We start from the raw sequence: 288,358 nt of genomic DNA on the forward strand, positions 1-288,358 counted from the left end.
CTAGCACTACATTTTGAGTTCAGAATATCCACACGTTCTTTCAATAATTTCCTTTAAGGATTTCATAAAAATTCATAAACTATGCACAAACTCATAAGAATTAGGCATCAATATTCTGATACCATTAATACAGAACAGAATTTCAAAGATTCTTGCAAAGTATACTACGTATCTCCAAATCTGCATTTTTCTATCAGGCAATACTACAAATGTGACCACTTTATGAGTTGCACATGTATGCCATTGCTGTGACTACCTTTACGAAATGGAGATATGTATCAACAGGAGATCCCCCAAAAAAGATCCCATATAAAATGTACATTGATAAATACAGTAGCAACGTTTGCCATACTTATTCACAAAAGCAGTTTAAAGACAACTTCAACATTTTTTCTCTAGGGTGCAATGGTTTCTTTGATGCTTTCTGTGATAGATTTGATTGCTGTACAATAAGCTGTAATAGGTTTTTCTTCAAATCCATACCTACTTTTAACATGTCATTGGTATTTTCAACAGCATAACCTCATGCTATTTCCACTCAGTTCCAAGAGGAAATTTAAGTAGCAAAGAACAAGGCAACTTCTACTGAAGCCTCCCTGTTCACAGAGATGACAAACCAGTCCATATTAATTTTGGCATCTATTTGGTATTGCAAAGAAGAATGAAACTGTAATATAACTCTCAGCTCAGAATGTGGATTAATTCTTCAAATGTTACAGCTTCAAGGGGAAAAAGAAATAAAATATCATGAAAGACTAAAAAGTCTGCAAGATTGGATGAATGGCTTGGATATTCTGCAATGCCATCAATGCTTCAAAGCAGCGCTTTCAGACACATAAAAATTCTCTGTCTGTCTTCTACTGCTTTACACAGGAACAAGAGACATACCAAACAAAAATGAGACACGATTTAAAAACTCTTCCTTTAGCATTCCATGGCATGTAGTGTAACTGTCCGAAATTTAAAAGGTAAATTAAAAAAAAATTACAAAAATATAAAATTTTAAAGAGTGCAACAGAAGTCCAGGGTAAGGTCAAAATTGTTATTTTTATATCGTGAATCATAAGAAATCTTGAGCCTTGAATAAATTGTTCCTAATCTTCAATAAGGTATCAAAAGCCAGAAATACTGCAGAGATGCTAGAAAAGCCATCATCACCTATATTGCAAAAGAAGTACCTGGGTATCATTCACTGTAAAATGAAACAGACTGGTTAGGATAAGAAAAGTGGAATTACATTTTGAAGAAGGCTAGAACTTCTGTATGTGCATTAAGAGAATGATAATTTATACTTGGAGCTGCTTTTTGTAAAAATAAAAATTGTCAGAAGGAAAAATAGGTTTTTAATAGGGGCTGGAATACTGGAGGAATCTCTACACAACTACAGCTCAAAAGCGCCCTCTTGTAGACCTCCGCCGTCACCACGAAATTAATGAAGTTGCCACAAAAACCAAGTGCATCATTTCCTCTCCATGGTGATTTACTCTTCTTTACTGAGTATCGTAGCCATGTTTGAGAAATATTTTTAACATTTAGAGGATAAAATAAATATAATTTGGAATATTTGTGTCGTTAACTAGCTCCTTGATCCAAAATACTGAAGTAAAATTGTTTTTTCTTTTCTGTAAATAGCTATATGATTTCGCTACATGACCACGTTTTTTTAATTCTGCTAACTAAAGCTTTCCACTCTGCTTCAACCTTTCTTTAGGTATCATCTCCATCTGAAGGTGTTTACACTGATCGGACAACATACACACAAGATGATAGATAAACTAAGAATTGTTTCTGGTTATGTACTAGAGGGGTCTCGAAGACTTCAAGGATGTGAGTTCTTTGGGACAAGGACTGTCTTACCTTGTCGACATACAGGGATAGGTGTATCACATAATTAGCTATGGTTCTAGCACTAAAAAAAAAAACCACAAAAAAAACCAAAAAACAGAACTACCACCAAAACAAACGAACAAACAAACAAAAAAATCCAAAACAAAACCCCCAACTCCCCCCCAAAAAAAGATTTAAAAAACTGCTACAAAGCAATAAGAATTCTTGCACAACGTATTGGATTAGCATGGCAAAATTTTAGTAGCAGAGGGGGCTACAGGGATGGCTTCTGTGAGAAGCTGCTAGAAGCTGCTCCCATGTCTGACAGAGCCAGTGCCAGCCGGCTCCAAGGCAGACCCACCGCTGGGCAAAGCCAAGCCCATCAGTGACAGTGGTAGCACCTCTGGGATAATGCATGTAAGAAGCGGGGGAAAAGCCCGCTCAACAAACTGCAGCTGAAGTGAGAAAACCTCAGAGCAACTCTACAGACACCCAGGTCAGTACAGAAGGAGGGGGAGAAGGTGCTGCAGGTAGTGGAGCAAAGATTCCCTCCTCGGCCCATGATGAAGCCCATGGTGAGGCAGGCTGTGCCCCTGCAGCCCATGGAGGTCCATGGTGGAACAGATATCCACCTGCAGCCAGTGGTGGATCCCATGCCAGAGCAGGGGGATGCCCCACGGAGGCTGTGACCCTGTGGGAAGCCTGACATGGAGGGGGCTACTGGCAGGACCTGTGGCCCCATGGAGGTAGAAGCCCAAGCTGGTGCAGGCTGCTGGCAGGGCTTGTGACCCCGCGGGGGACCCAGGCTGGAGCCAGCTGTGCCTGGGGGGCTGCACCCCGTGGAAGGAACCCACACTGGGCAGTTTGTGAAGAACTGCAGACCATGTGAAGGACCCATGTTGAAGAAGCTCATGGAGGACTGTCTCCCCTAGGAGGGGCCCCATACTGGAGGAGAGGAAGACTGTGAGGAGGAAGGAGCAGCAGAGATGGCATGTGATGAACTGACCACAGCCCCATTCCCTGTCCCCCTGCACAACTCAGAGCGAGGAGGTAGAGAAATGGCGAGTGAAGTTGAGCCCAGGAAGAAGGGAGAGGTGGGGGGAAGGTGTTTTTAAGTTTTGATTTTAGTTCTCATTATCCCACTCTGAATGGTGAAAAATTAATTTCCCCAAGCTGAGTCTGTTTTGCCTGTGATAGTAATTACTGAGTGATTTCCCTGTAGTCATCTCTGCTCATGAGCTTCTTGTTGTATTTTCTCTCCCTGTCCAGTTGAGGAGGGGAGTGCTCAGCAGCTGTGGTGGGCACCTAGCATCCAGCCAGGGTCAAAACACCACATGACAGAAAACAGGAGCATGGTAAACCTGCGCGTAACTCCTGAATTAACTTCTAAGAAGACAAAATTACAGTCATCACATTTGGTCCAATGTGTATCTTGCCACACTACATTCTCTTCAAAGAAGATTGCAGAAGGCATTTCTTTGAAAATCTCAACTGGACCATATGTTTTTACTTAAAAAAAAAACATCTTCCTGATGTACAGATTTCTTAAAATGGTTGTAATTACATCTAAAATAAAACTGAATGCTTAAATAGTTTCTTAATTCAAATTCATAAGTTCAACAAGACCAAGTGCAAGGTATCAGTAGAGACTGGGAGATGAAGAGACTTGAAAGCCTTGTGGAGGACTTGGGGATACTGGTAAATGAAAAATTGGTATGAGCTGGCAATATGCACTTGTAGTCCAGAAAGCCAACCTGGGCTCCATCAAAAGAAGCATGGCCAGCAGGTCAAGGGAGGGGACTCTCTCCCTTTGCTCTGGTGAACCCCACCTGTAGTACTGCATCCAGCTCTGGAGTCTTCAGTACAGGAAAGGCACGGACCTGCTGGACTTGGTCGATGAGAGGAAAAATTCTGAGAGGGATGGAACACCTCTCCTATGCATAAAGGCTGTGAGAGTTGTGGTTGTGCACTGTGGAGAATAGATGGCTCCAGTGAGACTTTATTGCAGCCTTTCAAATAGATAAATGGCACTTACAAGAAAGAAAGAGATACTTTTTACCAGGGCCTGTAGTGACAGGACAAGGGGCAACAGTTTTTAAACTGAAGAGGATAGCTTTAGATTGGACATAAGGAAGAAATTATTTACAGTATTGGACACAGAAACAGGCTGCCCAGAGAATTTGTTAATGCCCCCTCCCTGAAAGTGTTCAAGGTCAGGTTGGACAGGGCTTTGAGCAACCTAATCTAATGAAAGATGTCCCTGTCCATGGCAGAGGCATTGGACTAGATGATCTCTGAAGGTCCCTTCCAACCTAACCCATTCTATGATTATATGATTCAATTTCTACTATTCACTCTAATGTGTTTAAAGTAGTCTTATTTCCATGAGTATTCATTTGGGAATAAAGAGTGCAAAATGGTAAATGGTAAATTCAAATTTAATCTTACGTCTCATAGCTTTTCTACTGTACAGGCGACTCCTGTAGTTATTCTGGATTCTTTTTTCCAGAAGGCAAATACTGATTTTGCTCTGTTTTCTAGTTACCAGATTTATTAGATGATATTCCTAGAACAGTCCAAAAGCACTAATGAACAGTCAATTATTTACAACACACAAAAATAATGGGGTGGGGTGGGGTGGGTGGTGTGGAACTAACAACCCCGAAACAACCAAAAAACAGGGTAGCTGCTAAAATATAGTAGTCTTTGATTTATAAATTATGGTATTAGGAGACAGCCGGGAATTGAATGCTAAACTTTGAAAGATTTTGTTTAACTATCTGGGCTCAGCTTTGACATTAACCCACCACAGCTCCTGTGCAGGTCTTCATTCCACCAGTGGAACTGTACAGAGAGTCCAAGCCTACTGCTTCAATCTTCTTCAAGTACTTTATACCACTCTTCCAGTATAATTCATAAATTTAACCCATGTATTTCTCTATTCAAGATTTCGGTAATGAAATGCTGGATCTGGTGCTGATTTAGAACACATGCTGTCAGTCCTCCATGCCCCCATCCACCCTCACCACGCTCATTAACTAAATTATATATTTAGGTTTGATTTGTGCCTCTTCAATTCCATCAGTTCTCAGAAACCATTAGAAGATGGTAATCAGTATGAGAAATACAAAACATCAGTCAATCCATACAACTATCTCTAAACAAGCACATGAAGCGTCTGTGGGAAAAGCTCATGTAGTTCAGCATAAATACAAAGAAAGAAATCACAGTTCAATGCAGTTTCAGTATAACAAAGTTTTACCAGGCAGATCATTTGTAGACAGTTGGGAGAAAGGGAGAAAATTAACATGGGATTGCATTTCTTCACTTTCCTCCTTGCCAAACTGGTTCAGTTGTAGATGTTTCATAATTTCAGTTACACTTTTTTATAATTTACAAGAAGCAAATTTGAAGTTCTAGCAGCTGTAGCTCAAGGCAATATATCATTCTAAGAATCTATTACATGTAACTTTAACTTCAGATTTTTCCAACATTATCCATCTCTCAGTCTTCTATTCCAAGTGTTCTACCCCTACATTGTGACTGGGCTGCAAAACTAGAAGGTCCATCTGCCCACTTTATCTACTTAGCAGGTATGCTTATTTCAACTCTTACCTAAATTTGCATCAGAAGTATTTCCAAACAAATCCAATCAATGTGACAAGTCTATGAATTACAACATAAATTAGTGTAATACATTATTTTAGGGGATCATTTTGTATTCTAAGTTGACTCTTTTTTTGCAGTAGTTTGCTTTAACGGGATTAAAATAAAAAAGGATGCAGACGAGTCTTGCAGTTTTGCCATAACATGTTTCAGGACTATAAAAAAAACCACTGCCCCAAACTGAAGAGAAAGGATAACAGAGAAGATAAACAACAACATAAAAAGGAGAATCCAATGGAAATCAATGCTTTTAGGTTTGACTGGAATCATAATTTCTCATTTTCATGGGAAGTTAATGCAAGAAAAAAGATAAAGGGAAGACTAGTTTCCTTTTTAATTGCTGTATTCACACAGCTCTACCACTATTACAAGCAATAATTAAAAACTAATTGTTTCATGTAATGCTTAAACCTCAAAAGAACCAGTTTCTCAGCACTGCCACAATTTCCTCATACAGTTCAACCTTATACCACTTAGGAAGGGATCTCAGATTGCTTGCACAGCCATCTCAAGGATGTGAAGTAGCATAAATAACTTTTGCATTGTTTATTTCAGTTACAGTCTTAGCAAATACACAGCCAATGCCCAATTAAAAACATAGTAAGTGGGCAGTGAGGTATAAAACATAATCTTAAGGACTAATTTATCTGGCACTTCTCTCAGGGCCTTCTTTTTTAAAAATGGATTGAATGTCACAGTTCAGAAACCACAATTTTAAATGCCCGGTATTTAAATGCAATTTCACCAGTTTAATATCTCTGTAAACTGTTTTTGTAAACACACACTATAATGACATATTATGCCACGGACCTATCTTGAAATACAGTTCCACAGTGCTAGTCCTCACCATGACAGGTTAATTATGAAAGCATTCCAAGACATTTAAGAATCAGTCAGTTGCCCTTGGTGGACTGGCAAGAGAAAATACGTTTTCTATACATCAGGATAAACTAATTAAAAAACAGTGCTTCCATTTCATTTTAATGAGTGACAACAGGCATTCCACAGAATAAACTATAATTTCGGTGGGGTTTACATTTCTTTCATTTCACTATATAACTGTCAGTCTTAAGGAGCTTTTAGCAAAAAGGAGACAAAGCAAATGGCTTTAAGCTTGCAGCTTTCTCAATCAGAAGCAAGACATAAAGTGTAGCTTGTTCTGTGATAACATCTTATTTCTGCAGGTACATTAGGAGCCCCTCAATAAAATAGCAAACTGATGTATCATGGCATTCCACTGAATCTTTCCTTGGTAACACTAAGTATGAAGGTGGTCTTACACCCATTTCTGTCCTTGGTTGAGTAGTGTATCTAAAGCAATTTGACAGCTAATCAAAAACTATCCTAATTCTTCAGTTTGTTGTTATAACACTTTTTAAAGAGAAAACACTACAGCTGTTGGACTGTAAGTGTATATAAAGTGTTTTACCAGTACTACTTTCCATTTCACTAGTCACTAGCTACGTAGTCCAAGGCCTTGGGTTAAGTATAAATCCTCAGAATAGTTTTGCACATCCTTTACTTTACTTGCATGATTACCCAAGTCAGTTTAGCCACATGAAGAGTTTAAAATGTATGCTTTGTATCATGGGCCAAGCAAGTAACAGAATTCTTGGAAAGTTTTACTAAATTTACAGTTTTTGTCATGACCTCTATAATGAACACAGCATCGTTCATTTCCACAGGCTTATTATTGCCCATAACTATTTTTCATCTAAAAGAATGCTGAATCACATAGTCTTGAATTTTATATATTCATGAGTTTCTGTGTGGGATGATCTTTGCTGTTCATAGATGAATGATGACTCTCAATTGAAGGTGGGTAGAGCCCACCTGTTTTACTTGGGAGAAAGCAGAATAGCCTCTATGAGAGGAACTGTTATTTCAGCCACACACTGTTCTTGCTTCATTACTACTAACTCCTTTAACTCTTAACTATTAAGCACTATTAGGTGCTGTCACTGGATAAAGGAGGTGTCAAAGAAAAGCAATGCTGATGTATTGGCAGTCATAAAAGGCTTCTGCTGGCAACAGTGCTACCAAATTCAATATGCTGTAGTTTAAAATAAAACAAAAACACCTAAACATGGCTTTAAAAAAGTTTACAAAACAAACAAAAAAAACCCCCACAAACAAAAAAAAAGAAATTCACATGTAAACTTAAAAATTAGTAACTTAATTAAAAATCAATTAGTCAATTCTTTGGAGGCAGAAGCACTGAACTGCCACAAAGCAGTTATGCTGGGTATGTACGTGTAACCAAAACATAATGATACTTGGTAGAACTGATCTTGATAACATCGTCTGAATGAAATGACGCTATAAACATCAGTCTCCTGAGACCACCAGAGTCATGGGCATTAAGCTTCCTCCGACTTCAACATCATCAGGTTTGAGTTGTATACACTGCCTATACTACTTTAACAGGTACCGCAGCAAATCTGTACAGCAAAATAATCCACACTTCCTATATTTCAGGGCAGTACACTTCAGCCTTGGTCATACCTGGCCCCAGAGTCTGACTGTCCAGAAGTGGATGTAACGCACTTCAGTCTCCATCAGGTCATCCGTCATAAGACAGCTGTGTACAGCTGGGATGAAGCAAAGAACAGCAACTGGAGACAGCGATGAGATTTTCTTCCAAAAAAATCACACTCCTAATCCAAACAATCCCATTAGGGTAGACACACCCCGCAATGGCAGAAAGCAAAACTAATTAGTGATCCTAGTCCAAAGACAAATTCTAATATAAATAATAACAATTATTTCAGGATCAAACATTATGCAATAATGAAGATATGTTATCTACAGAAAGCAGCATCTAACACATACATACTTACGAACTGTCAAATGATTTTTAAAAGACTGGCAGTAAACACATTACTGAAAAATACAGTTCTCTGCTCTCCAAGGCAAGCTATTACATAGCCCAAATTTATCCACAGCTTAGGAAAAATGGAAGCATGATATTAACTACCTATCACAGCTCCTCCCAAGTGGGGAACTCATTTATAGATCAGATCCCTGAAGAAGAAGAAAAAGCCTGCCAAAACACCCATATAGTCTCTGTGCATCATCTGCATTACTTAGGGTGCTCCATCTGCACAGAATCAGCAGCAGATAAAAATGCAACACATGAAATGCAGACTCCCTTTCTAGTTCTTCTTGAATGGTTTGTAGAAGAAACATTGTACGCTGTTCTGAGAAAAGACAGGCACTCTGTTTCCATATAAACTACAGACAGGCAGTATGTGTTTATATGGCTTCTGTCATGCAGCATAGAGACAGCATGTATTAGTTTCCCATAAATGCATTGCTGTCAAGGTATAAATGAGATAGATATAACAGACACATCGATTTCCTGTTTAACTAGACCATTCTGAACAGGAATTCTATAATAAATATGTTTTAAAATTATTACTGTGAGGCAGGGTAGATCAAGGTGCACTCAGTTACGAATTTGCATTTTTCAATTTTACCCAATGGTATTTCCGCATTCTCCTATTTTATAAAAACTTAGTTTTTATGATGCTGGAAATTCAGAATAACAAAATGAGATTAACCTTCTTGAAAGTTATGGGGAGTCTGCATTGTGTAAGGCCCCACATGGATCTGACAACAAAAAGAAGAGTATTCTCACTTTAAATTTTATTTTGATGAAATAGGTGCATGTGTGTCTGAGCAGTACCTGGCATATTTGATCTTGATCCTGCTGACAGGCCCAGTGGTCACTGATAATAGAAAGATATATTGCATGGATAGTTTTCAAGGCATTTACATTATCTTAACTTTAAACCAAACTTTATAAAAATTGCTTTCTATATCTGTAGTTTTAATCTAATGGAAAAAGAGAAAAAAACAGAAACTGATAACCAGCAACATAACAGCATGTATATGTTACATATATCTAAGATTATATAACATAATGTAATTCTAAATCAAACAAAGCAAATATTGTATCACCCATGTAAAATGACAAAATCTATTATAATGATGAAGTAATTCAGGGAAGGAAGTATACTAATATTCTTGTTCTCCAGGCTGCCAAGCACTTGCAATCAGAAGCAGCAGATGACTGTGAACTCTGAAAAGTGGCATAGAAGGTCCTTGACTAAGGCTGAAAATGTGCTAGAACAATCAAATCTCACCTGCTGCATTTCATGGTTCCAGGAAAAACCACTATATCAGCCTACTTTGTATGTCGAAAACAAAATTTGCATCTTGTACAACGTATGTAGTAGAATGACTATTTTCCCATTGCAGCAAAAGAAAAACAGTATATATTATCATAGCAAGACTGCCAGAAACTGTTTATTTTACTTTGTTCTGATTTAGGTCTAACTTCTGACTCCTAACAAAATACAATGATGTTGACTATGACCTGAAATACAGCAAATGAGTACATAAGTTGAAAAAGTTCTAAGTTAGTTTTCAATCAAAATTACTAAAATAATCTTTTAACACCTTGTGATACTTGTATCATCCCAAGATAACATCTTTCCTAGGATAAAACTAAAATATAGGTCAGATAAAAATCATACAATGCTCTTCTTGGAAATCACTGTCAGTCACTAAAATGTACTACTACAGCTGGTTAAGTATGTCCTCCTTTTGACATGTAAGATGTTCACTTGATTTATCTGACTATAGTTTAGATTAATACATTTACACTAAAAGTAAATGTTTTGTTACAGAAATCTTTCAACAAGATGTCATTCCAATAACAGTGAAAAGTTAGCACTTTTACGTTCTGTGTCTAAAATTATCAGTAAGAAAAGGAGTATTTCTGTCTACATCAAGGAGAAATTGCTCAGCAGGGTTTGGTATTGCTTCCATAACACTCTGAAGTTCTTCTATTTCATGCAAATCATCCTTAAAACATTTAAAAATACTATTAATTTATACAGAGAACAACATTAGAGCAAGCAGGAAATGTATTAATTTTTCTGTGGAAAAGTACTGAAGAAAAATAATAACTGTATGCAGAATTAAAAAAACTAAAACCCTAGCTCAGTACTTATGCATTTCTCCTGAACAGTGGAACGCCACACACAGGAGACAAACAAACAAAAAACCAAACAAGGACTCACTATGAGTTGAACACCCTACTTTGCCTCATTGTGTTGCTTTATCATGGTAAATTGCAGCTTGTCAAAAAGAAAACAAGCATCCCTTGCCAGTCCAGTGTTCAAAGACTGTATGTGAGGCTGAAGAATTCTCATAATCTTATGAAGTAGACTCTGTAATTTCTGCACCAAAGCGGCATATTCTAGAGAAAGATTAAACCACACGACATTACCAGCACACACAGATGTTCATTGCCTTTTTTCACCATTCAAGTCTGAATGACTCAGATATTTAAAAACACAGCCATGGTTAACCAAACATTTAAACTAGCCTTACAGGTGACTAGCCTACTTACTGGTTTCTGCTGAATTCTCCTCTGAACACTGAAAAGTGGAAAGTGAGAATATGTATGCTGAATCCAGATATTTTCTCACCATAAAAACACTTAGAGAGGATTATCATGTATCTGAATGAAAACTGTGTATAGGTTTATAGACTGTGGACTGTTACGCCACATCACAAACTCCAATGACAGGGTCACAATCTACAATTCTCAAGTTATCTCATTTGGACAGGGATTATCCACTCACCCAGCTTGTTTACAAAGAGCTTACATATTAAGCAGTAAATATTCTGGATTTCTCTCCCTGTTGTGCGTAAGGAAAGGGTAAAGCAGAATTCACATCACCACACACACACAATTTATGTCTTTGTTATGGAGAAGGTTTATCCTTGTACAAAAATATCCACACACAAAATTAAGAACTATGCTTCAATTCAGCCATTGCAATATATTATGTCACACTAACCTATTTTTCATTATACTGAAAACATCAGTGGTCTGAATTTTTTTACCATCAATCCTCATGTACACATTCTAGACTGGTAAATTTCTGCTTAGGTGTATATTCATATTTCCAAATGTGTATTTTGTATTCATTTATATCAAGTCTGCACACTCAGAATCTGACTGGGCCTATGTATGTTTTATGGGAACACATCTCAGCACAGGAGGCGCAGAAATTAATTTACAAAAGCTAAGTGCTGCAGTTTTAGCTTTTTGTATTTCCCAATGGCGTTCATCTTTCTGAACCAAAAAAAGAGGTAATTTCTGATGGAAGAGTTTGTTCTTATTAAGAAACAAAAACTACTTATTGTCCTTAGTTTTGCAGCAGTTTTTGATGATCCCTTTTGCCATTGTTTGCTACAGTTACTGAAGGTGCGAGGTAAGCAATCTGAAAGTCATCTCCCTTTATTTAATTGTCTAAGTATACATACAACATGTTATCCTTAGGTACCCTTACTTGTTGATTCTGGATTTTATTTGTAACATTTTCTCTGAAAGTTCCATTTCCTCATGGGAAAAGAAAAACTGAATGAGAGAGAATACCACTCAAGAATGCAACACAGATTGTTAGTCCTTAGATTGCGAAACTGCTTGCAATAATGTCTCAAAAATGTTTTTGCATTCTGAAAGCCCCTGGTGAGAGTTTAAGAACGTCTATATAATATCTCAGTGTCTCCTAGATCACTATCTATTTTTATGCCTTAATTAAAATCTGAACCCTCTTTCTGTTAGATGTAATTCCAAGCTTCCACATGTATACAGGAAGGCTTTGTTTTCCTGGGAAACAGATGTACATGGCGATGAACTGGTATACCTGAACTCATGTTACAGATACCTACCAGAAAAAGAAATTACTTTTTATAAGTCCCAGGCAATGCTGAGTTGGTTTTTTTTTTCCTTTATATTTAACACTGTGAAGGTACTGCACAGACCATCAATTATTCCCTCTTAAAGTTATAAAAGAGAGGTTAAATTATCCATACTAAGGTAAAGGGGTACCAATAATGTACTTGTCCTTCTGGTTTGCTAGGCTGAAATTAATTAATTCAACACCAAGAATTCTTATCTTCACTAAATTCAGGACACAAAAAAATACTACACATTCATGGACAGTAATTTACAGATATTTAGTGAGGTAATTTTAACTGTGATCTTCTGTGTAGTATTTTATGTCTATTAAACATCATACAATATTTAAATTTTCAAATCAAAACTCTCTGCCAGTTATAGAAGTGAAAAATGGCTTAAATGTTTGCATGATTAGGACTACATAAATTAGTAATAAATACAGAATCCGTCTGAAGGTAATCATGCTCTTCATGGTTTCTGGTTATAATTAGTATTTTGAACAATGTTACTGGCCAGTTGTTTGGTATTCAAATTCAGAGCTGGAACCCACTGTATTTCAGGTTTCACATTACACGCTAAACCTATACATTTCTAAAGCCTGGTTAACAAAACCAATTCCTAAAAACAATTCAGCATTGAAAGAAGGTTTTCACAAGCTGGCATGAATTCTAAGTGATATCATAAGATCATATCTGGTGTGGCATTAGAGGCATAATGTTCTACTATATAAACTTATATTAAGTTAAAAACTATGTTATTTTTAACAGAGAACTGACAGAGACTTTAATCATAACTGAAACACATATCCTGCAAAACCAGGTGGGTTTTTTGTGGGGTTTGGTTTAGGGTGGGGAGTGGGAGTAGTCAGGTGGGGCTGGAGGGGTTTTTTCCTCATAAAAGTAGCAAAAACGTCAGTGGAAATCACTTTGTGAATACAGGAATATGAGAGAGAACCAAAAATCATCAACACGCTCACCAGTGTTCCAATTAAACATTGCCTCCATAAAGATATACTGAGGATGTCACAATCGTACAAGGTAATCATGCACTCTGAGGGGTTTTGCTTTCATTCCTCTGGTGCTTTGAACATTGTGCCCAAAGAACTTAGAAGCTTTCCTGTAGAAATGATGTGATGGTACTGAGAAACAGCAATTTACTTGACAAGGTCTCCATACATAGAACATACCTTCTGATCAGGCAACTGTTGAATCAAAATCACCTGTAGAGCCTAACACTGCAAACAAGATAGCAAGCTGCTAATCTGTGATAAAAGTAAACTGGGATATGCCTATTTTATCTCTCAAGAGAGGGAACATGCCATTTGGTATATACCAGTGAAACAAAACCCACTGCTTACATTGGCTCTGAAATCAGAACTACATAAAAGAACCTTCATAAATTAGAAGTGTCACCTATGAGTTTTCATAATATAAATGCCTTTTCTAAAACAGTGTGTCCTTATTAAACACATTAGCTGTCCAAACTACTTGTACTGCTAACAAAATGAAAGGTTTACTAACTTATTTGGTAAAAAGGCACGCAAAGAAAGTAAGGACAGAATCACAGAGGCTGATCCCTCTTAAGCGGGAATTCATCACATCAAACAGTGTAATTGACAGCACAGGACCTGAAATCTGCTTGCATATCTGGGGCATTTCTCTTGGAAATGAAAAGCTTCAGCAGAGAACAAAGTAAAACCATATTTTACTTCTAACCTGAGTTTGTGCAGACCTTCCAAAAGTCCTAAGTCCAACATTCATATTTTTTTATTTTCCCTTTTTTTTACTAAACTACCTGTGCTTAACATAACCTTTTTTGAAAGTGAGTCCATAACTGATTTAATCTACTGCCAGTCTAGAGTACAGAGAAAATTTCAGAACTTTTTCATTGAATTATCATAGTTCTTTGGTTAGAAGCAGCAGGTTTTCATTATTTTTGTTGGATCTACAGAAGAAATTGGAGAGAACAACCAGACACAAATACTCAAAAATGAAACATCAGTGCACAGTCTGATGCACCAGTAAACTACTGACTTCCATACATGCTGAGATGATTTGAAAGCTGTTCAGTTCTGTTTCCCTCAGGTAAACCATTCATTGATACAAAGAAATTTAACTGTGTCTCCTTAAATATCTGAGGTTATATGCTTTGGATATCCTGGGTTACCCATAATCACACCCCAGTGAATGGCTCTTAACATTTCACTTTGAGCCATAATCTAATTTTTAATTATGGCCTTTATCTTGGTCTCTTCCACAGCTACCTAATACATATGCTTCCATTTATCACTGATTCTTTTTCTTCTCATTATAACAGAAAACACTTTGAAATTAAGAGACCTGCTGTACTGAGTACTTGATAAAAGTCTTGGCATGTACTTAACCAGCAGGCTACTCATTACTGGGCACTCATGGAACAGAACAACCTTAAGTACCTTATTATCACAGGGATAACTGTTCTGCTGTGCAGTGCAGCACAGCACATAAGACTATGCCAAGTATCATTTTAGTTGTGCTAATATGTTGACAAAAGTTGACAACTTTTCTGTTGGTAGCACTGCTTTCAGGAAAGCAGGATGCTCGATGTTTCCATCAGCAAAGGTAGTGAACTAACACCTCTGAGATCTGCCATGCAATGATCCAAATACAGCAACAACTGCTGAAACCTCTGCTCTTTTTATACTGTGCCATTTTTTTACCTTCTTCACTTTTGCTCTGCCTTTCAAAGGCACTGAGACACAGAAATATTAGAAAGAAAACAGTACCAGCAGAAAAAGCAATACTAGATGTTGACACTGATTAGACATCTGACGAGACACACAACAGTGATTTAAGAAAAAACTAACTGGAAACTAACAGGAAAGCACTGCATAGTTCTCATTTGATTATCTAAAATACCACCTTACTAGAATCCAGAATAAATTTTCTCCCTAGCAAACCACTTTAATGCAAAGACATTGAGTATGAAGAAGAGACTGAAGGAGTGTAAAGGAGAATTGCTACTGCAAGGTATTATTTGCACAGAAATCCAGAAAGACCAATAAAGCTTTCAGTCAGGATATGCAGAAACTATTCTAAGAGCTTAATATCCTCAAATGTTGTAAACTTTCAGCCTCCAACATGGAAGTTTTCTACTACCCAACATCTGTTCAACTGATATGAAAAGATAATTTTAAAAAAATCAGCAAGTTTCATTTTTGTCCTACCAAACTTTCAGCTCAATTCTTCCCTTCTTTGTTCATCTTCCTTTGGACTTCTTTCTGGCCATGTCAAAGCAACTTTCAATAGATGTACAACTGCTGTACTTTGTGAGACAGAGTTGCCACTTAGAGCTCTAACAGCATTAACATACATGGCTATTCACAGGTATAAGATTTTTCTAAAAAAAATGTTTCCCTTTTACTAAACTTCCGGTATTTTTCAAGCTGATATAGAAACTGAGTCTGTGAGTCTAAGTAGGCCAAGTATAGATTGCTGTTTTTTTCCAGTGCATGACCCAGAAAATTCTTCTGCAGATGTTGATTCATTCTTTCAGATTACATACAAGATGTTTACAATCTAGTTGTTAATCATCCTGGAAGGTCTCTTTTTGTTCTATTAAATAATACAAATATTCCAATGCTCAGAATAAGTACCATAGAAACAAATTTTAGGAATCAGTATTTTGTTTTGTTGTAAGACCCTGTGAAATAAAACCTTTCTGCCAAAAGCTTAATTTTAGTCACGTAATTTTTCCTTGGAGGGAGGAGCAGAGACTGAAGTGCTCGCTCACCTCATTTATTTTAGATATGCTTCCGTGTCCTTTAGAAAGATTCAGCTGCCGTTTTTTAAGTAGATGAGCTTAGTGAGCCAGAGTTAATGATGACCAAGTGACACAGAAGTCTATTAATCAGTTCATAGAAAATGGCTAAAATTCAGGAACAGCAGAGTCCCAAAGCCCGGAGAAAACCTCTTCATGAAAGAAAGATATTAGAGACTAACCGCCATTCTGAAGAAGAAGGATATACTTAAAAAGCAAAAGGAGATAAACAACAAAACAAGGAATGGCCAGGTATCCTTTACCAAGATACATGTACTGTTTTTGTCTGGGATAGAGTTATTTTTTTTTTCATAGCAGCTCATAGGGTGCTATGTTTTGAATCTGTGACCAACAGAGTGTTGATAACATACCCATGTTTTAGCTGTTCCTGAATACTGTTTGCACAATGTCAACGGTCTTTCTGTTTCTCACACTCTTCTCTGGGCAAGTAGGTTTGGGGTGCAGAAGCTGCGAGATGACACAGCCAGGATATCTGACTCCAACTAACCAAAGGGATATGCCAGACCATAAGATGTTATGCTGAACAACAAAAGCTGAGCAAAGGAGGAGGAAGGGGGAACCTGTGGAGTTACAGCGTTTGTCTTTCCAAGTACCCATTACATGTGACGGAGACCTGCTTCCCTGGGGATGGCTGAACGCTGCCCATGGGAAGTGGGGAACTGATTCCTTATTTTGCTTTGCTTGAGTGCACAGCTTTGCTCACCTACTAAGCTTTATCTCAACACATAAGTTTTCTAATTTATACCCTCCTGATTCTCTCCCCCATTCCCACTGGGGGGGGGGGTGTGAGCGGATTGAGCAAGCAGCTGGGTGGGGCTTAGCTGTTTACTGGCGTTAACCAACAGTAATAGGAAAGAATGTACTTTTCACAGATCAAATTACAGAAATTCATGCTAAAAATATGTAATTACAAAGAAATACCATAACTAAATCAGAGAACAAACTTTTTATTTCCAAAAATAAAAACTTTTCAGCAGCACCAAAAGATTTTGTTCTCTTGTAACAGATCAGAGAGGGCTAATGGTTCAGTTAGTGACCAAAAGGAAAGAAACTTTTTAAAAAATAACAATAATAAGGGCAGTAATCCTGATGGAACACAACTATATACAAAATTGACTGATATTACTGACAGAGAAGATACAAACCCAACTTCCTACTGCATTCTGTAGTCTTCCACACTTACAGAACAGTGGACAGCACTGCAAGGATGCTGGGAAGACTGAAGCGTATGGACTAATTTCAAGTAACTATGACTCTTCTAAGGAAATCCATGAATGAAGACAGGGCAAGCAGAGGATTAGACAGGCACAGGCTCCTTCCAACTTTAGTTTATGATAGAACCAACCTTTCACACCTGCAGCATCAAGTATGTTAAAGGAATGACACCAAGAACTAACTCATGGATGCACTAATCTTGAAAAATAAATGCTTCAGGATTATAGATTTATAGAGGGGAGTCCATGATTGTGTAAAAAGGCTAGCAATCCACAGTAGAGAACCTACGTAAAATCTATGTGAGTAGATTTTAAAATCAAGTACAAAATGAATCAATGGCAATATACAAAACAAAGACATGAAATTGTTTTACAATAGTAACTGTTTAAGAATAGGCAATGCAACAAACCTGCTCTGTGTGAAGGCACTGTGAGTCAGAAAGGGCAATGTAACAAAAGGTGGACAAAATAACTCATGTTTTGTAGCTAGAATCAGATAGGAAAATTCCTGGAACTGTATTCACTAACATCAGCGGCAATAAGCTACAACTTCACTTCGATAACTAATATGTAACATTTCCAAACGTCACCTTTGATATTGCTTTCTCAGAAGCAGCAGAGTCAGGTACAGGAATAAGCTGTTCAGTGTATTTCTTAAAAGGCTCTACCTGGAAATGGGTGGATAATTTTAACAGTGGGTAAGGACAAGAAAGGAGTTGATGGTCTACTCCCAGAGTCCTGATTTTATACTAATGCCAGGAAGGAGGAGGAGGATCAACTTCATAATTTTGTGTTCTTGGTACCTCTAAGACAACTACTCCTAACTGAAAATCCTAAAGATTTTATTGCACTGCTAAAGAAACGAAAGCTGTACAAGTTATAAAAAATACTATAAAGTGAGGCCTCTAAAAAAAGAATCAATAGTTAATTTAAAAATTATATTAAAACTACTTTTAATAACAAAACATTACTGAAGACAGAGTATGTCACAGAAAACCACATACCGAGCAGAAATCAGAGCTGCCTAGTATGCACACACATCTGAAGTTTAACCTCACTTATAATTTAAGGCAGTAATGAAATAGTACAGTGGCTAACACACAACTTTTTTTAATAACAGCTTCATATTTATTCCACTCAATGAAATTCTGGATCAGACTTAAGAAATTCATGAAGAACAGAAAGGAAAACCAAAGTAACTTAATTTGCTGTGCTTTTTCACTCTATTGATTTAACTGGTGTAGTCAGTCAAGTCCTTATTTCTTGTCAAATGTATGCTCACACCAATAGGAATAGATACTTCTTGGCCTTCTGAACTCATTTCAGGACAGTTATTACAGTAATTGAAATAATATACTCAATCCTAATTACATTACTAATATTCATAGGTGTGGATTTAATATGACAGAAAAAGGAATGTCAATTTTAAGATGTCCTTTATCTGCTGGCCAAGTCGTGCATTTTCCCCATGTATAATGGACCATGTTTACCTACAGAAATATCAAGAACAGTAAATTATCTTTTCTTTTATCAGGAGGACCTTCACATCTCCTCTTCCAAATTTATCCCTCAAAATCAGTCTTGGTGTGCAAATCAGTCATACAGCATGTATGATTTATCTACTTCTAAGTGGCTCAGACCTTCCACATGAGATTCAGTGACCTAAGAACAGATAAACCCATAAGACTTTATGGTCATAACGTGCAGCACTGACCTCACTGCTTGTCTTCAAACAGGCATTAAAGGAGACACATGACTATAAATTTAGTGTCATTAAAAAATAACTGTTTCTTCTAAGTTCTTTCTCATCTCTATCAAAAGAGATAGAATGCTGATTTTCACTGTGAATTCTTCTGGACAGTTGCCCAGGTGCTAAGTAAATTCTGCATATGCCATTGCTAAAGCTTCTCCACATGGTTAGTATAGCCTGTCACTCAAAGGAGACAAATGGCATACATTAAACCAAACATCAGCATCAGGTGACAGTTTCTGACCTCTCAGTTCTCCTTGATACAGGAGGAAAAGGCTAGAAGAGGAATTGGTAATGATAGAAACATAAAACAAATTTTCAAGTTGTTGAAATCTTCAAGTCTCCAAAGAAATCATAGAAGCTATTATTTTACTGTCCAAGGATGAAACCTACTCACATAAACCATGCACAACTAGCTAAAGAACTTGTTTGATAATAGTAATTTTATTACCCATATAGCCAAAGGAACATCATGTTATGGCAATTTAAAAATCTTCAACACAAAGACAGAATTAACAGCATTATTTCAAGAAGAACACATACACATAGATACTCCCTGACAAATAATAATAAAATAAAATAAAGACTATAAAAAGAAAACATGCTCAGGAAGCATCTTTCCTGAGTGGTACAATTTTCACTGCACATTGCTAAGGCAGTTCAAGATCTCCCAGTACAAATTACAGTAAATGAACACTGATCTTTCAGATTAACCGATCACTGAAGTCTCATTTATACAGTGGACAACAATGTTGCACATGACCATACATTTTTGTGGCACTGTGAATCTCAAGGATTTTTTCTTCTCCTCATTTACTATTAGATCATTTCTCCACACCCCACCCCCCCAGCATTCTATTTTATCGATCTTGTTTTCAACTGGCCTACGCTCTGGACATTTTTACATATCCTGATACCAAATATGGTAGACTTGAAACAGAAAATAAAGCAAGCTAGAGAGAAATACTGTGCTAGAACTACATTCCATCACAAGATACAGTTGTTAGAATGGAATGCTTCACAAAATCCAGTTGTTTTTAGTTGGGAGGTTCATTTTAGAGACAAAAAGGAAAATATGTTCTGACAATGTCAAAACCAGTCTGCTTTTCAAATTCTGTTGATATTATTTTACATTATAATGGCACACATGAAAACACGGAGATACAGAAATAGAAACCAAACACAACTCAAAATATTTTGGATCAACTACTATTGGTTCATTTTTAGTTTTCCCCTGGAAAATAACAAGTTGAGGAGACTTGGTATTATCTTGAAGGAAATCAAATCTCTAAATTTAAAGTCATAAACCAGAACATGCAGTTTTACAGCATTATCCGATGATACAGCTGAATCCAAAAGCAAAACAATGGGCATTATGTTTCCTGGAGAACACTCCTTCACACAGTACAAAGAAATTCATGTCTGCTAAGAATTAATAATAGACCTCACTTTCTGAATCTCTATGCAAACTAGGATTTAAAAGCTTTGAGTTTGTTTTGATGTCCTTTTCTTGAGGAAAGGAGCCATAAAGCATTTTTTCTAGAAGTCTTAAAAACAAAACCCAATGCATTCCTGTTCCACTGCATGCACCTTACTACAGATCATATTTCAGAATCTGGCCTTCAATTTCATATTACAATGAATTACAAGATTACCTAAATTACTTTAATTGCACAAATGTATGTCTATTTTCCAGTGGAACTGTTCATAGTTACTCTGAAATGAAGATATGTCCATTTATTTCAGGGGACAGCATAGTGTATCTCCTTTATTTCCTCAGTCTCTGTGTATATAGAGAACAATGTAGCATTGGTAAAGGTGGTAATTTATTCTTAAATCTCAAAACAAAACCTCACACATCTAGTTTTGAAATATTTAAAAATAACTTTCTATTTTATTTTCTAAGTTAGGCCCCTCTGCTTTTTGGCTGGTTTAGTTTTTTTCAAGTCTTCTGGAAAAACCATTCATGTTACGTTCATCAGGAATTTGGGGGTTCCATTTAAATAATCCATTTGAAATCTTCAGAAGAAATTTAAAATGAAACCCTAAACACTTACGTGCGTGCTACTATGTAAAATCAATTTAATTTCAGAATTTGTGAAAACTTAAAGAGTTAGAAGCTTTGACAGCTTTCAGAAACAAAAATTTCACCTGTGAAACTATGCTATCCTTGGAAATGGTGTCCTCTTGCGGGCAGTTTCCAGTTTTTTCTCCTCCCAGAATCTGAGATTTTCTCCTCTCTCAGCAGGTGATGTACATTCACCATTAACCCTCCTTCAACCATTTTCACCTTGCACAAAGTAGAATAATTACACAATTTTCATTTGCTTTCCCCTGTAAACAGTCTTGAGGTGTAGTTTTATGATTATGTACCATTTCTTCATCTTCAATTATGCAACTAAATCTTATTACTATCTTGATAACATCCAGTTTCCCATCTGCCACAAGTCCAAGCAATATGTATGGTCAGACCATTCAGCCTGTTCTCTTTGAAGTCTCCTCCTATGCCCCCAGTCTGTCTTCTTTTCAACCTTTCCAACCTTGACACTGTCCATTAAATCTATTAGGCTTTCCAAGGCTGACTGCTCTACCACCAACCACAAAAAAGAACTAAAAATATTCTAAACTATTGCCAATTATCTAGATTTTTACCTGCATTATTGAACTCTCAATGGTGATGAACACTTCAAATATTTTAAAGTTACTGTTTTCACATGATTTTTTTTTTAACTCGGGTGATGGAAAAACACCTGGAAAAGTAATCAGAAAGCAGAAAAATCTGCTCTATGCTCACTTTTTTAAAATTTACTAAGTATATCCACAATACAGTAATTGATTTGACCTATTCTTCATTATATTCCAAGTACACTGACTTCTTAAGACAATGCTCCTCAGAAAGCAACCTTGCAAAGTCCCAGTACTGAATGTATTTAATGCACAAGTATGCACTACACCTGGCATACCCTGCTGTAGCTGAGTGAGCTGGTATCATAACATCAAAGTGGGGAAGAATCACTACCACAGATCAGTTTATCTGAGACCGAGCCAGCTCAGATGTGTTTTCATGCTGAAAATACAGTACTACCTTCATGTCCCCTACCTCCACTCAAGACCTGCTGTTTAACGCTGAGTGCTGCACCACAGAGATATTGTCAATGTCACATACTAACTCAGAGGGCTTGAATTCTGAGCGGTAAAAAAAAAGATAATGCAAAAATAATAATTTGTAAAAAAATTATCACTGAAGCTTTACAAAGAAAAAGCACATAGGTCTAGGCACACAGGCCTCATGAGGAAATTTCCATTCTGAATCGTAAGTCTTTGCCCACTGCGTCCGTGACCATTTGTCCCTGTTTGGTTTAAGTCAACCCAACTTTGTAATGCTACTGGAAGGAGACTGCACCTACAGTAATGGCCACACAGCTACACAGTAAACAAGACCAGGCACTTGGCCTGCCTGCCAATCAAACTGATTTAAACAAAACCATTAATCTCTTTCATTTGAATCAACCCATCAGCTTGGGGTGATCAGAAAACTGTCCTGAGGACTGCTTGCAGGGGAAGTGAATGAGAATGTTTACTTCACACTGGGCCAATTCACCCAAGGTGCACGTGATCACAGTAAGTTTATCTGTCAGTTTTCAACTTTGTCCTCTATTTTTTCCTATTTTGAAGAATAAGCTTCTCTTTTAGCTGCAGGAAGTAGCATGGTATTGCTAAGGACATGGAAGCTGACTACATATCTGAAAATATGTGCCATATTTGACAGCTCCGTGAAGTCTTTGAAAAGTTGTGGGACTGGTATGAAACCTCCCAGGGAGTACATCTTCTAAGAGACGTGTTAAAATCTTAGTTTCCTTTCTGGTCTCTGGAACAAAGATTCTTATTTCTGCAGCTGTGTGCCACACAAATGAAGAAAAAAGGATAGGGAGGCAGGTACTGTGTTGAGTGGTAGGCCATATGTTTCAAGTATCAAAGTCACACAAAGAACAGCACTCAAAAAGCTTCATCTTAAAAGGAAGAAAGCATTTTTGACCCCTTTTTTTCAACAGAAGACAAATCACTGGTCAAATATCCCTCTAGGAGTAAACAACCTCAAGTTCCACTGGGGAGGTTTAGATTGAATATTAGGAAAAATTTCTTCACTGAAAGAGTTATCAAGCGCTGGAAAATGCTGCCCAGGGAGGTGGTGGAATCATCATCCGTGGTGGTATTTAAAAGACGTGTAGATGTGGCACTTAGGAACATGATTTAGTGGTGACTTCACAGTGCTAGGTTTACAGTTCAACTCGATCTTAAAAGCATTTTCCAATCTAAGAGATTCTATGACTCTGTTACAGTAACACTATGTCAAAGTAACATGCTATTCTTAGCTTCAACACCCAACGCTGAAAGTCCTGGTATCAATCTCTACTCTGAGGATGGGGTAAGTTAGTCCCTTCCTCGGTATTTTATGGCAATCTAAGATCTAAACACCTATAAGCCAGGTATTTACCTGCCTCCCATGTAACTCAGCCTCCTGATTTGTGACCTAGAAACCTCTGCACTCAAGTACTGACAGTTTTGTGGCTGGTACCTTTATATAACTATGCAGCAGAAATCACAAGCAATGCGGAACAGAAAGGCTAAGGGGAGAACTCACTATAGTGAGTAGGGGCAAAGATGATGACTGGGAGAAAAAGACTGCTGGGAATAAGCTTTTATATTCGGAACACTGTTCAGGCTATACCATGTGAAAAAACCCAGAAATCTATTTTCAAACATACATCAATGTGACATGAAACTGATGGATCATGCAATTAGTATTATGTCATTCAGAGTAAAATCCTGGGAGCAAAATAATCAACACTGTGTCACTGATAATCTTTGACTGGCAACCTGAAAAGCCTAATTTGTCTAAATATGTCCACGTTTACTTGGCTTTTCACACATTCAACCACATCTATTATTGATTTCAACTGCACTTATCTGGCAGCCACACCTCTTCCTCAGTACCCAGAATCTATTAACAGCACCATTACTTGGCATCTCTTAAAACAATTAAGTAATCCAACAGCATCACAGAGATGCTGCCTTAATGGTAAAGATAAGAGATAAAAGACTTATCCCTTTACCTAAATGCCATGCTGAAACTGCCTTTCTCCCCCCCTTTAATTTCCAGTAGAAACTCCTGATCATATGGACCAAGCCTAACCCTTGAATGACTTCATGACTCATGACTAACCCTAACTGTTGACGACCTCCTTTTCAAAAAACCTCTGAACAAATATGTATTTGTTTCCTCTCTGTGTGTGTGTGTGTGTGTGTGTTTTTTTAATCTACTTTAAAAGGCAAGTGAAACTAATATAATTTCAAAGTATCTTTCTGAAGTGAAAAGACACTGGTTTATTTGAACAACATTCCAGCAAAATGATGTGGCTATTTTGCACACAAAGTCAAAACTATCAGATGACCGCAGCCCAAACTACATTTGGGGCAAATTTTCTTCTGAAAAAAATTGTTTGAACAGAAAATAAAAAGCTGTGGCATATAATGTGACAAGGAAACACATTTCTATATGATTCTTCGAAAGAATGCTTCGATGCAACACCAAAAAACTTTTTAAATTCTAGTGTTAGCCGTAAAATACAGTTTTTATACATACTATTTAATTTTGTCTATTAGTTCTTATACAAGCAAATGAAAATTTAATAAATGTTCACAATACCAAAGATTTTCGCTTGTAAGCCAATTTTTTGCCTCACAGAAATCACAACAGCATTACTGACAACAACGGATGTAAACAAAGACAAACTATTTCCCACCAAATGAGGATCCAGTCCTACTCTTTCTTTCTTTTTTTTTTTTTTTCTTTTTTTTTTTTAGACCTGTAACACATTTTGCTCCCTTGGGCAGAAATAACAGTGAATCACTCACTTTCACCAGATGGCATGCTTCATACTGAAACAAAAACTGTACTGAAGAAAGAATATAATTCTACAGGCGTAACAGTTTTCAAACCAGTCCCTCTTGCAGAGATCTATAGAATGGAGACACATGTTTTTCAAAAACAGCATTTTGTGGTAACAGCGAGATATAATCTTTCTGTTCAGTAACTGTATTGAAAAATAAAAGTGGGGAGTATTTCAAACAACAACTTGGAAAAAATTCGTGTGAAACAAGATGCTCAACAGACATACTTTTACTACACTTACAGGTAATAAGGTCCTTTTTGTTAAAACGTATTTTTTATTAGCATTGCTTCCTGTATAAAGACCTACATTCCTCTTGAAAACAACAGCATAGTGATATCAAAAGACAATGACAAAAAACATGTAAAAAAGGAGTATCCTGAAGTGAACAATGTACCACAGAGAGGGGATTAAATAGAAACAAAAGACAAACCCAAAAGTTCATCAGTGACGTTAAGCTTGGGGAAGAGCTGAAGAGCTTGTGCAACTCCATTTTTTAATGACTATGCATTTTCTGAAGTTAAATGCTTGATGTCTTTTCCAATAAAAATATGAACAAACTATCATGTTAAATCAAAGCAAGACTGCTATGAAAACAACTGAGCAAAACTTGAGCTGGTTTACATGATCCTTTTAATACAACAATTTGTACCACTGGAGTGTTTGCTCCAATCCAACTGAATTACAGCAGCATTCCGATACAGTAATTAAGCCTGTTTCACTGAAGTTAAAGAAAACCATGGCAGCATTACTTAGACAGTTCTTCTTAAATCTTTTTTCCTTTAAATAATTACACAATATTTTTTTTTTTTTTAAAAAGGATTAATTTGAATTCAAGAATTGCTTGGAAACGTCAGTACTGTTTACTTACACCTCTATTTCAGTATGTATCTATCAACTGACACATTGGTCTTCCTCCTTCCAGGAACTTCCTTCAGCAATCATTAGACAACATATGTCTTTCAGCTAGGAGTGGTTTGTGGAATTATTTTTATTGTGCTTATTTAGAAAACATTCAAAAATGTTTTTGAGTCCAATGTCCTTGTGAGGTTAATTGCTAAAAAACAAATAATTGAGAGATATCCACTGTTATAGCTATTGTTCAATAACACTTTTTATTTCCGTTATAAGGAACATCCATTTTTCTTTCTTGGTGAAATACACTGTACAGAGCTTGTTATGACAGCAGTAAGTCAAAAAAATTCTTCTCCATGTTCCTAAAATAAAAATCAAACTTCTCCAAGAAATGTTCAATTTCTTAATAAAAATAAGATAATGTTCTGTATAAACATGCTTAGATGTGCTTGTTAAAAACTTTAACTTCTGTGGTACCATATTCAAGAAAGTAGTTCTTAAAGGAAGGGATAGATTATTCACTTTTAATTAAGACAAAGTGGTCTTATTTTAATTTCAAAAAGAAAAGAAGAAAAAAAAAAAAAAACCACTCATAGCTCCCTTTGTTTTCCTTGTACTACAACCTGTAAGTGTTGAGTTTACACACCCACTATTCCATGGTTGGTCTGCACATGTTAAATCTGAGAAAAAGGCCCACAGACTGATGATTTGGGGAAATCTATGTGTTACTTTGGAAAAGCGTCTCCTTTTCCTAAAGCACCTGTAAAGAGACATCTTGGGTCTGAATTCTACCTGGTTTAGGAGGGCCATGAGAACCCCATGTTAGGGGATGGCAAAGAATTGTACAGTTTTCTCTTACAGTTTCAAAAATACTCTGAAAAAGCAACAAAAGCCACACGTGCATACTATAGCACAGGCCTTTTCACAAATGGGTACTATGAATAACTCCTCCTCTCAAGTTCACTGCCAAGACTTTTACTGAATGTCAAAGATTCAGCCCTGACGAAGAGTCTGTAGAGATGAGTTTACTAAATTAGTATTACAACAAAAAAATATGTAGTACAACAGAAAAACAATGTGCTTATTCAACACAATTTACCCACTCATTTGAGACTATTCAGCTAAGCCCCTGAGACTCACATAAAGTACAGCTTCATTAGATGGACTAATTTATGTGATATAACAAGCATAAATTCATCACATTTGAAATTCTAGGTTACTGTGCAATGTATCAAGTATAGAGTACTGGTGAGCTCATCAGACATCTCCCAAACATCACCAAGTATTTTTGTAGTGTTGTACCAAGCTATATGCCATTTTATATTGTTAACCACAAAAAGTACTTCTTTTAGCTTATTTAACAAACCTGCAGGGTTTTCTACAGTTTGGGAATATATTACATTGCACAAAGTAGTAACAGCTGATGGTAACCTCCAAGATTTGCAAGTGCATTTGTAAAGATATCTAGCCATAACTACTGTACATACTGTACTGTAAAATACATTTTTCAAAAAAAAGAAATTTACACTGTAAAGTATTTCTAGCTGAAGTATAAAGGAGCTGTTCCATAGTTACATATATATATACATATTTATTTCACAAAGGAAACCAGTATTTTATATATAAATATATTCTACTCTTATACAAAGAATAGCCCCAAATCACTGCTGTGACTGTAATGCTACTTGCACTGCAAAGTGTTTCATACCCATGCATGTGTTCAGAAGTGTACTTGGCCACTTTTTTATTTTTAATTTCAAATACTGATGAAAACACAAAGTAGCCAGTTTTCAGTCATTCTGAAATTCAGATTAGGAAATACCCGAAACTCTCACTATCTTCTAAAACCTTGTAAATAAAACACTGAGAGTTTTCAAAGTAATCAGACTTCTACTTCACCGAACGGCAAGCCAAGAGGTCATCTGCCAAAAAAATCTATAGTTTTAGGGGGTTTGGCAGGGTTTTTTTTTTTTTCATTTTTTTACTAAAACATGGGTCCTTATCTTTAATAAAGTTTCACACAAGGAACTGAAGATAGAAACACAGCACTCTCATTCTCCTGTCACAGCAGAGTATGAAATGTGTGCCTGTTCTTTTACAGTTGTAACTGAAAGCAAGGCAATAAGGGAAGTCAGGGAAAGAGTCTTAGTTTGACTCTTCAGTCAAGTAGAGACTGAACAGCCTTAGGCACAACAATGTTTTCCTATGTTACTAAAATCACTTTCCTAGCACTAAAAGAAAAAACTAATTTTAAGAAACTTTTGTTGTTACAGTGCAGTCTAGATGACAGTTGCTTGTATAATTTGGTCACAGTTCACTCAGTCTCTCATAAGATATTCACCAATTCAGTGAGCTATATCCAGAAATGAATACAGGGCAAGGTGCAGATGCCAACCTATGGTGAGACATACTCATAACAAGGCTGTTTACTCAGGAGCTGGTGAACAAATTATTTCCTCACTAGAACATACACAGAATTTACAAAAGTAATTCTTAAAAAAAAAAAAGCCAGCTCAAGTGACACTTAGAAATCAGACACAAGCATATCATTCTCAAAACCAGCAGATGATAAAAGTAAGTATTCCTGTGCTGATGTGACTGTATGAAACACTTGGCTGCCACATGAAGATATCAGCAACTGTCTCAACGTCCAAGACAAATAATTCTCCAACCTAGATTCTTCCAGTTTGAAGCTAGCACCACTACTGCCTCATTCTGCATTTGACTTTAATCTGAAACTGCTAATTAAAAGCATATGTAAACTGATATCCTCTTGAACAGGGTACTACCGTGCCAACACCACATGCAGACCTCTAGAAACTTCACATATAAAAATATGCATAATGAAATAAAATGGAATTTATGGATTTATTTGGCAACACTTCATGAAGTTCCAAAATTATTCATGGATACCTTCTGCAAAGTTTGTGTTCATCTACCTCTAAGGCAAACTATCATAACCAAAATCAAATCTGCAAATTATTTAAAAGTACTTAATCTGATTAATCAGATTAAATAAATGCATAATGAAATGTGTCTTCATTTTTGAAAGTAATTTAAGAACAAACATTGCAATTCATTTTTGTTATTAAAAAAGCCCAAGTTGAAAAGAAATTCATGCAATAATTTCACCTTTTTTTTCAAAGAGTTTATACTTCTGTCTTCCAAAAATATTTCCTGAAAGCCTTGGGCAAAGTACTGTTGCCTTTTTTTGTGACTGCACTTTATTAATAAGAAAGAAAACCAAATTGTTAACAAAAACCTTTAGAGAACTGAAGGAACAGCCACTACATTCTGTATTACAATAAACACTTAAAATTTCCATGCTGGAAAAAAGGCCTCCATTAAAAACCTCCCAATCTTTAAACTACACAGCATGAACACATGGGATTGTAAATTTAATTTTCTCCAGAAACTACATTGGTAAATCCTTCTTCTGGAATAAACCCCAAAATCACATGTACAGCCCAGCCACCATTATAATTCCAAAGGGTAGAATCCTTCGCAAATGACAAACTCAGAAATGAGTGTCTCTTTATTCATTCACAATGTGACAACACCTAATGCCTACTGGCTGCCATTACTGACAGTATTGGCACCTACTCTTGAGAGAATCCCACAGTGAGTTTGATGTTAAGAGAATCTCAGTCAAATTCTGGATAAATATGCCTTACAGTACTTCCAGCCAGAAGAACTGAAGACAATCCTGAGACAGCTTTACTGGAGATCAAAAGGAGTTCCATTTATATGCAGCCATTAGACAAGTGCACTCTTTTATACCGTTCTTCAAATAAATGAGGAACCAAACAGGCCTGAAGCCCTACTGTGCCAGGGTGCCATAATAACAAAACAACAAAATCTGCGAGTAAACTGACAGGTGCATAAAGACTTCTAAGACACTACCGTTTACAGAAGTCATACCGAACTCCGTTACCATAACATATTTAACTATAGCAATAGATTCAGTGACAGTACCTTAAACTTTGAAAAGATGCCATAAGGAAGCAAGAGCTGTTGTTTGCATATTTTGACAAAGTATTGCTGCTGATGGGTTTTGGTCTGCTAGGCTTTTTAACTTTGTGGTTGCTGTTTGATAACAGTGTTGTTGCAGTGATGATGTCCTAAGTACACTTTTGAATTAGGGGTGGAGTTGTTAGAGCAGTCTTTTCACAAAAGTTTGCTGAATAAACAGCATCAGCCATACATCTTGCTAGCACTCCAGTGACAGAAGGGATTAACTCGTTTTACCTCTTCCAGTTCATCATACACCTGGCTAAAGGCTGTGTTGACTGCATTGATAACTGAGCAGTTTAAGATTAGAAAAGCTAGAATTGTCAGCTAGCAAACTTAGGATTGCAGGATCACCTTACCAAGAAGTAAAAGATATACTTACATGCTGATTTACCACAGAAAAAGATACCAGCAACACAGAAATTGAAGAATATTCTTACTGTGGCTTTATTGTCTGACATTTTCTATTTACTAGTCCTGCAATAGAGACTGTCGAACAGCATGTTTCTCCTCTTGCCAAATAATAAAAAAAACCCAAAACACCAATACGTTTAGGGATTTAACCTTCCTCAAAGATTATTTTAGTCAAATTTTCTTGCCTTTTGCCACAAATCCCAGAGAAATCATGCCACAAAACCAGTAACAATTCACTATGTCATGTATCAGAGAAGAGAATTAATATTTAAGAAAAGGAAACTTAAAACAACTTAAAAAAACCATAGAGCAGTGCCATCTAGTGATTGCCACCATAAATATAAAAGTTAGCATTCATACGTGCTGCAAATAGGGTGACTATTATCACCACTAACTGAGCTTCACTCCTGTCTTACTTTCTGAGGCAAAACATTTCTGCAACAAGCTGTAAGGGTAATAATGAGTTATACCAAAGTTCACACACTTACCACTTCAAGAATGTTCAGCATTTAAATATCAAAGTAAAAATGCTACAGGTAGCAGAATCACAGAAAGAACCTACTATTATCCCTAACTACAAAGTGTTAGGAGAGGAGTTAATGCTTTCAATACTCTATGAGTTACACAGAAAAAATACCAGTAAGCAAAAACTCTGTTCTTACTTTTGAAGGATGTATTGCTAATTATTAACTAAAATTAAACTACAGAAGAAAAAGGAAGGTGCATAGCTCACACAGAGGTCTAAATTATTTTCCTGACACCTGCACAAAATGTCCCTGTTGTACTCTGCGTGTAATACCACAAGTGTCTAGTTAGGAACTCCAACTGTAAATATTATTAAATACTGGATTGCTTGTACAAAACAAAAATTCTTATCCAAGCATAGGATAAAATGCAGAAAGTAGAAATATTGCTCACTTTTTAATTCAGCAAATATTTCCATGTATCCAAAAAACCTACAAAATATTACTAGTATTAACAGAAACACCATACAGTTAAGATGAATAAATTAGAGAAAGAATGCAAGCTCCTGATACATTACAGGCACTTATTTAGTGTCCTTCCATATATTGTTAATAACTAGCTAGCATGTAAATAAAATAAACCTGTGATCTTGAGTACACATTTAAGTGTAAAAGCCAGCAGCCATGGGCATGATACAGATATCTCACACTGTTAGAGAACACCTACAATGATGAGGAAGATTAATTCTCCTGTATGGAGTGTCTCATTTCCAGTAAAACTCCATTTTCCAGCTAAACAGGAGCATCTTTCAACTGCAAACTACAGCAATATCTTCATTACTTTATAAAAGGCAACCGTGAAAAAAGGCATTATCTTTAGATGCACAAAATATTCGGTACTGTTACCCTAAACTGAACGAGCAATGAACTGTTGGTGGCTGATGACTGTCAAATCTAACCATAATCTGTTTCCTTCAATTGCAGCTCTCGTCTGACCTATTTCAAATTAAATAGAAATTATCAATTATAAAATTATAAAATACTTATAACAAGCTCTTTTAAAGTAAAATCAGGCAATATGAAGCAGAAGTAAAAATTTTTAATCGCATTATTAATTAATCTAACATTAAGATTGTGTATTGGTATAGCATACTACATGATTACAACTAGGTGCTAATGTAAGTACTTCGAGGCTAATGTCTACCCACACTGCAAAGTAACATTTTAACTCTTTCGAAGCAAGACTAGGAAAAGTAGCATGTGCTGGGTAAAACAGCCAAGTAACTCAAGCTGGTTAGTGGTGCAGTAATCAAAAGAACAACAATTTAAAGTGACGGTCTGTGCTATCTGGTACCCCTCCTCCAGGGCAATGTAAATTGCTTCAGCAGAACAGCTAAAGCCTCAGAGAAACAGCTAAACCCACACCCCTGCCCCTAACACAGGCAAGCAATTGTATAACATGATGTAATGCAAAAAAATTTTTTATGGTATTCAGAGCATGCACTCTTTTTTCTTCTTCCTCTTCTTTTGCTCTTGCTTTGCAGTTAAAAAAAGGTTTGCCTAGATATAATACCTCTATAGTTTTGCAAGAGAGAAACTCTCTAGAAATTCTTACTTCAATACTGTTTGGTTAATGTATTATTAATTTTAAAATATTTTGTAATTCAAATTTCTCTTCCATCATATGACTTTTTGTCTATTGGGAAAAAATAAATCATAAAAACTAGGATACGTATTATTAAATACCCTCATCATATCTCTACCTTTTCTATTTCAAAGCTTTAGCATGTTAATCTCAATGCATATGTAAGATTTTAATTATCTACTCATCACAAGGATTTTTTCTCTTTTACCTTTGTATGTTTTCAAAACTGTAAAAACTGTTCACTCAGGGCAAGTTCAAAATAATTACTGACATAGATCTAAGTAAAATTTTTGTATCCTCCTTAATCACTTTTTTCTTTTCTTTTGAAATGTACAAACCGTTTTAACCTGTCATTAATTGTAATTGTTTGACAGGAGATGTTTGATGACTTATTTTGCAGTTCCCAATGCATAATATCACACAGCATTTGACTACTTCAATGTTGAAGCAGAAACTGTATCTACTTCTTCACAAGAGCTAGTTTTTCCAAAAACCCAAATGACTCCTGTCCTGAAGATGCTATCCCTAAAAGAAGAGAAAAAACCTAATGTCTCAACACAACTTCCATTTGCAGAATATGGTATGAGCTAAACAAAAAACCTTACAGCAGTGTTTGCTGTAAACAACTACGTCAAATTATTTACAATTTATTTCTTTTAAGAACAGGCACGTAACTTTATCCCTTTAATCAAGTTGTTCATGAAAACATATGAACAGTTTGAGGAAACACTATCATAAGAAAAGTGTTTGTTAGTAAGACTGCAATTGTAGTCACTTCAAGTCATGCTGACAGTGAGAAGGAGCTTGGACAGGCCTATTTTTACCAGGAGATCGGCATACTTGTCTCCTTAAAGTGAACAGCAGTCTTATATCCCCCTATCATACTGACTTAGGTGTTTTAGGATGTTGACCTATTTTATTTTTGTCACTTACTTCTTCAGGGTTCAAGTTATTATTAATTCCTGACATCATTTTTCTTCCCAATAGTTGGCTATCCTCCAGGTCAGACAGTATTTAAAAATAAATTACAGATTCAGAAGTCACTGGGATTCTCACCTATGTATTTCCTTCAGAAATCACAGAAGCAAGCCATGGCACCCTTATGATTCACTGCAGTTTAATTTCTGAAATTGTTTCACTGCTTTTTATCATGATACCTCTCTTCACTACCTTTGTAGTAACTCTAAGGTAACTACTTTCTCCTCATCCTCTATCGAAGCAACAGAAACAAGAATGTCTTGGGTTTAAAGCTTTCCTGAAGCTACTTATATACTTTATAACTTACTCTGACACATTCAATCAATTCCCAGCTGATGAATTCTAGTTTGCACTAGGGTCTGTTTATAGTGGGAAGACAGAAACTTTTGTGTCAAATTAAACTGGTCCACTCACTCTTCGATGGCTTCCACTATACAAACTGCAATAAATTAGTATCTTCTGTCTTCATGTGTTTCTGTATAGCCTGAGTGCTTATTTATCATTGTGAGTTATGCCAGTTTACATGGGGAAATAGTCAAAAGCTGGCATGAGAGGTATTTTCTCACCACATCTGGTTGGTCACACTTTTCACTGGGTGGTGGTTGGTCACAGTATTTCACCACATTTGGTTGGTCACAGTATTTCGCCAAAAAAAGTATGACAATTGGAAGGACTATAAAGCCATACACTAATGTAGAATTCTGCTTATTCTTCCAGACAATCTCATATACTGACCTAAACAGAACTCATTTTTCATTGGTTCCTCCCCACATACATTATTTACATTAAATTCTGCAATTAATTTCAAATCAAAAATTTATTTCTGTTACTACTGGTGAATGTAATAATTTCTATTCAATGAAATTATAAATGTCCTTTCTTCTATATAATTGCTCTAGTCTGGATAGCTACATGGAGCACTAGAGCCATTCAGAGGAACCCCTAAAGTGAGTCCTGTAGTCAAACATGGCCCTTCAAGGTGTGTGTTTAGTTTTCTGAACCTCCTGACACTTACTAACACCTTGACAGGAATAGCAACATACTCTTTCAGGGCAATTACAGCTACGTCTACGAAACTGCATCACAATTTTTATGCTTAACTGCAGCTGGTAACTTTCGCCAACCGCCAGCCACACTGATGCACGAAGGCCATAGGCTTGGCTGGCTCTCTCCCAGGCACACTGACAGGCGCACACCACCAGCACTCCTGCTTCAGCCTTCCCTACTCCTTTCCTCTTCAAAAATGTGATTGTGTCATAAGCAGCCACAAAGCCTACCTTCTCTTTACTGGGGCTGTCAGCTGCAGTATGTCCCTGCTATGGGTCTGCAGATGGCCAAGTGGCAGAGTCTTACAACCTTGAAATCTCCCTCTAACTATTTTTATTCTCCAAGGCCTACAAAGAAGCAGAATTTCTTCCTCCCAAAGAGCCTGTTTACCTTCTTGTCTCTCCCTTTATATTAGTTGCAGTCCCTACAACCCTGTCAGTCCACCTGGACTATCAGAATTCCCAACTGCTACCTCCCAGCATGACTAAAAATCCTGACAAACTCCTGCTGCCTGGCACCCAGAATTTACTACACCATAAGGAATGACAGATAGGTGGTTACAGGTCTTATGAATACATTTAAATACTTTCACATTTGTAAGATACAGGTATTCATTCAACCTACATTTGGCTGGGAATTAACTAAAGACTTTGATAATCCTGACAGCTTTTCCAAAATAATTTTAGAAGTCTGAAAGTTCTTACGTCTTTCAAAGACCTGAACTGCACACATGTAACTTCTCTTCACAGCTGTACCATACGACTTCAGGGCAAAAAACTCAGGCTACAAATTAGTTCCCAACATAATCATGGGTTTGCAGACATTCATATTTCCCTGGTCTATCAACAGAATGAAGTACTGTTCTCATAAACTGAAACTGGAGTTACTGGAATTAACTGACCTTTGCTGGTATTTCCCATCAGACAGCCGTAGCAGCAAACATCCACAAAGATCAAGCATCACTCCTGAACAAAGTATTTTAAACACACTGCCCACTACCACCACCCAAAACTTAATGGGATTTATTACCCACTACTGTAACCAATTATTGTAGCCCCATGGAATTTAACAGAATCACTAACTGCAGCTGAAGAACTCCTTTTTGCTATATTCAGGGAGAGACACTAACAGAAGCCACAACTCATGTCTAAATTCAAACTGAAAGCTGAAGTTGCAACAAGATCCAAAACAGAATAAGCTCATGGAGTTCAACTAAGAATGGTACTGTGCAAATGGTATTCTCGATGAATCTGTAGTTTATTTCCTAACCAAAGTGAAGAACCTTTAGCTGGACGTTCCAGGAAAACTCAAACCCTAGGAGAACACTGTGGACCATTTGATCAATATGACACACCCTTAGCAGCATCCTACTGCTAAAAAGAATACACTGTGTTGCAGTCACAGCATGGCGCTAATAAACTGCTGTTATATCCCACATGCATGATGAATAGGAGTCTACTTGATGGCTTGTCACAGAGGGACAGAAACCTTTTTGCTTTAACGCAAACAAAATCCTGAAAAAGCCAAACAGCTTTTCCTCAGAAGACCCTCTCTTTTGAACCTCTTCATGGCCAGTGCCTAGTGCTGTTCCACAAGGACTTTACCAAATCATAAGGTGAAATGCAGTTCATGAAACACATAAATCAAGAGACAAATAAGATTTCCTGAAAAAATTATGTTGTTTTCTCAGAAACAAGACAAAGTGAAGGAAATAACAGGAATATAGACTAACCAGATGTCGGAAAGACAACAGAGGATGACAGTCTAAGTAGCTGTCCAGTGCTAAGGCCAGCCCATTCGATTTCTCTAGTGGCGCAACTCCCCATGCCATGCTCTCAGTTACAGCAAAACTATCAGAGAAAGGACTCCTCCAGTGAAATCCCACCCTTCCTCAGAGATGGGCCTCTGCATTCATGGAGCTCAGGAATGGCTTTTGCCCTGCCTCAGTAAATATCACCGCTGTGGCTCTTACAAGTTTTCAACACTGAAGATAACTGTACTTAAAAGTAATTCGGGGGAGGGTGGGGGCATGTCCTATTACATTCCTACAATCTGAGCTGGGACCACCTGTTGCTTTTAAGCATTCCACAAGAGTATCATAATAAACGCATTTTTAAAGTATAATTTCAAACACAAGATTTATATTATCATTGCATGTAGGAGTTAAGATATCTTACATACAGTTTTACAGGGTACCTCTGATTTTTTTACCATTTAAAAGAAACTGTCTTTATCTGAACAATGGCTTTATGAAGACATATATTTTTTATTTTAAAATGAAAAAATAGAACATATATTTATTAAAAGTATTAAAATATTAATCACAAGCTAATGTTGTATATATCCTAGCCAAACAAAAAGCAACAGGACTGTAGAATAATTATTCTTCTTCATTCTGGCCAAAGGACAGACATTTCAGTTAATCAAACAAACTATGCAACAAAAATCACATTTTATGCAGACAAATCTTTCTGCTGAATTTCACTCCATTCAATTACATTATAGTTTTATTACTGATGATGACAAAAATTTCTTCCTATTTTACATTTTTGTTGTTGTTGTTGCACCACAACTTTAACTTGGAGATTGACAGTAAGTTATGTTGCTTTATCTGCATAACTAAAAACTGATTCCCTCAATTTTCTTTCTTTTGGGGAAATGTAACTGGCTCATCAGAAGAAAACTCATATGCCCATTTTCTTCGACACCATTAGTCTTCTGAAATAAAATATTTTTAAAAAACACTCTACTTGGACAATGTCATTTAAAAAAAACAAATATGATATGATTTGGGTTTTTCTTGCAACCCAAAACCAAGGGGACTTTCTTATCTACTATAAAGGGACTAAGAAAAAGATTAGCTAGAGTACTACTCAACAGTAAGAAGTTTAAAATATTTCCACTTTAAATAAAAGTCATCTCAATGCCCCCTCATCTCTATTTCTACATAATTAGGAGTATTTCTGGGTGATGGGTTAAACCATTCACTAATTCCAGCTCATGTAAAAGATGGTCACTAAGTATCCATACTGACCTATGACTCTCATAATAATCTAACTGAAAACATAAGCAGTATATCAATATATAAGAAGACCTGCCTACAATATGCTGATACAGATATCTACTTCAAGTTTCAAAGGGAATGAGAGATTAGACTTTAATCAAATAACAACTCTGATCAGTATGATTATAAATAATCTTATGAACTACTGCTTCACAGGATAGTTGCGTAAAGGAAGATGGAAAAAAAATGACAAGATTTGCATTTTATCAACAGAAAATGGGTCACTAAAATTATACAACGCTGATGACAGTTTATCGTCTATGTTTTCTCCCTCTACAGATTTTCATCATTAAGAAATGGAATTGTCCCCAGGAATCAAAAGGCTTATGAGATGGCAAGCTACTCAAACATGAGCTCTACTCAGCATATCTCATGGGAATAATATTGGTATCTCAGCACAGAAGTCATCGATTGGTATGCTGCATGAACATAAGTCTTCAGGAGGAGTACCTATAAATTTCAAATACTTCAATTTCATTCTTTACAGAGTTATCTCATATCTTTCAATATTTTCCTAAGATAATAGAGAAGCCATTCTTTCCAGAGAAGAAGAAAAAGCTTGGGGTTATGCTTTCAAATTGGGGGGGGGGGGGAGTTCCTAGCTGAGAATATATAAGCTGAAGAGATTTTGGAAAATAAACAGTTAAACCAGTCACTGTACAAATCAGAAATGAGCAATAATTTGTAAAGATTCGTAGACACAGCTTAGCTAATGACATAGGGATGTCAATCAGTGACTAATTAGAAATAGAATTTTCTTCGATGTCCTGAATATCTGTACCAAAAGTAAAGACAAAGTACAGAGAATTAGAATGTATTTAACATATTGTGTTATAGAGCTAGTAACCAAACAAACTCCTTGGCAAAATGAGAATGCAGCAATATACATATCTAGTATTGTATAAATTTACTGAAACTGATCCACTTACCACTTGTCTCTCATCTGGATTTTTAATTAAGTACAACAGCTAGAAAGAAATCTACCTTCTCAAAAAGGATGAGCCAATGAACCAACAGATGACCATATACACCAAGCCTTCAGAACTCCTTAACCTTTTTTCCCCGTTTTATTCCCTGAGGTTTAGAGAGGCAAAAGGTATACAAACAAGCTAAAAAAACCCCAAAACCCAAACCTAAAAGCAGGCAACAATCATACCAGCATGAATTACAAAAAACACCACTGGAATCCCCCTAGAACCCTCGCCGATAGCCTCTGATAACCACACCCACCCTGTGTTTATATTACTTGATCTTAATACAAGATATGAAAAAGCCACTAACACGCATTTTTAAATGTACAGTCACTAACCTTCCAATCTCCAGACCTCCTTACCTTTCTCTGTTGGAGGAAAATGATACAGCTTCAGAACTATGAATAGCAAGTTACTTTGGTCTTTTTTCTGAACTACAGGATACTCAAATCCACAGTATTACTTCGCAGTGGCGTGCCTGCATAGTACTAATCACAGTACTTGTGGACAGCTGTCTAAACTAACAGGCTTCTCTTAATACTTCGTATTCCTTCACCTCTTGCTACTACACAGGATAACATTACCACCTACAGCCCTTTCACAGAATGCCTGGATTTTACAAAATTAAAAATATCCCTGCTACCTGTTATACTATCAAATAACACTGTTCATACGTAGCCAATCACACCTTTTTATGTTCAGTCTACATAGGTGTTATTCCTACTTCATCATGAGGGATTTCAGAGCAGTCAAAATGGGTTTCAGGGATCTTCTGTTTACCTAAAAGGAGTAATATCACTGTTTTGCTGCACACGGATCAGCTACTGATAAAATCGCTACATTTCAAGTAAGAAAAGTAAGAAGATGGCACAGCAGCTGAGGAGTCAATCATTTTAAGTGCTGATTTGAAGGAGAAATCCCATTCTGACTGGGATATCTACAAATACATAGTCAGAGTAGGAACATACCCATGTCAGCCCACCCTCCTGTGTGGTCTATTATGTAGCAAAGTAGACCACACCGCAGCTTCACCTTTACAGGGAAGCACTTCCCGGAAAGGGTGTAGCCCCTGATGGAACTAGTGGTGCTTTGATCGCATACAGCAGGGAGACTAACCCATCTCTTTTTAATTGTGTGGTTTTCATTGGAAGGTGGAAGCTCAGAAAGTATATCCTTCTGTTCCACCTCCTAGCAGATTTTTTTTTTTTTCATGCAGTCACAGCTGCTGTTGTTCCTGAATGATGAATAAAATGTTATATAGTTATTTTAGGGTATATACAGCAGTTTCAAGTGAAATCTTCTTAAACACACCTTGTACTGTAGACCCCTCAATCCCGGATGCATCACTGTAGGAAGTGGGGTAGGCTTGAGAACTACTGGGGGAATGCTTTACAGGTCATGGCTTACCTCCCTGAACCTTACACAAAGTAATTTTCACTTCCATTCCCTTAGTGCTATAGTTCTGACTGAAATAAAGACCGCATGGCTCATTTTCAATAAATGTAGACAAAGCTACAATAAAGCTGTGTACTCCTTACCTCCCCCCCCCCCAGCACCTGGCAAGCAATGCAAGTTCAGATATGATTTATTTTTTTAAACATTCAGACGTTTTCTTTTGAAATAAGATCTTCTGAAAGAACAGCATTTTGAAATAGCAGCATATAATGAGAAAGCACTGCAGTTTTCTTGACAAGGAAAGCTGTAGGGGAAAAATGTTTAAGAGCATTTGGTATTTACGCCAGCAACTATGGGACAGGACTTGCAAATCCCTGTAATTTAGACTCGAGACAGGAGAAATGATACAACAGCAAGTGATTTTCTTGCCCTTGTTTTTCTTCAAGGTATGTTCAGGAGCACCTGCATGTACTTCGAGCTGCTCCTTTAAACTGCAGGTAACCAGAATTTGCTTTGCAGAAGGTAAAACTGTATCTTCACCGTTCCCCTCCCCAGGGAAAAAAAAAAAAAAAAAAAAGACCCACTTTACCGATGCACATACTCCACCGAGCACATCCACTGTGGCAGCGGACACTGGTGTGGAAGCATCTGTGCGCTGGGGACAAAGGACTATTGTGTTTGTGCCCCGTCGCTTGGAGTCCCAGCGGACTCCTGCCCCCCACCACTGGGCTCCCAGCCCGGCGGGCGGAGCGCTTCCTGGGGTGGGGCGGCTGCCTGATGCCGGGCGCGCTGCCCCCCCTCCCGACTGGGTCACCCCGACCCCCCAGCCCGCCGCCGGGAGGGCAGAGCCATTCGCCGCCCACCCGAGAGCCCTCGGGGGGCCGGGGGACACGTCCCGCCCGGGAGGGTGGAGGGGCGCTGCGCCCCGTCCCGCCGGCTCGCGCCTCACGGAGTCCCCTCCCGGGGGGGCGCACAGGGGGTGGGGCGGGGGACGAGGGGGCGCACCCCCGCGCTGCAGTCTCCTCTGCTCCCGCTCCCCAGACCCCGAAAGTTACCGTGCCCTGACGGGCGGGCTCCCCGCGGCCGCCACCCCCGACGGCACCGGGGGTCTCCCCTGTCCCTTACCTGGCGGCTGCCTGGGCGCTCCCTCAAAGCGAGCGGCGGTGGGGCGCGCCGCAGCCGAAGCTGCCTCTGCCGCCACCTTCACAGCCCCTTCCCGAGGTGAGCGACGCGCCGGGCGGCGGCGGAGAGCAGCTGGGGAGCCGTGACATTTAACCGGGCGTGAGCAGGGTCGCGCGGCGCAGGCGGGGGTGCCTCTCCTCCCCGGCGGGCTGAGCGGCCGGTCACCGCCGTCCTCTCCGTGGGCAGACTGAGGCGGAGGGCGAAGCCCAGTCCATCCCCGGAGACCCAGCCGCAGCGCGGTGCCCGAGCTACCGGCGGCTCCTCTCCTCTCCTCCCGCCTGGCAGTCGCCGCTGTCCCTTCCCTGCGGCGGGGGGCGAGGGGCGCGGCAGCCGCAGCCGAGCGGCGGGGGCGAGGGCTGGCCGCCTGCCCCTCGGCGGGGCCCGGCACCAGGGGGACGGCGGCGGGGCGCGGGGGCGGGCGAGCGAGCGAGGAAGCAGCGGGCGAGGCGGCGGCGCCGGCAGCGTGGGGCGGCAGCGCCAGCTCGAGGTGAGGGAGGAAGGGTGGGCGGGGGGGCGGCTCTGTCAGAGGCGGAGCGGCTCCTTCCGCGCGGCGGCTCACACACCGGCGAGTCCCGCCGAGGCGGTGGCGGCGGCGCCCCGAGGAGGCAGAACGGCAGCGCAGCTGGACGGGCGGGCGTCCGAACTCCCGCCCTAGTCGCCGGCGGGGCCGCGGTGACGCGCCCCCAGCCCCGGCAGCCGCTCGCCGCTGCGCCTTGGGCAGGCAGCCGGCCGGCCGCTAGCCCTCCCGCTCCGTGAGGAGGGGGCGCGCCCCTCCCGCCGGGGCCGCAGCAGCGCCGCCGGGCGCGGCGCCTCCTCCTCCCCGGCGCGGGCAGCGGCGCGGCCGGGCCCCCTGTTCCAGCCCCGCTCCCGCCGTGCTGCTTCCCGGGGAGCCCGGGGCGGTGCGGGGCCGCGGAGGTCGGCGCCCGCCCCCGCCCTGCCTCCGTGGGCTACTGCGGCTCGGCAGGTGCCTCGCTCGGGAGCCGCGGGGGAGCGGGAGGCCCGCGCTGTTGGGCGGCCATTTCCACCGCGCCGCGGCGGGGAGGGGGCGGGTTGGTGACCGGAGGGTACCGGCGGCCCGCGCCGAGATCGCCCCGCTCTGCGCCCGACGGCAGCGCTCGGGGCACCCGCGGGCCGGAGCGGTGAGGGAGAGGAGGGCAGTGCCCTGCGGCCGCGGCGTAGCGAGGGGTGCAGTCGCCTCAGGGAGGCCCCGGCGGGGCTCGGCCGCCGGCAGGGGCTGCGACGCAATGGCTGTCACCCGGGGCCTTGTGTTCCGCAGGTGGCCCCGTGACGGAGGCCTCCCTCGGGCCGTGCTGTGGCGAGGACAGTGTTCGCGTCGGCGGTGCGAGGGCGTCTCCCGCCTCTTCACCACCTGCTTGGCTGCTGCTAGCTACGGGGAGAGCTGTTGCTGCTCTGGTGCCTCCCAGCATTTGCAGAGTCGGTGCTGCGTGGTTTCCAGAGCTAAGCACCCCCCTTTCTGTCCTTTCAGGTTTCAAAAATAGTTGCATTTAACACATGTTTTAATATAAGACATGGAATGTTGAGTTCATGTTGAGTAATTCTGGAGCAGCAATGCCAGCTCCTGAAGATTATTCTAAGAATGATCTCTTTAATTTATTTTACCAGCAGCAAATCACATCCCTGTCTGTGGAAACCTGGCTGGAGGCTGCGATCCTCAGAAACTTGCATATTATAAAACTGAAGAAAAATTGGCACATTTAAAGAATTTCTGTTACCAGTAGGAGCACTGACATGAAAGTCACAAGTAATTGAACAGTAACTGCGAGTGGCTCATTTTTTTAGCTCCCCTCACTTTCACACTTATACAAATATGTGGATATACACAGTTCACATAGCTTTTTGTTAGCAGGGTAGGAGGTAAATGAAAATACACGTAACCACATTCTTCAAAACCCAGTTTTGTTGATAATGGAAGACTTGGAATAAAGGAAGCTAACAGGAATGAGACAGTTCTTTGTTCTTTTACTACCAATGTTTTGTCTAAGATGGTCTTTTTATTTTTTCAAGAAACATTCCAAGTAGTAGTCCTAGTATCCATACTTCAGAGGTGAGAAAGCTGATGTCTTTACAGAAGCTTTTCACTTAAACTTGTGTAGTTAGGTTCTCTGTGCATTTCAGTGCTATCAAGACTTCCTGTTTCCCTTTGTCTCCACCTCTGGCTTAAGCCGGCCGTATAAGAATGTTAATACCAAAGGAGAGCAGCTAGCTACCTTTCGCCTCTAGTAAGTATGAAGCTAAAGATCAGCTAACTTGACCTTGGATCTGTGTCTAGTGGTGCGGTAGTGCGAGTAATATACTTGTCAATAAGAAGAAGCATTGCTAATCTGTCATCCCATGCCATACATCTTACCCACACAGGAGAACTATGGCTTATACAACTACATTATATGGAATGTTTTAGAATTTAAAAGAAACATGAGGAAGGACTAAAGCATAATAAAATGACTGGGAGTTCCTTCAAAGTCTGGAGAAAAACCAGCAATAAACACTGCCTGGTAAAACTATTTTCATAAAATAAATACCCTATCAGAAACATATTGCGTGGATTTAAAAGCAATTGACTCATTGACTTTTTCGAGTGAACCCATTTTCCACATGGTACAGGGTTCCTGCAAGTCATCTCGAATTGGGTACCCAAAGCTTTTAGCTACTACAGGGACCCAGCTGTGAAGCTGTAGTTAGTTTTTTAAAAAAGTAATCGGAAAAACTGCTGTGGTTTCAGTCAAGTGCTAGTAGTACAAAGAGGTTGTTGTTCTGAGGAAATTACACTGATGTTTTCATACCCAGTGGAAATTCCATACTGCATATAGAAGTATCTAAAAATTGCCAGTTAAGTGTAATTTTCTGAAGGTGCAGTATGATACAGTATCTACTGCAGAAGCTTTATGATTCACAGAATGTGTACAGTTCACTAAACTGGTCATCACAACCGAGATTTGGCTGATGAGATGCAGGAGAGTTCTTAAGATTTTCTGTTGCTTGATCATTTGAAGTTGCCTTTGGTGATCTGCTCTTCTTGAGTTTCAGTCTCTAAATTAAAGCAAAGTTTGAGCAACATTTATTTTTCAGATTTCACATGTAACATCTCCTTACTTCAAAAACAACCCTGATGGGTACAGTGATAGCCTTAGTATTTTCCTGTTTCTATTTTTAGTCTGTAGTAATTCAGTCTCTATATAGCTATCCTGCTTTATCTTCCACTTAGAGAACACTCACGAGGTGGCAGTATCCACGAGAGACTCCCATTTGTCATGTTGTCAGTACACTTCTTGGAGTAGATGGAGTACTTTATCTTGCTGTTTATAAACCTTCAGAAAAATTACGCTTAACTTGGCTTTCTGAAGAGTTAGAACAATGATGCACGACAAGAAGCCAAATGTTTCTTTACTGCTGGCCATTCAGTCAGGTCTCCATATAAAAATTGAAGCTATGAGACTTCTTTTTTTTTTAGCTCTGGGGGATTGTGTGCATAATGCAATCTAAAAGCATTTTTAAAAGAGCCCATTAGCTCTTTAATTGGAAAGGGCCTTTGAATGGGTGTTGTACTTCTTTCTTTGCCCTGAGTTCTGGAAAAGGAAAGAAAAAGATCACAAATATACTTTTCTTTGCAATTAACTCTGAAAATGTAGTTCCTGCAGAAACAAGAAAGTTTATGCATTTACCTTCAACTGGATTGTAAGTAAAGGTTACAGTGCCTCTTCAAAACAAATGAAATTAAATAATCTTCAAATCACTGATCATTTAACAAGAAATATTAAATGTATCAAAAATACTTCTGCTGTATTTGTCTTCTAAATATTTCTTCCAGTCACTGTTCTAACACTGAGATTTCTGTATCAAGAATGCAAGAAGTGCTTTTCCTATTGTTTTGGATATCTACAATAAGTATTTTCAGATTTATAAAAATGCCTAGCCTTACGAATCACTGAAGAGCTGGGCTCACCATGGTGTTCTCATGGGTTTTTTGCCTGTTTTTAGCATATTTGGCATCAAGGTAGATTGATAGGCTGAATCATAATCTGGACCTTATCATAAGGCGTGCATCTATCTACAAACAGAAAGAAAAATAAGGGGAAAAAAAATGGTTTAGCACCCACATATGCGTATCAGCATATCATTTAAAGTTTCCAAAAAGTACTTTTAATGATAAAAGAACTCCAAATTTCAAATTTTAGACATGTTGAAAATGGTTTTTATTTTTTTTTTTAAATTATGTTCATCATTTACAGGTTTTTGTGATTTTTTTAAAAAAATTAAGAATAATTTTTCATTAAAAATTTTGCTAACATTGATAGAGAACTCAAAAAAAAAGATTGTTTTTCCATGTCATAATTTTTACACTGCCACCATTTTTAGTCAGCATCTAATACCTTCTTAGATCAGCTGCTTTTACATATGCTTTTACATACACACTTGCTCCATTTGACTGTCTGAGATTAAATTAACAAATGTTCTGATGAGTTAAGAGTTGGTCAGTGGATTTAAATGAGACCCTGCTTCGTTCGTTTAGAGCCTATACTTGTAGTTTTTGTGCATGTGGAGTGAAACCTGGAACAGTGGTTAAGTTCCCTAAACCCAGGGGTGGGCATATTGGTGTTGTGTAGCTTCCCTAATTGGGAACAGGGTGCATTGCCTCTTGCTGAGCTCTTGGAGGTACGACTGTTGCCGTCCATACCAGAGGTGACGTTCTTAGTTTGCCGAACAATAAAAGGACCAGTGCAGGAGGTACAGTTGTTACATGAACGGGACCCTCATTTTTATGACGAGATAGATACAATTTAGAATTTAATGGTGTGAAATGTGCTCTATGAAGATCAACACAGGCACGTATTTGTGAGTTCAAATCACAGTGTTTATCAAAATAACTCTTTTTGTATTTCTGCATAGCTTTGTGCATGCAGCAGTAATTCTTCAGTGGGAATCCCTGAGTTCTTCCTAGCCATACCAGTTTTCAGTGTGGTAGGCAACCCCCTCGCCACAACAGTTTCTCAGTGTTGAAGGAGGTTTTATAAACTATACGTGTATATATCGCTCCATATATCACTACTTTCTGGTAGTAAGTTCAGACCAAATAAATAATGTTATACTTTTGTAATCACAGATCTGGATGTTTCACCACATTATGCATTTAATCACCTATGACACGTCCCCGTTTTATTAAACAATGAATCAAGTCTTTAGAAACTACAAATAAAAAATTTTAACTTTTTACAGGACCCAAAAAAATTCTGTAGGAGAAGCATTTCCTCTTAAACACCAGTAGGAAGGTTCTACTTTCTTTCTTTTTTTTTCTTATTGCTCATTTACTAAATATGCACTTTCCAAAAGCAGGAAGATAAGCTTCCCCGCCCCCCCCCCCCCCCGCCCCGAGTCGGAAAGGCCAGGATTGTATGCATCTCTGTCTGTAGAGAAATGATACATTGTCTTCCGTGCTTAATTATCCACCTTCTCTTTCTTTGTCCAGAAGCAAAGCCATAGAAAATAAAAATTCTCAAATCAAAATTTATGTTCACCTGCTCTAAGTTATAGATGATGAACATAGAAGAGCATTATGTACTTGAATTTTATTTGAGGATTACATGAATGTTGGAAGTAGACAGACTCTGAGAAAAGCACTGAAGTATTCTTAAATCACAATCATATGAATCTAGCTGAAAGAAAGCTAGCTTATATTTTTCTTAAAATAATGTTTTCTGAATCTTACTCACTGTGCTTTACTTAAATTTCTGTGAAGCGTATGATGTCAATAGCATTAAGAGAATTTAATTTACCAGTGTAAAACAGGAGTATCTCACAGATGAGGCCAACCTGCATTTTCAAAATTAGCATTTCCTCTCAGTGATTTCAAAGGCTGGCTACAGAACATTCATACTCTTCTAAGGAACAGGATATCGCTATCGCTGCTGTTCAAAAGCTGCTCTAAATCATAAAATGTTATCTAGAGCTAATTTTACCAAAGTTCTGGTACTTGCCATAAGCCAACCAGGAGAAGCATTAATTTTATTGACAGACAAATTAAAAAAAAATGTGATTTTGTTTATCATTTCTCAGAGAGAGCAATTCAGCTGGGCAGCTTACAACCAGTAGTATGTACCATTACTTCCAATTTTTATTCAACGTCTTCTGTTGGCTTCTTTGTAAACCTTTATATAGTTTTTAGATAACCTATTGGTACTTTTTAATTGCAGTGTATGTATGGAATTTGAAGAATATGAGCTACATGCAAGAAAGTATGTTGTGAACACAAATTAACAGTCACAGTTCCTTGTGACTATGGAAGTCTCAGGTATGGTGGCAGCCGATAAATACCCAAGTCTAAGTTTATCGTATGGTAGAAACAAGGGCATGTAGCAAGAATTTACAAATGTTGTAATGAGTAAGTGCAATTTAGTTCCAGTCTGTCTTGGTTTAACCCTGGCTGGCAACTAAGCCCCACACAGCTGCTCACTCACTTACCCCACAGTGGGATGGTGGAGAGGAGTGGAAGAGTAAAAGTAAGAAAACTCATGGGTTGAGATAAAGACAGTTTAATAGGCAAAGCAAAAGCCGCGCAGGCAAGCAAAGCAGAATGAGGAATTCATTCACCGTTTCCCATGGGCAGGCGGCTGTTCAGCCATCTCCAGGAAAGCAGGGCTTCAGCACGTGTAATAGGTACTTGGGAAGACAAACACCATCACTCCAAACATGTTCCATGTCCTCCTTCCCCCAGCTTTATAGGCCGAGCATGACGCCATGTGGCCTGGCACATCCCCTGGGTCAGCTGGGGTCAGCTGTCCCGGCTGTGTCCCCTCCCAGCACCTTGTGCCCCCCCAGCCTCCTCGCTGGCGGGTTGGGGGGAGAAGCAGGAAAGCCCTTGGCTCTGTGTAAGCGCTGCTCAGCAGCAACAAAGACGTCCCTGAGTTATCGGCACTGTTTCCAGCACAAATCCAAAACATAGCTCCATGCTAGCTGCTGTGAAGTAAATTATCCCAGCCAAAATCAGCACACAGTGATACCTGAAACTAACTTACATTCAACTGAGCATTCATTTTTGGCACTATTTCCCTGAGTATTATTGGAGCTATTAATTGGAGAAAAAAAAGTGTCAGGCATTCAGAACAATTTCTCCAACCCTGAACTGTTCATGGCATCATTAGGATTCTTCACACAGAGATGGAAATGTTCCAGAAACATCAGCAGGTTACATAACAATCCCATGTACAGCAGCTGCAGACAGCAGAAAGGAAAAGGCTTTCATCACTTGGTAATCAGAGTCAAAATCTGGTGTCTTCTTCTCATAGTTTGGATGGGTAGGAGCAATAGCATCGCTTTCCCAAGCAGAAGGCCTCCTATGCTAGTGAATTAAAGAGTCCTGAGGGCCATTCTGTGGCCTACATGGCAACTAAAATTGACATTTCTGACCACATTCCTACTATGAAACTTTCACAGCCTCCAAACAAGGGTAGCCACATCCAAACACTGTGAGGTCCTGGAAATCATCTAGAAGGTTGTTGGTTGAGCCAGGCCAAAACCAGGCCAGTTCCCAGTGTCTCTTCCCTGAAGGTGCATCTGATCAAGTTCCAGTGCCAGTGTCCTTAGATTGTTTATTTCAGTACCTCATATGCAGCCCTTCAGCTTCTGTTTATCTTACACATTGCATGGATGAAATTCTTAAAACCTTAAGTTAAATTTGTTGTGTGACTGTTGCTTGACTGGGAGGTACCAGATGGTGATAAAGAGAAAATAGGCTTTGTTGCAGTTCTGTAATTGAAAGCCAGATGGTGTTACTAAGGCTGATAAAGGGAAAACAATTATATATCCCTGCCCCTACTCTGCCTCACATTTCCAGCTATTGCTATGGAGCTGAAATCCATCTGTTTGGACATTACTCATATCATGCAGCTTTTTTGGAAGCAAATTTCTGAAACTGCAACAGGTGCAAGCACTTGCAAACTTTTGTAAGTTTCAAATTACTCTAAAATAATACTTAAGGTGCTATTTTAAATCAGTTTCTGACAGAAAATGAAAATACTTGAATCTCAGCAGCTAACAGCAATCTTGTATTTTATATGGGGAGACAAAACCTCAGCATTAACTGAATAAAATGGAATTAATCTAACAGGAGACCAGTCACCTAGGAGAAATATGGTTTCACATTTAATGTAATGAAATCTGAAATTTTATCTATAAATAGGTCTAGGAAAATGGCTATTCTGCTATTTCAGATTTGTCAGTTCTTAAGTAGAAAATTTAGCTGAGTTTACTGATTTGGTTTCTTTTGCATGAGAAAGTTTTCATCAGTCATCAGTGGTTGCATCAGAAAAGTAACAGTGGTTGTAGACATTAAACAAAAGCTGAATTTGGCAGGGAATCAGCAAGACAGAAAAAACAAAAACATGTTTCTCTCTTAGCAGAAAATATTTTGCTTAATATTTAGGATTATGTTAATTTCCATAAATAAATCTGTAACTCAAGGACATATAAATAATTAACTAACTACTTTCATGAACTGATTAGTGTTGTTTTTATTCACAAAAAGGGTATCAACATTGCATATATTTATCTGCAGATATAGCTATTAAGAAATATTACAGATGCCCTAAAAACTGCAGCCTGTGATTTTCATTTTTCATTTTATTAGGTGCTGTAAAAGGGGAAGGGCTGGTGTCTGACTTGTTGCAGTCCTGTACATTCCAGGACCTGTGATGAAGTACACCCTCACGTGAATGTTTTAGGCACACTGTGCGTAAGGCAAGGGCCATCTGTTGGACCACATTGTGTCTTTACGGGGGTAGGGTGCTAGGCAGTGTCTTGGTGCGTGGTTTTAACCTTGGCACCACCAGCCTGGAAGCTGCTTGGATTATATCAGCTGGGCACTCAAGTGTGTTTTGCACCTTCAGTAATTTGATTTCTTTATGTAGGTGTGCCCACCTTGCAATGAATTTATAACAAAAAAATCAGAACAATTCCAAAATAAACTACTTGGTGTTGGTAAATAAAGGAATTCTATTGCTCTATTACATCTACTTTCAATTGAACCAGAGTTTGTACAATATTTACATAATTGTAGTATTTGGGTTCATGGCCCAGTTTTGAAAGAGAATGTGGTGTAATTCATGAATGAGGTCAGTAGAATTGCCCATAGCTCAAGAAGTATATCTTGCTCAAAATTTTGAAATGTATCAAAGCATCTTGACTTGGAAACATAGATGATGGTTGGCACAGACAACTGAAGAGGAGTCACACACAGAGACCAAAACAGAATTGAATGGAAGGGCTTAGTGTTCCTCTCCAATCCGTTCCCAAGGGATACCAGAAGTCTTCTGATTTAGCTGGGAATTGCAGAAAAAAGAGATCTGCTTTGTGTGAATCCCCCTTCTCTCTGTCCCCAGCTCACCTCCTAATAACTTTTGACATGAGTAGGCCAGGCTCTGAACTCAAGGTGGTCTAAACTGTCAGCAGATCTGCACCTACAAAGATGGACCTTCGTCAGCGAGTGTTGTGGTTTAACTCCGGCTGGTAATTAAGTGCCATGCAGCTGCTCGCTCACTCCCCCCTCACCCAGAGGAGTGGGGAGGAGAATTAGAAAAGAATGTAAAACTCTTAAGGTTGAGATAAGAACAGTTTAATAGTTAAAATAAAATAAAAATGAAAGAACGATAATAACAATGATGACAATAACAGTTATTGTGAAAAGGGCTGGGAGGGGCATGGGAAGGGGAAGAAAATCCAGAGGGAAAGGAAGAAAGAAACACGTGGTGCACAATGCAACTGCTCACCACTGCCAGCTGATGCCCAGCCAGTCCCTGAGCAGTGATCCACATGCCCTGGCCAGCCGCCTGGGTATATATAGCAGGCATGATGTCCCATGCTATGGAATATCCCTTTGGCTGGTTTGGGTAACCCGCCCCGGCTGTGTCCCCTCCCAGTTTCCCGTGCCCCTCCAGCCCTCTCGCTGGCAGGTCCCGAGAAATGGAAAATCCCTTGATTTAGTATAAACATCACCCAGCAACAACCAAAACCATCAGTGTGCTGTCAGCATTGTTCTCACACCAAATCCCAAAGCCAGCACTGCACCAGAAGAAAATTAACTCCATTCCAGCTGAAACAAGGACAGGTTTGGTGTCTTCCAGATAGAGCTTATCTAGTTGAAATACACATGGTGACAAGTTCATGAAGCTGTGCTCAGATATCTGTCTTCCCTACTAACGTTTGAGTAAGGCAAAACCTCTTCCCCCCTTGCCTCCCACCACCACCCACCACCCCTGAAAAGGCTAAATACAAGCTAGATCATATTGTTTCTGAAACTCCTCAAAGGCAGGAGACAAAATATTCCATATTTTGAGTTTTGCTGCCTGAAGTGAGCTGGAACAGCGATGGCCCGTTTAGCAGTGATTACCATTGAAACGGCACGCCTAAACGGTGGTTCAGTTTTGCATCAGAGAAGTTACTTGTGAACATGTGAGGATAAACTGTATTTGGTGTACTCAACTGTTCTTTAAACTCTCTGTATGCATATAAATACAAAAAGAACTTGGAAGAAGACTTTAAGTTGCCATATTTTAATGGCATCACAGGTATGGTGAGACATAGCAACATATAATTCATCTGAAAGTTTCTTACAATAATTGTGAAAGCAATTTCAGTTGAACCTTGCAGCTTTGTACAGCAATTCCTGAGCCAGCATTAATTTAAAAATTCTTCAGCAGATAATTGTCTTGGACCTATATTCAGGTAACTTCTTTGTTCACAGAGGTGGTGTAGCCATGTGAAAGTCATGAAGGCATGAGTCAAATAATTTAGTTATGCATGTTTAATTCTTTCTCTCTGCCTTACTGTATGTAGTATTTATTAAAAGTCTTGTATTTTCAGGAAAGGTTCCTGACTTGCAGTCCTTCAGTGTTTTCACTAAGTACAAAGGACTAGTCCTTCAAGATATACTTACTAATTAAAAATCAAATCAAGTAGAATATTTAAAGCTTGAAACATTCAATGTTGTCTGTTACTGAAGGGTTAGATGGCATGTGTGCGTGGATGCATACACACTCTGTATCCTATTACATACCATTATAGCCTATAATGCATGCAGGTTTCTTCATTAGAACATCATACTGGTCATGAGTGATAACACTGCCAGCAAGGTGGAGGTAGATATGGATATAGATACCACCACAGTGCCATCTGTTAGAGGAAAATTTATCATGCCAGATTTGACAGCCCAAAGGAGATGAAGCTGCTGTAGCTCCAGGTCCCCAGGACCAACTAGCAGCACATGTATACAGGACCAGCCACACAAACAACAGACAGACATTCCCTATCCCACTCCCTTCTCTGAGTGAGTAGGATGGAAGTTCACTAGGAAGACTATATATGTTTATATTTATACATGCATGCAACATATATATATACACACACACGTATATGTATGCATTACATACATATAAGGAGGATCCCCCCAGCAGCTGGGCTCAGACTCTTAGTCTGCCCAGTAGCTGCCCCTGGATCCCAGTCTCTCCAGTTGCTAGCACCCAGATACATGGACCCCCAAGACCCAATCCAGCAGCTGTTGCAGACTGCTGTGCACACACGCATCCCCAGAGCCAACCAGGACTCCCCTGGTCCCACAGCCAGCCCCACATGCCCTAGGGACATGCAGATGCTTTCACCCCCATAGCTGACCCACTGGGACCCACTCACCCCCTTGCTCCCTGGCCATCTTGCCTACTCACTGACTTGTCCACCTTGATCTTTGCTAGTGATCACGCATTCACACACCTGCACTGCCCCAGTCGCTAGCCCCCTGACCCTGTGCTTGTGCAGCTGGGCCTGTGATGGGCAGGTGGCTCCTATGAGGAGTTTTTCTAGATACTGATATGCCATAATGTAAAGAAGGATAGTACAGGCTCTTCTACAGCTTGCAGAGATTGACATAGTTGCCAGCAAGAAGTTAAGCTTTCCTTTTCCTCAAAGAAGTGAAAATCCAGTTTCTGACCTCCTGGATGCCAGACTTTAAATGAACAGCTATTTGCTAGAGGACCAACCTGCTCACAGGGGTTAATCTGTCTCCTCTTGGATATAGGGGACCAAAAGGCACATCTATTCTAAGAGCATGGTATTCAAAACAGTAACTGTTGGATACTACTGAGGGGTCTGGAAATTGAGAGTAATTTTTGGAGAACTGGCCAAATAGGCAAGAGGTAGGGTTGCATACATGGATAAGTAATTGGGGAAATGTGAAAAAACCAAATGTATCATAAATTTTTCTTCTCTACCTTGCCATATACATTTATTATAATTACATTTTAACTGTTAAGAGCGAAGGCATCTCTCCTGTACATTTTAGAATCTAAAAAAGATTATAAAGTCTTTAATTTAATGCACAACTGCTTAAGCAGAACAGGGGCTTTTTCAGTAAATCTTGTTATTTGTCCATGAAGAAAAGATTCCAGTCTTTTAAAATACTGTAAAAAAGGGATTTAAAGCCAGCAAACACAGTGCAGGTAGCTAAAAATTTGCCGAGACGTGTTATTCTTATGCACCGGCACAAACCCTGAGCTAGTTTTTGTTTTAAACTGGAGCAGAACCAACACAGGCAGCGTCACACAAAGCAAGTGCATTCTGTTCTTGCCATCCATTTAACAAGGTATTTAATTGCAGCCCAGATTTTGAGCAGCAGTTTATCTTCCCAGGCTTCCTATACTCCACATTCTTTAAAAAAAGCCGTTCCCCAGGTACTCCTAGTTTGCCAAGAGCAAGCTCAACAGGAGTGCTGCGTAAATCCTTCAGCTCTCAGTGACACCCTGCACAGGCAGGGACTGCTGTTGCCTATAGCGCATACCCATCCCCAGTCAGTCTCCTTACAAGCAGTGGTGACTCCAGCCCTGGCTATGGTGGGAAAATAAAATTAACATTAAAATAAAATAATAAAATAATAATAATAAAAATAAATAAAATATAAAATAAAATAAAATAAAATAAACCCCCAAAACAAAAAAAGACAGATCTGATTCTTCACTCGGCGAAAGAGTTATTGCTGGTACATTTACAGGGCAAAGTACCATTTAGGGATCCAGGAATATTTTCCACCTGATGCCCAAACAAGGATTTCATGTTTTATGAATGACCATAATCCAGGAATTCCTATGGGAATTGTATGGGAATACCAAGTTTTACAGACCATTGTCTTTACAGCAAGGCTGGGGTCAAGAGAGCCACCTGCACGCTCTAATGCTTGAGGCACCTGAGACAGTATCAATCACTGCTGTCAGGCAGCAGCCCTCTTCTCTAAACTGATATTTCTTTGTACTAATTAGAGCAAAGTGGTGTGGAAAGCGTCAAGAAGCCACTCTTTCTTCCTCAGCCTGCTCTTGCTCTGAGCACCTATCCAGTGATCAGGCACTGTTTTTTCTTTGTTTTTCAAAGGGAGTTAAAACATTTCAAGACTGCCATGTAAGCTCCAAGGCTTTCAGAGGTCTTTTAAAATTAATGATGAGTGCATTTTTGGAAGCAGCACCAGAATGTTCTCAGACCCAACCTATGTGCTGTTTTGCTTAGTCAGTTCATTTTATGAGTGATAGACTCTGCCTTTTATAGGACCACTCTGTGGTCACAGGTTTTTCTTCCCTCCTCTGTTCCCTGAACTCAGTGGTTGCAACAGGCACTTTGGAGAGGGACTCAGCCTCACAGGTGGGTCATGACAGAAACAAGCATAGGAGCAGACCCAGAAAGATGAATGCACCGTACTTTTCCTGTAGTGCCTTTCCATATGTATGAACCTTGCCTCTCAGAAGAGCAAAGGGCCCATCACTGGAGGTAGTTTCTGACTCTCCGGTTGATTATGAGGGTGAATGGCTGTAGCTAAGGGATTGCTTCAGGCAGCACTCCATAGGACAGGGTGACCTTTTCTATTATCTGGATTCAATCTTCAGAATAACCATGAACAATACATCACACGGGAGGAATGAGCTTTAGGGGACCGAGAGCTGTTTGGCCTTCACACAGAGACTTGATAGATACCTATCATTCCTTGGGAACTGTGTGAAAAGGGAGGAAATCAGAGGCTTTAGGCATTTGCTTATATAAAGCGAAGACTTCCATCACTGAAAGCGTTATCAAGAGAGCCTAAAAAAAAAAAGAAAAAAAAAAAAGAAAAAAGAAAAAAAAATCCAAGAGGAGTACATGAAATAAAAATGTGCAAAGAGAAATTTTCCATCTGTCATCTCTGACCAAAGTCAAACAATTCTTTGTGTTGAATACAACATATTTTACAGGTACAGCAGGTCAATGTCAAAAGCAAAACTATGTTTCATATTCAAGGACAACACCTTAGCCAATGAAAGCTTTCTTTTGCATTTGAAATCTTTGGAACAGAGTGTCTAGACATACAGCTGGTATGTTCAGGTATGTAAAGGACTTTGCATTTTTAGCAGTGCATTTTTATTTTTCTACTTTGTTGTTCAGAGGGATAACCTATGAATTTCTCATCCACAGAAATAATGACCCCATGGAATATCCTATGAAGTATTACAGGTTCATTTTACATACAAATGAATTTTTTAAAATCTTGCCTAACCTTTTGCATCAAATCAAAAGACAAAAACCACAACAAAACAAAACAAAAAAAAGAGTTCAAATGCTGGTCTTTTCAACAGTAGCAGTCCAGTTGTGACTTCACGACTATATGTGAAGGGCAGGAATTAGAACAATGTCTCACTGAAAGGAAAGTTGATACTTGCTCGGTTGTGTGCACCAGATGGCAGCCCTTACAGGAAGATGGAGTTGACAAACCTTCAAGATCTACAGCTTGCTTATGGCACTTGAAAAATATTGGTAGTCAAGGGTAGAGGCTAAATGCTAGTGCTAATGCAGAAGATCAGAAAAAAACACCATGATAATTGTGCTTACTGAGACAAAAAGTTAAGATGAACAAAGAATATCTTGTCTACACTGGTGACTACTACAATGCTTGTGCCTGAATCAGACCAGATCAGTATCTAATGCATTAGTTGATAGAGGTTTACTCTGTTTTCAGTGACTTTTAAAATGTACTTTTAGTGGCAATGCTAATTCAACAATGTATGTCCTCTAAATGCACTCTGTAGCATTTCCCTCCCACGCCATATGTGAGCTACATTTTTATAACAAGAACAAAGAGGAAAATAGTGGAGCTTTGCTGCTGTTTCGTGAATGGAAATTTTCAGGGTTGCTGGGTAGCACTGTGTTAGCGCTGAGAAATCAGGTTTTCCCACAGGGGCTGAAATATTCTGACTGACAACTCTGACTTAAGGATCACTCAGAAAGGAAGCACGCTGCATGCTAGAAGACAATCCAGTTACTACTGTGCCACAGATGCTTTTCTGGAGGTATGTAATTCCCATTAGGCTATATAAGCGTTTCACGAACACTACATTAGATTTAGCCACCTTCTGTGTTACTAAAAAAGCAAAAGGTAGAGGAACATCAAAGCAGTAGAACTGCAACATTTTTCTTTAACTATCCCAAACCAAACTGTCAGTAAACAGGGAAGATAAATGAGGCTGTGACAGTGGGAACTGTCTCCCTTTTCTTTTAAATAAGTGACCACTTGCAGACAACGGGGCAAAAAAGGTAAGCTAATACAGAATTGAGGTGTCACAGTTTTGCACCACATGTTTCCTTTAAGAGACATGTAAAACTGTATCCATATTTCCTGGCAGAAACTTGCACTTAAGCAAAAAAGCTGGTGTTGCTTTGAGTCGTGTCATAATTTGGGGAACTGAAGACCAATGATTTGATATTTTACAGCTTCCGTTCAGATTCTTACACAGCCATTAATTTATTCTTACAAAACTAGAATTATTAGAAGAACCTGATCAGAGGCCTATGGTCCATAGTCTTCGGTCTAAATGTTTCTTTAACTTTGTCAGGAGTTTTGCCTGAGGAAAGCTGTAAAAGCTGGACTTACTTTATGAAATGCAGACTGATTGTAATTTTCAAAGACAGAAATTGTCTACCATCCTATGGTCACAGAAATAATGGGAATTCAATGTAGCTGAGGTCAGAGCAGAAGCAGAACTCTCCTACATCTATGGGAGATATCTCCTATATCTATAGGAGAGTTACAGGGTTTAAATACCTTCAGGGTGCACCATCATTCTTCACCAAACCATCAGGTATCTGGGGCTATAGTACATTGTACAAAAAGTGGTAGCATGTGGATTAGTTCACATTAGTTCACAGGGAGACTCCACATGGTCAGATAAGGAAGCTCTAGGCAGTAACTCCTTTTTACATATAATTAAGTCACTGCTGTTGATTAGTTTGTGCTTACTCAGTTAGGTCATGCTGACACGTATTTCTTAACTGGTGAGGCCTGACAAGGATTTAAAGCCACTGTGAAATTACCACTAAATTTGAGAGTAAATATTTCTGTTCTTGAAGGCTGACTTTCGTGAAATTTTGTACTGAAGACTTGTTCTGCTCAGCTGCTGCACAGAAGAAGATCCCTGGGGCATCACTTTACATGTGAAAGGTTTTCCTGGCTATGGTGAGAGGAAAAAATGGAGGTTCACCCTTAAACTGGTGCAAACAGCTTGCTCTGCAGATGTGAAGGGTTCTTTTCCTGGACATCTCTGCAGTAGTATAAAGCACTTGTAAAGAGCTACTTACGTCTTAAAAAAACCCCAGATTATTAATTTTACAGAAAACAGGTGCAGGTGTGGGGTAAATGTGTGCCTAGACAACAGTCACCTGCCAACCCACAGATACCATGCAGTTTGGACCATTTTGTCAATTCCTTGCCTGAGTGACAGATTCTAAGCAAGGGAAGGACTGAAAAACTGCTGTGTAAATCCAGCTCTCAGCATAAACAATCTCAAACCCCTAGACTTCATCCTTCATATAATATTCAAATGTCAAAATATTCAACCGCAAATTTGTATCGTGAATAGGTCACGTGGCAAATAGAATGAGGGACATTTCAGGAAAAGGCATAATTAATCTTCACTTTTTTTAATCAAAGGTTCAATAAAAAGTCCCTGCTATCTCTGCTTAGCTGGTTAGGCACAGACCAAATTAATATTCAGTAAATATCCACACTTGTTTTTTCATGAAAGATTCCTTCCACACAGCAGATTCTGACACAGGTCATCAGCCACTGTCCCCCCTCTATTCCTCAAAATGCTATTTTAAATAGTTGGCTTTTCTCTCCCTCTTAAATAGCTTTTAGCCAGCCATTATGACTTAAACAGTAACTGAGACATGAAAAACAAAGTAACTGTAGTGTGAAGGTTAGATCAAAAGACAAACCATTGGCATCTCACTGCTGAATTTCTTCTTTTATCACAAACTGCAGTTTTCCTGTCACTGCACTTTCCATGCATTATTTTCAGTGGAAAAGGAGGTTACTCATGCGTGACTGGTAGTGTATGGTCTTTGCAGCAATCCTGCATTCAGTGTGTAGTATAACCACAGAAAACATTCAGAGAACCGTGTTACATGTATTTGGTATAAGCTTATTATATAGGTTTGGAATAAAAAATTCCTTTATGTATTTTTTGATGATTCCTTAGAGGATTAAGAAGCTCTGAGGAAAGGGGTGAATGAGTGTTTTCACAGGCAAGATGCTCGGTCATCTTCATGAGCAGGAAATTGTCCCTTTTAACTGCTTCTCCATGTCTTTGCAAGTTTCCCACTCTTAGGTCTAGGTTTTAAATTCTCAGAGGAGGATTGAGGATCTTATTTGATTTGCTTGAACCTTTGCTATATTCTGACTATTTAGGTTAATACTGCTTTTGTTGTCTCAATATCTCACTTGTTTAGGTAATGAACTGCTTGGAGGAGAAAGAACACGCTTTCAGGTACCCAGCATGAGAGGGCTGTTCTTTCCAGCCTCTCATTCCCAGCCATGGCAGCATCAAATCTGCTTTATTTCTGACAAAGGTTACTGATAGCACTGTCAACTGGGAAAGACTGACTAGTTTTCCAATGTCAATTAGGAATCCAGCATCCTACAAATAATCAGGCAGTGTGGCAGCTTTTCTGTCTGTGTGACTAGGAGCCCGTAGTCCCAAAATGCAGGACAAAGCTGAATTAATTTAATCTTTTCTCCAAGAATCCAGGAAACACAAAAGTAATAGTGATAATCACATGTGTTTTTAGACTGAGGCTCGGAGAAACATGTTTTCGGTTATACTCTTGCGGCAGCAATGGTGTATCCCTATGTGATACTAGAAAGCGCTTGGTACGGTCAGTGCTTTTCAGAAAGGTCCTTCAGTCTTCTCAGAAATGAAAAGGGGATTCCTCACTCCCCAACACACACAAAAAGATATTACAGGTGACAGGTACAATTGTATGTGTTGGCATTTTAAGTGGAAAATGCCTGCTTTTTAAGAGGTGGAGCTCACTTAAAGTGCCATGTGAAGCCAGCTAATCTACATACACACTTTGCCTATGAAATATAATACACTGGATAAAGCATATAAATTAGATGTCAAGGTCACAGGCTACAGCACATGTTTAAGCTGACAAATTTATGTCTTTAGCATGCAGTAGTTTCACTGCCAACAGCAGTCTGTATTTCAGTTGGCATATTTCCACACATAAGGAGTGATGTGCTTATGCTGCAACTGACTTGTAAACACATCATGTTAACAGAGTAATTACAGACTTACACAAGCAACACAATGTGCTAAACAATTACTTTACTTTTCAATGCTAGATGATTTTATTGTATTCCAGAAAATAATTCCAAGTTTCAACATATCTTGTTTTCTATTCTGCATCTTTGAAATGAAAAATTTACAGAGAAATGTGTAAGGTTCATTCATCATTGAAGGGCTGTATAAAACTCTTACTGACTTCCTGCAGGGGTAAATTGCATCAAAAGTGTGTTGTGAGTAAATAGTAGACCTGTATAACGAACCATCAATGGGACTCAGAGTTTTCACTAAATATGGGCTGAAAAAAAGCCCATTTAAATAAAAATAAAAACCATAAGCCATTCAGGAACATAAAGAAACTCATCTTTCTAAAGAACTAAAAGAGATTTTTTTTATACAGTAGTCTTTATAAATTTGATTTAAAAGAACAAAAATCAAACATCAATCTAGTAAATTAGTGTACAGAATCTTATGTTTCAGGAAATGAAAGACAATATGATTGCTATTCAGAATATGATAACTGCTTAGAGAACATGTACGGTTTGTGAACAACAATTAGTGGCTGAGGATGAATAAGCACCGTCCGTTACCCAAACCAACAGACCCCACACTCAAACAAACCCCATCTGGCCTAATGTATCCAAACTAGTTACTGTCTTTACATGGAGAATCTGTTTCATTTTGTGTATCATGTTCAATAAGGTTTATCTAGACTTGGCTTAAAATCCTCAAATATCTTGTGTAAATACCACTTGTGGAATAACACAGTAGTGTAAAGTTAACAGATGGACACTGTCAAATAATTAATATAACATCTTAGTTAACATTTGCCTCAGGAGTTCAGCTGTTTTCCAGGAATACAGTTTGGGCACACGCCTGTTCAGAAGGCTAATAATCCAAACTATTTTCCTCCAGTTACCTGTCATAACACAGTCTTCACAAAAGTATCATCAGTCTGCAAATACTGATGCCACTGTATTATAGAGCGTATGAAAAGTCCTCAGTACAATATTTGTACATTTTCATGGATAGACATTTCAGGATTTCTAACAGAAAATGCTGCAGAACTTGTGTACAGTATTACTGATTTGTTACAATGTTCAGGGCAGTGTAGTTTGTGACTGACATGACTGGAAAGCACTTGCAATGGCAACTGAGCACTCATTGTATGGAAGTGGTATCTCCACCACCGTAGGGATGAGTTTAGAACTTCTCAATTTCCCTGTTCCTTCTGCAGGGCCAATGGAATTAAGAATGGAGCTGCCCGCCCTGCTCTCTTTGTTATTAGCCACAGCTGATTGTTTTTTTCAGGACAACAAGCAGGGTCGTGTTGCCCTCATTCTTGGGCTGTCACATAGCAGGGTTTGCATTCCTCATCTTTCTGCAGGCTCAAGCTATTTGCCTGAAGGAGTTTTGGTGGTCACTGAGAATGGGATGACAGCATCATACGGGTCCAAGTGGTGAGCCCTGTCTCAAGCCCTGTGTTTCTGCTGGTGCAGGAACACATCCTCCTTTCAAAGGATCCTAGTCCCTTTCCTTTCTTATTGCCTAGGTTTGCAAGTGTTTGTGAGACCTCATAGCTTCAGGAGGTGGCACCACAGCAACAAATTTCCAGCAGCATGAGCAACTTCTCACCACCATCCCTCCAGGTCCCAGCTCTGATCCTATGCCTATGGTGGCATTCCCCTCTTTTTCCTTCTTCAGGTCAGCTGTAGGTCCTTTTCACTCATTGGTCAGGATTTCCTCTAAGCAACATCTCCAGGCACATGACTGATTTTCAGAATTAAGTCAGTATAGTTGGAAAGCCAATGCTGTCCTCCCTAGGAGAACTTACAGACTGACTGCTTTGTGTCCTTGTGTCAAGACCCACTCAAATACCCTTTTGATTCATGGTTTGGAGTAGGTGACACAAGAGGGTGAACAACTATCTTATTTCACTGCACTGTATAGTATGTATGACTGTTGGTCATACATAGAAATAGATGGTCTTTTTTCCTTTGTAGCAGGCAAGGATCTATCCTATTGAGGATTTTCATTTGCAGAAATTCTTGTAAGTGTAACATAAAGCTGTATTCCAGTAGAAAGCGCAAACTTCCAGACTGATATATAGTAAAAGTGCATGATACATTCCCCCAAGAAATTACAGCTGCAAATACACCACCACGTATTCAACAGGAAAAACGTCTGTATTTCTTTTTGTGCAACAGTAAGACTTCTGATAATTCATACACTTGTGTTGAACTTAAACCTCACTTTTCTTTGACCTATATTCAGCTTATGCATTTTTTTCTCTAATAGCTAAAATGGTTTTACTCTTAAGATATTTATGTCTTACATATAACATAGAAATACAGGTTTTGTGTATTCAAATGTGCAGCACAAATGCTATATAAATCTCATCCTTCCCTGTTGATGCAACTAAACTTCAGTGAAGCAAAGCTGATTTACATTAAATCATATAAAATTCAATGTTCAGTTTCAAAACTAAAAATCTTAAGGCTACTGTATTTGTCTCTTCACACAGCCAATGAACTTGCGTTAGTCTTACATTGGCTTTAAAAGAAATTGAAACAAATGGCTCCAGATACTGGGATGTGGCTGAACTGCAAGTGTCTCCTCAGTCTGGGACAGACTAATGACATGGTCACCTTTGCAGCCCAGTAACACAGGCTCAGAACTACCCCACATCAGTCCATCAAGCAATGACTCAGATGTCTAGATGCAATCTGACACTGGGACCATTGCAGTAGAATATGTGGTCACCTTACACCTGTTCATCAGCTATGCCACTAGTTTTCGAAGTCCAGCATCACATAACACAGAATTCCCATGAAACTGCCTTTGCTGTTGCTTTCTGGTGCTTTCAGGGCACAGAGAGGAGAGGAGGCCTCATTTCTTTATACAGCACTGGATTTCCTCTTCATTTTTTTGAGAACTATGGCACTAGATAAGATTGAACAAATGCCCCTGCCGTGCCACACTTGAAATTCTGAATTACTCAGTATAGAAATACTTCTGTAACTGCACAACAAAGAATCATGGAATTAAATATCATGTGCTGATAATGCAATTGCATAGTCCTCCAATACACTGTTGAAAAGTTGCCCTCAAAATAGCTCTGTCGTGATGTTCTTACATATATTAACTGTGTAGCCAGCTATTGCTCAGAACTTGTCTTTGGGCTGATTAGTGTTGACAAACATCTTGTCAAGTTCAGAAGCTGCATAACAGGGGGAAGCATGAGTTAAAGGGTCTTTCAAATACAGTGTCTTTTAAACCACTGAAGACCAGTAATACCAATTTTTTTACTTCTCTAATGGCGAGGGAAAAGCTATTGTGGATTTTGGGCTCAGGTATCTATAGTCTGTGACATTAAGCATGCCTTTCCTTGTATGTGTTCTCCCTTGGGCCACAGAGCAGTAGATTCACTTAACTCATCCACAGAAAACTCTAAAGCTGTGTGGTACTTGATGATACACCAAGAATAAGCCCAGGCTCTCCTGATTTTTTAACCAGCTATTGACCGTAGCTCACTGCACGCTCCTGTGTACAACCTCCACATAAAAAGTTTAACAATATCAATTAACTCTTGGCTCTTCAGATTTCATATTGAATTATCTGTGGCCTGAATTATGGAGATGCTGGGCATTCACAAGCTGAGGTAAAGTTTAATTTATTAAAAAAAAAAAAAAAGAAAGCTTCAGGAACAAATCTTTAAAAAACAGGATCTTGGTCTCTGTGGGTCATTTAACCAGCATCTGAAGCACCAGAGATATGTAGTCACTTTTGAAAGGTCTTATGTGTGAGATGGTTACAACAGTGTATTGTCTCTTACACCAGCAAAGGAAATAAGAAAAAAAACCACAAACAAACCCAAACAATGCAGTGCACACATATACAAGCACACATTTATCAAAGCTACCACTCTACCACATGTTTTGAAATAAAATTCTGATGAAATAGGCATGCCTTCTGCCAGTTTTCCAGCCAAAGCTGACTTTAAGGAAAAGGATCCCAGTTATTTTGAAAGGAAATCAGTGTTTGCCTGCCCAAGACTGGTGAGTCTATGCATTTCTGGTGTATGGGAGTTTGTGCAAAGGAAGAACAAAAACTAAAGAATGAGCCATTTTGGTGGTGAATTGTTCACTTGTGAAGTGGAACAAAACCTAGAGTAGTTTCCTGTGATAGTTTTGGCTGGGTTAGAGTTAATTTTCTTCACAGCAGCTAGCATGGGACCATGTTTTGGATTTGTGCTGGAACAGTGCCGATAACTCAGGGATGTCTTTGTTGCTGCTGAGCAGCGCTTACACAGAGCCAAGGGCTTTCCTGCTTCTCCCCCCAACCCGCCAGCGAGGAGGCTGGGGGGGCACAAGGAGCTGTGAGGGGACACAGCTGGGACAGCTGACCCCAGCTGACCCAGGGGATGTGCCAGGCCACATGGTGTCATGCTCAGCATATAAAGCTGGGGGAAGAAGAAGGAAAGGGTTAGATTTGGAGTTAGTGTTTGTCTTCCCGAGTAACCATTACACATGATGCAGCCCGGCTTCCCTGGGGATGGCTGAACACCTGCCTGCCCATGGGGAGTGGTGAATGGATTCCTCATTCTGCTTTGCTTGTGTGCGTGGCTTTTGCTTTGCCTACTATATTGTCTTTATCTCAACCCATGAGTTTTCTTACTTTACCCTTCCCACCCTCTCCCCCATCCCACTGTGGGGTGAGTGAGCGAGCAGCTGTGTGGGGCTCAGTTGCCAGCCAGGGTTAAGCCACAACATTTCCCCAGATCTGCTCATTCCTGTACCATCTCTGCTTGGTTGGCAGAAACCTTTGTTCTTCTCCTTAAATTCTGCTATGTGGCCAAGCTTGGCTGTATACGCTGTCTCTTATGACTATTTTCCTGCTTGTAGCTGTATGAAAAATTAAAGAAGTTATTCATCTGTGTACATCCTACCAATATTTTCACATGGCTAGTGCAGTTAATTGATCCAACAAGAGTGTACTGTCATGCCTGAAGCAGTCCAGGCTTTAACGGATGCCTTGCACCTAAGCTTTTCCTCTGTTGGCCTTGGATTTATTTGTGTATTTGTCATAGGAAATATTAAGAGATAGTTTTCTTCTCAGGAATTATGCTAATACACAAAACTGCTTGGAAACTTTTAGCTCACTGGAATTTGAAGAGCTTCCAGATCTACTGGAACATATACAAAAAAAAAAAAAAAAAAAAAAAACCCACACCAAAACCACAAACAAACAAAAAAAACAGTGTAAGAGCCATTCTGTGAATGTTTTCTGTAGGTATATTTTATCTTTTTTAAGCTGGGAGTACTCAGTTTTTTCCCAGAGGGTCAGAAGTGCTAAAGAGCTTAGCAGCCGCAATGGCAGACAGGCTTCCAAAGCCATTCATTTCCCATTTTAGACATCAAAATAATGGCAACTTCATTCATAAAATTGTACAGCATGTTACAGTGTAGGTCTTTTGAAAATGCAGCTATATGTGCTTTATCTAAATGCAAATTGAAGTTGAACTTTTTTTTTTTTTTTAAGGGAAAAATGAAGAAGTAAAAACAACTCAGCAGCTGAAAAAAAGTCTTCAGTCTCTGGAAACTCTTGCCTTTAGTTGAAATCATGAACTTTCCTAACAGTAGTGGATGAGCAAAATCCTCATTCTTAAGTTATTCTAGTGTCCTACAAATTCAAGCATATATTTAATTTTAGATAATTTCTGTGTTGTATCCATTATTAGTGCTTGATTCTGTGATCTGCTGAATAGATGGGTCTCTCAGAACTGCTAAATAAAAGCTGTATAAAATGTAGACAACTGAACCCAGAGTTTGAGGCAAATAATCTTCCAGATAAAAAATAGCTGGATTTTATCCTACTTGTGGAGGCATTAATGACGGAAGAGGAAAAAAATACTGTCCAAGTAACTATTATTTTATTCTTTTTTTGAAGCCAGACACTGTATGTTTGTCAAGAGAGTGTACAGTATCTAAGCACCAGATTCACAGCTCTGTCTAAATACATAAACAGCTCTACTCCTATGCCACAGTAGCCCTGGCACACCTTCACTTTTCTTGCTGCAAAACTGGGTAATTACTTTGCAATGACGGCATCACAGGAAATGCAAAAGCTAAAGCTAGTTCAAACTCATCATGGAGCTTCATATGGAGAAGAGCCAACATTAGCATTATTAGCAGAACCATGTATTCTGGCCCCATTTTCTCAAGTCTTCAGTGCTCTGCAGATTACTGGTCACTGGACTTGTCAACCCAGGGACTTGAAAGTCCTCTGTCCTCTTCTGTCATACATGCTAGTGTTCAACATCTGGTGAAAATGTGTATACTATTCTTAGCTTGGTGAAAGATTTTCTTTAGTTTTCTTTCAGTAACAAATTAATGGTATACCTTCAAAATCTAAATCCACCATCCTAAATCCAAGCCCTCTCCATCTGAACAGAGATTTAACTGGAGTGGGTGGGGGGGGTGGGGAGGTGGAGGGATTTAAAAGAATTACTTCCAGCTGCAAATGTCTGTTTTCTACGTTTTTCCTTCAGTAGGAGCACGCATGTCCAATCTGTTTCACCATCAATGTGACAAGAAGAATGAGCATGGCAAAATCTTGCTATTGGTATCTTCACACAAAAATTCCCTTGTAGGAGAAACAGCAACATTACCCTAGTACTAGGATGGTCCCGTTATTTCAGGGGTATCAGATCAAACTTGTCCTTGAAACATATAATTGTTAGGGCCCCGAGAGCACTTAAAAGCTTTAATGGATCCCACCAGCTTCCCATGGGTTTACCACCAACTTTGCCCACGGCCCAGGAGCCCCATTTCAGCACCCCTTGGGACTCCATGTCGGGGTGGACATGGCTGGCACTGGGATCACCCTGGGTCCTGGCTCTCCATCCCTGAGCAAGCAGAAAGCTCCCACTGCTTCTGGACAATAACCTGCACAGTTCATGCATGCCATTTGAGTTGCTCACTTCAGAATTAATGTGGAATTTAATTCACTGCTTTCTTTAGAAGAAATGTAAAATTATGACATAGAAACTGAGAATAGCATCAAGTTATTTTAATAGAGCACCAGCATGTCAAATTAGGTATTAATTTGATGCACCATGATCTGGAACTTCTGAATATATTATGTGTCTATGTATAAGCACTCACCTGGATATGTGTGTGATTGCTTGTGCATGCAAATAACCTAAACAAGGAACTGAAAGCATGCAGTATTTCGGTTGACTTATAGTATCAACCTAAAGGTGAATGGTATGTGAAGGCTTACACAATATAGTTTAAACCAATCCAGTGGTTTACTAGCAGCAACTGTGAGAGTTTCCACCTATTCACCCCTGCTCGCTGCTCATTAATAAGACCATATTAAGCATGAACACAGGTGCCTTCATCTCACTGGGAAGGAGTATGTAAACAAAATAGATAGCGAGACTTGTATTACATTTGTAAAATTCTGACACAGAAACTAAATATTTTGCTGTTGAAAATGGCACATGTGATTACACCTTTCAATAAAATGTGAATGGATTCCATCTTGATTTACAGCCATTCCTACTGGAGAACGTTAAGAACACATGTATGCAGAGCTTTAGATTAAAACAGCAATTGTATTGGCAAAGTAATGAAATTGATTATGAGAACAATATTCATAATTTGTATTATATTTTTCCATAGTACAATATAGTAATATATATACTAGTTATGGTTATGTGATTTTTATACACAGTACACTATGGTTACATGATTATTATATTCCCTTCTTTTGGTAAGATTGACAATAACAATTTCTTGACTGAAATTTCACAAGTGGTGTTGCCCTAAGGAAATAAAAGGTTAAAGGTATTTGTACTATGTAAGAAAAAGAAGTGTAGGTCAGAATTAGCTTTCGGATTAGAAAAATACAAGAAAGGGAGATAAAGCTTCTTTGTATGTTGAGTAGCTGATAGGCATGGGAATATTCCAAACAAATGTTTGGATAGGGAGTTCTCTAGGCAGCACACTTGGCAGGAGATAGGACCAGGATATTACATTCTGAAGAATGACTATAAGCTCTTGTTATATGGGGAAGCAGAGAAGAAGAAAAACAATGTAAATTTACATTTTTCTATTATTCAGAGAATGTCTGGCATTAAAGATTGAAGTTTGCTGGATTTTGCAAAGAAACAGCATCCTGTTCTTAAGGACAAGACCTTCCACTGAGGAACACTGCTGTAGCTGTACTGGAGTCAATGATAGTACATTAATTTATAATAAGCTGGTTATTCATGAGGCTTTGCAAACAAATGAAAACACAGACATTCCACTCATATGAGGCTGTTGCTGTGTTGTTCCTTATAGACCTACATTCTCATTCAACAGAGCCACTGAGAACATGTTTGAACAAGAGGTCAGACAAATTTATGGGAGGGTATGAAAATCTTGTTATTACTTATGCAGTGCCACATGTATTCTCAGAGCCTTTCTGTCCGCAAAGAATAAATGATGAAAACGGAAAACAACGTCTGTTGGCTCAAAGACCTTCCTGCTTCTGAGCGGTAGATCTGCAGTTGATGCAGATTTGGAAGTGTTCATCTGTACAGATTATGTAAAGACTGGGAAAAAAATATTTTCACGTGATCTCAAATCATCCAAAACCTGGAGGTGAGCTCACTTGGGTTTTTTTCTGTAATTAATGTCTCCAAAGTAGATGGAAAAGCCTTGAAAGTCCAAAAGCCATGTTTGACACAGCCTTCACAGAGACAAGAGACTTGTTTACTCGGTCACATGAGAAAGTGCTACTCACAATTCTTCCCCTACCTGCTTATGCCTCCCATGCAGGTTTATTCTTGCAGGCTTTATTTGAGACGAACCACTTTCCTAAGTGACAGCAAAATTTGTCCAGTCATATCTGGTCATCAGGAAGGTTTTTCTATCCTTTTCAAAAGCCTGGCTGGGTTTTTCAGTCTTTCTCGATGAAAGGCTTTTCCACGCTGGTTCTGGCTTTGTGTGCTGTGCTCCACAAAACTTCTCTGCTGGGGCAGACCCGTGACAAGGGGCACACTCTGGCCAGAGGATATCCTGGCCTCCTCCTCCTCAGAGGGTTTAAGCCAAACAAATAACCTGGTAGATCAAGCATTTGTTGTCTGACTGTCACAAGTGTATGCACTGGAAATCTCCCTTCCTTACTTTAATAGTGTTTGTTAGTGTGGTGCCAGGGCAAATTTTGGTACTTACATGTTAGAATATGACCAGAGTTAAAAAAAAAAAAAAGGTAAGAGAAAGGGAAAATACACTGGTGTGGGGCAGTGGTTGTTTTAGTCATATCCCAGTTCCGGGCCTAATGGTTTTAAATCTTTAAGGAGTGTATGTATTTATGACACACAGAGTTTCCAATCCTGCTGGTTTTTTTTTCCGTGAGGTATATGGCAAGACATGGTGTATACTAGTACATAAATCGATCCGAAAAATTGGAATAAGTGTTTATAAGCAAAAAGATTCTTGTTAGTAATTCTTCACAGTTACAGAACTTGTAACTTGGCCTTGAACTAAGTTTTCACATGCATGTAGCCCAAAACAGCTAAAGGGCTAGATCTTAAAAAGTATAAACCGGGTACATCCCTTTACGACCAATTAATATAAAAGCAGTTACCACTATTTGCTTTGCAAGGTATGATAAAAATTCTTCACCATGAATTGCATGCTATCCTAGCAGAAGTTGGACTCATGGTTTCTGAGAAAGATAGGCAAGATTTTACAAAAAGTTTGAAATTCTAGACAAAAGTTAAACCTATTTTTTCCTTAGTCAGGCAAGTTAAGTATCTGATCTGTACTACAGTGGCTGAGTGACTGAAGCCTCATCGGATTTTGAATGAGGTCTTGGGTTTACTAGTGGCATAGTGCTTAAAAAACAGTGTCCATTATGTTTTTTCAACTAATCATATTGATGTCAATATGATTTACAAGCATTATTTTTCTGTATTTTCACATCTATACATGTGCCAGTATATATTCCCCTGAAGAGAGATAATTCATGACAGTGACTCATATCGGTATTGTAACACCAAAACCCGCTGTTGTATATGATATTAGAGGTTTTAGGCAGCATCATACAGAACACTGATAAAATCCCAGCATTTTAGGATTAACTAATTTCAGTTTCCAGTTAAGTATTACTAATACAAATAGAGGTATAATAACACAAGCGTCTAAACCCAAGACTTCTGTTAGCACCTACTAGACTTCCTTGTTTTTGTAAAAAGCAATACCTGAAGTGCTGGAAGGAATTCAGGGGGTTTTTTCTGGTATGAGTTAGAGGTGGAAAAGTATGAACGGCAGAGTCTTTCTTCCTAGTTTTGTGATCCAAGCTCTCATTTCTAAAAGACTTTGATGACACAGATACAGAAAGCAAAGAAAGATAAAAGTTATTTAGAAACTAGAACCAAAAGCTAAAATCTAGGAAAAAACCTAATGTGGATATTTGTAACTCTGCACATGATTAACCACTGATAAGCCAGGCAGAAGTTAGGGACTTTCCTTCTGGATCTGGTGTGAGCTTCTTTATCTTGGCAGTCTTTAGCCTTTAAAAAATCTAGGTTTTGATTTTGGTGTTTGGGTTTTTTTTCTTTTTATAACATTAAAAGGTATGAGGCCTTCAGAAAATCACTTGATGTCGTAGGCTCTGAAGAGCCATGAAAACAGTGTCTGCTGCATTGTCTGCTAAATTTCTGTTTATTTTTCTACTTTCTTAACTTTAATTTTCTGGAGGGAAAAATCCTAATTATTTTCATCAAGTAAGGACATTCTAAAATAAAAATACGATCCTGTATTTTCTATCAGGTAATGGTGTCATTTCTTACTTGCTTGAATTCTCTGTAGACATTACCTGAATAATGTTTTTTCATTACATATGGTAGAACAGTTGCAAAATGCGATGAGAGACCAGTAGTAGAGCCATTCAGCACTAACTTTGGAAGAAATTCCTGGACAAGTAGTACAAGTGCTTATTACCTCTTACCACAATCCCTAGCAATAAGCAACTCACAAATATTTGACCAATTTGCAAGCAGGCCTGTATTAGAAGACATTAAGAGCTCAATATTGCCTTCCATTCCCTGAGAAACAGGTTATTGCATAAGGAGGCCTCTTGAAAGAGGTGGCAGTAGAAAGCAGTTTTTATGGTATCTCCACTGAACTAAACAGCAAAACCAGGATGACAGTTCCTTGTAGCAAGACTGTACTTTCTAAAGAAATCAAAGAAAGGCTGCAGTTAAACTTCTTTACATCACTTCAGTGCCATCATGCCAAAGGGAAAGCTAATGGGAAAAAACTGTGGGATTTCCCAGTACTTCCCTACTGCATTTTAGTGATTCTGTTCTGTACCAGATGCTCGAAAGTTGCCTATGCTATGTTAGGCTGCACATGCTGAGGCTTCAGAGCAAGCTCCTAATGAGCCAATAAATGTCTGTGGCAGCAAACAGTGTTGTTAGGTCTCAGAAGCAGTAGTCATGTTAGCCCAGGCAGGGTTAAAGCCACCAGCTGTTTGACAGAGCTGATTAACTTGCAGGGAATACCACCTCAGTGCTGCTCTGGTCTTGATCCGTAGATCACTTAGAGCATCTTTTCAAAACAGCATGTACAGACTTGAATTTTAGAACTGGTTGAAAAGGGGGCCAAGACAAAAGTGGAAATGGGCGCTGAGGTACTCGCATTCTCAAAAAAGGCAGAGGAATGTTTAATACGGCTATGTTTAAAATGCTGAACTTGGGGTAGAGTAAAAAAAAATGATCATTTTAACAAGACATCAGCATTTGGAAAGAGAAGAAAGCAGAATGCAAACTGTATAGTCCCAGCTTCAGAAGCCACCATGTCACACAGCAGCTCTGTCTGCTACGTGATGTAACTCACCAGTGAGATTGATTACTACTCAGTGTAGAACACTGAGCTCCAGGAACTCCTACTTCTAGCACTCCAAGAGGGTGTTGACTGCAGCTTCACACTGCACCGTGCTTTCTTCGTAACCACATTATTTATGCAAATTAAAGTTGTCTTTAGTGTGTTAGTGTGGTGCAAAACTGTAAATTCCAAGTGCAAACTACCACAGACTGACTTCTTCTTGTTGGCAAGCTCTAATATTTCTGGAAAAATAACTGGCTATCACACCAGGTATTTTGAAATTCCTTTAAGTAGGTTTTGAAATCTTATAAACAAAATTCAAAATAATACTTATAAAAGAGGAGAGACAAAGTTTATTTTGAACTTTTCTGAGGTGTGCCAACAATTTTGAGTATTTTAGAAGGGCATTTTTATATTAATATTTTATCTGTCATTTTCAGAGGTTGAAAGCATACAAGTATATTGCTGTCTTGTAAACCCATTTGGCCACTACAAAAAAAATTCTCTACTTGAATGGCACTTCTTATTTAGTTCCTGGGTTTTTCCATGACTGAACTAAGTAACAATTGTATATACCCTGTCTTTTTGGATTGAAGGTCTGTACACTGGGACTTGTACTAGCCTCTTTCAATGAGCACAAATAGAACAAAAATCTGCAACAAGGCCATTCCGCTCACTGTAAATCTTTTGGTATAACATTTATGTTAAAAATCCAATTCTATTTCATACAATGCTAATAAGATTGCATAGTGCATGCCCAGTCCTTGGAAAAATAAGGTGTGATCATGTCAAGTGCCATACTTCAGTACTTTACCACTGGTTCTGCTTTGCTGAGTACTTGAGAGAACAAGAGGTTTGTTTCTTCCTAGCTTCATGTAGTTTGATGAAGAATAAGTGTTAGTTCAGGATATCATCTGTTTTGCAACACCACATCTGCAGGAAGTTCGTGAAACAGTAGAGCTGAACAGTCTGCATTGACAAATGCACCCATGGGATGCTTACAGCCCTCCATCTGCAGAGAGATACACTGACAGTGATACCAAAGCCTTTTGCTATGGGAGCAGTGGTTTGATTGTAAGCTTGTGTATTTCTTAAATACAGCAGGAAACACTGCTTTTTGGCATTTTCATCACAACAATAAAGAAATAATAGAGCTTAAAATGTAGAGAATAGACTATCTACTCTCTGGCTAGGAAGGAGTTTCGATTTTGCAGAAAGTGCTTCTTCATAAACATTTGGAGAACACATATGTTGAGTTATGACATTTATGTAGAAGTAGACACTGAGTTTTTGAGGAAAATACTTTACCTACATTGCAATGATATTGTTAACTTGGGGATATTTAAAATGGATGTAAGGAAATGTGGGGCTTGCTGCAGTGACCATGAAAAGATAAAACGAAACTAAGTTGCCAGTACAATACTCCCAAGTCATTGACTTCAAACTTCCAGAAACTGGGTTTTGTAAGATGGTATTGTGTTTTGTTTGGAAGGACACAGTAATTCTGAGAGATGCGAATAGCTGCTTTTTTACCTCTGGAAAAAAATTCTTTGTTCTTCAAGTATACCAATTCTGAAATCTTTTTGATTAACTTGTGTTACTTTTTAATCGAATGACACCTATAATATAAGAAAACTCACAGCCTAGATTTTCAATAATTGAATTTTTTTTACCCCAAATTAAGAAAAAAAAAAAACTTTAAAAAAACATATTTATGTTCACTGATGCTAACTCTGAATGGCAATAGATCTGTTTTCAATCATTTTCTTTGCTTTTTCCATATTTGATCAACACAAAACAGCTTCCAGTTGAGCTTTTTCAATTTTAACTGAAATTATTCTTCTCAGCCAAGAGATAACCAAACAATTTTAACTACTGTACACTCATTTTTTTATATACTTGTCTTCACAGAGTAGCTTTGTCTTCTTTTTCATTTGCTAAGAGACCAGTAATTTATAAACATGAGTTTGAATTAACACACTACCATATTGTTTCCTTTAATTTCCAAACCATCAGGCAGCAGGATGCTTTTAACACTCACACACACATACACACAAACACACATAGAGTTACAGGGTGAACGGGAGCACTGGGCACAACCAGGTCTGGGGTATATGGATTAGCACCAAAAAATCTGTGTCATGCGTCCTGTGCCTGCCTCACAGGAGCTCAGCTGAGTACAGGATTTTTTTAAAAAGATGATAAAAAGGAAATTCTATGAAGTAAACTATGTGGTAAATACCACTGAAATAAAAACTAAGGAAGCAACACTACTACTTGACAAATCAACCTCAAACAAGCTTTTGACAGAAATCTCCATTCTTTATGACTGACCAGCAGACTGAATAAAATGTTATTAGTCTGCACTGGCTGAAAGGAGCCTGCACAAGGTGAGAAGGAGAGGTTGTGGGGCCAAATCCTCCATCTGAAAATGTTCTGAGGATGACACAGTATCTCTGATGTCATCCTTTAAAAAGAAAAACCCCAAGCCACCAACCCCAAACCCAAAAATCACAAGTCCCAGCGTAATAAAACGTTCCTTTGAGGAGCACCAGAGAAACTAATATCTAGCAGGAATGACTTACCACTATCTGAAAAGGGATCTATCACACCAAAAGCACAGAAATCACTCAAACACTTCCTCTATTTCAGTTCTGTGACTTTGAGAAAAGGTTCATAGGAATTCATGTAGAACAATCATTTTGATTATAAGAGACGTAGGGTTGTGCCGATTTTCTCCTCCAGCAGCATAGCATAAGAAAGAACCCTGTACATTTTGCAGATTTGCTTTATGAATTTTTCTCAGTGAGGCCTCAGGTTGATGAAATGTATAAAAAAGCTGTAACATTATAAAAAATTATTTTACAAGAAAGGCTAAGTTAAAAATATTGCTTGAGGATAGAAAGGACAAGAGTTACTTGCATTTTAAAATAATTTTAAAATTTTATATACTCTATCATGATGGCTTTACCCCATATGAAAGGGTACAATCTATAAAAAATAAGAATTAATAGTAATCAAAGCAATAGAAACCATATTAAGTTTTATATCAGAATTGCAGGATAAAGAGAGATGTTAAAAAACACATTATCTACAAAAGGTACAAATCTTGAAACTGTTAAAGTTTTCCATGTGCCCTTCATTTTGAATCTGTTACATGCAGCATTACACACAGGAGGCCCTGGATGGTTAGGAATCAAGGCAGCACAGCAATACTTTGCATTTAGTCATGCTTATTTCCCTGACACAAGCAAATGCAAAATACTTCTGTGCAAGATTTTAAGAGCAGAGGCTTGGGAGACATATTGGACTCCTTTGTGGCTACACATCATTAATGTTGTTACCTTGGTTACAGCCACAAAAATCCTTGCTGTGGATGGTGATGTTTGAACCAGATTTAATCCTCCTGACTTTGCAGTGTTGGTAGCTAAAGAAATCATGATTTGACCACTAGTCTGAAAATTTTCTGTGCCTGCCAGTTGTATTTCAAAGCAAGATGGATGTGAACCAGCATGTCAGTATTCATTAAAACACATTTTAGAGACTACATTTCAACAATCTGAAAAGATCATTTACTTATCCATTGAACAAACCCAAATACAATAAGAAGCTGCCCAAAACACAGAAATCACAGTTTCACTGCTTCTTGTGGTTCTATATGAGTTTTTCAGGATGTAAATGAACACTGGTATCTTTACTCCAGTATAGTCCTGAGTCTGAGGACATCAAGGGAAAGAACAAGGTCATGGCTCCATCCCCATCTGCAAAACTGACCACTATGGAGACAAAGAGCATCATTCATCCTTTTCAGAAGAAGGTGCAAAAGACATGTTCCAATACATGCAAAGAAGAGGAATTCTAGCTGACTCAGCCTGAATTACATTTCAGCTACAACAGACAAGTGTTACATGGCACTACAGTTTTTCAGTCCATCAAAACCAAAATCATCTCTTCTTGCTTATCGTTTTCAGAAATACAGTTGCTTGCTATGTAATACTTAAGGGGTATTTTATTTCTTGATGTTTTGTATTTCTACTTATGCCAGTGTGATACAGCAGTGCTTTCAAATGGGCAGTACCTAAAATCTTAAAACTCTGACTGCAAAAAGATCACTTTTGCACAGTATTGTTCTAAATATTAAGCTTTCACCCAGAGCATATAACACTGAGGGAAAAAAAAGCTAATTAATGGCTGGGACTAAAAATCAAATTGTAGTTCTTGTGGATGGAGTTTTGAATAGAATGATAGAATCTCAAGAATTTTTGCATTATTCTACTTTCAGCTTGATATAAAAAGCCTAAGTTGCAGAGGGCATTTCCTGACCCTTTGCAGAATTGTAAGCAATTATCCAGTTTTCATTTCACTAAAGGACACACTCACAGGTGTTCTAGCTAAATGCTTCATGTAATGAATTCAGTCTAGCATCCCTCTGAAGAGGGGGAGGATTGTTACATGAGTACTGTGACATCAAGGAATTAATGATGATAGTCAAGGCAACACATGAGGTCTGGATTAGTGGGTTTTTTTAAAAAAATTCTCCACTCTTCTGCATCATACAGTAGGACTTGAATTTATAAGGTCATTGCTTCTGTGTTCTGGCTACACAAACATATTAATGAATGAAGGACTGATTTGTAGAACACACAGAGCAATATATCTTAAGTCATGCATAATAGTTTCAAATTCAGGAAACCAGTTGTCTCTGAGCTGCATACTGGTGCACTGAGTTTCAGCGTTCTTGTTTAAATTTTCTCACATTCAGACTTGGGAACCCTGATACTGTCCAATTTTCCAGCTGAGTGCTCCATTTGCATATTCTGGAGACAAATAGCCACAAACTGATTACAACATTAGGTTTTCACAAGATTTCAATATCCAAATAAAACCAGACATATTTAAGTCAATGCAAGATTTTCTGAAACAGGTAACATGTGAACAAGGCCACAGTCTTGACTTCAGTAGATTTTTGAGCCCAGAGCCCATGTACAAGAAGAAGCAGAGATGAAGATCAGAAAGTTGTATGTAGATTAATGCATTCTGGCACTTTTGGACTTCACTTAAAACCTATACAAAGGGCAACTCACCTCTAAGGTTGTACCTGGAAATGTAGGCAGCTCACTGTTTATAAAAGCAATTTTTAAAACTAACATTTCATATTACTTCACTCAGTCTTTTGTCATACGTTTAGGTTAACTTAGCAGTCTTTACCCAAGATTCCTTGCCTTCTTCCCTATCTAAAATAATTGAAGACTGAATTGCTATGAAATACTATTAATTTGGAAGCATCTATAGATGCAGATATATCAGCATTCTCTAGATGTTGAGTTTTTACTGCCAGGTGTAAGAAAAGAAGTGGCCCTTCTGAATAACAGTGTGGTAGAAATTAATTCAGATTCTGAGCATTTTATAACAGTCTCAGGAGAACAGTCTGAGCCAGACTATTTTTTTGCCACTCTCGCATGCTTATATCCCATTAAAACTGTGTTAAAGAATCTTATCACCATAAAAATTTTTGACTTTCTAGAAATAATAGGCTTAACCAAAAAAGGCTACATAAAATGACAGAAACGTGCTAGGAAGAAAATGCAGTAATCATTAACTCCACAACCCTGCTGACATCAAGACCATGGATCTACATCATTCTTACTGGTTCAGTATGTATCCCCTTTAATGCATGAAGACGTATTAGCCTTCCTTTTTTGAGGCATGGCTTTGCAAAAACTAATGTCTGTGTGTAAGGATGCTAAAATCTCCCCTCTTGCTATGGTAATTTTGTTGTTCTGGATCTCTGCCAAGCACAGATAATTAATTCTTACTTCTGCCTCCTGACAAGAATTTCTTAATACAATCACACTTCTTAAAACAAACTGGTTCATTTTGAGATTACAATTTTAACGCTTCAATACACCTTTTAATAGAAAACATGGATTAAGAAGTATAGGCATAGAACATCTTTGGAATATGTTTACTCAAATAGGTTTTTGAGTACAGTAAATGGCACTTTTGCTTTGTCATTAATGATTAATTAATGATTAATGATTAAGAGTAATACAAGAGATTCTCTAAAGACAAAAACATCCTCTAATGTCAGAATATTTGTGGATCACTTTCTAAGATGGTCTTGTGATATCACATGATCACGTGAATATACTTCATTATGTTTAAATTATTTTCTCCCTTCTTTCACTTCAAAGCATAGAAAAGACTCACAACTCTCAAGGCTATGACAACTAGCCCTGAATCTTGCAATATAAGTTTTTGTGCAAGCTGGCAGCTTCAGCTGACTGTTCATTTGAGGACTCACATGAGGTGGTCTTGCTAAATAACTGCTTTTTGTATGAAGGCTTTTTATGATTTTGTTATAGAACCCTCTGAAAAAAAAATACTAAACAACGTACATTGCTGCCAATTAATTATACTATCATAATCCACAACCACTATCCCTAGAGAAGTAGGCATATACAAGTGCTGTCTTTCTTTTGCAGAGGAGAAAGTGGAGATGCTCATTTTTGCTCTTCTCCTCAAGCTGCAAGTTATGGTAGTGCATATATCTGAGTCCCTGGGCTAATTGTACTTTTGATCTATTCTGATTGCCTGAGGGTATATTTTGAGATCAATACCAGTTAGCTCGTGTGACCTTACTTACCTTCATTACCTGCGCTTCTTTTCTTCCAGGAATAAATGCTGCAATAGACAAGCACAAAATCCTCTTAAAGCCACAAAAATGAAATAGGCTATGTAAATATCTAAATTTATCAAATATGTGATCTTTTCCTCTATGACAATTCCAGTAGATACAGCTCTTCTTCCACTATGTACATCACTGTGGAAGTGTTTAATCACTTTGCTTTTCCATTAACAGTTTTCCTGCAATTCAAACACTCAGTGAAATGATAATTATATTCACACACAATCTTATCAGCTGTATCAGACTGTTATTGTTAGATAACGGGTGGCAGCTGCACAAACATTTGCGGGAATACCCACACAAGATTTAGGTTTGCCAGTTTTCTCTTCTAGGGGTTCAGCTGTCTGATGAAGTGTACTGTCTGTGAGCTGGTGATATAAAGCAACAAGGTGTATTTTTAATAAAACCATATGTTCACACTGGATTTATATCCTTTAAGGTTTAAGTAATAGTTTAGATTTAACAAGAATGTGAACATTCAGCGTGTAAAATACGCAATATACATATACTTTCTGTGCTTTATTGATTTCACATCATATGAGGAAAAATATAAAGCTTGAAAAAACACATTTTTGTTTAGAAAACTCCAGCAAACACACAAGTGACAAAACATGGCCTGCTTATCAGATACAGAGGAACCTGAAAACAAAGAAATAGATTTGAAATAAGCAATTTTACATACAGTATCTAATTAGAAAAATAATAGTCCTATTGACATTGCAGAAGAGATTAACATACAAGCATTTCAGGCAGAATTTTATTATGAGAAGTGTAATTAAATTAGAACTTTCATAGATATTGAGCTTTTATAGTTTTCTAAAGGCAAAAGCCCTAAACAAGCACAACACTGAACACGTGCAACCATCCAGGTATCACCACCTGGTATCTTTTAGCTACAGCAAGATTTTAAGCAGATGCTTTCAAGTCTGCATTTAATGTAGAACAGCATTAGAAGTGATAAATCTGAATGCCGTGCAGCAATATGGAAGAATATGTTGCAGCTGTGGTAAAACTGCTCAGGGAATATGACTTGATATGAGACTTAAGGTAGAGGAATTAGTTGTGCCCTGTTTCTCGTGCAGAGTCTCATGCTAGTTACTAGGATCGGCAGACATTTGCCACTGGTTACGAGGTGAGAGAAACATATAGGTCAACACCTACACCTGCCAGGTGCAATGCTGTGGGTCTTAAAAGTGGACATAGTTGTCAGTCCTGTAGCAAACATTGTATGGGAAATATTTTCAGTTTGTACAAGAACAGCAAAGGAAGATATCACTAAGCAACACTGTGATTCAAATATAATCACGTATCAATGGCATTCATTGCACCTGAGACAACTCTTTAGTAGACATCTGTCATGATGCCATTGTATGCACACTGACTTGAAAGTTAGTGTAGATTTATTTAAATGGTGATTTAGAGCATTTGTAGGACATTTATCTAAGAGAATTTTTTTTAGCTTTTATATTACCCGATCTCTACCTAGCTATGCATACTTTCTGGTGTTTTGTAGTTTCCATCTTGCAGGAATGTTTGCAGTTCATAAATGTCTCTTTGTAGAGAAGCAATACTATATACACCATTCTGGATTAGCACAATAGTGTTTTACAGTTCTAGGTACTTCCTTCCATTTTAAACTCACAATAGCTAATCAGACTCAAAACTTATTATTAAAATGCATGTATCTCAGAAATTTAAACCTATATATGTAATTTTGGGTTTTACAAAGCTGCTTCCTACATTATGAAGAGCAAAAGCTTTTTGTTTAAAAGGACAGATTCGCAGATCTAACAGATTATGTAACTGTGCTTCACTCCCTGTTTCAAAAAATAGTTTCCTTTCATGAGGATCAAATGTCTACCTTCAGCTAGTTGAGAAAGGAATAATCTGTAAAATTAAGTATTTTTTCTTTTATGCCACAACTGTTTACCTCATTTACTGTAAGAAGCCTCTTACATGAAGCAACTGAATGATGCTCTGATTTTTAATTTTTTTTTTCCTTCGGATTAAAGTTAGGTATTTCTTCAAAAGGTCAGTGAGCAACTCCTTTGACACTTCTGCAAACGTTAGCAGTCCTATTCCTTTTTAATTACTATTCTTACTACTTCAGATAAAAAGTTCTTCTACATACAAAAAAGGTTAAATCTGTACTTCATAGTCATGAAACTTGTCCAAGGGAACAGAAAACCCTTGACAACAGCACTTCTTCAACCCTTTTACCTATAAAAGTTTGTATTAAAATCTGAGGGAAGTGCACATGAAATTGGCAGTGAAGAAGAAAGTATAAAAATACGGAGTAAGTTAAGGAGTGTCAGACAGACAGAATTATAGATTGAACCCACTGCTGCCATTAGGAGTGGTCCTTCACAGGACAGCTGACAAAATAATTTCTACTCCTATGATGGTTTCATTAAAGTTCGATGGACTTTTGGAGAGCAGACTTTGGCCTGCTTAGGGGACTGGTTGCCAGAATCCCTTGGGAAGCAGTCCTGAAGGAAAAAGGTGTCCAAGAAGGCTGGACATTCTTCTAAAGGAAATCTTAAAAACACAAGAACAGGACATTCCCGTGTGCCAAAGGATGAGCTGGTGGGGGGAAGACCAGCCTGGCTGAACAGAGAGCTTTGGCTGGTACCAGGGGAAAAAACGGGAGAGTTTAGCACCTTTGGAGGAATGGGCAGGTAGCTCTGGAGGACTATCAAGATGTTGTGAGGTTATGCAGGGAGTAAATTAGAAAAGCCAGAGCCCACCTAGAACTTAATTTGACCAGTGCAGTGAAAGATAATAAAAAATGTTTCTGTAAAAACATTAACAACCAAAGACAGGCTAAGGAGAGTCTTCATTCTTTGTTGGATGCAGGGGGAATCATAGTGATGAAGGACGAGGAAAGGGCTGAGATACTTAACGCCTTCTTTGCCCCAGTATTTTAATAGTAAGACCAGTTGTTCTCAGGGTGCCCAGCCCCCCAAACTGGAAGACAGAGATGAGGAGGAGAATGAAGCCCCTGTGCTGTGATTAATGGCTATAAAATATTTAGAAGTGGCAAGCAAGGAAGGAGATGTGGGGGGGCTACCTTTTTTGTCAAAAATGAGATTGTTTGTACAGAGCTATCTTTGAAGAATGGCAATGCACAGGTCAGAAGCTTATAGGTGAAAATTAGAGACCGAGCCAACAAAGGAAACTTTGTGGTTGGTGTCTACTAAAGACCACCTAATCAAGAAGAGGAGGCTGAAGAAGAGTTGTTTCTTCAGATACAGGAAGCATCATGCTTACAGGCCCTGATCCTGAGAGGGAATTTCAGCCACCTGGACATCTGCTGAAAAAGTGGAACAGCAGACTGCAAGCAGTCCAGGAAACTACTGCAGTGCACTGAAGAAAACTTCCTAGTGCAGGTGATGGAGACCCTGACCAGAGGAGAGGTACTGCTGGTACTTGTTGCTCACTGATGCAGAAGCATTTATTGGTGAGGTCAAGACTGGAGGTAGCCTGGGCTGCAGTGATCATACCCTGGTGTAATTCTCAATCTTAAGGGGTACAGGACAGGTAAAAAGCAGTCAGGGCCCCAGACCTCAGAAAGGCAAACTTTCAGCTGTTTAGAGTGCTAGTGTGTGGGTTCCCTTGGGAAACTGCCCTCAGAGGTAAAGGAGTGAATGACAGTTGAGCGATATTTGAAGAGATTTTTCTTAGGGGACAAGAGATCTCCATCCTGACATGCAGGAAGTCGGGAGGGGGAGGCAGGAGTCCAGCTTTGCGAAGTCAAGATCTCTTAGCCAAACTAAAACACAAAACCAAAATGCGCAGGCAGTGGATGCAGGGATATGCGTCCTGGGGAAATTAAAGGGATAAGGCCTGAGAGTACAGGGAGGGGATCAGGAAAGCCAAGGCTGAACTTAGCTAGAGACATGAAAAATAACAAGGAGGGTTTCTTCAGGTACAAGAAAGAAAGGTGAAAGAAACTGTGTCTCCTTTAATGAGTGAAATGGGAGACCTGGCTACAACTGACATGGAGAAGGCTGAGGTACTCCATACATTTTTTGCTTTGGTCTTCTACCAGCAAGGGCTCTAGCCATGCTGCCCAATTAAACAGAATCCAAAGGCAGGGAGAAAATCAGGCTTAAAGCATCTAGGGAACCTGAATAGGCACATGTTCATGGGATCTGATGGGTCCTGAGAGAACTGGCAGATGAAGTTGCCAAGCCTCTATCCATCATATTTGGAAAGTCATGGAAAACTGGTGAATTTCCCAGCGATATGAAAAGGCAAAACGTAATCCCCATTGTTTAAAAGTGAAAAAAGGAAGAGCTGGGGAACAACAGGCCAGTCACTCTCATACCTGTGCCCAGCAACGTTATGGAGCAGATCCTCCTGGAAACTATGCTAAGGCACGTGGAGAGTAGAGAGGTGATTGGTGACAGCCCAAGTGGCTTCACTAAGGGCAAATTGTGCCTGACAAATGTGATGGCTTTCAACAACGGGGCTACAGCATTGGTGGATAAGGAAAGAGCAACTGATGTCATCTACCTGGAATTGTTCAATGCATTTGATACTGTCCCACACAATACCCTTGTCTCTAAAATGGAGAGACATGGATTTGACAGGTGGACCACTCGCTGGATGGTTACACTCAGCGTTCTGGTCAATGGTTCAATGTCCAGGTGGAGGCCAGTGATGAGTGATGTCCCTCAGGGCTCCATATTGGAACCAGTATTATTTAATATAGCTGTTGGGGACACGGACAGTGGGATTGAGTGCACCTTCAACAAGTTTGTGGATGACACTAAGCTGAGTGGTGTAGCTGACACACTAGAGCGACCATGGTTGCCATCCAGAGGGACCTTGACAGACTTTCTGGAGAGGTGGGCCTGTGCAAAACTCATGAAGTTCACAAGGCCAAGTGCAAGGTCCTGCACCTGGGTCGGGGTAATCCCAGACATGGATACTGGCTGGGCAATGAGTGGATTGAGAGCAACACTGAGGAGAAGGACCTGGGGGTGTTGATGGATGAAAAAACAAATATGACCTGGCAATGGGCACTTGCAACCCAGAAAGCCAAACACGTCCTTGGCTGCATCAAAAGAAGTGTGGCCAGAAGGTTGAGGGAAGTGATTGTGCCTCTCTACTCAGCTCTTGTGAGACCCCGCCTGAAGTACTGCATTCAGCTCTGGGGCCACAGCATAAGAAAAACATGGACCTGCTTGAGTGGGTCCAGGGAAGGGCCAAAAAGATGATTAGAGGGCTGTAGTGCCTCCGGTGTAAGGACAAGCTGAGAGAGTCGGGGTTGTTTAGCCTAGAGAAGAGAAGGCTCCAAGGACACCTTATAGCAGCATTTCAGTACTTTAAGGGAGGGACCCTTTTTCAGGGAGTGTAGTGATAGGTTGAGGGGTAATGGTTTTAAATGGAGAGGGTAGATTTAAATTAGCTATTAGGAAGAAAACTTTACTGTGAGGGTGATGAGACAGTGAACAGTCAGAGAAATTTACCCAGAGAAATTGTTACCTAGAAACTCCCTGGAAGTTTTCAGTATCAGATTGGACAAGGCTTTGAGCAACTTAATCTAGTGAAAGATGTCCCGGCCCATGGCAGAGGGCTGGGAACTAGATGATCTTTAAGGTCCCTTCCAACCCAAACCATTCTATGATTCTGTGATTATCCAAGGGGAAATTGTCATCAACCTGCTACATCACTTAGACATATACGTCTATAGGGCCAGATGGGATCCACCCATGGGTACTGACAGAGCTGGTGGAAGTGCTCACCAAGCCACTTTCAATAATTTGTCAGCAGTTCTGGCTAACCTGGGATGTCCCAGCTGACTGGAGGTTACCCAGTGTGACACCCATAAGAAGGGAGGGAAGGAGGATCCAGGGAACCACAGGCCTGTCAGCCTGACCTCGGTGCTGGGGAAGGTTATGGAGCAGATCAGCCTGAGTGCCATCACGTGGCATGTGCAGGACAACCAGTTGGTCAGGACTAGCCACCATGGGTTTATGAAACGCAGGTCCTGCTTGACAAACCTGATCTCCTTCTACGACAAGATGGCCCACTGAGTGGATGAGGGAAAGGCTGTGAATGCTGTTTACCTGGACTTTAGTAAAGCCTTTGACACTGTTTCCCACAGCATTATTCTGCAGAATTAGCCTAATTGGTCGCCTGAGCAAACAGAAAACTCCTGTTCTCTTGGCACATCACAAATCATGGGAAGACCTGATATCTTTCCTGTAATCTAACAGAGTGCCTGTCATTGTCCAGTTGTCCAATTGCATCATAGCCAGTAACAAATGAAAGTAGAACAGCTGTGGTGACATGACGAAACTTAAAGAAATCAGAGAAATTAGCATTGAGAGTCCCAACCCAACAAAACAGTTCAGCACTTACTTGAGAGCATCCTTTATTTATTTATGACAGACATTGTTGTGTTTAAAGCAGTAGCTTCACGTATTTCATGTCAATTTCAGACAGAATTGTGTGATGGAGTACTTCACTCAACTTGTACTATTTCTAAGTTTATGCTTTTCTAGTACTTACATAAGTTATCTGTCTGTGTGTTTCCAGATTTTTCTTGTATGTTCTGAGCAGACATTAGCAAAGTCTTGCGTGAAGGAAAGACAAAGAATAAAATAGATAGCAGAGGGATTCCCTTCAAACACCAAACTAGGACGTAAACTAGACCATCAGAAGAAAACTATTATGCCCACAGCAAAAACCCAATCTTCTTACGGTTGCCCCAAGCAAAAATGCTTGCACGTGCCATGAGTGACACTCCACTCCCTGCAACCACGGCAGCTCTGAAAGCTGTGTAAACCCTGGGCTAAGGAGATGCTTTCTTCTGCTCCAGTCTGAAGCCAGGCACCTAACAACGGCCCGGTGGGCCAAACCTAAGATACTCATTCTTTGAAAGGCAAGCAATGTCAAGAGAAGAGTGTCTGCCCAGGGGTTTTTGACAGATACTCCTTAATTGTTGATACCAATTGTATTTGATCATTATCATCACTGTCTGACACAGGACAAGATGCATTACTACAGTTTGCCACTTTAATCTCTAAAGCCAGACTTTGGTATTTAATTGGGAAAAAGTATTTTATCTGGAGAGAAAGACTCAGAAAGCTAGCACAAGAGATCTGTTGTTATTCCCTTCAACTGTAAAATACATTTTTGTAATGTTTCCAAGAAACCAAGCAGCAGAGAGGAGGTGATTTCTTGCATGCAGCCGCTCCGGTGCAGTGATGCATCTGTGACACCCCTCTGCTCCCTCAAAGTGTCAGGGCTGGGCTGTGGGAGGCTGCGATTATGCTGGGACTCAAACAAGCAGCTCTCTCAATGAAAGGAATCATCTTTTAATGCAGAACCACACTGTGAAAAACCAACAGCAAAGGCACTACCAGTCCAGGTATTGACATTGAATATGAGAGACAGTGACAAAGTTGAAGCTGCCTTTCCACTGAAGATACAAAAGCCAAACTAGACAGAAAGGAGGTCAAATATAGGCAACATGACAGTTTACCAGTAAAAAAGCAGTGAAATAGCTGAAGAATGTAAGAGTCTTCTGTAATCATGGGAGTAAACCTGACCAGTGGTTTTTGGTGTTTTTATTTCCGGGAATCTGCCAAGTCACCCTGTAACTATTTAGACACTGCTGAGTCCCCACAACAAGGCACTGCTTGAAGAGACATGTATGGACTGCATATGGTCACACACCATTGTGCATTGCAAGCTATGCAATGCACAGAAATTAAAATCTTTGTTTAACTTTCCTCCCCTCTACATGCACCTGTGTGTCTGCTCATTCTGGCAGTAGGTTCTGTTCCTTTTTAGGAAAAACAGTGGCTGCAGAGGTAACAGGCTCCTGGCTCTAGAAAAGCGAAGTAGCTGCCACCTGCAGCTGAGGGGCAAGATCAAGCACATCTGCATGTGATGTAGGACATCTAAGCACTCTGAAGAGCTGTGGCTGGCCAGGCACTGATGTCACGCACTGGCTTCTCCATTTATTACCTCCAGATTTATTCTTATTAGTCAGTAGCCATGTAGGGTTGGGTCAGGTAGGAAAGATGACCAGGAAACAGGTGCTCATCCAAGCTCAAGACTAAACTGATGAGACAGTCCCAGAATGAGTTACGGACATGCATAATCATCCCGTGCAGAAGATCCCTCTGCAGCACTGGAGAACTCCCATTTGGTAAGCACCCTTGTGCCACAGCGGCAGTCCAGTTAAGTCACCAGGTCTTTGAGGTCTGGGAAGGGTGCCTGAGCTGAAGGGTACGTGGCAGAAGTGTTACTCACAGGAGACTGTGTGTGACAGCAACTGTGTGTTGGAAAAATACCACTGCCACATGTGAGGAGCCCATTGCTACTCGTCCACAGGTACTGGAGGGTCCTGAAAGCACCAGCTCAAGCTGAAGTATCTCCCCATTCCCCAGTCTCTTGCTGAGCACTTCACAGTGTCTCAAGGAGTCAAAGTGAAGGCAGTGTGGGTGGTCACGAAAGTGGGCTTCACGACCAACCCACAGCAACATGACAATTTACGTATCATCTCACAAGCACCAGTGAAAATGAGCTGCGTGCAACCAAAGCATCTCTTAGTTCTGTAATGCAAAGAAATGTGGGAAGAGAAGGGCACACTTCCACAAGGCTACATTCCCTAAACCGCCCCACCATATCAAGTGGCCCCAGTGTATTCACCAGGTTTATCCAGATACTTTCAAACCTGGATGCAGACATCAGCCACCACCTCTTTGTTTCACAAGACTAGAACCAAATGGTCCTACAGTGATTCGAGGTGTGACCACACGCACAGCTGACAAGCTGCCAGCAGGCCAGGAAAGCTGAATGTTAGGGTCATTCCAGACTATGCAAGCAAGCTGCCCCACTTACAAATATCCAGTGTTATCTATAAAAAGGTAGTAAAAGCCTCTTATAGGTCTAGAGCAAAAGTATCTCTCTGGCTGCCCTCCTATCAGGCAGCTATTGAAATATAAATATTTTTAAAAGTGAGAAAGAAAACAGCTAGTCTATTAGGAGAAGAAAACAAAAGTGCTGCTTTCCCTAGTACATTAAATCTAGTAAAAGCTCTTTGAAAGAAGAGATAAAGTAATGAAAAAAAAATCCCACAGGCATTTTCCCTAAATACTTCTATATGTTGTTGCTTTGAAATTGCAGTTTATAGAAAATACAGATATACAGAGATCATATGTCTTATGGTGGACTTCTGTTTACTGAAAAGGTTGAAATTTAGTGGGAGAAAAAAGGGGAGCAGAAACTGTGAAAAAAGTTACATTAGGTTATCATGAGGGACTTAGTTTTGTAGTATTATTCATAAAGTTTTCTAGGATATTTAATTCCTGGGTATCACAGGAAGCACAGGAGGGCAGGGATTGTGGAACAGTCTGCATTGTCCCTTTGTGTTGTCTGGGCTTGACTTCTTTTTATTTTGTGCTTTTTCACAGCTTACCAGCGGAACTTGGACTGTTCAGCAGTCTCTATCATGCTGGTGAAATAATGATTTCTAATAGTCCTCAGATTGGTTCTGTGTTTATAGTTATACATTTTATGCATTGATTTACCAACTTTTCCCACCCCTACTGGGATTTTGCCTCATGTTAATTACATCCAGGTTTTGTGACTGATCCTCAGCAACAATGAGTATTGACAGAAGAGGTATTCCTCATGTAAAGCATTATACCTTGATTGATGGTGGCAGGTTCTGGCAATAATTATGTAATTACCTGTAGTATTTTGGCAGGCAGGCTGCAGAATGACCAGCTGTTCTGAAACAATGGGAAACAGACCTGTATACTTTTAGCAACACATCTATTCTATCATCCCTTTCTTGGGAGGCATTAGTTTTGCAGGAAAATCTCCCAGAAAAACTGGTTTCTAGTTTTGCAAATCTTTCTTCACAACTCATGAAGTAGACTAAACCAACATAACTAGGCTTCCAGAGTATGTACGCAGCCTGAAGGCTTGAGAAATTCAGCTATTTTATCCATTCAAATGATTTGTTAACACTGAAACCTAACAATAGTGATTTCTAATGTTTATGTTAATTTATTCTCCCCCCTCCGCCCCCCTCTCCACACACCCCCCACCCCCACCCCCACCCCCCCGCAAAATCAAGATAACATGTTCCTCTTTAAAATAGCAGTGAACTCCATTACTCACATGGAAATCAAACCGCACCCTTGCATATGTCTTCCCCACTCTGATAGCTTTGGAAAGCAATAATATATTTTCAAAACTGAAATCTAGAGTGTCCTGGTTTCAGCTGGGGTAGAGTTAATTTTCTTCTTAGTAGCTGGTGCAGTGCTGTGCTTTGGATTTGGTGTGAGAACAATGCTGACAGCACACTGATGGTTTTAGTTGTTGCTGGGTGATGTTTATACTAAATCAGGGACTTTTCAGTTTCTTGGGCCCTGCCAGCGAGAGGGCTGGAGGGGCACGGGAAACTGGGAGGGGACACAGCCAGGGCAGGTGACCCAAACTAGCCAAAGGGATATTCCATACCATATGACGCCATGCTGAGTATATAAACTGGGGGAAGAAGAAGGAAGGGGGGAGACATCCAGCACTGTGGCATTTGTCTTCCCAAGTAACCGTTACACGTGACGGAGCCCGGCTTCCCTGGGGATGGCCGAACACCTGCCTGCCCGTGGGGAGCGGTGAATGGATTCCTTGCTCTGCTTTGCTTGTGTGTGCGGCTTTTGCTTTACCTACCAAACTGTCTTTATCTCAGCCTGTGTATTTTCTCACCTTTACCCTTCCAATTGTCTCCTCCATCCCACTGAGGGGGAATGAGTGAGCGGCTATGTGGGGCTTAGTCACCAGCTGGGGTTAAACCATGACACTAGTCATTCCAAAACAGAAAAACTTGAAGATAATTTTATACTAATTTGAGAATGACTTTTCTTTAAAACCACTTCACTTTAATTTAGTGCATTTTTCCATTAGTTGTCTCTGGTGACTTATGAGTCACGTACTACAAGGAATCACATCTTAGCTGCAGAACTAAGGTCCAGTTCATGGCAGACTCTACACGTTTCATTTCTTCAGTTTTCAGTGGCAAATGTTCTTGGACAAACCATATGCAGAAGGTCTTTCACACATTTCATATTCTTTGGGACAGAGGTTCCAGTAATAAAAATGAATAATTTTCTTTCTTTCCCATTAATAACTCACCTTTTGTAACTTGAATTTGGGGTCTGAAAATGCAGCGTACTGCCACTGACTTGACTAGATTTAATCCTGATAAATAAGGATGTAAAAGTAGTAGAATTAGGCTAGATGCTAATGACCCTATCAAATCCAAATCAATTAACAGTGTTTATCTAATGGAAAGTGCTAAATTCCACTGCAAAAATACTTATCAGCCTTTCAGTCTGTGGATGAATTGTTGTCATATAATATATTACACTGTATTTAATCTTTTGCACTAAGCAGTCTTTCTTGTGAGAGTGTTAATAGATAATTCATCTTCTTGTAGCTTGGTTGGTCCTCCAACAGACTCAGTTTAGCCTCAATTTATCACTGAAAGTGTGTCTAAAGCAGGGGTTTTTGGTACTGTCCTAAAATTTCAAGACTTACTGTATTTATCCCACGCAGTGTTAAGCCACATAGTTCTGTGCTTAAGTGGACAGACAATCAACTCTGGGGATGAAACTTTTCTGGTACTAGGCTTCAAAAAAATTATTAATTAATTGTATTATTGTTGCTGTTGTTATTATTATTATTATTATTATTATTGTTGTTGTTGTTGTTGTTATAATTAATTTATTTCCTGGTGAGATCTTCAATATTTGAAGGTAACTGGATGTACAGGAGAAAAGCTTCAGTTATTTTGGGGTCTGATCCTGTTTGAACATAAAAAGATTATATTTCTTAGATTCTTTTTCACTAAAGTGACTTTTAAGTTACTGATGGTGAGAATGCCAACATTTGCTCGTACAAATTTCTGAATTTCTGAAGAATGCGATTTCCTTGTACAGGTGGTCTAAATTATAGTTTATTCTTAAGGTTATTTTAATAATGAGCACATAGCAATACAAGTACACCGGCAGTTTGATTCTATTAATTCTGACATTTGTTTAAAAAGTACAAAACCTTTTGCTTTGGTTTTATTAATTTTAAGATTTTACAAGGAAGAGAGGAAATTCCTGATCCTGACTAAGATACAAATAAAAAGTATAATTTGCTTGGTGTCAGTTCAACTGAAATTTTCACACAGCAACAAAAAATATCTGCAAATATTCTTTAAGAAGGAAAAGTTATAATATTGCTTTAGAATAGGTATTTTCCATATTTTACAGGAAAGAACCCAAACCTTACTAGAAGAAGTATTAGTTGCAATAGGATTAGTAGCATAAATGCCCCAACATCAAGGGACTCGACACATTATCAAAAAAATAAACAATGAAGAAGTGAAGTACCTTTTCAGAGTTACCACAATAGTGGCAAAAATAAAAAAAAATAAATAGATAGATAAACGAAGCAGCTTGAATACACATCTTTCTTAAAGCTTTGTCTGTTAACTTTTGGGGAAACACGTTCTGCTTTACATTTCAGTATTAACTTGTCTAGATATTACAGTGTTATGAGGTTTACAACATTATTCAGATTTTACTGGGTGCAGCTAGATCTTATTCTGTTATGTGGGCACACCTTGCCAGCTTTGTACTATTATTGGGTAAAGTCAATAGGACATGTCAATGTATTTTTAAAATTCCAAGCTTTTCTCCCAAAAGATTGAGCTGAATTTTCATTCTATCATGTTACTATCCAGTCATCTTTTAGATATATAAATTTTAAATATGATGCAAAATTCAGTCAGCAGAACTGTAAGTAAAATGCTCAATAGTTCTAAATTTTAAATATTTTTATGATTTAAAAAAGCATTTAATTATTGGTAATATAGTCAACAATTTTGGCAGTACGACGCAAGATTTTGGGTTAGATCCAAATTTCCTGTTTGGTGATCCCTGTACAACCCAGTAAATTGGCTGAAAAATAAGCCTATACATGCATTTGAATCAGACCACATTCATCTCTCCCTCTTAACCGCAGCAATTTGAGTTTTCACATATTTTTAGTATTTAATTCAGCAATTCATGTTACCTTTTCCTATTAACTGTGCTTAACAGAGGTTAGGCAGAGCCTGCTTTGTGACAGAATAAATGTTACTAAAACTCATTACTTTGAAGTTGCAACCCAGCAGGGGAAAGACCATCATGGAGGTGCCAGGCAGAATGTTTCACCCTTCTCCCCTCAGTAACACACAGGTCACTCAACGGTGCTGCTGCTGCCCTAAACCCCTTAGTTGAGCCTTGCTTCAGGAGTAGCTGGAGGCACACTTTGGGCTATCAGCTCAGCTGGTGTCATCCATGTCTGCACGAGCTATAAGGCCCTGAGAAGTGCTCTCAGGTGGTACCTGGAAGATGGGATTTGGTGCAGAAATCCTCCAGCTCACTCTAGACAAGACAGATGCTTCACATGGCTGATAAAGATGTGCCATCTGGAAAGCCCACCTTGGGTCTGTGAAGGCAGAGCAGCTGTGTCAGTGTGACACTCTGGCACTGGTTATCACGTGCATGATGTTTCAGGGTGCTAGCCTCTTGCTCCTGCTGCCAGCTTGGCCCCAGCTGGGCAGAGGATCTCTCCATGAAGCAGTGCAGGGCAGCACAAAAATGCCTTCAGATGACTGTAATCAAGTTTGAAATGGTCAGCTGATGGTGCAGATTTGTTTCCACCAAAATGAGCTGCAGGCATCTTGTAATGTCTCTAGGGAGACATGCAGGACATGGTGAATGATTTCATAGTTGGGGCTGCTCTTTTTGTTCCTGGTGTGCTGCAGTTTCAACACACAGGTGTGTGAAACTGATGGATTGACATCTCTATCACAGACCACCAGGTCCTGTAGTCTGCCAGTGGCTGATTATTTCGCCTGGCTTTCTGAACTGGCTGGGATAGCAGAACTGTGTGCAAATCATTGCAGGTCCATGCTTAGACATCCACAGCTAGTCATTCCCAATGTGGCATTGTAAAGGACTGTTGACAAATAAACTCTGTCTTTGCTGGAATACTCACAAATTCCTTGTCTTGAGTTCCAGCTCCTCTGAATGGTGTGAGCAAGACTAGTTTGTTCACAACATTATAGGACAGTTCAGCTCCAATTCTAAATCATATAAATTGAGAAAACATCTATTTTCTCTGTTTAGGATGTGATCTACCCAAAACATATCTCTGGTTTATCTAAACAAAGTTGAAGCACTGTACTGCTCCTATGAAGACTCGACAACGTTAGCATCTGCAGTAAACAAAAGTTTTAGAATGATTCATTGTGGAACTTGATCAGTCTTTGGAACACAGACGGTGCTGCTAGCATTTCATAGCTCAATCAGTTCTAAAGCATACAAAACCTGTTGCTAATGTTTTTACAATGGAAAAAACCCACCGTAGGATACCTCGGTACCATACATTACTAGGAAAATGAGGCAAAAGTAAGTCTGTTTTGATAGGTTAGAATTCAGAATGCTTTAACTTCATTTTCTGTGTTATTAGAAAGACCATATGCAAAGTATCTTACCTTACACAGTTGTTTATTTGTTTGCTTCTTAATTTATTTTTATTTTTGCTATAGCACGCACCTGGATGCAACAAGAAAGCTTCTGTTAGTTTAAAGAGTTTTAAGTTTAATTGCAGATAAATTATTTATTTATTTGAATAGACACATTTTTATTTGCAGTCCTAATGACACGAAAATCATCTTCTCTAAACAAGTGCCAAAGGACCACACACCTTGGCAATGGGTCTGAGTAGATTATACTGCAACTTGTTAGAAAGTGTGCTTATTTTTTATATAGGCTAGCATGTAGCTATTTAACTTTTAAAAGCAACTCCTGTTGATGATTTCACACCTCATAACTTTTTCTAGTAAAAGTTACTTGGGAATTTGCAGATTTGTAATGAGTTGGAAGCTGTAGTGATGCAACATAGAACTCTGTGACTTCAAACCTCAGTCAGTAAGCAGTGATATCTAGGGTATTCTGCTGCTTGCATTACTTTTGCTTTATATTTTAAATTGTGATGGCAAATATCTTTACGATATGACACTTACTCCCTACAACTTTTACAAGTCACAGAGTTTGTACTTTTTTTGCCCCTGTCCCTATAGTTCTGTGATTTCTATTTTATTCCTCTTCTGTTTTCAAGACAGCAGGCTTCTGCCATCACTTATGGATACACAAAAAGTGCTAAAAACATTTTTGAAATTACTTGTTTCAGCCTACTTTAACTTAATAATTCTAAGCAATGCGAAGCCATTTTTGCTGAGTTTTATTTTCTGTGGAAACTTCAAATTTAGAAGAATTATAAATGAAGGAATGGGATTCATCGTCAATTTACTGACTGACAGGGCCTGACCATATTTATGTCACCAGTCATTTGAAAGCCTAATTCTGCTGTCCTGTTTTGTTTTGTCTGCAGTTATAATAGGGTTTTTCTACACGGAGATCCTCCAGAAAAGAGTGTAGTTAATGCTTTATTTCACCAGAGGTTAATCCCACTGTAAGGCATTTACTGAATCCCTGTGTAGATGCTTTAATTTGGAAGTCACATGGCTTCAGTTCAGTAGAGCTGAAATCTTTAGGGATTAGGCTAGTGAAGGTTGCTTTCCTTCTGAATGAAAGAATACACGTAGAGCCTTAATAGGCTGTAACTTATGCACATTGACTTCACCCCTGTGGCTAATTTGTCCTACCTCCTCAAACAAAGTAGTCATCAATGTATTACAAATTACACTTCAGTACCAACATTAGTCTGGTAACTGACTGCTGCTCATTTGGAGTAAGCATGCTAATGGCAAGTATTGGGGGGTGTGGGGGGTGGGGGTGGGGGTGGGTGCACGTGTGTGCATGTGTGTGTGTGAAATACAGAAGCCTGCTAAAGAACTAATTGCATATATGTCATGAAAGTGGGATATTTGTCTCCTCATGAGTACCATGGGGTTTGAATTATCTGGTGGCTTGTGAAAGACTATGAAAATCATAGATAAGCAGGGTGGGAAATAATCACCACCTGTTTCTTGTAATCGTTTTAAACAATAGCTTCTATCTGTATGTGGCAAACAGTTAAAGTTGTATACAGACATCATTCTGAACCACTGAAAAATAATAGTTTATGAAATGGGGAAAAAAAGAATACATAATTTCTTCTAGGACAGACAGACATAGATTATATTTTATTGGTAAGAAAGATAACGGGAATATTCAGGTGAAATATTGCATCATATACTAAAAACAAATTCTTTCCTTTTTTTATTTCTAGTGCCTGCTTTGGCATTTAGAACCTGTGTAATGTCTAGGCTTATTATTTTTGCAGGAGTTCAGAGACATCTACAATCTATAATATAGCAAGGAAATCAAACATGAGGGAAAGTGATCCCCATCATCATTTCCAGCTTCTGTTTTCACAAGAGAAATTCTGGGAACTGTCACTTTCATCATAGTACTACTTCCTCAGCAAAATCATGACGGAAGGTAGCCTTGCAGTGTCTCTTCTACTTGTGAACCTTAAGAATTAGTTTTGGCAGCTAAGGAAGGGTCTGAAACAGTGACCCTGACACCATGTTCTCACCTGTACATGCTGCTGGAACCAAAAAGTAGCCCTGCCTGGCCAGTGCAAGCTGACCCATGTGAGAAACTGTGTCCTTGGCACGGACGAGGCTCTGTCATATCAGACACTTGGTTAAAAACAGACCAACTGGAAATGCAAGCACCATCTCTGAGGCCTAGTTGATATAATTTGTGTTTATTCATCTGAAAAAACATCTGTTTGTAGGAGTCAGAAATGCTCCTAACACCTCAGAAAGGGATTTCAGCTAAAGAATGGTGCTGGTTTCGGACTGTTAGTCTCTTCTCATTTTCTGTTAGTTTGCATTGAAATCTACACACTCACTCTCTGAGCAATGCTGAGAATTTACTGTTTGGGGTAATGAAAACAAAAAAAACCCCAACAATTTGTGAGCCTTAAAAACATGTCAAACCATGTGTTGATGACCTACTTTCTACAACTTGTTGCAAGGTGCTTATCTCAGCAAATGATTGTCCCCTTCCTCCAAGTTTGTGTTTTAAACCAGCAGTTGAGGGCACCATACCATTAACCATTAACTCAGCTACTGATACAGAGTTCAGCCCTTCCTGATGCTCCAGAGGCAAAGCAGGTTTGCTGTTGCTTAAAGGTCTCCATGCAAACCATATACCATTTTGTTCAGAAAATGTCCTCATTATGGGGAATACCTTTTCCTATATTGGAGGAAAAGATACTTGCTATGCAAGGACCACATATGTTTTAAGATTTATTGGCCAAATAATTACTTCCTATTTAGTAATTGCATCCAGCTGCAGGCATAGAACAGCTGAAAACTGCATAACCTGACAGTACAATATGTAAATCTATTTACTTGCAGGCTCCAGAGCACTGCATATTTCCCTGCTACAACCATAAAAGTCACTAAGCAACAGTTAACACAGATACATAGTTTTCATCCATTGCAGAGAAGGATAGGTACATATCTCCTGCTAACAGCCACTGACTTCTAGCTATTAGTTTCTTTTTAACTTGATCACACAGTCTTAAAAAAAAATAAATTAAATAAATCCAGAAACAGGAAAACAGTAGGCAAAAGAGCACATCATTGTTAGATGTAATTATCTGTGGCTTTGAATGCACTGCTGGTGAGAGTGAAACTCAAATGGATTAAGAGTGAGCCACAATGGGAAGGAGAAATACAACAGTATAAATTCCCTTAAGGGAACACATCACATTAAAATAATAAAAAAATAGGAATACTTGAATTGTACAAATGATGGGAATGTCTACAGGGCAAATCTAGACCAGGATCCAGTTGTTCTAGGCAGCACACAGACATATGGCAAACACAAGCCTTTATCCCAAAGCATTTGACATGTAGCAGAGAACAATACAGGTGAAAAGATACAGAATCTCTTTTTCCTGTTATAAATAACAAAGGTTGGGCCTAGGGGATTCCATGACGTGTGCAGTTTGCTATGGGTTCTCTGCCAGAGTTAGGGGCTAAAACTAGTGTCCCAGTCCTCCACTGCCTGGACTGGAAGAAATTTTACACCTGTTGCCCTGCTAGCACCTTTCATGCCAATTCTTGAATTCCTCAGTGCTTTTAAGGGATGTTCTTTACTCAGATATTTATTTTGTTTGTTCACTAACAAAAGGATGCATCAAGTGTCTGTGCAGTGGCATACCAATAGTCACACAAAATTAATTTTAACTCTAATTAACTATCTGAACCCCCTCAGTCCAGCATCAGACTTCTGCAATGGACACACACTTGTACACACTTACATGAAATTAGATCGAGTAGTTCATAAGGTATTTTGATACTGCTTCCTTTAGGCCTGATCACAGAGTTCACATCTCCTCTCAGAACCAGAGGTCTATATCTTCACATCAAGTCCAGCCTTGCAGCAACACCTGCCCACTGACTCTGTCACAGAAAAACCAGGGTGAAATGACTGCATTTTCCAATCTTAAACTGCCTCGTAAGAGCCTTAATTGTCAAGATACCTCACTTTTAAATGAGAGCAGCTCAGGAAACATGCACAGCTCTTGCCAAAAGCAGTGGAGGCACCAGAGCAGGAAGGCTGGTCCTCATTCAGGCCATCATGGGATGGGAGGGAAGCCCCACCTGCTCTCCCTGGTCAGTGGCTGAGGGTAGGCTGTACTTTGGCAAATATGACAGTCACTACCAGGAAAGGGTAGATAGGCATCTTTTTCTCCTGAGAAGGTTTTTTTTTTTTTTTCTTGCTGTCTAGGAAGGTCTGAAAGGGCCTAACTCTTTAAGCAAGAACCTGTCTGGGGTGGGACACAATAATGAGTATCTAGCCTGAACACTGAAAAGACTGTGATGGGTAGCACTGGAAGTGATCCTACAAAACATAATTTATATTGACAGCTGGAAGCAGCAGCAAACAGGTAGTAGTAAAAAGAGTGCATGAAACTTTCTAAGGAGGAGTGAGTGATCTTTGAGGGAACTTGGTCATCCTGAAGATCATGCGTCACTAGACAGATGCGGTGATCTTGTTCCCTAAGTCACCTTTCAAGATCACAGCAGAAAGAAAAAAGAGCCTATGGAAATCTAACATGTAAGGACAGTTACACAAAACAGTGAGGGAGTCAGAGGACTTCCCTGTACAGTTTCTCCACCACAAGAAGCCTAGCAATGCTGGAAATAAAAAATGGATCTGGGGAAAATGTCTCTTTTGTACTCTCAAGCCTTTGCTGTGTACTCATGCAGAGTGAAAGAGAAAAAACGTCTGTGTTGATATAAACTTTAATTACACGTTATAAGGTCCTGAAAGCTCAGCTTCAGTATTGAGTCTTGTAGTAGATAAATTCAATCTATCTACAATCTCCTATGTTAACTACTAAAGTGAGGCTAGGGATGGTGCTGTGATCTAGCCATTGTCAGAGTATTTCAGTAGTAAACAGAGACAAAAGTCCTGAATATAAAACCAGATTAGATTAGAAACAGTAGAGTGACACTGGAAAAATTTATGGAACAAGTGACACTGGAAAAAGAAGTGCCATGCAAGTTTTTCTAAGCTTTTAATCTTAAATCTTTTTAATTCTTTTTTTTTTTTTTTTTTTTTTTGTTATTCTCATTCAAGTTTATTTTTTGTTTAGCTCAATTTCCTTCTGATTCACTTAGTTTTGACATGTGACTAACCAAAATTGCCAAGGACGCATAGATGATGGATGATACAATGACAGCAGACTTATTTTCATTTCAATTCTAAAGTCTTCTAAGTAGGGCATTTTTAATTCTAAGTTCAACTGACTGCATGTATGAATGTGGAGATGTTCACCTGATGTGACTGGGTGAAAAAATGGGAAGAGAAAGCTGGACTGAGGTTTTTCAGCCATATTAACTTTATTTGGATTCTTCATCTCTAGGAGGCATCATACCCCACAGTATTGCAAAGAGACGCTGGTGAGTGCTTTTACCTTCTGATGGGTTGCATGGCAGGCTTCATGAGCTTCTTTCTCTAGCCTGACCAGGAAGCAAAGAAAACCACTGCAGAAATGGCACAGGCTTGAACTTGCAGAGTGGAGTGCTGGAAATAAGTGGCAGCAGGAGAGCAGAGAGCACAGCTCAGTGGGGCCAGCTGTTATTGGTGAATATGAAGGAAAGGCTAAAGAAAGAAAACCCTGTTATTCTTACCATATGGTTGTGAAAGAAACTTTGGTGGTTCCCTAGTGCATCTGTATGCTACCTCTACCTGTGGCTGGTGGCACAGCTGCTACAAAAGGAAAAGGAAGAAAAATCTTGCCAAATACACCACTGGAAATTAATTAAACCTATTGTATCTTTCCCTTCGTTTCAGTGATCTCCCCTTATGAGGTCATAAAGAAGATACAGTTTCTCTGTTGGTTGCTTGCTTTTTGCTGACAAGGGCCTCCTGCCATAACACTACTGATACAGTGAATCCTGGGGTTTTCTGAAGAAGCTTAGCTCTGTGCTGTTATGACTGCAAACAAATGAAAGTTTACTTGGGTGCAGAAAATAACCCCAAACCAACAGGTCCAGAGAACTTAAAAAGGGATAACTAGATACAAATCTCTTGCAAACGAAACTGTACAGGGTAGATATCAGATTTTTGTGGAGATCCATAACATTTAGGAACATGATGTTAGAACTCTGCATGAAATTTTTTTTTTTTTTCAAACAAGACCTGACTATAACACAGAACTAAAAGCGGTCACCGTAACACCTCATTTTCACATTAGTGTTTAAGAGATGTGATTGAAATCCCATGAAATCCTCTGAATGATGAAACTGATTTGAGTCATGGCTCTTTTGTCATCCTTGAAAAAAGAGCAAAATCATGAGATACCTGTAGGTCTTAAATTTTTACCGATTGTTGAGTCATAGGTAGCAGGGATTTTGAAACTCTACTGTCTGAGCTACAGTTAGCCATAACTATGAAAAGCACATTAACCCTTGCAAATCATGCAGCCACAATAAATGGTGAAACCCCTTTAAACACATTTCTAAGTTCTCATAAATCAGTGGATCACAAACTTTTTGTGGGTTTGACAGCTGCTTCTGCATCTATTGCTTTGTTGTGCACCTCTTTGCTATTTTCGTTCTATACCTTCCTTCCCAGTTCCTGAAGGCTCACTCCCTAGCCCTCCACTGCTCTTTCTTTTCTTCTTTTCTTACCTCTACTGCAGCCTTTTTGTTCTCCTTATCCATCGTGTTGATGGCATCTCTGTGAACCAGGCTGGTAATTGTCATTGGTTTGGGCCCTTCACCATAACCCATCTCTAGATTTGGCATAAATCACTGGTAATGCTGCTCATTAATTAAAGACTAGTGCAAGACAAGTCACTGTTTCCATTAAACTAGGACTTTTACTCCCTCGTTTGCCAAGGTCAGATGATTTTATTGTTGAGCTGAGCTTGAAGTGATGTTCGGGGAAAGACAAGATAATGAATTTGGACTGTGCCTCAATATCCAGGAACAGCTTTAGTCTGAGATAATTTTCTTTCTTTCTTTGCTAGTCAGAATTCCTTTTATTCTGGGAGGGGAGGATTAAAAAATATTTGCTTTCATTAGGAAATACTAGATTGAAGAAGTCTGACCTATTTTTCAGCACATAATTAGTAATCTCTGACACAGATGCTAGCAGCCAATTAGAATTTGGAACTACTGTGGGGAAAAATCTACTCGGTAGGCATCCAAGATCTGCAATAGTTAGATAGGCAAGATAAGACCATGAACTGAAGTGGGCATAAAGCTAAAGAAATGAATTGCAGGAATGCTTGATTTTTGGCTAGTGGATGGTACTTAGGACTTTTATTTTCAGGGCAAATTATCAAAAGAGCCATTTATGTTCTCGTTTGTTTTTTTTTCTTTGTTTTACTCAAACAGCATATAAAGCCATGGTAAAATAATAGAAGAGGTAAATTTAACTGCTCCTTAGTGAGATTCAGACCTCCAGTTTAAAAAGAAAACAGAATATTCACAATGGCCCTAATTCTTCTATTTCCTAAGTAGCTGGTAAGCGAAACGGTACAATAAAGTTGCAATTTCCAAGCATATGCAGGCTGAAAACTGTATTTGTCGAGCAGGAATAGGAAGCTGTTTCAAGATGGACTGGCACTTCTTTTCAGGCAGTCCTCATTGCTTTGGTTCCATTTTTCCAGACTTCAAACTGAAAACCACAGCCTTTGGGGAAATCTTAAATATATTGTTTCTAAAGCAGACCAAGCAATCAGTTCCTGCACTGCTGCACCGTCTTGTCTCAATTAACTTCTTACTGATATTTCAGAATAACTGCGTAAACTAAAAGGCAGAGATGGAAAGTAGACAGACAATCTAGTCTGATCTCAGTGGATCAATTCTAAACAAGAGAGGCTAAGGTTAAAACGTGCAATGCAGCATTAAAGATATTTAAGCTAGCTCATAATGCATGCTAAACACCATAAAGGTACTATTTTGTATCCAGGAAGTGCAAAATTTTTACTGTAAAGTGTAAATGTGCCTTGAATTCCACAGAAGAAATATTGCTCTTTGTAAACATTTTTTTTTGCATAACCTCAACAACATGATTCTTCCTCATTTGTCTTGGACTGAATGCTTGCTTGCTGTAGGTGTTCAAGGAAGATCCTTTGCCTGGCTTTTCCAGGAAGGCTAGACTAGATCTTCTCCCGCAGTCTCCTAAAGCCTATTTCTTTCCTAAGCAGAAAGGAAAGGCATCTTTCAAAGCTGATTTTTACTACAGTCCTGTATCTCTTTGGCTGTTTTAATGGTTTTGTCTGATACATTGCAAAGGCCAATAAAGATCTTTCCTGTAATTTCTTCTGTTGGGTCTAAAACTCCCAGACAAATATAGATCATATTTCCTACTGTTGCTAGAATAAAATCTGCCCACCACATTTTCACTTAGTAAAAATTTAGTCCGAGGCCTTCTTAAGAAGCAAAACATACAGAAATCAAAACCAAAATCTGTTATAAAGTATCAGAGTTACTCCTGCATTTTGGTAAGAGAGCAGTTCTGTTTCAGAGACAGGTACTGCTTATTTTTCTTTATCTGTGACTACAGACCCTTTTCTGATATTGTATTTCCAACCTGCCAAGAAGTTTTGATTGATGAATTGATTTCAGTGGGGTCCCATGTGTCATGCTCCACTCAGTGGACTCGTGATGGTTCGTTTACTATGATCTCGAAGCACAAAAAATCAAGGCAACCACGCCAAGGGGTTATGCTTTGATCAAACAGCACAACTTTATTGTTTGCCCGTAAAGCGGTGTGCAATAGATCGAGTGACAAGAAGGGAAGAAAATGTAAAGTAAAAAGAAAAGGAAAGAGGATTATAGCTACCAACATGGGTCCAAAGCATGCCTATGGCCCCAGGTCCAGGCAGCGTCCCACTGGTCCTTCCAATCGTCATGATCCTTGGTGGGGAAGATCTCCAAAGTTCAGTCGCTAAGGAGCCGTCTCTTATGCCAAGCAACACACCTCGCTCCTCCTCTGGCCCATGGATTGTTGCCAGTCTCCGCCTTCTCGAGCCAGGTTACCAGCATGTCCAAAGAGGAGCGAGTGCCTGAGGTGTGGTTTGCCTTAGAGGCGGGTGGCTTCAGACCAGGAGGTGTGGTTTTGTATTATAATGATATTATAGTGAAGAAAGTTCACCTGAACTTCATGTCTTCTAGTTAGTTGCTATGACAGTGGTTGTGATCCATCTTCTGGACAGCGGTTATGCGGCCTTATCGTAGTTCCTTTCAGTCCCAGGTGGCAGGGAATGGCATAGTACTCCTCGTACCGTGCAGTTCTCCTTCCCAAGGTGTAGCTGTTCCTTTCAGTCCCAGGTAGCAGGGAGCAGCATAGTACTCCTCGTACCGTGCAGTTCTCCTTCCCAGGGTGTAGCTGTTCCTTTCGGTCCCAGGTAGCAGGGAGCAGCATAGTACTCCTCGTACCGTGCAGTTCTCCTTCCCAGGGTCTTTGTGTCTTGGTGTCCATGAGGACCACATTCCATCTCCAGGTCTCTGTTGATAGTGTTGAGACAATATTGTTCTCTTTGGACCGACTCTTACACCATGCAGACTCATTATGACCATAAATGCTAATTCTCAAAAGATATCCAAAACTGGGCCATGATGACTCACTGTCATCATCTGCAGTTAGAACTCTTATTTATTATTTAGCATTGGTAGGTAGTGGTACAGTGTTCATAGCTTAAACTACATGTTTGGCATCTTGCCTCAGTCAATTGTATGACTCAAAAATGGCCTAAACAACTTGATCTATCTGGACCTGCTTTGAGCTGAGGGTTGAACTATGTGAACTCCAAAAGACCTACCCAACTTCCAGTATTCTATTTTATAGTATTCTCATTACACACCAATGAATCAGCCAACACTAATCCAGAATATCATGCTCTGTAATATTTTTTTTTTCCATGAAGAAAAACCTACTCCCTCCCCTCTTCACCCCGCAAATTTATTTAATCTGAGAATCAGAGTCTGTCTTTATGCAAGAACTGTAATAAAGAAGGATCAGCAATAGAAATTCAGACCAAAGTACTCAGGGTACCAAGGTACATCCATTTCTGAAAATCTTCAAGAGCAGACAGTCTGCCACCCCTCTTGAAAACCTGCTTCAGACGTAATTATATTTAGAGTTATTTAATTATATTTAATTATTTAAATTTTTTTCCATATGTCCTCTTGGGATCTGCCCCATATTTATTTATTTCCACTGTCTCTCTTCCTCCCTGCAGGCACCTCTGTGAAGAATGCATCCCTGTCCCCTTAATCCCCTGCCCATAGGCACTGGGTTGCTGTTAGATGTTCTGAAGCCACCTGTGCTCCAGGCTGGACCAGTTGTGACCCCACAGCTCCTCCTCACAGGGTGAGTGCTCCAGCCCTGCTGCCCAATGACCACCCTGAGCTCCTCTAGTTTGCAAACATCTTTCCCATGCTAGGAGACTGAAAACTCAGTTTAGTAACCAGGTAGGGTCTAGCCAGTGCTGAGCAATGGGGTATAATCCATTCCCTCAGTCTCCTCCTTGTGTTCCCTTTCATGCAGCCCAGGACAACAATAGTCTTAATTGCTGTCCAGATACACTGCTGGCTGATAATTTTATCACATCCAGAGCCGCAGAGCTGGTCTCTGGCTGGTTTATTCCAGAAGGCTAATCCATTTCAAGTGCATGCTTTTGCATTTATCCTTGATGAATTTCACATGCTTCCTCTTGGCCTGTTCCTCATTGCCTGTCAGACCATCTGGATGACAGCCCTGCCCTCCAGTGTATTGACTGGTTCCTCCAGGTTGGGGTCATATGTGAACTTGTTGATTGTGTACTCTATCAGCTCACTCACATTGATTTAAGGTTTTTAAACATCATGTGTTCCAGGACAGAGACCTGAGGAACCTCTCCTGTAACTATGCCCTAGGTGGAATATGAACCAGTAACTGCTACAATAAGCCAGCTAATTTTGAGGCTTCTCTTTGTCCACACACCTACAACATAACATCCCAAACTGATAAAGATAGGTTATATCCACTGGTTTCATCCACAAATCCAGCCATTTTATCACAGGGTCAGACATGATACAGCCTTGGTAAACTGACTGTTTCACATCACCTTTGTGTTCCTCACGTGCCTAGAAATATGCTCCAGGAGCACTTGCTTCATGATTTTCCCAGGCAGTCAGGTAAGGCTGACTGATCACTTTCCCGCATGATCCTTTTGGGCTTTTTTGAATATGTACGTGACATTTCCCTTCTCCAATTGTTGCAGGTCGCCCCCAGTTTCCACGACCTTTCAAAACTGATAGAATGCAGCCTTCCAAGGACATTGGCCAATTTTCTGTCCACCCGCAGGTATAGCCCATTGTGTCCCATAAAACTGCATGGGTTGAATTTTCTCACGTGATTCCTAACCAGGACCTCCTCCATCACCAGTAATTATTATTCTTGAACCTTGCCTCTAGAAAAAGTGCCTGGGAGACCTTGCTAATGAAGGGAAAATGGTGAAAGGAGTTGTGCACCGTCTGTAGGCAGAAGAAAATAAAATTGTACCAAAGTGTCTATCTGTAAGCAGTAAATAAGAGACTAACCAACACTGATCTTTAAAGCATTGAGGGATGCAAGCTAATGTATCACAGTGAGACAGCATTCTCTTATTCGTTATGTAAGTTGTGATCATGTCACTATTTCTGTATGGGGAAAAAATCCAATTTTTTTCACTAATAATAAAAGTATAATTTTTGTGATAACTGTGGGTATTTGAAGCATAGATCTTCCACAATATAGTAATTGCAGAATACTGGATATTATTTCCAATTTGCAAATTCACCATGAAGTAATTGCACCTTGAATTTGTAATTATGGCCTATTATGCTGAATGGGTATCCAGCCAGCAAAAGGAACAGAGAATTTTAGAATGATCTGTAAATTGCAAGACCTCCTTAAAAAACGAGGGTAAAAAACACCTTGTATTGGATCACACCAGAAACCACACAATCCCACTTCTGCCAGCAGCAGACACCTAGGAAAAAAAATCAGACACATACAAGAAAAATTCTTTGTGAAAAGGGAGATAATCGTGGTGGGGTTTATGTGTGTTACAATGTGGGACCACATATAAAACACGTTAAGAACTCCTGAGAGTAAAAAAAACCAACCAACTTATTGTTCTGTCATTCTGATTAGCAATGCTTATGAAAATCAGCACAGAGACAGGGAAAGTGATGACATTAGCATAGGCATATACCAAGTATATTAGGCTTAGATCTTTAAAGCTGCTTAAAGGACTTGGATACCGCTTCTCAGTAACATATAGGTCTAACAGTTAGGAATGAGCAAATCCAGGGGGAAAAAGTGTGTTTACACAGCTTCTAAGATTTTGAAAACACAGAAACAGACAGTATGGTCTAATTCTGAAAACACCTGAATAGGAGAAACTTTTTTTGCTTGTTAATAATCTCATTAACTCAATGGGACTGCTGACATGAATATAATTACCTCATACATACATAAGCATTTTCAGGTTTCCGCATATCAGAGACAAAACCTCTCAGCACAAAAAAATCAGAGCTTTAATAATGAAATCTCATTACTTGCAAGTGTCTCTTTACAAATGTTTGACAGTAAGCTTACTGGCAGAACAAATATGGTGTCAATGGAATATTGCCTGGTTGTACTTAGGAGATGATGAAGTACACGTATTATAAATTAAGAGAAACAAGTGAAACATTTTTTTAAGGTAGGTGTCTAACGCTTCAAACAGTTATGCAAGTATATTTTACACTTGGGCTGCAGTTCAATTTGATGAAAGTAGCTTTAAAAAAAAGGGTGTTAGAATAAAGAGTCAGTGGGAAATGATCTAGCAGCAACGTAGTTTTAGAGACTTCCAAACATAAGCTATCTAATTTTTTGAGCTATTTCTTATAAAGCAATAACTATAATATTGTCTGGACACTGCAACAACCAAGTATTTTTAGTATTCTGAGAAAGCAAAATTTCTCCAGGTAAAATGACAAAATATATTATCCAAATTCTGGAAGCAAAAAAGATCTTTTGCATGAACCAAAGAGGGGAAAAAATATCTTTTCAGATGACCTGCTGTAGCTGATTTTAAGCAGTCAAAAAGCAAGATGACTCCATTTAAAATTCTAATGCCTTGTAATTTACATTAAAAACTCCAGTTACTAAATTATAAAGTACATACATTTCTACCTACACATCAATGGGACTTAATCTACACACAGAGGGCAGAAAGCATGCACTCCAAAAGCAACATATTTACATTTCAAGAAAGGATTAAATTTTATGCACCTCAGGAGTAATAGAACATGATGCCTTGTGAATGACTGACTTATCTGAGTGAAACCAACAGATTCATGGATTTGTCTCCTTCTAGCGGCACTGAGGATAGTCCCTCAAATTCTGCAAAGATGCACACAGATGTAGTGAAATGTTTAAAAAGTATCCACAAAGGATTTTAGAAACCAGCAGATTACAAAGTTTATAACGGAACTAAAATGTAGCAAAACCTTACATACAGCAGAATTTCAACAGATATATGTAAACCTCTTCTAGATTAAAAAAAAAAGGGAGGGAAGAGCAGATGCAATATGAATCCTGACATGGTTTACATTAATTCAGTCATCTTTTTCAAGAAAAGCTTCACTGTGCTTCCTGTGCTACGAGACTCTCAAAGGAGAAGCACAGCTTTTCAAAATTAAACTAATCCCCAAGGGAGTAACTAGTCAGACACAATTCACATTTAGTTCAGTTTTTATGAAGTGCAGCAGATCAAACTAGAGGAGAGAAATGTGCAAAACTCGCAGAGAAAATGCATGTTCAGACTCAGCACACACGTAATTGTGCTTTTACTGGTACTTCGCAATTGGCTGGACAGGTCCATTCACCTTGGAAAGGTGAAGTTAAAGTAGTTTATATCAGTGCTGTCCAGTCTTCCAGTAAATAAATCTCTCCTTTTCTAAATGTATAGCACTCTAGGACTACCCAGAGCTTTGCATTAGCAGAGGAGGAAGAATGCAAGCATACCACTCTCAACCGCACAGGACTGTAACTTTCTTGTACTAAATCTGAACTTTCTTTGTCTATTGTGTGACTCAGTAAAAAGAAGAGCAATTACAGGGATTGCAGTGAATATATAGCTTAAACAGTAGAGTGAAAAAGAAGTTAAATGTGCTACAAATTACTTGCAGATAAAGCAGAAGTTAGTTTACAAAAGTTAGTTTGAAAGGCTTACAGAGAAAAAAAATGTATTTTAAAAAAGCCTAACGAAATGAGGAATAGAACACTTACCTAGTCGTCCTTTTTTTGTTGGGACAAATTATCATTCCAGAATTAAATTTTATTTGGATGTATCTTAAGAACATTTATTCTTCTCTCCATTTTTACATAAAATAAATACATGAAAATCAAGAGACACTAGAAATTTCACAGAAAGAAACCAGAGTTAAAAGAATTTCAGGCCAACTTTTATGTTAAAAAGGTACAAAACTCAGGGAATAAACTCTAATAATGTTAGCTTTAAAATTTAGAACTTAATTCAGGATTAATTTTCAGGAAAGGAACTGAAAGTAAACCAATTCTGTTTTTTCTCTAATCTATACAGCTTGCATAAGCCTACTGCAAATATTAAAGTTCTTCCCTTGCAGATGATAAATTTATTATGAGAAAAATCCATGTTTATGTGTATGTATCTAACTATATGTGTGTGTATGTATACATATGTGTCTATGATGTAATCAGGTGGGGGTTTTTTGGTTTTTTTCTCCTAAGACTTCAATTTTCATTCAGGCAGCTAAAATGCAATCAACATCCAGATTCTCCAATTATGGTATTTAAGTCATATGAAACTTTATATGACTTATGCTTTTATGAAGAATCCAAACAAATCACTCTACACTCAAAATCTGGTGACTGTAACAGACTTTGTTATTAGTGGCAGGGCCAAGCTGGGGTGACTTCCAGCAAGAATTAAAAAAAGTATTTCCTTGTCTGTGTTGCTCTAAGCCACAGGTTGTTTGGATTGCCCTGAGGATTTTTAACGTAAATTCACAGTATGTGTACTCATGCATTTGGTAGAGGTTAACATAAAACTTCATATATATATATGTTTTAATATCACTCCTATAGTCATGACATCCTTTATCTCATCTGTCTTTTGACTGCAGGAGAGTACTAAGCTATTAACAACTAAATGAGTGAGAAGATGAACTGATATTCACAAACAAACCAACTGTTGGGGCATATACAGAAAACCAGTACATGGAAGGAAGTGGAAGCTGAGTATAATAAAACTTTGTTTAAAAGGCTTGAAAATATCTGTTCATAGTACATACAATTTCTTAGGCATTTCTTCTCTGTCTTTGAAGAGAGGGCTTGCAACCAGCCTTTTTTTTTTTTTTTTTTTTTTTTTAAGATATTGGCACTTCAAACTAATCTGCAGCCACAGGATACTGCTGCTTGACGTCAAGGAGTAAAGATACTCATATATTGAATAATTTTTATATCTTTGCCTTTTCTATCACCACCATCAACCTAAACTAGCTGTTTATTTCCTAAAAGCCAGAAGCAACTGTGGAGGAAACCCTTCAGTAATAACTCAACAAATTTGAAGTAACATCAAAAATATATCTCCCGTGTCATTGTGATGACATTCTTTTAAAAAAAAAAACAAAACTTGGAGGACATTTCCACCAGAAAGTATCATAGCAACCTTATTTTTCTCATGTTATCTATTCACACTTCAGAATTGCAACAATGAACATGACTGATGCTTACAGTAATATGAATACGTTTGCGACCCCAGATTTGCAGTACTAAATCCATACTCAGTACCACAGTATGACAAGCATATATAAAAACTCAGGTAGATAAAGAAGGAAGACTTAGTAATAAACATACTAGTTCTGTAAAACATGGAACAACTGCAAATTGTTCTCTTCTGTGCTGTGTGAAAAGCTGAATGTATTTTCTTTCATGTCCACCTAGAGGTTTGAAACCAACCACAACAGTAAAGCAGACCGAGGCTACGTTCTCTCCAGTGTCTCCTGCTTTGCTTTGAAGAAAGTCTTAATAAACATCTTTGTCACCTTCAACAATGACTTCCAATTTCCTCCTTTGACCATCTGGGAAAGAAAATATGTATTACCTCTAACTATTACACTTGGATACGTAGAGGAAACTCCACTAGTTGCCATTAATAGTCTCCAGTTGATCTCTAAAGCCTTTTCAAGAGCCCCAGTTTATCAGCCCACCTGGAAACAAGTGCAATCCCACTAAGAGACCATGAAACAGAGTTTTACAAAATCATTACAGCAGCAAATTATGTGAATGCATAATTGTTATTCACCAAAAATGATGCACCAGTTATTGAGACTTAGATGAAATCCTGTTAAAGCAGGAAAGAATTATTTTTATTTTTATTTTTATTTTTTTTTTTAGTGGATAGTGAACTTGTAAATTTGTAGACTGGATGCTGAAGACAGACACTGTCAGAAACTTTGGAAAGGATTAGACAAATTCATAGGATCCATAAGCAAATACTAAAAGGTATGGACAAGAATGTACCTCTAACATTCCTTATTCAAGCTTACAAATGGTGTGGGCCACATAGCACGGATAGTGCGGAAAATAAGGTTGAAGAACCACTCATACATCTTACCTTGCAAGGAAGATGAGAAGTTGTCATGCAAGGTGTAAAACTGAGCTACTTTAGCTTCATTCTTCTTTTAAATTATAAAGTTCACACTCAGGAAGCTTTACTAATATTTGCTTAATTAATAATTATGTTGCATGAAATGTGAAATTTCCTTTCAGGTCTTTGACACAATGGGCTTAAATATTGCTTCGTTTGTGAGTTATAGTCCGAGAAAGTTTTTAATGAGATTAGCATCACAATGTCTTATGTTCTTTTCTCAGCTACAATCAAAATAGTCTTAATTATTCTGTGTTCTTCACGCCTTCCTCATTGTGTTCAGACATGGTATTTAACAGTGAGATATTTTTCTGGTTTGCTCTATGTCACTGTTGTGTTTAAATCACTGAAGAGTGGGTATGAATGCGTAATATATGAGTGAATAATCTGCAGACTGGTGAAATAAAACTTTCTAATACTAATTTCATTTCTAGAACTTTCTAGAAAAGTTCTAATTTATTTGCTGGCCAATGAAAGTTAAGGGCTAATGCCAAGTCTGAATTGATTAGGAAACCATGCTGCTAATTATTGATTACTGCAAGACAAACAAAAGTCAGTAATTCTTTGCTAATTGCCTTCCCCCTCCCAGCACACACGTGCACATACATATCTAGTATCAGTCAAAATCTCTGCCTTGATGCACGTGTTTCCTCATATGGAAAAGAGAAAAATCTGATAGGGTTACTCTATGAATTCCACCTTGTGTATATGTATTTAGTATTCTCCTTCAATTTAGATCTCTTTACAAAAGTAAACCAACAAGCAAACAAACAAATAAAACCCTTCTCTTTATTAAGTGCCTGGTATTCATTAGGATACTTTTATCCATGGCTGAAGAGATTTTCATGCATACATTTAGAAATGAATTGATGTTGCAAGAGAAGCTCTAATAAAATTAGGCAGCAAAAAGACAGCAGTAAATAACCTCTGGAATATGTTTCCCCTTATTGGCCACAGGCCAGGTAAATTTGATCAGTATTACCCACAACAGAAACAGAAGCATATATATATTTTGTCTTTGTGCTGCAGTGTTGCATACTGTTTCCGTGTTTCTCAGGTGCCATATTTGCTCATGTTTTTGAGGTTTCCATTGCAATCACTAAGGTATGAATGGTCTATCAAGGATCTTGAAGGTGACTACAGGCTACAAATTTGATCATGCACTAGGAAGTAACATTGGAGCATATAGCTGGAAAGGAAAAGGCACTGGAGGCCCTTTGGCATCCAGTGAGACATTGATTGCTGAGAACTGAACAAGTGAACCATGGGAGTACTTCTACTACTGGGACCTCTAAAGCTTACTTTGGTATTGTGATAGCTGATTTCCACTCCATGGTTTGTGACCGTGCTTAAGCACACAACATGACAATAATTTTCCCCAACAAATTATAGTTTGCAGACAAATAGTTTTGCTGAATTTCTACCACAAACTCTGGATAGCTCTATCCTGTTTCTATAAAACCAAGGAGATGTTTAAACATTCAGTAGGTGATAGTGAAATAAGTTTTAAAAAATCATTTCTGTCAGACATTTTTAAAATAAACAATGTATATGTTTTTCTCATCCAAATAAGATTGGGTTTGTATTACTTCTGAAAATCTGTCCAACTCTACCTACCTTCCTATAGTGTCCATGCTCTATACAGTAGCTTGTTTGCTTATTCTTTTTAGTTTCCTCCTTGTTAGGGTCACAGGATAAATACTTTTAACTTACCTTTATATGTAGATAGATAGATTTGTATTTCTTTTAATAGCAAATAGCTGGAAATATTTTAGAAATACCCATTAACATTCCTAGAAATATCACAAGATTTTGGTTATCCCCTCACAGGTATAAGGAAGGCTTCTACAGTATATGATAAAAAGGCACATTTGTAAATCTATCGGAAGCCCTTTTATCCTTTCTGTCAAAATACTGTAACACATTCTATTGTAAAAGCTTCCGATTTGGTGAAATTCCCTGATAATGTGCATCATATAAAGTGTGTCATTTAAAGAAAATGAGTGTTAACGTCAGGTTAATCTTTCAAATAAACAGCAGATATACTGTGATCCTGATACAACTTGAACAGAAAGTTCATGTTTGTTGTCAAAATAAACATCTAGTACAAATTTCCCTGAGCTGCTAAAGTGCACTAGAAAGATTTAAAATGTTTGTTTATTTTTGGCTTAGCAAAATCAAATGTCACTTTTCCAGACTAGATTTAATGGCACAATGTACTGCAGTTTCTAAAACATCATAATTTGTAGTTCAGCAGTTAAAAAATAATACAAACAAGGTTTGTTTGAAATTGCCTTGAAATTCAACCTTTAAAGTTGACCTTGGTGGAATTGGATTTTCCTTAAATATATGTCTTTCATTTTGCAAAACCTACAATTGTTTCTAAGAATCCTTAGCTATGACACTTTTCCTGCACTTACCCTAAGCTTCCTTTTCTTCTCCTTGAGCCCATAGGTCCTCAAGATATAGTGCACAGGGAACAGCACAGTTTCTTCTTACTTGCAAGAATATTTTACACAGTCAAAAAGTCATTTTAACTCCTACTGGTTTTTTCTTCTATAGGTTAAAATAACCCCAAACCCACATTCTTTTAGACTTCCTTGGTAGCTCATGCTTTCCAGCCTTCTAATATCTTGTTAACTTCTTAATTTTCCTAGTTATTTATTAAAATATTAGTTTTGTATCTGGTTGTAATTTTTTTGCATTGTGCCTTGTGGTGCTTGTTGTACCTTACGGTGTTTGTTTTGTGCTTTGATCTAATATATCCTTCTAGTTATAGCATAACTATACTTTTATCTAATCTTTTCACATAGGTTTTAATGACATTAACATGAACTTGTCACACTTCCACCTGGGTTATCGTAGTAAGTATTAAAGTAACTTGATCTTAAACATCCATTGAAACTCTTCATTGATGTCTGGTCTTCCCTTTACCATCTGTTTTTTTAGCACTAGATCTGTGCAGTGTCCAATGGGAATTCAGGAAGTGCTAAAGACCATCCTGGGGATGGAAGGAGCTGACATGGCCATAGTGTTTACACCTTCTGTGCTCCTTCTCATCTTTTCTTGCTGAAGACAAAGTAATGAACTACTTCAGGGACAAAGATTAACAATCTCTTAGTATAAAACAATTGCAGGTAAATAAACACAAAGAAAATGTTGATAAAAAAGATATAGTAAAAAAAAAAAAGTGTCCTCTGAATCTAAACCAGTGAGTCCTTCTGCCACATCTTTTGGGAGGAAAATCCACATATGCAATTCTTGAAGTCTCCTACTATGTAATTTCAAATTTATCGGTTGCATGTGTTCCCAGTTCTTTGTGTAGGATTTTACTTTTGGCCTAACTCACAACTCCTGGTTACTGGTTTGGTTTTGGTGGGGTTTTTGGGGTTTTTTTTCCCCACAAAGCAGAGATGTTTAATTTTCTTAAGTCCTGAAAGGATTTTAATGTCTAGAGGTAAGACTCCAGCTGACAGGTTAAAAATAAAACTGGCAAGCGAACAGTATCTTCTCAGAGTATTCCTGAATGATATTATAAAAACTTCTGAGAGATTAGGATTTCACAGCTGGTCAACTTACAAATTACCAGTATTACGTTGCGTAACCATTTTATGAATATGTACATGTTTAAATAAAAGATACAGATTAGAAAAGAAGCAAAAATATCTGGCAATGCTTTGGAAAAAGGCGGGAATTAAGTGCTATTGCAGTCCATGGGCATTATTGGGAGTACAGACACAGTCATTTAATGTGTATTTTATGTACCAAGTGTATCAGGTTCAATAGTCAGTAACAAGCATGGTTACTGTAACAGATGCTACATCACACATGGTACTTTCTTGAAGAATCACACTGTGATTCATTTCCATGACAGCAAAAAATCCTGACTGCAAATGTCAGATCTTAAGAGCTGAAAAAAATGACTTAATTTGTTTTCTACTGACCTACAAATCTCTTTGGCTGTTTGCTGCTCTATGTTGTTTTTCCAAGTAATTCTGCAAAATGGGACCTATTTGCAAAAAGTAATAGAACTCCAGCAAATATAGTAGCCAAGAAAAAAAAGAAATTATTCAGCATGCATATAGAACCTTAATAGAAAAATGTTGTACATTTAGTACATTTAATAAAAACAACCGTTACTCTTACACACACAAAAACCCAAAGAAAGAAAGAAACAAAAAAAAACCCTGATGAAAGTATAATCTTCGTTTAACTGCCAGAACTTCAAGATTTGTGTATGTTTAGTTTGAATGTTTTGTATGTTTAGGCATGGTTCATTATTTATGAATAAGTCTGGCTAATATTAGTTATGATTCTAACTGACAATCAAGTGGAGATACTGCTGTGTTGTCTGCACAATGCATTATCACTATTTTGCCATGTTGAGTATGCTATAAGTATGGAGTGTTGACAAACAGGTTGTCATAAAAACAGTAGTTCCAGATGTAAGGAGCTAAAAAAGCATTATTACAAAACTGAGGGCTGCATTGCACCAATTAAATACAGAATAAACAAGAGCGGTAAGGCTTTCAAAACTGAAAGGGTGAAAAGAAGGAGAGGAAAAGGTATTTGCTCTTCCAAAACTTGAAATTTTTCATCTCTGTGGAATCCACTGTGCTTCTGCTCTTCCCTGACTATTACTGGAGAAGACACTTCAGGTGACTAATTTTGGATACTAATGTCTTACTGCTTCTAGCCCACCAGACCCTGTAGCAAATACCTCATGACATTACGTATTCACTAGAAAACAGACTTGACAAGGCATATTCCCTACCCACAAAACCTTTCCATCTCCACAAAAAAGAGTGGCAGAACAAGGAGGCTTTTATGCCCATCTTGCATAAAAGAGGTTGGGAGAGGAATGAAGAAATTAACTAAAAACATTGTGAGAAGAAAGTGCTGGAACAAAGAAATGAAGAGCTGTCTCCAAAACTACATTTAGGCAGCTTAACAAAATCCCTGTCTTCTTTTCTTGGAGGCAGATTATAGGAGCAGCATTCATTACAACTTTTCAGAGAATTTTCTGCACTTTAAAGACACTTGGTTTCAAAGTTTAGATTGTTCAAATCGTTTTGGGAGTGAGAACATTTATTTCATCATAATTCAAAGAAACCCTGTGGTGGAAATTCTTACAAACATTTAAGGTCTTAAAAATATATAAAACTAATTTTCCTCCCTAAGCAAGACCATGCACAGCATGAGAGAAGAGTGGATCCAACACCTCTGTTTCAAGCTTGTACAGGTCTCAAATCACGGGGTTTTTTTCTTTCCCCATATTATCTGTGTCGTATAGTCTGGATGGTGCTTTTCCACTTCTGTCCCCCTTCCTCTAGAGAAGAGTGATAAACTGAATTATCCACAGTTTTACACAGATGATGGGGTTCATGCAGCCAATATTTATCACTGCTAGTGTGCCTCTCAGCTTCTTTCAGAGTGAATTGTGTTATCTGCTGAGAAGTCCCCGAATAAAACTTCACCTGATTCTGCTGAATTCTGTTGAATGTTGGCAGCATCTTAGAGGTTATTTATTAAAACTTTTCTCCAGATTAACTAATTAAAACAATATCTACATTTCTAAAAAAAATAAAAAAATGTCTGATGTCAAACAGAAGGAAAGAAGTTCCAACAAGAAAAAAAATGATCCATTTGTAGGAAGGAAGATCTAAATCAACTCTGTGGTTTCTAACAACTGTGAAATTAAATGGGCCACCCTGCTCCTTGCCAGATGCCTGTCTTTGCATGGCTAGTTCCCAAGGTATGTTTTCTGACCAATATAGATCTTGATCATGAAGGAATATCATGAAAGAACCACTATAATACTGGGGCTGTTTGGTATCCAAGTGGTTAAGTACATGTATGAACTGTCACATATGGTAAAATGGATAGAAAGGTAATTTAAGGGCAAATTTGAAGTTAGTCATAAATATGAAAACATCTGCTTATGTTATCCCTTGGGAATTTAAACTTTTCAAATGTCTGCCTCACTTATTAAATATTTTTTAAGTTAAAAAAAAACAGCAAACACCTGCCATATCTACTATTTCTGATTTCATACAGAGCTCTTCAGATCTGGCACTATCAAACCTCTGCTTGCATTAAGAAGTATTTCTTAGCAAAACTGCTTGCACATTAACATTTGCGTATTCATCAGAAAGTGGTTGTAAGATAGTCTGTGGGCAACATTTGTTTTGCCATGGCACAACTCCACTGTCTGCTGGATTGTGTTCTTTATCTAAATTCAAGGGAATAGAAAATTAATTTGATTTTCACAGTTGAAAGTTATTTTTTTTAATTTGAATATGTGTTTTCTGCTAGATGAAGGAAGAAAACTGTTTAATATAAAGATAAGGAAAGACTATGGAAATCAGCTGGAATTAGCAATATACTAATATACTATTCCACAATAAAGCTGATATAAACTTTTCCATATAATCACATATAGATTCTAGAAAAATTCTAAAGTGTTCATATAATATTTCATGTATACTTGTCATACAAAAATATTTTATAGATATGGAATTTTTAAAAAATGTATGCTTAATAGCAATGCCCAATAAAACTTTCAGCATCTAACCTGATTATTCTTAGTTGTATGTTTTTCCTGTATGTATAATGCTACTGCTATACAGATGATAGTGTAGCGTATTCACATACCTCTATATATGTACATACATATGCTCAAATCAGTCAGGAATGATCTTTCATAATAGGAACATTTTAATTGCATCAATCTCTGTTTAAAAAAAAACAAAAACAAAAAACCCACAGCAAACCACAAAGCACAACACTGTTCAATAAGAAAGGCAGTTTTAACCCTATTGAGAAATCCCCATGCTATCCTGTTGATGTGACAGTTACTGTTTTAGCTGTAGAAGAGTCTGGTCCTGTTCTTTCTCAGAAAATAAATTCAAGATTTTTCAGTCTTATCTTGCTGAAGAAAAGTGGATTAATTACAGAATCTCTAATGATTTTCAGCATCATTCTCACATGATTTTGTGTCCAGCTTTGTTTTGTGTTTTACAAAGTACATTTGGTTTTATCAGTTTAAAAAATTGATATAACTTGAATACACAGAGAGCCTAATACTGATGTAAATCAGTATAAGTCAATTTAAGTCAAGTTAACTACATAAAGTTTCCCCAGAGGAAGATCTAACCCAGAGAGTCAATCTGTTCTCACAGAATTGTCTTTGTTACTTTTCTGACCACAGCAACCATGTCATTTTGCCATTTAAGAAGTACTGAATGCTATGAAAAATATCCCTGCTGGATGTAAACAACTCATGATAATATTCCATTTATATGTCTAACAGATGGACAGACATTACCTGTGGAAAAGAAAAAAAATCCCCCAAAACTATGAATCTGGCTTTTATCGTCAGTCTATTGTGGATACAAACTTTAAAAGAATATTTTTTTTCCTATCTCCCTTCAAAAGCAAATGATGTGCTGCTTCACTTCCCACTGTTAAAGACAAAATTTGAAAAGGAAATCCATATCTGTTTTATCCATTTTATGCTAGAACAGGATATTTTTTTTCCCAAAATGGTTGAAAAGCAATGATTGAGCAGTCTGTAACACTAGGTTAGGTTGTCTTGACGGTTTTAATGAAGAATTGCTTTTTTAATAACAGACTGTAGACTGTTTCTACAATATATCTATATTGTATGAATAACTGAAATCCCAATCTAAATATCACCCCATAAGACCATATGTTTTGCTTCAAAACAGTGTTGCAGGGGTCCATGGATTTTAGTCAACCATTTGATTCTTTTGGGCTGCCTGTGGAAATAAATATTTTAACTGAGCAAACAGTCCTTGCTGTGCTGAGAAGAAAGCCTTGTGCTATGCCAAACCTAGTCTGGAGAGAGATCTCTGCAAGGATGGTGCAACGGGAAGATGAACCACAGTCACTGTACAGCACTGCAGCTTGAACACAAATAATGAGTTTTGGTATTTTCTCTTACTGAATGGAATGACCATCATCTTAAGTGAATAAATACAAACGTACAATGGAAGCCTGACTTGCTGTAAGGAATAAAAGGGCTTTGTCAATTTTCCAGCTACTGCCACATCTGTGATGTAGTGCAGAGGTGATTAAGTCAGATATAGCAATCTGGCACCAGCATAGATTTGTTTATTCTGCCTCTCAATCTGCTACCTCTGTTGTACTTGCAAAACCCATGGTAATGCTCAGTACTAAGAGGTGAACAGGTTAGCTTCCACTGCAGAAAAAAACCACTGAACGCGCTCTCTCTCTCTCTGTCCTGTTGTATCCATTGAGACAACAGTTATCTTTGCCTCAAGAAAAAGCAAAAACCCACCCTCACCTGATCACTTACATCCTTAACTACAGTGAAACAAAAAGGTTTCAGCAAAAAGCTTCTAGATTTGAACTGGTAATTCCTTGTCTGCCAGAGGTGAAAAGACTTTTTAGTAACTTTAAGTAGCAAATGTAATCTGCTTATTTTTGATAGGTTAAGGTTTATTTACATAATATTTAATTTATGCTTGTCATACACAAAACTCAGGATTACATTCCTTTTCTCCTTTTCCCAGTAGTATTCAAACAAAGCTTTTAAGTCTTTACTGCCTTATGTCATCATTTACAGCTGAGGAAAGCGCATGCAAGCTCTGCTGCTCCAGTTTGCTATTCACTATTCCAAACCCTCAGTGAGTGCAAATTACATACAAATGTGAAACCACAGAGAAAGTGCTAGATTGCCACTTTGGGAAAAAATGTAGTACATAAAGTGAGGTAACACAAGATTGTCTGCAGTCTTCGAGGGCCACTTGCAGCTTCAGCCTGTAAGGTCCACTTGTGTGTGAGGGGTACTTCAGTTTCAGAAGGAGTAAGGGATGACATTTAATTTTTTTACCAGGACGTACTCAGCCAACAGCAGTCTAATCCAAAATTGAGTAAGAAGAATTATTTCTTCCATATAATTCAACACGCTTTAGCTCCACCACAGTCATACTTTCCGTATACCACCTATCTTTATCTGTTCCCAAACTAACAAGCTTCTACTGCTACACTTTGCTTACTCTTTGCCATTAGCAATTCTTAATAATTTTCCAGGATTAAAATTTCAAAACCTCAACTATATCTCAAGTCAATGTTCTCAGGTGCCATTTTCATGACAACAAGATTGATAGCTCATTGTTACATAGTTTTAGGTCTACATGAAGAGCATGTTTGTCCACACATCTAGGATTTCTTTAGAAGATTCTTAATAAGTGCTGTATTTACTTGCCAGCAATGCCTGGTACTGTAAACTCTGTAATCCTAATATATTATTTTTTGCTAACAACATCCCCATTCCTGACACCTGACAGTTTTATCCATCTGCCAGTTAATCACAGCAGAGTTCTTCTTTGTTGATGGCTTTTTTATCTTTCAGCAGCTGCCTTACCTGTATTCTTATTCTGCCTTCCTGGTCTGATGTCTTGTGCAAGGAAGAAGATACACGTATTAGTTTCCTTTGACAGCAGCCAGAAAATTATTCAGAAAAATAATGGAGAGATAGATAAAATACAACAGCTCCAACCAGCACTGTCTAAGCCAAAGGGCACTGGCAGATGGAAAAAAGATAGTATCAGGAGGATATGCTGATGCAAATTTTGCTATAGCTCTGTGAGAAAGGTATAGGTAGCAGAGGACTGATGTATTAATGTGGTGCAGTTAAGACTGTTTCACTTTTTAATAACAGTGACATATCCTTCTAGAATCAATTATACACATTATTATAGGTTAAAGGAGCTGAGAAGAACATTCATAGAATCAAAGAACCACAGAAGGGTTGACAATGGAAGGGACCTCTGGAAGTCATCTGGTCCAATGCCCCCTGCTCAAGCAGGGCCACCTAGAGTCGGTTGCCTGGATCATGTCCAGAAGACTTTTTAATATCTCCAGGGATGGACTCCACAGCCTCTCTAGGAAGCCTGTGTCAGTCACCCTCACTGTATGAAATGCTGGAAGGAACTTACTGTGTTTCAGGAGCATTGTGCCTCTTCTTGTGTTTGAATATAGTATAAGCTAAGAAATTTTATGAAGAAAAAGAATTATCCTTACTTGTTTTCTTGTCTACCATTTATTCTTTTAATATATATGTATGTGCACATGCACGAATGCAGGTAAAGTTTGCTGTATTGAAAAAATCTGCAAATGAACCACTTTCTCTTCAGTGATAAGTTCATTTGCATTTTTTGATTATTTGTTTTTGACATGTAACACTTTAATTAATGCAAGCTTCATATTGAATCAGAACACAGAAGAAATAAGAACATTCAAAATAGGCCTAGAACAGTCTATCGGTAATATAATATGAGGATCCACTTGGGGGAGATGATGAGTTGCTCATATGATAGTGGTGTGTAATACTACACAACTATTAATTAAAAGGAAGTAATTTGCTTGTAGTATGGGTCACAAAAGAAAACAGCTTCCAAACCCACAATTCTATGACCTTTCTGTGGTGTACATGTATACCACAAATGGAAATAAGGAGATACATTCCTTAGGCCATCCTTTGAAATCCATTTAGGGTTCAAGTAGGGAAAAGCTCAGCTCATGAAAAATTGTAAGTTTCCTTGATTATAGTACCACTGAGAATTGCCATGATACAAGTACATCAGTGGCTGTGCATCAACAACTTCCAGTACAGTGAATTTCCCACTGGTCAGATGCTGAAGTGGTGGGAGTGGCATAGTTCCATCAGCTTCAGTGGTCCTATGCCTGCCAGCACACAGCAGGTAATGCCTCAAGAAGCCTTAGATTTGCATATTTGTACCTGTAAAAACCTTCATATTTCAGCAGAATCCCTAAACTGCAAACACTTAGCCAGCAACATTTCTGGAAGTTTCATTTTCCAGTTGTCAGAATGACAGTTGTGAAAACACACTCTGGGAGTCCATGTTTTTCAAGGCTAGAATATCATCAAGACAGTGGCAAACCAGAATTTTTACTTAAGTCTGAACACTTTGAGTAGCTTTGGAGGTACTAAAGAAATATGAACAGTAGTGCTTTAGCACAAGCTATTTGAGACTACTCTCCAGCCATATGAGAGAAGCCACTTTTGTGGCTCTGCAATAAATGTGATGCTGTTGGAGGCACATGGCAAAATGCAAAGGCAACTTTAATCACAGAGCAAGAACCCCAAATTTCTGCTCCAAGCTGCACCAAAAAAAATTATGATTTTTTTATCTTCATAGTAAGGAAAAACCGTGCTGGCATAATTTAAATCGGCATCAAAAGAATTGACTCCAGTGTTTCAAATTTACATCCAAAACTGATTAAAAGTCACAGTAGGGATGTGTCACTGATATGAGATTCAGGCCTATTCTGCCAGAGCAGGTTCAAATTTTAAAATATCTATGATCAAATTTACTTTTGCTGATTTAGTCCAGCAATATATCTGCCACAAAAGTTCACTCATTAAAGAAAGTATAAAATGCAGACAAGCATGTTTGTCATCAAACCATCTAAGAAAGCTTTTGTTAACCATGAATTGTGAAGTTCCTAGCAACATAATGGTTAAAGATATTAAGTCCACAACTCAGAAAATAACAAATAATAAAAATAACACCGTGCCAATAAGACCTTACAATAATCAAGCATGTATATGCATTAAGCTTAGAAAAATGTGGTGCAAATTCCAGCAGAGTTTGCGGTCTTGTCCTGGTTTTGGCTGGAATGGCATTAACTTTCTTCCTAGTAGCCGGTGCAGTGCTGTGTTTTGGCTTTGATGTGAGAACAATGTTGATATCACACTAATGGTTTTAGTTGTTGCTGGGTAATAACTTATACTAAGTCAAGGATGGGTGGAGGGAGTGAGCAAGTGACTGTGTAGTGCCTGGTTGCCCGCTCGGGTTAAACCACGACAGGTCTCTATCACATTCATACACCCATCTTTGCTCCAAGTTTTCCTACAAATTCTGCTACACTGTTCTCTATTCCTTTTGTCTTTCCTGTTTAATAGTAAAGCCTATAATATGTACTTGGTATGTGAAAAACAAAAGTTATGCTTCTTGACTGATAAAGTTAACAGATACTGGATCAACAGCTTTGGTTTCCAAGTTTGTCGCAGCACTCTCCAAACTAGACGGCTGCAACAAGGTCTTACCATCACGTACCAACACACTCTTCACAACAGTCCCTCTGCTGCCTTCTCCTAGTCTCCACCATCCATGGCACGCTCTCATTCTCTCTACTTCTTCCTCCTCTCTCCTCCTTGGCTGCTCTCTCTTCACTGGCTGCCCAATCTCTTAACAGAACAGCCACAGCTGCACCTTGTCTACATCAGCCAACCCACCACCCCTGAAGCCAGCCCACAGCTGTATGTTATCAATGTTAATTAACCCAGCTTCATTCCTCTGCACGTTTACTGCTTTTCAAATGTATTTGTGTCTACATTCGTTCATACATAAAAATATACACATTTATATGCATACTCCAGGTATAGTATGTTCATACTATATGATACAAATTTATACTATATATGCAAACACAGGTAGCTATAATGAAAACATAGATTGTTAAAATTGGCCCTTGTAAGAAGGTACCGTGATGGCTTGACTGAAAGTATTCTCCTAAATCAGGCTTTACCTCAATTCTGTGAGTTTAAAACAATGGCAATATTTCCCTGATACCTCATTTTTCAGTGTTCAGTAGTTATAGTGCTGAATGCTTTCCTAATACAGAATAGTCCACAGATGTAAGGCAGTGATAACAAAAAGGACTTTTTTGTTATTACACTGGACCCTAACAAAACTGGAAATGTTTAATGGACTGAATAAAATGTCCTAAGGGATGATGAAATGTGACCTATTAAATAGTATGAAATAGTGCATTTCTCCCTTTTGTTAATGACAGATTTGCTGTAACATTGCTGGAGAATCAGAGCCAGTCATTTCTGAGCTTAAATGCTAGGGCAAAATTAACTTCTTCCCAGAAAACCAGGGGTGTGAAATGTCAAGATAAAACTTCTGCCACACAGAAATTGGGGTATTATCCTCTTGGCCTGTGGGTCTACAGATACATGATGGGGCTTGATGTAGGACTGGCTTGCCATAAAGGACACTGAAGAGGTACAGGCAAACCTACTTATTACAAAGTTACAGTCTCACAGGCACGGAGCAGCACTGTGTAATGATTCCTTCTTTTCAGTCTCTTTCCTTTCTGGCAGAGTGGGGCTTCAGTTCATAGACTCATGACAACAGTTAAATTAGTCTATAAGTTCTGTGCTTCTAGTGGGCCTAAGGAATTCTGAGCAATAATGCCTCTAGTTCCTTGGGTTAAAACGTAAAGCAAAACTTTAAAACAGAATGGGCAATAGAAAAAGTCTTTGTTCACTGGAAGGGAAACGATGTACAAAAGCAACATTTGCACTAATGTTTACTACCTTATCATTAATACACATTTATGTATTATAGATCTAACTATGTATAAACACAAATAACATGAAATATATATATCGCATATACTGAACCAAATCAAATAAATCAAACTCTGTTTAGACAGATACACACACTTATATACACCTGAACTGAAAATGCAGAGACTTAAAGCAGACAATCCCATTTACTGAATACTTCCACTGAAGTTTATGTATATAGAAATATGAAGTAAAATCGTGCCTGAAAAACTTGTACTGAGGTCACTTTATAGACATTTAATAATTTAATATTTCTGATCGGTACTGTCGTTGCTTCCTATACAAAAAAAATTAACTTACAATTTTTCATGATAATGGATAGGTTGACTTCTGATGTTTCCATCAAAAATAGAGAAACAACTCATGAAAAACTCTTCAGAGGTGAATCAATGTTTACGGTGAGTTTGCGCAAGCATGCCGCCATTCATTCCTAACCAAAATCTTCACATGTTTCTACTTAGTGTAAAAAGCAGTCTACTCAGACACATTCTGCAAAAGGTTTCTGTTGGAAACCTCTCTCTCCTTTCTCTTTGGATCCTCTTTCCCCTGTCCCAGATCAATATGACCGTCAGATCACTTTATTTTATTCCTATTTGTACCTCAGAAGAGGGAATGATGGAAATTCTGGGTCAGTTCTTCGTGACTGTGTGTTAATATGCACTTTGTTTCCAGTGTCACTGGGAACGATGACACAAGGTACAAAGTGATAGAGAATCAAGAGCAGGTGTCTAGAAGATTTGTAGGTGATGGTGCAATCAGTCTGCATTTGTGAAATCACACAATTTTGTTTCAAGTGAATATTTGGTGTGATAATTCTTAGCAAGCTATGGGATTCATAAGAATCTGACTAGCAAACTTCAGAGTGAAATGTCTTTTCTAAACAATGTGACTTAAAAACCTTAGACGAAGAAATGGAAAAGAACATGCAGAAAATTACTACTATTGTTCACATTTGATTAAAGATAAAAGAAGAGAGAACAAGTGAAAAGGAAATGATTTGATTTCTTATTAATCGGTAGTGCCTTGATTAAGAGATGAAATGATAGCAATAAACAGCAAAGTATTAAATTTAGAATTAAAGCAAAGTGAGTTTCACAAGATACACTTAATCTATATCAATAATTCTTCCGATATTGTTCTTATCAGAAGACAGCCTGGCTTCTTGAAAAGATGAACTAGTCAGGATACCCCTTAACTACAAGTCATACTAAAAGGTGGTAAATGAATAGAGATGGACTTAAGCAAGCATGTGTTTCTCACAGTTGACATAAAAGCATATGTATTTTTTCTGCAACAGGACATAAAGTCAAGTTCTTGTTCCAGGAATACTCTCTGAAGAAAGTGTTGAGAGAATATATGTTCTGAATTTTTTTGGTGTGATAGGAGGGAAGTGCTGGACCCATGAGTCTTTTTATGTTGAAACTGCTGAGGTAAATACAGTCTATAAAAATACTGACAGTCAAGATTGTTAATATATTTTCTGTAGCTTGTGCTGGTTGCCATAATAGCCAAGAGAAATGACTACTTCCCTTACCTTTAGAAGTTCGTGTTGAGCTGGTTCTTTCTAGGGCATGTCTTTTAAAAATTACTGTGTAAAGAATAGGAATTTTGGAAATACCTGCCAGCTTTGTTTTCCTGATCAGATGTAGTTATCAGAATTGGATTTATGTAACTACCAGTACCACTAGCATGCTTCCCTTCTCCTCCAGCACTGAGCAAGATGCAAAGCAGAGTTAGGCCATTGAAGACTGGATGCTTGAGGAAGAAATGGATGGAAATGTAAATTCCCACCACGCTGCCATTCCTCCTCAGCACTGTAATGTAATCACAGAATCACAGTCTACACTATGTCTCTTGATCATGACAAGGGCAGGTGATCACAGAATCACAGAAAGGTCAGGGTTGGAAGGGATGCCTGGAGATCCTATTCAATCCCCTGATAAAGCAGGTTCACCTGGAGCAGGTTGCACAGAGTCACATCCAGGCAGCTTTTGAATGTCTCCAGAGAAGGAGACTCCACCAGCTCTCTGAGCAGTCTGTCCCAGTGCTCTTTCACCGTCAAATTAAAAAAGTTTTTTCTTATATTCAGATGCAACTCCTGGTGCTGCAGTTTGTGCCTTTTGCCCCTTGTCCTGTCACTGGGCACCACTGAAAAGAGCCTGGCCCCATCCTCTTGACACTCACCCTTGAGAGGTTTGTATGTGTTGATAAGATCCCCTCTCAGCCTTCTCTTCTCCAGGCTAAACAGGCCCAGCTCTCTCAGCCTTTCCTTACAAGGGAGACGCTCCAGTTCCCTCATCATCTTCATAGCCCTCTGCTAGACCCTCTCCAGTAGTTCCCTTTCTCACCTGAACTGGGGAGCCCAGAACTGGACACAACACTCCAAATAGGACATCACCAGGGCAGGGTAGGGGACGAGGATCACCTCCCTCGACCTGCTGGCCACGCTCCTCCTAATGCCCTCTAGGATCCCATTGACCTTCCTGACCTTCCTGGCACACTGCTGGCTCATGGGCAACTTACTGTCCACCAGAGCTCCCAGGTCCTTCTCTGCAGAGCTGCCTTCCAGCATATCAGTCCCAGCCTTCTGGTCTGTCAGCCACTCCCTCCAGTTTTGTATCATCAGCAACTTGCTGGGAGTATGCTCTGTCTCTTCACCCAGGTCATGGATGAATAAATTAAACAAGACTGGACCCAGTACCAGCCCCTGGGAACACTGCGAGCTACTGGCCTCCAGTCAGACTCTGTGCCATGGATCACAACCCTCTGAGCTCTGCCATTCAGCCACTCTCAATGCACCTCACTGTCCCCTCATCTCTAAGCCACACTGCCTGAGCTTGCCTGTGAGGATGTTATGGGAGACAGTGTCAAAAGCCTTGCTGAGGTCAAGGTAGACAACACTCACTGCTCTCCCCTCATTTACCCAGCCAGTCCTTCCATCACAGAAGACTATCAGGTTGGTCATGTATGACTTCCCCTTCGTGACTCCATGTTGCCTGTTCCTGATAACCTTCTTTTCCTCCCCATGCTTGGAGATAACATCCAAGATAAGCTGTTCCATCACCTTTCAAGGGAGAGGGGTGAGGCTGATTGGCCTGTAGTTTCCTGGGCCCTTCTTCTTGCCCTTTTTGAAGACTGGAGTGACATTGGCTTTCCTCCAGTCCTCAGGCACCTCTCCTTTTCTTCCTGACCATAATGGAGAGTGGCTTGGCAATAACATCTGCCAGCTTCCTCAACACTTGGGGGTGCATCCCATTGGGGCCCAAGGATCTGTGGCTGTCAGGTTTGCTTGAGTGATGTCTAATGTGATCCTCCTTGACCAAGGAAAAATCTTCTTTTCTCCAGACTGGCTCTCTTGGCTCCAGGGTCTGGGATTCATGAGGGCCTGCCTTTAGCAGTAAAAGTGAAACAAAGAAGGCATTCAGTAACTCTGCCTTCTCTGTGTCCTTTGTCACCAGGGCACTCATCTCATTCAGCAGTGGGCTCACATTTTCCCCAGTCACCCTTTTCCTGCTGAGGTACTTGAACAAGCCCGTCTTGCTGGCATTGACATCTCCACCAGACAGGCCTTCCTCTTTTCCTCCCTGCATGTTCTGACCTCATCCCTATATTCCTCCCAAGGGGCCTGTCCCTTTTTGCACATCCCATAAACCTCCTTCTCCTGTTTGAGTTTTGCCAGAGGCTCCTTGCCCGTCCATGCAGGCCTCCTGCCCCCTTTGCTTGATTTCTTACTCATGGGGATACACTAATCTTGAACCTGGAGGAAGTGATGTTTGAGTATCAGACAGCTCTCTTGCATCCCCCTCCTTTCCAGAGCCAGAACCCATGGGGTTCTTCCAAGAAGGTCCTTAAAGAGGCCAATGTTAGCTCTCCTGAAGGCCAGGACTACAATGCTGCTTGTTGCCCTGCTTCATCCACGCAGGATCCTGAACTCCACTACCTCATGGTCGCTGCAGCCAAGGCTGTCCCCACCCTTCACATCCCCAACCAGGTCTTGTTTGTGAAGCTAACTCTTTTTTGGTCTAAGAGCACATCTCACATTGTTGGTTTCTCCACCACCTGCATCAAAAAGTTATCATCAACGCTCTGCAGGAATCTCCTGGACTGTGTGAGCCCAGCTGTGTTGTCTTTCCAGCACATATGAAGGTGGCTGAAGTCCCTCATGAGAGCCAGGGCCTGTGATCTGTGGCTGCCTTCAGATGTCTGTAGAAGGCCTCACTGACTTCCTTTTCCTGATCAGGTGGCCTGGAAGTAATTAAGTAAGGACACACAACGGTGTCACCCATGTTGTCCTGCGCCTTGATCTTTACCCAATAGGTCTCAAGATATTCTGCATCCACCCCTAGGCAGAGCTCCATACATTCCAGTTGCTCCTTTGCATACAGAGCAACTCTACCACCTCACCTTGCTGGCCTGGCTTTGCTGGAAAGCACACAGCCATCCATGCCAGCATTCCAGTCACACGAGCTACCCCACCGTGTCTCTGTAACTGCAGTGAGATCGTGGCCCTGCGACCGCACACAGATCTCTGATCCTTCCTGTTTATCCCCACGCTGCCGGCCTTGGGGTACCGGCATTTCAGAGAGCTGGTCAAGCACTCAGGTTTCCCAGGAGGGGTGCAAGAGGGTCCACCACAGCCATGCACACCCTCGAGGTGGTTGGTCTTCTGGTTCTCATCTTGGGAGGCAGCTAAGGAACATGTATCACTGCTGTAGTTGGCCTGGATTATTCCCTAGCTGGTTGTGATGGTGTGAGTGTGGCCACTTTGGTCCCCTCCGTGCATTGTCCTTCAGTTTAACAGCCACCCCACCAGCTGGCCAGCCTGCTCCAGAGGTTCCCTTGCTTCTTCTAGGCAGGGGGATCCCATCCCTCACTAATAGGCTATAGTCAAAGAATTTCCCATTGTCATATAAGCCAAACCTCCCACAACAGCACCAGCCATGAAGCCAGAAGTTGATGTGCATTATATGTCGATTTCTGGATGCACTCTTCTTCTTGCTGATAAAATGGAAAATAACTTGGGCACCAAAATTTTTCACCTGCACCCCTTGGCTTGATAGTGTTCCTTGATTCTGCCCAGGTTCTGGCTTGCAGTGTCAGTTGTGCTTTTGCTAGTTGTGGTACCCTCTCAGCAATATCTCGTACCTTAGCTCCTGGCAGTAACAATGCATCTTTAAGGGGGCTGTTTCTATTGACTTTAGTGGATTTATCCATTACTATAACAATATAGTATCTTCTGTACATCGCCTCTGCTATTGTGTAGCTGTGTTAAAAGTGTGCACATCTGTGTGCAAGAATTCAGACAAGCTGCGGTAGTTAATTTTTATGGCTAATAACTTGATTCTGACATTTCTGAACAGACCATTATAGGACTTGTCTTTTAGCGTGAAGTGGGTAACGAATTTATATGAGTGACATCCTGACTACTGTCTTAATTATGAAGAAAACTGGGAACTGTGATACTATAATGTTTCATTGGGAAAGTTGAATGGGTGCCAGTGTGGGATGGTAGTACAGAAGAATGTATCATCAGTGATCATAGCCGTGCCTGTCCATTTCAGGGAATTCTCAAGGAAAGAATGATTTGAAATGTTACTCTTCTACTTAGCTGCCTACACTGCAAACTTCTTCCGTATGCCATATTTTCCTCTGTATTTCAGTGCTTACTGTATATTCCAGGAGACTCATCTTCGGTTTGTCCCTTCACTTTTATAATATTTGGTTTGAGCCACATAAGCCCTAACTCAGCCTTATTAAAAAAGAAAAAAAGAACAGTCATTACTCATTCAGAAACATGTAGCATTTCAGTTTTCACGTTGTTTAAAACCCTGAAATAGTCTTAATTCCAGTGGGACAGAAATTCATTCTTACATGCAGAACACATCCATCAGTGGAATATATGTAATGAGGCTTTGTGTGTCTCAGCGTCTGTTGTTATAGTTAGGAATTTTTTAAAGTTGCATTTTCAAAATAAATAATTAAATGCATCTTGCCTCAAGTTTCAGAGTGTGAGCAGTGTCAGAGAGACATTATGGACAGTTTAGCATTTAACGTTGTGCTGCATTAGTTCATACATTTGCCTGTGGGTGATCAGGTACAGGCCACTGTTGTAAACAGGCTACTGAAATCGCTGGGATGCTCAGCTAATTGAACTGCTATATTGATGAGCCTGGAAATCTCATCTTTTTGTTAAGTCACTGGAGGGTTATGTCCCACTAGTCAGTTGCGATTATTCAGTTCTCTGTGGGTTCTGCATACTGGTAGAGGAGAGGCTCAACTCCACTTTCATTGTTTCTTTAATGCACTTAAAACAGGTCTGTGCATTGGGTCATTCTTTATGTGAGCTCATAGTCATAAGTTGGTCTCCAAGCTTCTGCTTGTTTTGTGGTTTTGTGGTTCTGCAGGTAATTAGACTTAAAAAAAAAAACTAAAGTGTTAATTGAATAGCAAAATCCATTCCTTTCTTCACAGACCTTTGAGACTACTCAGCCTGCCTGTATTACTGTCAAAACCTTGCAATATTTGCCTTCAGAGAAAAATAAAATTGCTGCCATTTTTCTTTTGCAAGCAAACTAAAAGGAAAATAACAACAGTTCTAACTCAGCAGCAAGACCTGATATTGCTCCTGCTTCAGAGCAATACTAAACAATGTTCAGATGGGCAATGACACTCTCTAGCTCCTTTGATCCTTTGAACTCAGAGCCTCAGGTTCATAAAGTTCTCATACCACAGCTATAAATACAGAAGCAACAATGAAATGTCCATGCATGCCATTTGGAAATGCTATTTGAAACAGTTCCTCAAGAAGCCCACCTTAAGGATGAAAAGCAGCTTTTGTATCCCGTATGAGGACTGTGTTGGCTGTGACCCATTAACAAAAGACAACTGTCTTCTCACAAATATTGGTCTAGTAAAAATGATTACTGCTGAGCTTTTCAAAGCATTCCAGAGAATGTACATGCATCTTTTCCCTTTATTGTAATGGATACTATCTACCTTGAAAACTCAAATTCAGTTCAGAATTATCTCCCTAAACAAATTCAACAAATTCATATTGCTGTGAAATGTCATGTTAATTTCTACATCATATATCAGACGCAGACAAGGGATATATTTTTGTCCTCTTTAATAGGTCTTTAGGAAAGTAATTCAAGGCAAACAAATATTTTTTGTACTAATCCATAAACACAAGGGAAAAATAAAATTATGCCAGCTGAAACAAGATTGTTAAAAATAGGTGATACCCAAATTACATGGTTACTGGGAACAATTTTGTAGTTGTTTAATGAAAACAAAAAAGCAGAACACTTCCAAAACCGAAGAACTTTCATACTTAACTAAACTTTCATACTCACTAAGGAATGAGAGATTAGTTGTGCTAAGTCTGTGAAATGTGGCCAGCCAACTGAAAACCCCTCCAAAAATTTCCATAAAGAAAACCTAAAATCTATTAAGAGCCATATAAAACTCTGGACAATTTCTCTTGCCAGAAATTCCAAGAGAGAAGCAACAGAGACATACGGATTTTAAATGGGTATTTCCTGAGAAATTATTATCGCCATAAACCAGCTGAGCAGGTCTTCTGACTTCTCTCTGAAATTACTAGTTGAATAGGATGAGGGATTGTTTGCTTGTTCTGAAAAATATAGGAATATGGGAAGCCCTGAAGCAGACAAGCCTGCTCAGGTCCCAGGCAGCTATGTCAGTTTCGGTGGCAACTTTGCACAGGTCAGATATACATATATCATTATGAAGCTGATAACACTGATCCTGCAACCTTACCTGAGCTGATGGAGGCAGTGACCTCAAGGTAGTGCTTATGCTGAATCTCCTTCTGATGTTGAAAATGCCGGTACAAACTGTATATTCTGAGAACTGCTTTTAAGGAAGGATAACAATCAACATTGCCATATTTTTGTTTGGGCATGCAGTTCATGCTGTAGAAGTGCGACTATAAGAGGAGTTATCCTCCTGAGCTCATTTATTTACTTGCATATAAGTATGCATCCTAAATTACTTATGATAGAAGCCCCCACAACAGTCTAGCTGAATCAAACTTTGAACATACCTGGACAGGTATACTTAATGTTAAATATGGGCTAATGTTACGGGATTTTTACTAACTTCGTATAATTACAACACTAGGTGGCTGAATTACAGAGGCAATGAGGGTCATGTATTCAGGTGTCTAAAAATTCATCCATTAAATTTCAAACCAGAGGTACTATCAAACATATATTATTGAATGTAGATTGCAGCCATATCGGAAGGCAAAATTTCTAATCTTTTTTTGGTTATATAAAGCACTGATATTTACCAGGATTAATGTTATAGGCAATCCCATTTTGATAATTATAGCTGTAAGTTTTCACAGAGGATATCCCGGCTTGAAGAAAGCTCAAAAATCAGATTTTGATTAATTTTTAAGCTGAATGTTTTGCAGTACTGCAGCAGTAGAATATAGAATAGCAACTATGGTTTTGTAAACTATCAGCTGGACACCTAATATATTTAAACCCTTTTTTCTTTTGGTTTGCATGTTGTGGTGGATTGTAGACTGAGAATTATGGAGGATTATTTGACTCTGCCATTAATTCATTCAACTCATTTTGGCACTGTAAAGTACAAGTAATTTTACTCACAATAGTTTGAAATGAATTGGTTTGTCAACACTAGCAAAAAATGTTTTCTTCAATAAAATATTCCATCACAATTTAAAATTAAAATTAAACACTACAATTTGCCAAAATGTTTGCTGTTTTGTGTGCTGTTTTTCAAATATTTCTGGATTTAATATAAAACTTTAATTGGTTAACTGCTTTCAAAGTAACAGCAGAAATAGAAATGACTATGAAGCCTATTAACAAATACAAAAGCTGGTTATTTTGTCTTATTGTGCATTTACTTGAAATAATAACTTTATATTAATTTTCAAGTTGTTATATAGGGTGAGGTTAACAATTTTTTCCCTTATTTTGCCAGAGAGAAAGCTTTCATTGTCTTAACCACTGGACTACTTTGTGTATTAAAAACATAATGAATGTAAGATGCAAAATACATTTTTTATAAATATTGACAGATGAAGACTTTGCCAAACTAAAAAAGGTGAATAATTTCATAATTACTTCATTTCTGTGGTGACTTCAGACTCATAGTATCTTAAACTAAGATTCTACTTCAGCTGGTTTGGAGTAATGCCCATTTGAGTATCAAATTATACTCATCAACAACAAAGAAGTGCTTTATTTTTGCTATTTGTCCTTGCTTAAGGAAATATTCTTTCAGAGGGAAGATAACAGGATACAAAATGCTTTTTTATCATGATAGTGTGCCAAAGAAAATCTTGCTTAAAAAAGCATCAGCTAATGTCAGCAGAGAGAGATGGAGCCTACACACTCCTTCAAAGTCAAAGGTGAACAATAGCATTTCAACATTGAAACTTTTGCGGCATTTTTCATGTACGCATACAATAAACAATAATAACCATAACATCTAGCTTTTTCTTACAATTATTTGTTGAAAATATTCTTTTCTTTACCCATGCAAAGGCAGTAAACATATTTTAAGTAAATATATAAGTTATAAGGAGTGTCTGGGATAGGCAGAGATAAATAATCTACCCATGGACAAAAGAAAATGACAGCTGACTGAGCAATTATTTTGGATCACAAAAGAGACCCATTTTTTCAATAACAGTCATGAGCACTGTAGGGAAGCATCTTTTCCTCTTATCAGACTGCTGAGATATATATAAATGGTTTTGGGAACAGGTAATTCCCTCAGACATACATAAAGTTATATTATAAATGGGGGTTTAAATATTACCCACTCTAATAACTCTGATAGTGTATATGTACCAAACTCTAGCTCAGGTCTAATTGAGTTTAACTGTATATCAGTATGTTTGTAGGGTTAGGGCTTAGTTTTTTTCTTTTAAACTATAAATATTATTTCCATATTTTATTTTCTTCATTTAATAATCTTCTGAGAAACAAGCAGCATAACCCATAGCAGTAGCCTTAATTTTCAAAACATGACTATTTATTTTCACATACAGGATGAGATGTCTTAATTGATAATCTTTTTTCCCTCTACTCTGAAAAAAACATTGTATAAAATATGGTTGTGAAGCAAAGTTGTGAAAGAGCTTTAATAGAAATTTTGTAAATATTAAACACAATTTAATAATGTCCTTTCCATAAAACTTTAGCTCACATATTGTCAAGCAGTAGCTAATTTCAAGACCTTTAGAGAAAGATGAATATTGTTATTGTGACTTTTAAAAATATATACACTACACAGTAGCTCTAGAACATGTATAGCAGAAAACAATGTACAAGTAATGATCTTTTTTAGGAATCTTGAAGAAGTTGCTTAGTTCATGGGGGAAACTATGCTTCAAGTGTTAGTGTGTTAACAAAGAGAAAAAAACTATCAAATTACAGTTTATTTTAGCTATTGGAGTTTAAGCCTGTAGATGCTAAACTGCAAATAGGGCTAATATTTAACAAAGGATAATCTAAATGCTGTTTCCTTGCTTCTAACAAAAAACAAACAAACAAAAAAAAACCAAACCCAAACCAAAACAAAACCAACAACTTTTAGAAACTTCGGGTTCTTTTGTAACTTTTTGTAACTTTTGTAATAGCAAATACTGTTTGTTATAGATCACTTCCAATGTCTTCCTCCTACAAAGGAGGGAAGATCATCTGTAGCAGGAACACCAATATGATATGTATGAAGGCCTCCAGTATGTCTGAGAGATAATCAGAAAATAGAAGATTAATTTCTCATTTAAGTTGAGGGGTTTCTCACCTGAAGTTGCTATGCCTCGTTATACTGTGGAATTAGCAATTCTTGTTACGTTTGTATTTGTAGCATATTACAGCTACCGATAACAAACACAGTCCAAAACCACTCAGTGCTTAGCAAGGCTACTCAGCTGCTGGAGCAGAAACCCAGACGTTCAGTGGGGAAATCAGGGGAACATCCTGCTGGAGGGTTAGCCCTGTAGTTAGACCTTGTGTCTCTACATTACCTGCAGGCACTCATCTTCTTCATGAAAGGTACCTGTGATAAAGCACTTTTCACTTCCCTCATTGTAGAAAAAATGTTATTGTAAATCTTTATTTTAAGTAATCTAGGTGGTGACCAATACTGGAACAGGCAAATCAAGAGATTTTCTCGTGAAGTTCCTTTGCCTGGAAACATGACAAACAACATCAGTCCTTTCCTTGAAGCATATTTAGCTAGCTTTGTTGTAGGGGTCTCCTACAGTTCAGAGCTAATGCATCCATCATCTTGAGGAATTTCTGCTTTGTAAAATAAGTAGTTAAAATAAAGCATGCAATGTTCTGGGGTGCTAACTGCTTCACCAGCTGCCTGCCCACACACAAAAAAAGGGCAAGAACCCACTGAATGAAACAGAAAAAACTTACCTTAATCTCAGCAGCTGCATGTCTGATTGTTCACCAATACTTTTTGCAGGGTCTTAGGAGGTAACTTGTATGTTTTAGCATCGGACCAAACACTCATGCAGAAACCACTTCAACAGATACTGCTTCTGCTACAAGACAATATAAAATTTTCTGTTCTGTTTGCTGCTGCTGCACCTTCAGGGACATTTCAAAAAAGTGTAGGACCCTTTAAAGGTTTGTGTTGTATTTCTTTTTCTAGCAATTTGAGAAATGAAACCCTAAGTTACTGGAGGAGCTTTTCTTGATGCAGTATGTATAGTGAAAACAGTGATACTTGCTGCCTGTTTAAAAATTTCTGACTGAATAACTCAACAGAATTTGCAAACAGGAACGCCTGTCTTGAAGACTTGCACATTTTTCAGCAAGCATGCATTGTGAAAATTAGACTGGAACATTACCACTTTGGGAAATTCTATTTCTCCTTTTTTTATTGGATGATATTGGAGTCAAGAACCTGTATGAAATAATTATTTTCTGGCACAAAAACACCTAAAAAAGTACAGAATAAGTGTTCTGATGTTTTCAAAAGCCAAAAAGAAAAAAAAAAAAAAAGTATCTTCATGATCTGGTGAAGAGATCTTGTTACTTATTCATATTTTACCATAAATTCATTCTCAGCTGTTGCTGTTGGTCTTTGTGAAATCTTTTCTAGAAACACAATATTTGAAGAATTGATCAGTATTATAAACCACATATCGGTATTTAGTATTTATTTAAGGTTTTCTTTAAGATGATTATGTTGAAATATAACAAGCTTTGGAACACACTGAGTAAGACCAGCAACTGTAATAGCTGACTAACACCCTAACAGTGACATACAAATTGCTCTCCCTTCCTCATTTTTGCTCTAATACTTCCTGATTCATTTCATTGTAGTTATAAACTCAGATTCAGAGCTCTCCTTAAATCACCACATCTACCTGGACTTGTGTGCAAAGCTTTAGATACTGTCCCGCACAACATTGTTGTCTCTAAACTGGAGAGACATGGATATAATGGGTGGACCACTTGCTGGATAAGGAATTGGCTGGATGGTTGCACTCAAGGAGTTGTGGTCAATGGCTTAGTGTCCAAGTGGAGACCAGTGATGCGTGCTATTTCTTAGGGGTCCATGCTGGGACTGGTACTGTTCAACATATTTGTCAGTGACATGGACACTAGGAACAAGGGCACACTAAGCAAGTTTGCTGATGACACCAAGCTGTGCATCACTGGAGGGAAGGGATGCCATCCAGAGGGACCTTGACAGGCTTTCTTGAGAGGTGGGACTGTGCAAAACTCATGAAGTTCACTAGGCCAAGTGCAAGGTCCTGCACATATGTTGGGGCAACTCCCAGTATAACTGCAGACTGGGCAGGGAATGGATTGAGAGCAGCCCTGAGGATAAGGACTTGGTGCTGGTGGATGAAAAACTCAATGTGGCCCAACAATGTGTGTTTGCAGCCCAGAAAGTCAACCATATCCTGGCCTCCATCAAAAGGAAGCATTGCCAGCAGGTCGAAGGAGGTGATTCTTCCCCTCTGCTCCGCTCTTGTGAGATCTCACCTGGAGTACTGTGTTCAGCTCTGGAGCTCCAACATAAAAAGGATGTGGACCTATTGGAGTGAGTCCCAGAATGGGGCCATGGAGATGATCAGGGGGCTTGAACACTTCTTCTGTGAAGGCAGGCTGAGAGAGTTGGGGTTGTTCAGCCTGGAGAAGGCAAGCTCTGGGGAGACCTTATAGCGGCCTTCCACTATCCAAAGGGGTCATATAAGAAAGACAGGGACAGGCTGCCCAGAGCAGCTGTGTATGCCCCATCCTTGGCAGTGTTCAAGGCCAGGTTGGATGGGGCTTTGAGCAACCTGGTGGAGTGGAAAGTATCCCTGCTCCTGGCAGGGGGTTTGGAACTAGATGGTCTTTAAGGTCCCTTCCAACCCAAACCATTCTATGAATCTATGATTCTATGATTTAATAACAGTGCAAGCAGCCTGGCATCATTTGTTGCAACCATGTTCAGAGGTTGCAAAATCTTTGCTGATCTCTTCTGCCTACTGATTTAATAAAAATAAACTTACAGAATTAGATTACTGCAAGACTTGCTATGCTGTTTGCTGATATCTAGTATATTTATATTTGCAGGCAGTCAATACCTTTGGTGCTAGGTACAATGTCAGTTCTTGCAACTGCTGTCCAAGCTAAGCAAAGATCAGCACATCTGGTTTTGATACACAGTACATATGTAAATATTTCATTCAATCCTGAGTAACTACCAAATCTTTTTTTTTTTTTTTAACTGAGAAATTTTGCTGTAGCATACAACAAAGCCATATGAACAATCATCTAATACACAGCCCCTCTACAGCTTTGAGACTCTTTTATGATAACTAACAGTAAACTGCAGGAAGCATCCTCAGAGTCAGCTGTGTAGGAACTATGTGGAATGACTATCATGATAACCTTTCAGTCTTTGTAATGTTACAAAGCATTCCTTGTATTAAAGCTACTTATCACAAACTATTATTAAATTGATAAGCCATTAAAATGTAACAATAATCAAAGTCATGCTTTGAAATAGTATTTTTACTTCTGATTCACTCCTGTAAATGAACAGCATGTTACTGCAATGACCTGACACACAATATGTAGGAGTTTGGGGGGGTCTTTCCATCAACTGTCAAAGTTTTGCACCTGATTCTTAGACTCTCTGTAAATGACATTAAATGTCTATTACTTGTGCAAAAGAAAATAAGAACAGCATGAATTTTTGCTAACATATTAGTACTATTTCTAGGTTTACAACACCATTTGTTCTTGAAAAGTGGGAAAAAAAGCAAGCAAAACATTTGGAAAGCTAAAGCCTAAGAAGTTCTCATCCTGCTTAATAAAACAGTGTACTCATTCTTGGCCATTTACAGCAAAGTACTTCAATGGAGGTTGAATACCTGCAGAAGTTAAAATACCACTTACAAATATTGAAACTCAAAGGCTATACAGCAGCCAAAGAGATTCTTAATTTTATTGAAAGTCACACAAGTCCCATATTTCTTGATGTATATTGGTGGTAAGTATACTTTACCCCTAATATTCAAAACACTAGTCTAACAAAATTTGCATACAATTTGTTTTCAATGAAAGTAGGTAGTATAAATGCCAACCTAGACACATACTTCAAAGTGAAAGCACTGATGGTTATAATTTATTCACCTCTTACATAGCCCAGCACAGCAAGAATTTCTAGGCCATGTATTCTGTTGTATATCTGAATGTCTTCTTTAGCTTTTGTCACTCTAATGTAATTTTTTTATGTCTTTTATTAATTGTGGAAAATATATTACATCTCTAAAACCAGTAATGTAGTAAAGGCAACAATTACTTAATGTACTCCTTTATGTCAAACTAAGTTTTATGTTCTCCATCATAATTTATATGTCAAAAAATGGACCAAAGGAAATTCATAACAAAACAAGGTCCTGATCCTTGTTTTACACAGCTTTCACTTAAACTCTTCATGTCAAAATGAATTTCTATGCAAATATCAGGGTTTGGAGATCTCCAGACACAAAGTATTTGAAGATTCAGAAGCACCTGGGTTATTGTGCTTTCAGCTTGGAGATAGTTAACTTCCTTCCTAGTAAATGGTAAAGTGCTGTGGTTTTGAATTTAGCATGAGAACAATGCTGGTAACACACTGATGTTTTAGTTTTTGCAGAGTAGTACTTACCTTAAGTCAAGGAATTTTCAGTTTCCCATGCTCCACAAATGCACAAGAACATGGGAGGGTGCACAGCCAGGACACCTGACCCCAACTAGTCAAAGAGATGTTCCATACCATAGACCAGGGGTCCTCAAACTGTTTAACCAGGGGCCGGCGCGGATGTAGCGGCAGGCAGCCATCTGCGGCTGCTTGGTTTCCCCCCAACCCCCAGCGGGAGCGGGGGGCGGGGGGGTCTGTAAATACCGGGGGCGGACTGAGGACCCTGGGGGGCCGTATCCAGCCCGCGGGCCATAGTTTGAGGACTCCTGCCATAGAACGTCATGCTCAGTATATACACTGCGGGGAGTTGACTGGGAGGGGCCGATCACAGCTCAGGCACTGTCTGGGCATCAGCCAGTGAGTGCTGAGCAATTGTATTGTGCATCACTTGTCCTTTGGGTTTTATTTCTCTCTTCTTTTTTTTTTTTTTTTTTTTCTCCTTTGTCATCAACATTATTATTATTACTTTTTTTAATTTTATTTCAGTTATTAAACTGTTCTTATCTCAACTGACTGGTTTTACATCTTTTCTGATTCTCCTCCCCATCCCAGTGGGAGGGTGGGGGGGGTGTGAGCAAGTGGCTGCATGGTAGTTAGTTGCCAGCTGGAGTTAAACTGTGACAATTATCAAAGCCTACTAAAGGGGCACATAAAGACCTCTGCTGAGAAAAGCTGCATAGAACAGTTAGTTACATTATTGGCATGAACAAATTGGATGCCTCCTCCTCCTTTAGCGTGAGATTTAGAAAATCACAAAATATAAGGAAATCAACAAAACATAGAATATATTTTTTTCAGTGCTCTAAATACTTGCAGAGGCAAAGTAAGAGAACAGACAGTAAAAAAGTAGAAAATATCTCTCAGATAAAATGATTTGCCATAGAAGGAATAAATCCACAAAATAATTTGTCATCTTTTTGTAAAGCTAAGATTGGTCAACTAAGGCCACTACTGAAAAATATATGAAATATTTGTAACATTTAGAAACCTTACATGTTGCATCCAATAATATATTTCAGTGAGATTTTATTTTTAAGTATGTTTCATCATTGTTTTAAACAGTCTTGTCTTACACTTTTAAACCTGACATAACTTCTATCCAAAGGAATAATTTATAAAGCAGTCATTCCCATTCTTCCTCCATCCCATCCTCCCTCTTTCACAGTAAGTCAATCAGTTTGCTCAGTTCTTTTTAAATTTCCCTATTCTAAATAAAGAAAATGTTTTTATTTCCTGTCCTTACTACCCAAGCAGCTGTGGTGGGACTCTTGACTAAGCATTTTTGTCATTTCTGATTTTCTGTTTCCTTGCTAAGGAAAAGTTGGGGGGTAAAAAGAAACACAACCTGCAAAAAGGTTAATTCAACAGCTGAAGAAATTGTCAGCATATGCTATTGGTCTTTGCCAGGAAAAAGAGACCCAAAAGTAAAGATTTCTTTGAACTACCTGCCTGAAACAGACCTCTTTTCCTCATTGACCAGCTGCCCAGGCATATTGTTCTGCTCCTTGCACCAACAATCATGGTGGCTCCAAAAGTGCTTGTTAAAAAGTGAAGAATTTGTCAAAAGACTTTAGAAGTAATTGTTGGTAGCTATGTGGGACATTTCTGCCATGCAGTCCAGAAGAATCCTTATGGCTTACGGAAACCTACTTCACCTAACTTTGAATCAGCTTGTTCTGGCTCTGCTAGTAGCTCTGCAGTCTGTGATGAAATAGACTGCAAAATTTATCTGAGGCTTTGTGGCTGCATAGTCTCTTCTAAGGTCCATTGTGTGGTGATTCTGCTGCTATCAAGACCATAGCTAGCTTAAGTACAGCGCTGGGTACATCTGCCAGATCTGCAGGCATTTCTTTAGACTACTGAGAAGATGTACCCTGCATCAGTTGTTGGCTACGAGTGCAGAAAACACATACAGACCAGATGGGCAGAACTGTTTGTAAGTAACAAATGTCCACAAAGCAGCCCCCCAACACCTAGTGCTTTTAAGTAATAGTCTCCAAACTATTTTCATTAAATTATATTATATTATGACAAGGTTGAAGTTAGCTAACATGTATCTGATAAGCAGTATATTTTGATTCTTTGTATGGCAGCTCAAACTTCCATGAGTAATTTTTTTTTAAGCTAATTGACATTAAATTAAGACTCTTTACCATGTATGCATATGTGAAAATGTTGACACAGATTGAAAGAAACAAGAGGTGAAGAGGTAATGAAAGAAAATTCCACTGCCTGAGATACAGTGCTGAGTTGTTAGATGGTATGGTTTTCTGATCTGAGTATCTGCATAGATAGAAGACTGAATTAATCCTTCTGCTATTCCCCAAGTAATTTGGAGCTGCAGTCCTACGTTGCTAAAAGGCATGAGGAAGGAATTCAGGCTGAAAAGTTAGATAGTGGTGATTCATGAAAACTGAATGGAGAAAGGTGGTAAGGAAACACAGCCCAGAAATATCAGCATTTTAACACTTACTACTTTTACCTAAGGGAATGTGAAATGCTTCTGAAAATCAGATAGGCACAGAAAGTGACGCATTTCTTGGCCTTTCTGTCAGCAACATTCTGTTGGAGGGCATAAGGTGGAGGAATATTCCCCAGTCCAGATTTCTTCTAACCCTCCTGTGATGTTGCCACAAAAAGCCTGCATTGATTTCTTCTAGCTTAAGGTCCAGTTTAGAGTGACATGCAGCAACAGCAGAAGCAGAATAGCTGGTGAGACAAAGCTGTTCTGCAAGGCTCACACTCTGCACTGAGGTTTCCCTTCAACGTGAGCTGATTTGTTACAGGCTTCAGGGCCCCTCCTTTGCTTTCCATTTGCATGGATGAGTTTTCTGAAAATGTTAATTGCACAGTTTTCAGTCTCTTTTATGAACTCAGTCATGGTACGATCTCTGTCAAGGGCCTCTTGTAGCTTAAAAGCTTTCCTGCCTCCCCCCGCCCTCCCTATAGTAGTTTTAATTTCTGTACCACAAGGGTTGAAGGCCTCTCTCCTCCCAGTAATAACTCACTAGCCTCAATCTTGGATTCTCCCCAAATGCTTATGACTTATTTTCCTTTCTTCCCAGTATTTCTTGAAGCCTTCTGGTGCAGTTACCACTTTGCCATCTGCTGCCTTCATGACGCTGAAATAGGAAATGACTGGTCTGAGTGATGTTTTCTGAACCATGATGAAAAGTGTATCTGTGTTCCCATTTCTCGCTGTGCTGCTTTAACATACTGCATTCTTTCTGCTGATCTATTGCTGCCTGTCTTAAATCACAAAATGTGGTATCTTTCAGGCTAGACACTTGCAGTTGAACTGTACTCATCTCACTGTCTCTTCACTAGTTCCTTTCATTCCCCTTTTCTTCTCACTACAAAGTAATTGCTCAATCTCTACCATGCTGTTTCCACCCTCCATGGTTTATTTACCATGTTTTTCATGATATCTGGGATGACTTGTTTTACTCCAGACCATTGCTAATTAACATTTTGTCATAAAGCAATGACCTTTACACCCTCTTCTCAACTTTAACAGTGCTTTAGAGTTGTGGAAGAAGGAGGACTGTGACACAGCAGCTGTGAACAGTTTTTGACTGTCTCTGCCTCAGTACAAAAGCAGTCTCTATACCAACTTTTGCTAGGTAACTCAGAGAAAAATGGTGGAAATGGGTGAAAATGATAAATACACAGTATTAAGGCAGGTAGTTTCAAAACCATTGTGTCTTCCTTGGTGATCTAAGTCTGTGTATTGTTACATCTCAGGAAGGAGGAGGCAAAGTTACATTTTGACTCATTTTCCTGCTGCATACTGAGCTTCATTTCCAAATACTGTGAATTGGGTGGGAATCACAGTTAAGTAGAGGTCAGGCTGGTCAAAAGTTCTGGATTAACAGCTTCAAAGAATTTGTCCAGAGTTACAGCAATTTCTATACCATTTTATCTACAATAAAGAGGTGCCTGTGAATCCATTCTGGCTGGTCTGACTCCATTCTTTACATGGGGCTGTGTTGGGGTTAGTCTGTCAGTCCATCGCAGCCCAGACTATTTCTGCACTCCAGGCTTTTCACCATGCCTGGGAAATCCTAGGTCTGATTCATAATATCGTCACTCACCTTGCATGTGAGTGTGAGAAAGACAATCTGTGAAGACTTATTCTCCTATCTGTAAGAAAGAAAGAGTTCTGCTGCTGCATAGCATGGGTTAGTGCGTACTGCAAAGTTTCCAAGAACTCATCTACAAGGCTGTGAGAGAGGTAACAGAACATACACTAGAGTAATCACATTGACTGCAGGTACTATACTGATGGAACAGAGGGCAAGTCAGGCTTTAACCTTTTCTGATACAATCCTTCAATATGTAAGTACCGTCAGTAGCTGAACAATAAACTTACATGCATTTGGCAGAGTTACCGCTGGGTGCCATAAGGGCATGCTCATATTTAAAATTTAAAAAGAACTTCAGTGTTTATCTGATCTGCTGACTTTCTTACTGTTGAAAGTACTTCTGCAGTGGTCAAAGGCTAGATGAAAATTACTTTTAAACTCTGAATTACAGTCTTGGTTGTGTTTTAATTTTTTTTTAATGGAAGTGAGAGAGTTAAAAAAAGCACTATTTTTTGTCCTCTCTCATCTAGGAAATGGTTTGGTCTGTCAGTTTCCAAGTAATCCTGTTTATGGTGTTTTAATTCAATTTAGTTTTAAATATAATGCAATCACAAAATGAGAATAACATATTCATGACTGGACAGCCTTTGAAACCTGAGAGTATACTGTAGTGTACAGTCAGTTACCTTGTTAGTTTTTCTGTACTGTGACAAGAATGAGAAATTTTGCTAGCTCCCCGTCGTGCACAGTGGATCTGGTTGTGTTGTCATTCAGGAGCAGCCTCGGAACAGGGGAAGGTTATCATCAGAAAATTCTTCCTGTTTGTTTGTTTGGGGTTTTTTTGTTTGTTTGTTATGTTTTTGGGTTTTTTGTTGTTGTTTTTGTTGGGGTTTTTGTTTGTTTTTTTTTGGGGGGGGGTTGTAAGCAATGGGTAGAATAAGACATATATACAAGTCATGTTATTTATGAAGTCTATTAAGATGAAAAAAAAAAGTGCCTTCTGATCAATTCTGATGACTCATGCTGCAAGTCTAAAAAGCTGGCTCTAACAGTGTTTTTAGACATTTGAGAAATTTTATCACTGTTTTCCTATTGAGGATTATAAATTTTTGAGAGCTATGTTTCTTGAACTTTGCAAGCATGATCTTCTTAGCACTGTTTGTAAGTAGTGACAGATTCTGTCCTAAAACTCCTAAAACAATCATTGACTACTGTAAAAATCACAAGTGTGTCAGAAGCATGTCTAAGAGATTTCACCTGTACAAAAAAGACCCTTCTGCTGTTAATAAAGGCTCCTGGTAAATTGAAACTGAAACGGAGATAGCTATGTTCCTCAAAGAGTTAACTGAAGTGTAGGTAAATTCAAACATCACCACTGTGGTTAAAATCGTCTTACAGAATATGACCACTTGAGTTAGATGATGCACTATCTACCTGAGCACCACAAGAAATTAACTTTCAGCCTCTATGCCATAGCAGGCCAAATTTGACAACACAAATTTGACTACACAAATTTGAAATTTTAAAGTCACTCAAAGCAGACTTTATGTTGTGGTTTTCTTGAGAATAGCTTCAACAAAGCGACGCCCCAAGAAGTAAGCCCTTCACCATCATACTTGCTCTTCAAGCAGAAAATGATTTCTGCTTGCCATCACTACTGCTTGCTGTCTAAAAACATCTTGAAGTGGACCTTTTATGCAGCTGCTGTAGTTTCACCAACACTTGCCAGTTTGGTTCTGTGGTCTTTAGTACAGAAATGACAGTCATAGACTATCAGTTTCTCACAACAGCATGATCCAGAGCCTTAGCTCTTGTATATGATAGTCTTCCAGTTATGCCTGTGTCTCTCATCATAATAGTGAAGTGTTAGCAACTACCACCAAGTATGGAATCTAAGGAATGACTAATCTCTAGGTCTGGATTTTTTTTTCTGACAATGGGGAGTATGCTTTTGCTCATCTTAGTTCATTTGCATCTGATTATGAGACCACAAGTTAGTTTATATTTTTAGTAACTTGATAATCCTTGATGCAGGATGGCTATGACCAGATGCTATTGTTGTTATGACATTGTATGTCATGAACCATTAAGCCCTTGCTTAATCTAACAAAAACCTTTTTATGCTTAAAAGGGCCTGAATTTGAACAGAAATCTAGGTTTTCTTCTAATAGTTTGATCTAATTATTAATCATGCTGTTAATTTTTATATATACCTGACTTTGTGCTTGCAATTTTAATTTGTCCTAAGACAATACTATTTTTGCCGCTGTACTAGCGGTATTGATGATATTATCACACTAGAAGAGGTGAGGCTTAAAATAAAGAAGAAAGAGTAAATTCATCTACATTAAAAGTAAAATTTCAGTTGTATAAATTTTGGGTACTGGCCTTATGTATTACCTAACCTGGAAGAAAAAAAATAGTTGTTTGACAGTGATTCGTCAGAAAGTTGTTGTTGTAACAATTAAGAACAAATCTTCAAAATAACAGTACAGGAATAAAAAACATTTTTTGTTGTTGTTGCCTCAAACTTACGAAGGAGTTAACAGACCTGTGAAATGCAAGGGTATATGGTTTACCACAGTAGGGATTAAAAACAGGTTTAGTGGTACTGCTGAAGCATAAAATACCGGCTACCCCAGCAAGAAAATGAAGAGTGTTTCATTTCAGTCAGAACAGAATGGAGTGTTGGCAAATGTAAAGTCTTGGTTTCTCTTTTCTTCTTCCTCAGGAGTCTCTATTGTGTGTTGATATGGTGGAGCTCATGTGTCTCTCTTTTCTTCATTGGGCAATAATTTGTCTCCCTTTTCCTTTATCAGTCAATCAGTCAAAAGGAATCACCTTTGAGAATCACCTTTCTTTCAACTTTGACTAAATTATACTCAAGTTTGAAATAGTGGTTGCCTAAAGGCAGAATCAATGGGAATAAGAGCAGCCTGGTTCTTAAAGCTGAGACAATACACTGTGGCATTGGAAAGGAAAAACTTTCCATTTGCCTGTGGTATATTAACATGCTTTGAAAAAAAAAAAAGAAAAAAAGAAAAAAGTTTTTGGTAAAGCAAAAAATGAAGCAGTAACTTAGATAAAATAAGGTAGTTGTAAGGGAATGCAGAATGCCATCAGGAGAAAAGGGTTTTAATTCAGAGTCTGAGAATTTATGTTATATTTTTTTACTAGAAATCCCAAAAATTTACAAATCAAACTTTCTGTGGGAACAGAGCTGTTTCTTGCAAGATAATAATAGTAGTAACAATAACACCACCCCAACAGGATTCCTATCCTGTTATAATTATTATCCAAGTGTTCTACTTATACTTTGCATTAAATATTTCAATACTTTTGTTTCAAATGTTTACACTGAAAATACTGTGATAAAACTTACATGATATTTTTTTTTAGTATGATATTATTAAAATTTAGCAATCGTTACCATCTTGAACATAAGTATCAAAGAACTTATCCCTTCCATTTGTCTCTTCTGATTCAACCAAGTAATCTTAAAACAAACACCAACTTTGGCATGGAAGATTAGTCCTGAGTTTTGACAAGGTCTGTTATTCACCATCAAAATGGTAGCAATTTTTGTTCAGCAGAAAAACCCACTGAGAATAATAGAGAACATGGAAGTAACCTCAGACCCAGGAAATACCTGTCACACATTGTCAGAGTTTGGGAGAGAGATAAAGAGAAAGTTGTTATAGTGCTTGTTCTCTTCTTGCTAATCTCTGTAGGCATCTGCCTCTGAACATGGTTAGAAAGATGCTGAGCTGCTCAGCCCTTTGGTTTAACCAGTGCCACGGTTCTAGTGTCTTATGAAACTCCCACCACTGTTTTTCATATCAGCACACACCCTGTCACTACTACAAATTATTTTTATTTCTCAAGAGTTTGTTCAAATCTAACATCCCTTGCATTTGTTCCTTTGTTTTCATTGATTGACCTTTTCCTGAAATATCAGATATTAATCACTGAACTAAATCCTATAAGTAGTGAAGTATTAGCTTTTTGTTCCTATCTCAACAGGGTAAAGTTGCATAGTGTTTTCTTTTTGTTTAAACCAAAGAATGTATTGTGCTGTACAACAAACAAGGATGTGGCCTTCTATTTCCATATGGAATTAAGGCTGCTCTAACAAATGTATCATCAGCTTGGCTCTTAATGTACAAACTTGTGAATCATAGTTTCAGTAAATGCCCAGGGGTGGTAAGACTACATTAAAAACATTAAATAACACAAGGCAGGGCCTACTTTTCAGGAGCAAGTACGTATAAGCAAGGGAGTTGTGCTCCACTAATGCTAGTTATACAAGCATGGGAGTTGTTGCCCACTTCATTCTAATGTCACTTGGGCATCAATATCGTCTTGCTTGACTTTTTCTACTAAGAAAAATCAGAACGTAGCAACAGCAGTGATTTCATATGCTTTTTCTCTGATTGTTACTTTACACACGCTGCTGAATAACTGGCAATAACTTAGTGAATAATAGTAAATAAAATATTTCTAGATTTCAATCACAATACATAGATGTAGAGTATTCTTGTCTGTCTGATGGACTTCACACTAACAAAAGAAGCAATGTCAGCATCTGTTATTAGTAAAGAAGGCATCTGGTCTTCACCTGGTAATGAATCAGAAAGCTCATTTTCTGTTTGCTTGAGCCTATGTGAACTTACTTTGTTTCCCCACCATTGCACCACACTAAGTGCTGCTTTTCATATAAAGGTACTTGTTTGCCACATAGTACTATTGTTAAAAAAATAAGAAAACTACCAAGAAATCCTTCTAAATAAGAAGACTGGACTATTCATATCCAGGAATACAGGGCAGGCACTATTGACTTTTACTAATTAAATGCTACAAGAACTTAAAGCCAAACCAATGTATCAAATCAAGAGTCTGTAAGCTCTGCTTTGGCGTCTCCCTCATCATCTTTATGCACCAAGCCATTCTGTGACACAGGAGAGGTAGATGTATGCCTGTATAAATGATGATGCATATGAGAAAAGCTTTGGGTTTTTTCTCCAGAGGAATTGCATTCCCCTTTTAGTTCCTGCATTTCTGTATTTTACAATTTGATGAGAAGGTGTCTGTCTCAACAGTCACAAAAGAAAGTTAAAGACTCTTAGTTTCAACACATTGAAACACAACACCTTTCTTGCAGTGCTTTATTTGTATCCACTTTACTTGCACCTCACTTTCAATACCAGAGAGAGGTAACATCACAGAGTGGCATCACTGTTTCTTCTGTTTATGTAATGATCAAGAACTTGCCTTTCCATTTTCCCAAATCATCTCATCAGCGAAGGATCATTCCTAGGCAAGTGGGTTCTCTTTTAGTGCTGAAATGGACAGAAACATAATTTAGTGCATGTGGCCAAGTAGTAGCAAGAAAAGAGGGTTTTTCTGTAACGAGTGCACTCATTTTCCCAGAAATATCAGTGTATGATCCAGCTTGTCAAATATTAAGTGTGAGATCACTTGAAATTGTCTCTTACTCATCGACAAAGAAAAAAAGATGGGAAACAGAATGGGAAAGCAGTAGTTTTTAGCTGCCAAAACGAACAATATTTCACTGCCTTCCTATAATGAGGAGAAAAAGAACAATAGAACAATGAAAAGATTCCACAACAGTACAATGTGATGCCATACTGTGACTTAAAGAGTCTTTTTGTGACTGGTTAATAATTAACAATATTACATATCTTAAAAGTTACAACATGGCTTGTGCAATGCCAAAATCTGGTCTCATTATTTGTCAGGGATGAAGAACAAACAACTTCCAGTATTCTGCTCTTATAACCAGAAGTTCTAAAGTACACATCTGACACTTCAATCCAAAAGCCAAGTTAGACATGAATTCTGAGAGATTTCAGTACTTAAAAATACCATAAACTTGTTTCACAAAGAAATATGATTCCACTCCCTTCTTCTCTCATAATTTTCAATAGTTGTTCCAAATACTTATAAAATTGCATCTAAAGATTCTGGTTATGAACATCTCTCTTCACTTGTTTCTCATTTAATAACATTTTAAGAAAATGGTTCATAAAAATGCCCCCTATTTTAAAATATGGTTACAAATGAAGTTCCTCACGTGGACTGGAAATCAAAGAATATACAGAAGGGAAAATACAAGTAAATAAATTTATAATAATGAAATTATCCATGTAAATAAAGCACAGTTAAACCCTTTGGTACAACTTAGCTAAACCACTATATGAAGTATATCCTTAGAAAATTGTTATTTTACTTTTCCAAGGGAAAGTTCTGAAAATATAAAAATATACATATTAGTATGTCTGGGTTATGTCATTAAATAAAAATGCATACAGTTGGATTTTTCTAATTTACATGACAGAAAAATGGTTTCATATCAAAAGTTCCAGAAAAAAAAGATCAGACCAAATTATCATAGCCCTTAAAAATCAAACTGAAAATTGTGGTAAATGCAAGTACATTGGAATATCTCCATTTATAATACAGCAAAGAACTTCAGAAAATGCAACACAGTTGTAATGATTTTTTTGTGCATTAAATGATATAATAGTAGATAATTTTAAGATTAGAATTATCAATTCCTCTCTAGGAACCAATTCAATAGAAAAGCTTTTCTTGCTGTAAATAGGCCATAGAGAAAAGAAGTCACTTCCTCTTCAGTGGCTGCTAACTTCCTGTAATGCATCTCATCAAAGGTAGGTATAGGTAGTCTGAGGGAGTGGGAAGGAGTCTCTTCTCTGAAATGACAGGTGTGGGAAAGATTTGTGCCTACTCTTGCAGTTAAGGTAATTTTAAGCATAGCTTTCTCAGAGAAAGGTGCCCACCCCGCACCCCCCCTTACAGAAAGCTAGACAGAGGAAGCATCACACAGATGCAATCAAAGACCATACTAACCATTTTTAGAAAAAAATAATTCCATGGAATTTTAAAATTTACTTAAAATAGGTTTTATAGATATGCAATTTTAAAGATGGGAACATTTTCATTTTCTATAAGACAAGTTGCCTGGATGCTAAGTGACTAAAATCCCTTCCTTGCATGTCTGCTTACATTACTGGTAAAACCTGGTAACATGGCTGTGTACCATTGTGTTACAGACAGGGGCTGCAGAACTTTTCCTCACTTCTGATGTTGAGGTGGAACTGCAAACAGTACAGAGAAGCCTGATGGATCCTTGCTAACTGCAGACGCTGGGCAGTCAAAGAAACTGTGGAGCAGGACCCAGCACAGTTCAGCATCCTCTGGTCTTCCATTTCAATATGTCTGCACTGACTAGTAAGTTAGAGATGTTTCAGCTGAGTTTATTTATTGCTTGCCAAAGGCTTAGCAGAAATCAAGCTAACACAGGACAGAGATCCTCTGGAGGACAAAGTTGCTTTAGCTAGGCTGTTTCCAGGACGTAAGCTAGCTTTCTATACAGCTTGCCAAGGTATGCCTATGCTTCACTGCAGGTAGGTAGATCTTATGCAGGAACAAAATAGAACTGTTGATGAAAGTAGGCTTTTCCATTATTGGTTTGTCTTTAACCGCTTTCATTTAAAAGATTCCTGTAGTGGAACTGTATCAGAGGATCAGCCATACTGAATCATATACTACAGAAATCACAGGCCAGGTGTCTGAGCTGATCAAGCTCAAATGATTTGTGTTCAGTGTTCCTATTGTCACAAGAGCATTGATGCAGATATAATACATGGCCTAATATATGTCGGTATCGTGTTCATCCACTGCTCCATAGGCTGTTTTCCTATTGCACATAATTTTACAGTCGCCACCTAGGAGTGACAAATGGGTTTATGGAGGGGGTTTTTTTGCATCTGCCAACAAAGAGATATTCACTAATCCTGTTACTCTGAAATAAGTCATGTAGCTCATGGTTAAAATGATTTTTAGAAAGGCTGGGAACATTTGTGAATTTCCTATCTGTTACAGCAGTTGTCTGACTCTTAATGTCCTTTGTCATTTGTTACAAAACCTGTGGAAGGGCCTTGAAAGGGGGGGGATAGACCTTTTTTTTTTTTTTTTTTTTGAGTTTTGCCAGTATATTTCTTTATTATCTTTATCTTTATTAAACTTGGGGATGCTAAACACAGATTTTGGCTGGAAAAGTCTATGTAAATCAAACACAAATGCTTTCAGTAGTCATAATTATGATAGGCTACATCACAAGTAAGAAAAATAAGGTTTTGTTGCCTGCATACCTTTGTCTATACTAAAGTTCACATTTTGCTTGGCTTATTTCCAGGTGTGATTATTATTGACTAGTATGGGAGACACAGCTTTGTGTAGCTGATGAAATGAGGCATTTGACTGGGACTTGGAAAGACCTATGTGCTATTAATGGTTCTGTTTCTGCTGTTTCTCCAGTGGTTTTAACGGCTCCTTTTTTTTTTTTTTTTTTTTTTAAAGGAAATCAACATATCTGGAGCAAGTGCTTAGGTTGGATGCACTGTGACAGGACACTGTCCTCAGTAAGAATGCAATAATACTTTGAACAGTATGAATTAGTGTCATTTCCTTCCATTACCATGCAGTAAAAACTATATTGGTTTGCTAACTGCAAGCGTTCATGCATGTTTACTTAGATCTCTTCTACACTGAAACAAACACCAGTCATGAGGAGACTACATTTTTAAGCTATAGATAATGATAAATCTTCACATTTTTTTGAAGTTTCTTTACCGTTAAGCTGTGTGATTAATTTTTTGGTATTAAAATTAAATGGTTAATAATGTACATTTCAAAACTGTCAAAACCTGAAAAAAACCAGAAAAGTTAAATTTAAAAAACAATACTCAAGGAGAAATCCACTTTCACAGTATTCTGACTGAAGTTACTGGTCTGAGGAGCCATACTCTGCTCTCTTAAACTTGCTTTTCCTTGAATTTTCATTTTTCCAAATATTTCAAAAAGATGTGCAATGCAGCTTGGAAATCAGTTATTCACTCCCTTTCTTCCCGTCTCGTTTCCTCAGTCTGTAAAAGATAATAGCTGGTATCATAAGAAGTTGTGTTTAGAAGAAAATGTAAAAATCTCAAGTGTTAGAGATTTTTTAAAATTATAAACAAAAATCATAAATATGAACTTCACATAAATTTAAATCAGGATTTTTAATTCCATAAAATCATGCAATTAGTCATGCCACAAATTCTTTCAAAAGTCAAGGGAAAGCCAGTGAAAAATGATGGCATTTAGTGTTGAACTGTGCACATCTTAATTACTATACTAAATACATTACTGAAAAAAAAGGTGCCTGGGTGCCTCCCCAGAATTCTCAAAAATGGTAATTTGATCTTCAGAGCTATGTCTTTATCTGTGAACTCCAAACCAAATTTAGTATTGTGAAACAAAATTTTGAAGTGTATTGGGATTGGCTTCAGGACGATATACTCCTTTGTGAATGTATTGTGTATAATACACTCTACTATCGTTGAGACCAATGCACCAGGCAGATACATCACAAGAAGCAGAGGACCCCCTACCCCGTCACCACCAGGTAGAAGGAGGGGACCTAAGAAATGAGGAGGAATGGAAACAGGTCCCTTCTTGGGGCAGCATGCGAATCACCTCCTGGCCTACTTCACCTTCCCAGGTACCCCTTTTACAATAGGTATGAGGCTCTGGAGCCTGAGGGCCAGCAAAATGATGATACAGATGAAGGTCCGTCCGGGTTGAAGAGGTTGCCTAGGGTGAGTCAGTCAACCCCACACATAACAATGACCTCTGTTTAAAAAAAAGGAAGTCTGGTTGTCACTGGTGGCTCTACTCCAAGAGGAACACAGAGCCCAGTATACTGATCGAACCCAACCCATAGGGAAGTTTGCTACCTCCCTGGGGCTTGGTTAACAGGTGTTGTTGTAAAACTCTCTGGTATGGCCCTCTCCTTATTATCCATTACTGTTTTCTCAGGTGGGCAGTGATGAAGTCCAAACAACAAGTCAAAGGGCAATCAAGAGAGACCTCAGGACCCTGGGGTAGCTGGATGAGAGATCGGGAGGTCAGGTAGTGTTTTGCTCTGTCCTGCCAGTTGCAGGGAACAATGGCGCAAGTAATTGGAGGATCACACAGGTCAATTCCTGGCTCCAGGCGTGGTGTCACCAGCTGAATTTTGGAGGTTTTGATCATGGGTCAGTCAACAGCAGCATTTAAAAATGTGTAGATGCGGGGTTTCGGGACATGGTTTAGTGATGGACTTGGCAGTCCTGGGTCAATGGTTGAGGGTGATGATCTTAAATGTCTTTTCTGACCTAAATGCTTCTATGATTCTATGAATGCATTGAAAGTAAAGCTAGAACATGTTTATGTGTCACATATAACAGCAGCTGCAGAAAAGCTGACATCATAATCTAGAAAGCTTTGTCACAACTTGAATACTAATTGTGGCAGCCATTAACATGCTCTGTAATTTGTCAAATTTGTATCCATCAACAAAGAATGAACATTCATTCATTTGTTTTGGGAAGACTGTTTTGCAATTCAATATTCTGTCATTGTTTTTACAAATTACTCAGTAGTACAATTATGTAATAAACACTTTCCATGATACAAAGCAGTCAGGTTCTTTAAACATTAAGAGATTGTACATTATGAAGTACATTCCTTTTCTAGAGATACTGATGCAATGCTGATTTGTAGAGGTAGTGATTTACCATGTGAAGGTTGGTATGGAACCTTCAGTTCTCTGTTCATGACTATTCCTAATGCTTGACACTGATTCACAGGCACATGCTTATTTATGTACTCCTTTTGCAGGAACACACAGCCTAATATTACACTCATAGTGCATGCAAAGCTTCTTTCAGAACCTGAGTTTTCTGATCTTTTCCTTAATTGAACTCTGTTCAGCAACTAAGTGAGATGTAGATAGCAAGTTGGATGGCTGGAACTAATAAGACCTTTCTTCTGATGAGTAACAACTGCATGTAATGGGAAAGGCAAGGGTTTCCCATAGGAATCTGTGTCACAGCCCATCCAAGAAAGCATGAAAATATTTTACCAGGTTCTGGATCAACTCAGAGTACTGCAGGGAGGAGAATATGAGCACTGGCCCTGTCTGTGCAGTGTATTTTGATGCAGGCTGTGGTACAGATCTGAGTGGTATCTGAAGTCCCACCATGGCACAGAGCTCTGCTGAGAGTCATGCTCTCAGGGACTGAGAATGAGCTGGCCAAATCCCCAGCTGCCAGCCTTGATTTAGTTGGGAAATTTGGTTTATACTAACTAAAAATTTGGCCCCAGGGTTTAAAAACTGAGAGCGTGAACGTCAGAGTTAGAGTATCTCTTAATGAAAAGAGATGCTTCAGCCCTTGAGAAGAGGGGACCTAGCAGACAACCCTGCTAATGCCTGCCCTCTCTCAGTCAAGCAAGATAAGTAGGGGAGATAAATAATTTTACTAATAATATGCATAGTGACATTTATTTATGAGGACTGGGGAGAGAAAACTGCAAAGAAAAAAGATTGAGGCAAACCACAAGTTGATATGCTGAGTTAATGCTATGGTTGAATGAATGAGAGAGAGGACAGCAAGTAGTACATTATGTGGTTAAATGTAAAAGTCAAGCACTTCTTATCATTGCATATCAATTAATAGATCCTGTTAATGTAACAACAATTTTTGCACATTTTATACAAATTTGTTTCCATTTTGACTTTTTTAAGACATTGAGAAACATTTTATTCTCATGTGTATATTGTGTATACAGAGTTCTGGGAATTTATGTATATTGCAGATTATGTGAAACAGAACAAGGTCTTAAAAGATTAGTCAGGATGGTTTGGTACAATGCTCTGGGTGATGCTCTGTTTAGAAAGGAATGTACTCTGAATAATTAGAAAAAATAAGGTGGGCACCTGAAGGAGATAAGGAGACCATCAAGTCAGGAAATCGTTGAACAAAGAAAACTGAAAGGTCTACTCCACCTAGATCCCACCTATTGTGAATGGAATGATTAGGTGTCAAAATCAAATGAGTATGTATGTAAAGATGTAAACCTCTCACAAAAACTGTATAAAACACCTAACTTTTCACTGAAAACTTTGGAGCTATTTTGTCTGGTGCGAATCAGCTAGCTCCCCAATGTTGCATGAAATAGATACTTCTGCTGCTTAAAGACAAAATTCATCTCTGAGCAGTTACTCTGTGCCATTTTGGCATCAATGGAGGAAAACCATAGATCTGCTACGGCAATACAAGCTGCCAGAAGGATATCCTGGGCAGAGACACTTTCAAGGTGAGTACTCATTCACAAGTATTTAGTTCTGCCATCCACCTAATCAGGAGTAAAAGCAGCCTGGGTCAACAGAGCACTCCCTGGTAAGGTTTCCCCAAGATACAGAAGCATAAGAGAAAAGTGAGTTTGTCTGGAATATCAGTCCTTTTGGTTTTGTTTTCTTTTTTTTAGTATGTGAACATCTCATCTGCCTAAGATCTCTACGAATTGGTCTTTATGAAGTTACTTACCATTATTAGATTCTATATGAAATCCCTTTATCACTGTTGTCTAAATTGTATTGTACTGTTTTGTACCTTGCATAGGTATTTTTCAGATTAAAAAACCGGACTAACATATGGCTACTTCAATTTATACCTCCAGTAATTAAATGTCAGGTGAGAAAAGTTGAACTGTAAGTTCAAAGAATATGCTTTCTGCAGCGGTGGCTTGTTCTCCACATGTAAAATGAACCCCTGGCTCCCTACCCCAAAATCTAACAAAACTACACAAACTCTAAATAAAGTCCAGCTTTTTCCCCTTTGGTTTTGCAACATACCAAGTATGAAGATATGCAGAGAATACCCAAATCCACAGTACTGTTTTCATATTGCAAACATTTAGCAACAGATTTCTGAAAGGGTTATGAAACAATGATCGCTAAGGCATTAAAAAGCAAATACGATCGACTGCCTTCATATTTTCTCACTATACAATCACTGGACAGAACAGACCTCTCTGGTAAGCAAAGATGCACAGAAATAAATCTTATTATCAGTACCTACGTTCAAAGGCACACTGTGAAGATAGTGGGGTTTCATGCAAGCCATTTCAAATGCATTGTGCACAGTAGAAATACATGCACACAGATGGAGAGAAAAAAAAAATTATTAGCTTAACTGAACTAAAAATGTTAGGAGATTGCCAATAAACTAGCAGTTAATTGTTTGGATGCTTCAGGAAGAATGAGTCCAGGAATTAGAAAAATAAAAGTACATTTCTGGGAAGTATTGGTATTTCCAATAGAATGGAGAGCAGTATTACTGAAAGAGAAGTAATTTCAGCTGTCAGCTTCCATAGCCAATATGGCAGAAGAAGGAAGGTAAAAATGCAATGGGAATGCAATTTCTGCAAAACTAAAAAATACAACAGTTTTTTTCAGATACAGTCCCAAATGGCCATTTGATACCTACCTGCATCAAGCTTAGAAGCCAGCTGCTCAAAGAAATATTGGGGAAGAGGTGAAGTCCTTCACTCTTGATCTTATCACAGATAAAATACCATCAAGAAAGATGCACACAGTAAAAGGGGTTTCTGTAAATTGGATATGAACTAACTTAGGCATATGAACTTGGGCAGCCCTAAGGGATCTTTAATTGCAATTCAGTTTCCCCTTTCTTATGTCATGAACAAAACTCTAACCTGTTGTTTGGTAGCTGTTAGTGGGAGGCTGCACTGTGCTCCAGGTTTTGGGGAGGCAGACTGCAAAGGCAAATAATGAACCATGCAACAGTTCTTTAATTTCCTTTTTCTCCGTTAATAAAGTATCCTTTTAAAAATTAGCACAAAAATTCTTCAAAATTTTGCATTGCAAGGAAACTCATTGAGAATACATCAGTTTTGCAGCAGCCAGCTTCTTTGAGTCTTTCATCCACATGATGTCCTGTGATATTTTCGGACTGTATTTCAGTTACACAGAGCTTTCTACACTGATATTTTGAAGGAGTAAAAAAATCTTAAGGTAGAAGTAATATATGAGTGTTTCATTTAAATTTTGTGTGTTGCATTAAATTCCTAGAATTATAGTATGCTGCAAGACTAACTTAACTATTTAGTTCTGTGTTTCAGTTCCTTCACTCTTCGTTTTTTTGGAGGTATGCATCTCCATGACAAATAACCATTTTAAAGGATTAAAACTATTACCTGTTATTTACCAGTTTTTACTACTTTGATTATCCTCAGACAGGTTAAAGTGGCTGTATTGTCAGTTCTCTATGGTACTTGAACTCATTGCTTCATATGCCTTCTTTTTCAAGTCCCTCAGGCTGGTTTTATTGCTAATGCTGTATTCTGTATTCAAATTGGAAATTTAAGTTCTTCACAATATAACAGAGCTGCACTGATGAAAAGTTCCGTAAACCTGGACATGGCCATGACTAGTAAATTGTCAGAGAAGATGGATCAGGCAACATTCAGGTGCCCTTGTTTCAAAGAAACTATAAAATATTAGGGAAAATAAGCAAAAGGGAAAAAAAAGTTAAATGGTGGTGAAGAACCTTGTTCCTCAGTTTTAGTGAACCCAGAGTCTTCTATATATCTTCTGTTTTAAACTGTCACACACAGAGTGTTTAGATCTCACTAATGAAGTTTATACAAGTTCAGTTTATTTCACCCTCACCATTCAGGGACAAATTAGGGTTTTGGGCAGTCTAGGTAGGAAACCTATGTGTACCTTAAACAGCAGCACAGGGAATGAAGCTTGCTGTGGCCATTACTGAGGAAAGACTTTTGTTACATCTCACTAGCCAAGCGTTCTAGCACTTTGAAGTGAAGAGTGTTGCAAAAACTACTTTTCTGTGCTCACATAACTGCCCTTACAGCTCAGACCTCCCAGGTGCCAGCCATCAGATTTTCCCCTCACTTTGTCAGCACCAGTCATCAATCTGTGCCTGCCTTTATAACAGGGTTATGTCAAAGCGGTCAGAGAGCTCAGATTTATCTCCAGGGCCTCATCTAAGTTGGAAACAAGAGCCAGATCCTGAATTACCATAAACTGCTGCATCTCTACTTAAAAAGAAAAAAAAAAGAAAAATGTTCCCAAATAAAAAAAAAAAACCAAAACTGAAGTCCTGCCAGTTCATCAGGCACAGCTCTATCTCATGATGCAGCAATGACACAAAGAAATCTTATAATTAGTTTTTGTTTTATTAGATTTTATTCTGTCTTTGGTAAACACGTTTAACTCTTTGTCAAGAGGAGTCTTGCCTAAGTGTCTTGACAAGTGCATAGAAATCAATTAATATGTAGATTTTGATATTAAGGGCAGCATTTCAGTGCAGGAGATACAGATTGTAAATGCTCTTGTCAAAAACTATTTTTTTTACAATCTTAAACACTTCTCAGCAAGTGACTGTTGAAAACAAAATCTATCTTATGTTTCAGCAAGACAACCAAATAAGAAAGTGGAAGTGACTTTTAATGATTCAAGTCCATTTTCACTATACTAGAATGATGCCATTTATCAAGTATATCCATAAGGACATACCTTTAGGTAACAGCTTGAGTTCTTAGAGTTGTACAACATATCTGGATTTGCCTTCCAGATACTGAATCTTGCTGCTCATTGAGCTATCCATGCAATTAACTAAAGGAATCAGTTCATAACTCGTCATTCTGCCCTTGCCCCCTTTCCCTCCCCTTTCTGTCCTTTCAATAAATCACTTAAGTGATTTATTGCTCATGGTCTTTCTAATGTACAAGAAATAAAAAGTAGAAAGAGTATTTTAAATTAAGTCCTCGGGATGAAAAGAAAAAAGGGGAGCCTAGAGCTTTATTACAGAACATGAGTTCAGGTTACATGAAGCTGTGTGGGTTACTAATATAGAATCAGATTTTTTCCTAGCTCTTGTTAGAAACTTTCTCTCATGGTTGGGGACTTTATGAAAGTGATGCAGCCATGTTTTGAGGCTGGAGGAAGGACAACAGTACCCACCTGGATTACTGCCCCAAGGGCTGCAATAGCAACATCCTTTTGATGACTTCTGCACAAACTCAGCCTTATTAGACACTGTACTTCTCACTACAGTGGTTGAACATGTTATGCGAATGCCAGCTGCCCTGGGATTAATTTTCTTCTTAGTAGCTGGTGCAGTGCTGTGCTTTGGATTTGGTGTGAGAACAATGCTGACAGCACACGGATGGTTTTAGTTGTTGCTGGGTGATGTTTATACTAAATCAAGGACTTTTCAGTTTCTGGGGCCCTGCCAGCGAGAGGGCTGGAGGGGCACGGGAAATGGGGAGGGGACACAGCCAGGGCAGGTGACCCAAACTAGCCAAAGGGATATTCCATACCATATGACGCCATGCTGAGTATATAAACTGGGGGAAGAAGAGGGAAGGGGGGGGACATCCAGCATTATGGCATTTGTCTTCCCAAGTAACCGTTACACGTGACGGAGCCCGGCTTCCCTGGGGATGGCCGAACACCTGCCTGCCCGTGGGGAGCGGTGAATGGATTCCTTGCTCTGCTTTGCTTGTGTGCGTGGCTTTTGCTTTACCTATTAAATTGCTATCTCAACCCTTGAGTTTTACATTCCTTCCTGACTCTCCTTCCCCATCCCTCTGGGTGAGGGAGAGTGAGCAAGCGGCTGTGTGGGGCTGGGTTGCCAGCCAGGGTTAAACCACAACACCAGGTTTGTCCAGAAGACAGAACTCTTCATGAGAACTCATGCCTCTCTCCAGAGGTTCACGTATGTGTCCACGCTCAGGTTTTAAGCAAGGTCAAAGTCTCTTTTATTTAAAAATGATTCTTTGAGCTACAGTTAAGTTATTAATGTTATCTTTTCACTACACTGGTGACATTATCATTTTAATTTTCATTAAGAATGATAAAAATGTGTTTTGTAATTTTCTATACATCCTTTTTACTTTAAAAAAAATAAACCTACAAATAATTGTACTAGCTAGCACAGTCATAACATTTATTTAGAGAGGTGAATTCATGACAGTTCACTGGCTTTGTCTAGTGTGTGTGTGCAGCTATCGAAGTAGAGGTTCAGGGACTGAAAGGGTGTGCTCTAAGGATTTACTATTTGACTGTCATTTAAATTAAATCCTAATCTACACTTTTGATTCTAAAGGTTATTAAATTTAAAAAGAAGAGAAAGACATACAAGAACTTAGGCAATGTCAAGTAAATATTTTCAGGAGTAAGTCTGGAATAAAAGTACAGAAACATTGCTGACATTCTATTTTACATGCCTAAAACAGGTTTTATTCTATCTGCATTTACAAGGAAAAAGAAAAAAAACCCACCTTATTAATATTTTAATCAGTTTATTCTTCCGTCTTCACCATAGCTGTGCATACTAGCCTGGTGGCTCCACAGATGCAAACGAAGGCCACAAGTTATAAGGACTGCTCCAAGTCTTCTTCATCTCTTCTTTCAGGTTCTTGCAATATTCCATATATAAACCAGGCAACCCACATACTTCTCTGAATGCTGGAGAATGTCTCAATTTCTGAGCATAACTATAGTACGTCAGCTTTTGCAAAAGCTTGTTTTTGTCTGTAAACCAACATTCATTTATTTTGGCCAATATTTCAGGACTTACATCCACCTTTCCCATTTTGTTTAAAACTCTCTTCCCTGTTCATGCTTACAAATATTTTGAAATAAGATGGTTATAGCAATTACTGGGCAGCACTTTGTTTCTATCAGCTCTTCTCAAGGGTCATTTCAGTGAAAATTCCCCATCTGCAAACCCCACAGCCTCCATGTTTTATTTATCATCCTATTACATTTTGTCACTAATCTTCATTTCAGCTTCTTCAGTAGCAAGGGCACTTCTGCATGCTTCTTTCCACAATTTGATTTGTTTTTTAAAAAATGCAAGTTAATTGATTGTGATTTTTTAATCATAAAAGTGTTGGTTATTGAAAGATTTAAGATATACCTACTGAAAAAGACTCAGATAAATATTGTGTTTGTAGGTTGACCTTGGCTGGCCAGCAGGTGCTCACCAAGCTGCTTTATCACTACTCCCCTTCAACAGTACAGGGTGGAGAAAATACAATGAAAAGCTTGTGACTTGAGATAAAGACAGGGAGATCACTTACCAGTTACTCTCACATGCAAAAAGACTTGACTTGGGCAAAATAATTTAATTTATTACCAATTAATTGTAACAGAGTTGTACAGTAAGAAATAAGAACAAAACTAAAGCCATCTTGTCCTCACCCCTCCCTTCTTTGCAGCCTCAACTTTATTCTTAACTCTTTTACCTCCTCCCCTGAGTGGAGCCTGGGAGTGGGGGCTGTGGTCAGTTCATAATGCTTTGTCTCTGCCGTTCCTTCCTCTTCACACTTTTCCCCTGCTCCAGAGTGAGGTCTCTCCCATGGGATACAGTCCTTGATGAACTTCTCCAATGTGGTCCTTCCCACAGGCTGTAGTGTGGACATCTACTCCACCAACCTGATTCACAATGATCTTCCCCAGGGGCTGCAGGGGAATATCTGCTCTGGCACCTGGAGCACCTCCTCCCCCTCATTCTCTGACCTTGGTGTCTACAAGGCTGTTTCTCTCACATATTCTCACTCCTCTCTCCCAATGCTGTCACACAGTGATTTTTACCCTTTTGCAAATATATTATCATAGATGCACTACCACCGTGGCTGATTGGCTCAGCTTTGGCCGGTGGCAGGTCCATCTTGGAGTCAGCTGGAATGGGCTCTGTTTTCATGGGGGCAGCTCCTGTTATCTTCTCATAGAAGCCACCCACCCTCACTACCAGAACCTGGCCATGTAAATACATAAGTCTTCACTGAAGTGCAGTGTATTTAAAAGCCTTAGCAACTTTAAATTATGTCAGCCGAGAAGATTGTCATAATTTGTCCTAGCCTTATTTCATAATCACAGTAAGCACACTTTTCTGGGGACAATTTTATCATTATATACTGACAATCTAGATATTCTCCTGTCAAAAACTTAAGCATGAACATTAGTGATGAAGATTTTAGTATATTGCAGATCAATGTATTTTATGCACGTTTGCTGGAAAAAAGCCTCACCACATTTAAATGAAAATTATGAAAAATGAGAGAAAAAAATGAAATATGGGCATAATCAGGAGTCTTTTTTGGCTCCTTTCCTTGCTGCACCAGATTTGATTTTGCTTTTGTGTTTTGGTTTACACAGGAACCATCCCCGCCGCCCCCCCCACCCCCCCCCCCCCCACCCCCACCCCCCAAAGCTTAAGGCCAACGATATTCCAGTTTTATTTGATGAAATCAAACTTTAAAACATGAAGGCGGATTTTGCTCCCTGAGAACTGCTGAGCTCACAGACAATGGTGCATCAAAGACAAACACTGGAATAAACTGTTGCTGCCCTAGCAGACCCTTTGAAATGGGGTAAGTAAAAGGTAAAAGGTCAAAAGAAGTGTCTGACATAGCAAAGAAGATGGGAATTTTGGAATGAAGTTGCAGGTTTCAGGAAAAAGCACTACTGTGGAAGCTTGGAGGAGGTAGAATTTTCTTTTAAGAAATGAAGCACTAAATAAAAAGCTTTAGGTATATAGCAAAAGTCGATTCTGTATTACTTTTTCTTCTGCATGAAAAGAGCTATTTCCTTCTTAAAAAGAAGCAGGGAACACAAGGCTTAAGCAAGACTTTAAGTATATAATGAGCTTTTTAAAAAATGTTGTTACAAAAAGAAGAGAAATATCTGCAACTAAGCCTTTCTCTAGTTTACTAGAATACTATTACATTCTTCAGATAGATTCTTAGAATTAATTTTAATGGATCTTACTCATGAACACATCTTACTGCTAAATAAATTTTATTATGACCCAAAGCTGTCTTGTACATAAGCCAGGGAGGATAAGGCTGTAGACCTGCAATAATTTTTCGCTAGCTGTTTCACTAGCTAGTTACTGTGTTACAGTACTGTGTCTGAGAATAAGGTGTTGTTTTTTTAAATGGATGCCAGTTTTAAAAAAAAAATCTTCCAAAATGCGTATTTTATTCTTTGAGGAAGTAAAGCACTTTTATTAAATAAAATTGAATCATCTTCTTTAGGAAAATCTGTTCTTTATGGATTGAAAAATAGCCATTAAAATAAAACTAAATATTATTATATAAAAAATGAATTAGTTCTCGAGATTAACATGTAACCTTGGAGTTATATCAGAGCTTTGAAGAGAGTTATTTTTATTTATTGTTGTTTTAAACAAAGCAACTCCTCTTTCATGGATTTATATAGATAGCATTCAAAGGATTCAATAGACATTTATGTCATTCATACACCTCACACTGGACCTCCACAGCATGACAAATTTACCAAAGGCAATATATGCAGCTACCTAGAAAGCAGTAATTTTTTGCATTTTATCAGCAATGTTCACTATTACCTTGGGGTTTTAAATTTTAGCTAATGTGTTAAATGTCAGTAGCATTTTTAGGTTATTATATAATTATGGTATTATTTAGTAGTAATGAAGATGAATACTATTAATAAAATTATTTTTGCAAACCAAAGAAAACATTTAATGCCATTCTACCAGTTACTCCCGATGCCTGTGGCTAATGACAACATATCTATCCTCTTGAAATAAGAACAATTAAAACAAAATAAAAAAAAAGAAAAGAGAAGCAAAATCAGAAAAAGCAAAGGCAGTATATATACACAAACCGTTCTGGGCATATTCTTTATCATAACTCAGAAATTTAAACAGCTCTTGCCAAACCTATGTAATTCAAAAATGTGAAGAAATAAGGATGAGTTCATTTTAGAAAAAAAACCAGCATTTTAACTTCTGTAGATGAATTCAGAAAATTCAGAAAATGAGATCCACTATCATCCTAGCTGTCTCTGGCTGGCACATTGAGGAACACCTATAAATAAGGGCTTCAAATCATCAGCAAAAACCAGCTTCATATCACTTATAAGGGAAAACTATTTTAGACAGAATTCTTTTATAAGAAAATAATTTCCACTGACTTCATGTTTCACAAAGACATGCTTCCTATTTAGAATTCCTCTTGTGAAAATCAACTTTTCCCTTTACCAGCTAATTCTACTTCAGTTTGCCCTGTTGGAAGGTAGAAGATCTCTTAGTCAAACACTAGGATTTCCATACAGTGTTTGTCTTCAAGAGTTTCCCAGCTTTCTTTTTAATTATTCTAGTTCTATTGACTTTCACTAACTTGCTACAATTTACCCCACTAAGGTTTGCCAGTAAAAATCCCTTTAGTTCCTTTCCTCATAAACTGCTTTTCTTCTTTGCTCATTTCTATCACCCCATCCCTTCAGCCTTCATTTCTTTATTTCATCCACATTTTTTTTCAAGACACATTTGTGTTGCAAAATTTCATTTATCTCAATTCCAAAACTTCTTTTTGTCTGTTTCATTTTTCTCCATTTCAGTTCCCATTATTTTTCTTATTGTTCCGCCCACTTCCATTCACCTATTATGTTCAAAGTCTTTTTTGCCTCTTTTATGGACTTTTCTTCTTCCATCCTTCAAAAATTCTTTTTTTTTAGGCAACCGCCTCAGTTGCCTCAGAGGACATGGATGCCCTTGCTTCTGACTGAGGAAGAGATTATAGAAGTATGCTTAATCACTCTGGATAAATACCTTGATGTCAGAGACAGTATGCTGTTAACTTGCATTCTAAGATAACAAAAAAACCCCACCCAAAAAAATCACCAAAAAAACCAAACCAACATGTCCGAGCTTCTAGGAGTTATCCAGATCTTTGAGGAGCAAACCTGATTTTATTTTACTTTAAATGGCTGAATTCAGCAATGGCATTTGCGGCATTACTCTGTATCAGAGCATCTCTATCTGAATCAGTATGAACCTACACATGAACTAGTAAACTGAAAGGAAAACTCTCAGATTAGCCCACATCTACTCTCTTTTAAATGAATGCAAATTTATAGAATAGACAACTGTATTCTTAATTCCCGCCTTATTTTAAAATCTCCATTGCCATGCACTGTTGATTCATACTGTGTATTTGGTATTAAATTGACAAATCCCATAGCTATACATTTCAAAGCCTGAACGGCCCTGTTCTAATAAGGCAAAAACTCTAGTCTTGTCTCTGATAGTCAGCAAATAGCATTGCAGTATTTATTAACGCAGAGAATCCAACCTTTATTGATTTTGGTCTCAACTTTACTCACCAGCAAAGTACATAGAATGATTTTATTGTTATATATCTTAGTAGCTTAACAACAAGAAAACAGACAAAAAATTCAATAGAAGGGAGCATCAATAAATTTCAAAGTAAGACTGTGCACATTGTTTAAAAGTAAGCATTTAAGAATGTAGTTCCTACACACATATATCTTAATACTGCATTTCTTAATGTGCTGGGAATTTCAAATAAATGTGAGAGCAATGAGGTTTCTGTTGTTAATGTTAACTCTTATGTACTAACCCATCTACATCACTATAGTATTATGAAGGATTTAACTTTCAGTTAACTTGTTGTTGAGATATAACCACTTTCATTATCAGTTTGGATTTTTCGTGCTCACTTGACGTTATACACAAATCAATTTCACTGGCTACTGAGCCTTTCATGTAGAATTCCTTATCATTTGGCAGAATAATCCTGTGTAGTGCACCCCAGCACAAGACAGCGGACTGATGCTTGGTAAACTAACACAAAAAAATTACTTTGCCCCCCCAAAAAAATCCTCACACTTCCCCATCAATTCTGTAGAAACACAGGAATAAAAAGTGAGTAATATCAATGACTTTTTTTCTCTTTTCCTGCTCTTAGAAAGTAAGGTTGTCAGACGATGCACTCCTTCAGATGTCCTCTTTATACAGGACACTTGGGAAAGGCAAACAAGAGAAAGACTGAACCCACCTGAAACAGTACCAACTCTCCAAAATTCTTCAAGTACAAAGACATCATCCATTTCTCCATTCATTCACATTTCAACTGTGTTGAAAATAGCTTACACAACAATAAATAGGGCACTGGATTTTCACACTTAAAAGGATTGTCTGGAATTATATTAAGGGATACGCTTGTGACTTAAAGTAGAAATGGGCAATAATGCAAGACCTAAGCACTGCAAAGGAAAAACAGTTCAGCATGCTCTTTACCTGGCTCCCTTTCAACACTTCATTCTTAACAGCAAATGTTTGCTTACTATTGAAAAAAATTACTTCAAAATCAGTATTTTTATGAAGTCTGTATTTAATTCAGCCTTGATTCAGAGACAAACAATAGTCACATTCAGTAAATACACATATTTTTCAGTCTAAAAATACTTTTCAAAGAAAATAACCTGTGATTCCTTTCTGAAAAATTGCCTTCCTACTACTTTCATCCTAAATAAGCTGCACAACATGTATCATCTTGCATAGTCACTATGAGGTGGATATTTGCAATTTACATTTATATTTTATGTAAACAAGAAGTATTCATTTGTGTCTTTACATTTTGATAACTTTGTTTTCAAAATCAGTCATCTATAACAAGATCTGTTTTTTACCCACATAAAAAGCCATTTCAATCCCAGCTGCATGCAGCTATTGACTTCATCATCACAGAAAGAAAAAAAGTGAGAAGATGATTTTCTGTTCATTATTATTATAATCTCCATTACTCGGGCAATTATATCAACAGCACTTTAGCTTTCGGTTCAGCCATCAAACATGACCTAGACGTTATGAATTACATACTGTCATGTGTTACATATTTGAGTCTCAGGCTCTAAATGCAGTGGGAAAAAAAATCAGCATTTCTGTACTAGTCATCTTTATCTGCATTATTATGCCACCACATCTCCTATGGTGTTTGTATGTACCTGCCCTGTATCTGCAGGTATTATGATGTGATTCCAGTAATTCATAACCAAGCAAGATGAACGTGTTGCCAGTTTCACAAATTTTACTTTTCTTCTCTGCAAGCTCATTACCTTCCTTCTTTGTAAACATGAAACAACACTGTTTTCAATTTACTGCTGGAAGTGTTGATCGCCAAGGCTGCCTTTGTATATCTCCCGTGTCATCAGGAATTTTGTTTCAGAAGTCATTGAAAGCTGGATTTTACTCAGGCTTCCTTTGACTTTTGTGAACCTCTTCACCTGAACATCAGGGGTAAAGATTACAACCTCAAGATAATAAATATTTGGTTTCTCTATCCATAACATTTTCTTCACTACCCTTGATCTTACGAAAAGCAAACCATCTCAGAGAGCTACTACTTATTCCACAGTGGTTCAAAAACCTCCCACAAAGGTAAACCCATCAGGCAATTTCAGTCTGAGGCTCAGTCATGCTCCATACACAGCACATACATAGCCTGCTTACACAAGAAGACACTTTGAGTTACAAATATTTTGTTCTACAGTGCTGCTCCAGTCTTCCCCTTGTTCAACCCATAAAGTATACTGGGTATGACAAAATTGATGTGAGAACTGGGCAATAATGTAACCCGTGAACTTTGCTGAAAGAAGTGAAAAGCCTGGAAAGCTAGACCAAGTGAAGTAGCTTGCAGTGGTCAGCTACACATAAGAAGGAGATACTTTTCTAGAACCTTTGGCATATCTAAGATTTAATTTACAATAGTAAAAAAAGATATTTGTGTTTAGATGCCGTATCTCTGCTTGTAAAGCAGTTCTAATGACAGTGGTACCCAGCAGTCTTTGAAATGAACTTTATAAAGGCTGAGGATTCCCAGTTGTCTCTGCAGGGTAAGCCATGTGTTTCATAAAAAGCAAGGGACCTCTACAAAGGTCTTGGTTTGCAAAAATTTATTAAGTAACTTTTCCTTTAAATTTCTTAAAAGAAGAGCTATTATTGTTAAATTTGATCCTTTAAATTATCTATAATATCTGATCATTCCTATTCTTTCTACCTGATTTTAATGGGAAAATAAATTTTGTTCTGTGCATCCTTCTCAAAGCAATTTTTTTAAAAAAAATATATTATTCTTTTTGAGAAATAGTGTCTAGACAGCTCTTGCACTTGATATCTTAAAACCTATCATCTGGTGTGTCATCCAGATGACAATGAACTTGAAGTGTTTTTCAATTTTGCTAAAGAAAGTTTGTTTGGCTGCTATTTTAATCAGTTCACTTTGTAAGAAGACACCAGGAACAAAAGACTAATCTATACAGTCATAACAGAACCTCCTCTGTTCTTCGGCAGCTCTTCAGATAATTCAAACATTACCCACATGGAAGGTAGCATGTGTTAAATATATTAAGCAGTTCCAGTTAGTTTCTTTATAAATATTTCTGTAGCCGACAGTTCTTGAAGGGCTAAAATCAGAATGGGCTCTTGAATTGAATGAGTTTTAAAGATTCAGATACTTTAAAAACCAGTTGAGCTTTTTTTTTTCTTTTTACCTTTTTATTTTTTGTTATTTTTTAAAATCAAAACTTGATAGGACTTCTGGTTCTTTTTGGTGTAATTTGCTCAGAGACATACTCCTGAAATGTGTCTTTGTCAGTCTAGAATATTTAATAATTTTTTCAATTACATAGAATGACAATGAGATGACAAAAGGTTCTCTCTTCCTGAATTGGTGGGTATACTACTACTGAGTCTGTAACAGTTCAAAATTAGTTGAAGAGCTGGTCCCTATATTTGCAGGCATTTAGAATAAATTATTTAATGTATATTTTAATTTATTGAAACAATTGCCATTTGGTAATGATATGTAGTTCAGCTAGCCCCAGGTCCTGTCACTAACAATTACCAGAGTAATTTCCTTAAATAAGCTCTTAAGGGACAGCCTGTCTCTGGGAATCAGAAAACAAAGCCATTGCCTTTTGGTTCAGAAAGAAAAGACATGAAAATATTAATTATTTATAAATTGTCAATTAGATCCAGTGCATGATTAGATTAATCCATTTAATCAATAATACTCTGTAGTCATTACAGGACTGTCCTGGTTTGAGCGGGGATAATTTTCTTCTTAGTACCTGGTCCAGTGCTGTGTTTTGGATTTAGTATGAGAATAATTCTGATAACACACTGACGTTTTATTTGTTGCTAAGTAGTGCTTACTCTAAATCAAAGACTTTTCAAGTTTCCCATGCTCTGGCAGTGAGTGGGTGCACAAGAGATTGGGAGGGAGCAGTGTCAGGGCAGCTGACCCCAACTAGCAAGGGTATTCCATGCCACAGAATGTCATACTCAGTATATAAAGCTGGGGGAAGAAGAAAAAAGGGAGGGAGATGTTCAGAGTGATGGCGTTTGCCTTCCCAAGTAACCATCACACATGACGGAGCCTCGCTTTCCTGGAGATGGCTGAATGCCTGCCTGCCACTGGGAAGCAGTGAATGGATTCCTTGTTTTGCTTTGCTTGTGTGCGCAGCTTTTGCTTTGCCTATTAAACTGTTTTTGTCTCAACCCATAAGTTTTCTTATTTCTAAACTTCTGATACTCTTCTGCATTCCACCAGAGGGGAGTGAGCAAGTGGCTGTGTGGGACTTCGCTGCCAGCTAGGGTCAAACCACAACAAGGATACACACAAGTTTGGTGTCTGAGCTATGTTCGTTTCATCTCAACATATTTGGAACTTCATGCTTACGTTTTCTGGGTTTGCAAGATTTCTCCACTGCCACTTGGTTCAGCTACAAAGTTAAACTTAAGGAAGGCAGAGGAAGATATACAGTGGCCCAGTTGTTCCTTTACTTGTGTAACCCTAAGCTCCTTCTATAATACCTATAACCTTCTGGCATTTTCAGTCGTTGCCGTGAAGTAAGCTATGGAGGGCCTGATTTGAGAAATAATCATGACCTCCATGTTAAATTGTACATTCTGAGATGGTATTTTCAACCTTAGTTTAATTTCAACAATTTTATTTTGTCTGGGATATGTTCAAACCTAAATGTTGCTCTTTGAGTACGCCAACATAAAGAAAGTGAAGCCTTAATATAGAAAAAAAATACTTTTCTGAACATTAACTGACATTATGAACTGTACACAACTGCAGTAGCAGTATGGCCTAATGATGTTAAAGACGTGAGATTAATTGCTTCCTCATATTCATTTTTAATGAAGAGTAACAATTGAGCTGACAGGCTAATTATTAGTTTTCCAGGTCTCTGTTATAATAATAGTCATAGTGGTACTTGTCAATCGCAATGAAACCCTTATAAGTCTTTTGCTCTCTAAGATTCTGACACTGTTTTCTCATTTAAAGTACAGTGAGTCTTGATATTCAGAGACCAAGGGCACTTTGCCAACTGAACCTGCTTTTTACATTTCAAATAGCTTCTTCAAAATTCAAGAAAATAAACTTTCAAGATTAATTTATAATTGTGACCAAGCTACGAGGTTTTGAGCAGACGTCAGTTCTTAGCTATTCCACAGCTTAGAACTCCTCCCAGTAATGTATTTAAGGAATCCAGGACAGATAACTGCAGCTGGAACTAGAGTTGGAGTTCCTGTATTCTGGACATTGTCTATGGATAATGGGACAGAATGAATCAATAACAATATTCAACTTTTTGTCTTTTTTTTTTTTAATTTATTTTGGATTTGTTTGTTTGTTTGTTTTGTAAAAAGAAAAGGCTACTTCCAGTAATGAAGATAAGACAAGACAGGAATTTTGGACATAGTTTAATCAATGGTATCCATTTAGAGGAAAAAAAGAGACAAAAATGACAAAAAGTACCTCAAAAAGCCTCATCTTCACAAGTCTAATCTTACTTCTGTTATAATGAACAAAACCCTTCCTCCTGTCATCAGCTGATTAGGGTTCAAGACTCATAGAATATCCTTTCCAACTCAGTTGTTTATACTTTTTACTTAATACTTTAATTATCAATTTTACTTTGTTTGATATTGAATGTAAATGTAACAAAACTCCAGAATCTTTCATACTTGAAGGAACGTAGATTTTTATCTGTGTATTATGAAGCAAATAAAATTTTCCAGAATGATAGTTCCTATGTGGTTCTTGCCTCAGAACATAAGCATTTATTACAACCAAAATGAGCCTTGAAAGACAGAGACTGAACTCCCTTTGTCATGCCAAGTATTCCAGTCTGAAACTCATAGCTCAGTTGTGGTCAAACAGAAGAAAGTTGTTGCAGAGAAAAGAAAAAATGCATTTATTAACTCACAGAGCCATGTCAAAAATTTCACCAACATTACCATTGATCCAATAAGCAATTTGTCTTTGCTTTCATTTCTTTTACAAGTTTGATAGAAAACAAACAAAAAAAAGAAAGGGCTTCTCCCATTTACAGCGTTAAGGCTGAAGCGAAGTCTGGTCAAGATTACTAAAAGATAATTTGACAGTAATACAGCTGCAAATAAGGTCTGGTGAGAAACTGCTCACTGTTTTAACACTCTAGCATATGAATCGTAATGCTGGTGCTTGCTAATGTAATTGCCAAAGTTAATGCAATGTCACTGAAGACTATGGGTGAGACAGACTTAATGAGTTAATGTCCTTGCTCAGCATTCAAGCAATAGCCTAAGAATGTCTAGTTTATGTGACTGAATCTGCTGAAGTGTATTGCAGTGAAAAATGGCTCAGACAGACCCTTTACCTGCACAAAGTCACATATGTTGTAATGCTTGGAACAGGCCTCAAAAGTTGGTATGTCATGCTCCAGCTCTGCTCTGGTTAAAATACACACAGTGCTGAAGTGTTCCAGGCTTTTAGAGCATTGCTACTTTCCTCTTTCTCAAGCAATATCTTTCATTCCATCTTGTAAAAGAACATCTGGTTTTCATCTCTCTCTCTTCTTTTGATGTCCAAACTTAACTTTCACAACCCTTGCAGAGACAAGATTTGGAAGAGTCTTTTCTGTGTTACCCATTTTTACATAGGTTTACTCTTTCATAATAGCTTTCTCCTTATCTGTTCTTTTGTTCCACTAATATTTTCCAGTTGTAATAGTACATATATTGAAGTATATAACTTTATTAAATACGTTATGCTCTATATTCTTTCTCAGGACAATATCAGTCTTCATTTACTAAATGCTGCTGCTTGATTACCTGTTTTCTTGGAGAAATATTTAGGGAACAATTAAAATGCAAGCCTTGATTAATTCGTGGTAGATATATATACAATTTTTCCCAGGTGTTTTTTCAGTATTTTTTCTTGCATTTTTCTCCTTCTAAAAATTTGGCTTGCTATCACACAAAATCAAAAAGCTGACAGAATGAAATTATTAATTAAATATTGACTAGAAGACAGCATAAGAACTTTAGTTTAGCAGAATGTTTGCACAGTTTATTTTAAGGTTTTAACTTGTAAATTAGAAGTGAAAATCCAGCATATTTGCAAAGCCTGGCTTTAACCTTCAAAATAGAAAGTACTTGGGGAGTTCTTTCCTTCACCTTTATTCTGTATCTTTCTTGGTCTGAAGACAATATATTGGTAATCAACTTGTGTGGACCGTATTTCTTCAGATTCTTCTTTCCAATTAACTTCTCCTTACATTACACTTGGTTTCCATAACTGTCGTGCACACTCAGCAGTGAAAACTTGCAAACTGCAAGTTCCCACCACCTGTGGGAGATTTACCAAACGTTGATAATCAGTCAGTTTCTGCCCTAAAGCTAACAGCAACAGCAGGCCAGCTGTCATAAAGCTGAGAAATGCCTAAGGACACAGAGGTTATATCTTCCAAATGGTGCATTAGCACACAAGCAAGACTGAAGTGAATGGCAAGGTATGTAGGCATCTCCTGCAGCACTGAAAAATGTTACTCACTAAACTGAAATGTTTGTTTATGTGTTTGTTGGTTAGTGGCTTTTTTTTGGAATGATTGTAATGTGTGTTTTTTCCTTATTGTTAAGCAGGACTCAATACATTAATTCTAATAATGTTTCTCACTGAAGTACATCATAAATGTTACAAGTTTGTAGCACTCAGGAAAACAAATAGAGAATCTGGTTTATTTTCCTTGCTAATTGTCACCTAAATCAGATCTTTACATGTAGTCAAAATTAAAAGCAGGTTATTCTTTTTTTCTTTAAGCAACATATTTCCAAGCTTGTGAAGTCAATCCTCAAAAAATGGTAAAAATAGAATAAACTTTGTAAAAAAAATAGTGAAACCAGAAAAATCTTTTTTGGGAAAAAAATATCAAACCTTCAAACAAATATAGACTGCATTTAGGACCTAGTTCTAATGATATTTTGTAGCCTTTTTAGACAAGTCACCACAATTTTCTTCATCTACCAATACATAATTACTGCACTGTTATTAAAAATGTTAAAGTTTTAAGAAAATTTAGTCAATAACTTTGAGGAAGAAATGTAGTGAGCTGGTAAGGAAGGATTTTGCCTTCTGCAGAATATATAAATAATAGATTTTATGTTTTAAAAATACTGTAAAGTTAATGGAAGACAGGACTAGATTTTCACAAGTTAAAATCTACACAGATGGAGATTTTAACACCACAGGCATACCTGACCTTTAAGTAATCAAAAGAATGAAGGAGTCACATGGCAAGAGCTATGATCAAGATAGAACATGTATATGGGGAAAAAAGAGGAGATGAAACAGATATGAAGGGTATCACAAAACAGCAGCCAGTACGTGCAGTGTTAGTCTAATGGGGTGAAAGACTGAAAGTGTGGAATCAATATTAGCTATTGATGTATGTAATATTGTTTTGTGTACTCTGAGACTCAGTAACTTATTACCTTTTGTAGGCAGACTAAAGAAATGGTGTCAGAGTTCGGTTATTCACATGGCAGCAGTCGTGGAGATGCTGGGTAAAAGGGCAATGCTTAGAAAATTTGTCCTGACTGCTGCTGCTTAAGGGCTTTCTTAGCAACAAATGAGGAAAGGAACCTTTATGTAGAGGTCCTACTGCACCGTAGTAACATAGTACTGTCTGAAACTGACTTCACCACTTTACAAGACGGCATTGTCTTAGATTTTAAATTTCAGGCTTGCAAATATAGGAGTGTATATCCTCAGGGTCACACAGATCTGTATAATACATATTACTTGATTCTTGAACTTTTTCTGGTAACTGTATGCCTGGCACAAAATGCATGGAATACATAGAACATAGGACCAACTGTTAACAAATCACTTCTCTAGAATAACTGTTTCCTTAAGGAGCTTTGCCAGCTAATATAAAATTATTTCTTCTTCAAACATCCAACTTAACATTAACACAGGCAGCCAGGAAAGTACAACAAATAGTGGGACATATTTTGTACCGAGTCGTAAAGAAATCAGCCTGAAAAAGCTGTACCTCTAAGTCTGAGTACTTCCTCTGAAAATGTTTTAGTCACTCTTCTAAACAATCCTTGAGTGGCTAGAACATGTGCTAGGTGCATTCCTATTTTGTTTGTCATCAGAACTAAAAATAATTTCAGAGAATTAAAAAAAACTAAAACCCCAACATATACTTATACAAAGCTTATACAAAAATAAAGTTTTGAAGTACTTCCTGAATAAAAAAAAAGATGTTGCACTTAGTGTAAGCGGAGTGTATTATATAATGCATATTGCAAAATCTCTATGTTCAGAAGTAATGTGGCTGAGGATTAATTCTTGAGTTCTTTCCATAAGGTGATAGAGTTAAAACCATGTATTTAAGAACATTGTCAATGTGAAGAGCTGATTTTCTTTAAAATCATAATCAAATAAATTTGCATCACAACAATATAATTGCTGCTAGATAAAAAATAAACTTCAAAAAACCTTGTAAATTTTCAAAGGCTCAGTGGTAAAACTCAAGAAGGTGTGAAACTGTAGTTATAATGAAAAAATTTCACCTCAAAAGTTTTTTTAAATTTGTCTCCCAACCTCAGTGGTGTTTTAACATGGATTTTAAATTAAATATTTTTATACAGTAAGAGATGTTACTGTAATTAAAGCTGCATGATAGCTCTGATTTTTTTTCAGCTTTATATTGCCTTTAACTTTTCAAAAGACATTCAACATATTTTTTGATTTGCTGTCTTTGCCTGCTGGTTTTGTTTTTATTTATTTTTTTTTTTAGTTTGAGCAAGAACAGTAAAAGCAGGGAAAGAGTTGCAGATGTAAAGAAAACTGAAAACAGGAAACCAAAATTTGGCATTAAAACTGTCTCTGACAAACATTTTCACACTTATATTGAAATTGCTGGGCACCACAATGTACCTCATTTGTGATTTCCTTGTGGCTTTTCTTTTTAAAATGAAAGTGAAATGCCTACCTCATTGTTTTGCCTGAGCACTAATTGCAGTAATGATGCAAATAGTGCACAACTGATTGAAACACGTCTGTTACATTCTTGTCTCAGGTTCAGCATTTTGTGATTTAAGTACAAATACTGCAAATTGTCGGCTTCTTTAGGATGGCCAACTGTGGGAAGCTTATATTGTTTTCTTATTATTACTCAGTATTTCCACCTAGGTAAATATTCTGCTTATGGTTTTTGGACTTAAGAGTATGCCCTGTAATAGGAAGTGAAATAGCTTACATATGTGTTTTTTTACACACTGTAAATGTTACCAATTTGTACTATTTCTGTATGAGTTTGTTGCCAGTGTTTATAATATTCCATAAAAATCTTGGTACTTTTTGCCATATTATTTATGTGCTTAATCATGACAAAATTAAACATGTAAGCATTAACACTGGAAACTCAGAAGCACATGTGGTGCTGAAGGAAGGAGAGTAAAAGAAAGGAAAATATTTATATACAAATTTTAATATTCAGTATCAATGCCAAAAGTTTCTTCATTGATTTTTTTTTCATGAAGCCTGTTGAATTAAATAAAGCCTTTATAAGGGCTTCAAAAATTAAGTAAACCTGACATTCATCAGTCATTCATTGCTTTTCATTGATTCTGTAAGTATGTAAGCACATTTTTCCTGTATAAATCTGAGGGTAAACTTCACTAGGGCAACTCACTAAAAGTAAAATTAAACACAAGTCTTTACAAAGTAATTGTTAAAAAAAATAATAAGGAAACCTATTAATGCTTTGTTACTTTTTGATCTAGGAAACTATTCATAGCCTACCACTGTTTCTCTGAAATTGCTTCAAATAACTAGTGACCGAACTCAGAAAGACATAGTACGTGAAATTGACTGAGTGTAAGCTACAGTTATGTCAATTCATGTGAGAAAAATTACAAGCAGAGCTTGGTATTCAGTTACACTTTTATCCTAGTATTAAATTAATAAGCATACCTTTACCTCTGGAAGAATTGAGAATATCTTTAGGTCCAATACTGGAAGAAAGATTGAATTCTTGCCTCTGTACTGTAGCCAAATTCATAAACTATTCTGTATGCGAACTCCTTAATACAAAATATTTTATGGTTTAAAAATAATGCAGAAGAAAATGTTTTAAGCTGTTGTTTTTTTTTTTTTTTTTTTTTAAAACAAAACCAAAAACAAACAAAAGAAAGGGAAAAAAGGGAACAAAAACCCCCACCAACCCCTAGTTATATCTATTTCTTTGAAATGAAAAATTTAGAAATCCTACTTGTGGCAAAGATTTAAACCAGAAACTATCTGAAAAATTATGCCAGGCTGTGGAACTACATCAGTGCCAGTGAAGCAAGAGTCATTCTAGGGAGCAGATGGATTAAATTAATCAGTTTTAATTCTCTTCTGAAAACCAGTGGACAGCTGCAGTTGAATCTCCATGCAAATTCATCTTTGTCCATAAAGTTTTCCTGTTGTTTTATAAAGATTTGCTTTTCTATGGGAGAGGTTTATCTTCTATGAAGATTAACTTTTTAATTATCCTCAGTGGTTGCATAAAGAAAGCTTTTAACTATGAAATATGTCTGTTCAACTGAGATATGGCAATTGATGTTGAAATACATTAATAAGTGAAAATTCTCAACCTTTACCATTGACTAAGCATTTGGAGGAATTTATAAAGAATAACATCTGAAATTAGGAAATTATAAAAAACTCTCATGCGACAAGTCATTAAGGAGACTATACTTTGCATACATGGCATATAAAAGCAATGAAAAGAAAATATGTGCATATATTCCACCTCTTAAAAACATATGTGGGACAGAACTTTGGCTATGCTCTTTATCAGAGAAGTTCAACTTACTTTCAGTATTCATAAGAGAGAATCCATACAATAAGCAGCTTACAGCGATTAATGAGATCATTTTTTTTTCCCTCTGGGGAACAGACAGCTCTTGAGATGTTGAAGTTTTTCTCCATTTCTCTAGTTTTACAATTGTGATACTAATATTTAAAGTCTAAGTAGCCAAAACAAAGTGTAAGTAGATACATTTATTCAGAATTTAATTCTCAGAGGAGTGAAAAAGTGCCTAGAGCACTAAATTACTTGAAATTAATTGGAAATTTCATTTAAGTAGTTCACTAGTTTCATGTAAATAAAATATATCATAATAATAATAATAATAATAACAACAACAACAACAATAATAATAATAATAATGATAATAATAGCAACAACAACAACAACAAAAGCTCCCCTAAGCTAGTAATTGAGGAAAGCTTAAACAGAACAATTTCAGCTTAAACTTTGTGGAGAGTACATGCGTGAAAATTGCAATAATGCCATTATGATATTCACTTGATCTCATTTATATGCTAAGCAATTTTGATAAATGCCTTCACAAGACAAGTTAAAGGATCAAATATTTTGTATGCTTGATTCACAACTGGATGAGAACAGAAGTCTGTCTTTCACAAGGATGACCTGAATGATGTTTTGTCTTTAACTAGGTTAATAAATAAACAATAAATATAATGGCAAGTTCTTGCTGTACCCAAAAGCTGTTTGGGTTTGGGGTTTTTAATGTACACAGTGGAAAAAAAATAAATATTTGCTGTTCCTGGTGTATGTTTAGTAATGCTTGCATTACAAAGGTTCTGTCCTAAAATTGCCACCAGTAACTGACAGACTGTTGGTAGACAATTGGAATCTGAAGTATGGAGTTTATGACTATTCTGACATTTTTGCTATTCATTACAAGCCAATAGATGCTCACCAGACCAGTTCTAGGCTGCAGATACAAAATTCTGGGGAAAAAAAAAAAAAAAGAAAGAAACAACAAACCAAACAAAACCCAACAAACAAACACAAAAAACCTAAAAAAAAAACCCCAAACCCCAAAAAAGCAAAACCCACAAATATACTTATCTACAGTCATTCTTTTTCAGCACATGGAAATCTGGGAGTTCAGAGTGTGGAAAAGTTCAACCAGAATATGCTAGACTGTTAGTTAAAGAGGAAAGTATGTATAAGAACTTTTTTTTTTTCCTTTCATGTTCTGCTACTGTTATTAAGCTATTTAGATTTATGAGGGCTTTTGAGTCACTCTGTTCACCCTTACCATTATTCAGAAATATCCAAATACTAGGAATTCCAAATAGATTATTTGCATAGACATGGTGTATAGTCGGGATAACGTAGATTCAGACAACATACGAATAGCAACACATGTGAGAGTAAAGAATTTGGTCTCATGACAATGGGTAGTGTACTTAAAGACAACAGCAAAATAACAGTGCCACACATTGCGTTGCCACCAATGGACTAATGATTTACTGTGAGTATTTTCCATATTGGCACCAGAATCTTTGGCTGGAATACAAATAAATTATACCTACTTTAAAATCTTTTTCTAAAAATTATGCAGCAATAAACATTACATAAAGTATTGCCTTATTTTCCTATAATTAAAAAGTAATTAAGGAAACCCCGCTGTCATCATCAGCTAACAGAATACAAAACCAGAAAACGTTGTGCAGTATCTGTCCTCTGTATCTGTGTTTGGGTGAAATTAATTTCATTGGCTAGTGTTTAAATTTCAATGTATATTTCCATATGTTCTGTTTTTATATAAAACTTTTAAATAAATAAGAAATCACAAAACATAGCGTTTTGGGTTTTTTTCTTTGAAAAATATTATGTCTTCTCATTCATATAGTTTATATGAAATTCTTTACAGTGAGTTAAATCAGTTTATTTTTATATCAAATGATGCTGTTCACCTCTAACCATCCTGTACAGCTTTTGCATAAATGGTACACTTTCACATACTGATATGGAGAAATAATGTGAAATGGGGATAATGGACATGGATTGTGATTGTATGTGTCTGCTTAAGGAATGTGGGTATGGTGACTAGTCATGGGTGCGGTGACAACTACAGTTTTGAGGAGACGCCTGCCCCTCTTCCTCTAACAAAGGGGAGACGGGGAGACGCCTGCCCTTCTTCCTCTAACAAAGGGGCTATTTAAAAGAGAATAAGAAAAGATGAGAGACATTCAAATGCTATCTAGAGGGAGGGAGTGCTAAGTCTCCTTGCTGGAAAAGATTGGGTGGTCACAATCACCTGAAGAAGATCGGGTGGTCACAAGGACATGAATCACCTGAAGAAGATCGGATGGTCACAAGAACATGAATCACCTACAAACCTGCAAGACCACCACATTCCAGGAAACGGACTGATAAGCTAATTAACATACGAAGCGGGGTTTAGGTAACGAATATGTATAGGCGTTAATTGAATATTCATTTGTTCATTGTATAAATGTGAGATGGTTCCTCACTTCGGGCATGCACGCTTGTGGAGGAGCGATCCCCCGTGCATCTGCGCGCAATAAACATACCTACTTTATAACTTTCGAGTTATAGAGTCTAATTCCGCACGTCAATACTATCTAATTTAAGTCATTAGGCTCTATTCATGCAGACCAGTGGTATATCATGTTTTAACCTATTTTACTATATTGAAGATACAGACAAAAAAGCCATGCACTCATATCATTAAAGGTCAGAAAAACCATTACCTTAGAAAAGGTAATTTTATTTTCTTTTTCCTGTTGTATTTCTTTTTTTTTTTTTTTTCCAAATGCTTTTGGTTTCTTCTGTGTAGTTTGCACTCTTCTAAATATATCAATCAAATAAAAAAATACATCTGTTTCAGGAAAACTCATAGTTTCCATGCCCTGTCTGGTCTCATAGCTGAAAGTAAATAATATTTTTTTTTTTTCATTTTTAAAATGTTTTCGCTAGAAAAGTTATGGTTTTCAACCAAGTGTTTTCTCTTGCTCTATTTCTCATAGGCAACCTCCTTAAATCTCACTATTAATTATGGTCCAGATTTCTGTGTTGTTGCCCATCTTACAGTATCATAAGTTGCATGCATATATATGCTGAGATAGCGTGAGGATGGAAAAGAAACTTCGCGATAAACTAGCAAAGTAATATCTGGAAGATGACCTACCATAAGAAAAATTCTTAGTACAATCTGGTAGAATCACAACTGTGAAAAGAGCAGACACTTTGTTATCTATTTCAACAAACATTTGAAATTAGTTGCCTTGCAGTTACCTGCATCATTGCCGGTCCCTGAATCCAACTGCTGACAAACTCCTTTGCCCTCAATGGTACCAGGATTTCATTATGTGAACTTGATTCCCTCTCATGCAAGTTTTAAACCAATAAATGTTAATTTTATATGTGTAATGAATGAACAATTAATAAGTGAATTAATGTCTGTGTGAGAATGTGAGTGAATTCACCCCTGGTTTGCTCATCGGCATGTCCAAAAAATGTTTATCACAAATGGAAAAGCTGAGTGGGATTTTGAATTTGTCAGTCATCCACTTGAAAAGAGAAATAGACAGTATTCATGATGCTATATATCCTCAAGTGTACTGGGAAATGGAATGAACAGAAAAAAAGAACTTTGCCATTTAGCTCAAACACCATTAAGATGTTTACCAACGCTATGTTAAATACCTAAATGCATCAGAATCAGATTCTACCATTCTTGAAATTGACATGTATATTTTACTTGACTAAGTCTTTCAAACTGAATTGGACCTGTACAGTGCAAAGCGTTAGTAACAGATTCAGTTTTAGAGTTCAAGACATACTGCAAGTATAAGCATATATAAAGTGTTTTCATAAATATAATCAGCATTATCTTGCTGCCTTTCCTTCCACACCTCCCCAAACACAGTTAATCAAAAGTGGATATAGAATCTTGGAAGCATTTAGTGTAGAAAAGACCCTTAAGATTATTGAGTATAACTGTTAACCTAACATTACCAAGTTTACCATTAAATCGTGCCACATCTACATCTTTTATGTACCCTCAGGGCTGGTGATACAACCACTTCCCTGGGCAGCCTGTTCCAATGCTTGACAACCCCCTCACTGAAGAAATTTTTCCTAATATCCAATCTAAACCTCCCCTGGAGAAACTTCAGGCCATTCCAAGAAGGAAGTCTTAAAGGCAGAGGAGCAGGACATCCCCATGTGCCAAAAAAAGAGCCAGCAGGGCACAAGACCAGCCTGGCTGAACAGAGAGCTTTGGCTGGAACTCAGGGAAAAAAGGAGAGTTTATCTTTTTGGAAGAAGGGGCAGGCAACTCTGGACGACTATAAGGATGTCACAAGGTTATGCAGGGAGAAGATTAGAAAGGCAAAAGCCCAGCTAGAGCTCAGGCTGGCCACAAACAATGTTTTTACAAATACATTAGAAAGAAAAGGAAGGCCAAGGATAACCTGCACCCTTTATTAGATGCAGCTGGGAACATTGCCACAAAGGGTGATGAAAAGGCTGAGGTGCTTTAATACTTTCTTTGCCTCAGGCTTGAATAGCAAGACCAGTTGCCCTCAGGGTACTCAGCCCCCTGAGCTGGAAGACAGGGATGAGGAGGAGCAGCATGAAGTCCCCACAGCCCAGGAGGAAACGGTCAGTGACCTGCTGCTCCACTTAGACACACACAGGTCTATGGGGCTGGGTGGGATCCATCCAAAGGTACTGAGGGAGCTGGTGGAGGAGCTGGCCAAGCCACTCTCCATCATTATGAGAAAGGCTTGAAGGGGGATCCAGGGAACTAAAGGCCTGTCAAGTGACCTCGGTGCTGGGGAAGCTTATTGAGCAGATCATCCTGAGTGCCGTCATGTGGCATGTACAGGACAGTGGGGGGATCAGGCCCAGCCAGCATGGGGTTATGGAAAGCAGGTCCTGCTTGGTTAACCTGATCTCTGTTTATGACAAGGTGACCTGCCTAATGGATGAGGGAAAGGCAGTGGATGTTGTCTACCTGGACCTTAGTAGAACATTTGACCCTGTTTCCCAAAACGTTCTCCTGGAGAAACTGACTGCTCCTGGCTTGGATGGGTGTGCTCTGTACTGAATAAAAAGCCAACTGGATGGCTGAGCCCAGGGAGATGTACTGAATGGAGTTACATCCAGCTGGTAGCTGGTCACAGGTGGTGTTCCCCAGGGCTCAGTATTGGGGGCAGTTCTGTTCCATAACTTTATCAGTGATCAGGACAAGGGGATCAAGTGCATCTTCAGTACATTTGGAGATGACACCAAGCTGGGGGGAGTGCTGACCTGCCTGAGGGCAGGAGGCTCTGCAGAGGGACCTGGGCAGGCTGGAGCGATGGGCCCAGGCCAGTCGTGTGAGGTTCAGCAGGGCTCAGTGCCGGGTCCTGCCCTTGGGTCACACCAGCCCCACGCAGCGCTACAGGCTGGGGCAGAGCGGCTGGAAAGGGCCTGGTGGGAAAGGGCCTGGGGGTGCTGGGTGACGGCCGGCTGGGCAGGAGCCAGCAGTGTGCCCAGGGGGCCCAGGCGGCCAGCAGCACCCTGGCTGGTGTCCCCAGCAGTGTGGCCAGCAGGACCAGGGCAGTGACCGTCCCCCTGCACTGGGCACTGCTGAGGCTGCACCCCAAATCCTGTGTTCAGGTTTGGGCCTGTCACTACAAGACAGACATTGAGGTGTTGCAGTGTGTCCAGAGAAGGGCAACGAAGCTGGTGAAGAGTCTGGAGAACAACTCTTTGAGGAGTAACTGAGGGAATTGGGGTTGTTTAGTCTGGAGAAGAAACAGGGGAGCCTTATTGCTCTCTACAGCTGCATGGCAGGAGTCTGTAGGCAGGTGGGGGTCCATCTCTTCTCCCAGATAACAAGTGACAGGACAGCAGGAAATGGAATCAAGTTGCACCAGGGGAGGTTTGGATTGGATATTAGGGCTTTTTTTTTTTTTACTGAAAGGGCGGTGAAGCATTGCAACAGGCTGCCCAGGTCCTGGTGGCATCACCATCCCTGGAGGTATTCAAAAGACACATAGATGCGGTGCTTAGGGGCATGATTTAGTGGTGAGCCTGGCAGTCCAGGGTTAACGGTTGGACTTGATGATCTTAAAGTCTTTTTCAATTTAAAGAATTGTATAATTCTTTGATTTCCTCTTGTACTATTACGAGTTAGCTGGGAAAAGAGATTGACACCCAGCTCACTACAACCTCCTTTCAGGTAGTTGTAGAGAGTGAGGTCTCCCCTCAGCCTCCTTTTATCCAGGCTAAAAAAACCCAGTTCCCTCAGGTTACACTATTTCTTATACAGGCCAGGATGCTATTGGTCTTCTTGGCTACCTGCACACTGCTAGCTCATACGCAATGAGTTCTTGACCAACACCTCCAGGTTCAAAATGTGGAAGACTTTTTTTATACTTAGAGTTAACCACCTCCTGTAGAACTCGGCTCTGCTGATACTTTAACCCACCTAATATGCTTCAATATTTTCTGTCTCTTATTTTGTATAAGGTGCCTATGAATCTGCTTTGACTAATTTAAGCTAATTTAAGATGTGTGTTAAAGGGAAGGAAAATCAGTATCACTTGTTTACTTATGATTGAAATTCATGTTTAGGATTGAGTGCAACAAGTGAAAAATGCCACACAGTATGTGAATTAAACTATTTTCTAAACAACTTTGGTTAACTCTTAACTAAATTAGGATCTTACTGCACTTTGGTAAATGCTACTTATAATTCTCTGCAGGCAACCACAGCACTGAAGATAATCTACTATTATAGGCAGATGGTCCAGCTGAAGCGTAAAAGGGAAAGGGTACTATCAGTAGGGAGCTCTGTTGTCCACACAGATCATGATTTCAAACAATGGAGTTTATTCACCTGCAGTTTGTAGATTTATCAAACTAAAGTAAAGAGAGTTTTCCATTGCAAGTACTATCCCCATCCAAAACACCAACTTCTATCATTCTGCTATCATAACATCATGTATTGAAGATGTTTTTCAAGAAAATGATCTGGATAGACGTCTTCCCAAAATGCAAGGGCATGTCTGCATCCAAATATCTCTGTCCATTTTCTGCATTTGGATGGGCACTAGTGTATGCAGAGACACAACAGAATTACCAGTACAAAAGCTGTCCTTCCAGCAAGTCATAAGAGATTTTATCTTCATGTCCTCCTCCTTTGCCTCCCTTACTGGGTCTAGACTGTCATGCAGGAGCTCACATTCATTTCTGCCGTGCAGGAAGGCTGTTCAGGATATCACTGTGTTTCTTCATGCACAATTTCTGATACAAGCGAGTACAGAAAAATTTCCTGATTAGATTGCTACTACCATAAGCACAGGTTCATGTCATCTTTTCCTCATAGTTTTCAAGATGTGTTGTAAACTTTAAGTGTCTTGATGTAAAATTTAATTAAGAAGTTTAAAATAATTTATATTGATGTATATATAACTTTCCTACCTGTAGTGTCCAAAAATCTGTAGGTATACAAGCAAGTGCAGATATTTAGTGCTATACAGTGCATACTTAGTGCTATAGTATTCAGCTTCATAATATATTTATAACCTGATGGGTAGCATCTACTTATTTGAATAAAACGATCATACCTGTTTGCTATATTCTGATGACATGACTTTAATGCATACTGTGGAGGGTGTGTGTGTTGCTGTTTATTTTTGGTTTAGTTGCATTTGGAAACAATAAGGATACTGGGATTTGGTCTGATTCTGACCCCTTCAGTAACTGATGGTTGTCTTCCTCCATCAGCAGGACTCTGTATAAATATCAGCAACATTGAAAGCAAGCTTCTGCTCAGGAGCTTAAAATGAACTTTGCTGTGTTAAGTAAGTCTAAATTTCTAAACCAATTTTTTCTCATATTGCCCCCCCCCCCCTCCTTTTTACATACAGTACCACATTGACACTGTATAAGTGATTGGAGTGCAATTTGTAAGACAAGATTAGGAAAGTTTGAGAGATCACTCTTAATTTAGTGGCAAGTCCAAATGTTTTTCCTCATAAAGTCAATATCATCAGCACTACTTAATGTTATTGGCTGCTTACAATGTCACTTCCCCTTTCTTTAGAATCTTTCTACTTTTTAAATGTATTTGTTTACTTAGCCAGCTCCTACTTCATCAAAACCACAGCCTGTTAAATCCTGGGAGGAAGGAATTTTTAATTTCAACAAGAAGTTATGGGGTTGGTATGGGAATTAGTGTTTTATTTCATAAAGGAAATAAAACTTTGTGATTACAGTTGTGTCCCTTCCATTCATAAAAGGTATTTATGAATCTCAAATTATTTGTCTGAACAGAATTTTACCCTCAGCATCATTATGACTATTAATTAAAAGTTTATTAGTAATAATTTAATAAATGAGGCTCCCAAAATAACCTTGTATCAGCAATTGTCTGACAGTGTGTTCCTTTGGCCCCAGTCATACACCCCATACAAGGCAACAGGAGGAAAATTCAACAAGGGGAAGAGTGGTAAGCAGAGGGAGATTAGTGACAGTGCCCTTCTGAGCCTGCTGAAAAATCCATACCTGAGTGTGACTCAGGAAGTCTACTGCAATTTAAGTCACGCTGTGTTTAAATTGCAATGTAAAAAGAGAAACGTCACATCTTTCTGAGAATTGGTAATGTTTGAATTAGTTATAGTAGAAATGATCATGAGAATAAGATTGCTAATATAGAGTCAGTTTTACCCAATTATTTTTCATGTCTCCACAGAATGCTTCGAGGGAGCAGATACACAGGAAAAGAAAACAAAAAGTGACAGCTGTTATTTTTATGTAAAAAAATTTAAATTTTTAAAAAAATTCACTTACTGGATGTGTTTACTTAGACCAAAGGAGTATTTTTTCAAGGGATTTTGCTGAAAAAATGATTTATTTAAGGCTTCAGAAATCATAACAGTCTTGCACCAATATACAAAGTATGTTGCCTTGATTATATCATATTTGATGGCTTAAAAACAGTGACAGGTAAAAATCCTTTCTGCTACCATATGTCTTTATTTACAAGATAATAAGAAATTGGATACATTGGAAACGTTCTTGCATGTTTTGAATTTTAAAGCATAGGACTACAAGAAGTGAAGGAGTAGGAAAGACTCAAGACAGTATGTTAGGAAATGCAAAATGCATAGCATATTGAACTTCTGAAGGTGAATAGATGGTAGGTGAACTCTCTACCAGAACTGTAAGGGATAGATGTGTCTTCACATACCTGCAAGCTAGATTTTTCAGTTTGAAGTTATTTCAAACAAACAGGACAAGAGAGGTTTTAAAATGTCATTTTTGTAACATATAACTTGCATGCTGTGTTCTCTTTTTATTAGGCAATACTGCAGAACTCTGCCAGATCTGGAGATAGGAAAAAACTTCACAGTCTCTGTGACAGAGGGAACCTACCAGTCTGAAAGACAGACTGACAGCATTGGCTGCAGGAAAAGTTTGGGTGACATCCTAATCTCTTCTTTACTCCACATAGGGTCTGTCACTGCTTATTGTGTTGCCACTGTCTTCTCCAACCCCTTCTGCCTGGATCTGAGATGCCAGATCTCTAGTGGCCTGATTAATTCTTCATTTTGTCATAACTCTTTTTCTAAAACATTTCAGGTACTTTAAAAATTCTGCTGTTCTAAAATTACACTGTAAGCTTGTGTTTTCCAGCATAAATAATATCCTTCCACTGCCTCTGCTCTGCATTTCAAAACAATTCACAAACCTTTGTGGCTGAAACAATGTAAATAATGCCCTTTCTCTCCTGTGTGTTTTCCAAGCAATTAATTTGGTCAGTGGTTCAATTACCAAGGCATCAGTACAGGACTGCCAGCTTTGAAGTACACTACTCAGTTTGGGTTGATGCTTCCATTATAGATAAAAATGTCAAGTTTTTTGTTCCCAGGTAAGGGATAGATTAGGTGAGAGAAAATGATGAGAAATAGAAAAGAAAACTCTATTTAATTATATATAACAAGGAAACTGAAGCAGTGGTACATATTCTTCTATATATGTGCTACGCATCTTAAAACAAATATAGGAGAAATAATTATTTGGTCCTGAACAAAACACACCAGGTACACTATAAAACTGATGGAAGGAAGTTAACCGTTAAGTTATTTTGGTACCGAGATTAAAAAAATACGTGAGTCCTTAAATAGACCATGGTGGTTTTGAATAATTTTGTGTCCATAGGATCTCCACATCAAGTCCAATGAAACTGGTCACCTCAGAGGATAACACAGAATCCCTGAAGAGTAAAGGACTTGGGCAGGGAGATGAATAGTTACCTTCAGTACTGATCTGCTGATCTGGGCGGTCATACTCCCTGATGTATAGATTAAAAGCCAACACAATTCTGATCTTAAAATAAAAGAAGGAAAACAGAAAAACAGAAAAAGAAGGAAGCTGGTTAAAAAGAAGCTAATACCTCAAACTCTTTAAGAAAGCATGGGGGATATTTGAACTCATCTTACAGTAGCACCTCATAGCAAGTCTACGTGTGAGGCATACTGCTAATTAAAAAAAAAAAAAAGGTTTGAGAAAAGACAAAAGAAAGATAGCATTGCTTCCCAGCACAGTAAAGGGTGCTCATTTGAAGCAAAAAAGACATCCTTCAAAAAGCTGAAGTTGTTTACAAATGAAGAAGAAATGGAAAGGATCATAAACTCTGGCAGATTTAAAAAAAATAAAAAAGAATAAAAAAATAATTGAAGAACAACTAGCAAAATAAAACCAATACTAAATCCTTCTTCAAACACATTGGGAGTGGAAAGCCTGCCAGAGAGCCTGTATAGTCAATTGATCATCAGGGTATAAAGGAAACATTTAGAGAAGATAAGACCACTGCAGTGAAAAAATACATCTTTTGCACTGAAGTTCTTTGTGGGAAAAATCTCATTCAAGAACTGTTTTTCATTGCGACCCATCAAAGAATATATCTGTAAACAAAATGAGAGTACATGTTAAGGAATAAATGACAAAATAAATAGCCAAAACATTTTAGAAGAAACAGATGGTACTCAGTCCAAAGGTCTGTAGGAGTTCCAAGGACAAAGTAACTACTAGAAGTATATGATGAAAAAGTACAGAACTGCTTACATATGAGTAATGAATAAATAAACTGGGACTCTTCAGACAGAAAGAAAAGGTAACTTGTGGGTGAGTGGGGAGACATGACAGATATCTACAGAAACACAGGACACCTGGAGAGGGGTGAGCTGCTCAGTGTCTCTTCCAGTGCAAAAAGAGTCATAAAGTAAAGCTATTAGGAACCAAGTTGAAGACAAAGGACAGAAGCAGATTTTTCATTCTGGGGTACTAAACATGGAAAACTCATTGCCAGAGGTTGAAGCTTGCAGGTGTTCAGCTACTTGGAAAAAAATAATATTGGGGATTCTGAATTACACAGAAAAAAACTGGGGAGTCCCAGTGTAGAAAATAGTCAGATTAGTGATGCAGGCAGTCAACAGTACATCCCATATCGCTTCCACATATAAGAAAAATGTATCTCTAGCAAAAGTGGACCAAAGGATGAATGCGTTTCAAATCTACAGTGAAATGAGGGATGGTGAATTTGGAAATACTGTGCTAAAAGAAAATGATACAGTCACCTATTTCTGCAGCAATCAGCAATGAAATACATAATTTAAGAAAATTAGCAAGAGAAGACTCTTTGTAGATGTTAGGAGCTCAGACAGAATCATTTATTTTCCAGCAACAGCAAAACAGACTTGACATTTTTAAATAATATATTGTAGCTGAGATGAAGGACCTTTTAAATATGCTTCAATGCACACCAGCCTGAGCAGACTGCAACAAACTAAGTCAATAGGACTCTCAGCAAGGGAATCAATGTGATTTGCAATGGTCCTGGTAGAAATGTCATTCAAAATTGATGACAAGATTTCTGACCAAATGTTATTTCAGAACAGTCTTTATCATTCTCTTTCTGACACTATATCTGGTGACTTTTGACCCTCCTCAGAAACATCCCACTTCCAGCTGAAGACTGAACTAATCTCATGCTAACATGTGGAATTAACTTAATGAAACTGTAGGAAGATAAAAGATACTTTTGAAATCCCTCTGTAAAATAAATGACTGTGAGATAACAATTAGAATCCTAGTACTTCAGCTGCTACGGAAATACAGGAGATAATAGCTCTTTTTTTCAATCTTTTCCTCCTCACAGATGGAAGAATCTTTAAACTTTATGTTCTAAATTACTTCAGAACCTTTATAAAAATAATCACAGATGCTACAAATACCATTTAGAATATAGTATTATTAAACCCATTGGTTCTTGGCTGGAAAATTGCTCAGTCTGCTGTAAAAACCCACATTACTTTCCATAAAAAAGTTACTTTATTGCTACCACTGTGAGCATTTTTTCACAAGAAAATTATTTCTGCTATGTATAGTTGAAAATGAAGCTGGTAGGAAACTGCTTTGCTGTACCCTGGAAATCAAGCTGTTTATGAATTTTAACTTGAGATTTGGAAAACCTTGGTTTGAACTCTATCTGCAGTGAATTTGTGTAGGGTCTTGTACTGCATTTCCCCAAGCAGCTGGCTAGACTCCCCAGCCACTGCATGAGACCCTGAGGAGGGCAGGTGTATGTGGCTGACTGAGGCAAGGGTTGTGAATATTTTACCCTTCATTTAGAAAAGAAAAACCCTTTTGGTCTCCCAGTTCTTATATATAGACTTCTGCTACCAATATACTGTAATAATGGTCAGTTGTATGTAACTGAGAAAAGACAGCATTTATATGATGATTATATTAACACAAATAGTTATTTATGAAAAAAAAATCAGATAATTAAGCTACTCTGACTCTTTTTGAGGGCACCTATTATTGCTCTGTACATATATTGCCTCTGCTTTATATTAATGAGTGCTAAAACATGAATGACTAACCCCTTCCATTAGCTCTCTTCAGTTCATGATTTTTACAAGGAACCTAATACATTTAACATGGAAAAGCTGAAAAGAAAGGAGCTTAAATTCTTTATTCTCCTGCTAAAACCATGCAAATATGGGAAAAGTAGATGTAGCCAAATTAGTGCTTCATCAATGTGATAATCAAAGAAATATTTAGCAATGGAAAAAATGCAAAGGTAAGCATGAATAAGTAAGTAAGTGGATTACTACAGAGCCCCCTTAATTCAATGAGTATATTTTCTGTATATTTTAGATGGCTTAGCCTAAGGCCTGTTTGCCAGTGTTGGTCAAGATGATTATACTGTATGTAAATAAATAAAAAAAAGCAAGAAATACTACTGAAAGAAGCTGAAGCTTTAAGTTACTGGAGTGTGGAATGCTAACTTCTGCAAACGATAACTTAAGAAATGACCACAGTATGAATCAGAAACAACTGGGTTCCTATGTGACAAAATAATTAGCTAGTATTTCACTTACAATACCATAATACTACTTCAGCTGGAAAAAAAGGAATCTAATATTACACCATCATATAAAAAGTACACAGTCGGCCATATTGTGCCATCTGTTTTGAAAGCTGAGAGCTGAACATGAGATTAGTGGGGAGGTACCTTTAAAAGCCAGATGGCACAATGTGACCCATTATTCTTGTCAAGTCAAAAAAAAAAAAAAAAGAAAAAAAAGAAAGTGTGTTTCATCACAGCATAAAGAGCTTAGCTGTGACCCATAAATCAATGCATATTTAATATGTTTTTACCTTTGAGGCAGCCAAATATTTTCCTTAAAGCCTTAATGTTTGATGGGAAATAGCTAAAACATTGTTCAGCGAGCAATTACTAATTACTCTACTTTTGGGAAAATTCTAAGAAACATTTTAACATTAATCCGAAGATGACTGGAGAGAAAAAGTGTGGAACAGCTGTGAAGGACTGTAGTGAAATGCGGGATAGTGCTATGCCTGACTAGACTCCTATAGAGTCCAGCACAGGGATGCTTTTTTCAGAAATATTTACAATTTCAGATTTTTGTGGGCAAGTTTATGGTTTTCTTTAATTGTTTTTATACATGAGAAATACAGATCATATATGAAAATATTTGTTCATGGCATATAAGGCAAAGTTTGCAGAAATAATTAAGTATTTATTAGATCTACAGCATGTAAATGATAGCTGTGTTTTCTGCTTGTACTGAAGTTGTTCTGCTACTTGTACCACAACAAAACTGTTAAGTAATGTAAATTCACCTGCTGGCAGACAGAGTACTCACAAGCACTGCCTACCCTTCAGTAATAAAGGAATGAAGTACAACATTCTTCAGTACATAGTAGAACATGTTCTTCTAACACCTGCAATCAAACAGTGCTTAGACAGTAGAGCTCTGTTTTCACCTGGGAATGACCTAAACTCCCTTTGAAGTTCCCTTAAAGGAGCAATAACAAACCCTTCCTCTATTTAGTGAACTTATCACAAAATCAAATTTTAGTTTTTTGCTCCTAGATCATCTTATTTTTTTGGGGGTATTTCTATATAATAATTTATTCTGCTGTCTTTTACAATAGATTTAGATATTTCTGAATTATACTTTTGGGTAGGGAGCCTTGCTGAGTTCATGCTGGTGAAGAAAAACTACAAAGACACTTTACTCATCTGGAAAAAAATGTCCTTGTTGAGGGAACTCTGTCTTGCAGTACACAAGAATGGGGGGAATTGAATGGAAGAAAAGACATACAGATATGAACAGGGAAATAATTCACTAATAGCAAGCTCTACACCATGAGAACTGGTTGACTTTCTACTACAGTGTTCCTAAGGATGCAGCCATTGCAGAACACCATTCATTGCATCTTTTTATTTCCAGTTTATCTGTGCTCAAGTGTTCTTAATTTTTAAGTCAATGTCTATGTATATCTCATATGTAAACCAGTTTTGATGTGTGCCTTGAAGCAGAGCTGCCCCATGCTTTTATAGAATGTTAACAATCTTCCTTTCACCAATGTTTCTAATCTCTCAGGTTTTGTTTTAATAGAACTGGAAAGAAATAAATTTGAATGAACAGAAAAACTCTTAGAGAAACCACTAGGCACTGTGATTGGACACGGCATAAACCAGACTTTTGAGATGAAGCCGCCTAGTATTTTGTTCTCACAGTGGTATCCTCAAAGAAGATAAAAGTCTTTTCAGCAACAATTTTTAGAAAAATACATGTTTTCACAGACTATGCATTATCCATTATGTCCTTGTACTTCTGCTAGGTTTGATTTTATATCTGCACTTGGCCTATTATAGTCTCTAGCCGGTGTCCTCTTCTCCCCACGAAGTCTGTAGCATCTGAGGTTTGGCTGTTTGCTTATCCAGTTTCCCTGCTTACCTTGGAGTGCAGTTCCCTTGCTCAGTGGTGTAATTGTGTCAATCTCCTCTTCTTGCAGATCCTTTAAAACTTTCCATAATAGTCTGTTTTTCTCCTGGGAAAGAACAATCTTTCCCCTCCTATAGAAGGTCTCAGATAACCCAGATACCACCATTTCACATATATAAAGGCAACCTGCATTCAGAGACCTTGTTTTGCCAGTCTCCCAGACTGCAGGTAAATACCTTAGCCACCTCTTACACAAGGGTCTTCAAAAAGCAGATAAACATACCTTATACTATAGAAGTTTAGAAGATGGAAAATGTAATCTTGAATAAATGCTGTTAGCTCTTTGAGGAAATCCTCTGAAATATTTAGTTGCTTAAATACAAGTAATTGTAGTCCTCAGCTAAATTACAACCCAACATACGCAAACATTTCTCAGCCATATATGTATGTATCTGCATTAGCACAGGAAAGTATTGAAGGCATATACATACCAGTTCAACTCCCAGAAGAACTGTGCACTCTCACAGCTAACCTGAATGGACCTTGTGTTTACATTCATATGGATAAGAGAACTCCGGCAATTTTTCTTGGACTGACATTTGATCTAGCTTTAGATCGATAAGTGAGAAAAAAGATAATGGTTAAGTTAAAGCTATGTATCTTAAAGTCAGGAGTCAGGTTTTGGGGGTTTTAGGATTTGCCTCTTGCCTTCTTGTTTTCAGCAAGAAGAATGACAGATCTGAGAAGCAGTGTTTTGAACTTTACCATAAGTAATTCTGTTTCTGGGTTTGGGATTTGACACACACCTAGTTTCAAAGGAGTGATGTACAATCATTTTGGAGAATCTTTTTTCTTCTTGACTTCATCAGAGATAAAGCTGTGCCTGGGGAAACAACTAAGGAAGTCCTTTAAAAAATCAAACGTACATCTTTGTAAGGTGTTAAGCTTGCAATGCATCACAGGGAAAACTCAGACTCAAAATATGAAGATAAAGGTATTTACTACAACCCAACCAAAAGTATTAGCTCAAAATGAGGATTTGTTTTAGGGAAAATAGTTAAAAACAGGAATCCCCTTTATTTAGGAAGCTTCAAAATGTGTTTAGTATTCTATCAAATTCTTTTTGCTTCTAACAAATGTAGTTCCAGCCAGTTGATACCAATCCAGTAGGGAAACAACTTGAAAACTATTTTGTATATAATTTGGTAAACTCTTAACCTTTAATAATGAGAGAAAAGACAACACTGACTTCAGAAGAAGCAATTCCCAGTGTAAAAAGAAGACATGATAAAGGTGTTAACCTCCTCTAATTAATGTGGCCTATAGCCTTAGCAAGATGATAATATCTGAATATCTGACATAGCTCAGAATAGTATTGAATTACTAAGACATAGTCTTAACCTTCCAAATAAGTTCTTAGCACCTCTTTGAACCTTTACACTAGGGACTGTGCTGAGCTGGCGAAAGAAATTATATAGCTCATGAATAATCAAATTAATACTTTAAAATCAGCTGCTAGTTTCTGGTGTCAATAGTCCAGCCAGCATTTGCATAGGTAGGTAAAAGAAGAATGCTTTTGTTGTTCATATAATATTTTAATCTGTGTACAAACAAAAATATTCAGCTATGCTTGTTTCTCATCTACATTAAAAAACAAACAAACAAACAAACAAAAAACCCCAAGGGGAATGTATTCTACTTGCATGAATAACTGCAAAATGCACATGTGACTTGACCCCTAATCATTGAATCACAACATTAGGTAGGTTGGAAAGGACCTCTGGTGTTCATAAGGTCCAATCTGCTGCTCAAAAACTGGTTAGACCAGGTTTCTCAGTGTCGTAACCAGCTGAATCTTGATCATCTCCACGGATGGATGTCTCAGTCTTTTTGGGCCCCTTTTTGATCACTGTCATTGTGATAAAGTTTTTTGAGGCAGAATTTCCAAGTCTAGCTGGTGGTTGTTGCTTTTCACCCTTCCACCATGCACTTTGAAGTAGGTGTAGCCATTCCACACACTCCCAAACTTGCCTACACCCTCCAACCATGTAATTACAGACAGCAGTGAAGTCTCCTTTCCCATACTCTTCCCCAGCCTGAGCCAGCCCAGTGCCTTCTGCTTCCCTTTGTGCATCCTGTGCTTCAACAATGACTGTCACAGGGACACTGTTGAACTCACTGCTGAACATCAGGGTCTGTCCTGTACCAGGAGCCCACGTCTTGGGACAGCACCTCAGAAGCGGTCTCACCAGTGCCAAGCAGTGGGGTAGAATCGTTTAGTGTTTTCTGCTGGTCACTCTCCCTCACGGAGTCAAAAGGGCAGTGCTGTTATTTCTGCACTGTATATACTTGAGATATCTAAGGAATATGAAATTAATTGGTTTAAAAAGCAGAAAAAACCTGGAGAAGTACATTAGTATAAGGTTATGACTGGTTAAATAGGTTCGTTTCGTGACACCTTCCTTCAGTATGTTAACATCGTAACACTGGAATTGGCAATTCCTTATTAGCCAAGTTTGTATTAGTTATATAACATTAGTTGTCACAAATCCTTCAACTTGATAGAAGCCGTGTTTGATTTTCTCAAACCTGTAAGGTTTCATTAAACTTTGTGGTCCAAATGTATGCTAAGTTCTAGATATGCTGTGTACGTGTTGCCGCACATCAGGCAAATTCTGGTCCCAATTTTTCCTTGCAAGTCCCTCAACATTTCTATGAAGCAAATTAATCTCACTGTAGGTGAAACTGAGATACTTCCTAAAAAAGGAAGCTCAGCTGAAAATCCTGAAAGTAAAGAGAACTAGAACATGACACTATGAACTTCTAAATTTTGGAAGATCACACCTTTAAGAGTCCAGAAAGCTTTCATAAATCAATGTATTTTACACTGATAACTTTTGCCCTCATTGAATTGAATACTTTTGGAAGAAAGTGTTGGAGTAAAGACTTAGTCAAGGTTTTCTGTAGGAACTCTCTTTTTGACTAATTCTGTGACAATCTTGCTATAAATATTTTACAAGTTTACTGGATATATTTTAACTCAATTTACATGCATAACATGATATCAAAAAGTTACTACTTTGAAAATGATACATCTGACTTAGAAATTATTTTGCTTCTAGACTTTACTGATGCTTACCAAATGCCTACTTAATATTTCATTGTATCGGTACCAAGATATTTTCACTGATTACAGGCCCAACCCATAGTATTCTACAAAATTAGTTCCGCTCCTGTTCAAATTATGTCCTTGGTGTTGGAAATAAATGATAAATAAGGGTCTGTACTAAGAACATAATAGAATCTATCACTAATAAATGACACTGATATGTAGATGTCAAAGCAGCAGTTCTTGGATTAACAGATGTGGTGGCATCAGGACTATCAGCAGGAACAGATTGTATTGGGTTGCAGATGAGAAAATAATTAACAAATAATTATTTAATTGATGGTTTCAGCTCTTTCTTTCTGTTGACAAAATGTCCTCTGCCTCTGTAGTTCCATTACAAAGTCCTTCTCACTACTGCTCTTTATTCAGGGGTGGAAGGGCTTGGATGACAGGCAGTAAGGCTTTTGGTCCCTCGGGGAGCAGCAATAGAGGGAAAAAGGTAAGGGCACTCTGTTTAAAACCTCTGCTTTCCTAGGCCACAAAGACCTTTCTTGATTCACACTTGGGAGTGTATTTCTCACCCTGCTGCAGAGCTGCAGTTTTGTCACATTAAGTGGTGGATTGTGTTCCAAAACCGTTCAAGGTTTCGGCAAGTGGTGTACCCTTTCAGGTGACAAAGACTATTTCCATGTGTGATCCAAATGCTTGTTTACTGTCAAAATATGCAATAGCAACAGAGCAAATGCAAAAAGATTCCTGAGAAAATGGCCATGAAAACATTTATAGGCAGGAAAGTAACAGGGGAAGATGCTTTGTGCTGTCATTTTCCTTGAAACTGTTGACTCCCTCTACTTCCCTTCTTAAGGGATTGGACTCTGCTCCAGCAGCACTGGCTTCTGCTGAGTGGTGAGGGAGCTGTGGTTCATCCCAAATGCTGCAATATAAAGGGGAAGAGAGGTACGTAAAATGAAAGGGATTGCTTCTTCTCTGAGGGTAGAACAGCAAAACAGATACTGTGATTTAAATAGGAAGCAGAGGAACTGTAAATAAAATTGATTTGGCTATTATTCCTGTATATTCACAGACAATATCAAGAAAGACTACACTGTGTGCTTTTACCAAGGACATTAACAAGACATTCTCAGATCATGATTTAAATCACAGTAAGATATAGCCTAGGTATCTTTCAGTGATTCAGAATACTTCACAAACACTCTTAAAAATTAACAGTTAACAGATACATCCTTCCAGAATTTCTGCCAGGCAGTCTCATCACTGTAACAGAAAGGGAGAATACTGAGATAAATAGGACTGCATTTTTTCTAGTTGTGTTTAAAGATGTCCATAAGTATTCAGGAAGAAATGCAGTATAGTATTACAGATATATATGAATTTATTGTCACAGTGACTCAGGGATTAAAAGTTGTAACTCAGTTGAATGAAATTAATCAGCATGTTCAAGCTGTGATATCCTAGCAACACCAGAGTCACAATGGAATAAATGAATACATTTTAGTTCTGCTAAGATTGCTAAATGGCAAATGAAATCTTTCAGAATTTATATTTCTTCTGTTCATTATTTCCAATTTGAAAAATTACCTTTTGATTAAATATTAGCAGAAAGTTTCTAAGCAATCCTTGTAGAAAGAGATTCTAAGTCAAGTTTCTATAAAATATAATTTCATACATGGTGCAATCCGTAATATTAATATGCTTTAAAATGGGGTGATCAATACAGGCCATTTAAGTAACTTGGTTTTAAAAGACACTGTAAAAAAACCTTGTGTTATAGTTCGGGGTGATTTACCTGAGAGATATGTTTGATACTTGGGAATATAAATATTATACATAAAATGATATTTAAAGGTGTCTAAAACACTTTATGAAAAGAATACATTTGGAGGAGCTTCAAGCCAATAAAATTTCTCTTTTCCTTCTATCTGAAGGTCAAAGGAGAAAGACTTGCCTTGTTAGAAATAAAAGTTTATATAAGAAATCTCTTGGAAAGGTCAGGTTCTGTAAATTTGAATTTCAAAATACCCAGAGGGGAATTTAGGTTACAATAAATCCAGCGTTCTAGGCACTCAGCAGATAAACTGCAGATGCTAACAAACCCAGGTTCTTTTATCATAAAACATATGTCACTGTTTGTTAAAAGTGGAAAACAGTAATGCAAAAATGTCAACTAAATCCAGTGGTGATCACTCCCATTTAAGCCTTCTTTTCAATTTGATTATTAGCAATAATAAAATTTTGAATCTTCAAGCAATGGTTTCATAAATGTCTACAGAGACTGAAACTTAAACTAACAATCTCAGACATTCAGAGAAGGAGTTACATACAAATATTTACAAAACCTATACCTCATGCCAGATTCTTGCTTGTTCAGACACAAGCAAGGCAAGCAAAAGTACAACATCTGCCTTTGCAGGCAGGATTTCATGGAGACTGCATTATGACAGCACTTGAGAACTGACCAATAAACAAACCAACCTGATATATTTAATGTGGGATGGATTTGATTTCTTTGATGTGATCAGGCAAACAGGTCATCACAGAATCACAGAATTGTGCATGACTGTAGCACTACAGGACAATTTAGATTGGCAAGAACTCAGGAGGTCTCTAGGCTGACCCACTGCTCAGAGCAGGCTCAGCAGTGTGGTCAAACCAAACTGCTCAGGGCTTCATCCTGTGGAGGCTGGAAACCTCAGCACCTGGGCCTGGCCCTGCCGCCTGGCTGTTCTCATTGGAGAAAAACTTTTCCATTACTCCCTGTGGTTATACTCATGGTGAACACACTTCCTGAAAAGTGCTTGGTATTGCTGAATCAGCAACTCCTTGTTATGTTGCGCTATATTTAATTCTGCAGTCAACAGAGACGTGCATGATTTGTTCAGGATATATTCAGGGGACAAGTTAGGCCTTATTCTGTGTTTACAAGGAACCCACCAGATTTCTAGGCCCTATCCTACCTTGCAAGTTTCATTTTACTACAAGGCAAAGGAGAATTTTCCAAGTGTTATGGATCAAACATTGTTACCTCATGCTTAGGCAACATGAATGCTGCACATGCTAAACTTCCATAATGACTCTTAATGTTTTCACTTTGGAGAATCCAAAGAGTTTCAGTGGCCTAAGTCAAACTAGGAGAAGCAAATATATTTAAATATCTCTACTTTGCCAGCTGCCAGGCTGTGCTAAAATTGCTGTAGCAGGTATGACACCGTGCCAATTGAGATATAGAGGTTAGCTTTTTCCCGACAATGCCAGTTTTGCAAGCAGAACCATGTCTTCTCTGCTTACACCAAGGAGGAGTCACATTCTCCTGGTTCATAATGTGGTTAAAATTCATGTTTAAGCTGGGACAGAGCTCGAGGCGGTTCAGTTCTATTCAGAAGAAAGGTATGTTATGGCAGGCTCAGATTAGTACTAGTGTGGCTGTAGGCACATTAGCACTAGAAGGTGGTGGACTTAATTGAGAAGTAGGATATGTGTTTGCAGGACCAGGCTTTTTAGGAGAATATAATTCAGATCTATTCTCTTTTCCTTCTGAAATTTAGGAACAAAGTCTGTCAGTATTTCTGACAGCATAATGTTCATTTCATTATAAGAAAACTAAGACAGTAAACTATGCCATGCATCAGTCTCCTCTAACCATTATTTTTTTTCACACCCCCACCCCCTACCCCCCCCTGGTCTTCAGTTCAGAAGAAAGAAAACAATTCCAACACCAGTATCCTAACCACCAGCCTTCTTTCTCGGCACAATGCTCTGACTCTCTAGATCAGAAAGATCAGGAAGTACCACTGTAACCTTGCTGGACATGTTACTAAGTCTTTGTGTCCCAACTCCCTCCAAGATTTGGAGCTCAGATGTACATCTGATCAGTATTCACTGATCTGAATACTGTTGGTCTGGCCTGAATGGGGAGACAGAGCTCTGGGTTTAATACATAGATTGGTTGTGCTGACTGAAGAAGGGTCTAGCAATCATTTTAAATTCTGCAGGCCCAGCAGCCAAGAGCTGCCTGCTTTCTTCACCCCCTTCCTAGACTAGCCACTACGTATTTACATATTCGGTATTTGACATCTAGACAACGACAACTAACTGCAGCAAGGTTTCCCCTTTGAAATAGTTATCCATGGCTTTACAGGAGAAAAAAAAAAAAAAAAAAAAAAAAAAAAAAAGGAAGAAGAAATAATAATAATACGGCTGTGTTCTTTTGGGAATTGTGGTGTAACCCTGGTAGGCAACTAAGTCCCACACAGCCCTTTGCTCACTCCATCCAGGGAGTCACAAACACAAAACAAAGCACAGCATGAGCTGCTATGAAGAAAATTAACTCTATCCCAGCCAAAACTAGTACAGGAGTATAAAAGGGAAATAGTGCTTTATTTCTTGATGAAGTCAAACTTATTTTTGACATATCACCTAACCCTTGATCTTGGGAGCTGAAATTCCTGTTCCACTTGTTGCTACCTGCTATCCCTGTTGTACAGATATATATTCTACTCTGCCCTTCATATCTGTGGTCATTTTTTTTCCTGCAGCAAAAGAAAGAAATCATTCCTGCATACAAGGTAAGATTATAAAGAAAAAAAAGAAAATAAAAAAGGATATGCATCTAATAAAAGCTGTTAATTCAGATATTTGCACCCCAGTTTGAACCTCTGTTTGAAAGAGCTTTTTCTTTTCATTTTTCAATGAAATAATAATAATTATATTTAGCAATGAAGCAAATGCATTAGAGACAAGATGAGGACAATCTGAAACCCATCAAAAAATAGAGTATCTTGATCCTAATTGTACCATTCTGATACAGCATATATATATATATATATACACACACACACACACATACATATATACTGAATTGAGGATCTAACCGTGTTTACCAAGATGTTAAAGATATTTACTGCAGATATGAGCCATATGTTAGTGAATGAACAACAATACAATCCAAAAGCATATAGAAGACTAGAATTTGGACAGCAATAATATTTTGCTTACTCTCTTGATTTACACTAAATCCTTATTAGCCCATGCAATATTCTTTTTATGTTCCTGTACCATTTCAGAACTTTTTCTTCTCAGAACAACTTCATAATACCTAACAATAATAAGCCATGAGAAGCTTTTATAAACTTAATGAATACTTCAGTGATCATGATTACAAACCACTTTGGGAAACCAGAAATATTAACTCCTATTAAATGCATGTCTCTAAAAGTTCTTTGTTATTAAATGCATAAGATCTTGTTTTAAATTGCTATAAGCAAGGCAAGATACATAAACTATTTTTCCTACCATAGTAGAGCTGACATGATTTAAAAGGAAAAGGTCCTTCCCTTCAAACCTAAACACAGTATTATTTTGTATTTCATCAAACTGGAAACAGATAATATTTATGAGATCATTGGGGTCTGAATGAATACTTCAATGACTTAAACAGAGCTTTAATTTGTCCTTTATTTTGCTGGCTTTATTTTTTCCTTTTTATAAATTCTATTGTTTATTCTACAGAATTTAAGTATTTCAGATAAAATCTGTAATTTTTCTTTGGAGACTGTCTTCATTCTGCTTCGCTGTTAGAAGTGAGATGCAAAATAAAGGTGGTGAAGAAAACATGCATAGACACAAACCACTGCTTAAACCCTGTGAGGTTTTCCAAGTAATTTTTGAGCTAAAAGAGTATACTTTATAATTTCACTGTAGGATCTCCTACAAATTGACAACATAAATAAATTTCTTCTTCAGAAACCTCATCGAGCTTGATGGGTATGTTTATTTGCATTTGGTATGAATGCAGAAGTTAAGCAGCATAACTAAACTGCTGTTATTAGTGGCAGAAATCACGATAATGCTTATCACTGCTGTGTGCCAACCTTACATTCACCTGAGCAGTGGTTTGAATAAACTGAAAACAAACAGAAGTGCTACCAGTGGAAAGCCTGCAGTCTTTCTCTGGATGTGCTTCAAGTAAGAGTAAGGACAATGTTTTGCACATTGCTGAAGCCTTTCCTTAGTCCTCTCTATATCTGGGACAGCTGCCACTACCTTCCCACCAACCCCCAGTGTGTGACAGACCTTTTAAGAATAGCTTGTGCTGTTTGACTTCTGCTAGAACAGGACTGTGACTTTGGAGCTGGAAAACCGAGCTCTAATGAATCTGCACTTGTAAAGAAGGAAAGTGAAAGACAAAACTCATGGTAACCAGCAAGAGATGTTTTCTTTTTCTTTCAATATGCTCTGTTTTGACCAGCAGCCTAATATTTAGCACTTCACTATTTTATGTTGAAACTCAAAAAATAAGGTAAAACAAAAATTAGTGGAAAGAAAATGCTGAAAGAATTGCATTTGTACTGCCCCAAGTGACCTATGTTGTGATTTATGTTGTCCTTCTTGGAGGAAAAAGGCAGCTTCAAGGTAAGAAAGAGAGATTGGATGTGAACATATTTTGTATTTTTCCAATGGCATAAGCTCTTCACCTGCGTTCACAAAATCGTTATTGTAAAGTAAAGCCTGAAGTAGGTGGAGACAACTAAAGCAGTGAGGGAGTTAACTGTGGGGAAAAGACATTTTTAATAAACAGCTGTGCAAGTCTTGACAGTGGAAAATATCAAAGGGGCGGTCACTCCTGCTTGTTTTGTGCATGTGGCTAAAGCATGCAAAAGAGTATGCACTCTCTCGTGCCCAATTTGATATCAATCTTTCTGCAGGGATGTGTGGCATATTTATACAATTTCCTTTCTTTCTGTGAAAGACCAGCTTGCACATCAGATGCCTACACATTCCACCGGTGGCTGCAAATAGAATTCCAGCCTGCATTCTCTTTTTCAGAGTCTGCAGCCTGGAGAATTTTGGAGGACTACATTTGACACATTTAAACTCAAAGGATATCAAACTTTACTTCTCTTGACAGCAAGAGTAATTGCTATGATGCACCATAAAACTGATAGAGAAGTTCAGATCTATTTGCTTACCCCACTTTATAGAACAATATTTCCTGCAGATCGATGTTATGATGGATCAATACAAACCCAGGCCTTTTTTAATATATTTTTTTCTGGGATAAATACATGTGGAGAGATCTTATCTCAGATAAACTGATGTAAATCTGCCTCAGCTGCAGTAAAGTCAAGACCATTTACCTTGGGATAAGAATGTAACCTCTTACGTGAGAAGATAAATAGTTCAGAGCTGCTTACAAAGTTATCTTTGTTCCCACCTTTGTATAGCTTTCAAGAAATGTAAATTTCCTTTATATGTTGAAAATATAAGTTAAAGAAATATATATCCTTTTTCAAAGGACTTAATAACACACTTATTTTACATTTTAAGCAAATCTTCCACAGTAAAAAAAAGAAAGGCAGCTAACTCCTTACCATTGATGAAGTTTGTTCTCCACTGATCATCTGTCTGTGTCATAGCTACTACTGGTTCATTTGTTGTGGAGGACTAAGAAGTCAAAGGCATATATTTCTATATAAACACAGAAAAAAACATCACAAAATGCAGTCAAAACACATGCCAATTTGTCCATTCACTGCACAGTGCAGGAGGTGTTTGGATTATCAGTAAAAGCATGGGTAGTACTGAGGAATGCATTTTTCTTCCCACTCTTGTTCTGGCCACAAGAGACAAGCAGCTGCTGGGAAGACTGATTTTACAGAATAGCAACAGTAATATCTGTGATTCCTGGGTTTTTGTTTGTTTGTTTGTTTGTTTGTTTTTGGTTTGTTTGGTTTTTTGTTTTTTGTTTTTTTTTTTTGTAGGGCGGGGGGGGTTTAAATCTCAAAGTATACAGTTTGTTCTGTTGGGGTGATACAATAGTAATTGTGAGATGCTGACATCAGTGCTTAGATTATTCATAAACTAGTAGTTTTTTATTTAATCCTTCCCTGTCAACCTAAAAAGTGTATAAATTATTCAATAAAGTATAAAATGTAAAATAGCACAAATAAACAGACCCCACTCAACATAATTCTAACCACTCTTACTACAGAAAAAACCAATCTAAAATGGTCCATGTATATAAAAATTATATTGCATGACATTATCATGACATTTTCATATGTAAAATAAAACATGAAATATTTAAATTAAAGGAGAAAATAATATTCTTAGGAGAGCTCATACATCTTTTTTTCCCTTTCTTTATATCTTTTTCCCTTTCTTCATATTATTTTCAGCAGGACTTATATGAACGTAAAGGATTTACATGACAAAACTGAAATAAAAAAAAGTTTGACACACAAAAAACCACAAATCTGCATATCTGTTAAGTTCTGCCCTAAGAAATATTGAAAAGTCTGAGCTTATGTCATCAGACTTCGCTGCTATTAATTGCTATGCTCAGCAGAGTGTTGTGAAGCTTTTCAAATGAAAAATTAGTGGTGAATGAACCTTTAAAGAAGGTTTAATTTGCATAAGCATACAAAGTTATCCCAACTATCTAAGCCTTTAGGTAATCAGAGTAGAAGGGAGGAAAGCTATTCCCTTCACTCATGATTTCCTCTAAATACTCTTATGTGTGGCAAAGCTTTCTCTTCTCTTCTTCATGCAATAATAGACCCAAAAGGATGATGTATGGATATTTCTTTTTTAACTGTCACTTATCTCCCAGTTCCATACCCTGTCAGGGGTTGCTGTGTTTCTTGAGCACAGGTGCAAGTAAACAGTACTTCATAACCTGAACCTATGATATTAATGATGAAACCCTACAACTTTATTACTTTGAATAGATGCTAAGTATCTCCTGTGGAGGATATGGGGGGTGGGGGTGTGGGAGGGCGAAGGGAGATGATAGTTTATCCAAAAATGGATTTATTTCTCAACTGATTCAATTTATTTTCAAATAAACTAATTCCACAATCAGCATATTACCTTCAATGAAAAGTGTTAAGACTAGCAAAAGCTTACCATTTTATAAGCTAAAATAGATGTATTTTGTTGCTATTAATTAAATGTATAATTTTATTCAAATGTGTGTTAATATGTAAATCAACTCTTTCATTTGTTTAACAAATTATCAATAAATACACGCATTTGAAATCACAATAAGTTGTCATGGTTTAACCCTGGCTGGCAACCCAGCACCACGGAGCCGCTTGCTCACTCCCCCTCACCCAGAAGGGTCGGGAGGAGAATCGGAAAGGAATGTAAAATTCAAGGGTTGGGATAAAAACAATTTAATAGGTAAAGCCAAAACCGCCCACACAAGCAAAGCAAAGCAAGGAATCCATTCACCACTCCCCATGGGCAGGCAGGTGTTTGGCCATCCCCAGGGAAGCCGGGCTCCGTCACGTGTAACGGTTACTTGGGAAGACAAACACCACAATGCCAGATGTCCCCACCTTGCTTCTTCCTCCCCCAGTTTATATACTCAGCATGATGTCATATGGTACGGAATATCCTTTTGGCTGGTTCGGGTCACTTGCCCTAGCTTTGTCCCCTCCCAGTTTCCCATGCCCCTCCAGCCCTCTTGCTGGCAGGGCCTGAGAAACAGAAAAGTCCTTGACTTAGTACAAACATCACCCAGAAACAACTCAAACCATCCGTGTGCTGTCAGCATTGTTCTCACATCAGAGCCAAATCACAGCACTGTACTAGCTGCTAGGAAGAAAACTGACTCTATCCCAGCTGAAACCTGGACGTAAGTCTATCTAAATTATTGCTTTTCAACACTTTCTTTGACTTAAAATCTATGAAACTCTCCAAGTTTATTTTCTAATTAAAAAATCTTTACTCTTTATGGCAACAAGAATTATGTTGAGTCTTAAGCTTTGCATGTTTATTTTTTCAGAAGTTCTTTGAACTTACTTATTTCCTCTAGGGAAGTTTTCTTGTCTTTAATGCCATGTAAATCCCAATATCAGAATCTATAAAGCTCCTCCATTTTGCAATCAAATATATTTTTGTTATTTTTACTCTCGGTTAGAATAATTACCTTGAATCTACTTAAGATTTGTAGTTCTTTATGGCTTAAAATGGTAGACATTTCATTTAATCTATACTTATTGTAATCCAGATTTCATGTGTTGGCCAAGATCTTCATGTGAAGCAAATTTCTGGTGATTCAGTTCTCCAAATACAAACTTGCTATGATGGCTTTATCAAATAAGAATGACCTGTTTTCCTTTCAGAAAACTGTATCACATACACAGATATTAAAAGTATTTATATAATTGATTCTAATTCCCTAGTAAATCTTGAATTTGGTGACTACTATTACACTATGCTGTGTTTACTGTTCTGGTTAGAAGATTTTTTTTTTTCATTTTTGAAAGAGCATAAGAATTAAATAATAATTATGTTTAAAGGAATTTGATTTTGTGGACAAACCATAGATCATTTTGCTCACAGACAACCTGAAAGCATAGGCCACAAGAAGTTGTAGTATTTATTTACCCTTAAATTTATCAAAAATTCCCCCAGAAGTCCCCAAACCAAAACCACCACCAAAAGAAAACTATATATACCCTCTAAGCTTCACACTCCCAAACAAATGAAACTACTAACAGCTGAAATTGCTTAAATTCTGTTTTGAATCTGCAGAGTATAGTTTTTTACTATTTTTTTCCCTCACATATCTTATACATTCAATGCACTGATTATCCCTTTAAAAATACAGATTCCAGACGTATTGAATGAATGTTACTGTACAGAACTGAAAGACTTTTTAAAGCATGAAATCTTTAATTTCTCTGTAATCAAGTCACATCAGCTGAATTTCCCCTATTCCCTTATTTGAGAGGTGGAGTGACCAAATGATGAGTGTGAATCTTTTTGGAGTAAAAACCAGTTTCTTTTCAGATTTCTCCCTCTTTTAGAATTGCTAAAAACACCATCATGTACAGGGCAAAATGCAAGACTCATGTCTTTCCCAGGAGCATAATAAGATAGTACTATAAATTATTCATAATGAATAAACCTTCTGCAGGTGAAAGGAAATAGGAGGCATTTCTGTCTCATGAAATAGGGTTATTCTTCTTGTAATACATAAGGAGAATACAAGGACCCAAAATACTGTCATCTCAACATGGTTAGATTAATGCCATTTTAGATTAATTTACACTAGATAAACATAACGTTTTCAAAACCTTTGAGAGGAATTTGCTTATTGGTGCAGATATTCCTGAATTTCTTATAAAGAGGTTACACCTGCTCCCATTGCAGTACACTTCTTGAATTGTCATTTTCATTTCAGCTGCTGGGTAATAGTCATAGTGCATTGTAGTCACAAAAAAAAATGCCCTCCTGAGCCAGTCTACCAGTGGCCACCATTTAACATACGCTTTATTTCCCAAGATTTAAAATAGCCCAAGTATCTACCCTTCAACAGGCTATCCTGAAGAAGATGAGGAAAGATCAGTGTAATTGATAAGATGAAACCAGTAATCATTATAGCAGATGTCATTTTCGTGATCAGGTTATGCTATCTGACAACAGTACCACTTTTAACAGGCTTATGTTTTTTCACTGAATGGCAAACATGAAAAACCTCAGGTCTGATGCTTGCTTCCCAATCTGCCTCAAGCAAAGTTAATTGTTCAACTTCTCTTCTCGACTTCTAAAAAATAGCTTTTTCCAATGTCATTCAGAATCCATTGATAAATTTACAAGTGCAGGTTAGGATAAATAACCTCTGCAGACACACAGTTATAAGTAGTTGAAAGTGGTAATTTCTTTAGCTGGTGCGCTTACTTCCAAAGCAAAGTATATCAGTCATTTCAGAGAAATCTAAAAGCTACTCAAAAATTGCAGTTGTTGTAGGTCATCCCAAAAGATATCCTAACAAACAGACAAAGTCAGGGTCAACTCTTACTTCTGGAAAATGAAAAGGTTATAATATGACACTGCATAATATTGTACAGGTGACAGGCCAAATGTAACATGGCAAACAGCAATAAAGGGGAAAAAATGGCCTATCCTACAACTAGGCTGTGACAAAATGTTAGTTACAAAACTTGCATACCTTGCTTCTTTCAGACTACCAGGCTTGATGTATTGTTCATGGGAAAGGGAAAGCTGATAATGAAAATTAGAAATTCCTCAATCTTCACTTTCTGTTTGTAGTTAGATCAAGCTAATATTAAAGGAAGAATTGATATATCTGAATCTTTATAGAAAATGGCACAGCTTAATAAAGTGAGTTCCTTTTTTAGCTGAATTTCTGTTATCACACTTGCAGGTCTGGATGTGAAATGACAGTGCCATTATTGTTATCACTGTTCTTTATCTGCTGAAGGACATATGAGCTAAAGCAGTGAAGAAATTCTGTGACAAATTCCAAAACCATGGTTAACTCACTTAACTTCAGATCTTACTAAAAAAATGAGGGTTCTGCTATTCCTGTTGGTGAATTTTTCTGAAGCTTAATCTTTTAAAGACAAAATCCTTTTCCCTACTGCATGACAACTATTCCCCCGCCCTCTTGATTAACTTGCCCCAGTTCCATACCTCTTTATTGTCTAACCCAACGTTTGCAACTTGATCACAGTTTACTTTGAATAATTATTGTTCTCTCTGACATATTTCCCAATACGTTCTTGCTCCTTTGCCAAGGTTCCTTTGGTGGATTACTCTCCTCTTTCAGCTCTTCAGCCACTGTCCTTCTCTTGCACTTTATTCACATTCATTTGTATAAACTCCCTGAATTCATGACTACACATCATAGTTACTCAGTTATGATTTACAGTTCCATGTCATCAAATCTCTAAATTTCATCATAAAAATTCAGCAGTTTTTGAATACATGTATTAAAAAGTTGTCAATTGCAGCTTTCAGCTTGGCAAAGAAAATAGGCCCTCTTCTCGAGTGTGATCTTGAAAAGTGATCTTTGTAACCAACATTTTTTTCTGGTTTCTAGCAGGAATGTGCTTGTTTCATGCTGAGAACAACATAGATACAAATGATCTCTTATTATGTATACCATAGATCTCCAGCTTTAGTTCCCTTTAAAATAACCTAACCTGAAAAAGAAAGTATTTCATAGTATTCATTAGAAGTATAATGGGTTTGCTTTCATCTTTACAGTCTTTTTTGTTTGCTGTGAACATTTCTAGAAAAGCCATTTGGTCTTCAAAACCACTCCAAGAAAAGGCCAACATGATGCAGTTCTTACTCAGATGTGTAAGTGGAGATGCCTAAAACTAGTATCTCCAAAGTTATCGTAAAATCTCTTTGATCTCATTAGTACAGTTGAAACAAATTTGAGTTCTCCACTGCAATAGAAAAAAATAATGCCTTCTGATTTGTGAAGCAAAAGAAGCAAGTAGTCTGTGATGTTAACAAGTGTAAAAGGGAGTTACTGTGTTTTTATCAATAGTGTAATAAATGAGTACTGGTGTAGTATTCACTAGTTCAGGTTACACAAGGGAGGTGGCAAGTATAATAAAGCGTCCTTTTCTACCCTCTTTGATCTTTAGCCCTCCTTGAGACTTCTCTCTTCCTGAAGTAATCTCCTCTATTTGACTTCAGTTGTTCTCCACCGCCAAGCCTGCATGAGCTTATTTAAACACTCTTTTAGACACTTTTATTTTTAAGACTGAGTTACACTTGTCAAAATGGAGAAATTAATATTTCTGACCAAATTACAGCATTTGTGGAAGTCAAGATACATCAATAGAAAATTCATTCTCGGAAGAAAGGTCTTTGTGAGGAATATATGGATCAACCTTTGTTCTACCCTGTTCTGAAACTTCTAGAAAGCTGAACTCAAGTTTTGCAGTTGCAGTGTTGAATAAAGTAGTTATTCTGTGTGAAGAACCCAGATCCTGAAGCTCCCACACCTGAAGACATTCAAAGCAAATGCTGGGTTTTGTTTTCCCTGTTAGGATGAAGTTCTTAGAAAAAGTGGAAAACAAATCTAGCAATGCATTTACAATGAAAGGAGAGTAAACCAAAGGGAATAAAAGCATTGCATTAGAACGTGACTTCTTTCTTCACATACAGTAAACTCTATTTCATGCAACATCTGTCATTTCCACAAATATTTCAGAGATGACCACAGGTGGCAGCATTTTTCCTTTGGAAAGATCTGAGTTAGGATATTTGTGATATCCTTAATTATACATATCCAAAAATAGGAGAAAGTTTCCTTTCAGCTCTCTTAAAAACAAAAAATACTTCAAAATCATGAAAAGGCTTCTCATACTGATGAGCACAGTATCTTTCTTAAGAATGAAACCATACTGTGATTTTTGAATAATAAAAGAAGACTAAAAACTTCCATACAATAAATTTTACTATGCTGTGATATATATTGTAGCTCACATCTGTGCTGCCCTTTGCTAGATGACCACCATCACAAACAGGTCTTATTATGCCACTTGTTATTAAAATCTTAGTCTCACTGAAAATGTGTTATACTATTTGTTTTTCACTCCCAAAATCTTAGAATCTTTGGATTAATTCATTTTTCATTTATTTTTATGACTGCCAAAGTAGAAATATTTTTTTTTTTGGGAAATCTTCCTGGTGTGAATGTGAATTTGAATATGCTGTTTAATTTTCACTGCAAATAGAAATTGATCTGGTTTTGTTCTCATTTCATTATTTTAAACTCTTATATTAATACACACATGCAAAGAAATTTAATCAATTTGAAATAGCCTATAAACAATGTTGGAAAATTCATGAAACAATTGTATAAAAAGAAAGTACCACAGGTCGTTGCTCAAAATATTGTAATTTTATTGGTTGGGGATTTTTTCTTCACTGGGTTTTTGTTTGGTTGGTTTTTTTTTAAAGGATCTGGTGAGTAGTACTGTAGGAATAAGTACTTCTCAGAAGTGAAGCATGCAAAACTGGCTCTTTTTTGAGAAAAATCGTTCTCTTTCAAATTGAAAATTGTTTGGATCATAATGATCAGGTTTATTCTTAGAGTGCCCGTCCCCTATCTAATGATATTAAACTTATTCGAAAAGGTACATAGGAAACCTACCAAATATGACTGTCTGGTAAGATATTTTTATCCTGTTTTCTAAATTTCATAAAATCAGAAAATCAACAAGATTGGCAGGCACCCCTTCAGGTCTTTAGTTAGGGGTTGAATATCTCCAAGGACAGACTCCACAGCCTCCTCAGCTGATAGATTTTATTTTCATAAATATCTTGACAAGAACTTTTCTTAAAAGGCGAAGTCAATTTTATACACACATTACATTCTGTAGATAGATAATGAAGAAAAAAAATTCATGTTAAGGAAAATTAAATGATAAAATTAAGACTGCCAGGACTCACATTCCAAATTTGGGTAATTTTTTTTGCCCTGATGAAATACTATGATATCTGTAAGATCTCCTAGAAAACTGCTTTTATATTTATGAATGTGAATAAGCAGAAATGCTTTCACTGTGGCAATTTCTGTTACAGAATTATGTATAAATCGCACATTTAATGAAATAACCCTTTTCAGTTTGTTCAGATCATTAGTTCATCTTTTTTCTTTTCTCTTTACTCTTAAATCTATATATTACTTCAATAATTTTTCTTACTTTAAACCCAAGCTTCTCTGTAATTTTCAAAGCTGACCATAACACCATGCTACCTTCATTTTGATGCTTATCCTTTAGTCTCCTGTTTACACATGCTTTCTTTTATTGTCAATGTTTTTTCATAGTGCAACATGCTCAAAACAGCTTCCCAGCTAATATTCATTATTCTCCCACTCATTCATTCTTGTGAACACTTCCAGAAACCTACTTGCTCTGGAAAAAGCTTCATTTATACCAGTATAAGTGTTATAGCCCAGTTAATGCTTCAGAATACTATTTGTCAGTGTTGTCAACGTTCACCTGAGCACTTGAATGAATTTGCATAAACTTATTAGAGGCTCCTTTTGTAATTATGATGCATAAGTTTCTTGCTAAATAAATCAGCAAAAGAACATTTTCTGAATCATTGAGTTTACAGAGGATGTGCAGTAATTTTCAGAATTCTTAATTGTTTGATACAGAAAGATGCTCAAAAACTATTGAAATATTTCATGATTTTGATTAGACATATCGTCACTTAAAGACTCCGCGGTTAGGAGGTTTTATCTCCATATTACAATTCTAAAACTAGAAAAAATTTATTAAGTCTACAGGACACTATCAAGGACTTTTCTATCTGTGAAGCTGCATGGTGACGAGACAGTGTCTGCACTATAGTGAATCTCATCCTGTGTGTCTTACGCACCTTGCAGACCCTATAAGCATAAGATTTAATTGTTGGTTTTGTGTGTTTTTTCATTGTCTGAGACAGTGTGAGATCACACAGCAGCCCTTCAGAGTAGTATAAAATGAGTTTGTATTGCATTCATGAAGGCACAAAGAGGCACACAAAGCCTTTTGCACTAATATTGGGGGACTGCACAGGGTGGCAATGGATTTTGACTAATCCATTCTTATTATTAAAAGTCCCTAGCATATGGCCATAAACAGACAGTTGGCCAAACCTTGCCAAGGATCTTAGTGAATAAAATTGTTTGTTGGTCTTACTCTACCTACATTAATGCAACAGCAAAAGAGTATTGGTGGGCTCACAGGAAATCTGTGGCAGAACAAACAATTCTACCTAGGTTTTCCAAACCCTGAACAAAAGTTTTAAAGGAGTCCTCAAAATCTTATCTCAGGCTTAAATGTAGGCTCCTGGTTGTCAGATGGCATGGAGCAAACTGAAATACAAATGATACTTCATAAATACTAAGCTTTGGAGTCCAACCAGAAGCACTTCAAGTTCTGTATTAATAGGATCTAGCAGCAAGGTTAATTCAGTTCACAACACGAAGAAAAATTACACAACATGCACATAGTTTCTTTTGGGTAGCTGATGTGAGTAATATGGGCAAAGTAATGGCACTTAGCTGGAGCTTAAATTCTATTCCTAAATCTTGCAAGAGCAGCTATTTGCAGATCCTAGCAAAACATGTCAGTTACTCCTGGAAGTGAAAGAAGGAAGTATTAGAATGTTATTGAAAATAAAAGTTGCTTTTCAATGCAAGTAGTTTATCCAGGTCCAGACACCTCGATGCATTTATTCTGCTTTGCACACAGCCATCTCTATAGTGCTGTTGCCAGTTTTCACCACTGTTCCCTGTCCCTATATAACTGCTGGGTTCATAGTACAATAAATTGCATGACACTGGAGGTTCAATCAAAATATGAAGTAATAGCTCAGAGATGACATTCTGGAGGCGGCCTACAAGACTTAACTTACCAGTAAGTATTTTTTAAAATTTGTGTATGCAAAAGGTGTTTCTTTTTAATTAATTAGTTTGGTACTCTCCTGCATCTACTAATGTTACTACAATATGTCCAGCTGTTGTTGAGCAAGACCAGAGACTTTCTGAAAGACCAGAAAGAAAAGAGAAAAATTGGGGGGGGGGGGGGGGGGGGGAGTGTGAAAGTCATTTGTCATTTTTGTGCATGACTCCATAAGTGATTAATAGAAGAAAGTGTTATTTCTGTACAACATCTTCTGAATGATTAGCTTGTAGGCAGTAACCACAAGTACATTAGAGATTCACTTGCCAATAAAAGCAGCATATTCCTTTTCCGATCATTACAGTGCAGAAGAATCTGGTTGTGTATGCAAGTAGTAAGACAAACTGAAATGCCTTTAACAGATATTAGCAAATAACCATGGCAATTATTAGAAAATGCCTCTATGCAGATGCATGTAGCAAGGGGAATAAACAACACGAGTTAAACACTTGTGCAATGCCTGCTCAGCTATGATCTTATTGGAGTCATAGAGGCATGGTGGGATTGCTCCTGGGACTGGAGTGTTAGAATGGAAGTATACAGGCTCTTTAGAAGTGATAGGCAGGGGAGATGAGGAGGGGATGTCGCCCTTTGTGTCAATAACCAGCTGGAATGAGTGGATGAGGAGCTGACCAAGAGTTTATGGGTCAGGATTAAAAGGAGGGCAGGGATAGGTGACATTATAGCAGGGGTCTGCCACAGGCCAACCAACCAGGAAGACTGAGCAGACAAGGCCCTTTATAGACAGACAGAAGCAGCCTTACATCCACAAGCCCTGGTCTTCACAGGGGACTTCAGCCACCCCAGTATCTGTTGGAGGGACAATATAGCAGAGCATAAGCAATCCAGGAAGTTTCTAGAATGCCTTGATGATCACTTTCTTCTCCAAGTGTTAGAAGAGCCAAAGGGGTAAGGTACCATGCTGGACCTTGTTCTCACCAGCAAAGAGGGGCTGGTGGGGAATGTGAAGCTCAAGGAAAACCTGGCCTGCAGTGACCATGACATGGTGGAGTTCAAGATCCTTAGGACAGCAAGGAGGGCACACAGCAAGCTTGCTACCCTGGACTTCAGGAGGGCTGACTATGACCTTTTCAGGGATCTGCTCAGTAAAGTACCTATGGGATAGAGCCCTGGAGAGAAGACGCGCCCAAGAAAGCTAGTAAATATTTAAGGATCACCTCCTCCAAGCTCAGGAGCAATGAGTCCAGCAAAATGGAAGCTGCCCCAAAACACCAGGAGGCCTGCATGGATGAACAAAGGAGGTCCTGGACACAAAAGAAATACAAAAAAGGAGCCTCAGAGGGTGGAAGCAAGGACAAGTAGTCTGGAAGGAATACAGAGAATTTGTTTGAGCAGCCAGGGGCCAGGTTAGGAAAGCTAAAGCCCTGATAGAATTAAAACTGGCCAGGGACATCAAGGTCAACAAGAAAAGATTCTATAGGTATATCAGTGATAAAAGGAAGACTAGGGAAAATGTGGGCCCTCTCAAGAAGGAAATGGGAGACTTGGTTGCCTAGGACATGGAGAAAGCTGAGGTACTCAATGACTTTTTTGCTGTGGTGTTCATCAATGAGTGTTCCAGCCACACCACGCAAGTCGCAGAGGTAAAGGCAGGGGCTGGGAAAATGCAGAACAACTCACTGTAGACTATCAGATTAGAGACTATCTAAGGAACCTGAGACTGCACAAATCCATGCGACCTGATGAGATGCATCTGAGGATCCTGGGGGAACTGGCAGTTGAAATGGTTAAGCCACTATCCATCCATCATATTTGAGAAGTCATGGCAGTCTGGTGAAGTTTCAATGACTGGAAAAGAGGAAATGTAACCCTCATTTTTAAAAAGGGAATTAAGGATGACTCAGGAAACTACAGGCCGATCAGTCTCACCTCCATGCCTGGCAAGATCATGCGACAGATCATCCTGGAAACTATGCTAAAACAGATGGAAAATAACAAGGTTTTGGAGACAGTCAACATGGCTTCACCAGGGGCAAATCATGCCTGACAAATTTGGTTCCCTTCTATGATGGGGTTACAACATTGGTGGATGAGGGAAGAGCGACTGGTGTCATCTACGTGGACTTCGGCAAAGCATTTTAGACTGTCCCATACAACATCTTTGTCTCTAAAATAGAGACACATGGTTTTGACAGGTGGATGACTCAGTGGACAAGGAATTGTTTGGGTGGTCACGTTCAAAGAGTTGCAGTCAGTGTCTCAATGTCCAAGTGAAGACCAGTGATGAGTGGTGTTCCTCAGGAATTGGCACTGGGACTGGTGCTGTTTAATGGTGACATGGACACTAGGATTGAGTGCACCTTCAGTAAGTTTGCTTATGACATCAAGCTGTGTGGTGCAGTTGACATGTTGGAGGGAAGGAAAGACACCCAGTGTGACCTTGACAGGCTTGACAGGTGGGTCCATACGAACCTTATGAAATTCAACAAGTCCAAATGCAAGGTTCAGCACATGGGTCAGGGCAATCCCAAGCATAAATACAGACTGGGTGAAGAATGGATTGAAAGCAATCTTAAAAAGAAAGACTTGGTATGTTGGTTGACAAGAAGCTCAAAATGATCCAGCAGTGTGTGTTTGCTACCCAGAAAGTCAGCCATACCCTGGGCTGCATCAAAAGAAGCATCACCAGTAGGCTGAGGGAGGTGATTCTGCCCCTCTGCTTGGTTCTTGTGTGACCTTTCCTGGAGTATTGTATTCAGCTCTGGGGTCCCCAGAGCAAGAAGGATGTGGATGTGTTAGAATGAGTCCTAGAGGAGGACCGTGAAGATGGTCAGAGGACTGGAGCACCTTTCCTGTGAAGAAAGGCTGAGAGAGTTGGGTTTGTTCAGCCTGGAGAAGAGAAGGCTCCAGGGAGACCTTATAGTGGCCTTGCTATAAGTTGTGGATACCCCATCCCTGGAAATGTTCCGGCCCAGGTTGGATGGGGCTTTGAGCAACCTGGTCTGGTGGAAGGTGTCCCTGCCCATGATAGGGGGGTTGGAACTAGGTGATCTTTAAGGTTCCTTCCAACCCAAACTATTCTATGGTTCTATGATTTCATAACTACTGTGTTAAGCTTTCATTTGCTGTTTATGATTTCACTTTCTACTGTGTTGCTACAGAGCAGCTGACTAGTTCCTACAGATCTTCCACGAGATTTCCTAAAGAAATCAGTCTCAATAATGGCATTAACTTTGTGTCCAGTTTCATAAGTTAAGATAAACTTTCAGACAAATAAAAACCTCCACCCTCTTTGATAAATATTGCCAGTTAACTTCAAATTACCTGAGTCATGTTAAATTTCAGTTAGTGTTAACTTCCACTATGAAGATTTACCCCAGAATGCTTCTCAGCTGTGCTCATTTGTCTAACTACAGCTGGAATGGGTTTACTACCACAAAGCCTGATTTCATATTGTGAAGATGGTTGAAAATCCAATTCAGATATCACTGTAAATCAGCATAGCTGTGCAGTTGTTCCAGGCTGCTTACAAGTAATAGCGACTCACCTCCAGAAACACAGAATGTCCAGAAATGTGGGAAATTACTTTCCACACTTTTCCTGTTGTTTCTCACAATACAAAATAGATCATGGATTAAGGCAGTATATGTATCACTGAAATGGCAGAAATTATGTTAATATAGCCTTAATTATTACCAGGTTCTCAGTACTTATTGTCAGTGTTTGATTCTAGATAGTATGATGTGATTAGAGAGTGAGACTATTCGTCTTTTAATTCTTTACTAACTCTTATCTGCAGAAAATGGATGCACTGGTGAAGCTCATGAAGGAATATGCAGGAGGAAGGCCAGGTTTTCATTGAAGCTAGATGTACCCCAAACACTACCAAGGAAGCAGCAGGAGGCTTAAGCTGTGCATCCAGAAGCCAGAGTTCTGCTTGCTTTTATAAAAATCACTTGCACTTGTCTCCGAGTACAATTGTAGCAGGAACCTTGCCTTGCCCAAAGACAACCTGCTGCATTCAGGGTTTTGGGTTCTTTTTATGCCTGTGATTTAGCACTCTCTACAGCTGACAGGTGCAGGTTGTGCATTTCCCAGTTGCTGTGGTGCTGTGGGTACTTCTGTATACTGAAACTGACATTTGCATTTTTATTTATTTCTTTCTGAAGGTCCTTGCCATTCAGTCAACAGACAGTAAATTTGTGTGCTGGGCAGTCTTAAGATTGCATAAAGCAAGTAAAGCTGCTGGGCTGTTTCACTTACTGAGTGATGCAGTCAGAAGTTTTAGTGATGCCCCAGTGCTGAAGCAATTTCCTGTCATGAATCCAGGTTGTGGATTTCTTAAGATGTATGATTGACACATGGTTTCATGCTGCTGCCTTAGTCACCTTTGATGCATGGCTGTGTCTGTTTCTTAAGGAACTTTAAAAAAAAGGAGGAGACAAGTAGTCAGAGTGGAAACATTAGACAGGAGAAGACCATACTTGTCAAATAGAGTAAGAATCTGTCTTTCTGGGGTCCTTGAAGAAGGATCTTCTAGAGAAAAATAGCTACAGGAATCATCGACTGCACAGTTTTAATGCCTTATCTGCCTTTCTTCCAAGTCCTTGAAGGACTCCCTTTCTGTGTAATTACAGTCTCATAGATATTGTTCAACATAGCTAATTATATTAAGAACCTGGAAATTCTGAACACTCCCATGGCTGTATGCTAAGCACTTTCTCCTATCCCTTGTACAATAACTTGTTATCAACATTAAGTATATTATAACTAAACCTTCAGAAAAAGTATAATATAAGCAGCTATTGTTATCGTCTTTGTATAACTAAGGAAGCTGAAGTACATTCATCACAAGAGCACTTTAAAGGCATAAAGAAGTGTTAAACCTTGAAAGCAATTTTAAAAGAGCTTAGTATTCCAACACCATGTCACACATTCATGATATTTTAGATTTCTAGATATTCAATGCAAATTAATGGTGGTCCTTAAGAGGTTTTAGGGAGCTACAGCTCCTTCCCCTTCTTTTTGCAAGTAACTTTTCCTTAAGAATAAACCATAAAATATTTCTGATGTCACCAAATAGATCTTATGAACTATTTCTTTTGAAATATTTGGCAGTCAGTTCCCAGAATCATCTACTTGATTTCATCCTGTGGATTTTCTAAACCACAGTTTAGCTGCTTCTATTTCTTTTCTGCTCTGTCACAGCATTTTTGAACTTTCAATCCAAGACAGTGATTTGGCATTCTTAAGACTTGTCTGCCTACAAGCATTTAATGTACATAACTTTGTTTCAGAATTACTTATTTAGGCCTGCTGCATTAGCTGCAACTTGACAAGGGACCATGGTAGAAGCAGGGCTTTTGGCATGTTCTTGTTTCTTTTGGTCTGGTATTACAATGGTGAAAAGCAATGAAGGGTGAGAGGTACATGGGCAATACATCTATTTCAAACTTTGATTAACAAGCTGGATTTACTCAAGCTACTGCTAATATTATTTTGCAGTATTGGGACAGCTTTTTGATTTTTAAAACAAGTGTTCATGTTGTGTTTTATGTAAGGCTTCTGGAAAATTCTGTGATTGTGTGAATGTAAAGGCCAATTCTTCGCTTTCAGAAAATGGCCATTTAGAGTTACAGTATTCCCCAAGACAAATAATGTAGGGTATTTTCAGAAGATAATGCAGACTATTGGAAACCATATGCTGTTAGCGCAAGCAATGAATACACTTATGCTTTGACAGGGACTAGGTGTCTCTGGATAAGTACTCTACAAAATGAAAAATCAGAGGTTGATGAATTATCAAGAGATTTTCAGGCAGGAAATAAAACTGCCCAGAAAGACATTCTACTGCACTTCAACAGTTTCTAGGAGACTTTTGAAATAACAGCAGCAGCAGAGATCAAAGCAACATGTACTTTAGGATGGACATGGATATTCTAGAGTTTGCATGTATTTTGTTGATGGCTGACTTCAGTCTGGTGGCTCTGAAGTCAGCATAAATGTATAAGGGGTGTGTGTGGGTAATTTCAGAGACACTATGTTGGACACCAGGGGGATTACAGACTGCACGCAATTCTTTGGACAGAGAACTATAACTTCAAAGTGGTCTTTTAAAACAGCATTATAGAAATATGTAAGATGAAACTTCAGATATTTGCCGAACAGGGAAGAATTCTGAGATGTTGAGAAGCAGTATTACTCCATTTTGTTGATTATTCAGTTCTCTGTACCTTACTGCCTTGAGCCTTTGCACATTGGGCACTTCCAGTTTTTGTGAAGGCATCCCTTAACTGTGCAAGGCTGGACAGAAGTCCCTTTTGACAAAGAGTTGGAAATGACATCACTTGTTTCTCTAACTACTGCTGGAGCATATTGTGATGAATGTGGTACAAAACAATGCATTGTGCTGAGAAACATGGGGTTGATGTTGTCCCTTGTTAAGGCAAATTAAAAGCATATGAATTGGCTTTCTCCAGCTTTCAAAAGTGAAATGAAGAAGGAAAACTTAAAATGAGTGCTTTACACATCACACACAGCTGTGTATTTTCCACAGTGCTTTTCCAGCTCAGAAAGCATGGATTTCTCCTCTTGTAACATTAGAGCTGTGGCAGCATCACCTCTAGCACTGACCAATACATTATCTTCGACAAGTGACAAGCAAGTGAGGGAGAGGAAAAAAGTACGATTTTATTATTTTTTTTTTTTGAGAGAGAGGCAGTATTAGGAAGGTTAAGCACATCATGGGTGTCCTTATTCTAGCTGTGGGAATAAGAGGTCTGGCTTATCATCCCGATCTCTAGATGGTTGAGAGAAACAACAGAGTGACAGGGGAATCAAAGAGCCATCCGCTAAGTCACATATGCAAGGTTTGGGACTCCGTAACAGTGTCAGCTCTGTCAACCATCACACTGCTCTGTGCTGTCATTCAGCACAGAGCAGAATTTCCTTTCTAAGAAATAAAGTATTAAATGTAAAAGATAAGGAGGTAGAGGAAAAGCTAAATAATAATAAAAAAATCACTTGAAATCTAAAAAAAAACTGTAAAAAAATAAAGCTTTTCAAAATTAATATCTTTTCTCAGCAACATTTTTTTTTTTTTTTTAATTAATCGGCAAATCCCAAACCTTATCCTTCACAAGGTTTTACTGATGCAACTAATATATTTTCAGGTGACATTGTCTGGCTTGTCACTAGCAGATGACACCGCCCTTTCTCATACAATACAATAGTTCAGTTGGAAGGGATCTGCAACAATCACCTAGCCCAACTGCCCCAGCACTGCTTTTTGGCAAGTTGGGAAGTTCTCACAAGCTCCTGAGTGGGTGGAAGTGTACTCAGAAGCCATTTGAGGGTGGAGTATCTGAAGCTTCACTTCCTGGAAGAACAATACCAAACAAGACTGCTGCAAGGTACCCCATTCCTTGTTATTCTCTAGAAGCACCTAAAAGTTATTTGTCTGTCCTAACCAATGCAGCTTGATCTGACTTACATAATCAGTGTTATTCAGCACATTACAGAAAGCTACTTGCCACAACCTAAAGGTATGTGTTGCAGGTCAAGAGGCTAATCATGCCTTGGACACTTCTCAACAGCTTCTTGTGACCTTCCCAACATCCCAGACAAGGCGACAAGCATTCTTTTCTTTACAGATAATCAAAGTAGAACTGGTAGTTACTTGGGGTAATTGATGATATACTTTAGTTTTAGGGTTTTTTTGTATTTAATTCTGGCTTATTTGTTTATATTTATTCTGAAAAAAATCAGTTGGTTGCAAGCTTAGGACACAGCGTTTATAGGGGGATCAGGAGACACTATATACCCACATGCAGTTTCCTCCAAAACAATAAAAAGGTCTACTTTTATGGTTGTGATCAGGGACACAGTAACACCAAAGTCTTTGCAAGGCTCAGACTCTTCCCTAACATAAGATAAGGTGGTATCCCTACGACAAAGAGACTTAGAAGAAAAAAATAGGTATGGAGTAATATTTTTCCTTAACAAAGCAAAAGAGAATTCTGCCCGATGGAGAGAAGAATGAGTTGTGAAAGATATCAAATCCAATTGCACAGAAATGGATGAGAAAATATGATGTTCTCATGCTGATTTTCCTTTGCTCTCTGATGGGCTTTACAGATGTTTCCTAGTGTTTGCTACTGCAGGGAAGTCCCATGTTGGAAAACTGCTCTGTCAGTTGGACTGGTCACCACTGTCATCTCTGCTGCTAACCCAAACAGTGGTTTCATTACCTTTCTAAATACACATTCACATGACAAATGCTGAAAAAATGAATCATTTATGCAATGAAACAAGATTGGCAGAGATGGGGCTGTGTGCTTGTCCCCTGGCATCACAGTAAACAAACCTGAAACTTATTTACAGTCTGTCCTGACAGCCTCTCAAGGCTGGCCCAGGGCAAGGGTGGGGGATTCTTACCCGACAGGCACTTGGCCAGGAGAGGACATTCTTCCCTGTGTAAAGGCTCACGTACTGTCAGTTTTGCAAGCTACTGGAAAATTATATAATTTCTGTTTGCAAAAAAGCATTGGTGATATATTGTCGCCCATAGAGTCCTGCAGTTCACTTGTGAGAGAGGCAACAATATATTTCAGTAATATATAGTGAGTTAATAAAGTTCAATGGTAAATGCAACAGTGATTTAAAAAGATTGGATGGCAAGGTATGCTTGAGCATTTACTGCACAGAGGAAAGGGTCAGACAAAACTGTCAGGCAGACCCTCCCATTGGGTCATGAGGTTCAGAAAGGACCCCCTTGTGTTCTAAACTCTTTCTCAGGGAGAAGTCTATTGCAACTGGATCCATTCCTAGTCCCAGACTTGATCAATGGTTTATGTTTAAAGAATTATATATGTACAATCAATCCTTTATATCACTTAGCTAAGATTTCAAAGTTCAGCATGCTGTTAATCACTTACCGAGAACTGGTTGAGGCAAGGAATCTCTCAGCCTTGATGAGTAACTTGAGAGGTGTCCCTGCTCAAGGAGAGATCCTGTCATGCAGCTTGCTGCCATGTACAAGAGTTTAATGGGCCCTGGGCTGTCCACTACAAAATAACATGACTGAATTATAGTAATATTTACATACCAGCCAGATGTCTGGACCACAGTTCCAGACAGTCCTTGGCTACTGTAAACTGGATGCAGCCAGCATGACCACCAGTGGTGGTTATGGCTTTAAGTGGTTGGGTGGGGACTGGAACACCAACACCTATAGACCTTAACATATACAAAATTCAAGTGAGAATAAACATTTCATAAATGAAACTGTTGATCAGCTCTCTTTGTCAATAGAGCTATGTTCTCAAAAGAAAGGTAAGTACAATATTAAGACTAAACATACAGAATTTTCTCAGTAAATGCTATTTTTGTATTTTTGAAAAATGGACTTTCAACTATGTCTAAATTCCTTTGGACTCAGAACACTGAGGCACCGCTTGGGACCTTTGTCTTTTCCAACTTTCTACTAAGCAAAGCTCTTCATTACACTGTAATCCTAATGTATGTTGTTTTGCATATTAACGTGCCACTTTTTAAAATTTCATCTCAGGCTAGAAAGCACTTAACCACCTTTGTTAGTGTCTTATAAATTAAAGAAGTAATCATAGAGAGTTTAATGCAAGGAATAATTTAGCACAAACCCAGCTTCATTTAAAAAGAAACTCCAGAACAAAGTTGTCACACAGAAAAATTCAAACTTCTTTTTTAAGATTTGATATATTATATCAAATAAATACAGTTTTTTTAAACTTGTTACCTCATTATCTTGGGAAATTAATTACAGCTGTTGTCATTATGCTTTCTGGACTACACTTATGAAAAACCTAGTGGCTACGTTGTGACAGCCTATCATTGTCTGCCACACATGTAAGGCTTCAACAAAATGCATAGTAATGATTTGCTGGTTTTTTTCCAACAATTTTAAGGTTACCTTCAATTTTTTTTCATATTTCATGAAGTCAATAGTGAACCAAAGCATTCAGTCAGGAACGTAAAAACCAAACATATTTTTTCTCAAAATTTCAGTTAAACGGTTTTAAGATCTTAAGTTAAAGCCCTGAATTGCAGCCCAGTTTTTGGATTCACTGGGACAATTTCCACTCAGGTGAATGCATAGCTGTCTGCTGCTGAAAGATGAAACACATGCTTGTGTCATGACAAACTGTAAAACACCTGTGCTCAAGCAGCCCTCAGTATAGCTATGCAAGGAGTCTTAAAACCTTCAAACCTGGCTGAAGGTAGGAATAGGACAGGTTTTGGATCTTAAAAGCCTTAGACTGGGACACAGCTAGTTGAGATAGAATTTATTTTCTCTTCATACCTAAATGGAAGACCTGTTAAAGCTGCCTTACTCTTTAGGAATAAGAAGGTCATGGTTTAGTAGGAGGACTATAATTTTCTGAAACTGACCTCTCTCTTCCTTGATCTTAGCCTAATGTGCTGCAAAAGTCACTCCTTCAGCACTGCAGTCAGACAAAGTTAAGGGTAAGATGTGGACACCCTGACTTTTTAATTTTTGTTACCAACATATATTTATCTGATGTTTCTGGTTAGTGACCTAATGTATTATGATCTGAGGATTTAATTCTATTAGCATGAATTTATAACACAATAGTTTACCAAGTGTGTTTGTTTTATAGATGAACAGTCTAGATGAGTATATATTCTTGTTTTCAAAGTTATTTCAGTAACGGAAGAAAAAAATTATTAGGAAAATATTTTCTTTTTAGAAATAGCAAAATAATTGTTGTCACTGATTTAAATCTGGAAGGCACACTCAGAAAATTGCATTTTTCTTTGTTGTTATTATTGTTTCTATCCAGGCAGAAGTCTCATTCTGGAAACTTCACATGAAACAAGGGTCCTGTGGAAACTGAGGTTGCAACACAATTTGCAAATTTTTTAAATTTCCCATTTCAATAGACAAAATCCAATGAAAAATTATATTATTTTTCCCCCATTTTACACACAGGAAATGGGCTAGATACAGTGACCACGGAGGTAATGGAAAGAACTTCAGTCAGATTTACAATGTCCCAGATCCTACTGTAAAACACACAACTAATGTTCCTTCTGTGTATGTGTTTTCCACTTTATAATCAGTTCTTTCATGTCTTACTTTGAGCTCCCTCTAGATTCTGAAACTTAATAAATGGCCTGTATTCCATAGCTCATTTTAATTGTAGGTGCTGGAGAACAAGTCAGGTACTCCTAGCTATATCTCCTAGCTATATACTTGAAAAGATTGAGGGGTTCAGGATCTGGTTTAAGTTGCATGTATCCACCTCTTCTCATACTGTAACTGAGATTACTTAATATAAAGGATATAAATTTTCTATGTCATTAATTTTCAATCTATTTTTCACTCAAACTTTTGGCTTGTTACTCATTCTTAAAGGTTGTCCCCACTTTTTGTTCATCTCCTGTATTACAGGTTGAGTAAAGCACTTGCTTTGCTAGCAATGTGAGTTGCGTATGACAGGAAACGGATTGCAGTAATGACATAAATTCTTCCTTGGTTTTTATTTTCCTTTGTTTTGTTATTTTTTATAAAATGTATTTTTTTCCAGAAGGAAAAATTAAATCTAGAATAGCTGCTATCCACATAAATAACTTCACCAAAAGTAAGATATGAACACTTAAAACACCTGTCTTAAAGTTCAGCTTCAATAATTCTTAGCTGTCAAATAGGCTAGGAGGATGAAATGTTGTTCCTGAAGTTCTAAATTCATTTTAGTTCATGTGGTTCCAAGGGGAAAAAAAAGAAAAGAAAAGAAAAGAAAAAAGATCAGTTGCTAAACTTTTTGCTGCACCTTACCCAGGAACTGAAAAGGAAAGAAGTGAAATTTACTTGTTTTCTAGAGTTAATATTTGGTATTACTTATATTTTAGATCGTAAGTTTCCAGATTTAGTCACTTGCAAAATGAGTGATCATGTTTTAAAAGAGAAAGGTACTTTGATGAATGAGATAACTGCCAAGGCTGGTTTACTGGCAATATGAGGACAAGTTACCATCAATTCTAATTCAGCCTCGCATCCATGAAACTACCAAATATGCCATGCATATTTTCCAAAGAAGCAATTTATCTCTATTTTCGTCATCAAGTGTAATTTATTCTTTGATTTTCTTCACAGAAAGGAAAAGGATGTGAAGTGACTTATAACATGTAACAGAAATTCTGTCCGTAACTGTTATCAGAGTGATACTCTAATAAAATGTAGGTGTTCTTATATGTATTCATGACTACTTTAAATCTGATGGTAAACAAAGAGGGAAAATAGAATAGTCTAGCTGATTTATTTCAAAAAGAGGAAGATTTTATTTTCCCTTGAGGATAAATATAAAGTATTTTCCTCAAGCAAGCCTGTTAGTTTCAATAAATCACTGGAAAAGGATAAAAGGATGCTACAAGTAGGCAGGGAGGTGGAGAGAGGGACACTGGGACTCAGAAAATGCTAGTGTAAACAGCAGAACACAAGAGAAATGTGCTTCACAGCATTTATAAGTTCTCCGTTATTAGTCCAATAAGAAAGCTGCATTTCATAGGGAAGATAGTTTCTGACTGAAAGGAGTGGACGTACTGCCTGAGTAATGATGGATGCTGAGTAATGATGGATACAGTAAATATATTCTAGGAATCAAATTCAGTTATGATTACCAGGCTATTTGGGACAAACAGCTTCATTTGCTTATGGTGGTGAGTTGGTTACTTCTTTTTTTCTGAGAAGTGTTTTGTGTTGAATGGGTTTGAATTGATCATTTTGATTTTTAATGCCTGTTGACTTTAATACGCTGCTCTGATATATAGATTTTTTTTCTAAACAGAAGTGTAAACCAAAAGAAAGCAAAACCCAAAACCAACCAGCAATGAAGCTGGAGTTCCAGATACAACTCCAAGAGCAGTGGCCACAAACAGACAGCCACAAGCAGTTATTTGTCTTTCTATATTAAAAGAACATCTTATGTGCAAGAATTTAGCAACTACCAAAGACATTTAGGAGGAAGGGGAAGAGGAACAGCTACTTTACTATTTTGAGAGGGACACTTGACAACGCATGGGCTGTCTCCAGCAAAATTGCAAGTTACATACTGTTCTAGTTACAGAAGGAAAGCTAAGTGATGGGAAGAATACTGCATGACCAATCCATACAGTCACAGAAAATCATAATAGGTTTAGCTAGGATTTCTGCTTTTCCCCCATTTGTTTCTACCCTCTTTACCTAAAGGCAGGATTGGAAGGAAGTGGATTGAAACTCCCATACCTCCTCAAGTCCTCCATGCAGAACTTGCAGGCTAGGCTGTGATCTGGCTTCATCACCCCTGTTTTGCTTCCGGAGTTCAAATATAACAAAGTTCTCAGCTAATCCCCTCCTACTCACTGAGCACCTGAAACTTGGCACAGCCAATAAAGAGAAGATGGCTGATCGAGAAAAGCAGAAGATGGAAAGAATATCTTGTTGCAAGATAATTCTGCTTTTTCTTTTTAGTGAAAAAATAGTAAGAAGTAATGGCAAGGGCAAGATGCACTGCTGCAGCAAGGCCAGCTGCTCTGTGTTGCCACTACTTACACATTTATTCTCCTGTCCAGACTGGTTATCTGAATAAACTTTGAAAAGAATGAATCTTTTAGGAGCACTATGACAGGATGTTATTAGGATAGCTAAAATTCTGGTGTAGAACTTGGTCATTTCTTACTTGGTTGCTGGAGAACTAATAGCACAATAAGAGAAAGATAATACTTACCAATCAGTAAATTAATCAAAATCTGAAATGTCCATTTTATGAACCATTCTGACATTTCATCAGACAACAAATTTGATTTATACTTTTTTTTTTCTGTGGGAAAAAATTCCCCAATATTTATAATAGGATGAGTTTTTAGACAACAGTAGGGCTTTTTCTGTGCAAGATGAAAGTATTTTAAGTCCTTGACTTACATAGACTTAGTATCCACTTCCCCCACCCCATGCTCCCTGTGTTGTTCTGCTGTGCATTTCTAGATCAACAATGTTGCATAAGGGTTTTTTTTTAATGAATTGTGAAATTTGTAAGAGCTCTGGGGACCAATACACCAGAAACTGATGGCAAGTAAAACTTGGTAACATTTTATGATATACTATTGATATAAAATGACATTGCTCCACTGGAATCCAGGAGCTAGCTCTCTCCCCTCCTACTTTTTCATAAAAAAGATATCAAACAGAAATATTTGTGAGATTAGGTATTCTGTTAATTTCTTATAGCTCAAACTGTTATGGATAGCTAAGATATACGCAATATAAAATGCACAGGTAAGGCTAGGAAAAAGCCCTCAAAACTGTGCTGGAGCAGTTCTTTAATCTTCAAATAAATTTACACGTTCAGTTAGGCTACAGTTAAACAGAGCAGAGTCATTTTTTATTTCAGGCTGGTATATAGACTTCTATAAAGCAAGCTACTGATGAGGAGTGTGAGGGCAGCTACATGTGGATTTAGCTGGGAAAAAGCTGGCTGTCACTTTTTGAGATACCAGACCTGACAGTGGTTGAAATGACATTGAAATAATTTTCTCATTTAATTTTTTTTCCTAATGTATAACAGTACCTTCTCTATTGAGTGACAAAGACATAAATTGTTAAATTTTGTACTTTAGATCCGTACCTGTGCTTAACTCATACTGCTGCTGGTATGGATGACGTGTGGTTTAGCTCCACATAGTTTGCTGAATATATTTGGCACAGGTGTTCTATAGCTTTAGTTTCCTTCAACTTTTATTTTTCTTCTTTGATGATACAATAGATAATAAAAGTTAGTGTGGGGAGTTCATATTTTGGAAAGAACAGTGATAAAGGCAGAGTGATGAAATGCACAGGTCAGGACTGTGATCATTGAAATAGATGTCTTCTGTTGTATTGTACCTATTGTACTGCAGCAAATGTTTTTTTTCAACAGTGTCCAATGAAACACAGAGCAGTTTAAATTAAAACATGTTTAAATAGTGCCTTTTTTTTTCTTTTTTTTTTTTGGGGGGGGGTGGGGGGAAGGAAAATGTAAAATGTTAAATAAAAAGCCCCAGAAGACTATTGCAAAACACTGAAGAAAAAGACATGTTACTCCTTGCTGATCACCTCTATTTCTTCATGGACTGCTGAACTTCCAATGTCATCTTAATTTCTAAGTTTCTTTCTGTGGAATAAATAATTCAAGCTAAAATTCTATGAACAGACTCTTTCCTATATTTTCTTCATGTCACATTTTCATCAGAACTGACTGGTAAATTATTTTTTCTTGAACATATTTTGGAGGGAAAAAAGGATAAGAAAAAGTATTGGATGAAGAAAGTTATTTTAATACCTGTGGTTACTTAAAAAGCAATGAGAAAGAGTTAAAAAAGTCAAGTCCATTTAAAATCTGATCCTGACTGTACTTGAGGTCATTTGAGTATTCTTATTTAAGTGATAAATAAATAATAGCAAATTTTTATAAAGTGATTCAAGAATATGTGAAGATGGGAAGATTCATTATTCCCATTATATAAATCAGAAAACTGAGGGAAAGAATGTACTTTGTATTTTCCAAAACTACTCAGCAGGTCACAGATGAAACCTAAACTTTAAGTACTACAGATCTTTCCTTTATTTGTAATATACGGTGGCTTAATTTTTCTCCTGGATACCAATGTGTCATTTTAACATTAGTATTACAAAAACCCAATTGGGGGAAAAAAAAAAGAAGCCAAAACCCCCCAAGACAACAACAAAAAAACCCAACAGCAGCTCAGATTTCTAAACTGCAGAGTTTTGGGGGTTTTTTTTCAGCTAATGACTAGAGACACATTCAATGCATTGCTACACCAAAACTTCAGAATTCAGAAACTGAACTTTGAAAATTAAAACAAAGCAAAACAGATGGTTTAATAATGTCACCCATACCTGTGCGGGTGTCCTGTGCTACACAACTGCTATAAAGATGAAATAATGTCTGCCTCCTGGGGCTGTGTGGTATATTAGCATGTTGCACACTTAATGAGCAAACTTTCAGTGTAGACATGGAGGTAACATGTTGGACTGATCATGATGGTGCTAAGAATATAAAACAAGATAAGCTCAAGAAGAACCAAATGGTTAAAGATATGGAATAGAAAATTACTGGAGCTATGTGTGAACTATCCCGATTCACATACTAAAAGACCCATCCTGGAGCAAAAAGACCCCCTACTAACAGAGCCCCCTCTCCACAGAACATGTAAGGTGAAAAGAATGCTGTACCTTTAAATGGAGATGAGGCTTATAAGAACCAATGACAATTAAAGGGACTAAATTTAATTGTAAACAATTATTCAAAGTGTATTAAATGTTTTGCCATGCATTAAGAGATGTACTGGCTTTGTGGATTTACCACCTAGCACCCATCTATGCTTAGATATGCAACGAACATCTCGACTCCATCTGTGGATCATCTCTTGCACACCAGGTGAAGAACCTGGATTTGGGATAACAACAGCACAAGCTGCTATTTAGGCAGATTTGCCCACCAAAGAGCCTGTGGAAATTGTTGTCTCATATTTTGCTTTCTTAGGAAAAACAACCCTGGTAGAGAACTGGGCACAAATGATCCCATTTTATCAGGCACTGTTTTGAGTTTCTATGGCAAGGTTTTGGTAACCACAGAGCTACAGGGATGGCTTCTGTGAGAAGGTGGTAAGTGTCCCCATGTCTGACAGAGCCAATGCCAGCTGGCTTCAAAACGGTATGTGGTATGTGGATTCCTCTTTGGTCTAAATCTGTCTTTTTTTGTGGAATTAAAGACGTAGCATGCATTCTCTCTAGATTTCCTTTGCTTTCATTGTTCTCCAAGTTATTGTTCATGAAAATGCAATCAAAATATTGAGCTTAATTCTACATTTTCCTTTATGTGTGAGAAACTTGTTTACCTCTTTTGAAAGTGTTAGTGTTTTTATAAAGGTAACACATGGCTCATCCTGTTCTCTGGGTTTCAGATGAATGAATCCGTGTGTTAATGTCATTTCCCATTTGTGTGAGAAAACATGTCCCTGATTACTCTGATTATCAGAATGGTTATAAATCCAATCATCCTTCACTTTTGCTTTCCTCTGTAATAGCTGTAATTCTTAAGATGTGAACATTGTGACCTGTTTTCCAGGTCTTCAATTTTATTATCAAAATAGTGTAATCTTTTCCAAATCACTTGAAAATCTCACTCGGAAGAAATGCTGAAGTCTTTCACAAAGCAGTGTGCTTTTTCATTTTATGGTTTCCTGCCATTATTTTTTTTTTTCTGGTTTCAAATTAAAATGCTAGTAATCTATAGTGACTTGTGTCAACTATGTGTACTTTTGGGAGAAATTTCAAGGCTGTTAGGTTCTCTTGGAAGAAGAAGCAATTATCCTGATTTTGGCTGACCTTCTGTAAAACATAATCCAAAGAAAAGCAAGTTTTGCAGTAAGACAGTGTTTTTTTCTGAATACATTCGAGCAAGACCCATCCTTTATTTCAGATTGAAATGTGAGAAATGAAGACTATGCTTTAGTGTTTAGTTTCAAGTTTCAGGACTTAAATATTAGTGTTCTACAGTGACTGATGCAACTCCAGGAAAAATTTCCATGACTGAGATTTTTAGGGTAAAAGAATCAATGATCTTGACCTCCCATTAAATGCACAACAAAGAACAGACATTCTTGTATTAGGAATAAGAAGTTTCTTCTGTTTTCTGTGGTTTTGAACCTCTACCTGCTACTGGATTTTTAATCAAGTTAAGGTGTTAAAAAGCTCTGAATATCTTTAACAAAGTTATGCCAATCATCTGAATGTATAATCAAAACTTTCCAGATCATTTAAGAATAAGAGGGTGTGAGATGTGTTAAAGTAAATCATGTAACTGGATATAGACTTCTTTCCTTACTAAATTATGAACACTGCATGATTTTACTTTTTGTTAGACTGACTGTATTCTGCAAATATTAAGGTAATTTTCCTATTTAAATTCATATTTAACATTCACACTTTTCTGAGCTCTGGAATTTCTCAGAATTCCAGGATTCTGCAAGTGAAATACAGGGTCCTACAACTTTTTAAGTCGTATTTACCCCTTTAGTGGATATTGCTGGATATGAGCTGTTTCTTGAGAAATGCAGGAAACTGCTAAATTCTGGCATTTTTATCTTACAGGTTATTTCTTTTCTGCCCTTCTTAAGCATTATAGATTTTCATCTTTGACATGCCTTGAAGTACAGCTAGTGGCTTCTCTTCATAATTTAACCAGAAAGAAGAGGCTATAGCTAGAGCAATATCAGTCAATATAGTCTATATAAGCATTTCCTGCTTGCACCTTTGTTAAACAGGATCTTTCTTGTTTTAAACCCCTTCCTCACTCCCCAATAAGCAGAGAAAAAAAAGATAGCTTGCACACCAAGATCTGTTGCTTATATTCCAGTTTACTGATCACAGCATCCTTTTCTTCGTTACAAACAAATGATGAAGCATCTCATGGCACAGGACATTGAATGCTCAATAGATCCCGAGGAGCTCCTGCCTCATCTGGTATTTCTTCATACAGTCACATACCTTTTAAGGGTGTCAGGGTTCCTTATTTTTTGACTAATTCTTCTAAATTAGGGCAAACTTTGTATTTTTGCTTTCAGTTGCTTACACATGATAACCGTCGTAGAAGCTTCACTAAGCAATTGATGTGGCCATTTCTAATAAGTTTGAGAATGCCTGTTTAGTCCTTTCTCACCATAAAGTTTCTTGCACCACACCCAACCTGCTCCCACACCCCCTGTTTAGAATACCCAATGAAATGAAGGTTTCCAAACTGCGAGAAGTAAGAATTACTATACATTTTCTTCTTTCTTTACTAATAGTTTTAACACATTACCCCTTCTATGAAGTCCAAAAGTTTTTTATGAATATTGATTCTCTGCATACCAGGCAAAAGAACATAAACACTGTTGTCTGAAAATAGTGTATCATTTAATAAGGTACATGTGTTTACAATAAATGTTATTAAACGCTGATAGCACACTTCATCTGAGAAGTCCCACTTACACTGTACTTGAATATTTTTATGCAAGCATGCTATATATATTATTAATAAAACCAATATTTGGCATAGTTTTCCCTTAATTTCATTCAACCAGCTTGAAATAAAAAAAATAGTTCAATGAATTTTTGAGATAGCTCAAAATTTCAGCTGTCCAGCCTGCATTCAAAACATATCGAGGTGCTGAAGCACATCCAAAGAAGAGCAACAAAACTGATGAAAAGTCCAGAGAACAAGACTTATAAGCAGTGGTGGAGTGGAGTTGGTTAGACTAGAGGAAAGGAGGCTTAAAGGGGACCTTATTGTTTTCTACAGCTGCCTGAAAGGAGGTTGTGGCGAGGTGGGTGTTGGTCTCTTTTCCCAAGTAACAAGTGATAGAGCAGAGGAAATGGCCTGAACTTGTGCCATGGGAAGTTTAGACTGGATAATAGGAAAAATTTCTTCACTGAAAGGGTTGTCAAGCACTGTATCAAGCTGTCCAGAAAAGTGGTGAAATCACCATCCCTGCAGTGTTTAAAAACCACATAGGTGGTGCTTAGGGACATGGTTTAGTGGTGGACTTGGTGGTGTTAGTTTAAGAGTTGGACTCAATGGTTTTAAAGTTCTTTCCCAACATAATAGAATCATAGGATTCTATGATTTTCTCTTGAGATTTTTACACAGGATGGTGACAGAAGAGCAAACTAAGGCACTAAAATAAAATTAAAAGCCATAAATTATAATATTGAATTCTCAGCTCCCAAAGGTAGCATCACACCAGTCTTATCTACATAGAATGTGCTTGATTCATCATTAAACAATGTCTTCGTGCTGTCAGTCAGACCTATTCAGGCTGTACAGGGAAGGATATCAGATGAAATTGTATTGCTTTTCTTGTTTGCAAAATGCAAATGACTTTATAAAGTGTAAGATTACATAAAATGGGAGCAGGAAGGCATTCCTGTAGATGAAAATTAAAATATATAATATAAAATTGACAACTAATTCATGGCAAGAAAGTAAAAGTTTGAAAATCAAACTGCAGTCCCAAGGTCTAGACACTATTATAATTTCTGTGTTGTCTTGAATAGATAGATTTATTAGCAAGATTAGCATCATGCTAGTTCATACTGGCTGTAGGAAAAACAATATACACAATGAAACAAGATGGGAATGATGTACGAAGTCAGAAGGATGTATGCTATTGTCTCAGTTTTGTACTTTCATGTTTCTAATCCTTGATGCTTTCTGCACTGACTTTGATATAATTTTGCCATGGAGTGACAATTTGCGAAGAAAAGGTAGGTAAGGCTTGGCCACACCATGAGGGCTGTTTGTCTCCGGAGTCTTTCTTTATACACAGGCAGGATACCACTCAGCTGCTAGATGACAGCCAGATACCAGCAAAAGAGCTAACTGATACCTGAGTCGCAAAGTGGAAGGACATGCAGAGTGGAAGTCTGATGTTTGATATTTAGAATCTTAAATTTTAGGAAGTTTTCAAATATATTCTATTGCTTCTATATATCTCCTGTCCTTTCTCTTGCTTGTGACTGCTGGTGAGCATCTCCCTCAGAAAGCCTGGGAAACCCCTGCACGTTACAACAAAAGCTAGGCAAATGCTGGGAGTCTGTCTTTTCTGTTGAGCAAGGTGGTGTCAGTAGCCATAGTTCAGTACCTGCCAGGTCTTCAGAAGACCATATATAGTGAATTCAGTCTGCCTAATCATCTACTTGGAAGAGACAGAGGACATACACTATATCCTTTGCTCCTCTTCTTCTTAATACCCTCTGCTGCATATTTCTATTGTAACAGGAGGTTACATTTCAATAAACTTAAAAAAAACATGCAAAGATGCCGTGAACACAGTTTTAAAAGTTGTGTAGCGTTCACATCTGAGGAAATTTTTTTTTTCTTGAAAGTTTCAATCTTTTGAAATAAAATAGATACTACAGCATGCATATGACTGGAAAATACATTTGGAAGGATGCACTTACAAGCAACTGACTATTTCAGCCTACCAACCTAATTATTGAGATGATCAGATTCTTTGTAATTTCCAGGGAACTTACTTCTGAATCAAGGACTTTTAAAAATGCTTTTCAGATCTTCCTTCTTCTAGAGGTGCTTAAAGAGACAATCGACAGCATTCCAGAAACAAAACAAAATAGGTATCAATGATTTTTAGCAAGTGCAGATAGCTATTTACCCACCTATACTCAAGTAAATAGTGATATTATTATATCAGCATATATACAGATATTAGAATCCCAGGATATCAGTCTTAAAAAATTCTGTAAGTTACAGTTGAAACGAAGACAAACAAATGGTTTGAGAAAATGCATGATTTCTATTAGGTCTGACTAATGCCAGCGTACATCTGCATGACTGTGGATAAGAAATCAGTAAGAATACCCTAGATCTTGTGATTTAACTAAAGAAGAGGCACAAGGGACAGGGAAAAGATGTTATGATGATTTTAAAAGTGTAGAAAATGTAAATGGAAAGGAAAAGAAATTTTCTGGTTTTCATAGATCTGCAAGTATGCAAAAAAAAATCAGAGGACAATAAAATACCTGTCATACTATTTAAAAAATGTTGGGTTTTTTTTAACAGTTAAAATTTACAGTTAAAATTTTAATATATTTATTATGTAACCTAATGGAAAAAAATTACTATGTAAATCAAGCCAAAGGAAGAATAAAGCTGGGAATGAGAACAATTAAAGAAAAATCAACTCAGAGTTTTATTTGCACAATAGTATATTAGGAAAACATTCTGCTTCAAGCAGTAGTTTTGCTTAAGGAAATCACGTATTTTTTTTCTGACAAGTTTATGCTTTTCTAGAATTCCCTTCATATATTCATAAAGTGCTGGTGACTAAAGGAAAAAGCATATTTGGTATACAAACTGGACTAAAGCTTAAGTTCAAACATAAGTTCATCTAAAAGACAGTCACATCGGTTGTTTCATATTGGCAATTGCTTTTCACTCAGGTAATGAAATTTGTATTTGCTTTAGAAAAAACCCCTCAAATCTCCCTGCAGCTCACAAAGCATGAATACCCTGCTGTATTCATATCTACATCTCATTGCCAAAGGAAAATCAGGAAAAAATAAGAGTAAAACTGTTGTTAGACGTGATTAATTGTCAGAATCTCATAGTTGTTTTACACATCAATTCATTTTTGTTACTGTTGTTACTTTCAGAGACGGGAAAAAAGAAAGGTTAAACCTTTTTACTGTCAAAGTAATTACCAGCTGACATAATGTTTACTGCCCTCTTGATAAGGCTGGCAACAGACTCTTTTGTCACTGCAAAGAAAAAGATTGACATACAAGAGAAAACTCCATTGACAGTGAGATAGAAGCATCTGCAGCAAGCCAAAGATCAAACTAGGCTCCAGGGGTGAGTGCATGGCCCACAGAAATATAAATCATTTGGAACAGAGTGCAAATTTCTAAAGGGATTTATACTACTTCTTTATACTGTCGGTCCACCATTCTTATTTATGAAGCAGAATGCAACAGAAAAATGTACTCCTGAGCTTCTGAGGTGTTTTAGATATGACAGTGGCAACAGCTCTGCATTGTCAGTCCTAAAGGTGGCTGATACTTAAAGTTCAACTCCATGTGGTTTGAACTGGCTAATTCAGAAGGGAAAAGAGATTTCTCTTTTTGACTTCTTGAATGAAAGAAAGACCGATTTTGGGCATGAAAGTACTTGTATTTAAAGCCAAAACTTCAGGGCATTTTGCAATTTCCCAGTTCAAGTTAAAATTGCTGTTAACTCATTCATTAAGTAGCTTCATGGTACAAACAAAATCCAGGAATGACTGTCATTTAAGTGAAGGAAATGACAGTGAAAAAAAAAAATCATATTACATTTGGTTTCCAAATCCATATGAAGAGTGGTTTTCGATTTTGGTTTTGGTTTTTCTTTTTAATGTTCTTTGTAGTCTTTGACAAGATGGCTTGGGCTGGACAGAGTGAAAACGTCACGGCTAACCTGAAAAAGATGTCTTGCAGGATGGGTACCTCTGCTTCCCCATCAAAACAGTTCTGGAAATTCTCCCAGCAAAACACTAGGTCTGTGTTGCAGTATTGCAATAGCAGAGCGTTTCTTTTCTGTATCACTTACATTATACAAGTCAGTAAATGGAGACACCAGAATCCTCAGTGTGATTTTTCAAATTATTCTGGGATTGAGGACAGATCTCTGATTCTCTAGCCCATGCTCTACCATGAGATAAGATTCTTTTTGTTTTATTACATCGATGTGTGTTTTCAGAGGAAGTTATGCAGACAGAAATATTGCTAGCTTCAAGTTTTTAGATAATGTATGTTTTACTTATTTTTAAAAGAATTTAATTTACCAAAGTCTATGATAAAGTATGTTTCTAAAGCCCACAGAATTTTATAAATATTTGAAGATGTCCCTGTGGGGATATACTCTGTCAAGAAGCTTTATGAGAAATATCAGGCTGGCAAAGCTGGAGCAGCTCTCAGGTGTCTTCACCTACCTCTTCCCTAGTTACAGTTAAGGAGAGTGACACTGGCAGTCCCCTGGGCCTGTGAAAGACAAAGCAGCTGTGGGAAGGGTTGGAAGTGTAAAATATAGTGGAAATGGCTCACGGTTGAAATGGATAGCCTGCTTAAGGGGCGACGAACGTTTCAGTGAGAATGTGGCCTTTGAGCTACTCCCTCCATCTCTGATGTTTATGCACTCCATTTGAGCAGAGAACATGTAAACAGAACAGCAGCTGGAGGTACACTGGGGGATGCAGAAATTTGCACGAGAAATAAAGCCAACGAGAGAGCTGTGGCCCAGTAACCTTGCAGATCCTTCCAGTGGTCTTCAACAGATAAGACCACATATATATTTTATAGGATTTCTCTCTGTTTGATGATTACCAAAATATCTGTTAAACAGATTTGGTAATACCACTTAAAAATGGAGGATTTATTAGGCTTCCAGTCTCCCATTCCTTATAAAAATTATAGCCTCTTTCATAAAAGGTATTCCTGGTTTCTTTCCTTCACAATGAAAACACGGTTACTGAAGACAGCTGTGAAATTTTAAACAGACAACTGTTAAAATTTTTACACTTCCAGAAAGCTTTCAGAGATTCTTTCCTGCCATCTCGGGATGATAATTAATGGTGCCTCACTGCTCTTTCTTCTTTTGTCCATCCTGAATCTGGAAATGCTAATTGTCAGAGATCACCCATGCCACATGGAAAGAAAAGGGAGGCAGCCCGTGCCTGTGGAGGTGAGGGGGGAAGGCACTGCTGCTGCTTGCTGCGGACAGGTGGGCTGAGCACCCGCAGCAGTTGCTCTGTGGCTTCACAGCATGGACGTGGGAAGTGTCAGAGATAAATGTTTCCCTGGAGGGGACTGCTCGCTTTCTTCATTAAAAGATCCAAATGCTGATCTGCTATGAGCGTAATAAGCAACTGTAATGCATGTTAGCATTTGTAGTACTGTCAAGGCCAAATACAGTTCATGTTAGGATTGATATGTTTGATAAATGATTGGTATTTACCCGATAGAGTGAGGAAACATTTTAACCAGTTTAGTAAGAATATAAGGCATCATCACGAAAAAAGCCTGCATTTACATTAGCTTCTTTCTTAGACCAGTAAACCGGACTTACTCCTACCCAAGCTGGTATTTTTTGGTATTGTTATAATTTCAACTAAATAATTCCTTTAGACTTAGCATAAAGAGAAACATACATATTTTCAGATTTAATTACTTCTAAATCCTGAGTGCCTAAGAAATACATTGAGACTTGTTCTTCTTTCAATGTTTTTTGCTCAATAAGCAGAAGTATCTGATCACATAGGAAAAATGTCACAAAAACAATCACAGCAGCCAGCTAAAATGTCTTACTAAATTTCATGAAAGTTTCAGTCTCCTACATGTTTTACTGGATAAGTTAAGCAACACAGCACAGATACAATCATAGCTCACAGATACGTTCTCTATGTTTTTATAAATTAAGTATTGTCTCATGCTGCTTAAAAAACAGAGATCAAATAAATAAACAAATAGATAAATAAACCAATTAGGATTCTATGCTATCCATCAACATTGGAAACTTTGCCCTTTGTCTTGAAAAACAAAAAGTCATATGAGATGTGCAAACAATTTACAAGATTTGCGAGGCTTACCTCTGATGCTGTTTATGGCACCTGAGAATACAGGTATGAGACTTAGAAATTCGAAGTAGGCTCATTTGGAAAGGAAGCAGTTTACAAAATGGTAAGAATTAATCTAAAGTATGTGCTGCTCATTAGAGTTTAAGAGGTTGCTGCTTCAAAGTTTCTCATGCTCAGTTGCTTCAAATCACCCATGCTTACACACATCTAAAATAGTCATGGTCTGTGGATCTCTGATGGGATAATATGCATCAGGAATCTGGCACAAATATCAGTGTGTGAATTTTATTTATTTAGTTAGTTGAGAAAATATGCTTCAGTGTTCTCTAAGGTGTGTATCTGTGAATTAATACTGCCAGAGAGGATCATATTCATATTAGATGGAGTAAGAAATGCATATCCTTGTAAAATGTTACACCCCTGGCAAGTAAGTTAATCTAGCTAATTCATGTAATGTGTTATGACTAGAAATATTTCTCACTGATATGAAGAATGATATTTTCTGTCTGTATTTTGTTAATGTGGGGAAAAAAAAAATCTACCTGTTTAGAAAAGTGTCCTTTTACAGCTGTTCTAAACACAATTAATACAAAAAGTGAAGTTCAGCTGTTATTTACAAACTCACTCCACAGAGGCTATGATGCTTTATATGTGTAGAGAATCTTCACTGCAATACGGCTTTTGCAAACATTAATTATATTTTATAGTCATAGTAATATGTTAATATAATGCACAAACTTTATCAAAATCAAAAGCCGTATTAATAATTCTAGCACTAGTCACTGATCATATAGTTCATGCACTATAATAATCAGTTCCAGAATCAATGAATCCTATGTTCTCAGTTAATTTCTCTGTTTTTAAAAGGGAACCAGCTGTAACACTCTTCTAATAAAATGAAAAAGAATCCCTGATATTTGACAGATTAGAAAACTTAGATCGATTTACACATTATTAAAGAAGCTTGAAAAAACCTTACATTCCTATTCTATTGCTACCAGAGTCTAGCAAAGGTTTGTTATCTCTCATAATCTTGCATTTTGTCAGTAGCCATTTTATTTTCTTCATTTGGATCTTTTAATGAAGATGAGAATGCACCCATATCCTTTTTTGGGGGTTTGCATTTAGGTAATCTTTAATTCATAGTACAATTTAGGTCAGCATTTCTGATTATTTGTTATCTAATTCTTTAATTTCATTTTGCCTGGGCATAATGACCTCATAAATGTTAGAGTATCTTATAGGAATGTTTTAAAGTTGTATGTTACTTAAAGTATTACTGGAAGGCTGGGCCCAGCAAATATTTGCACATTTATTTTAAAGCATATAAATTACTTGAAGTGTTATTTCAAAAATGGTTGATGGGTTGAGATCTCAATGTCCTACAAAAGAATTCATATTACAGAAGGAAAAGTTAGGCAGAGAAGCAGGAAGACATACTGTGCCTGTCTTACTCAGACACAAAGATTTTTTCCATTTTAAAAATTTGGCTTAAGATTGTCAAAGTTGTACTAGTTTCAGCAAAACTGTGATTTTAGGCAAGCTGCAGGAATCAAGCAGCAAACAAATTGTGAGTAGAAATAAAAGAATAATGCCATTTTACAGTATGTTTAACAGTGGATACAATTTCAGAATTACCAAATACTTCAATGTTTGGAACTAAATCCTTGCAGGAGTAAATCAGTGAAATTTCACTGAATTCATTGGAGCTATACTGAAATAGTTTTTAAAGCAAATCTCTCCCTTTCCCCCATACCTCTCCAATATTATCACCTTCCCTATTCCCTTGATAACATCTCTGTCATGACTACCCAGCAGTCCTGTATAGGTATTGCTTTAGCTGATCATCGTGCATATTTAAATTAAGCTATGCCAATATCTAAGTTGCACAGGAAAGTAATAAAGTCCAGAGTTATCTTTTGGGCTGTACCTTGCCACAACATGATTCTTGCATGAAGAATCCAAATGACTTTTCTGTATTTCAAGTATACATAAAAGATAAAAAAGAAGCAAATAAATGCAGGTACTTGTGGCTGGACAAAAAGATCAATCTAAAGCAAAGATGCTGTTATACAAATGAAGTTACAAGGCTTGCAGATTGTGGTGATGCAAGTCGAGGCCGGCTGAAAAACACTATGTCTGCATGTCTGGGTTCAGACAAAATGGCAAAATGGCCTTTTTTGTTTATACAAATTGCTTATATGTCTTAGATAGTACATGTGTCGGATCCTGATAGGCTTTCTGTGTTCTTCTTGTTTGCTATTTGCTGTTGCTGTAGGTGCCCGTATGCTGCGGTTCTAATTTCCGATTCTTCACATCCTGTTTAGATACCTGACAATTTGTGGCTGTCTTAAAGGTACACGACTAAGTCTTTCAAGTCAACTAACTCATGTGCAGAACCGCTGCATACCCCAACAGCAGATGGCTCAACACTGTATCTGGTCTTTCAGAAAGTCTTTGATTATCACAGAATTCAGATGTCTTAGCTAGCTGCACAGAACAGCAGAATAGATGAAAGTGGTAGATGATCTGGAGATCATCTAGTCAAACCCTGGCTCAAAGAAGGGTCACTTACAGCAAGTTGTCCATGACAGTGTTTAGGTTTTAAATATGTCCAAGGATGGAGACTTTACAGCCTCTCTGGGAACCTACACCAGTGCTCATTCACCCTCACGGTAAAAAGGTTTTCATGTTAAAGTGCAATTTCTTCTATTTTAGCATTTGCCCATTGCCTCTGATCCCTAACCCCTGAGAAAAACCTGGCACTGTCTTCTACATGTCTGCCCTTCGGGTATTTGTATACATGGATAAGATCCCCCCTGAGCTTTCTCTTCTCCAGGCTTAGTAGTTCCAGACCTCTCAGCCTGTCCTCATAACAGAGATGCTCCAGTCCCTTCACCATCTTTGTGACTGTTTGCTGGACTGATTCAAATATGTTCATGTCTCTTGTACTGGGAAGCCTGGAACTGGACCCATTCACTCCAGATGTAGCTTCACCAGTGCCGAGCAGAGGGAAAGAATCACCTCCCTTGCCAGCTGGCAATGGTCCTCCTAATGGAGCCCATGGGGCTGTTGGCTGCCTTTGCTGCAAGGGCACCTTGCTTACTCATGTTCATCTTCCTGCCACGAGGAACCCTCGGTCCTTTTCTGCAGTGCTCCTTTCCAGCCAGCTGGGCTTCAGCATTTTCTCTTACACTGGTCTTTCTTTTGCTGCTGGTGCACCTACAGAAGCCTTTCTTGTTGCCTTTCAAGTTCCTCACCTGGTCCAAATCTGATGATGTTTGTCTTTCCTCTCTCCCTGAATTTTCTAGCAATGTCTATATTTCTCTTGGGTCATCTCACCCTGCTTTTAATTCTTGTATGCCTCCTTTTTGTGTTTGAGCATTGTCCTTGTTTTATTGGCTCCCTCTGTTACCTGTGTTTCCAATTTTTATACAAATAAAAATTGAAATTTTAGCAACCCAGGCATTTACTGATCCAAATATATTCTTAGAAGCACAAGGGTAATTACCTGGAGATAATTACCGACTTTCATGAAAAAAAAAAAAAGAACAAAACCAAAAAAACCATATTTTATAACAGTTCTTTAAAATGGAACTTTAATTAAAGAAATAAGCATACATTGGACCTATATGGGAGGGGAAATAAGGTCACCCTCAATAAAACAACTCATCACCTGTTATCTCCTCTTATGTTAATGTGTAGAGCACTACAACCTACACTTCTGACTGAAAGCAGAAAAAAGCAGACTTCCTTATCCACTTCTAATCACAGTTGCTCAAATAGCTTCACAAATTAAATAATTCATTTGGAAAATACTTTCTCAGGTAATTTGGGAGGAAATAGTATTGAAGAGTTATTTTGCTGGAATCTTCTCAGTAAGAGTTAATTTGTTCAAACCCATATTAGTCACTGAATGACTAATTTGATTAATAATATTTGATTAGCTAGTTATTCTTTTAATGAAAATCTAGTTTTCCCACACCTCTCATTTATCAAATAAAATAATTTAACACTTTATGATAATTTAGAAATAAGTTTTTCACTGCTGATTCACATGTAGAATATGTTGATGGTAGTTGAAGAAGTTCCCTTGATAGAAAATGTACATGGTTTTAAAGATATTGATTAGATGGAAGACACCAATTAAATGCCCAGCAGTTACATTAGGGCTGCAAGTACTTGTCAGTACTGCTTAGATGTCTATCTAGAGATGGAGGGGGGGGGGGGGGGGGGGGGGGGGAATACAGCAACAGAGGAAAGAGAAGAGTTTCAATTTTTTCATTGTTATATTTACTTATAACTCAAAACTGACCATTTCACAATGCAAAGATAAGAGAGTAGTTGGAAGAGGGAAGCATTTATGATACGTTTTTAAGCCAAGATTATTTCTGACATGAGACAAAATAGACAAGCAACAGCTATTTCTATGTTGCAACACATACAGTGACCTGACATAGCAGGCGAAGTTTGTGGTACCCTTGTTCTATGAGCAGGAATGAGTAAGCAGTTGCTCTAGTGAAAAAGAAACAGAAGTTGGTGCTTATTTCTGATTTGAATTAGGTTGTCATTGAAAAATCATTTATATTTTCTACACTCTTAATTAGAAAAAAATCCATCAGAACCAAACAGCATAGTTATATTATAAAAACTTTAATGCAGCCCTAACCCTTAATTCCAGATTACAGTGGAGGTTTATGGAGTGGGATATATAGAGATAAAATAATAAGAGACAATTTCACCATCTTTTCTATTAACCAGTAATGGTACCAAAATATGCCATAATGTTCACCTCATATTAACTGTTTAGCAAGGGAATGGACTTTTTTCTTATTCAGTATCTTTTCTATAAATTTCATTAGTCCTTGTAGGATAAACATGATAATTATTGGAGAATATAAACAACTTATGGACAATGCACATTCTCATGATAATCTCTTCTCTTTTTTTTTCTTTTTATGAAAGTACTTCCTCATTTTATAACAGCATATGGCAACATTTTTTCCTTGGCTTTCTCTTTTGTGCTATGTTTTTGTATTACCACAGCTATACAAATGGGCCCATCCATTTCTGAAAAAAACCCATTATTTTACTGCTAAATTGGGACATTATTTTCTATTACTACATGTGCTCTAACTGTTGTTATTGATTTAGTGGAAGTATTATTTACTACAGCTTCCTTTCTTATAAAGCAGAAACTTTTTTCTGACAAGACTGGAAGTCAGCTATGTTGTTGTTACTGAAAAAAAATCCCATGCAAATTCATGTGAAAATTCATTTTATGTGAAACATTAATAATTTAAATGTAACTGAACTTTCTCAAGTCAATTAATACACCTTATGTTGTATTATACATACATAATATATGAACATATATGATCATATATATTTATAAGAATGACAAAAGATACATTAGCCAAAAATTATTTGTTCTTTTACAAAAGAGAAGTAATTCCAAAATGATCCAGTTGTGAACATTTTCGATTTGATGTAATTTCGAAGAAAAGCAAGCTGTTAAGTTATTTAGAGAGGTGCTGCACGTGTTTACGTGGACTGCCTGTCTGATATTTGGTTGCAATTTTATCATTCAAACATACTTTACCTCACCAATAGCTATCTACAAATTCAAAAAATCCAGATTTCACATAGGAAAGCTCTGTGACCCTTAACTACAACACATAGTGTCCAAAGTCATACTCCACTGGGGAGGCAGTCATTGAACACCTCTGAATCTTTATTTTTCATTGTTAGAGCAGACCCAACACAGACACTATTTCAGGTCAAGATAAAACATACCAAAAGGCTGCTGCTTCCCAAAGCAAAGCCTGAAATAAGGAGACAGAAATTTAGTACAGGTGTGTTACTCCTAGTTCTCTAGTTACTCTAATTCACAGGAAATAAATGGAAGACTACTCACTACTCAGTATGTTAAACAGCAAGGGAAACCTCTAATACAGGTGGAGGTGGCAGCTCTCTGTCCTGAGTCAGCTCAACAAGGTACATTCTTGAAATGCGGCTGACTGGAGTGTAAAATCTGGCATGTCCAGTAGGCTTGGAGGTACTAGGGAAAGGTAGGAGGTCTGTGTGCATATCCTCAAATTGCAGGGTTGTAAACACAGGGTCAAACACTAAGACCAAAGGAATGTGGCCAACACCACCAACCATTAAACTACAACTTGCCCTTGTTTTCCTGGAAGAAAGTTCTCTGTAGAAATGCCTTAGCATATTTTTTTCACCATTTTTTTTTTTTACTGGACCTTGCTGAGAAAAAGGAAATAATGAAAATACCTGAATGTGGCACTATTTTCTGCATGTTTCCTTCTTCCTAAGAATATGTTAGAAATATCTTTTCTAACATAGCATTCCTGTAAGAAAAAAATTCACATGTATTTGCATATACTACACTAATGATGTTCAGAGGGTACATGGATTATGAATGTAGCAGTTCAAAACTTGCTTTAAAATGACTTTTCAGCTGACCCATTTCTAAAGGTAACTGAATTAATTGTATTCTGGATAAAATTATCCAGAAAATAAATTAATTAAACAAAGAATAAGGCCATACTTTAAATTTTATTTTAATCTAAATATTTTATCTAGATTTTATTTATAAAAGCTGCAATATATCATATTTTATAATTCTTTTCATACAGAGACAGTGATCTGAGGTACATGAAGGGAAAAGACCAGTCTAGACTGGTGTAAGCTGCTGCTGAGTTCAGTGCTCTGAGTACATTTCTCAGCAAAACTGTGTGTTGTTTTTTTTCTTTCCATGAATCATATATTCCTTACAAAACTTAGTGCAATCTCAGACAATTTGCAGCTTCAGTTCATGTTCTGCAGTTATAACTATTGCCCTTCAACACACCTCAGTGATAACAATACTGACAAAAAAATTGGAAATTTTTACTTGTTTAGGTACTTCCCAGTCCTGCAGCCATTCCCATAAAAAAGCAGGAAAAAACCCACCCACTTATGCTTACAGTTAAGGACATACATGCAAGATGAAGAAAACAGGTTGAAAACATTCAGGCATTTTAGGAAAACAGATAGTACCAACAGGGTATACTCATGCTTCTAGATTACATGTCATGTTAAACAGTCAGGATACTCCATCAGTCCCATTAGACCATTTCCAAGCCCTCTACACCCTCCAGTAGCCTCCTGACTACAGAAATGATTCAGAGAGGCACGGTCACAATAACAGGATTATTGTCCTCTTCTGAAGCACTGATCAGGAATAAGACAGCTTCAGAGGGACCCTTGCTAACTTTGGATTTCCCCTTTTCTCCCCCTTTTAAGTTTTGCCCAATCATGACAGTAATTCCTTTCAAACAGCTCCCTCCTGTTTACTCTTTCACCATAGATCCTTATTTTGCTGATTTATACTCTTACTTACTAACTGTGGTAGAGTTGCCATGGTAATTTCTGTCTTGTTCAGCAATTAATGGTAATTTTTCCTTCTGTTACACTGTTTCTGTCATTTCTCATGTTGGTATGCTGTTAGTTCGGCCACTAATCAAGGTTGTTGATTACAGGACATAAGTTGTATGTCCTGTACCCTTTCGTTATTTGTAACACCCTATAATTTTTCATGCTGTTATCTTGTTAGTGCAGCCACAATTCAGGGTCAGCGTTTCACATGCAGGCCAAAACATAGGTAAAAAACCCCACAAAACCAACAAATGGCAAAAAAACCCTGTTACAGTCACTTGTCAATTAATAACTTTATGAACTGTAGCACCATATTTTTCAATAAGCAAGTCATTCTCTCCTATACCAGTATTAAGTATCCCATATTTAAAACTTTTCCTCTTCATCAGAAATGTGTTTCAACAGAAATCAACGATCCATTTTGTGAATTATAAGATAATAATTTCACTTTCACTGTATCACCTTCAGGATTTTCCTCTTGGTAGCCATTAGTACTGTCAGTAGAACTGTTGTTAAAATGAGTCAGACCAGAATTTCCATATAATGTTTTCAATAAAAGAACAAAACCATGTTCAAAGGTCTTTGAAAGATTTCACCAAGTGACATCAAGATGTCACAAGGTCTTTCCAGGAGCTGCTAACAGCTAGGTTAGTAGCTTAGCATTTAGTCACTAACCGTCAATAGAACAATACTACGCACACAGTCTTGTGATCAAAAGGTCTTTGCCTTTCATAAGACTATTTCCAGAAAATCTAATAACCTTACAGTCAGTCTGTACAAGAATTAAGTATTTTACTCCTGAATACAGTTATTTCAGGTCATCATTTTTGACACCATTTATGCTGACTGCTAAATGGTGTCTATATTTTCCTTTTAAAGAAATTAATCAACACCAACATCAATATCTACATCTGATAACAGATGGCATTAGTTTTCTTGGATCAGATTCCCCTATGTATTCTCTGAAAGAAGGTACTGTTGAATAAGTGGAGGGAAAATGGGCTATTCTGAAATAGTCTGTCCTTGGCATATACCTTGGACCTTATTTTCTGTCTTTTTGTGTGTTGGAAGATTTTTCTTTAGAGGAAGTCCTTCTTTCTTGGAAGGAAACTGCTGAATTCATTGCCATAATTTCTACTTCTGCTTTTTTTCCCACAACTGGATGTTATAAAACAGGTAATTATGTGAGGCTTAGCACACAGAGAGTTTTGGCATACAGGATAAAATTACAATACTTTTCATGAGAGCCAGAATTACCAGCCTGCACCATACACACTATCATTGTGTAATGAAAATGTCCTAGGCCTCAGATTTTCTTGTGTGTATGTACAACCTATAAGGCAGGAAAATCTGTCTGCAAAATAAAATGATTAGAGTACTCTCACTCAGAGAGAGATTTAGGTTTTGAGATAGTGATTAATGAATGTTGCTCAGGGTTCTGCAGCAAGATCTGCACAACTTGGGGTCCAAATTACACATGGAGAACAAAGGTGGGTTTAATTAAATAATGCAGGAAACATTAATCCATTGCTGCTAACCACTCGAGCAACCTTTCTGACAAAAGCAAGAAGAGGAAAAAAACCCACCACTACAAAGTGAAAATACTTGAATCCCCTTTATCACTGTCTTTTCTCATTATGAGCTGTGATGGGACAGAACATTAAGCAGATATAATCTTCCATTTAAAAATGTGGAGTCAGCTGCCTAGTATTGATTGTTGAAGATCAGTTGAATTTATAGTATTCGGTGTTTAAAAACACATAAGACCACAATTTTAATTTTTGAAATTTTCACTATCCCCATTGTTATAAACTGTGTATTCCTTTATTTCACCCACATAATTAATTACAAACCATATAAATATTTGTATATAGTCAGTTCAAATCCAAAATTTTCCATGTGGTTTACTCATTATATTTCCAAACTCTAAACTCATGAAGCACAAAACTCAGCAAAGTCGAACAGAAGATGTCCAAATCAGACTAAAAGATTCTTCCTAATTCCTTCACATTTCACTTTTTTTTTTACATGTATCAGTTCTTTGTAATGTTCCTGTATGTATATATTATACCAATCAATCTTGCTCTAAAGGTCTGTTGCTGAGGTTCATTAGGGACTTGTATAAACTTTCAGAGGAGCTCAGCTAAGCCTCGACCTTTTTTACATGTTGACCCCAGATTGCAATGTTCAGTGTATATGGGCCAGCCTATATTCTTTGCCAGAAAGCTGATGCTATGCTACTGGCCCTATACCTTTTTTTCTTTTCTCTGATTCTCTGGTACTTCCATGTGATAGATGTAGCTCATCCTACATCTTGCTGTGTATATTTCAGAAATTTCTACTGAGGATCCCCAATATATTTGTGTTTTCCTGAAACTTTTCCTGCAGAAAAAAACGTTTTTGTTTCTTAACCTCTGGAGTCAGCCACAAGGTTTTCCTTAGTGCACTCATCTTTGCAACATCAATGTTCTGTTTTTCCCAACTTCTGACATATTTTAAAGTTTTTCCCTTTTCTCTCCTCTTGGGTATAACAAATTGATGTTTCCTCTCTCTGGATGTCTCCTTAGTCTAAAGTTTCCTTTCCTGCCCTGTGTGGCTGTACAATCTTTACCCTGCAATAGGCTTTATTTATATTCAGATTTTTCAATTGCATTTTTATTTCAACAAATTTAACTTCAAATTTTCCTTAGCCTCTGAGACTAAATCTCTCTCATCTTGCCTACAGTGAATGTGGTCACGATTCCTGAGGCAAAGTGTAACCATAGCTGTGGTCAAAAAAATGACTGTATAGTTCAGAAAAATAAAATAGAATAAAATAAGTGAAAAGAAGAGAAGAGAACGATAAGAGAAAAAAAGATAAGAGAATGAAGAGAAGAAAAGAGAAGAAGAGAATGATAAGAGAAGAGAATGAAAGGAGAAGAAAAAAGAATAGGAAATAATAAGAAAGGGCATGGCGTGACATGACATGACATGGCATGGCAAGGCAAGGCAAGGCAAGGCAAGGCAAGGCAAGGCAAGGCAAGGAAAGGCAAGGAAAGGCAAGGAAAGGCAAGGAAAGGCAAGGAAAGGCAAGGCAAGGCAAGGCAAGGAAAGGCAAGGCAAGGCAAGGCAAGGCAAGGCAAGGCAAGGAAAGGCAAGGAAAGGCAAGGCAAGGCAAGGAAAGGCAAGGAAAGGCAAGGAAAGGCAAGGAAAGGAAAGGAAAGGAAAGGAAAGGAAAGGAAAGGAAAGGAAAGGAAAGGAAAGGAAAGGAAAGGAAAGGAAAGGAAAGGAAAGGAAAGGAAAGGAAAGGAAAGGAAAGGAAAGGAAAGGAAAGGAAAGGAAAGGAAAGGAAAGGAAAGGAAAGGAAAGGAAAGGAAAGGAAAGGAAAGGAAAGGAAAGGAAAGGAAAGGAAAGGAAAAGGAAAAGGAAAGGGAGAAGCTGGAAGAGACCTACAACAATCGTCTAATCCAACTGCCTGACCATTTAAGGGCTGACCAGTTCAGTGCTGACAAGGAAATAGAATGAAACTGCATCAGAGGATCTTATGGCTGTATTTTAGAAAAGATTCTTCACTGAGACAGTGGTCAGGCCCTTGTACACGCTCCCCAGCAAAGCAGTCCAGAGTTCAAGGCTATGTCATGTGCTTTAGCTTTAGGTAGTCCTGCAAGGAGCAAGGGGACTCAATGTTCCTTATGGGGCCCTTCAAACTTGAAATGTTCTATGGTTGTATTATTCCATGATTCTAAGGCTAGAAATGACACCAAAACTAACCTCATGGCAACCAGCAAAACTACCTTACTATTTTGTTAACTTCTGGGTGAAAAGAACTTTTAACATACTAAAGGGTGAAAAGAAATGTATTTTCTCAGCTTCTTTCACTTTATCTTTAATGAAACGCCCAGGAGAGAAAGAGAAAGATGCTAGTTTTTCCCCAATTTTTTTTTTTCTCTTTCGCAATATTTGCATTACTAGCTCTGATTCCCATGTAAGGGTGTTTTGCAGATTTTTCAGCATGACATATAAACATTGATTCTGTTACACATGCTTCTGTTTGGAAAAAGCAATAATAGCACAGAAGACTGTGCTAAAAGATTTCCTCCAAAACACTTGCTAATAACAATAATGACAACAGAGGTAACAGCTAAAAGCCCTCTGAAAAGCAGAAAAGTTTCAAGTGTTTTTCAGACTGCTGGGGAAAGATGTTTGTTTTCCAAGCTGAACTTGTTATTTTATATTTTAAACTTTGCTGCTACGTATTCATTAAAGGAACTTTTTGCTTCTCATAATCTTCAAAACTGATAAAAGCTTTGTTTTCCAGCTTCCTGTGAAAGTTAAGTGGAGGGAACACCCAATCTTAAAAACATGTACATTTTTAAGAAAATATTATCGAAGACTGCAGGTTTTCAACATTTTACTTTAACAAAGCCTAGTCCCTCGGAAGCCAACAGTCTTGTCATGATGAGGACTTCATTCTTTGTATTTTAAATTTTGATTTCACATTATCCTTTCAGAGATAGTCTGGAGAAATCCAATTAGAAAGATAATAATTTGAGATCTGTATACGTGGCTACACATGACACTTTGTCTTTTTAAAATGGCTTTCTCAAAGCATTCTTCAGCTTACATGCCTATATACTATATATGCATTTCATACTTGAGGTGGAAAATCAGGTCAATTAGTTTGAGCAAATTGAGAACATTAGGTTCTGAAATTCCATGATTCTAATGAGCAACGTAATTGTACCAGTCCCCTTTGTAATCAATTTCCCCGAAAAACCCCCAGCATTTGCCCCAAGATGAAAGAGGTCTCTCTTATTCTTCTTTAATACTTGTGGCCTTAACCTTACCTAACTAACTTAACGTAAGGCACTTACGCAGTTTGCCCCTGAGCTTTCTTCCTTTTCTGTAGCAAAAGCATGTTAGTTTAGCAATGATAAATTGTTCGTAGAGACAGAAGTAGAGATAGAGATAGAGACAGAGATACAGGATAGACTAGGAGTTGACTAGACTAGGCTGGAATAGACTACAACGGGATTTCAGCCAGAAGGAACCAAATGCCTGTTAAGTACTGACAGGCTTGGGGCGTCGACTGTCTCACTAGGAAACCAGCTGCAGTGTTTGACAACCCGCTCAGTCAAAAAATGCTTCTTAATGCCCAGTCTAAACCTCCCCTGTGATGCAGGTTTGAAGCATTCCTGCATGTCCTGCCACTGGATCCCGTGGAGAAGAGCTCAGCGCCTCCCTCTGCCCTTCCCCTCCTGAGGGAGCTGCCAGGAGCACTGAGGTGGCCCCTCAGCCTCCTTTGCTCCACACCAGGCAAGCCCAGAGCCCTCAGCCACTCCTCACAGGACATTCCTGCCGGCCCTTTCACCAGCTCCGTTGCCCTTCTCTGGACCCATTCGAGCCCCTGCCTGTCCTTCTTAAGTGGTGGGGCCCAGACCTGCCCCCAGCCCTCGAGGCGAGGCCGCCCCAACGCTGAACGCAGCGGGATGGTCACCCCTTGTGCCGGGCGGGCTGTGCCGTGTGTGATGCCCCCGGGATGCGGGTTGCCCTCCCGGCTGCCAGGGCACACAGCTGCCTCCTGCGGAGCCTGCAGCCAGCCGGCGCCCCCGGAGCCCTCTGCAGGGCTGCTCTCCAGCCGCCCCTCTCCCCGTCTGTGTTACTCCAGCCCAGGGGCAGCATCTGGCATCTAGTCTTGTCAAATTTCATGCCGCTGATGACTGACCAATGCTCCAGTCTGTCTAGATCCTTCTGCAAGGCCTCTCATCCCTCAAGAGATTCAACAACACCTCCGAGTTTGGTATTGCCAGCACACTTGCTAACAGTGTGTTCAACTCCTGCATCCAGAAATGATTAGTATATATAAGACAGTACATGAACATCTGCAAATGTCATGTCACGTGTCAACAGAAAGATAAAATACAGGTATCAGAAAACCACGCTACCTCTTCTTTTATAGGTTATTTTTTGTTTCGCATTTGCTGCGCTGAGCTCAGTGTCTGGCTGGAAAAATCTGTAAAATTAAAAGATGCCAAACTCATATTTAGATGCTAGATTTCGATTCTGTGCTATAGCCCTTTTTCTCCAAGTTGTTTAGTATCATTTACTATAATGTAATTGTGTCTGAATTTTTAGCTGAAAATTCGAATCACCTTTCCGTTATTTTATTGTGATTAATTTTAATGTTATTGCAAATCTATATATTTTCTTATTTGAATTTCATAAACTTGAGTACCACAGGGTGTCCAGCTAAAAGAAATAATAACCCATATTTTACCATGGAATGGGCATAGCTTTTGTGTCTTGGTGCAATAGCCTGGAATTGAATACTTCACTAAAGTTTGGAAAGTAGCAGAACTGAAGCATTTAGGACAGAAAATGTTCATTATTGTATTTTTCCTTTTTTATTTTTTTTCCCTCTTAGATGTTCTTACAGCAACCTACAGAACAACTGTTTTCTACAGTTGGCAATTTTATTATTATATATCAAAATACTAAGATGTCCAACAAATTGCTAGAGAATTTTAGAAAGATGATAGTAATTAAATATTAAATCTGATACATTTTAGTTTTATAATCATTATGATGGGAATCTCCAGACCCTGTCACTGGACTCAGTTGAATTCCCTTTGATTAATTCACTGAGCTTAGAACTCATTTGTCTTTTTATTCCTCTCAAGATTTTGTGGTCTTTTTAGCAAGTGTTAGGTCTTCCTCATACTAATGATTTTGGGAAGTCTTGGGAAGCCATGAAATGTTACACTTTCTTCCCAACAATATTCAGAAATCTGATACTTGGAGGCAATCTGTCTTTTTTCTTTTTTCTGATAAGACTATTGATTATTCACTAATGCACTTTAATCTGAGTATTTCTCTTTTTTGCTGGTGATATACTCCCTTCAAAGTGTGGAATAAACCATCCATCTCTACTGCATTACCTTTTTCGAAGTCTGAGGCATTTCCTTATTTTGTAAACTAGTTATCTGGAAAATTACCATTATTTTAGAAAAGAGCAATTTTTAAAAAATCATATAGGAATACATGCTTTTACAGGTACTTTGAAAATGACAGTTTTTCCAAAAACCTCTTAAAAGCATTTACAAAAGTAAAAAAGAAAAAAAAAAAAAAAGAAAAAACCCGAAGAAAATAGAAAGGTGTGTGTGAAATGTTTTCAGTAAGGGAGAAAAAATCCCTGTCTTTGATAACGTTAAATAGATGCCAAAAATTACTGTCTTTACAGCTTCTCTCTGGTAACTCACATCTCTCTTTGGTCCTTTTCATTTCCATTCCCATAAATGTCCTTCCTAAGATTATTATATGTAATGTAATTTTGATTGCTTTAATTGAGTAGCTTATGAGACTAGTCAGAAACAGAAAAAAAATAATGGAATATGGAAGAAAAAAAAGAAAAGCATATTTGAAAGAAATATGGCAGTCTCGATGGGATTTAGATTCAAAGCTGGCTTTGATAATCTGTTGTGATTAAAACGTTGCAACAACATTGTCCATGACAGCACGTATAAAAAAGGAGGTAAAATGACTACACTGCAATGAGTTAACTGCTTCTGCGTGTAAACATGAATTGCTTTGCTTTCTTAGTAAACCTTACTTCAGATCCGGAAATGAGAGCAAACACAATCACAAAGCAAGTCATTACAGAAAATGGAAATTAAATAGTTGTTAGGGTTCCTGTGAGTCCTGTAGTATGGCTGCATGCACCAAGCTCTGGAAGAGGTAGGGGCTGATTTGCTTTTCCAAACTCCTTTCAAGATCATATTGATTATTATTGCTCAGCTCTCAGCATTGGGTGTATATGGGTTTGCTTTTTACTCCTGGGACTTCACTGACTTAGAGATGCTGGTAAGCACTATCATTAAAATGTGACGTGTTAATTTATTTCATTAAAACAATCTAAAGAGGCACTTTGTACACTGTTCTTTTAATTACTGCTCTTGATACACAATCTCCACATATCACTCCATATTATAGCAGTGTTGCTGGTCATTGAAAGGAAGTAAAATGATGATTAATTTATTTATTAAATGGAGGAATATAATTCTGTACCTAGAGGGTAAATAGAAAAGTAACCCATAGCAGAAAAAGGACTTTAGATAAGTTGTTTTCATCTCAGCTCTGTATTTTACAAATTGGAGAAGTCTGCCACTATAAACGCTTAAGCAGAAATCACTAATGTATTTTGAGATGAGGATAGAAGAGCTTCATATAGTTTTATGTAGTGTCTTCAAATGAGTGTCTGCCATAAAATGATGAGTACTAAGTACTTTTAAATTATTATTAAAATTGCCTGAAGGTAAATCAAACATGGTTGATTCCAGGAAAACTATACCTTCCAACTCAGGTAATCGCTTTTTTTTTTTTTTTTTCCTGAAGTGTGCTGATCCCATCATAAATATTTAATGGAGTATTAATAAACACGCATATTACTCAAGCTTTTGTTCTTTTTTCTTTCTTGCTGACAATCTTTTCTTCTCTCCCTCTTCATCGCTGTTTTTTTATACATTTATTGTCTATGTAGTTATTTTCCCAGAGGAAATAAGTAATGATATAAATCATATTCATGACAGAGTTCATAGAAGATCTGTGAGAAATGACTGGGGTCTGCTTGATCCTCTTAATTAGGTTTAATAGATTAACAGAAACCCTTGAAGTACCTTAAATGTCTTTAAAAATTCTAGACATGAGGGTCAGTGTAATTTAAAACAATATTGTTTCAGCTAACAGTAGATCATATTTCTCAAATCTTTCCAAAATAAGAGTGTCACAAGACAAAATCTAAAGGTTTATTAAATTATTCTTTTTTTTTTTCTGTGATCTGTCATATTTTTTCAACAGAAAAAAAATTGAAATGGTATCAGATAAAATATTCATTTAACCACCAAAATGAAAGAGGCTGAGCTCTTTGGAAATTAATTAAAATAGTACTATTATGCTAATCTGAGGTAAAATGTAAGCTTATATGAGTAAAATATAAGGCTATATAAAATATAAACTTTTGTTGATAAGGCCCAATACGTGTTTTTCATTATTTCAGAGTCAAGTGCAGGTTTTCTTTATCTGGAAAGTAATCTATTATACAGTTTTTCTGAGTGATTCAATGTAATTAAAGCCAGAATTAATTCATTCAGGTCCACCTCAGTCCATTAATTGTGCTAGGCATATTTTTATGAGTATGGGTTTTGCATATAGATGAAGGGATTTTAGATTCAGGTCTATTGTTTTTGTGTTCTTTTGTAGATTTTCTGTCAGCTAAATTGCAAAAAAAAATAATAAAGTGTGGGACTTTTACTGGTATTGAAATCTGCTTTGCAATCCTTTCAACATGCTAATAACAAAAGGAACATAGCTCTTTCTGGAGAAGTGGATTTGGTAATTTAGAAACTAACTTCATGCTTAAAAGCAATACTTAGTCCATTGTTCTCATGATAAACTGGAACGTCTTTTTTCAGATAATGTTAAATATTAAAAATCAAGAGAAAAACATTGAAAATGCTAATGCATTTATTTCACTGAATGCAATATCTAAATGGACAGAGTCAGGTTCAGTAGTGGTAAACAATAAAGGAGAGGTTTCTGGGGTTCATTTTCATCTTTATTAAAGTAAAATCTTTCATTAGATCATTCCATAACAGATCTTTACCTGCAAAAACCATGCTATTTATATAAATGCATTATTTGTAGTGCAGTGTGTATTAGAGTTTCCCTCTAGAACAGCTGAGACAATTCTTTAAAGAAAGACTGCCCTGAGATATATACCACACTCTGGCTCCTCAGGTGTACCTTGACCTTGTCCCAGCTCCAGCTATCTTGTCAAGAGTATTGCATCACTATTAAATTTCTACTTCACAGTGAGATCCAAATCCACTTCTGCAGTATAGACACCTTTCTGGTTACAATCCTTTCCATCTTTGTGCATGTTAGTGTCTGTTCCCAAGAGAAACACCTTAAGTCTCTTTATCATGGATGTTTTCAGTGTACTTTCTCTCTCTTATTGAGCCAATTTTGAGTTCCATCCCTGTCTGCTACAGCACCTGTGTTCTTCCAGTTTATCCATTCTCAGTGCCACCTACAAATTTTATTAACACACACTGTTCAGCCATCCAAGATATAATGAAAATATCAAATGGTACAGGCCATTTGTCAGAAACAAGACAAAGGTCTGAAGGACCCACTTGACATTCTTTCAGTGTTTGCTGTTGAATTATTGATACCTACTTGCTGATATCTCTCAGTTTTATGCCAGTTTTCTACCACTTGTTACCAAGACTGTATACTTTGCTCAATTTTATCTGTGACATGGTAACATAATAACCATGCCTGTGGCTTAAGTAAATAGTGTGATAACATTAGCATGATTTTTAATGGTAATAGTATAGATTCTGTGCACCTCAAGCAGTATTGTCCAAACCTCTCACCTGCAATCTTAAGGAGTTACTTCATATCAGTTTAACATTTCTGTTTCACTATCCTTCTCAAGCTAGATAAGGTATTGATATGCAGCTGTGACTCTTGAGCAACAATAACAGGACCCTGTATGAAATGGTTTCCTAAAATGGAGGGAAATGCAAGTTTTTTTCTGAATGACCCAGCTGAAGTAGCACTATTTCAGGGTTCATATATACAGGCTAACATTCCTATAATATTGATGAGTAGTCAAATCTTTTGAAACATTTCTGACGTGGAGCACAACAATTATTAAACTTGTTAAATGAGGCTACCTTTCTGAAAACCAAAAGGATGGGAACAACAAGGTAAACAAAAGAAATGTAATGCATTTTTAAGTTCCCACAATAGGGAGGAGATTGAAAATGACATGGAAAATTCTAGTTTTGCAAAAGGAAAATGTCAAATGTGGGCACCAAGTTGTTCTTTCTGTGCCTGTATTCCCATTGCCACTTTTTATTAGTTTATATTTTGAATTCTCATTTTGCTAATCTTTTTTCCCTAACTTGGATGGATAAGTTTGACTGCTAGTCTCTGTCATATAGAGATTTGCCTCATCCAGCAGTCTGACACAGGCTCCATGTCTCCAGGTCTAACTGGGAGTGAGGCTGAGCATGCATTCCCAATAGGAATACAGATAAACATGTTTATGTGATAAACATATACACATGTCTATACATACATGTATATATACACATGGCCATGCACATAGATTAACATAAGCAAACACACACAGTACTCACACAAAACCAAACAAGACCAATGGCCTCATCCTGTTTCCCATTTTTGCTCAGCAGAACGAATGTCTGCTAGTGGGGGTCATATATATAGATACATATATACTAGGTGTACCCCTCCAGCAGCTGGGCTCAGATATACAGTCTGCCCAGTAACTGTAGCTGGGTCTCAGTATTTTGCTTTTAAATTAGCCCCTTTTATGCAGTCATCCCTCTATTTTCCTGCACTTGTTTCTCCCTAAATGATCTAGCTCCACCCCTTCCCCCATCCCTGGTTTCTCCCCAAAACATCCCATAATAAGCCCAGTAAAATCACAAAACCCTCTTCCCCTGCATCCCACAGTGTGACCCCTACCACTGGTGGTGGCTCCCCAGGTATAGTAAGTACTCCCAAGAGCTACCACTGGTGACCCCTCAGCACAAGCATCTCCCTACTCATGGGGTTGGGGGTCTCCTGGGACAGTGCAGGAGACCAGAGCAGGGGCTCATTCCCCTGACTGGGTTATTGGGGTGCCAATAACACCAGAAAGGGGGTCCTTTCTGGATGTGGAGGCAGGACTTCTGCCACATAACCTAATACTTTCTTAAGCTGTGTTTTTTTCTGGGACAGTAATATATATCCCAGTAAAGCTATTCAGAACTTGGACAGGTTTTTAAGCTATGATTTAAAAATATAAAGGAGAAAGTTCTTCATATGCTGAGATCATCATGTATGGCAAGTTTAAACCTAAAGGGAAATTTTGCATTCTAATAAGTGTGCAATAGAAGCCTCAGTTAGGCAAAATATCTTAAATGTAAATGTAATGCTGGAGGGCCATTAACCAACAGTTGCATGTCTTGCCTGCTGTAACGTTACGCTACTTATCAGTGTGCTGGAGTGGGAGTATAACAGCAAGCTATAGTAGCTGAATAAACACGATGTAATCAAATCACAGCTACAGCTACAGGTTTCTACAATATGTGTGATGTATTACAAAATATGATGCTTTTAAATTTATTTTTGTCTTCTAGTGGAATATAATAAAAACTGGAAGTAAAAAATGTATTAAGTTGGGAGAAATTGTATTATATTTAAAAAAAATAATATATAAAATAAACAGATTGCATAGGAAAAGCAAGCAGTGGACATGATGTTGGTTTAAACTTCAGATATTATTTTACAGAATTTTATAATCTAGCAACAATTTATATACTTTCGGATTTGGTTTTATTCAGTCTTTATCTAACTCAGTTTGAATGGTCACTCTCAGTCATGCGTACTGCAAGAAAAAAAAAAAGGAAAAAATGGAAACAGGAGTCCTGAAATACAGCTGGCTGTCAATGAAAAAAAAAAAAAAAATTCATGTGCATCTTGATGAAATTTACATGAATTACTGTACTATGCCAAGCTGCACAGGATGACAGAACAGCATTCATACCTTAAAAGACTGGTTGCAAACTAAACTACTGATGTAGACAAACCTACCGTTACCACCCAGAAAGCTTATAGTGCCTATAAGCAGGTGTTGTATAGCAAAAAGTCTGTTTCTTTCATGTAATGTAGCAAAAAGTCTTCACTTCTTTCACCTTTGCAATATGCCTTTTCTGAAGAATAGAAACAAAACAACAATCAAACAAAAAGAAATGGCTTTATTCCAGCTACTGTCTTCCCTTTCTCAGTCCTTCAAAGTAAGCATATTTGTGCATAGCTGGAACTTTATTTTATCTGTTAAATATGACTGGAATATTTTTTTGCAGATAATTTGTTTGTGTTTCCAAAGTGTACAAACTGTTAGTGTAGACTTCTACTAGAAATAAGAGCACCAGGAATTTTAAGAGACCCTCTTTCTGACAAGATATTTATTTTGGCCTTGCAGGCTTAACATAATTCAAGAGCTGACTTAATTCTCGGGTGATAAACTATTTGAAATCTCTGTTCTAAGAAGATCATATATCTTCATTAGCAGTCATTTTAATTTAGCTATCATTCTAAGTTAAAAGGTTAGAATAACTACACTTTGCATGCTTAGGCTGAATGATATTCTTTTTTTACCATTTCAGATCATTTCTGAAAAATTCAAAGCAATCTGAAAATTCAAAGCATTTTGACTAGGAGGGGAAAAATCTGTCATCTTCCTTCTGTGAAGCTTCATAGGAGCATCTGTTCACAATGAAAGTTTTATTTCTGGGGGTTTTTTTGTTGTTTTTTTTTTGGTTGGTTTTTCTTTTTAATTTTATTATTAACTGTCAGCAAACAAGAATGTAGTATGTGCTCACTTCTTACCTTCAAACTGAATTTATAGGTTGGAACTTGCATTTTGTGTTATAAGGAAAGTACTTAAGATTGCTAATAAATCTAGGGACTTTTATTTTAATTGTTAGATTGTGTTCAATAGCGTGAACTAAATAATGCAAGGGAAAACATTGTACTTAAAAATCTCTTGAAATGTCATTGAAGTCCATATTCAGTCATTCAGTTCACTGAGCGGTGTTTTTAACTTGACTATTGTTTTTTGGTTACTCTGCTTAGGTGCAGAAAACCCACACTGTAGGGAATGGAGAGTTTTATGTGTGTTAAACTATAAATTTGGTCAAAGAGACTAAAAAGAAGAAGAAGAAAAAAAGGTGGTTTAACCTTTAACAGATCATTGCTTAACAAGTCTATAAGTCTTTTACTGTATTGTTTTCTTTTTTTTTTTTTTTTTTTTCATTTGCTTCTGGGAGGTAAAGGCTGGGTGTGGAGAAATCTCATAATCAGACCAAGTCTCTGTAATACATATCCCTGTTTGGTTTTTCTGTAGGAGAATATTCTTGTTTATATCAAAGAGACAATTGCCCCAGGTTTGAATCCAAGGGTCTATTTAAGACACAATAATTCCCAGACTCGACCAGTCTCTCTCCATCATCCATCAGTATAAGAATCTCCACAGTACGATATTATAACTTGCCAGGATGCAGCAGTGGCAGTATTTTTCCATAACTGGTCTCATCTTGGTCTTTTCAGATCCAAAATAAGGTAGAGAATCTGTTATTTACATTGTCACCAGTCTCTCTATATCATCTGTCAGTATAAGAATCTTCACAGTATATTATAACTTGCAGGATGCAGCAGTGACAGTATTTTTCAATAACTGGTCTCATCCTGATCCTTTCAGAATGAAAATAAGGTAGAAAATCTTTTATTTACATTGGTACAACCATGAATTATAAATTGTATTCCTTCAGTGCTATCTTTAAGAATGCAAATTCAGAATGACAAAAATTGACTCAAGCCTTTTTTCAGCTGTTGCAGAATATATAAGCTTGTTCAGCTTTGGGGCTCCCTAAAAAAGAATCTTAAGCCTTAAGTTCACATATTGGTGTTTTGCAGCAAAAATATACCACTCTGCCCAGAGTATCCAGCCACTGTCAATAGGGAAAATCTTCATATGTGTTTTAGGAGCAGCTACCTTTTTTTATGATTATTGTTTTAGCCATAGAATATTGAAATGTGTCCCTAGATACTAGACTTTTTTCTTGCATTAGAAATATTTTACTGCTGGAATATTTTACTGTGTAATTACTTTGCAAAACTCATATTTTGCTTCCTTTATAAGGTAAATTTGATGAAAGGAACGGTCTGTGTGAAAAATATTTTTTTGTTTAAAAAATATTTTAAAAATGTGTGCCAACATTATAATAAAAAATAATTTGTATTTGATGATAGGTTAAAATTTATACTGACTTGGTGAAAAAGACAATGATTTTATGTATTTTGATTAGATCACATAATTGGTTGCTTTATCCGGCTTCTTCACTGATTTTGCTGAATGCCTCAGTGAAATAATATGTAGTATTGTTTTACTTTGAGAACTGAACTCAAATGATCTACATGAGCTGTACACATGGGTCTGAGGTCTTCATTTGATGCCTTTGACCTCTGGCCTCTGACTCAAATGTGTAAGATTACATAAAGCCATAGGTTGTCACTTTGGAAAGAAATGTTGAGTATACTTTTGTTTTATGAGATCAAATTTCATTTTTACTTGAATTTGCCTAGCAAAGTTTAATTGGAGCAAGTACCTCTTCTATATGTAGGGTTTTTTTTTTTTTCATTTTGGTTCTGGGGGGGGGGTTGGGTTGTTTTTTGTTTTGTTTTGGTTTTTTTTACAAATTGTAGACCTAATTATAAAAGCTATTTACACTGTAGATGGTACATGCTGAAAACATGTTACATAAAAAGTGTAAAGCCAAAAAATGGCAAAATAACAACCAAACAACAAAAACAATAATAATAAAAAACACCAAAAAAACAAGTACAAGGAAAGAGCAAGGTAACAATGTAATTAAAGTATTAGTAGGTGGAGATTTGTATTGGAAGCCTTTAGGAACAGGTGGAAGGAAAGATGTATTTTCTGTTGTTCTGACTGTGCTACTCAGCAGTGTAAGTCACCAGTAGTATGGTCTGACTTTTTTTTTTTTTTTAATGTATTTTCTTAGTGAAAAATATATTTATAAATCATGGAAAAATGTTAATATTTTTATTCCTTTTTCCAGGGAAGATATCAGAGAAAGAGGAGAATCAGTAGAGAAAACCCAACATAATGCATGCTAAAAATAGGTCTTAAATGCATATTTATATGGATGCTGAGATGAGGTTGTTCAGAGAGGTTTTTATGTTCCATTTTCTTCATAACCTAGATTAAAGTTTTATTTCTATGTGTGTGCATGTATATAACATATGAATAGAATATGCATCATCATCATCCTATAAGTGCTGCTATGATAGGATCTGAATTTTATGCAGTTATTTCTACCCTTTTTGACTAGATATAAAATATCTGTTTATCACAATTTAAAATGACATTAAAACCTATTAAAAACACCAGTTTCCATCCTGTTACAATTAACAGGAAGTATGGTGTATCCTAGCACTAGCACAATTTAAGTGTTAGATTTTACTACTCCTTTTTATCATACAGTGTTAGTGTAATATTGCAATTAGTTCTTTGTTTCCCCTAATAGAAAAGGTCCTGATGTAACTATACCTTCAGCCTGTGTTAGTGTACACATATAATTTCAGAAATCTGATTAACTTATTTTATATGACAGAAAATTGTTAATGTGAAAAATTTGAGAGTTAATATGATTGGATTGCCAGGAAACATTTCATTTAGCCTTGTCATACATTTTTTTTTTCTCCAAAAGCAAGAAAGCATGAAAATGAGAAAGCAAGCAAGGATGCAAGCAAGGAAGGAAAGAAAGAAGGAAAGAAAGAAGGAAAGAAAGAAAAAAAATCTTGCTTCTATGGAAATATTCAACATGAAAAAAGGCATGCATGTATTTAACTACTAAAAGTTAAGGATTTACCTGCTTGTTCTTCTCAAATGAGATGCTTTTCATGCAGGCATTTGTAGGATTTGAGTTTTTTACTTTTGTTTCATTGATGTTATTTTCTAATAGATCTAATATTATATCCAAATATCCAAATATTTTGTAAAGAAAGTCTCTTTTCTACTACTGTTTTATCAGATGAGGGACCAGTGAAAGGGGAATGAAAGGAAATAAAGGTCATAGAAATAAAGAAAGGGAGAGAAATAAAAGTAGAAGGGAAATGAAAAAACCGCAAAAAACTAACAAAACCCAAAAAACAACCAATACACTATGAAATTAAAAAAGAGCTGAAAAGATCTTTTCCTGTGATTCAAGAGCTGTGCAGATTATGTGAGGTTGTAAGAGAAGGTTAGAATTGGTTTAAGTCATGATAGAGCTGGCTGCTCTGCCATAAATTTTAAAGATGGGTAAGAAGCGGAAAACAGTATTCAGCTTACAACTATGCACAGGACCTTTGAAAGCAGCATAGTTACTTTCAAACCTTAATTATTCAGATACTTAACAGTATGTTCAAAAGTTTAAGTACATAGACACCTCTTTAAATCTACTGTAAAGAACCTTCCTTTTAAACATGACATGATTTCTTTAAGGTACAGAAAAACTTTAATAAATCAAGATTTATTAATATCCATGACTTTTAATTCTTTTTTATGTTACACAGTCCAGGACTGATCACATTTTCAAAGTGGTCGGCCATGCCCATGCAACACTCTATTCTAACCCAAAGCTTTGTTCATTGTTTCTTCATATATTTTGTCCTAACACTTTCCAATTTTGGATTGCCTTTTTCAATCTTCATCCCTTCACTCCCTGAGAAAATAGAAAACAGTAGTAAAATGCTTATGTTACTATAAACCAGATATTTATTGACACAAGGCTTTCTCCTGGATGTTGCAGCAGAGAAAATGCCTTCAATTTAACAAGATATCCCCATACTATGGCCCAAAACTTGAGCATCACAATCACATCTTTACTCCAGTATTCAGTCTACATTTTCCATAATCTACAGTGTGTTTTCCAGAGAAGTGGTTAGGTTTGGCATTTTGCATTTCACTTTTCCTTTCTGTGTGTGTGTGTGTGATTTATTAAGATTATTTTGAATTCAAACATTTCTTTCAAAATCCTTGTCACTCCTCCCAAAGCAAACTACCTGGATGTACATATTGTAGGCACATATTCTTTTCCATCATCCAAACCACAAACCAGACCTATCCATTACATACTAAGTATTTTTCTTCATAATGTATCAGAAATTTGACTAATTGCAGCTATCTTGTAACTATTAGTTTTATACCCAGCTGTACTGTACTCTTCTTTACTTCCATATTTTTCTAGTTAGCCCTGACAAGTGGCATATACAACTATTTCAAAAGGTATACCAGATATATTCCTTTTCCTCTATCTAGTAGTGCTGGACTTTGGTTAAAAATAATTTTTTAAAAAGTGATTTAAGAAGATGTCTTTCTTCCTAAGTTCTTGTAGGTCTTTTAAATTTTTATACTCTTATTATGTAAAAGATGAAAAAATGTGTATTTAATAATTTATTCCAGTACCTTGTTAAAACCCCAGATAATGTAAAACCTAGAAATGTAAAACTGTGTTTACTAAAAACATGCACAATAGTTCTTTAATGACTGAGTACAATGTTAAAGAGAATTATTGTTTGTTTCTGCTGGTTCTGTCTGGGATATAGTTAATTTTCTTCTTTACAGATAGTATGAGGCTATGTTTTGGATTTCTGCTGGAAACAGTGTTGGTAATTCAGGCCTGTTTTCATTATTGCTCAGCAGTATTTATACAACATAAAGGCCTTTCCTGCTTCTCCCCCCACTCCCCCAGCGAGGAGGCTGGGGGGGCACAAGGAGCTGTGAGGGGACACAGCCGGGACAGCTGACCCCAGCTGACCCAGGGGATGTGCCAGGCCACATGGCGTCATGCTCACATATAAAGCTGGGGGAAGGAGGAGGAAGTGGAGCAGGTTAGGAGTGGTGGTGTTTGTCTTCCCAAGTACCCACTATGCGTGATGGAGCCCTGCTTTCCTGAAGCTGGCTGAACATCTGCCTGACAACGGGGAGTGGTGAATGAACCCCTTGTTCTGTTTTGCTTTTGTGCATGGCTTTTGCTTTACCTATTAAACTGTGTTTATCCCAACCCATGAGTTTTCTCACTTTTACCTTTCCCATTCTCTCCCCCAAACCACTGTGGGGCAGTGAGCGAGCAGCAGTGTGGGGCTGAATTCTTAGCTGGGGTTAGACCACAACAGTTTTATAAAGAACTAGTCTGATTTATTTGCAGACAGAATGGGGAAAACCAAGTTCCAGTTATTAAAATAAAAAGCTAGGTTAGGAAAGAGTCATGTTTACTTTCACCCAAGCTAATCCAGTCATGACTGCAAGGCAAATGGTAGTTTTATAATGAACAAAACACCTCTGTGAAGCAGTGTCCTTAAATCAGGTTATTTCTTCCCCTCTGAAGTCCTTTCAAGAACTTTAAGGGTTATTTCTCCAATTTTCGACAAACATTACATCTTAATTTATTTTTCATATATACTACTGAATGTTTAAAAGTAGCAACTTCTCAGATTTTTGAACCAGCACAGAGTGTTTCTTCAATAATTGAAATGAATCACTTAAGGTGCAATATCTTTAGGTCTGGAGAAAAAAAAAGCAGAAGGTTATGAGGGTGGGAGGGTTTTATCTTGTTTTTCTTTGAAACCTTAGCTTATATCTTACTTTGTGTTTAGCCAGTGTTTTGCAGTGAACGCAGTCTCAGCAATAAGACAAAATACCTGACTGACACCTGTCAGACAGATGTTGGTGTCATTCAGATATGGCCCATAAATATTTCTTGCCTTTTGCTGCCTAATGGCATGTCTCTACCATGTAATGAAGCATAGTTCAGAGAATGCCAAATTGTCACTGAACTGCAGCTGTAAATCCGGAGTACAGAAATCTGGATCTAGATATCACATCATGCTTTTATAAGAGACCACATAAATGTTACTGCAATGTTTATGGGACTGGGCTGTGGAGGGTACCACGGGTATCTTTGGGCTGTTTCCCAAATTCACTTTAGGATTGTTAAATCACACAAAGCTGAACATTTCTGTACTTCTGTAGAGCCATGGCTTGAAACTGCCTATCAAACTCAAATTCTTCTATGTCAGCTCACCCTGCCAAAAAAACCCCCAAAACCAAATGCCAAAAAACCCTCAACAAACCAGACATAGATACCTAGGTACCCAGGGGGAAAAAGTTGGAGAAAGGAAGATGTACCATTGGGGGATAATACTTAAACAAACTGGATGTACATAGATCTATGTGGCCCAGTGAGATGCACCCACAAGTGCTGAGGAGACTGGTAGATGTCATTGTGAGGCCACTGGATAACCTTTTATTGATCAGGGTGACTGTGAGAAGTGTCCAAAGACTGAAGGAAAGAAAATGTTGCCTCCATCTTTAAGGAGAGTAAGAAAGAGGACTTAGAGAACTAGAGGCCAGTCAGTCTCACCTCAGTTGCTGGTAAAGTGACAGAGCAGCTGGTCCTTAAACCCATTTGCAGGCACATAAGGAACATCAGAAGTAGTCAGCGTGCCTTCACCAAGGGGAAATCATGCTTGATCTATTTGATATGATGAAGTGACTGGCCTGGTAAGTGGATGTTGTCTACTTGGACTTTGGTAAGGTTTGTGACACTGTCTCCCACAAGATCCTTGCAGAGAACCTATTGGTGTACAGTCTGGATGAGCAGATGGCGAAAACTGTCTGAACGAATGACCAAGCCTAGAGGGTGGTGGTCAGTGGCACAAAATCTAGTTGGATGCCACTCCTAGCTGTGTACGTCAGTCAATTAATACTGAGTCCAATCCTACTTAATATCTTTATTAACAATTTAGATGATAGGGCAGAGTGTACCATCAGCAAGTCTGCAGGCAACACCAAACTGGGAGAGGTGGCTGGGCGATACATCGAAGTGTCATATCCTTGCCATCCATTGGAACGTTTAAAGGCTGGAGAAATGGGCTGACAGGAACCTCATGAAGTTCAGCAAGGGGAAGTGCAAAGGCCTGGACCTGGGGAGGAACAATCCCATGTACCATTGTATGCTGGGGCCACCCAAATGGAAAGCAGCTGTGAAGAAAAGGACCTAAGGTTCCTGGTAGATACCAGGTTGAACATGAACCAGCAATGTGCCCTTGCCACAAACAACGTGAATGGTATCCTCAGCTACAGTAGACAAAGTATAGCCAGCAGGTCTGAAGATGATCCTTCCCCTTTATTCAGCCCTAGTGAGGGCATACCTGGAGTGCTGTGTTCAGGTCTGTGTTCTTCTGTACAAAAATCACATGCACATACTTGGAAGAGTTCAGTGAAGAGCCACAAGGATGATTAAGGGACTGGAGCATCTCTGCTATGAGGAAAGGCTGCAAGAGCTGGTATTATTTAGCCTAGAGAACAGAAGGCTCAGGGAGATCTCATCAATGTATATAAATATGTGAAGGGGGGGTGCCAAGTGTATGGAGCCAGGCTCTTTCCAGTGGTGCCCAGTGACAGGGCAAATGGTAATGGAAACACACCGAAACACAGGAGGATCCATCTGACTGTCAGGTAACTCTTTTTTACTGTGAGGGTGACTAAGCACTGGAATAGATTGCCCAGGAAGGCTGTAGAGTTTCCCTGTTTAAAGATATTGAAAAAAGTCTACACATGGTCCTGGGCAACCGGCTCTAGGTGGCCCTGCTGATGAGATGCAAGGACCTCCAGTGGTCCCTTCCAACCTTAAGCATTCTGCGGTTCTGTGAGAGCTCAAGAGAAACAACTTTTATTGAAGTAGGAATACAGATCTTTAAAGGAGATCCAAAAGTCTTAATTATGGATAATTTTGTGTATGTAAACACTTCAGGATGCCACGAAAAATCCTGTCCCTAAAAACTGGAATGCAATCTGTTTTCTGATTTCTACATATAAGTGAAAAACATGATTTCTGCAATTCCTATTTCTTCGTCAAGATTGAATTATGGCTTTGAAGATTTTGATGCAACTGACTGGTTTCCCTGCATAAAAAAATAACCCAGAGAAAATAACAGAGAAAAACCCCAAGTTCATAAGCAAAGAAATATTGATTACATATCAGATTACCATAAATAGTATTTATGAGTGGTAGGGAGAATGCTACTTACTGACATCTCCTTTGTGCATATGTATGCCTATTTCTTTTTGTCTACTTATCCTTGTCTTGGGATATGATTTAATGTAGAGTTGAGGAGACCTATAGCTAAATGCATGTAACAATTGCATCTTTAACTCTGGTTGACTTCTGTATATTTATATTTAAAGAAAACTCTCAAATTCTTCTAAGGTCTTTCTCCTAGCCTATTCCAGTTATGAACTACAATCTCAAGGGTGCTGAAGTATCCTTTTGCAATGAAATGCTATACTATGTCTTGAACAGGCTTCTGTTAACAATCGGACCTAGCGTATTATTTTGAAACTAGATCAGATTTAGCTACTTGACAGGTATTCTGAGTTACTTCCAAAAAAAAAAAAAAAAAAAAGAGAGAGATCTAGATATGTTATATGTGTATTCAAAGATTATATATATACACACACCACCAAACTTTTTTCCCTTTTTTTTTCTATTCTCCCTTCCTGAAGCTTCAAATGCTGTCAAATTATTATCTTATAAATATGAAATATTCGCAAAAGTAGATTACAGTGTTAAATTCTGTCAGTTTAATAAGATGAAGTTCAACCCAAGTGAGGAAAGCAATAAGATGAAATTTTTTCTCTTGTTTGAAAATCAAACCCAAACTGTATATATGTCATGTTGACATATTTTAAAAGAGCAGATTAATGAGAAATGCATATATGGCACTGTAAATTTGCATACTGCTTTACCGTGAGTAAAAATGTGTATTTACTGCCCTCAATAGTTTTTCCTGTCAGTTGTGTTTGAGATATCTTAACGATCATAGGTATCAGAAGAGAGAGCTGTAAATACTGGACAGTAAAAAGGGTAGCAGTAGGTGCAGAAAAACCTGCCCAAAGACCCTGAGAGACTTCTCAGTCTGCAGCCATGGCTTTGCTGCCACTGCAGCTGTAAAAGCAGTGGTGGACACAACTGTTTCTGATGGGACAATTGTTACCTTTTCACTGTTTTCCACTATCATATTCCTTGTTTATTATTCAGGATGAATAAGGCTTTCAAAATCAAGGATGGAGAGTCTCAGTCTCTGGACTGTTAATCATGTATATAATACGTTACATTTCAGTGAAATAGGGTGGACATTTGTTACTGGGAAAAAGTAAAATATTAAGCCACAAAACAAAAAATCTTAGGTAAAGAATGAGGCATGGAAAAGAGGGTGTTAGATAAACAAGACAATTCCAGTAGTAAAATGTGGCAGTCAAATGTAAAAAACCTTATAAGCTTAACATGACTACATACCAGTGGTTCATAAAAAAAACCTGAACAAAACAAGTTTTTGGGAACTTCCAAACTCTACCAGAACTCTACTGGACTCGATTGATTACGCTTGTCTGACAGAAGGTGGCATGAAGAAATGTACTGAAAACACTGTCTCCTTTCAAGTATGCTTGATCCATGTCCTAATTTTTCTCAATGTAGCATGTTTCATCACATGTGAAACTACTATGACACCTTACTATGAACCACTGAAAAGAAGAAATGCAACCAACAAAGTAAGCAAACTGTCTTCTGTTTGGAGTTTCTTCACTGACCACAACACTCAGGAGATCCGCAGTACTTGTAATGCAATCAGCAATAGCCCGCAGTGTCTAAGAAAAGGAAAGTTTCACCGTTGGGCTTGCCCAGCAGGGCAACTTTTAAAACTATGTTGCAGTAACACAGCTGTGACTTGCTCTACATACCCCTGGGGCTCCCAAAGGAACTGCACTTGCATGGGCTTCCTACTGGTGCAGGGTACCATCACTCTTCACCTTCTCCGGGTATTATAGTCTGCCATGGAAAGGGTAAATACTCAGTTGAAAACAATTGCTTGCATTAAATTCAAGGAATATAAAATTCTGTGTAAAATAATGGTGAGGGGGAAAAAATCCAATGACAATAAGAAAAGTGAGGACTGACTGTTATGCTAATACAAAGAAAGGAATGGCATACTCATTAGAAGATAGTCTTTACTACCTCTCTAACCCACTAAGTTGCAGTATTTAACTATCATTCTCACACTGATTGCATCCTTACAGCTAAATATAGGTATACCTACTACTTTTCAGAAACAGCCTTTGGAAGCCCAATCAGTACAGAAATTACTCTCTTATGTTTACCTCACAGTACTCTTTTTCAAGTCCTTGAAAGCTTGTTCAGCCACTGTGCATCTATAATCACTGACTTCACTATCAGGAATACCAATAATTATTGTTTTGGGGGCTGTGAACACTTTTTCTGTGAATTCTAGACAATAAAATCCAAACACGGAGTTGAAAACTGGGAACTGATATCAATGACTGTGGCTTATATTTAGTATTTTGAATCAGATTCATGAATGACCTAAGTATATTGAGGTTGTGGTTTTGCTACAATATGAAGTTTCAAAGATTTCTCTTTCAACTTGCAGCAAGCTGACAAGGACATTTTCAAGGTATTTTAGCTATCTTTAATATCAGTTTTATTGTTACAATACTTTGGTACATTTGCTTGGGACTAAAATTGGCCCATGGATATCCCCAGCTGCATTCTGCTACTAGCACAGAGGAGCAGTGAAAGAAGCAGTTTCATTTAGCCCTCAGAATGCCTGTCTACAAATTCATGCAAAATCCTTCCACTTTTTTCATTAAGACTTCCGATCCCATCTTGACTGTCCAGCTTCTGCAGGATATTTGTGGTTTAAAGACAGAAGAAAATGCATAATTCTCTGTGCTATGGGATTACAGCAGAGGTGTATAACAACAAATTCATTTTTTTGGTATTGTTTAGCCACCAAATGCTGTACTCATGGAGAATTCATTTTGAGCTGGGTCAAATGAACTCATGCCGAACCCTGAAGGTTTTTCAGGCTGCTCTTTCTCTTGTTTCCCCTGACCAGGACTGTGGGACAAAGTACAAAAATCAAGAACCCAAAGTACATCTAAGTTCTTTACTTAATAAACTGTTCATGATTTTTCTGTTTCTATTACTTTTTCATTGCAGACTTGGGACTGTGTTTTTGTTCTGAAACACCTTGATTTCAGGGGAGACAGTGAATTATTTAATCCTTAATCACCTTCTTTACGATGGACAGCAAAAACCAACATTACCTACCGAGACTATAATTTAGGAATCTTATGCAACTTTCCATGTTGGTTCTGTTAAGGCAAAGGAACAAGAAAGGGACAAGAGTTGGCCTGAATGCATAAAATCTATCTGTAAATGTGGACTGAGTACTGGAGTCTTGTCTTTAAGTTTTTCTAAAAATGCTTAAGGATTTATTTCAGTATGCTGACAATAAGCATTGATTAGGGCAGCAGTGTTAAAACTGCTTCTTGGACACTGAAATATAGATTTTAGATCTTTTATACAAGCAGGACAATTTTTAAAGGATCTCCATGACTTTGTGCCGCCAGTAATTTAATGGATAGATAGTTAAATATCTGTTGTGGACAGAGGTTATTAGAAAAACTACATGACTTAGGAGCATATTATAGAATAATATGCCTTTCTCTGCCACAGAGAAGTTTCTAAAGGAATATAAATTTCTAAAGGCCTGAGTGGTAAATGCTGTAAAAACGCTCAGCATTGCATGCAAACTGTGTAACCAGCTTTTGCAATAATGATAGGTATGAGTTATAATGTACATACAATTTCTTTGCTAAAAGCTCATTCATCAGTTCTCCCACACAGTTTAGGAGAAAAACGCAGGCAAAGCCACTCTAATATTGCTTAAGAAACATACTATTCAATTCATTTAGCAATATTTTGAAGGACAAACTCCAAGATTATGCATGTATTTTGGAATTCATTACTTCCCAAAATATTAGGTGTTTTCTGTACTTTCATAGGAAGATTTAGGATCAACAGCCAGACTCAGATTGAACGCTCCTCTACATGAGTTATTTGTGATCGTGTTCTATGGTGATTAAACCATTATAAGCCACTGCACTGCTCTGGTATGGCTGATCAAGCTAGAAGTCACGCTCTTTCAGGGAAGATCATCTTCTGCTGTCCAAGCTTGGCTGTTTGATATCCTCACAGGCATTGCTGGCTGGTCAACTGGCTATAACCTTACGTTAGAGAGAAAGTCAGGCAGAAAGGCTGCCTAGGGCAGCATAGTAATATCACATTAGGACTGGAGGACTTTGTCTCACAAAAGGTGTGATGGTACTGCCAGCATCAGTTTCTCTCTGGCTTATGGGTCAGTCCTTGGACTCAGGAGGGATTTTGCCTTCCAGCACAGTCGTACAAAGTAGCACCTTTTTAATATCAAATAACTGGTATCTCCACAGTCTTTTAAACTGGCAGGCATACCTATTCTGCTGGCATTTACAGATGGAATGGACTGAAATTCTAAGGACTTCATAGTCCTGTAGTTTCCAGAACATGGTAAAATCTCTTGAGATGGTTTGTCACAACATGGCACCTTGAGATCAGACTTGGATGACACCCACCTGCACACAGAACTGACCAGTGCTGTGCAGGTATACTGACAACTTCTCAGAGGTCCTGTAATTTCCATGGCTATTGTAAAATTAAGTGTTCTAATTCCAATTTAAGACAACACTTGGGGGGGATCTTATTGCTTTCTACAACTGCCTGAAAGAAGGTTTAGGCAAGTAGGGGTCGGTCTCTTCTCCCAGACAATTAGGGACAGGAGAAGAGGAAATGGCCCCAAGTTGCACCAGAGTAGGTTTAGATTGGACATTAGGAAAAATATTCTTCACTGAAAGGGTGGTCAAACATTGGAACAGGCTGCCCATGGCGGTGGTTGAGTCACAAGAAAACATGTAGATGTGGTGTTTGGTGACACGGTTTAGTGGTGGACTTGGCAGTCCTGGGTTAACAGTTCTACCTGATGATCTCAAAGATTATTTCCCAACCTAAATGATTCTATGATTCTATGACTCTATGAAATTTACGCCAGTATCTGTGTCCCATTATGGTCTTTATTAATGCATATACAGCATAAAAGACTCAAAAGGTGATAGCCACATCAAGGTCTTCACATGAAAACTACAACGAGCAATACCTTTCAGAGCTTCTTTATAATTTCCGGTAGTTTAACTAGTTAGCTAAGAACTTTGACAATGGTGATAAGAAATCAGTATTTTTTAACAACATCTATCAGAACCATGTAATTATGAATGAGCATAAACAGAGGTCTCAAAGCATTTTTTGAGATCTAGCATTTACATACATTTTATTTAATGTATTCTGAGTATTCTTTACTCAGAATACTTAGTATTCTGAGCTAACGTCCTTTTCACAGCAAGGACTTTTTCTTGTCTGAGGTTTAGCAAAATATATATATTGCTATGCTGGAAGTCATACTAAAGAAGAACAAGGCATGTCTGCAAATCTTAACAAAAAAACCCAACCCAACCCAACCCAACCCAAAACAAATGAAAACAAACCAAAACAAACAAAAACCCAAAACCAAACAAAAACCCCAAACACCACATAGCCCACACTTACCTGTAAAGAAAACAATTTTTGAAAAGCAAATATTTCTTTTATACTAAACAAACAGATAATCAGATTAAGTGCTTGGGACCTATGCAAGTACAATAACTTTCAGGCTCAGCCTAAGGCAATTTAGAAACAAGAATATTGATGGTAACTCTGCAGTATGCAAAGAATTTACCATAATCTGTTCTATGCTAACATTGTCACCTGTGTAGTCATTGCCCTTCTACTAACATATCTGCCACGTCTGTTGACTACAGAACACCACAGACAGTTATCATATACTTGTGGGATATCCTGTTCTAACTCCTGCCTTTGTGCTAGGTGTTCTGCAGCAGAATTAGGACAAAACCAAGTTAATTGTTACTTTTCTTTTTTTTCAACTTGAGCAGACATACTACAGACTGCTTTAATTTTCTTCATGTAACATGGAAAGCACAGTTCTTTCCCTAATGCTTTAAATGATGGCTCAGAAGACAGTTAAATATACTTCTGTTCACACCTTTGAGATTTTCAACACTGATGGTTGCTACAGAGACTACAGCAGTGACATGATATGAGCATGGCAAGCAAATCTTAATAGAACGGATTTCCTGCTAAGTCTGATCACTCTAGAGTATTTTATTGTGTTGGGGCTTGTTGAAATAGTAGCATTTCAGGAGTGAATACTCAGTCATCACATAGTCTATGCAGACACTTGCAATTTCTTGATGCACTGTAGGCAGTATGCTTTCCTGAAGCCCTTGTAAATTTGAAATTGATTTGAGCCCACAATGTACTGCAATATGCCATGTGAAACAGTCAAATATCTTATATTGAATATGGTATTTTGAAAATTTGCAGGAGGGTGGGGAGGGGTCTTCAAGCTGAGGGCAAGGAAAGAGGGTTTGTTAGTAAGCCCTTCTGGATTTTAAGGCATTCATTTGATATGTGTTTAAATTTAAATATTTTAACAATATTAAACTCTGTTGCCTTCTATGCCTCAGCTCTGAAAAAATACATGTGTTAAAGGTTGGTGGCAAAGAAGAGATGTTGCCCTTCAAAATGCAGTGCAAAACTCATAAAACTAGTTTTCATCCAAAAAGTAAACCAGTGTAAATGAGGCTCTCAGCGAGACTTTATATCCCATCTCAAATGAGTGTTTCAGAGATTCATGTCCCTTGCTTTGCTTGGTGCTCCTTGATTCTGTCAGCTCATCCATCAGCTTCAATATGAAATAGCACTTGAAACCTTGTGCTAGCTCAGTTTTCTCACTGCTATTGCTGCTGTCATTTTTAGTTGTTTAATAACTAGATTTTCTTGATGTTTTTGACCATTGATGCTTGTACTTTTGCTAGCTGAGAGTTATAGAGAGCCTTAAATACTTCTAAGATCTTAATATTTTTTCTACCTCATTTCCATGAACACATAAGATTATTTAATTTGGGTCTGGATGTTGCAAATTGCTTTTCACATTCTTAGATTTAGGGAGATGCCTCCGTTGTTGGGTGCTTCTGCAAGTGTTACAGAATCACAGAATGGCTGAGGTCGGAAGGGACTTTTGGAGCTCATCTTGTCCAAGTCCCCTGTTAAAGCAGGATCACATAGAACAGGTTGCTCAGGACCATGTCTAGTAAATTATTCCAATATCTTCAAGGACACAGAGTCCTGTGCTTAGTCAACTTCAAAGCAAAAATGTTTTTTAGGATGCTAAGGGAGACAGTGTTGAAAGTCTTACTAAAGTCAAGGTATTAAGTATTCACTGTTCTCTAAGAACTAGACAAGCTAGAGAGCTGGGTGGAGGGGAACCTAATAAAGTTCAAAAAAAGAAATTGTAGTGTCCTGCACCTCGGGAGGAACAGCCCCATGCACAATACAGGCTGGGGCTGACCTGCTGGAAGGCAGCTCTGCAGAGAAGGACCTGGGAATTCTGGTGGACAAGTTGCCCATGAGCCAGCAGTGTGCCAGGAAGGCCAGGAAGGTCAATGGGATCCTGGGGGGCATTAAGAGAAGTGTGGCCAACAGGTGGAGGGAAGTGATCCTCCCCCTCTGCCCTGCCCTGGTGAGGCCCCATCTGGCATGCTGTGCCCAGTGCTGGGCTCCCCAGTTCAAGACAGACAGGGAACTGCTGGAAAGGGTCCAGCAGAGGGCTATGAAGATGATGAGGGGACTGGAGCATCTCTCTTGTGAGGACAGGCTGAGAGAGCTGGTCCTGTTTCCCCTGGAGAAGACTGAGAGATCATATCAAGGTCTACAACTATCTTAAGGGCAAGCATCAGGGCCAGGCTGTTCTCAGTAGTGTCAAGTGACAGGAAGAGTGACAATGGGCACAAACTGCAACACAAGGAGTTTCATCTGAATATGACGATAAACTTTTTTTACTTTGAGGGTGACAGAGCACTGGAAGAGGCTGCCCAGAGAGGCTGTGGTTTCTCAGAGATGTTCAAAACCTGCCTGGATGCAACTCTGTGTAACCTGCTTTGGGAGACCCTGCTTTAGCAGGGAGTTGGACTAGATGATGTGCAGAGGTCACTTCCAGCCCTGTCCATTCTGTGATTCTATGCTTCTCCCTTCAGCTACCAAGACAGTCATGTCTTCATAACAGGTTATCAGGTTGGTTGAGCATGACTTCCTTTTGGTGAAGCCACGCTGACAACTCCCAATCACCTTCTTGTCATTCACGTGCCTGGAAATGGTTTCACCTTCCCAGAGTTTGAGAAGAAGCTAACTGGCCTGTAGTCCTCCTGAGCCCTACCTCCTGCCCTTCTTGAAGACAAAAGTGACACCTACTTTCCTCCAATTCTCACACATCTCTCCCAGTCTCCATGATCACTCAAAGTTTGTTGAAAGTGGCCTTGCAATGACTTCATCCAACTCCCTCAACACTCATGCGTACACCATATCAGGATTTATATATGTCTAGTTTTCTTTAGTCCCTAATCTAATCCTTTTCTACCAAGGATAACCTTTCCTTGCTCCAGACTTTCCTTCTGGTGTCCAGGGCCTGGGATTTCTGAAGACTGGCCTTTAATAGTAAAGGCTGAAGCAAAAAAGGCATTAAGCACTTCAGACTTTTCCATGTCTTCTGTTACCAAGGCCCCTGACTCATTCAGCCATGGACCCACACTTTGCCTAGTCTGCCTTTTGTTTCTGTTACAGAAGCATTTCTTGTTAACCTTCACAGCCATCACTACATTAAACTCTAGGTAAGCCTTAGTTTTTTTAACCATGGCTCTGCATGCTGAAATAGTGTCTCTGTACTCCTCCCAGATTACATGTCCCAGCTTCTACCTTCCTTTTGTAGTTGAGTTTTGCCAAGAGCCTCTTTTTCTTTCATGTAGGCCTTCTAGCACCTTTCCTTGATTATCTGCTTTTGGGATGTGTTCTTCTTGAGTTTGGTGGAGGTGATACTTGAATATCAAGCAGATTTCTTGGTCCCCTCTTCCCGCCAGGGCCCTTCATCATGGGACTCTGTCAAGTAGACTCCCTGTAGAGGCCAAAGTCTGCTGCCTTGAAATCTAGGGTTGTGAACCTGCTTTTTTGCCCTGCTTGCTCCTCTCAGGATCCTGGACTCCACCATCTCATGATGACTGCAGCCAAGGCTGCCCCTAGCCATCACATCCCCCACCAGCCCTTTTTGTCACAGAAATTTGTAATCATCGTATCTCTTCACAAGATATAACTGAAAGCATATAATTGTTATTATTATTAGTATTACTATTTTTATTATTATTTTATTATGGTTATTTTATTATTGTTGTTGCTGTTGTTATTATTTCTTGATACAGCAGAGATTCAAGCTAAGACTGATCCTTATTACTATGGGACCCCATAGTGCCTTTTAAACAGAACTCAGTGCTGGCTACCACTGTTTCCCTAAGATTCCTAATCCTCTTTCAAAGTAGATTCAGGTTACTCTCAGATAAAGTAAAAAATTAAGGAGAGTTTTGGTCTAAAGGTTTAGTATCAGAGTTGAAGGAGTCAAGAGTTCCTTCATGAGCAGAAGCTGTACTTGGATTCATCATCTTCAGGCACTGAAAATGTTGATAAGGCCAAAAGAGAACAGGAGATTGCAGAAAGATCACATAATTTCCTAACCTAAAGTGGTGAATCACAACAGTAGAAATAATTTTTCTGTCCCATTGATTGCCCCTGAGGTACTGCATTTTCCATGTTACTTGTTAATTTTTTGCCTAAGGAACACTTAAGATACGAAAATTATTGTCAAATATAACATTTGTGAAGATATGCCTGTATTTGTATGTGCATATGCATTTAGTCTACCTAACAAACAAATGCTCAAGGGACAGGGTTTTTGGGGAGAGACATTTTTACTCCCAGGACAGAAAGTTATCATTAGAATTGATTATAATTAAACCTTGCGAAATCTTGGCCTTGATTTTTTTCCACCAGATCTGCTTTGTAAGTTCTTTTAAAAAAATCTTTATTCATTCTGTCCTTTACAATGAAAAGCTGAAATAAAAGAAGGATATTTTTGGTTTCTCTATCAGAAGTGCTTTTTAGAAAAGAACTGGTGGTTCTTCTAGAAATATAATACATACTTTGTTTTGACTTTAAAATCTTGCTCCTGAAGTAGATTAACCAGACCCGTGGGAAGATGGATGACGTAGAAGGCTGGATCTTTGCTGACAACTTATGGAAGATTTTTACTATAAAAATGTAATGAATAAATAATGAAAAACATGACAGTCTATTGCTCTGGTTGATTGTAACATATTATTCATACAGCTAGCAGAGAAGCACCCTGTAGTATAAGCCTGCATTCATTTGAGAGGATACCTGCCTTATTCCAGAGGTCCTAACCTTACTCTCAAAAGAAGATAACAGCAAAAGAATAGTAACACCATGTGTGATTTATTTTCCAAGTCATGCTGAATATTCTTTATTGGTAAGGGAAGAAGGAAAAAAACCCTGGCTTGGAAAATGAGAAATTGAGGTCTCAGATGGGGTATCTGGTGCAGCAGAGTATGGGTGCGTATGGCTAATATCAAGTACTTTCCAGAGGAGTGGAGGAAGAACAGCACTTGCCAAATGATTCTTACAGAAAGAGAGATTAAGCTGTTTGCTGCTGCTTGATTTAGATCTGTGTTCATTCAACTTCTCTGATTCCTCTTTAGTGAGTCTTATTGGCAAGTTTCCATGCAAACAGCTATTGTGGTGAGCTTCACTCTGCTGGCCAGGTGCCTTCTGTCAGAGAGTTTGGGGTTGTTTTTTTACTTACAGAAGTTAACACTTCTTGTAATGTCTCCCACTTCCCTCACTAAATTTTTTCTTTGAAAATTATTTGTTAATCACAGCTCATTACTTCATTGTAGTAGTTTCATTTGTCTTTTTCACAGCTGAAATTCTCTGTTGCATACCATTATGTGATTTCTTGCATCAAGCCCAATGAAGCAAATACCTTGTCCTTTGGTATGTTCTATACATGTTCCCCATTCAACAGGAATCTGTTCATCTATGTCTATGAAGCAGTAATGGCCAAAGGAGAGAAGGAATAACGTAATGTGGGCTTCTCACACAGCAAGTGTGAGGCAAAGCACTGCAATTCTTTTACTGGCAGGGTATACCTTGCCACCCTCAGCATTTTCCACAAAATTTTACAATTCTCATATTTATCTTCATTGTTATTAGGCAGCTTTAAAATAATAAAGTGGCTTTTCTTAAGTCACCATCATTTCAAAAAGATATTCAGAATTTGATATATATTTTATATGTATATGTATATATATGTATATATAAGTCAAGTTTCTGGCCACTTTTTATTAGTGCCTGCAAGCACAGTGAAAATTAGAATTTGCTAATAAACATAAAGTCTCTTTAAGTCTGCTCATTTAGAAAAAGAGAAAGTGCAATTAAGCCATACTTAATAGCACATTTAAGAAAGTCAGAGCTAGGGTATGATCTCAGTGCATATGGTACATCAGCATGGTTTACTGAACACATGTTCAAAGACCTCAACAATTAAGTAAGAAAGAGCAACTGCCCCTCATATTTTGTAAATGTGATGGGATACTTAACACTGTAGAACTACTTTAAAGCTTTAAGGCATGGCCTGTTCTTGACAACCCAATCACTCCTCAGAGTCTCATCAGAGCATAAAATCTTAATTATATTTTGGATGTCACAATATAAATACAGCGTGTTAAATAAGGTGAATTTTTTTGCTCCTTTCAGTCACAATAAATTTCACTCCTACTAGCAGAAAACAGAATAAGAATGAATAACATACAACTGAACATCTGAAATGGGAGACAGGCAACTATTGCCATATGGCATATTTTGTAACAGAGTAGAAACAAAGGTTTCATTTAAAACAATTGTTATGCATTTGAACATTCAGCTTTCAGAGCAATTTTACAGGACCAAAATTATTTTTTTTTCTTTTATTTTATTTGCTTTTGTGGTTTACAAAGTCTTAAACAGCACTTGGATGTTTTGTATATTAAAGTATTAATTTGTTTTTCTGTAAATGTCCCTTTTTCTGTAAGAAATATTTCACATCTGGACAGTTCTCTGCAGAAAAGATTCTGCTACATTTAATCACCTCTGCTCTTACTATTTTACATGTCTCTGGGGAAAAGTATTGATACCCGTAAGTGAGGTCTGTTGTCTGAATGGACACAGGTGTCCCTTAGTATTAGTGAATTTTGAGGGTCTCTTAAAACAGAAAAAAAAAAAAAGAAGTCATTATTTCAAAGACAAAATGCTTTCAGGAGATGTTTTGTGGAAAAAGGAAGTTCCTTAAAGAATGGCAAGTTAAATATCCTAAAGTTAAATCCTGAGACATGCATTTCATTTTTAGCAAACCTTACCAATATGAGCTTTTCTTATTATGATAACATGGATTTCTGCTAACTGCTACTGTGTCCTATCCAGCCATTCTCCTCCCCTGGTATGATTAGTAACCAGAAGAACAAAGGCAAATTTTAAGAGAGATTTGAAAAGAAGGTAAATTATATAGTCAGGAGAAGATGGATTACTCCTCTGTACATCAGTAATATAGAATAAGAATGCATATAGGAAAAAAATAGTCTTGTCTCAGGTTGTGTCAGTTTAATAAACATGTTTTGGAAAGTCTTGTGCAGACAGTAGAAATAAATTTTTGAGTTTTCTAAACTTTTTAACACCAAAAATATGAAGAAGTACATGGGCCAGTTCAGGCCCTTCTGGAACCTAATGGGATCCACCTGTACCCGTGGGTAAAATGCTTCTTTGCTCCTAAGCTGCCAGGACTGATTGAGAGGCTTTAAACCAGAATCAGTGCAGGAAGGGGGTTCTCAGGAGAGATGAAGGTAAAGAAAGGGTTGGCACCACGTCACCTGAGGGTGGCAATACTAATAAGAGTGAATAGACTGCTGGGGGAAACACTGAGGGCTTAGGAACACAGCCGAAATGCTTGTATAGTAATACACACAGTTTAAGAAACAAACAGGATGAACTGGAAACATTGGTCAGTTCTCACAGCCATGATATTATTACTGTTACCAAAATTGGTGGAAGGAGTCTCGTGACTGGAGTGGTGGGATGGAGGGCTACAGGCTGTTCAGGAGGGGTAGGCAGGGCAGGCAAGGTAGAGGAGTTGCACTGTATGTGGGGGAGAGGTTTGGCTGTACACCCCTTACAGTTAGCAGTGATGTAGTTCAGAGCCTCTGGGTGAGGATGAAGGGGATGGAAAACAAATCAGATGTTATAGTGTGCGCCTACTACTGATTGCCCACCCAGGATGATGGCAGAGATGAGTTACTCTACAGGGAATTAAGAGAAATCTCTGGATGGGTAGCCCTTCTCCTTATAAAAGATTTTAACTCAGACATCAACAGGGCTTACCATATTGCTGTGACGAGGATGTCTGGGAAAATCCTGAACTTTGTTAAAGATAGTTTCTTGTCACAAGTACTTAGTGAGCCGGCCAGGAAAGATGCACTCCTAGACTTCTTATTTGTGAATACAGAAGGACTTCTGAGATGTGATGGTAGGTGTCTGTCTTGGTCTCCATGATCATGATCACATTGTAGTGAATGGGACTATGTATGGCTTTTGAACAGTCACCAGCGGTGCTCCTCAGGGCTCAATTCTAGGGCCAGTTCTGTTCAAGACTTTTGTCAATGATCTGGATGCAGGAGTTGAACACACTGTTAGCAAATGTGCTGGCAATACCAAACTCGGAGGTGTTGTTGAATCTCTTGAGGGATGAGAGGCCTTGCAGAAGGATCTAGACAGACTGGAGCATTGGTCAGTCATCAGCGGCATGAAATTTGACAAGACTAGATGCCAGATGCTGCCCCTGGGCTGGAGTAACACAGACGGGGAGAGGGGCGGCTGGAGAGCAGCCCTGCAGAGGGCTCCGGGGGCGCCGGCTGGCTGCAGGCTCCGCAGGAGGCAGCTGTGTGCCCTGGCAGCCGGGAGGGCAACCCGCATCCCGGGGGCATCACACACGGCACAGCCCGCCCGGCACAAGGGGTGACCATCCCGCTGCGTTCAGCGTTGGGGCGGCCTCGCCTCGAGGGCTGGGGGCAGGTCTGGGCCCCACCACTTAAGAAGGACAGGCAGGGGCTCGAATGGGTCCAGAGAAGGGCAACGGAGCTGGTGAAAGGGCCGGCAGGAATGTCCTGTGAGGAGTGGCTGAGGGCTCTGGGCTTGCCTGGTGTGGAGCAAAGGAGGCTGAGGGGCCACCTCAGTGCTCCTGGCAGCTCCCTCAGGAGGGGAAGGGCAGAGGGAGGCGCTGAGCTCTTCTCCACGGGATCCAGTGGCAGGACATGCAGGAATGCTTCAAACCTGCATCACAGGGGAGGTTTAGACTGGGCATTAAGAAGCATTTTTTGACTGAGCGGGTTGTCAAACACTGCAGCTGGTTTCCTAGTGAGACAGTCGACGCCCCAAGCCTGTCAGTACTTAACAGGCATTTGGTTCCTTCTGGCTGAAATCCCGTTGTAGTCTATTCCAGCCTAGTCTAGTCAACTCCTAGTCTATCCTGTATCTCTGTCTCTATCTCTGTCTCTACTTCTGTCTCTACGAACAATTTATCATTGCTAAACTAACATGCTTTTGCTACAGAAAAGGAAGAAAGCTCAGGGGCAAACTGCGTAAGTGCCTTACGTTAAGTTAGTTAGGTAAGGTTAAGGCTACAAGTATTAAAGAAGAATAAGAGAGACCTCTTTCATCTTGGGGCAAATGCTGGGGTTTTTTTGGGGGAAATTGATTACAAAGGGGACTGGTACAATTACGTTGCTCATTAGAATCATGGAATTTCAGAACCTAATGTTCTCAATTTGCTCAAACTAATTGACCTGATTTTCCACCTCAAGTATGAAATGCATATATAGTATATAGGCATGTAAGCTGAAGAATGCTTTGAGAAAGCCATTTTAAAAAGACAAAGTGTCATGTGTAGCCACGTATACAGATCTCAAATTATTATCTTTCTAATTGGATTTCTCCAGACTATCTCTGAAAGGATAATGTGAAATCAAAATTTAAAATACAAAGACCACCCAGAAGTTAACAAAATAGTAAGGTAGTTTGACTGGTTGCCATGAGGTTAGTTTTGGTGTCATTTCTAGCCTTAGAATCATGGAATAATACAACCATAGAACATTTCAAGTTTGAAGGGCCCCATAAGGAACATTGAGTCCCCTGCTCCTTGCAGGACTACCTAAAGCTAAAGCACATGACATAGCCTTGAACTCTGGACTGCTTTACTGGGGAGCGTGTACAAGGGCCTGACCACTGTCTCAGTGAAGAACCTTTTCTAATGTACAATCTGAAGTTCCTCTGATGTAGCTTCATTCCATTTCCTCATGTACTATGGCCTGTCACCAGACAGAGGAGGTCAGCACCTCCGGCTCTGCTGCCTTGCTTGAGGAATTTGTAGTCTGTAATATGGTTACCCATCAGCTTTCTCTTCTCCAAACTCAATAAATGAAAATACTTCATCTGTTTTACATAAATCTTGCCCTCAAGGCCTTTCTCCCCCTTGGCCACCCTTCTCTGAGCACATTCTAATAATCTGATAATCTTTTTACACTGAGGTGTCCAAAAGTGTACACAGTGCTCAAGGTGGGGCTGCACCAGCGGATTGTAGAGTAGTGGGAGAATCACATCCCTTGACTGGGTAGTTATGCTGTGCACCCCAGGGCACGGCTGACCCTTTTGGGTGCCAGGGCATACTCTTGACTCATATTAAAATTGCCATCAACCCAAACCCCCAGATCTCTTGCCTCAGATCTGCTGTCTGGCCCCTCATCCCCCATTTTTTATGCACAACCAGGGTTACCTTTTTCCAGGTGCAGAATCTGCCACTTGCTCCTGTTAAATTTCACACAGCTAGGTGATTGCCCCGCAGTCTTGTCTATCTACATCTCCCTGTAAGGCGTCTCTACCCTCCAGGGGGTCAACAGCTCCTAGTTTATTGTCAAACTTAGTTAATGTGCACTTAATTCCTGCATCCAGATCATTTATAAAAGCATCGAAGAGCACTGGTCTTAAGACTGAGTCCTGGAGACCCCACTGGTGACTGACTGCCAGAATGATGTATCCCCATTTACTATAGCCGCTTGAGCCTGACCCATCAGCCAGTTGCTCACCCAACATATTATGGATTGATCTAGCTGCATGCTGGACGGTTTATCCAGAAGGATGCTATTAGAGAGTATCAAAAGCTTTGCTAAAATCCGAAACCACCACATCTATTGGCTTCCCTTGGTTAACCACATGGTGACCTTGTCATAAAATAAAATTAAGTTGGTTAAGTAGGACTTTCACCTCATGAACCCATGCTGGCTATGACAAGTGACTGTGTTGTCTCTCAGGTGTTCTTCAAAAACTTCCAGAAAAAAACATCTCCATAATTTTACCAGACACTGAAGTGAGACTGACAAGCCTGTAATTACCAGTCTTCTTTCTTACCCTTCTTGAAAACTGGGACATTTGCCAGCTTCTAGCTGACTGGGACCTCTCCAGGCCTACAAAACCGTTGAAAAAATAATAGAGGTCCCACAATGACAGTGTTTCCAGCTCTTTCAATACCTTGGGAGGAATCTCCTCATGCCCCTACTTGCTTGATGTTCAAGACTTTGGAATTGCCTGCCTCTGTGCACATAAGAGATGGCTTTTAAAAAGTGACCAGCATTCATTGACCCCAATATCTTCAAAAGCAGGCTCCCAGGGGACATTACTGACTAGTTCCTTCAGCAGCCTGAAATTTGCTCTCCCCCTGTCCAGGGTCAAAGATTTGCTGGTGGTTTTCTCCTGTTGCCAGAAGATTGGAAGCTTAACTACTTTGTGGTCACTGTGACAAAGACAGTCGCCAGTCACCACTTCACCCATGAGTTCTTCTCTTTTTACAAAAAACAAATCTAAGAGGACACCTTTCCTAATCAGCTCCCTAACTACCTGCACCAAGAAGTGATCTTCAACATGCTTCAAACATTTCTTGGACCTGATTATGTCCACTGTTTTATATTTCAGTTGACGCCTGGGAAGTTAAGGACACTTCAAATGCATGCCAGTGTACTCAGCACATTGTGGAGCAGACTGAAGGATCTTACTAGCACACTGTCCCTCAAACATTGGCGTGTGGCTGCTACCTTATCTCTAGCAAGCCTGATTTTATCCCTCTCCCCCTTTAAATCTAGTTTAGAGCTCATTCAAAAAGCTCTGCTAACTCCTGGACAATGTTCCTTTTTCCCCTTTGAGACAGGTGTACCCAACTGTCTCCAGCAGGCCTGGTGTCATGTAGACCAGACCAAAATTCTGCCAATGACATCAGTCTTGGAGCCTGGTGTTGATCTGCTGTGTCTTCTTGTTTCTTTCCTCATCACTCCCTGCAGCTGGAAGGACAGAGAACACTGCTGGTGTTCCTGAACCAGTAGTCCCAAGGCTCTAAAGTCTCTCTTGATTGCCCCTAGATTTATTACAACTTCATCCCTGCCTACACGAAAAATCAATAATGGATAATAGTCAGAGGGCTATACCAGAGTAAGAAGTCTTCTCATCACATCTTTAACCCAGGCTCCAGAAAGGCAGCAGACTGCCACAAGAAGTGGGTTGGGCCTTGCCATTTGACAACTTTTACGTTCAAACTGTGGATGAAGAAACTGTAATACAAGCAACTATAACAGTCTGTTTCTTAACATATATCTTTCTGGATATTTCCCACTCACCAGGGCTACCAACAAGATGTCAAAGCCATTATCTTGAGGAATGCTGCTGTTCCTTCCTATATGCTATCAGGCAACACAGGACTCCACTGAAGATGCTTTCCTTTATGTATGTCCTCCACCTTTTTTTTTTGCTGTTTTGTGGGTTTTGTTTGTTTGTTTGTTTTTGGTTTTTGGTGGGCTTTTTTGTTTGGGTTTTTTTTTGTTGTTTGGTTTTTTTTAAGACTCAGGTGAATCATTTCAGATATAAGCACAAGAGACAGCTCTTAAGATTTGAATAACAATTTGTGACACAAAAATCTCATGCATCCACATGTGCATGCGGGGAGTTACACTCCTTTTGTTTAGAGGTCACCTATAAGCAAAAGTGACTTATGGACATTAGTTAATTTCATCATTGGAAGATAACATGATGCTATCAAGCTATTTGATTGTTTCCATGGATACAAATGGATTTTAGCTAAACAATCTTGGTCAGGAGCTCTCTAAAAATTACATGAGATCTTGAGATAGGTATGAAATTGACACAGGTCAATACAATTTAATTTGCACAGTCACAAATACATTCCCCTATTTCTGTATTATAAGACAAAATAATAGGTCCCTATAATACTTCTTTAACATCTATTTTAAAATCAGAACTCTACAATACTCATTAACTCTTATTGCTTTGATTTCTTCACTTCTGAAGATCCTGTACAACTTTGTTTTTGTGGCTGCTTCTTTGGGACAAGAAACAACCCTTCCCTTCCCTTCCCTTCCCTTCCCTTCCCTTCCCTTCCCTTCCCTTCCCTTCCCTTCCCTTCCCTTCCCTTCCCTTCCCTTCCCTTCCCTTCCCTTCCCTTCCCTTCCCTTCCCTTCCCTTCCCTTCCCTTCCCTTCCCTTCCCTTCCCTTCCCTTCCCTTCCCTTCCCTTCCCTTCCCTTCCCTTCCCTTCCCTTCCCTTCCCTTCCCTTCCCTTCCCTTCCCTTCCCTTCCCTTCCCTTCCCTTCCCTTCCCTTCCCTTCCCTTCCCTTCCCTTCCCTTCCCTTCCCTTCCCTTCCCTTCCCTTCCCTTCCCTTCCCTCCCCTCCCCTCCCCTCCCCTCCCCTCCCCTCCCCTCCCCTCCCCTCCCCTCCCCTCCCCTCCCCTCCCCCCCTTACACACAATGGGACTTGAAGTTGTCTTGTACAATACAGACCTGGGTTGTTTGTTTTTTTCTACACATTTTTGTAAAATTGAAGGGGACTGGGAAAAATTGTGTGGAGGGATGAAAGACATAACACTTCCCTGTACATGCTATTAAACTTACATATTGCAAGCTTTATTTTTTATTGCCATTGTTCTCCACTTAGGAATCATTTAAAATGGACATTTTCTCTTATTTTTATGATAAACTCAGCAAACTGTTCACATTTCAAAATTTATAGCTAAAGATGTTAAATACAGTTCAATAACTGGAGGGTTATAATCAACAGGGGAGAAATGATGCACTGCTAATAATGTTAAATGGTTCTAGTGTGACTGTTTTCTTCTATAATGCTTCATTCATCCCATTTTGGTAATACAGTAAACAAGCTGCTCTAGTAGACAGGGAAAAATAAAATGTCATCAATTCAAGAGTGAGCAGCTGTTGGTATACTTTACAGGACCAAAAAAGAGGAAGTTTTGAGATCCCAGCGTCTGTTTACATCTGACGATTCAGCTCAGAGAGTTCTACTGCCTCCAACATAAGGGAGGAGTTTTTGTTTTCATGGTGACAGTTGAGAGCTGTTTCCCAACCAGCCCTGTGATGCGGTGTAGGTGTGCACTGAGTCCCGCCCCATCACGGGGACCTCGCTTCTACCTGCTGAGACAGGCTGGGTGAGTCTTCCCGCCATGCTGAGTCAGCTTTTGAATTGAGGGCATGGTGCCCAGATACAGAAGTTCCATATTGGCAGACAGTGGGTAATGATTTATATTGTTACTTTGATACAGTTGTGATAGGCTGAAAATTGACCTGTACTTCAGATTTTATCTGTATGCTTCATATTACAGTGGCTGCTTGTAGCTGTAGTGAGGTCATGAGGCAGACAAACTCAACGAGCAAAGGCAATACCTTTTATTTCAAATTTTTGTATAGTTAGAAAAAAAACATAGAAAAAGAAAAAAACACAAACCCACCCCAAAAACTGATGATAAATACTAGCTGAGAACCATTCTAATTTCAACACTTATTCTTCTTTGAATACTGCTGTTTTTCTTTGTATGTAGACAAAGGCTCTATATTCCTAGGGCTGGTTTTGTTGATTTTTTTTCTTTTTTAATGCACAGTTCATGGTCTAATAGGAAATGTTACAAGCGCTAGGATTATATCTCAGAAATAGCTGCTGCACACCATTGCCTACAAAATACCAGCTAACAGAGAATTTTGAGGTACAACATGCATATTGGATGTAGACATTTGTCTTTGAAATGCTTGCTACAGGCAGAATGAAGTACAGCTGGATATTGCATACACATCTGTTAAGAACTGAAGGAGCTAGACATGCCTTTTAAAAAAAAAAAAAAAAAAGGAAAAAAAAAAGAAAGAAAGAAAAAAAAAAGCCTCAGGAAGAATATAGATCATTAGAAAAATGCATCTGAACGGGGGCAGAGGTATGACACCTTATGCTGTCTGGCAGCCTTATAATTTTTTTTCTAGGGTTTCCTAACAGTAAGCCTGACTTAAAAAAACAGGCTGGCGCTGTTACAGTTTGTGAATGCTGGGTGAAACCTGCCCCAGAGAGGGAGAATTTGATCTCCTCTTCCAGGTTTGAAGTGACAAGGTTAATACCGCCCATGGTGGAAAACAAAGAGGCATTAGACAAACTTTTTTAAGCAACTGCTGCTGGCTTCCCACTTTTAGTAAGACATTTGCAAGGAGCACAGATGCTGGTGACAGCCAGTCATGGCCCATCAGCATGGGTACCTCATAGGACAAAAGTCTTAGAATTTAAGCCTCTGTGCACCCCACTTTGGAAAACAAAACCCAACATCTGCAGGTGGTAAATCACTGAGTGGTGCCGTTCTGCACCCAGTTTCTTTGTGACAGCCATTCTTATCAAGACCTCTGAGAAATTATGGTAAATCTCTTTGTCTGGAAGCCGTAAACAGAGCAATGCTCTGCAACCACTTATGTCCATGTGCAACCACAACTGCACTACTGGAGCCACTGGGGTTACTCCTGAATTGACCAGAATAACCAAGAGCAGGATTTAGCCTGTTTGAAGGGCCATTTCTGGGACTGCGAGACTAATGATTTCTAAACAGAAAAAATATTCTATTAGGTCAGACAATGATTTCCCCAGCTGATGAGGCAGAGAAAATGTAACTTTCCGGACAGAGCACAAGCATGAACATGTAACCTGAGTACTGGGACCAGCAAACAATTACCTTTAAAAATCTTTGAAGTTGGATTATTATACATCAAATAACAGTGATGAAGCAATTATTGCAGAGAAGTAATTTCTGGGCTGTGAAATATGACTGACTTTGGTTTAAATATAAAAGCAAAGTAGAAGTAGGCACTGTCTCCTCTTCATTGGCAGAAATATTAGGCTGCGTTTTGATCCTATTTACATATCTACAAATATCAAATTTGACTGTGCCATGCTTATTTATCCTCATCAATCTGATGTTGGAAACAGATCCAAACTAGTTCAAGAGTTATTAAATCATCATTCAAGATTCTTCTAATTAAATTTTAAAATCTGTCTTTCACCCTGTCATCTCTGCTACCAGCAAACCGTTGTTTGTTTTAGCTACACAAAATCTGGGATCACAGTTGAAACCCAAACTGCTTGAAAACCACTTTGGCAGTTTTGCGATGAAGAAATAACAGAATGTAAAGGTAATATGGTTTTACATAATTTGACCAATATTTTTATGTGTATGCAAATAATATTTCATTTTGTAATAGTTTTTAAATCTGAAAGAATAATTAGAGAATTTTTGGTTTAGAACTGTTTTTCACCCTTTTTCCTAGGCAAAGGAAAACTAAAACCAAAAGGGTTTTTGCCCATCACAATATGTAGTAGCTGTGGTTTAGAGAGGAACAATGGTTCTCAGTTGTTTTTTTTTTTCCTGAGCAGAAAGAAAAAATCACTAATTTTTTTTTTTTTTTTTTTTGACAGTGGATAGAGGAATTAATTATAGTTCTTCACTTTAAAGCAGCTGTGTTAGTATCATGCATGCTAAATAAGTTTACAGTTGTGTGATATCATAATTGGAATTTAGTAAGCTTTGAACTACCCACGCTTGAATTGAGCTCTGTGAGCCCTGAGCAAAGCTTTTGACAGCTCAAATGCTATAATGGAAAACTGAGAGAATTACAATACTTAGAGTCTCCTAGATCCCCTTCCTCTCTCCCTCTGACACTACACATTATTTCCAACAACACCTGTCAAGGCTGCAGTGTGGGTCACCCTACTGTGTCCTGCAAACTCTTCTTTGCTTGTCTTTCACAGTTGTTGAAATGTCTACGATGCTAGGTAGAAATTCTCCGATGCCTAAAATCAGCATGTTGTGGCCAACAAGTGTGCTGCAGCAGATGCTTGTTCAATGAAAAGCATGGTGTTCCATGTGGTGTTGCTGCTGCTGAAGAGT

This window comes from Falco biarmicus, chromosome Z (assembly GCF_023638135.1).
Source record: "Falco biarmicus isolate bFalBia1 chromosome Z, bFalBia1.pri, whole genome shotgun sequence".
NCBI classification, from domain to species: domain Eukaryota; kingdom Metazoa; phylum Chordata; class Aves; order Falconiformes; family Falconidae; genus Falco; species Falco biarmicus.